Here is a 202,845-nt window from a genome sequence, read left to right as displayed (position 1 = left end):
ACAGGCAACAAGGTAAGATATCATGATTTATTGTTAAATTGTGTGTTACAGACTTACTATGACACACAAAGTGATCTGATGGAAGATCTAGTGGGCTAGAAATCAGGACCTGTTACCTCCTGCCCTGTCCAGCTTGGATAAAACAGTTAATAGACAAATCTGGTCACTTGATGTCATGGAACTGGCAGAGTCAGAGACACCAGGTTCAAAACCCACCCTATCGTTTAATCCCTATGTGTTCCTCAGCAGGTTATATTAACTTTTACTGAGGTTTAATCTTCACATTTCTGAATTAGGGATAAAGACATCCGTTTCCATAAGGATTCTTAGAAGGTCGAAAGAGAAAATGTGGGTAAATTGCCTTGCACTTAGTTGACCCTCTGTCTGGATCTCCCTGGCCCTCCCCACCTCTTGCCTGTTTCCTCAGTCCTGGGATTGTCGTGAGGAATAAGAAAGGAAATGTGGAAACACTCAGGAAGGTTAGAAATGTGAGGCAAATGAACCCAACTGTATTGTTGGAGTGGGAAAGGAAAAGTCCATGTGGTCTGATGTAGCTAGCGGGAAAGGCTGTGATTTTCCTTGGCCCAGAAGAAAGAAGAAGACATATTAGGTGGGAAGAAAAGACATGACAGAAGGATGAGGGAAGTATCATCGAGCCCTGCTTTTATTAAGCGCTTATTCTGTGCCAGGCTGTGAGTACTGAGCACCCAAGGACAATAAAGGACAGTTCCTATCATCTGGAGCCTCACAGTCCACTGACAGGGTTAAGTAAACGAGTAATTCAATATAATGAGACAGATGTTATAATAATGATACCTGACACTTGCAGAGCTTTTACTGAGTGCCAGGGGATAATTTTATAGTACATGTATCTAGATAATATCATATATTCAGGGCAGAGATTCCAGACAGAGGAAGCACCTTTGGTAAGTCCTGGAGGAGAGAGAGGCCAGTCAGTACCCATGCAAAGAAAGTAGTTGGTGCCTGGATGGCTCAGTCGGTTAAGCGGCTGACTCTTGATTTTGACTCAGGTTGTGATCTCAGAGTCGTAGGATCAAGCCCCGTGTGGTGCTCCACACTCAGCGTGAAGTCTCCTTGTCCCTCTCCCTCTGCTCCTCCCCCTTCTCTCTCTTTCTCAAACAAACAAATAAATAAAATGTTTAAAAAAAAGTGGGTAGTTCTGCTGGATGGAACAAGAGGCTTAGGGACATGAGGTAGGAGCTGCAAACAGAGCTGAGCACACTGAGGAAGCTGGACTTTATCCTAGAAACTGGGAGGAGCCACTAGAGGTTTTATTTTGTGTTTCGTTGACGAGGACTGAATCTACACTATGTAATGACAGCTAGATACTCCATGTCCTCTCTGATGACATCTTTCCTCTAGAATGGTCTAGATGGAATCTCCTGGAATTATAAAAGTAATATTTAAACTTAAGTGTATATAGAGAAACATACAAGTCCATGAACTCTCAGCATCACTTTCATTTATGAATAAAGATGTAGAGTTTGGGGCGCCTAGGTGGCTCAGTCGATTAAGCATCTGCCTTCAGCTGAGGTCATGATCCCAGGGTCCTGAGATCAAGCCCCACATCAGGCTCCCTGCTCAGCGGGGACCCTGCTTCTCCCTCTCCCACTCCCCCTGTTTGTGTTCCCTCTCTCGCTGTGTCTCCTCTCTGTTAAATAAGTAAATAAAATCTTTAAAAAAAGAAAAAGAAAAAAATAATTTCAAATCATTTTTCATGTTCCTGCAAAGTTATTAATTTTTTAATTGATTTTTAGGAACTCTTTATGATTTGGAAATTAACTGGCAAAAACTGCATGTTGCCTACCTGATATTCAGTCTACCTTTATTCCCTCCTAACTGAACTGTTTTTGAACAGTTATTTTATTACAAGATTTTATTGCCGCTGGCAACCACTAATTTACTTCTTGTCTCTATAGATTTGCCTATTTTGCACATTTTACATAAATGAAATCATATAACATGGGGTCCTCTGTGACTACCTTCTTTCACCCGAGCATCAGACCTCCAAGGTTCGTCCGTGTTGGAGCATCTATCAGGACTTTGTCCCTTTTGATTGCTGAGCAATGTTCCATTGTGTGGTTTATGCCACATTTTATTTTTTCATTCATCGATTGATGGTTATTTGGGTTGTTTCCTTTTTTTTTTTTTTAAGATTTTATTTATTTGACAGAGAGAGAAACAGCGAGAGAGGGAACACAAGTAGGGGGAGTGAGAGAGGGAGAAGCAGGTTTCCCATGGAACAAGGAGCCTGATGCAGGGTTCCATCCTAGGATGCTGGGATCATGAACTGAGCCAAAGGCAGACGCTTAATCAACTGAGCCATCCAGGCACCTCTGTTTCCATTTTTTGGCTATTATGAGTAATGTTGCTATGAACATTCACGGACAAATTTTTGTGTGGCCATTTTTTTTCATTTCTCTTGCTTACATACCCCATTGATATCAATACAAAAATAATACTTTTAGTATCAAAATATTGAATTCTGTGCTATAATGAAAGGATTCCAATGGAAGATACCATCCTTTGCCCTATGGAGATTTCATTCTAAAATATTTACAGTATCTGGGGTGCCTGGGTAGCTCAGTGGGTTAAAGCCTCTGCCTTCAGCTCAGGTCATGATCTCTGGGTCCTGGGATCCAGCCCCCGCATCCGGCTCTCTGCTTCATGGGGAGCCTGCTTCCCTTCCTCTCTCTCTCTCTCTCTCTCTGCCTGACTTTCTGCCTACTTGTGATCTCTGTCAGATAAATAAATAAAATCTTTTAAAAATATATTTACAGGGGCACCTGGGTGGCTCAGTGGGTTAAAACCTCTGCCTTCGGCTTGGGTCATGATCCCAGGGTCCTGGGATTGAGCGCACATTGGGTTCTCTGCTCTGCAGGGAGCCTGCTTCCTCCTCTCTCTCTCTGCCTGCCTCTCTGCCTACCTGTGATCTCTGTCTGTCAAATAAATAAATAAAATCTTAAAAAAATATATTTACAGTATCAACATATTCATTCATTTAGTCAAATATATATATTGGGTACTTGCTATGTACAAAGCATTTTGGTAAGAGCCTAATAAAATATATGCTAATGCTAAGAAGGAAACTATTTTCATTTGGAAAATCTATTAAAGGGGGGCTTGTCTGGCTCAGTCAGTAGAACACGCGACTCTTGATCTTGGGGCTGTGAATTCAAGCCCCTAAATTAAGTGTAGAGATTACTTAAAAATAAAAAAAAATCTGTAAAAAGTGGAAAAATCTATTATGATTACAACCTGACCTCAGACATTTCAATTTAATTTATTGGCAAATTTTTCCTTACAAGTGGAATTGTAAGGAGTGGAATTGCTGTATGATATGGTAACTTTATATTTAACCTTTTAAGGAACTGCCACACCAGTTTCCAAAGTGGTACCATTTAACATTTCCACCAGCAGTGTCTGAGAGTTCTAATTTCGCCACATCCTGGCCAACAGTTGTTATCTGTGGTTCTTGACTATAGCCATCCTAGCGGATGTGATGTGTTTTGTCGTGGTTTTGATTTTCATGACTCCGATGGCTAAAGATGTTGAGCATTTTTTAATGTTTATTAGCCATTTGTGTATCTTTGGAGAACTGTCTATTCAGACTGTTTATTTTTTAGCTGGGGTTTTCAGTCTTCTCATTATTGAGTTAACAAATAGAACTTTTATATTCCCGGGGGAAGCGTTGTGCCTAACTAAAAAAATTTCCCAGCCTCCATTTCTGATAGGTCAATGACATATTAGTGAAGTCACTGAGGGAAACTTTGAGAAGGTCCCTTTTTTCTGCTTCCCTTCCTCTTACTTACTGTCTAAAACAGGAATGTGATGGATGCAGTCCTAGCAACTATGTGGGACTATGCGAGGACCCTGAGAATATAAGCCACGTGCTAAGATTCTAGAACAAATGTAGAGAGCAGCCTGTGAAACACAGAACAACATGAAGCTGTTATACCAACCTTGAACTGCCTCTCAAGATTTAATTTTACAAAAGAGAGGGGCGCCTGGGTGGCTCAGTGGGTTGGGCCGCTGCCTTCGGCTCAGGTCATGATCTCAGGGTCCTGGGATCGAGCCCCGCATCGGGCTCTCTGCTCAGCAGGGAGCCTGCTTCCTCCTCTCTCTCTGCCTGCCTCTCTGCCTGCTTGTGATCTCTCTCTCTCTGTCAAATAAATAAATAAAATCTTAAAAAAAAAAATTTTACAAAAGAGAAAATAGTTTACACCACTGGGTTTGGGGGTGGATCTATGTTATTGCCAAAAGCAATTCTTACCTGATGATAACCAGTTATCTCAAAACTCAGTAGCTTAAAATGACATTCATTATCTCAGTTTCTGTGGATCAGGAATCCAAGAGTGGCTTAGCTGGGTTTCATCCAGCTGTTGGAAGGGGCTACAGTTATCTGAAGGCTTGACCAAGGCTGGAGGATTTGCCTCCAAGAAGGCTCACTGCTATGGCTGCTGGCAAGATAGTTTCTTGCCGGGGTGCCTGGCTGGCTCAGTGGGTTAAGCCTCTGCCTTTGGCTCAGGTCATGATCTCAGGGTCCTGGAACCCAGCCCCACATTGGGCTCTCTGCTCAACGGGGAGCCTGCTTTCTCTTCTCTCTCTCTCTACCTGCTGCTCTGCCTACTTGTGATCTCTGTGTCAAATAAATAAAATCTTTAAAAGAAAAAAGTTTCTTGCCATATGGGTTTTTCTATAGGGCCACCTGAGTGTCATTACAATATGGCAGCTGGCTTCCCCCAGAGCAAGTGATCGGAGAGAGAAAGAGACCAAGATGGAGCCACTGTGCCATTTATGACTTGGTCTCCAAAGACACGTGCCCCTTCCACTTTATTCTGTTCTTTAGGAGCTAGGTGTTAAATCCAGCCCACACTCAATGGAGGGGAATTAGCTTTCACCTTTTGAATGAAGAAGTATCAGAGAATTTGTGGGCATATTTTTAAAACCTTACCTGGATACACTAGTGTTTTGTCCTTTTTACATGCAAAGTATCTTTTCCTAATTGTCCTTATACTTGGTTTATAGTGTCACCTTACAGAAACTTGATATTTGTCTGTGCTCTTTACTGCCAACTGCTTCAGTAAGGCTTCCGAATTGTGTGTCTGGTTTAGAAACCCTTTCTCACCCCCAAGGTTATGAAAAGATTATTTTGTATATGTTCTGGTATTTACATTTTTTCAAAAGATTTTTATTTATTTGAGAGAGAGAGGGAGTGAGATAGAGCAGGACCAGGGGGTGGGGAGGGGGAGAAACAGGCTCACTGCTGAGCAGGGAGCCCAATGCTGGGCAGTATTGACATTTTTTGAAGTCTTTAATTCATCTGTAATAATTTTTGTGTAGAGTATAAGATAGGGATCTAACATTTTGCCAGAAGAGGGGCCAATTTTCTCAGCATCATTTATTGATTAACCCCATCTTTCCCTACTGATTTGAAATGATGCCATCTTTATTATATATCTATGTTATAAATGATATATATGTTATATTTATATATATAGTTTCTGGGCTATAAATCCTTTCCATTGATTGATATATACATATATGTATATGTGATTTTTTATATATATATATATATATATATATATATATATATATATATCACTATTTCAGCTCTAGTACCACACTGTCATAACTATTTTTTTCCCTATATGTCACATATCTTCCTACCTTATTAGTTCGAATAATACAATAGACAGCCTGTCGATTGAATAGAGAGAAGTGGAGGAATACAATAAATTTTAAGATGGGAAGTTCTTAAAATAGAAAAAAATATATATATATACACACATTTATATATATATATGAGAGCTATATGTAGTTTATCATATACCATATACCACATATATATTCATATATATGTATATGTACATGTATACATATATGTTTCTCATTTTTCAGATCAAAATTATACTCTAGAGACTGAGTAACCCCTATAGTTGTAATGTGCTACTAAATGTTTAACAACAGGCACTCCAGGGAGAACAAAAAGCCCTTATCTTTACCATTTGCCAATTTCTCTGGTGTAAATACTCCCACCAGGACTGATTTCAAGAAGTAAATAACTTCAAGGGCATAGATAAGAGTAAAATTGTTAGGGGCTGAATTTGACCCCCTCCCATCCATTTTGAAGCTTTAACTGCCAGCACCTCAGAATGTGACTGTATTTGGAAATAGGCCCTTTCAAATGATGATTAAATTAAAATGAGGCCATTAGGGTGGGCCCAAATCCAGTCCGACTGGTGTCAGTTTGAGAAGAGGAAATTTGGACACACAAGTTTCTGTTGTTAAAATACCCAGTGTTTTGTTATGGCAGTCCTTGGCAAGCTAATATAAAAATATAGTAAAAATAATTAGAAAGTGATAACTTGTATCTTTTTAAAAAAGATTTGTTTATCTATTTGCCAGAAAGAGAGAGAGAGAGATCACAAGTATGCAGAGGCAGGCAGAGAGAGAGGTGGAAGCAGACTCCCCGCCAAGCAGAGAGCCCGATGCAGGGCTCGATCCCAAGACCCTGAGATCATGACCTGAGCAGAAGGCAGAGGCTTAACCCACTGAGCCACCCAGGCACCACCTTGTAAGTATCTTTTATTTTTAAAAATTACAATTTATTTAGGGGCACCTGGATGGCTCAGTCGGTAGTGTGTGTGACTCTTGATCTCTGGGTTGTGAATTTGAGCCCTATGTTGGGTGTGGAGATTACTTAAAATCTTAAAAAATAAAATAAAATTTATTTAAATTATGAGATAAAAGAAAAAATGGCTGCCTTGGGTACCTGGGTGGCTTGGTGGGTTGAGTGTCTGCCTTTGGCTCTGGTCATAATCTCAGGGTCCTTGGATCAAGTCCCACGTCAGGCTCTCTGCTCAGCGGGGAGTCTGCTGCTCCCTCTCACTCTTCCTTTGTGCTGTCTTTCTCAAAAAATTAATAAAATCTTTTTAAAAATGGCTGCCTTTAACATCTGGCTTACAGAATTCATGAAAAATTATCGGTTCTCACAAGACTGTGCAACCCAGCTTCAGCATACCATTGCATATTCTGCTGAAAATTTCTATTTTCAACCAAGAACTCTTTTCTCAGTGCTGGGCTTATATAGCTAACCTCCTACTTCAACATTTATGTGACTCACAGACATCTCAAACTTAACAGATCCAAAAACAAGTCCTGTATCTTTCCCCCAACTCTGTTTTTCTTCAGTGTTCCCTGTATCAGTATTCAGATTGTTCAAACCAGAAACCTTGAGGTCATCCTTGTCCTTTTTTTTTTTTTTTTCTCCCTCAATGACTCTTTTCCCCACTGCCTCCCTGTGAGAAGTGTGACTCCATCTACTCTCTCATAGGATACCTTTCTGACCTTCGTTATTGCACCCAGCCACCCTTGGACCAGAGAGCCCTCTTTTCAAGTCTTCCCACCACGAAGCCCCGTCCTTCTTCAAGGGATCTCACTCTTCTGTGTCGAAATCCTGCTCATCATCTTGGCCTCAGTTAAATGTGACTTCCTCAGAACGGCCTTTCCTGATGCGGAATTTAGGTTAGGATCCCCTCTTATAGTTCCCGGCCTTTCTCTGATAGCAGTAAACACAGTTCGTCTTTATGTAAGAATTCGTGGATCCTCAGGTTTGCGCCCTTCCAGATGTCATTAGGATTCACTAGGAGTAGACGCCCTGGAGGATATAAAGGTGGACAGAAAAACTGGAAAAACTCGAGTCTGTATTTTTAAAATTAGCAAGGATAAACAAAAGCGTATTAGATTTGGCACGCAAGGGTTTGGGTGGCTCAGTGGTTAAGCCTATTCCTTTGACTCAGGTCATTATCTCAGGGTCCTGGGATCATGCCCCACATTGGGGTCTCTGCTCTGCAGGAAGCCTGCCTCTCCCTCTCTTTCTGCTGCTCCCCCTGCTTGCGCTCTGTCAAATAAATAAAATCTTAAAAAAAAAAAAAAAAAGATTTGGCAAGCAAGACATTTGATGACTAATCTAGGTGAGATTGGCAGAGTTAAAGACGTTTTGGTATTATAATAGGTGTGTGTGCTCCTTTATACTAGTTTCTAACATAACCTGGGTGTCTCCTACTGCCGGTCTCCCCCCTCCAAGGTGAACAGAAAAATTCTCTCCTGTAGAGGGTCCCTAAACGTCTTCCCTGATAGCTGCAGGAAGACAGATGGGGAAGCAAGGAAAACTGTTTGAGGGACGGACAAGTGGACCCTTTACATGTAAAGAAACTGGGGTGTAAGCCTCGATTCGGAAACTGGCAGAAGCAGTAGGCCCCCTCACCCCGCTCTGGAGCCCCGGACCAGAACCGCCCTCCGCGTCCGGGTTAACAGCCCCTACCCGCCAAGCACGGGCTTTCAGCTTCGAACCCTCGCTTCCGCCCTAGGGCCTTTGTTACGGCGCAGAACGTTCCAGACGGGCCGGAAGGCGGTTGGCAGGAGGCGGGAGCTGCAGTGCAGGGGTGGGCCCTAGCTTGAGGGCTCTGGCCTCGGAGGTGGCGGGTGGGTGGGAACGGCTGCGAGCAGCCCCCGGCCACGGATGCGGCCGCTGGGGGGCGCGCGAGTCGCCGCCCCCGCCGCCCCTGCCGTCTCCTCCGCCGCGCGCCCGCTCACATGACCGTCCACGTGACCGCGGCGCGTTCGGGAGTCCGCGTCCCCGCCTGCCGCGGGCTCTGCGGCAGCTGCCAAACGAGTACCCGGGGCGGTGGCGCGGGGCGGGGCGTGTGGCCCAGGCTGACAGATCTGCGGTCGCCATTTCGTCGCTGCCCTAGTGTTTGGCGAATGGCATCTCGTGTCTAAGTCCTGATGCTGCCGTTTACCAGATCTGTAGTCCTGGGCGGGTCGTTTAACGTTCCCGAGCCGCGGCTTACGAATCTGTAAAAATTGGCATATCTTGGTCGGGAGGACTTAATGACATACAGTGGGAGTTTCATCGTAGACGCACTTAACGCGGACTGGTTAAATACGGCAGAAGCTTGCCAGCCACCATTCCGTGCGAGTGACAGATGGGAGACGAGACCATGTTCTCTGTGGCTCCAATTCTGCGCCTCTCAGTGCCTGTTACCTTAGGAGGCTGACTGAGATTCTAGAATTTTGTTTTTAAAACTAGGTTCTAGGGGCGCCTGGGTGGCTCAGTGGGTTAAGCCTCTGCCTTTGGCTCAGGTCATGATCTCTGGGTCCTGGGATCGAGCCCCGCGTCAGGCTCTCTGCTCAGAGAGCCTGCTTCCCCCTCTCTCTCTGCTTACATGTGATCTTTCTCTCTGTCAAATAAATAAATAAAATCTTAAAAAAAAAAAAAAAACTAGGTTCTAGAGTTTTCGGATGCCTCCTTTCTAATAGGACCCGTGTGAAGGTAATCCACCCATTTTACCAAGGGCTGGCATGTCCTCCAACTGGCACATAAAGGACCTCAAGAAATCCACATGTGCAGTCAAGGTTCAAAAAACTTGGGAACCCGGGTCATCAGTTTCTCACCTAACTGCTATATTGACAGCAAAGTACATGTGATAAACCTTTAAGGAAGACTGAAAGAGCATTAAACTTCCTGGAAGAGAGGAACCAGGTATGAGAACCTAACTAACAATGGCAGTACATGGCAGAAAAAGAAAAACTCTTGGTCTCATCCAGAGTTCAAGCCTCCTGCCAGAGAAGGCAGCTTCAGACGGAAGGATTTCAAAACCACCCAAGGATGGCATAACATTTAGAAACCACTTCAACTTCTAAAATGTGCAAACCATTGGTGGGACTGTATCTGTAGAGAACAGGGAATAAAACCCACCCAGGGCTACTAAAATAAATTACCGGCCAAATGGCTCTTTTCTAGAATATGATGAGGCTGGTAGCTTCTGGGGGGAAAGGGCCCAAATGTTTTTATGTTTCCAAACTAGAAACACAAAGCTCTGGATTGAAAACAATGACCTTGTGACCACTTCTGTCTCCCTCTTTCATTGTGGTAGCGTAGCCCGGTATTTAATAAGCCAAACATGTTCCATGGGGATACCAATGCCAGTACCCTAAAAACAACAACAACAACAACAACAACAAAACCTGCTTTCATTGCAGCGATTAAATGCAAAGTGCTAGGTGACCACAGCACTTTCCACGATTGGGATTTATAGTTCTACATTCTAGAAGTCAAGTAGGACCTCATAGTGAAAAGCCTTGGCTTTAGTGTGGCTCACAGACTGCATTGCCATCTGAGGTACCACGCTCTTTAGAAGCGTGCTCCTAAAAAAGAAGAAGAAGAAGGAGAAGGAGAAGGAGAAGGAGAAGGAGAAGGAGAAGGAGAAGAAGAGTGCTCCTGAAGATATCAAAGGCTACCTCTCCCCAACATTACCCGTGTCCTTCACTTTGCTGACCTAAGCAGAATTTGCTATTTCAAAGCCACATACATGAGGCTGAGTGAGATTCCCCTCCGACTCCCAGAGCCATGGGTGCTGACCCTAATCTAAATGTGGTAATGAGTTGGACGGGTTGGACATTCTTCAGTGTTAGCGAGTTACATCACTTATAGTAGACAGTCATGGCAACAATCAAGCTTAAAACAGATCATGCATGTTGAGAAGAATGTATTTAGGATTTTAAGGGTTTTCTATTAACAAAGAAGGGAAACACATTGTTGGAGTGGCCTAGCAAGCCGATCGTGTCAGCTTTGTGGGAGAAATTGAAGAACTTCTTGAGAGCCACAGAGAAATACTAATAAGAAGGATGAGGAACTGATAAAATCATCCCAGAAGACAAAGATATGAGAAACAGGAAGGGAAGACCAGATCGCATCTTCGCAAATATGTTAAAATTTCTGCAAAAATGCTGAAATACCTGATTTAGCCCCCCCCCCTTTTAAGTAGACTCCACACCCAGCGCGGAGCTGGAGCTTGAACTGACAACCCTGAGATCAAGACCTAAGCTGAAATCAAGAGTTGGATGCTTAACTGACTGACCACCCAGGCACCCATGACTGACTTAATTTCTGAATAAAATCTCTCTGTGGAGAGAAACCAGAAAATTAAATGTGGTTAACACTGTATCCTTATAACTCAGCAGTTCAGTGTATAAGTATGCTCCCAACAAAAATGCATACTCAGGTCCACTAAAAGACTTGTATAACACTTTATGTACATAGGAGCTTTTCCTATAACAGCTAACAACCAAAAACAACTCAAATGGCCATCAACAGTAGAATAAATTGTGGTATGGCCATACAACAGAGTAATGTAAAGCAATGAAAATAATGAGCTACCATTTCATGCAACAAGATAGATGACTCACCGTCCTAATGCTGAGAAAAATAAGTCAGGCACAAAAGAATATACGCTCTATGGTATTTTATGAAATTGAACAGGCAAAGCTAATCTATACTAACAGGTCATATAAGAGTTCCCTTTAAGGATGTAGTGTCAGGGAAAGGGCAAGAAGGAGCCTCTGGGATGCTAGAAATGTTCTGGATCTTTTTGGTGAGGATCACACAGCATATGTAAAAATTCATTGAACAATTTAAGATGAATTTACTTTATAGTTGCTACATCTCAAATAAAAAATAATAAAACTTCTTGTAGCATTATGTAACATTTGAGCGAGTATCAACAAGTGTTTGAGCAGTTCAAGATTCAGTGGTAACAACTGGTGAATACCATGTTGTTTTTTTTTTAAAGATTATTTATTTATTTATTTGACAGAAAGAGATCACAAGTAGACAGAGAGGCAGGCAGAGAGAGAGAGAGAGGGAAGCAGGCTCCCCGCTGAGCAGAGAGCCCGACTCGGGACTCGATCCCAGGACCCTGAGATCATGACCTGAGCTGAAGGCAGCGGCTTAACCCACTGAGCCACCCAGGCGCCCCGTGAATACCATGTTTTAAGCAACCAGCCCCTGATCAGGGACACTTCCCAACCTCGAACTAGAGTCGGCCATGGCTGAAGCTTTCCCTTTGTGCCCTAAGCCTTCATCCACCACAGTTTTTTGTTATTGTCACACTGATAAGAATATCCAGGTTGGGTGGATGACAGGTTTTAAGGTTCACATCCTTCTTTTGATATGTTTTCTTCGTCTTCAGTTAAAATTACGAAATTTTATTCATGCACCATTGTATGATGCTCCTGCTACTGTATTTTACACAAAACCAACATCTGCTGTATCTGATAGGTTCAGTAAGGGATTTTCAAGGGTAATTCTGAGACATGGCTGTCACCTTATCTCTCCCAACTCTCTATCTTTGCCCTCCTGTTTTACATAGCATAGCATCTGACATACAGAAACTGCCAGTTCAGCCTCTTCAGCCTAGACTCCCACCTCCCACAACCCACATGAGCTCTCCCATCAAAGTTGCCAATGACCGAAAAAATCTCATTAAGTAGTCAAACCTGATTTTCTGCTCTCTGTGTCCTCCTTAACCCTCTTCTCACTCTACATGCTCTCTGTGGGGCCCCTCTCTGATTCTCATAGTTCAGCTTCTGACCAAAGAATGTCACACCTCCCAAATTTACTTCTCCAGCCCAGGCCCCTTACTACCCCCGCAGACCTGCAATTTTCATGTGTGTGCCGGATGGTTCCATCTGGTTGTTGCTCAGACACCTCAAAAACACGTTGTAAAGTGAACTCACATCCCTCCCCCACTCCCCTGCCCCTTTCCAATGGCTTGTCTTTCTGTCATCTCTATCATCATTAGTGGTACCCCCTTCCAACAGTCTTCCAGGCTAAACCTTTTCTCTCACCTCAGCATCTTATCAGCCACCCTAACTTGCAGTTTCATAAGTGTTTCTTGAATTTTTTTCTTCCTTATTTCTACTGCCTCATTTCAGGCTCTTGACACTCGTCACCCAGGTGGCTGTAACCAGTCTCTTTGCTTCTAGTTCTATTTCCCCCGAAACCTCCTTTATGTTGCTGTGCCACGGTGGTTTTTCAATTTTTTTTTAAGATTTTATTTATTTATTTGACAGACAGAGATCACAAGCAGAGAGACAGGCAGAGAGAGAGGAGGAAGCAGGCTCCCCGCTGAGCAGAGAGCCCGATGCGGGGCTCGATCCCAGGACCCTGAGATCATGACCTGAGCCGAAGGCAGCGGCTTAAGCCACTGAGCCACCCAGGCGCCCCCAATTTTTTTTTTTTTAAGTAATCTCTACACCCAGCATGGAGCTCAAACTCATGACCCCAAGATCAAGTGTTGCATGCTCTACCGACTGAGCCAGCTGGGTCCCCTCATGGTGGTTTTTCTAAAATGACTATCTGTCCATGTTTCTCTTCTGTTTCCTTCATATGTGTCTCCATTACTGGCCTGTCCTACAGGAGAACATTTGCATTCCTTAACTTGGCCAATAAGGCCACTGTCATTTGGCACTGACTTCTGTAGGCTTGTCTCTCATGGTTTCTTTCTAGCTGCAGGAACACTGAAGTCTTCAAACTTCCCCAAACCCATCTCCTGCTTCTGGCTTTTTTCATGCTGACCTCTCGGTCTGGAATGATTTCTCCATGTAGCAACCCTAATCCAACCCCCATCCTGCAGAACTACCTCCTGGGCCCATTTTTAGTCATTCTTTAAGATTCAGCCCAGTGTAACACTCCAGGACACCTGCCTAACTGCTTGATCCCTGGTTAGGAGTCCCATCCTTTTGATTCCCATAAGACTTTCTTTATTCCTCCATAATTTCATCTACTACCTGATAAACTGTTTTATTTTGTTTTTATTTATTTGACAAAGAGAGAGATCACAAGTAGGCATAGAGTCAAGCAGGGAGGGCCGGTTGGGGGAGTGCAGAGCAGGTTCCCCGTTGAGCAGAGAGCCCGATGCGGGGCTTGATCCCAGGACCCTTGGATCATGCCCAGAGCCAAAGGCAGAGGCCAACCCACTGAGCCACCCAAGCACCCCAATAAACTGTTTTATAAATGTCTTGTTACCTCCTTGGGGATTCACAGTTGCATCTTCCGTGCTTAGCATAGATGATTAAATTTGAACTCGAACCTGCTCTGAGTTCACATGTATATAACCTCACCGAATCCTCACTATGGCTTATGCAGTAGATGCCAACAGTATCTCCATTTTACAGAGGAAGAAACAGGTATTGGGGAAATTCAGTGGTTTGCTCAAGGTCACACGCATACTGGCCTTCAGGTATTCACACCCAGTTAGCTTGGCTCCACATGTGTCATCCTTCATCACTATATTACATTGACCCCCCCCTTTTTTTTTTAAGATTTTATTTATTTTGCAGAGAGAGAGAGAGTACAAGCAGGGGGAGCAGCAGAGGGAGAGGGGGAAGCAGGCTCTCACTGAGCAGGGAGCCCGACTCAGGCCTCGATCCCAAGACTCTGGGAGTATGAGCTGAGCCGAATGCAGATGCTTAACGACTGAGCCACCCAGGTGCCCCTACATTGCCTTTGTATAGAGTGGACACCTAGTAAATGTTAACAATAATAGTTACGCTCAGTTATTGTATAATAGGTACCGGACTCCGCTAAGTGCTTTACCTAGATATTTCAGCTCCACAACAATCCTATGAGGTAGTACCATCATATTTCCATTTTACATAAGAGAAAACGGATTTGGGGCGCCTGGGTGGCTCACTGGGTTGTCTGACTCTTGATTTTGGCTCAGGTCATCGTCTCAGGGTCCTAGGATGGAGACTCTGGAGGCCGGGGGGGTGCGGTGGGGGGCAGTGTCTGTGCTCAGCAGGGAATCTGCTGGAGATTCTCTCCCTCACTCTCTGACTCTCCACCCCTGAAATAAATAAGTAACTCTTTTTTTTTAAAGATTTTATTTATTTATTTGACAGAGATCACAGGTAGGCAGAGAGGCAGGCAGAGGAAGAAAGAGAAGGAAGCAGGCTCCCCGCTGAGCAGAGAGCCGGATGCAGGGCTCCATCCCAGGACCCTGGGACCATGACCTGAGCCGAAGGCAGAGGCTCTAACTCACTGAGCCACCCAGGCGCCCCCAATAAATAAATAACTCTTAACAGAAAGAGAGAAAACAGGTTTAAGAGAAGTTTGTTGAAATCTCCCCTAAGGTCATAGAGCTAATTAGTTACCTTGCTTCACTCACAACCAGAGTCTTTTTTTTTTTTTAATAAAGATTTTTATTTATTTACTTGACAGAGAGAGATCACAAGTAGACGGAGAGGCAGGCAGAGAGAGAGAGAGAGGGAAGCAGGCTCCCTGGTGAGCAGAGAGCCCAATGCGGGACTCGATTCCAGGGACCTGAGATCTTGACCTGAGCCGAAGGCAGCGGCTTAACCCACTGAGCCACCCAGGCGCCCTCACAACCAGAGTCTTAACCATTATACTCCGCCATATGAGACCAACAGTTTGGGAACGGACTGACATCCAAGATGAAGACTAGAACAGCACCGAGCCCTAGGACACCTACCTCTGAAAACAGAGTTCAGAACCTCTGGCATAGAACAGACCGACTCACAAGTGGGGCAGAAAGAGACCAGTCCAGAAACAGTGACCCACAATCAAAGGGACACAGAAACAGATTTCAGCACACTGAAAGCCCCTCCTTGACCCCATGCCCTTCCCTTCTAGGAGCTCAGGAGTCGGTTGCTCAAGCGGCTCAAAAGTCTTGACGATGGAGAACACACTTCCGGGGATCCCAAAGCGGTAGAGTTCACTGTGAGCCTCAACAACCAGGTGCAGACTCCTTTGCGGCCGAGAAGGGTTAACCAGAGGGGAGGGCCTCCACGCGGGGGTGGGACCTCGGGGCGGGGTCCACAGGTTAACTGCCCGGTATTGGCTTTAGGGTCCCGTGGGGGCGTGGCCGCGGGGCGGGGCGGGGCGCGACCTGGGGCGGCGACGAGAGGGTTAACCGACCCGGTGCTGTGGCCGTGGGGGCGGGGCATGGGGGCGGGGCGAGACCGGCGGAGGTGCTGGAGGCGGAAGCTGCCGGCAGTCTGCGCCCAGCGCGATTCGGCCACCTTTGGCTAAGTCCCTATTGAGGCCCGGTGACCTCCGGACCTGGGAAGCCAAGCGAGGTTCGGGGGCGGTGACTGGGCACGGGATGGGGAAAGGAGACGGCCCTGGGGAGGTCCAAAGGGGGCGAACTCGGGAGAGTCTGGGGAGACCGAGACAGATGGGCGAGGGCAAGGTGATGGGCCAAGAGGGAGGGGAGGGAAGTGGTGGGCAAACATGCGTGAAAGGATGTGGAGCCTGGGCGAGGAGTCCCCGCCGGGATACCGCACTTGAAACCCTCATTTCTCCCAACTCCTCTCTAGATCAACCCGGTGCGGGAGCTCAACTTTCAGAAGAGAGGCGCGCCAGGAAGACTCGGGGATTCCTTCACCTCCTCACCTTCATGGGCCAGACGGCCCTGGCAGGGGGCAGCAGCAGCACCCCCACCCCACAGACCCTGTACCCTGACCTCTCTTGTCCCGAGGGTTTGGAGGAGCTGCTGTCTGCTCCCCGTCCTGATCTGGGAGCCCAACAGCGCCACGGATGGAATCCCAAGGACTGCTCAGAGAACATCGAGGTCAAGGAAGGGGGGTTATGCTTTGAGCGACGGCCCGTGGCCCAGAGCACTGATGGGGCCCGGGGTAAGAAAGGCTACTCGAGGGGCCTGCACGCCTGGGAGATCAGCTGGCCTCGGGAACAGAGGGGTACCCACGCCGTGGTGGGCGTGGCCACGGCCCGCGCCCCGCTGCAGGCTGACCACTATGCGGCGCTGCTGGGCAGCAACAGCGAGTCGTGGGGCTGGGACATTGGGCGGGGGAAGCTCTATCATCAGAGCAAGGGGCCCGGGGCCCCCCAGTATCCAGCCAGACCTCACGGTGAGCAGCTGGAGGTGCCGGAGAGGCTGCTGGTGGTTCTGGACATGGAAGAGGGAACTCTGGGCTACGCTATTGGGGGCACCTACCTGGGGCCAGCCTTCCGCGGACTGAAGGGCAGGACCCTGTATCCGGCAGTAAGCGCTGTCTGGGGCCAGTGCCAGGTCCGCATCAGCTACCTGGGCGGAAGGAGAGGTGAGCCCTGGGGCAGGTGTGGGGAGACTGTTTTGTTACTGGTGGCTGTGGTATGGGATGGCAGTTCGCTGCACACCTTATAAGAGCAGAGGGAATGGGCCTTCATCTGACCTGCCTCCTACTTCTATTCAGTGTGGGGAATGGCAAAAGGGCTTCACGGCTGTTACTTAACTGTATCCCAGCAGCAGTAGAGATGAAAGTGAGGCTCGGGAAAGCCATTTGCTGCTAGTGGTGAGTGCTCAGAACAGAGTGAGGTGCTCCAGGGCTTTCCAGCAGATAACAAGCTCCTGAAGCAAGAGGTGCATAGAGTTAAATGGATGCTGGACTAGCTGTAGGAAGAGAATGGACAGTGCCAAGCACCCAGGGTGTGGACCAGATCTCCTGGGATCTGACCTGTCTGTGCTATTTCCTTCTAAGGGGCCTTTGAGGCCCTGGGCAGCTAGAGGGAGAGCAGGAAGGGAGACAGGGTGTTCGTGTGGGGCCTCTTCTAGAAAGGATGGGGCCCCCAGCCTCGGGGCTGATGGAACTTCACCCTGCTCTGCAGTTGTGTGCTCAGCAGAGGGTGGGTACCTCTCCCCGGTGGAGAGTTATTCAAGAGTGGAGGAGTGCCATCCTTCCTCTCACCTCATTATTCTCGGCTCCAAGGCTCTATGGAATCCAAGCCTGGATGAGCTCCACTCTGGTCCAAGCTGCCTTGGCCTGTTGCTTTAGGGGCAGGGGGGAGCTTAGCTAGAGCTTCACCCCCCTGCATGAGATCAGTGATGCCTACGACCGCAAGAGCAGGTGTGGAAATTTGGGGTGCCTTAGAGCCTCCTCTCAACCAAGACTCCAAGCAGGAAAGCAGAAGGGAATTTGGGCAGGACCCTGTAGTGTGAGGTCTGGCTGGTGGCTACATCCGAACTTACCTTCCCCTCCTTCTCTCCCCCAGTGGAGCCACACTCCCTGCTGCACCTGAGCCGCCTGTGTGTGCGTCACGCCCTGGGGGATACCCGGCTTGGCCAGGTATCTGCTCTCCCCTTGCCCCCTGCCATGAAGCGGTACCTGCTCTACCAGTGACTTCCTGGACACCACAGATGGGACAGCACAGATGGCGCTGGGGCCTTGAGGCCACCCCTTCCCTGGGGGGGTGGGGCAGCAGCACTGCTGGCCTAGACCAGCTGCTTTCAAGCCAATAGGCTGGGGGGAGGTGAGGCTGGGCCCCTACCCCAACCCAAGCTCTGGGGATCCCACAGCTCCCGAGCCCCCCAGAGGGGTGGATGGGAAGGAGCTATTATTCAAGGTTATGGCCTCCTGGTACGTAAGACATTTTTTTCAAGTAAAAATGGTAAGAGATGTGCTATTGCAGAAACCTGTTTGTGGTATTTTTTCTGTACAAGTGTTCTGTGCTGCCTCAGAAAGGAAAAGATGATATGGGCAAGTACAGTGAAGGAGGACACGCCACAAGGCTCAGTGCCAGGTGTTTATTGCCCCCCCACACGTGGGATTGCTCACATACACAACACACACAGGCATTGGCATGATGGGAGAGAGCAGCACCTCTGGCCTCTGGGTGAAGGACAGGGCGTTCTCTCAGCCCCTGGCCTCAGGGAGCGAGATGGGAGACGAGGATGGCTTCTCTCTCCTGCCCTCACTGGGGTCTGAGGGGGCCCACGAACAAATGCCACCCCTTCCATCTCTCAGCCATCGAGAAGCCACCTTGGTGACATGTTTCGTTCCAATCGTTTGTTACGTGGAGAAGGGATTGGCCTGGTCCCAGCCATTACAGGGGAAGGTGTAAACATTAAGGAAGAGGTATACTTTGGCCACAAAGAGGACGACACCATCAGAAGCATGTGTGGGGTGGGGGAGGAGCACTGTTACTGAGCTTCTGAGCTATCTAGTCCCTGGCTTAGCAGGAAGAACAGGGAAGATGGCCGGGGGGCTTATTGTTTGGCATTGATGATATCCACAAACTCTGGCTTGAGGGAAGCCCCACCCACGAGGAAGCCATCCACGTCAGGCTGGCTTGCCAGCTCCTTGCAGGTTGCTCCAGTCACAGAACCTGGGAAGGGAGAAGAAAGAGGGAATAGTCAGGGATGGACTAGGAGGTCCGAGTCTACCCGTTATCAGGTGGGAGCCAAACCCACTTACCTCCATAAATGATACGGGTGCTCTGAGCCACGGCGTCAGAGACGTTGGATTTAAGCCATCCGCGGAGCTTTTCGTGTACTTCCTGGGCCTAGAACAAGAAGCCAGATGAAGTAAGCCTTTTCCTGCCTTTCACTCAAAGGCTAAAAGACCCCGGGCCCCAGTGAAGAGAGGCAGTGTGGTTTCAGGGCAAGAACCCTGAGATCAGAGTCAGAATGCCACAGCTCCAGTACCACCCAGACCCTGGAATGGATGTCCTTGGACAACTCACTCTACTCTGGACTTGGGGATTCCTGTCTTTACTATTATTATTTTTAGGTATTTTATTTTTTAAAGTAATCTCTACATTGAGCATGGCGCTTGGACTCCCGACCCCAAGATCAAGAGTCACATGCTCTACTTACTGAGCGAGGCAGGAACCCTGGGGGCTCCTGTCTTTAAAATTAGGGGTTGGCTCAGGTGATCTCTGTTGCAGTCCAGTCCTACGCAGGCAGGTAGGGGAGGGGCAGAGCTCCTGGGCTCGGTTACCTGTTGGGGTGTTGCAGTCTTGCCAGTCCCAATGGCCCATACAGGCTCATAGGCCAGGACAACCTTGCTCCAGTCTTTCACATTATCTGTGGGACAGAGATCACAAATGAAAGGATGAACAGGAAGGAGCTAGCCAGCTCGTTGCCCAGGGGATCAAGAACGGTGGTGGCCTAGTGCCCCCTGGTGGCTGTTGGAGGAACTCCAAGTGGCATCTATACCATCTGGGCAGGAACAGAAGTGATATGGAGGATGCAAGGGTTCTCACCCTCCCCTTTCCTGTATCAGCATGGGATGGGGATCAAGTCAGGCTGCGGGGCATCTGACCCCACCTTCTGTGCCTCTGTAGCCCTGGTCAGGCTCAAAGGTCCCCTTTTCCAGAGTTACCTGCGATGACCTTGGTTTGCTCAAAAACAACCTTCTCAGTGATGCCAGCTTCCCTCTCATCTAGCTTCTCCCCAATGCAGGCAATTACTCCAAGTCCCTCTGCCAGGGCATGGGCCACTTTCTGTCCAATCAGCTGTTGAGGAACAGATTTGGTGACACAACCCCCTTGGAATAAGGCATCTCTTACCTCCCTTCCTGGTTACTAACCTCATCTGACTCCCCAAAAACGTGCCTTCTTTCAGAGTGCCCCAGGACTACCCACGTGGCTCCACAGTCTTTGATCATGCCAGGGCTAAAGGAAGAGAGAAAGCCATGTTTCAGCCAAGAGCCCACCTGTGGCTTTCCCCTCAAAAAGGGAAGTGAGGGGAAGGTCCCCACAGGCCCCCCTCCTGCCTGCATCTCACCTGATCTCCCCAGTGAAGGCCCCGTTCGTCACTTTGTAGCAGTTCTGTGCAGCCACAGCAATCTTGGCGTCCAGCTTCTGCCTGGCAAAGTCGATGTAGGCGGTGGGGGGTGCACAAACCACTTCTGGAGAGTGGCAATGATGGCACAAGGGAATGAGGTCACAAGGAAGCCATTCTCCAGGCTCCATGCAGTGTTCTGGAGGGCCCTCGCCTTCATCTTATTTCTCAGTTCTGCCTTCCATCCCTTTTCACTCCAGCAAGATCATCTTTGTCCACTTCCCAACCCAGCTGGGCCACACCCAACTCCTTGAGCCTTCCAGGTGTCCCTGGGAGGCCACGGCCCTCGCCCTGCCCTCTGCTCTTTAACAGCTGTGGTTCTGATTTCCCCAGGCTATTCTGGGCTTAGGCACCTCCTAGACTCAGCATTCTCTTGGAGCCAACCACGCCTCCCTTCTAAAATAGTCCATCCTTAACGCACCCAGGCAAGGATTTTTAGCAAAAGCAAAAAGGGCCAACTCCTGGGGTTTATATTGGGGTCTTTGGGGAATAAACCAGGGCTTCTTTTGATCAGGCCGGTGTTTCTGTGACTGAGGTGAGTGGGAGGGTAAGGGCCGAGGACAGCATTCTTTGCCCGTGGGTGGCGGGTGTGTGTGTGTGTGTGTGTGTGTGTGTGACAAGCTCATCGAGGCCTTGCGTTTTCCCATTTTCAGCCTGCAGAAGGCTGTAGGATCGCTCCTCATTCCCTAATTGCCCATCTTGTTTGGAACCTGCTCAGCCCCTTCGTGGGAAGGCAGGCGCCATCCTGGCCAGTGAAGGATAGAGCGGAGAGCTCAGGAGGCCACCGCCGCCCGGGGGTGGGGGGACTCGGCCCGCCCAGCAAGGCGCGGGGAGGAGTCGCGGGCTACGTGCGCCGGCGCACGAAACAGACCGACGAGGGGGCAGGTAGCTGGATCCCCGCACGCAGGCTCAGCCTCCTCCCCCACACGGCGGGGCTATCGCCAGCCTCCCGTGATCGTCCGCAGGGGCTCCGTTCCTATCCCCGGCTCCCGTAGGGTCCCGGGCCCAAGTTCACCCACGGTGACCCCAGAAATCCCCTCCCGCCCCACGATCCGAGGGCACCCTTACATGTAGCCCGCCTTTCCCCGCCTCGACCCACCCCCGGTATTGCGGCTGCGGGGTCAAAGTCCCGACCCCCACCCGCCCTCGCGCCCAGCCCTGCATCCAGGTCCACGCGGACACCCGGCTAAGCGAGCTCGGGAGAGGGCGCTTGCCACGCCCGACCTCCCCCAATCCCGGCCCCCGCCCCCGCCCGGGCAGGGCTTACCGGTGTCGGCCGGCACCTTGGCTGCGTTCAGAGTGGTGATGAGCTCCCCCAGGTTCTTCTTCCGCCCGTTCATCTTCCAGTTCCCCCCGACGAAGAACTTCCTGGAGGGCGCCATGGCGCTGCTGCCGACACCCTGAAGGTCAGAAGCAGCGCGCAGCCGCTGCCACTGGCCGCTTATGTAGAGCGCCGTGAGGCAGAACTCCGCCTCCTCCCCGCCCTCGGCCATGGTTAGTCCGGCCCCGCGCCTGGAAGCCCCGCCCGCCGCCGCGGCCCCGGCCCGCCGCTCGCCGCCCGCCGCCGCTGTTGCAAGGCTGGGATGTGACTCCTCCCCCCTTATTGTAGCAACGTTCCAGGGGCGTCCGGGGGGCCTCGGGCGCTTCGACCCCACCGCCTGGCTTTCGAGGGGAGGCGAGAACCCACCCTCGGGGGAGCCCCACTTCACGACTACAGCCCCCCAGGGGCCAGAGGTGCTTCCAAGAGGAGCTTGGACTCCCGACTGCTTGGCCTGAGATCGCATTGCTGGCCCGGACCGAGGGAGCTCTGAGGGGGCAGGTCTCCAACTCTGAGAAAAGGACTTCTTCCCTCCGCTAACCCCCCCCGTCGGAGTAGCTGCATCCCAGATTGCTGAGCAGGCACCTTTGACCTATGGGGGGAGGGAGGGCAGTCCCACAGCTACGCGGCCAGTAGGAGGGTTCAGAGGGGGAGGGGCGGCCCTTGGCACTTGGGACCCCTCTGGTGTGACTGCGGGAGGGACGGCGGAGTTCTTCACCCCCATCTTTGCTCTGTGTCATCCCACTTCACTGCCCCTGATCTGACAGTACCCAACCCCTAGCTTTCTTGCACTGCCCCAGTGCTTGCTCCCCCGCCCCCATCTCACAGCCCATTTCCAAAGAGCTCTAGAAATAGTGAAAGTAGAGAACGGCCCAGGGAGGGGGCAGAGGCAGCTCTCCTGCTGGCCCCAGACAAGATCGGTCTCCCTCCACGTACCAAACAGGACACAACTTAGCCATTGTACTTTTTATTCACATCGTGTATTTTGGCATTTTCCAGAGAAGGGCAGGGAAGAGACAGGGTTGGGGAAAGACAGGCTGGAGGGCGATGGGGATCCCCATTTCCCTCACAGCCCTCCTTGCCTGACCACACAGGGAGCAAACACAAAGAGGGAGGGGAGGCATGGACGCCCCATCCCCGTGGAAGAGGCTGCACAAAGCTACACCCAGGCGCACACACAAACAAGCCCCCCTCCACATCAGGGGCCGGCAGGGTTACACAGAGAAGCAGAGCACTGTGGGTTCAAGGGGCGGGGAATGCAACGAAGTCTCCTCACAGACAGGTGGCCCGCCCCTCCCATCCCCTTCCTGCTCTATCCCCAAAGTCTCTCCAGTGTCCCCCGCTTTGCTTGGCCATTCTCCTGTGGCCTTGAGCTTCTTCCCTGCTGCTGAGGACAAAAAAAGGGTACAGAGCAGGGGGGGTGGTGGCTGAAGTCCATCCCTCAGCCCCTATCCCTCATGCCAGATGGTCTGTCCCCTGTCCTCTTAGCTGGCCACTCTCTGGTAGAAGTAGATGTAGCCCAGGTCCTTGGGTGGCTTCTCAGAGGCACACACTTTCTGGTCATTGTAGATCACCCACCTGGGGAGGCGGGCGGGGGGGAGGGTGGAGAAGGATGAACAGACTGGGCATCCACTCCGCATCAGCTTAATCTCTGACACAGCCCCTGGAGTAGATCCTGGTGATGCCGGGGCAAAGGTCCCCCACATTCTCAACCTGGGCCCCTGCACCCACAGGCTAGCTGCTACCTGCCTGAAGGGAGTATCCCAATCCCATTCCCTGCTTGGTCTTCAGATCCTCCAGCACCTCTTTGGCCACCCGCACCCACTCCTTCCAGGCCCAGGACCACCAGCTCTTTCTGGAAAGGGCCAGCCAGTAAGTAGTTTAGGTTTTACAGGCCATCCGGTCTCTGACACAATTACTCAACTTTCCTGCTGCAGTGTGGAAACAGTCACCAACGACACCTACATGAGTAAGTGTGCTTATGCTCAGTAAAACTTTATTGAGAAAAGCAGGTGGCCTTGGGCTCTCTGTCATCGGCTGATCCCTGCGGTCAGGCGTTCTATGCATTTCTGGTGTCTCTGTGCCACCCCATCCCCCCAGCAGCCCTTTACCTTCTCCCACAAATATCCTGAAGACTTCAGGATGTCCCCACTCTTCCCCACCAGCACTCCCCAGTTCCGAATGTGCCCTGCCAGCCCCTCACCTGCCTTCCTTCTTGATGTGGCAGACATAGTGACCACACATGGTAGAGGTGCCCATGTGACTGATGAAGGCAAAAAGCTGATACTCTAGAGGAGACAACGAGAGGGGTCCCTGAGCACCAGCCCAAACTCAGGATGCCAGTCTCAGGGACTGGGGGGCAGCGACTGGGTCACAAGTCTGTCTTGGCCTCCTTAGAATCCCACCTTCAGAAGCCACGTCAGTGGAAAGAAGCTTCTGCCCCCTCTGCTTCCTGAGGGAAGCAGAGCTGCGTGGGAATGAGGAACTGGTAGCGGACTGGCTAGACTCCACTGGCCCATCCTGCTTCCCAGGGACACTCACTTCCAGGCCCATCCCGGACTTTAGGTCCCACTGGCACGGACTCGGAGATGGAGTCGGCAGCCGAGCGGCCCTCCGAGATGTCCATGGCGGCTTCTGCATCCAGGTCATCAATGTGACTGAAGATCCAGTCCACAGCCCTTTCTAAACTATTGTTCTTGGAGAGGAGGGAAGCGTTACTCTTTCCAACAAGTTCAGGGCAAGAAAAACCACCAGTGAAGGCCTCATCTCCTTCAGTGCAGCCACAAAAGGGAGGAAGCCTCGGCCTTGGCTGTCCCACAAAGGTCTGGCTCACAAAGGATGGAACCTCACCACCACCCGTTCTTCCCCATGGGCCCCCAGTCCTCAGCCAGGGGCAGCCCATACCGTGGCCCGAAGAGCTTTCAGGGCCTGGTCCCGGGAAAAGCCCATGGAAACAATGGTGCTCACGCAGTCCTCCGGTGGGGGATCAGCTGCTGCACTAGTGGAGCCAGGCCCGCTGGAGCCAGGCAGGATGAGGGGGTTTGCAAAATCTGTGGGGGTGAAGGGGTTGAAGTGTGCGTGTGGGAGGATGGGGGCCCTATCCCACCCTGCTGCCCAGCCCAGCCTACCTGGATCGTCCATATGTGACATGACCCAGTTCATGGCGGCCTCAGCCCCACTGTTGCCCGTGTAGTAGACAGCCTTGCGGCAGGCATCCATAGGGAAGCCCATCTCCACCAGCTGGATGATGACCGATTCGTCCAACATGGGTGCTATGGGGGGAGAAGTGAGGGCATGGTGACACAACTCCTTGGGCCACTATCTGCCCCTCCTGCCTCCCACGGTCCAGCCCCCCAGCCCTCTCCCAACCCCCCACCCCCATTGCATGCATTTTCCTTCCATGGCCTGGCACATTACTCCAGAACCAAAATGGCGGCACGCCATGATATGGATCCCGCAGTACTAGAGACACAGAACTGAGGCTAAAGCTCTCTCATAGATCCCCGCCTCACCCATTCTCACAGAATGGGCCCCATTTCTGCAGTATGATGCCTGCCTGTCCCCACCCCCAAGTGATGAGGTGACAAGGGCAGAGAGGCAACTGGCCAGCGTTACTGCCATCCACACAGAGAATGCGGCTGGGAGTGCTCTAGTCAGTCCTCACATCCAACAAGAGGGCAAGGGAGATTCGAAAGGGAGGGCAGGAGAAACACAAAGGACAGGGTCAAGGGGAGGCAGGCAGAAAAAACCCCCATTGGCAAAGAAGAGAGAGACAGGCAGGAAGAAGAGTCACTAACATGTCGGAGAGGAGAAGTGAGGGGAGCAGAAGGAGTCTTCGTCTTCGTTGCCATAGAAACCAAGGCTACCTTTGGGCTCATCCGGAGTGACCAGGGGTGGGGCAATGTCAGGCAGCTCCTCCTCTCCAGGCTGCAGCCCTGCACCCCTCAACTGGGAGATGTCTAGCTCCTCCGGCATCTCAATGGACACGTCTGTGATCGCAATGGTGGGAAAAGGGTCACCTTGGCAGCTCCCTGGGGCCCTCCCGGAGAAAGCACTTGGGGTTCCTCAAAGCCCTGCCCCGCACCATGGCACTGCTCTGTAATAAGGAGCTGCTCAGAGCGGTTCCAGTCGCGGGGATCCTGGTGTCACGTAATGGTGGGCCTGGGAATCAGGAGGCCTGGCCTCTAGTCCTAGAGCTACCTGAGAGATGCTATGGACAAGAGTGGGGGCCTCTGACTCGTACAGCGCAACGATCTCATACCTCTGTGGGTCACGACTTATCTAGGACAGGACATGAGGTGAAATCAGTAGTTCTCAAAGCCATTTGGGCAGTAAGACTTGGGAGAACCGTTTCAAGATTATCTAAATGAGAACCTCTTACCAAGTATAAAAGTTAACACTGTGAGATCCGCTTTTGGTTCTGAATCATCAGTGTAAAATCAAGTGCTTTACTATTTTTAGTCCATGCTTTTCAAACTCGGCTCATTTTGAAATACTTAGGGTAATGTTTTCCTCCTTTAGAGGAAAGTTGGAGAAACGCTAGGTTACACATGGTAAGGCCCCTTCTTTTTCTAGCATTTTCTGCTTAACCTCCCTCGCTCGTCCCAGCCACCATACCCAGTTTCTTGGGCACCCAGTCTAAGCCGAAGGTGAACTTCTTGATCTGGATGACCAGGTAGTCAGGGAAAGAGGCAAATCGTGTGGTCCTAGGGAAGAGAGAGCATTCTGGTACCCAAGAGAATCCCAAAGTTCTCTTCTCCTGAAACCCCCACCCTGGGGTTCAGCCTCTCATGGGTAGAAGACCTGAGAGCCCAGAAGACACTTCAGATTCTTATCTTGCCCTGGGCAGACATCAGAGCATCTGCAGACAAGGAGCAGCAGAAGCCAGGGGCCTGTCAAAGGGGTGGGGGTGGGAGGGGGGAGAATGGCTGAAATACCTTAAGACCAAAGCACGCTTTCAGATCTCAAGCCTATGCCAATGAAAGAATGAGGCTCAAACTCAGGCCATTTGCTAGAAATCCAAACTCTGTCCAAAATGCAGACTATGTGTCTTTGCCCTGCCAAAACCGAGGGCACGAGTGGACAGAAGCTGCACTAGAACGTGACCCTGTCCCACAAGAGAAGACGGCGTGACAGGGACAGGACAAGGGGATGTGGCAATCATCCACATCGACTGCTGCTGGGGCTTCTCGCTTCCCTCAGAGCCAGCTCCAACAGACACAGCCCTGAGGAGCCAACCAGGAAGGGACAGAAGACTGAGAACGAGGCAGAGGATATTTCTGGGATCACCCTGACAGCGGCCCGAAACCGGAGGCGCAGACCACCAGGACTTACTTGACAGCTACGGATTTGGCCTGCAGGGCCGTGCTCCAGAAGTCGTCCACCTGCTCCGGGGCCCCGTAGGCCTCCAGGCAGGAGCTGAAGGGTACCTGGGCCCGGACCAGCTCTGGCAGTGGCAGTTTCTCCTCCTCGGCCTGCCGCTTCTTCTCCTCATACTCGAGAAGCTCCTCTGCTGACAGAATTGGTGGGTGAGTTCTTCAGAGGCTACAGCCTCTTGCCCTCCTTTTTGCCTTGCCAGACCGGCCCTGAGGCCAGGACGATGTCAGCTGCCCCCTGCTCTCCAAACCCACGTGACCCATACACGGCTGATCTTGCCTTTGGCCCCAGCACAGCGCTGACAAGCCAAGGTGCTCCTACCTCCCCGAGACAGCCCTGCTCTGGACTCCCAGCTAGGGAAGAAGGGCACCCCGTGGGCTCTGCTTCCATATGTGTCCTAGCGCCCCTCCCAGGCCTCACAGCCCCACCACACCCAGGCCTTGCTGGAGCAACCTGCCTTTGTTAAGGGCTGTGTCCATGGGCACAGGCAGCTGCATGATATAGTCAACTCGCTGGGTGTACTTGACCTTCTCTGTGGCCAGGCACTTGATCTTCTCCTCCACCAAAAAGCGGAACACCTCGTTAGGGTTTTCAGAGCTCCGACAATTCCTCTACGGGAAAGAGCCAGGGTGGGGAGGTCTGCGCGGTCAGGGAGGGGAACGGAAGCCTGACCCCGGGCCCTCACCCCAGTGATCATAGGAGACAGTGGTGGAACATATTGGTATTTTTCTCTGCAGGCAATAAGCATCCTCATCTCATTTTCTCTGGGTGTATCCTGCATTCAGCTGCAAACCCATTGAGCAAAAGGATCGCTGCTTAGCTTTCCCAGTCTCCATGGGGGCACCTGCTACTCACGGGGAAGACCCGGTGCACGCAGACTCCCCGTGTCCCAGGGAGGGCCTGACTGGGGCTGACTGGAAAGAATGGGCAGGAGGGAGACAGGCGAGAGCTGCATCAGAGGGAGGGAGTGTGGAACAGCCTCCTTGCCATCTTGCCAGCTCTTACCTCCACCATGTTGATGAGGTGAAGAAAGAACTCTTGGGCATCCTGCTGCCGGTTGGTGGAGAACTCAGGGTGACCCTTGCCAATGAGGGCCTTGAACATCCGAGGGGCGATGCCATCTTGAACTTCCTAGGTAGAGCCAGCGCAGCGATTCAGCTGGGGCTCAAGAGGCCACAAGGGGCCTTGTTTAGACATCTCCCAGACCTCAGTCTCCCCTTAATTCCAGAGCCTGAAAGGGATAGAGTCCCAGACTCACCTTTTGGTCTGGGACCTGCTCCCCATCGCCTGATTCCGGGGCTGGCTTGGAATACTCTCCCGAGAGCAGGCCGTGGCCCAGTTTGGCCCTGCGTTAACATCCAAGAGAACCATTTAGCTTCAGTCCACTAATGACCATCTGACCTCTCTTTGTGCCTTTCCTCCCCAACTCAATCTCTGCTGATGGCCCTTAGGCAACTCTCTACAATGTGAAAAACCGCAGACTTCCCAGGAGCCCAAGTTGAGGCAGACAGCACGGCCGGAGGCAAACCCTACACTACTGCCCACTCCAGGCGGTGGTCGTGGAGGAGAAAGAAGGCATGGGGGCGGCGAGGCTCTCAGGAGCCTCTGTACACAGGACCTGGCTACATACACCTGGGTGCTGAAGTCCTGAGTAGGGTCCGTCGGGGCATTCTGGAAGATCTTCTCCAGCTTATCCACATACCTAAGAGCCAAAGAAAGCATAATTAGAGGTGCTTTGGCGTGGGCTCCAAGGGAAAGGGGAGGGAGTATTACCCACTTGCTCAGGGAATAGGCTCCCTCCAGAGTGGGGAGTTACGGGGTTGAACCGCAGAGTCTCCATTCTTCCCGACAACCTGACCTTCCTCCCCTTCCCACTGTGCCAGCATAGTTCACTCAGCTACCTTCTTTCCCAGTCTCCTCCCCAGGAGTGATCCAGGGGAAGGAAGAAGGCAGCCTGGGAGAAGGGTAAGGACAGCTTCCATTATCTGGGATGAAACAGGTCTTTCTCCTAGTGTCCCAGGCCCTCCCCTTTCCCCAGGGGCTACATGGCCACAGCAGGTCCTCATCTGCTGTCACTGGTCTCAAGTAGAGAGAGCATCCCCTCCCCACTGAGTCAGGCAGGAGGCCAGGGAGCGCCCTGGGATCGGTGTTCTGCCCTCAGTGGGACCCGTGGGGCTGGGGGACAGTGCTGCTCGAACTGATGGGAGTGTGCCAGCCACAGTGTCACAGGAACTAAGACAGCCAGAAGACAGAGGTCCTGACAGTGGCTTAAGGAGTGTGGCCTAGAGGCTGGCGTCCAGCAGAGCTGTGGGGCAGGGGTCCACAGTTACGGGGAGGGGGTGCCACTTACTTCCTCTGGAAGTCGGGGATGCTGAAGAGCACCTGGACCACCGAGTTGAGGTAGCAGCTGTTACCCAGGTTCCGGATGCCCGTGTAGCCAGGCCCAAACAGGGGCTTCAGGGGCACACCCAACTCCTGGATCAGCTCCCATTCACCAATCCGCTGGTTCATATCGATTTCTAGTTCCGTCATCGTCTTGTCCGTCTACAAGGGAAGGGGCACTTCAGACCCGGTGAGAAACTCAGTCCTGGATTTTTCACACTGATCCCTCATAGCATCTGGGACAGTCCCCAGCCAGAGCTTCGAATGTGTACGATTACGGACTCTCATATAGGATACACACTGGCTAGTCCTAGTCCCAGTTCTGGAAGGTCATGCGCAATTGTTCCCTATGCCTTGAGTCATCAGGCCTCTGCCCAGGTGACAAAAAGAAATGAATGGGATTCCCTCTGCTTGAAGTATTTTTTCCATTCTGAAGTTACCCCTTCTCACCCCTCAGCTCTGCATGCAGGTATCACTGCTTCGATCCCCTTGACCGGCCCGGTCCTCCTGGTATACACAAATCCTGCAGCACCTGTCTGTCTCTCTGTAGTTTTTTTTTTTTTTTTGAGTAGGTGCCACACTGGGCATAGAACCCAACACGGGGCTTGAACTCAAAACCCTGAGATCAAGATCTGAGCTGAAATCAAGAGTCAGATGCTTAACCCACTGAGCCACCCAGGCGCCCCTCTAGGTCTTTTTCCCAGCACCCCTCGGTTTGTGGTTAGTCATTCATTCGCCTGAGCAGATGATAAGTGTCTGCCTTTCTGTCTAGAATATGAGTCTGTCTTAGTCACACAGTGCCTAGCATATAGTAGGTACTCAGTAGTATTCAATGAGTAAATAAATGATTCTAGAAAGCTTTTCAAAGGAAGCGCAAATGTCCTGGGGACCGGGATAACTGTGGCAGCTGCCGCTGACACACTGCTTCAGCCTCAGGCTGGGATGGGTCTGGCAGGGAGGGATGAGGAGCATCGGAATCCGAAGGGGACCTCACCTTCTGCATCTTTAGCATGTCAATGCCAAAGTGGGACAGGTGCTCAGCCAGGTTGGGGTCCAGGACCATGTCATCCTCATCATAGGAGTACACGTCTAGGGCAGGAGGAGTGGGGTCAGAGGGGGAGGCTCTGGACTAGTCAGGCCTCCAATCCCACTCCCTGCCCCAAGGGGGCGCTGGTGGGACAGAAGCATGAGCCCATAAAGGCAGCCCTCTTTGGCGGTCCTGAGAGGCAGTGCGGTCATTGTTATGGTCACCGGCCCTTCCGAGACTGGCTGTCAGGGATGATGGTGTGAAAGAGGGCGAGGACTGGAGTTACTTGTCACTCTACCGCGCAGGGTAGGGTGCTAGGCTCCGAGGGGTTTGGAAGGATACTCATTAAACAGATAATGCTGGTAACCTCTAAGAAAAGGACTGGGATTTGGTGGGTTAACTGAAGATTTAGTCTCATCTGCAACATTTTCATTGTTTATCAAGAGAACGCACGGACATGTTCTTTCATATGCAACAAATAACAGTTAAGACACATTCCAGCAGGGAGGGAAAAGGGGTGGGGCGGGAGTACCGGCTCCATCAGGTGTGATGGTGCCCAGCTTGACAGCTAACGGGTAGCCTGTCTCCCTGTAGTGCTCCACGGCATGGTTGTTGCCCCCGCTCCCGTCGAAGTAGCGTCGGCCACAGAGAATGGAGCCATCTGTCAAGTTGAGCCACAGGTTCTCTCTCATGTCACACTTGGAACACTTCCAGCCACTAACCCGGGGAGAAGAAAGTCACTGAAACAGGAGTCAGGGGTAATGGCATTGGCCCCCTGCCAGTCCCAACAGCTCCCTCTTCTCTCCTTTCGATGTCATTTTGCTGAGTTCATCTCCCCTAGTCAGCCTCCTTAGCCTGCTCCCGACCCTCTCTCCCACCAGATCCCCCGGGAGGGTGGCCTCTCTGCCATGCTCTGGGGAGTTGTACCCCAAGGTGGAGGGGCCAGGCCTCACCAGGGAGGGATTCGAGCTGGGTTGTCCAGCTGCTTGAGGTTGAAGGCATGCTTAGACACCTGTCGTACTTCTCCATCCCAGGCCTGCACCTCCTGCTTGCGGGAGGCCGAGTCAGCTGACAGCAGGGCCTCCACCGCACTGGTCACCTGGGGGAAGCAGAGGGTCAGAGATGGCACCCAGCCCTCCCCCCTCCCCTGTCCCTATAGCCCCTCAGTCTCCAGCTTTCTCAGGGCTTCCCCAAGACTTCACTGCTCAGGCTCCCCTAGCCCTAGAGTCCCTGGTAGGGTGGGATGGTATTCATACCCGATCTCTGACAATGTCAGGCAGTCCCCCCAACCCATCCCGGGCAATCTCCAGGTAATCCGGCAAGATAACAATCTTCACATCCTCATCATATTCAAATTTCTCCTCGCTGAGGTCAAATCCGCCTTCCATGCCTGGTAAAACAGGGAAGAGGAGGGAGGGTAGGATGACCACCACAGGTAAATGTCCCTCCTCCCGTACAGCATCTCCTTGTGTCCCCCTCCAGAGCTCTAGGGGCACTGATCAGGCCCATTCTTCTGGGGCTTTCCTGGAATGCCTGAGAGCAGGGAAGACCAGTTCAAGAAGAATAGGACCATAATGGAACTCACCAATTGCCAACCGGGTGGGCTTCTTACGGGGGGGATCTCCAGTGCTTGTAGTGGTGTCCTCTTCCTTCTGAAATCAGGCAGGAAGGGCCAGGATCAGCAATGGGTACCAGGGAAGGGACAAATGGGGAGGACTGACAGGACAGAGGGGGTTAATCTTAGCAGGGAATGGAACTAAAAAAAAAAAAACACGGGTGCTGAGTTCTAATGATACCAACAGAAATAGGTGAGAGGGGGAAATCGAGGCCAATAGGAGGTCAGAATGGAAGAGACAGATTCAAAATGGAGGTGCAGTGGAGCCTCAATATCCCCCCAGCCTTGCCCCAGCTCTGTCCCTACCGGGCGCCGGGTCCTCCGGAGGTGCAGGTAGACTCGCTGGCCTGTCTTGTTGAAATGTCTCTCCACATACTGTTTCCCAAAGCCCAGGAATGTGTTCATGCAGATGTACAGGCCACCCTCAGACTCCTGTAGTACAAGAGGCAGGGGGGAAAGCACAGGGAGGATGCAGCCTGGCCAGGTGGGGAAACCAAGACCCAAGGCCGGATGTTGCTGGTTTCCAAAAGAAAGGCTCTGTTCTCCAACACCACATGGCTCTCGGGAAGTCATTTAGCCTTTTAGGACCTGGTATATGGCAAAGATTCTCACCCCTCTCCTATGAATTTGATAACAACCAAGGATACCAGCGGCAGAAAAACACCTGTCAGTCATCATTCCTCTTCCGTCTTGGTTCTTCTTTGGGCTCTGGAGCCTTCCAATCAATTGCAGAGAACTCCCTTTACTTTTTTTTTTTTCTTTTAAGATTTTATTAATTTACTTGAGAGAGAGAGCGTGCACAAGCAGGGGGAGAGGGAGAGACAATTTCCCCACTAAGCAGGACCCCAGGTTCATGACCTGAGCCAAAGGCAGACGCCTAACTGTTGGAGCCACCTAGGCACTCCCCTTTTCCTCTTTCCTTGAGGTAAATTGGAGTCAAATACTATGGATTTCCAGGGCCAGTGATTATATTCAGAGGGAAAAGGGGTCTTTTCCCAGGAGAGGAAAGGCCTGCATGCCAGACACATAACCTAAAGCAGGGACACAACGCCCTGTCTCATCTCCAGGACTCAGAAAACCTTCCGGACTCGAGGAGCAGAGATGCTAGCACTTGAACAATACACCCAATTCCTGAGCTTGCCAGCAAGCCCAGACTTTTCCTTTACCACACCCTACTAGGTCATTAAACCTTGGTCCACGCTGGGTCTTCTCCCTTCTTTCCTACTAAAGCCTAGCTCCAGGGTAACAATGCCTTGTCCGGTGCTCACTGCTATACCTGGGTCTCATTTGGCAGGGACACGAAGACCAGCATTCTCCAGCCACTACCCAGCTGCCTCCCCTCTGACCAATAACTAAAACCCCCACTGAAGTCCATCAACTGCCAACCTCAAAGCCATTCCCCCCAGAGAATAATCTAGCAGCACCTGCTAAGACAGCTAAAACACATATAACCCAGGAAGAAAACAGGGAAAAACAAGGGTCCATCCCAAATCACAGCTAAGGAGAGAGGATGAGCTTCTCTAAAATGGAACAAGTCTGCCAGTGCCTTTGTGAATAGTGATGGATAAGGTGGAGGAGATAATCGGAGAAAACAAGAGTCTTGCCTCAGATCTGAGCTACGACAGGCGTCTTCTGCCTTGAATACACGCCTCAGTGGCCTTGAAAAATTCTCTGTGATATGAAAAATAGGGCACTCTCTAAGGCAGTTCTTGGTCCCATTGATTGCTCTGTACCACTCCCTAGAACAGTGTGGATTACAACGTTGAGGAGCAAACGGGACATTTTTCATCAGGGAGGTCAAATAAGCTCCCTTACTACCATGAACCCAATCTGAAGATCATCAAACATGCCAGAAGTCAGTTAGGAAAGCAACTAAGCCACACTGGAGATCTCCTGACTTGGGATGACAGGAGGAAAGTATAACAAGCTTACAAAAACACATTTGGATTATTTGAAGCAGTTACTAAAGAGAGACAGACAGGAGTGTGAAGAGGGACCCACTGACTTCTACCATCTGTTGGTAATTAAGAAAAACCTTTCCCTCCTGAGAAAGACAGCGCTTCACCCCGCACTTGATGAACTGGGTGGCATGTGGGAGCTCCCCGGTAACCGAACTCCTTGGTTGGAAATAAAAATACACTGGTTTCCTCAAGGCTTGGGAACCCTGGAGCTCTGCTCTGAGCCGTCCTCTTTTAGCTTTGCCAAAGGCAGACTCCAGAGAAGCTGCACATTGTCTGAGGCTCAGATCAAAGCCTAGCAAACCAAGCAAACCACAAATCGCAGTGATGATCCTGAACTGGGCCTTAGATCATGCTGCTATACTCAGCACTGGCGATGCATTAATGAAGCCTTTCCACTCTGACTTGCAGTTTTCCCAGCCATGAGCTGGTCTGGCTCAACACCCTGGGCAGGGCCCAGCAGCCGCTGGTCGGGAGGGGTAGTGAGGGGGGCGGATCCCAACCGGGCTGCTGCCCTCTCAGTTAAGGCTCTGGCCAGGCCAAAGGCTAGTCTCCGCTTGAGGGTGACACAGGAAGGCAGAACTGCAGGAAGGGAGGTTCCGGGTGGAGCCTGCAAAACGTGAAGCATGGTGTGGGTGGAGGCTTTGTCTAACTAGTCAAGAGTGGGAGCGGGATGGAAAAGGGGTCTTAGTATCCTCCACGAAAGACACCGTCTCCCTGGGAATACTTTTAAAAGGGTTCCCTCTGCTCTCTGTGACGGGCGGGAAAAAGAGAGGGGGCTGCAGTCCCAGGTCACCTCAAAGGAGAAACGACTAGAGCTTTCCTCCCTTCTCTCTCTCCTCCCTACCACCAATGACCCACCTCCCCGCCCCCTGTCTATATTAACCATGGGTGGAGTCTCTCTAACTCGGCCCTTCTCAGAACCGGCCTTCTTCACAGTCCCCTCCAGACTACTAGGCGCCCACGAACTGCAGTCCCCACCCTCCAACCCTAATCCCGGCCCCGGACCGTGCGGGGTCGCCCCATCCCTCCCACACGAGACTACAAAACCCGGAGGGCCGTGCGCGGCAGGCAAGGCCAACTCCCAGGCTTTCGCAGGGGTCCACTTGGGGGATGTAGTCCGACGATCGGATGCGCCTCTACCTTGGAACAGCAATGAGGGGAGAGAGCGACTACGATCCCCACAGTGCTCCACGAGACGGGGAACGGGCGAGGCAGGCGCGGTGGCTTCCGGGGGCGGTAGTCATACGACAGCTCCAGCTAATTAAATGCAACGGCAGGGAGGAGCGTGGGAGACTACAAGTCCCATGGTGCATCGCAGGAAGGCGGTAGCCCAAGCCTTGCAGGCCCCGGCAAAATGACCAGGGCGATGGAAGGAAGTCGTGCTCGCTGCGGGCGTGGGGAATGGGCTTACCGGTGTGTCGAAAGAGAAGGCGCATTCGTCTTTGTGGACCCGGTCTCCAGCCTTAGGAACCCGGATCGTCGGTAATACTGACAGCAGCGCCTCCTCACTCAGCTCCGCCATGACACCGGCAGCAGCTCCTCCACACACAGCGGCTCCCACCGTTCCCAGTCCCCCACCCTCTAGGCTTGCCGTCCAATGAGCACTACTCGTTAGGTGCATGCGCTAAAGGGAGGACTCGCGAGAGTGGCAGTTGGACGTAGCCTGCCTACTAGTGCTCCGCCCTCTGCCCCACTCTTGACTAACGCCAATGAAAAGCGCTTCTAATGCAAGCGATGGTCGAGAGAACCAATCCCACACTCCCAAGGGCAGAGCGCATGTAGAGCAGCGAGGAGGGTCCCGGAGTTTTGGATGCTCGGATTCTGGGACCCCTACGGTCCCTTCGCGTGTCTTCTATCAAAGAGCAGAAACTGACGGTTGTTTAAACCAATCAATCCCAGAAACTTTCCTGGGTCCTGTCCAATCGGGAAGTAGAAGGCCAGTTGTACTCTTGGTATTTGAACAGGGGCTGTCCAATGAGGCGGAGTATGAGAGGGTCGTGCCGAGTGATTGATAACTCCGTCAGCCAATAAGGATTACTAGCTCTGTCGCCTCAGAAAAAACCTTCATAACTACATCTCCAGTTGGATCTGTACAAAATCGCGTAAAAACTCATGACTCTATTTTTTTTTTTTAATAAAATTCTTTGGGTTTTGAAACTGAAGGTGTTAAAAGCGAAGACCGGCACGCCTCAAAGTCTCACGACGGACAGCTCGAAACCCGTTGCGGAACAAAAGTCCCCTGAGCAGGGCGGTGTCAGCCCTGGGCCAGCCGAGCCGCTGCTCATTGGCCCCACTGTTCTCATGATGACATCGCCCCCCGCCCAATGGCGTCCCGCACTGGAGGCGGGTCTCACAAGGAGGCCCAGGGGAGCCTGCGTCACCTCCACCAATAGAGTCAAAGCAGGGGGCGTGGCGGGAGGTTTGAAACTCGGCGTCGGGAGTTGAGGCTCCAGCTGCGGTGCACCCAGAAGAGGAATCGGGGCCTGGTAAGTGGTTTGAGTTCATTAGAGAGTAAGTTAGAGGGCCCAGCGGGCCCGGAATGAGCCCGCCTGTCAGTTGCATCAGTCATTATCTCCACAGAGGTCTCTGGCTGGGCGGCCGGAAGGCTCCTCGGCAGGGAACCGGGAAGATCGGGTGGTCTGCAGTCAGAGGTCAGACGTGGTCGAGTTAATGGCTGAGACCTGAGTCATTTCTCACAGGCGTCCCCTCCTCGCCCCCGGCCGGGCCCTGCCCCACCTTATTCCTCCTGGATGAGATGGGCTCAGCCAAGAGCGCCCCGGTCACCCCGGCGCGGCCTCCGCCGCACAACAAGCTCCTGGCCCGAGTGGCGGACCCGCGTTCACCCAGTGCCGGCATCCTGCGCACTCCCATCCAGGTACGCCGGGACCGGGTGGGGGAGGCAGAGTCGGCCTTCGTGGGCCTCTGCCTAGCCTCATTCTGAGAAAGCCCTCACGCCCTCTTCTTTCTAATCCGAGGCCCAGTTTTCCACTTTCTTAATCCGGATGGGGCAGGCTGAATGCCCGAGGGCTTTGGCCTTGCCTGCCTGGACTATCCACCAGGGCCTAGAGACCTGGGAGGGAAGAAAGAGTCCAGGTCCAGACTTGTAGCCTTTGGTTCTGCCAGGTGGAGAGTTCTCCACAGCCCAACCTACCAGCAGGGGAGCAGCTGGAGGGTCCTGATCAGGCCCAAGACTCAGATCCCCGCTCTCCTACCCTTGGCATTGCACGCACACCTATGAAGACCAGCACCGGAGGTAAATGGTGGGCCCAGGAAACTCCGGTAAGGCTGTCACCTAGGATCCGTGGGTTGGGCTAATAAAGCTATTTTCTCCATCCTCTTGGTTTGAACCAATCTCACTCTTCTCTCAACGTTTCTCCTCTCGCCTTGATTTCTCTCTTCCCCATCCCTCACCCACCAGGGCATGAATCCTAAAGCTCCTGTATCTTTTCCTCCTTGTTGAATGATTTGACACTATCTCACTTGACTTCTCCCCTCTAGAACCCTCAAGCCCACTGGTGAAGCAGCTGAGTGAAGTATTTGAGACCGAAGCCCCCACATCGAATCTGCCCCCAGAGCCTGTTCTGCCCTTAGAGGCAACTTCATCTTCTGAATTGGACTTGCCTCTGGGCACCCAGTTTTCCCTTGAGGACCAGACGCCACCCTGCAGCCAGACTGAGCTCCCCTCCAAGCAGGTGTTCTCCAAGGAGGAAGCAGGACAACCCTCAGAAACCCCCATGGCCAGCCAGGGCTCGGACAAGCCTTCAAGAGACCCTGAGACGCCCCGATCTTCAGGTACAGAATCTAAGGGCAAGGTAGAGGGAAAAGAAACAGGGATAATGTCCACGGATGAGTGTAGAAAGAATAAACTGTAAGCCCCTAATTTTGGCTTTTGCTTTAACCCCTTATCCACCCTAGGTTCTAAGCACAATAGACGGAAAGCAAATGGCAAGGTACTAGGGAGATCTCCCCTCACCATCCTACAGGATGACAACTCCCCCGGAACTCTGGCACCACGACAGGTAAAGGGGGAGAGGGTGAAAACTTACTGACCAAGGCAGGCTGGAGGGTGGGAGGCCTTTTTACCAGATCTTCCCTCTCCTGAACAACCAACCTCCCTCCTCCAAATCACACACCGCTTTTGGCAGGGTAAGCGGCCTTCTGCCCTGAGTGAAAATGCTAGGGAGCTAAAGGAAGGGGCCATTCTGGGAACTGGACGACTTCTGAAAACTGGAGGCCGAGTATGGGAGCAGGGCCAGGACCAGGACAAGGAAAATCAGCACTTTCCAAACTTGGTGGAGAACTAGGCTGAGCGTGGCCCCAGCACTGGCTTCACCCGGGGCCGAGTGATGTTGCGTCCTCTCCATCCCATCTTTTCCCGGGAGACTGGAAAGGCTCGTTGTCTTCAACCCCCCAAACTCCTGGCTCGGGGACTCCACGCTTTCTTGGGCTTTGTGTCTCATGTGTTTCTTATATATTAAAGAAAGTGGTTTTAAATGATGTTTTTCAGTGTTCTACCTAAACCTTGCAGTGGGCTACTGTAGGTAGAGAAGCAGCCTGGGGAACTTGGGTTCCCTGTCTTCCAATCCACTTTCACACGCTTCCCGTAAGTCCTGGTGTTCCCCAGAGCTCCGTTCTTGGCCTTTTCCTCTTGCGCTCCCTAGGTGTGCCCTTCTAGAGCTTTAACTATCATTTACTTATATTCTGGTAATTTCAGGTCCCTCCAACTAGCCCTGACCTTTATCCAACTGCCCTGTAGGAACTAGAGTCAGTTTGTCTAAAGTTGAATCTGTGCTCTTTCCCCCAAAACTCTTCCTCGTACCCTATTCTCTATCCCTAGGAATAACAGCATTATCCTCCCTGTTGCCCAAACCTGGACCTTGGCCATTATCTTGGATGGCTCCCGCTTAATATCCCATACTCAAGCACTAAATCCTGGCGATTCTGTTATCTTTCATCTCTTCCCCATCCCTTTCCTTGCCCCCATGTCCTTAACGCTTTTTTTTTTTTTTAAGATTTTATTTATTTATTTGACAGAGAGAGATCACAAGTAGATGGAGAGGCAGGCAGAGAGAGAGAGAGAGGGAAGCAGGATCTCCGCCGAGCAGAGAACCCGATGCGGGACTCGATCCCAGGACTCTGAGATCATGACCTGAGCCGAAGGCAGCGGCTTAACCCACTGAGCCACCCAGGCGCCCTTTTTTTTTTTTTTTTAAAGATTTTATTTATTTGTCAGAGAGAGAGAGCGAGCGAGTGCCCAAGCAGGGGAAGCAGCAGGCAGAGGGAGAAGCAGGCTCCCCGCTGAACAAGGAGCCTGATGCTGGACTTGATCCCAGAATTCTGGGATCGTGACCTCAGCCAAAGGCAGCCAGCAGCTTAACCAACTGAGCGAGCCCCCAGGGGTCCCTCCTGCTCTAGATTTCTGGCCATCTCCCTCCTGCCTCGTTTTCCTCCAGTCTCCCCTCCCACCATTCCATCCACCTACACTGCCGCCAGGGTGACCTTTCTGAGAAACACAACTGACCATGTGACTCCTCTGCTCAGAACTCTTCAGTGGCTCCCCATTGCCCTTAGGATAAAGTCTCCGCTGGTATTCAAGGTCTGCTGTAATCGGATTCCTTCTCAGCATAACCTTCCTATACACATGCAGGTGGGCCGGTGGTAGTGAATCATTGGACAGATGCTCCACTGGCCACCTAGAGAATACCTTCTCCTGATCTGTCTCTTGCCTTCTCCATGAGGCTTGGGGTTCCACCTCCCCCGCACTTTCTGCCCTCCAGCTGTTTGGTACCCAGCCTTTATCACTGCACCTGTAATACCTCATTACTTAAGTTGGGCCTGTGCCTTTTTGGCAACAGAAGTGGGGCAGAAGCCAAACATCACAGACATACACCGGGCACTACGGTTTATTGCAGGTCCTTTAGGAGGGAAATAAAGAAGGTAGAAAGTGGAGAAAACCTGAAGAAGGGGGCCAGGATCCTAATGTGTGCCAGAGCCATAGTCACAGGACTGAGCACCCTCTGCCACCCAGGTCTGGACAAAGGTAGTGGCTCTAGGGGCAGGGGGCGGAATTCCAGGGCCTGGGGCCTCACACCAGAAGCCTGCCAGGCCCGCCCGGGGCTGGGGAGGGGCCAGTTATCCTTGCTCATGACAGGAGAAGCTGCAGGACCATGGAGAGGGGAGGCCATGGGAGGAGATGGGGCAGTTCTTTGCCTCTGTGTCCCTGATGCTGCCTCCCAAAGGCATATTCCCCATTTTCCCCACTGCCCTCAAAGGACAAAGCTGGGTCGGGGTAGCAGCTGGGGCATAGAAGAAAAAAACCTTAAAAGAAAATGGGGCAGGGGAGGGGGCCGCTGATTGTCTTCATGGCCTTTTACCTCCTCTCCTCCAGCTTCCTTAGTTCCAGACTTTGAGGAAGCTGTCCCAGGAGCCCGTGGCCACAGCCATCCCATCAGCTGTGACCCCCAGGCAGCTGACCCTGTTGTCATGGCCAGAGAGCATGCCTGAGGGAGAGGGAGACAAGTCAGATTGTTAGCCCATGCTGCTTTGGCAAAGAGCACATGTGCGTCTGCAGGAATCCTAGGTTACATTGGCCATGACTCTCAGCCTTTGGCGGGGACTCAAAGAGGATTACTCTAAGGGGCAGGATTTCTCTTGAGGCCAATCTCTGTGGAGGGTGGGGTGGGGGGCCGAGAGGGACAGGAGAGGTCGGCCACACTAGTGTGCTATGAAAAATGCAAGGAGCACCTTGATGGACCCTAGAAAAGGGGGAGGTAGCTCTTTTGTCTCATTCCTGAGTTTCCAAAGGAAGAGACTGAGGCCCAGAGAGAAGTGACTTGCCTCAGGCCCTTGGACCCTAAGCAACAGAATTCAGATTTGGATCCTGACTCTCTGGCCAGTGGTATTTTCATTCAGCACCTGGCCTCTCCCAAGAGAAGCCACACGATCTGATTCAGCTTCAGATCAGGGTGGTCCTCGTTAAGCCCCTAGGTTGGGGGGGGCCTTGATTCTGCTTGTTACAGTTCCCCGAGATTGCCCCTTCCTCCAGTGGATGGCCCAACACTTCATAGGCCCTGGAAATCCAGAAGTGACTGGACACTCAAGGTCCACGGGTCTCAGGTAACACAGGAGCTCCTTTGGCAGAAAGCAGCTAGAGCACTGGGCGGTGGAGACAGGCCTCTAGAGATGATGGTCCTAGGTTGGGAAACCAAGGGGGACTGGATTCTAGGGGTAGAGCTCAGTGTCATTCAGTAATTAGGGCACAGGGGAAAGTGTCCCAGAAAAAAGAGCTAGTAAGAAGGTCCTTCCCGCTGAGGTGGCGGTAGGGGGGCGGGGCCGGCCCTTACCCACACGCTCGCACTTCATGGAGTCCCAGACGTTGCAGTTGAAGTCGTCATAGCCTGCAAAGAGCAGGCGGCCGCTGAGGGAGAAGGCCACAGATGTGATACCACAGATGATGCTCTCATGGGAGTAGGTAGTCAGCTCCTGGTCTGCCCGCAGGTCAAACAGGCGGCAGGAGGCATCGTCCGAGCCTGTGCAGATGGCCTCTCCATTGGGGAAGAACTGAGGGTACAGGCAGGCGGCAAGGGGGTCAGGACTCAGACCTGGGTGGCCTGAGACTTCTCTCATCCTGAGGGCTCCAGGGCAAGCGCTATCCCGCAGCCTCTGCCTATCCTGTCCCCGGCACTCTTCGCCAATGACATTTGTCTCACACCAGCTGCATGCCAGTGGCTGCCCTACACCCTCCACTCGCCCCTCACTGCCGGGCGGAGCCACAGGCAGGCATTATTTCCATGTTGGCGGCAGGAGCAGGAGGCTAAAGGAGGGCGGGCGGCTTGCCCAGGGTCACATGGCTAGGAGGGCGGAGGCTGTCCCCGACTCCGGCTCCGACTCCGGACTCCCGGCTGGATCAGGGTGTGGACGCAGAGGGCCAAGGGCAAAGGCATGACCTGAATCTCATCACGCGGAAATGTCAGATAAACTCAAAGGGACACAAAGCTTCAAGAAAATGGGGTGGCACTCTTCAAAGAGGTCAATGGCCCGAAAGACAAAGGTAGAGAAAAGTCTTTCGGGTTTAAAAGAAAGTGAAAAGATATAACAAGGGAATGCAATGCATGTTCCTAGTCAGAAAAAACCATGGCTTTTAAGGATATTCTTGAGATAACTGGTGAAACGAGAATGGATATAGGCTGTGGACTCTACTGTGTCATTATTCAATCTGATTTTAAGAATTATACGGAGACCGTGTTAGAGAGTGGCCTTGTTTTTAAGAAACATGTACTGAAGTACTTAAGGGGTACAGAGGCATGGTATCTGCAACTTACTCTCCAAAGAGGAGGAAAAAAAAAAAGATAATAAAATATATCTAGGTGTCTGTGTTGGTCTCTCCATCCATCCCTCCCTCCATCTACAGAGAACGATAAGGCAAACGTGGTCAAATGTCAGCAGTGAATATGGGTGAAGGGTAGATGAGGGCTGTTTCTGTGACTCTCACAGCCTTTCTGTAAGGTGAAATTATTCCCATCAGGAAAGTTAAAAGGAGAGGGGGAGGGAACTAGGGAAGTAGTGTAGGATGTGTGTGGGGGGCCCGGCGAGGAGGTCTCGGGAGCTGGGGCGCAGAGGGGTGCTCACGCAGATAGCGTTGATGTCCGACTCATGGCCCGTGAAAGTCTGCCGGCAGGTTCCCTCCCGCACATCCCAGAGCTTGGCGCTGGCGTCACAGGCTCCCGAAATGAAGAGCTTGAAGTCAGGAGAGACAGCCAGACTCATGCAGTCCCCCGTGTGCCCCACAAACACCGTCTTCTGCTGCCCAGTCTCGATATCCCACAGAGCACTGGCGGGAGGAGGGGGGACGCTGTCACCCTGTCACAGAAAGGCCAGGCCAGAGCCGCACCCCAAGCCCCAGCATTCACAGCGTTCAGTCCTCACCAAGTGGTGTCCCCGGAGCTAGTCACAATGTTGTTGTCATCCAGGAAGCGGCAGCAGGAGAGATAACCTGGGGGTGGTGAGGACAGCACCCTGGCTGCAGAGCGGAGTCCCTGGGCCTCTCCCAAGAGGGATAGGAAGAGAGGGTCACTCACTCACCTGTGTGAGCAGAGAGCTCTCGGCTGACCTTGACATTGCCCTCGCGGGACTTGAGGCTGTAGATGGAGCACATGTTGTCCAGCCCCCCACAGGCCACGAAGTTCCCTGATGGGGCGTAGGCACAGGTCATGACCCAAGAGGAGCGCAGCGGGATGGCATGCACCTGCAGGAGGGCGGGCAGAGGCAGGAGCTGAGCTCCGGGGTGGGGAGGATGGAGGCGAGGAGGCACAATGTCCCCCAGGAAGCGGAGGGCAATGGGGGGCTGGTGAGGCCAGTACCTTATTGGTGGTGTAGGTGTCCCACACGATCAGCTTCCCATCTTGCGAGGCACTTACCAGCAGCCTGGGGACAGGGCAGCCCACGTCACCCAAGCCTCTCCTTTCTGCCTCCCATCCCCACCCCTGGGTGGCCCTCAAGCCTCACTTGGAGTCGGTGGCCCAGTGCATAGCATAGATCTTGGCCAGGTGTCCCCTTAACGTCCGCCGTGTCCGCATCTGGACTCTTCCCACGACCTCTAGGCCTGACACCAGCTGCAGAAAAGGGGACACGAAATCAGGGTGAGTAGGGCACATGCCTGGATATCAGTGTCCTGGCCACCAATCTGGACCAGGTTATGTTCTATGCCAGGCTCTGGGGTCAGGCCCCCAGCCTTAGAGAAATATGTCCCTGCCCTGCGGCGGCTTCAACTGAGGTGGGAGAAACCAGACATGGCCAGTGGCACATTGCCAAGTGTTTGAGAAGCATCTCTCCAGTGTGGGCTGCTGGAGGAGATGGGGGCGGGAGAGAGCTGTCCATCATGGAAATACTCCCACCTTGACCAACTTCAAGCTGCCAGCATGAAATCACTGAACACGGACTTGGGAAGAGAGGCACACATCCACCATCCCGAGTCCCTAGGAGGCCTGGTCCCACTCGACACTGTGGCCTGGCTGTCTCTTCCACAGGCTTCCCTGGGGCAGCCAGGGCAACCCTGAACTGCACCTCCTGAAATTTGTGGTCCTATGGCCCTTATACTCCACCCAGTCTCTCAATTTAGGCTGGGGCTCAAGTCCATGGCCTTGACTTGTCATTTACTTGCTTTGTTGTCCTGGGCAAGTTGCTTGCCCTCTCTGAGCTTGTTTGCTCATCTGTAGAATGAGGTTTATAGCATCAACTTATGGGGTTGTCGTAGAAATTAAATGAAATTATGCATTGAAGCAGCTTAGCCCAATGTGGGGCTCACGGCAAAGGTTCGCCGTTCACCCTCACTGTTAATGTATTTAATCGGACATGAGATGCTGCCAGCTCTACAAAGCACCATGCTTTTAGGTATCACTGAGAAGGGAAAAGACGCCACTGATTCTAACTGTCGAGCATCGCCTGCCCACGTTGGGCTGCGTCTCGATCTCAGAGATGTCAGAATGTGAAATACGTGACTTAGAATTGATGCAGTACACCGTTAGGAGACTAGAAATCGCTCGTAAGTCCATCCCTTGCTTCCTCCTCGCCACCCTGCGAGGGGGTATAACCCTTCTCACCTTCTGGTTGAGGACAGAGACAGCATCTGCAACCTTAGCTTCCAATAAGGGGCCTGGCCCAGAGCAGATCTCACTAAATGTTTGTTGAATGAATTAATTAATGCCGTTCCTCATTCCAAGGACACGCTGTACTAAAGCTCCAGCACCAGGCTGCTGCTGGTCAGGGAGCTCCCCTCCCTTCCCCTCCGGGCCTGCCTCAGGGGGACAAGGAGGTCTCACCTCTGCCAGAGTAATGTCAGCACAGGCTTTCCGGGCATCCTGGGGGGAAAGCGGCCATCAGGTGGGCATAAGGGCAAGGTGGGGGTAGTGGGTGCATGGGCCTCTGAGGTGGGTGGGCTTGGGCCTCTAGGGTTTGGGGGCATCTCAAATATGAGACCCAAGTTCAGAAAGTCTCTGGTCACTTCCAGGTCAGGGGTCTCTACGGTGTTGCTCAAGAGCTAATCCAGCCTCCTTCCCCCACCCCCAAGTCCACACTCCCTCGTGTCCCGGGTTCCATGTTTTCTAGGGTCCCCTGATGGGAGAGTTCTGGGGTTACGGCAATCTGCTTCTTGAGCTGCTCCGCTTCCTGCCGTAGTTGCTCCATCTCCCCCATGGCTGACTGGTTGAGGGGTAGCTCCGGCTCCTGTCAGGAACATGGGATAGGAGTAGGTGGTCCCCACCCGGCCATGTTCCTGTCCCTTGCGCCCACTCCAGACTCAAGGCCTGGAGCCCACTACAAGAAGTAGAGAGATGCCTGGGGGGGGCAGGCCGCACCAGCTCCCCACGAGCCCCTCCACGTCTGGAGTCCCGTACAGCCAAGCCTGGCCCTGCCTGAGCCCTCCCTGCAGCCTGCAGCCCCCAGCCCCAGTCCCAGAACCACGCCAGCTCCCCCTTACTTGGACTCTGACTGGACCTCTCCCGGGTTTCCAGCTCCGCTTCCAGGCGCCTCTTCACTCCCTCAGCGGCGACGCCAACCCGTCACCTGCCCCAGCTCTGCTGCCAGAAGAGCTGGCCTGGCCTGGCCCCAGCTCTGGGTGGGGGGGGTTGGGGGGAGCACTGACAGAGAAGGTAGGGCCGACGACAACGTCAGGCAAATGAAATCAGCTGGCAACGGCGGGGGGGGGGGTGTGGGGAGAGGGCGGGAAGGGAGGTGTGTGGCTTCTAGAGAGACTTGAGCCCAGCCTGGGGTGGGGCAGGGGGGGTAAGTGGGAGCAAGAGTGTGGGAGCAGCAGAGAGAGGAGCAGTCCCCCACCAGCCCTGGGGGGAGGAAGGGTCGAAGGGGTGCTTCTCTGGCCAGTCTCCTCGTAGGCAGAGATAAGAGCATCAGGCCCCATGGGATTAGAGCAAAGCTGTGAGGATTAAAGGTTGGGGTCTGGGAGGGGTACAGAGGAGTAGAAGCAACCAGAGCTCCGGTGCACCCCCAGCCCCAGCCCCCACCAATGCTGATGATCGTGGCAGTCAGGGCCTGCCTAGCAACCGGTCCAGGAGCCGGAATATGAGGGTGAGAGGTGGCCCATTATCAACATCCAAGATTTTGTCTCTAAGTTCAGGGTTGTGGGGAAGGGGGTTCGGGTGAATGCGGGGAGGGTGCAGGAGCTGAGATTAGATGGGACTGATCTGGATAATCCTTCTTCTCAACAAACCCTAACCAGCTGCCCCTGGGTCTGATCCTGGGGGGTTGGGGGGGGATGGGGAAAGGTACAGGGGATTCAGAGAGAAAGACTAGACAGGGTTGCCCCTGCTTTGAGTGGACCAACGGTGGAAAGTGGGGTGCAACCCCAACCCGGCTTCCATCTGGGTTTGGCCCACTCCTTGGCCCCATGACTCTCGGAGTCCTGCCAGGGTTGTGAGGCTGGAATCAGAGGATCAGGCTGCCCTACGTCTTGGCTGAGCTCAGAGGGGGAAGACAGGGCTTAGAGTCGGAGGCCCAAGGAGCAGCTGTCAGGGGTTTGGGTCCATTTGCATGTGGGGAGCAGGTGGCCGAGATTTCCCTCACAAATCACAGGCTTTGAGAGGCCCCGCCTCTGGGAGGCCCTGAGACACCTGTCTCCTCCCAGGCCAGCCATAGCCGCTCCCCACTGCAGACACCACAGAAACCATGATACCCTTGACTGGCCCTTGACTGAGGGATCTTCAGTTCTTTATTACAGGATGGAACAGGGCCCTGGGTTTAGCCTCCCTCTCATCCTCCACACGTGAAACAGTCAGGCCCTCTCCCCTGCCATTTCTTTCTAGGGAGGGAGTGTGTCCTCAGTCTGTCCTAGGTCTTTCCTCAGGCTGGAGGTCCATCAACCAGGCCTGGTGTGCTTTAGGCTAGTCAGTGCAGTGTCCTCTGCGTCCAGGGCTGGACAGCCCTTGTGATCCCCAAGGTAGGAGGGGTGCAGGGACAGAGAGCTCACTGTTCTGCTCCCGTCACATGGGGGCTTCTCGTGGGTCCTGGCATCAAGATGGCCCTTCACCAGTCAAGTGGCCACATCCCCGAGGAGCTGGCTCAGTCCCTCACAGTTCCTCTCGGACCCGAGGCGGTTTCCCAGCCTTGTCCTGGACCCGCGGAAGCCTGCGGCTGGGGGGTTCTGGGGAAGGGTCTCTGCTGGGCATTTCTTCCTCCTCCTCCTCCACTTCCTCCTCCTCTGGCTCCTTCAGCAGCTCTTTGGCTTCTGTCCACTCCTGAGCGATTGGAAGGAGAACGTGGCCCAATCCCCTGCGTCACCTTGCCCCCAGGATCCTCCGTGGGACATCCTGGCCCCGCCCCTCATCCTTCACACACCAGGAGGGAGAGACCTTCCTGCTCCCACTCCTCCTCACCTGCTCCCTGTGCTCAGGCGCCCACGTGTGCCACAGGGCCAGGGCGCAGCGCCGTCCCCGAGTCACAGCCCACACACCGTGGGGATTCTCTCCACCGGAGCTAAAGGCCACGAGGCGTCCACAGCGAGGACGAACCTGAGCCTAAGGGGTGAGAGCAGGTTCAGCGCCACAGAGCAGGGCTCTCAGAGAACTTGGCCTTGACTCCCTAACGCCAGGGGGCGGGCCAGGGCACAAGAGTTCATCTCTCCTGCCCGTCACTTCCCACTCCTTAATTCAGGGACGCTCCTGGGGGGAAAATGGGAAGTTGGCCTCCACTTGGAGAGCACAAACACCAGACTGAGGCTAGTGGAGTCGGAGCCAAAGGAAAGGTGCCTCCACGGAGGGCCTCCCCACCCCCTGCCCAGGCCTTGACTTTTCCTGCCCAAGCTTTGAACCCCAGGTGTGACACAATCTGAGGGCATGAACGAGGTATCAGGCTCTGGGGATTGAGGATAAGGATCTTGGGGACATTATTCCACCTCGGGGAGACCAGGGGTCATTGGTAGCTGGTGGCAGTTAGCAGAGAAGGAGGTGGCTGGGTAAGACAGAGCAGTAGATGATGGACAATCACTGTCCCACTCCTTCTGTCCAATTCCAGCCCCTGGTTTCTACCTGGACTAGGACCAAGGGGACACCTTGAGGGAGTGAGGCAAACACTGAAGGCAGGGTTTGGAGGGGCCACTGCCATCTCCCGGGGAGCTGTAATCCACCTTAGCCAGAACCCCCAAACCCAGACAAGTGGTGGAGAGGGCTGGGGAGGCCAGGAAAGGAAAAGGTTAAGGGGGACCCAGCCATTTCCCTGCATTTGCCTCTGGGAAGCTTCTGTTTTGAATTCAGAGCCCACAGCTGGGCTCTCCACCACACCCCCACGCCCCCCACCCGGCTTACTGTGACCGTGAGGGCATTGGGCTGTGTGAAGAACAGGTCCCCACCGTGGAAGTCATCGTTGAGGTAGAGGAGCCCACTGCAGAGGAAGAAAGGTGGCAGGCAGTGAGACCCCAAATCGGGTCCACCTGCCTGACCGCCTGGGGGGGCTGCCCACCTGTAGTCTCGATAGGTGTAGGCTGGGGGCTCCCGCCAGCACTCCCCGGTGTCGGGGTCCAGGACGCAATTGTCTGCATGGACCGGGTGACTGAGGTCCATGCGCTGGTCTTGCTCGCCTGGGAAGCAGAGGAGCCTGGTGAGTGCCCCAGCGCCCATCCACTGCCGTCCACACTCACCCTGCACCTGCCGGGACCGCAGCTGGCCAGGTCGATCACCGGCCCTCACCCGGGCGAGGGAGTCAGAGAGCCCACCAGGGGTGGACGTGGAGGGGGGTGCAGGGCCCAAACCGGGGCCAGGGCCGGGGCTGGGGAGGAGCGGTTAGGCTCCCTGGTAGTTACCTTCTATGGCACTCCGGCACACCAGATGGGTGAAGGAAAGATGCAGGGGCCTCTCCGGGGAGAAGTAGGCCTGTGTCAAGGTCCTCACGCGCTCGCTTACCTCCAGAAGGAGCTTAGCCCCCTGACTGCCCACGGCCCCAGCCTGGGCCAGCTGCAAGCCGGGAAAGGAAGGGCAGGAAAGGAGGGGGCCAGGGAAGGGTGGCCCTGCCCCAGCCCCTGCCCTACTTCCATTGCTCTCCACCCACGGGTTTGGTCTCAGCGGCCAGCTCTGTCCATCACCCCAAACTGCTCCTTCCATTGGCTCTGCGACCATCACCCAGGTCCCTAGGTCTCAGAATACCTCCCCTCCCACCGCCCTCGACTCTAGGCAGGGGACTCAGGCGCTCTCAGTCCACAGGAGACGCCCAGGCCTAGGAGCCCAGTCTCCTGCCTACCCTCTTCTCCGGTTCTGGGCATCAGCCCAGGGCACGGGGGTCTCCTCTCACCTGTGCAGCCTTGAGCACCGTGAGCCCTTCGAAGCGCTCATGGGGGGTGTGAGGGGAGCGGCGGCCACGATAGCCAGACCTGGCTCCAGCCTCGGCGGCGTCCTATGGAGGAAGAGAGGTGGCCGGGGAGTCTCACTCTCTGGGTCCTAGGCCATCCCCCACCTCACTGTCCACAGGGCTGCAAGACCTTCCTCCAATCCTCCCATTCCCCGGAAGGGGCTAGAGGCCCCCAGGATTCTCTGCTGGCTCTCTTCCCTGAGCTGCTGACCCTTCCCACAGAGCAACTATTTTCAGGCCTATATTGTCACTCTCTGGTAAAGATCTGGAATCCCACTGGCCTATGGGGCTGTGCCCAGAACTCTGGAGAGCTTCCTACAGCAGGGAAGGGGCCTCTGAGAGGGTAAGGCCCGTTGGGGAAAGGGGGCAGGAAGGGCTTGATCATTCATTCCCGATGACCCAAGGATAGAGGAGTCTTTCCAGAAACAGGGCCCCAGCAGGAAGTTTGACAGGCCGGGTCCTGGGTGGCTCAAGGTGGCTCCCCATCGGCCGAGGTGCCTCTCTCTGACACCCTTGACACACTCTTGGAGGATGTGAGAACCCTTAATGCTCAGCCCCAACTACCACCTACATGAATCTCATCACATGGGTGTCTCCTGGTATTTGAGTGTCCCTTTCCTGACACCTATTCTTTTGGCTGCTTTCTGCAACCACTACCCAGTTACCCTGTGTATAAACCCCCTCTCTGAGAGACCACCTACTCACCCAAGCCATCTAACCTTCCATTCTTGTATTTATTCATTCAATAAATTTGTACTGAGCACTTCCTATATGCCAGGCACTGTTCTAGGCACTGAGGACACAACCGTGAACATGCACTCACGCAGTTTATATTCTGAGTAAACAAACAAATAAACCAGATTTAAGGAGCCACTTGAATACATAAGAGAAAAAAATGTTCCAGGCTGCAGAAACCGCAAGTGCAAAGGTCCTGAGGCCAGAATGAATTTAGTGTGATGAACAGAAAGGAGGGCCGATCCTTGGAGTTATCCCTGACTCCAACCTTCTGTTGTCTTCCACGTAGATTTAGCCCTGAACTTCTCTATATTTGACTTTCTAAATATTTCTCATCTGTCCACCTCTCTTCACTCCCTTGAAATGAGGACCTAACCTAAAGCCGTGGCACTCCAGCATCACCCAGAAGCCTCTCCTCCTTCCTTTCCCCGTGCATTCTCCACAGTGCCACTAGAGGGATCTCACGGGTTCCTCAGGATGGTGACCCCAGACCCTACTCCATCTAATGCACGGGTATGGAAAACCTAGCCCCTCCTTAAATTCTCCTATGAGCTATCCACCGCGGACCGACCAACTCCTTGGCAGGGGACAGAAGGCCCTTCGTCACTGCGCCTGTGCCTCCACCTCTGGCTTCTCTCCCCTATATTTTCTCTGGATAGCATATAGCCTGAGGACACAGCAAGCACTAGTCCTGAGCACTTTTTATATTCTCCAAAAGTGTTACCCAGAACTACCTGGGTAATAACAACCCTAAAAGAACCCACTGTAGTTAGCCCCATTTTACAGACAAAGGAACGAGGTTCAGAGACATTAAAATATGTTGCATGAGGTCACCCAGCCAATCACTGCTGGGGCTGGCACACGTTCTTTACTCCCAGGGTTTTCCTCAGTGGTCAGAGGCCCCACCATCTTCTTCCTTAGGGCCTGGCTCTCCTCCCCTTCTTTGCCTTGTTAACTCATCCTTAAACCTGAGCTCAAGGGGCGCCTAGGAGACTCAGGCGGCAAAGCATCTGCCTTCAGTTCAGGTCATGATCCTGGAGTCGCCGGAATCAAGTACTGGGATCAAGTCCCTGGCTAGCTCCCCGGTGGCCAGGTCCCCACTAAATGGGGAGTCTGCTTCCTCCTCTGCCCCTCCCCCACCTGCATGCGCGCACGTGTGCACTCGTGTGGTGAGTGTACACCCCCTCTCTTGCAAACAAATACATAAAATCTTTAAAAAAAAGACAGTTCGAATGCGCCCCTCAAATGCCCCCCTGCCAGGAAACCTGTGACTCGGCATTTTGGCACTTATATTTGGCTGGGTACATGCTGCTGCTTTTTTTTTTTTTTTTAAAGATTTTATTTGACAGAGATAGAGATCACAAGTAGGAAGTGAGGCAGGCGGTGGGGGGGGGGGTGAGCAGGCTCCCTGCCGAGCAGAGAGCCCAACACAGGGCTAGATCCCAGGACTCTGAGATCATGACCTGAGCGGAAGGCAGAGGCTTAACTCACTGAGCCACCCGGGCGCCCCAAAGGTACATGCTTCTTGTAGCCAACCCCCCTCACCCCCCCCACCCCCGTCTACCAATATGTCTCTTTGTCTGATGCCTCCTCTATCCAGGGAGCTCCTGAACGCAAGTCTGAGCTCACCTACCTCCCCCCAGAACCCAGGAGTTCTGAGTACACAGCAGATACTCAGTAAGTGTGTGTAGAAGGCAGGCTAACCTAGAATGAAGATGGAAGTTTCCTGAAATGGCGGACTCAGCCTGGTCGATATGGATCATTCCACCCAAACTCGCAGGGGACTCAACGGGTGGGGAGAGTAGCCTGTATGCCCCCTCAGCCGCTGACCAAGCCGTAATTAAACTCTTGGCCAACTAACCAAGGAATCCTCACCTGCACTCACTCTTATGTTTTGTTTTGTTTTGTACTTCCTAAAAATTTCTCACAAAATCCTTCTGTAAAGAGTGTCCATCCACCCTATGCTGGCTAAGTTGAGAGGAACAGAACGCGTTCCACCACGGTGGGGAGGGGGGGCAAGCGCTGTAGCCGCTGGAGAACCAGAGAGGGCAGGAGGGGGATGCTGTGCCAGAGGTCCCTAAACAGCTGAGGGCGCCACCTACTCACAGGTCTTCTTACCTTGGCCAGCTGCAGCAGCACCCCGCACTCGGCAGGCGTGAGCAGCCCGTCCAACACCACCCGCTCTGACCCATTCAGCTGTCTTGCATCCTGGGTCAGGTTGACTCCCTCCAGGAGGAGCACATCTGCAGGGGAAGGGACAGGGCACAGGGGGGTTGAGCGCCCCCTGAGGGCAGACCCAGAGGGCCGGACCCTCGAGGCTCCTGCTTCCTGCTCTCCCAGGGACCTACCCTTCCAGTGAGTCAAGGGCTTCGGCTGTGGCGGCTCATGGTCCCAAGGCCTCTTCTCTTGATCCTCTCTCAGGGGTGAGAGATGTGCTCAGTGCATGCACAGGCCTTCCAGACCCATCTTCCCCAGACGTCCCAGGACCCCTCCCTCGCCTTCAGCTCAGGCCAGGCCCCTCCTACCATAGGACATCTCCTACCTGAGCTTTTCTCTAAGTGCCTCGGGGATGACAGCTGCTGGCGTCCAGGGATCCTGGGAGAGCCAGGAAAAGCGCCATCACCCACCAAGTCCAGCCCAAATCCCTGACATTATTCGACTCCGAACTACCATATTGAGGTCCTCCTGCTTCCAGGGAGGAAGGCAGAGGCAGGAAAAGTCCTGGCCGCATTGTCAGGAGCCCCGGGAACTGGGCCAAACTCCACCAACATCTGCTCGCGTGGCACTACTGATCAGGTGGTTTTCTAACAGCTTCGTCCACGGAAGCAGAATGTGTGGAGATTTTTCATGTAAGGTTCACAACAGTCTTATATATTAATGTGCCCATTTTGCAGTGGAAGAGACTCAAAGACACAGAGAGGTAAAGTAACATGCCCAAGAACACACAGCTAGCAAGTGACAAAACTGGATTCAGACTAGCTTTCGAGGGGTACCGGGGTCTCAGTTGGTAAAGCATGTGACTCTTGATCTTGGGGTCCTGGGTTCCATCCCCATGTTGGGTGTGGAACCTACCTAACATACACACATGGATACATACTAAACTAGCTTTCGAGTCCACACTTGGAGCCAGAGATTCTCAACCAGGGAGAATTTGCCCCCCAGGGTTAGGCGACACCTGGAAACATTTTTGATTGCCACGACTCAGAGACTACTATTGACATCTACCGGGCAGAGGTCAGGGAAGCTGCTGAACGTCCCACAAAGCCCAGGCAAAGAATGATCCCCTACAAAGAATGATCAGGTCAAAATGTCAATGTCTTGGTGCCAAGAAGGTCAGGAAAATGCTTTATGTTATTGTCCTAGCAGAGAACAAACCCTCTGCCCTTCAGTTTCCTCATAACAACAACAACAACAGTAACCAAAGCAGCAGGAACAGAGCCTTCCCTACTATGTACCAAATGATATGGCTTCAATAGTTCTATGAGAAAGGTCTGATGAGCCCATTTTACAGGCAAGGAAATTGAGGCAGAGGCAAGTGAAGGTCCAGAGCTTATTTATGGCAGAAAAGAGACCAACACTTAGGCCTGCATGACCCCAAAGCCACCCTCTACTGCGGGCACCTGCCTCTGTCCCTGAGGCACTGCAGACTCCTCTCCAAGTGTCCCAGGGGTGTGGGGACTGGGAAGCCTTATTGCAAACCGCAGTGACACAAATGTAGGGCATCACTGTTCCCTTCCTCTTGAGGGAGCACCAAGTGGCAGGATGGGGACAAGGGGAGATACTCACAGGATCCTGGAAGCTGGCCCCCAGGTGCTCCATGGCATAGTACAGCTGTCTCTTCTCTCCTAGGGATCGTAGGATGAAGCGCTGGATGTCCTGAGGTGGGGTGGGCATCAGGGGGAAAGGGGTGAAGTGAGAAGAAGTTGAGTGGGGCAGGGAAGTTAAGGCATGGCAGGTCCAGGTTCTAGGGGTCAGCCTGCATCCTCCTAAACTCTTCCCTGTGTCTTCCTATTCGGCAGTTTCAGGGCATCTGTGCTCAATGTGTGTGTGTTGGGGGGGGTTGGGGGAGGGAGTGCCTGTGGCACAGGAAGGCACATGAGGGAGGGCAAGTAGGGGTGAGGTGAGGGCAAGAGGGGAAGGGCTGGCACTTGGACTCAGAAAGTCAAGTCTGCAATGGGGAGCAGGGAGGGGAGACAAGACAGATGCTGGGCTTGGGGTTGCCTGTGGTGCCTAGTTGTGGGGACAGAGTCCAGGCTACTTCTCAGTTCTATTTGATTTAGGGTTACCTCATAGGGTAAGCATGGGGCAGAGGGTTACCTCTCGTGGACCGAGGCCAGGTCTCGGCTCTCCCAGCTGGGCCTGGTACTCATTCAGAGCCTTCTTGGCAGCCTCGTCCTCCGGGTAGAAGAGCAGAACACTCAGGACATTTTCCACAGCCTGGGACAGATTCCCCACTGGAGACAGAGCAGTAGGGCGGGGTAGGGCACAGAGATTGAGAATGACAGAGGTCCCCAGGCAAGAGGCAGGGAAGACGGGTGGACAGAGGCAGAGCCAGAAAAGTGGTCTCCTGACACCAAACAACTCCAAAACCCCCATCCCACCCGGCCAACGCACTCAGCCATCGCTTCTTTCCAAAGCTCACTCAAACATACCTGGGCAGGATAGGCAGAGTTCAAAGGGAAGGAAGAGAGGAGGGAATTAAAGAAGATGAGAAGCAGCAAGGGGAGAAGGACCTTTCCATAACGGTGCCAAAGGAGAGCCAGTGAGAGTCCTCCTGAACAGCTACAGATCCAGAGACAGATGGGAGGGATGGAGAGAATGAAGCTCAGGATATGGACAGAGACAAACCTTCACTTCCCCTGTTTCCAACCCCGGTCACCCCTAGGGCTCACCCTTCCCCAACTGACCCTGAGCATGGGCCTCGTGCAGCCGCCTCAGCTGGCTGGGAAGGAAGTCAGGGACAGGGGAGCTGCGTCCAGGACGCGTGGCCATGTCTCCCACACAGCGCTGGCGGCACTGCAGGACCCGAATCCAGTGGCCTGCAGACAACACACGCGAACCATTTGGCTTGCAATGCTCTTCTCCGTGGGGCTGTGAATCCCCAGCTCCTTACCGGCAATGGTCTCATAGAGGCCCCCCTGGCTCCCAGCTCCTTCCTCCTCTTCTTCCTCCCTCTGTTGCTCCTCAGGCCCCTCACAGCCAGCCCGGCAGCTCTCCATCTGGGCCAGGCTCTCCTGCAGGGCCTCCTCCAGCCTGGGCAGTGCCAGTCCTGCCTCCTGGCGCCCCAGTAGCTCCAGGCCATCGTCATAGGCTGCCTGTGGGGGAGGAGAGTGGACAGTTACCCGAGCTCCTGGAGGCAGGGTGCCAAGCAAGACTGGGAAGCAGAAAGAAGGGGACGGGTATTGGTCACACCTGGGGCATGGACTCCAGGTTCCACTTCACCTTGGGGAATATAGGGCCTCAGGATCAGAATGGACATACAAAGGGCTTTAAGGATCCTTGAGAAGAAAACTAAGGCCCAGAGAGGGACTCTCCAGGCAGGGTGACTGAGGACAGTACCCAGGTCTCCTGATGCCTGGGCCACACAGGTCCCAGTCCAGTGAGCCTTGTCTACCTGGCCAAAGGTGTCTCACCCAGTGTGGCGGTGTCTCCAGGTCCCGGAAGCTTTGTGGCCGCACCCGGGACATGCGTCTGTACTTAGCCATGTCCTCCCGCATCTGCAAGTGTGTTGGGTTTGCTACAAAGAAGGTGTGTGCTGCAGCCGCTGCCAGGTCCAGCTTCTTCAGCTGAGAAGCAGGGAGGATGAGGGTCAGTGCCCTCCTTAAGGGGTGTCAGACCTCTGCCCACTCACTGCTCTCCCTCCCCACCCCCGCCACACACACACACACACACACACACACACACACCTGGAACTGCCCCAGAACCTTCTGGAAGACTTGTCAGTCAGAACTGATCACTTCCCAACCTCCAGAGCCCCCAGAAACCAGTACACTGGGGAAGCTCAGGAAAGAAGGGTTTGAAGACTTTGGAGTGGGTGCCATACCGCAGAGGCAACTCAGGGTCTCCCTTTGGGAGACAAGGCGCAAGTGATGGCTAGTGATGTGAGGAAGTGGGGGAGACCCGAGCGACTGGCAAAACCCGCAGGTCTCTAGGACCCTGGGCTGAGGTGTGTGTGACAAGCCCCCCCAATCCCAGCCACGTAGGCAAGAGCTACCCAACTGGTAGCTGCGCAGTGTCCACTGCCCGCCCCGCACATGCCCGGCCTCAGGGCTGAGGAGCCGTGCCCCTGCCCCGCAAAGCCTCACACTCAATTCCCCCCTCCCCGTGCTTCCCGTGCCGCTGCGGGGTTCCTCCATCCCCTCCACTTCACTCCTAGGAAGAGGCGGCTATCATTCCACGTAGATCTCAGGAAGACCTAACGTTTCAGGCCCCTTCCCTCCATCTCCGATCTGGTCCCCACCCACTCTGGACCCCATCCAGCCCCGCTCCAACTCTGCTCCCACTCTCCCTTAAGCTGTCCCTCGGCGACCTCAATGGGTACTTGACGCCGTCTGGATGGGACAGACTCAGAAGGAGTGTGCCCGCTGACCGCCCCCACCCCCCAGCCCCACCCCGAGGCCCGGGCGCCGGCATTCCGCCCCCTCCCGGCGAGCTCCGAGTAGCGGCGCAGCATGGGTCAGGGCAGGACCCCCCGAAGGGGCCCGGGCGGCTCCCGCACCTGGTAGTAGGCCCTCTGCAGGTAGTTGTAGGGCTCCCGGCGGCGGAAGGCGTCCCGCAGAGCGCTCCCCACGCGGAGCCGCGCCGCGCCCCCGGGGCCCAGCCTCTGCGCCCCGCACTGGGTCAGGCACTCGGCCCGGCGGAGCGCCGCGCGGAGCAGCAGCCGCTCCCAGGCCCCCTGCGCCGAGCCGGGCCCGGAGTCAGGCCCCGGGGCGTCAAGCCACACGGCTGGGAGAGCGGCCCCGGGCTCGGCCGCACAGCGCGCCCCGCAGTCCTGCCGCGCGCGGCCCAGCGCCGCCTGGCTCCGCAGCGCCTCCCGCAGCAACGCCACCGCCGGCGCCCAAGCCCCGGCCGCGTAGGCGCGCAGCCCGTCCGCGTACAACAAGTCGGGGGCCTGGGGGGGCGCCCCCGGGGACAGCGGGACCAGGCCCGGGGCTCGGGAGAGCCCGGCGGGGGCAGCAGCAGCAGTAGCAACAGCAACCGGAGGAGCCGGAGCATGGTGCCAGGGGCGCCGGCCGGCTGCCTAAGCGGAATGCGGGAGCCGAGAGGGAGAGAGAGGGAAGGGGGAGGGAGAGGGAGGGGAAAGGAAGGAGAGACGGAGAGGAGGGAGGAGAGGAAGAGAGAAGGAATGAGCAGGGCCACGGAGACCTGATGCGGCCCAGACTCAGCCCTGGAGAGGCTAGTGTGAGAGCCAGAGAAGTCGGGAAGCCTGGCAGAAAGTGAAGAAAGCAGTGTTCAAGACGGGGGACAGTGTGGGACGAGGAACAGGCCCTGAAGAACAGATGGTAAAGGACTGGGACTGGAGCGGGACTGGTGCTTTGGAAAACATCCTGGGAAGCCTCTTAGGACCCTTGACTCCAACCCCTGGGCCCATGGGGTCAGAGTAACTCCTGCAGCTGTGTTCTCCTCCGCGCTGTGCCTGCCCTACCCTCACTCTTGGGTCCTGGACAAGGAGAGTGGATGCCTCCCCCACACCCACCCACACCCACTTTTGGAAAAAGAGCCTTAGAATGCAGCATGAGATGCAGGCCTGTGACACCAACTCAGGCCCAAATACTTTCCTGCCCAGAAAGTGAGGCCTAGGTGGATTTGGGGGAAGGAAGAGAGTTGGGGCATGGCACATGGAATCCCACTCTGAAGCTGCTTCACAAATATGGACAGAGATCCTTCACACCCCAAAGCAGCAAAGTCGAGTGTCTCCCCATGCCCACGTCTGTGCCCAGCACAAGATGCTCTTGTAAGCCTGTCCCTCTGCATGTCTTCATGTTTGAATTTGTCTTTGGGCATCTTTCTGTGCCTCTAGTCACTGCCCCTGCTCTATTTGGTCCTCTATGAGCCATTCCACCCCTGAGCCTCCCATCATACCCTCTACCACCCTAGCACACAGGACACCAAGGTTTCCATGGTAACACTTCAGGCTTTAATACATTTTGCTAAGAATGATGGAAGGTGAGTAGGACATCTGGTCACTGAGATGGGAGACAGCATCGGGCTCCAGGCCCCAGATCCAATGCCCATCTCCATGGAGTCTGGAGGTGTTACCCAGGGCCTGTCCTCTGAGTCCCGCAGGCCCACTTGGGCTCAGAGGGTCAGCTGGGGGAAAATGGGGTTACCTGGGCCCCAGGATCCTCCCCAAGGTCTTGCACTCCCCTCACCTCCTGTCAGGGAGCAGCGTCTCCCTGCACTCAACCCCAAAGGAAGTCCAACGGCTCTACTGTCAGGGGACCCAAGGGAGAGCCTGCGGGGTGAGAAGCCCAGGGGCCTGGGCCGGCGAGGAGAGGGCCCTGGCGAAGCAGTCGGAGAAGGCAGAGGTGTCTCATCAATGAAGGTGGTGATCTCTTCCCGGAAGAAGCCAGGACCCCGTGGGGGTCCCCCACCTGACCCCAACATCCCACCCTCCAGGAATTGGCGAAGGCTGGCCAGCCCCCCACCTTCAGCTTCTTCCTCATCCTCCTCATCCTCCAGCCTTTGTCTTCGCCCCAGGTACTCAGGAGGGCCCCCCAGGGCTCGGCTCTGGGCCGGAAGGACCCGGATGTCATCAGAGGATGACCACTTATGCAGGATGGAGCCTGGTGCCCGAGGAGTAGAGAAGATGTTGGTCTCATCGTGGGACAGACGGCGGGACAGAGGGACCTGGGGAGAGGAGCAGGTAGACCCAGAGGTGCTATAGGGACAAAGGGGGGTAGAGGCAGGAACCAAAGCGGGGACTTGGCAAGATGCCTCTACCCCCTTAAAATTTCGCAAAACATCCTCTGATGGGCAAACCTGGTTCTGAGGGGTCTGAAGGGGAGCGTCTCTTGCCACACCTTTCTTTCACCTACCTCTTAGGGGCCCTGCAGGCCAGGGCTAGGGAGTGGGGAGTCGGGATGGTCAGCAGAACTGGAGACAAGTAGTAAGGGGGTACCCAGAGAAGGAGGTACACTCCCTAGGCCCATACCTGTAAGTAGTGGACCCTCTCAAGAGGGGGAAAGAGCATGTGCCTTCCAGGCAGCAGCTTCACCTGGGAAGGGTCCCTGCCCCCTGGTCCTGTGGCACCATTAGCATCAAAGCGCACTTTGCACACTCGGCCATCTGCATAGTCATCACAGCCTCCATCTAGGAGAGAAAAAGGGCAGGGTGGTTACAGACAGGGAATGCCCACGCCCCTCCCCGGCCCCCTTTAAAACCCCCTGCCCCCTTTATAAGCTTCCGGGAGAATCCTGTTCCCACTAGTCGGTAAGCTCTAAGAGGAAAAGCAAGAGTGTCCAAGGTCTGCTGCATTCACTGCTAAGTCCCTAGTGCTTCATACATACAGACAGATTCACTGAAACAGTTACAACCCCGCCCCCAAGAACTGTCCCTATAGCTGGGGCGGGGGTTCTCTCTCAGGGAGCTTAGCCTCCCCTCTGTACCACAGCCTTCCTTTAGGGTTGTCTTAGGACTCTGGACTGTTTCTCAGGCACTCGGCCTGGAGTGCGGAGGCAGAGCTGGGTAGTGTGGGCTTCCGGAGGGAAGCCGCCGCCGGATGCAGGGAGCCCTCGGTGCAGGAGGAAGCAGTGGGTGCACATCGGGGTGCGTGATTAGGGAAAGGGGGAGACTGGAGTCAGCCCAGGGGCGGCGCAGGTTCCGTCCAGCAGGGGGCACTCCAGGGCAGCCCGTCCCCGCGCAAGGAAGGGCCAGTAGAAACGGGCAGGAAAGGGAGCGGAAGCCGGGGAAAGCCAAAGCCCAGGCCCTCCTCTGACCGTCATCGCCATCCTCTTCGGACATGATGGCCACGCACTGCTCCCACACCGTGCGCACGTCAGCGCGGTAGCGCTCGCAGGACCAGATGAAGGAGGGCAGCAGCAGCGTCTGTGCCATGGAGCACCACAGCACCGCCAGCACCATCCAGGGTGGAGCCGAGTCCGACTTAAGGGAGAAGAAGCTCACCACCTAGCGGGAGGATGGGGAATGGAGCGGGATGACCACCGGGCGCACAGAGGTCCCACTTGACCCCAGATCCAGTATTCTAGTGCAGTGGGTGGACAGAAGGGAAAGGACCGCCCAGTTCTCAGAGGATCATGACAGAGGCAAAGTCGGAGGTGGAGATGGGATGAACAGAGAGGAAGGGACTGATTCAGAGGAAGGTCAGGGGGCAGGGACTGGAGACAAAGCCCTGAGGTCCAGAGGGATGGAAGCAGACGTGATACAGAAAACTTGAACACAGGCAGAAATTCAGGAATCGGAACTAGACAAGGATGCAAAAAGCTGGGGTGGTGGCGGGAGCTCTCTGGGTTTTCCACTGGAGTGCTCAGAGACCCTGTGGTGTGTCCCCTAGAGCGTTAGGGAATGGGGACTGGAGCTGGGCTGCTGGATGGTAGGTCCAGGGGCTGAAGTGTGGAGCCGCAGGATAGATGGAGGGTGGGTGGTGGTGTGAGCACTAGAAACCGGAAAACAGACGACGAGGCTGGGGGTAACAGGAACGAGGAGATGGGTGATAGAGGTGGGGGGGCTTACAGATGTAGTGGGGGTGGGCAGAAGAGAGGAAGGTGAATGGCTAAGCTGCTGTATGGCTGATGGGCTGGGAGGTCAGGTGAATGTTCTGGGGCCTGGATATCGGGGAGAGCCGGTGGGGGACCCCAATCTCACCAGGATGGGCACCCCTGTGAGCGAGTCATAGAGAAAGACGATGGCGCTGACCAAGTTGGTGACCTGCAGGGATGTCTTGGCCGACTCGGAGCCATCCAGCGAGGACCGCCGCTTCCCTCGGGCATCCTCCACCACGATGGCTGGCACCTCGAAGGCCGGCCGGGTCCCCAACCCCCCGGCCCCACCCCCCTTGGCTCCACCCCCTGCCCCTGCTCTCCGGGCCAGGCGCGCCCTTCGGGGCCGGGCCCACAACGTCTGGTAGAAGGTGATGGCCACACAGACCAGCCCCATGACAATGCCCCCAAGGAGCAAGAGGCTGAAGCAGACGCCAAAACCCAGGCCGATCTTGGAGACTATGAACTGGCAGCCGCGGGCATAGTAGCGCTCGCCGTTGTTGTGCCAGCCAATGGAGGGCAGTGTAGAGAGGATGAAGCTGACCATCCAGATGCCCATGACCGCGTGCAGTGCCTGCTTCTTGGCGTTGCTGAGGCGGTAGTTGACGGGCCAGCGCACCATCCACATGCGGTGGTAGGAGAGTGAGGCGACTGTGAAGCATGTGGCCAGGGCCAGGGTGTAGTAGGTGGACACGAACACCTTGCAGATGCTCTCATTCCAGTCGTAGTCGGAGGAGGCCTGGCGCCGCAGCTGCACCACAGCGAAGGTGGTAAGGGGCACGGCCGCCATGAGTATGTGCGTGCCCGCCAGGAAGCAGAGCAGTAACTCCAGCGGCTTGTGCTTCTGCTGCTTGGCCGAGATGCTAAGAATGATCCAGGCATTGGCCAGCAGCGCCAGGAGCCCGCAGGCCAGCCAGGACAAGGCGTTTGAGCGCAGGGAGGCCTCCTCTGCCCCTGCCCCTCCCCGAGCCATCCTATCCTCGGCCACCCCCACCCCCCTTTGGACTCCTGGGGGTGGGGGCTGGGTCTCACCCAGGAGCCCCACTCACACGCACACCCATGATGTGTACAATCCCTGCCCCTTGGTGAAGCAGACCCTCCCTGGGCCTACCCGGCTGTTCAGCATTGCATGACTGACCCAGCTAAGGGGTAGTGTGGAGGGCAGGGTGGGGAGGAGACTGAGGGTCAGCAGAGGTGGTCCTCAGCCTCCATAGTGGGTGGGAACCTTCCTGAAGTACCCCTGCCGTTGATGGGGGAGGCAAGCTGATTGCTTTCCCAGCTATGAGGCTGGCTGAGCGGCTCTGGTCCCCATGCCAGGACTTCTGGGTCTCTTCGTCCTCTGGTTCTTGACCAGTCAGGGATCTTCCGGGTACCCCAAGGGGTGTGGGGGGTGAGGCTCAGCCACCCGGACAAACTACAAGGGAGAAAGGACAGGTGGGAGGGGAAGGGCAAAGGCAGGGCCTAGGCTGGTCTCCAACAGATGTCTTGTGCCCCCTTCTCTGGAAACTATAGAAATAACTGATTACTAGGGGCCATTCAGAACATTCGCCTGCCTTAAGTCAGATGGCCAGTCACACAGCCCACACAGATCAAGAGCCCTGCTTTCCAGACCAGCAGGAAAGAAGGTATTCTGACCTCCTGTCTCCTATCCCTTTCAGCCCTTTTTCCTCCCTCTGGCATTCCCAGGTCCCTTCTTATATCCCCTGCTCGGTACTATTCAATCCCTATCTTCATGTCCCTAGTCTCTCTTCAGACCTACTGCTGGCAGGTGCATGACTTGTTTCTTTTTTGAGGTTCCTGGTAAACTGGGATATGTATGCTATCCCAGCTCTTCCCCAGCGTTCCAGCTCCTGGGCCCAGGGATCTTGGTGCCCAGCCCCATGCCCCAAGCCTGTGTGATCCCCCTCTATTTCAAGGGGGATCTGGGAAGATGGGAGAAAGGAGGCTGGGACCAAGGGGAGGGGGGGCTAGGGAACCCGAAGGCGTGGAAACCGCTGACATCAGAAGCATCCAGAAATGGAAAGATGGGGAACTAGGGGGAAGGAGGAGAGTTTGAGCAGAAGAGAAAGAAAGAGGGGGCAAAGTGATAGTATCTGAAAATAGAAGGAAAGCCCCAGAGACCCCCGGGAGAGGAGGCTTGGGAAGGAAGAGGGGCTCTGTGAAAGGAGGGAGCAGGAAACAAGGAGACTGAGAAGAAAAGCCCAATGTTCAATAAGGTGCAGACTCCCACTGATAGACCTCCATTCTTTCCTCCCCTGCCCCAGCCTCAGTTTCCCTCTGATAGGAAGGAAGATAGTCCTGAATTTTGAGAAGCTGAGCTTCAGTGATCCCTGGGGAGGGGGCTAAGAGGAAATCAGGTGAAACCCTGAACAGTGTGGAGGCAAGAAGGATGAGCTAACGACTTTGGGGGGGAAACAAGGGTAAAAATGGGGCACAGCAGTAAGAGGGTCTACTTCCTGTGGAAAACCTCAGATCCTTGCTCTCCCTGAGAAGTCCTAGTCCGCCCCCCACCTTTGTTCCCTCAGGAGCCCAGTACACCCTAGTTGCCATGGCAATGGCCAGCCAGAGGGAGGTGGAAGGAATTGGTCAGAAGCGCCCCCCCACTACTCTCCCCTACAGCCTCGCACCCCTTTCCACCTACCCCCACCCAGGTCCAGCGGGTGGGCTGTGGAAGAAAGAGATGGGGAATCAGAGAGGAGGGAGGCAGGAAGGATGTGAAGGACAGAGAGGAGGTGAAGGACAGAGAAAGATCAGAGGAAGGTGGGAGGAGGATCTGAGGGACTCCACAGAGGACAGGGGTCCCTCGCCCTTCGGGGTGAAGGGGTAAGGTCAGGCGGCTCCTCCCTCCCGCCACCCACCGTGTACTCCGGGGCAGTGACAGCAGGTGGCTGGGGAGGAGGGGCCGGCCGGAGGGGAGAGGAGGATGGTGGGGAGGAGGGGGCTGCGGGGATGGGGGCTGCGGGGCGACAGGGCCGGGGTCGTCTTACCTCTGGCTGAGCCCGGCACTGCCATGGAGACCGCACTCCCGACGCGGCTCGCCCGGGCTCCCGCCGCCTGCCGGCTCCAGCTCGCCCGCCCTCCTCCTTCCCTCCCTCCTTCCCTCCGGGCCTCCCTGCCCCCCCCACCCACCCTCGGTCCCAGCCTCCCGGGCTCGGTCCGCCGCTCACTCAGCCTCTGCCCCCCCACCCCAGGTCTTTCGGAGCACCGCCCCCCCTCTCCCGGAGGCACGCCGCCCGTGAGCCCCGGGTCAGGGGGCCGGCAGGGAGCTGTTCGGGGGGCGCGGGGGCGAGTGCGGGGCGGGGAACTGGACGGCGGCGACTTGGAGGGGGAGGGGCAGGGAAGGCGCCGGCAGGGAGGGGGCGAGGACGCTGGCTGGGAACCGGCTTCATTGGTGAGACGGTTCGTGTCCTGCCCCCACCCCACCCCGCTTTTCGACACGAACACTAGCTCAGAGAGGCAGCTGGTGGTGCTCCGGGAGGAGGAAGCGTGTGTGTCACTGTGTGTATCCGTGAGAGCTGCGCCCGCCTGGAGTGTAGCGCGGAGGGGCAAGTGCTGGAGGGTTTGCTGAAGCTGGGGCTGCTGGGGCGCGGGGGTGGGGGGAACGGGAGGGGGCGCGACACAGGTCTCAAAGAATGCACCCCCCCCATACACACACATACTGCTTCCTCCTCCTGGAACACAAACTCTCACTTCTCTTGGGGATGCACACAATTGGCAGACACACATTACAGTTTCTCTTGGTCCTTTTTCTCCAGCACACACATATGTGTGTAGAGCACACACAACCCTGCGGCGTCTCCCCAAAGTCTGGGCCTCCTGCACACACAGGACCCTGTGGGGTGGGCAGTGGGGTAAGCAGGCTCCAAAGAACCCCCACACACACACCCAGGGAAACTTCACCTCCTTCCCCTGGCAAGCTTGGCAACCTCTCCTCTGGGCCTGATCCCAAAGATCAGAAGATCTGGTCACCAGAGAAGAGTCTGTCTGTCTGCCTGTCTCTCTCTCTCTCTCTCTCTTTTTTTTTTTTTTTTTAAGATTTTATTTATTTATTTGACAGAGATCACAAGTAGGCAGAGAGGCAGGCAGGGAGAGAGAGAGAGGAGGAAGCAGGCTCCCTGCAGAGCAGAGAGCCCGATGTGGGGCTCGATCCCAGGACCCTGGGATCATGAACCTGAGCCCAAGGCAGAGGCTTTAACCCACTGAGCCACCCAGGCGCCCCTCTGCCTGTCTCTCTTACATACACATGAACACACAGAGAAGAGCATCTTCTTTATAGTAAGTTTATTGTATTTTTCTGTGGCAGGGGCTGGAGTGGGCAGGAATACCAAGCAAGCAGTGGGGAGGGAGTCCTCCTGGAAGGGGCAGGCTGGAAAGAGAAGATTAGGGAGAGGGGGTCAGGACTGAGACAGGTGGTGAGAAAGGGAAGGAAGGAGAGGCAGAGGAGGCTGGGGATCCTGAGAGAAATGGACCAAGAAGAGGAAGAAGAAGCCTCTTGTAACCCCAATTTTCCTGTATCCTGGATGGTTTGGGGGAGGGATGAAGGAAAGTACAGGGCAGGGGGACGGAAGCCCGGCTCTGTCACCCTTTACAGGAGTCCCTCAGAGGGTTCCCTCTCCAGCCAACTCCCCGCCCCCTCCCCCTGGCAAAGCTCACCTTCCAGAAGGTTCTGCAACAGGGTGAATGGTAGGTCACTGGGCACCCTCTCTCCCACGGGGCCTGTGGCTCCCAGCCTGTGCTCTGATTAGGAGAACTGACAGCTTTGTCCTCTGGTAACAGGATTCTGCCACCGGCAGGTGAATAGAGGAGGAATTTCAGACAGGGGGGCTCCTCTTCCGTGTTTCTGAACTCTCTGAGGCAAGCCCTGTCTGGGGTGGCGTGCTTTTACGAATCCAGAGCTGGGTCCTGGGCATCAGCGACTAATCAGCTGCAGACATCTGCATGGTAACTGTCTCTGTGTTCAAGGCATAGCCCTGGAACTAAGGGTTAGGAGACCTGGGCTCATCCTTTGGCACTGACTAGCTGTGTGACCTTGGGTGGTCATCTGACGTCTCTTGAGTTCCATTTCTGGTCTATAAATTGGAGATGCTAATCTTGGTCCCGACACTCCTAGCTCTACACTATCTTCTCAAGGTTTAAACAAACAAAGAATGTGAAACCGGCTTATAAACTGACACATACGGCTTGGGGCATAAGGAATTGTGTCTGTGCACAAGTGTGCACTCTGTACACACGTGTGGGTCCAGGGGTGCCTGTTGGTGCACAGGTCACGATGTGAGTCTGTGTCCTGCCAACATGGATTGAGAAGCAGACCAAATGGAGCAGGGGAAGCTGGCAGTCAGGAGCCTTCTGATCTGGATCTACCCTCCTCCGGCTGTGTGATCTAGGGCTGGGGTCTGCCCCCTCTGGTCCCAGGGTCCAGACCAGTAAAATCACAGCCCTGCGCTTCATGCTTCAGACACCCAGCCTTGCCCTCCAAGCCAGGCAGGGCTGGTCCCACGTGATTCCCCGGGGACCAGTGGGCCGCGAGGGAGAGAGCTGGGAAGAAATCATCGATAGGGCTAGACTTGATGTGAAGGAAACAGGGAAGAAATGGTATAAGCCTCAGCAGGAGGAGGACTAATGCCAAGGAGAGCAGGAGAGGGCCGGAAGTGCTGGGGTCTGCTATGTTCATCTGCTCTGCGCAAGCCCAGGAGCCGGGCAGGAAAGGCAAGGGAAGGCAGCTGGGGAGGCTATGAGCCGGAAACTCCCTTGGCCCTGCGCCTCAGATGAGATTGCATGCCTTCTGGAGCCGGCTGGAGGAACAAAGCAGAGCAAGTTTATTCTTCTCCAGACTCCTTTGTATCCTCGAAGCACCGCGTCTCCCAGCCACACTCTCCCTTCTTGTGTAGTGGCAGCCAATGGGCCCCAGCTGCAGGCTGGTCTCCAGAAAGATCACCGGCCTGCTGCCCCCTCGCCTCTGCTGTCCACCCTCTCCCTGCTTCCCACCTCCTCAGCCACCCCTTTGCACCCTTCTTTGCCCTCCACCACCTTCCTGAGCCCCCATCCTCTCACCTCCATCCAACCTCTCTTCCCTCTCTTACCTCCAACACCGGCCACCCTCCCCTTTTCCTCCCTCTCTTCACCCCCCCACCAACCAGTTCCTTACTGGGGGCATTGGCAGGTTTTCTTCTCACTGAGGAGTCTCTTGATCTGAGACATCCGTGCTGCCTGCCGCTGTCCAGGAAGAAAGGAGAGTCGTGAGGGTCCCAGGCCTCCAGAAGGGAGGCGCCCCTTGGAGGGGGTGGTGGGGAGAGCTGGGAGAGGAGAAGCAGTTACTGTGGCTGAGGCCATCTGTCCCAGAATTAACTCTTTGCTCTTTCCAGTCTCTCCCTTGGCATGGGATCTGGGACAGGGCCCAGTGCGCCATGAGGGAACCGGCTGGGCAGGCTGAGAGGACAGGGTGGGAGTGGCTCACATGTTCAGGATACTGTTGTTGTTGCTGTTGTCTACAGGCCCCAGGTGCTCGGATGCCCTATGGGGAGTGCAAGGGGGGTCTGGGGCGGCTCACTCACCCTGCGGTGCCAGCACTTAATACAGCAGAAGATGCAGAGCCCAAGGAGAAGCAGAAAACCTAAGATCCCGCACAGCACAATGGCCAAGAGCTTTGGCCAGGCCTTGGTGAACACTGGGGACAAAACTGGAAGCAAGAGGCAGAAAGAAAGAGAGATGTTTCAGCCCACTGCCCTCCATCAGGGCGCCGGCCATTCTGGAGGGCCCCAGGAAGGCCTCGCTGCCCAGCTCCACTTGGGGCTCAGCCTTGGGCCGGGAGAGCAGGGCAGGGTCCACAGGACTCTCACAGGCCGCCAGGGCTGAAGGGGAAGGGCTGGGGCAGAGGTTTTAAGGTTTAGAGACTCCAGGGCCCTCTGGGAAACTGGAAGCAGCAGTTTCAGGCTGTGCACAGGGCATGCGTGTGTGCATGTGTGAGTATGTGCGTGTGTCTGGGTTTGGAAAGGAGCCAGCGGAGGTGGAGGCTCTTGGTCAGAGGGGCCCCATTCCTGGGCTGTACATCTCAAGGAGGCAGGAACTTGTGGGGTTACAGGTAGGAACCACACCTCGCCTTACCTCGTTTGCCCTGTGTGTCCAGGCAGCTGGAGAATAACCCACCCCTCTCGAAGGAACTGGGAGGCCAGGATGCTGGGTAGTGTCCGACGCAGGGAAGGTCCCACAACTGAAGAGTGAGGGGCTCGGGGTTAGACCACGGAACCTAGGTCCTCACTCACCCTCAACCTTGGAGGCCAGCAGGACTTTGTCCTTGTCACTCAGTAGGCACTGCCATGTTCCGTCCTCAGGCTCCACCACCGACACCAGCTTCTGCTGCTTTGAGACCTTGGCAGCCCGCTCTTCCAGATTCAAGCTCAGCGTCAGCTCTGGGGAGGTGGGTCCCATCACCTCACAGGTCAAATTGTTCGGAAACTTCGTCACTACAGAGGGACAAGAGCCTGAGGCTGGGAGCCTGGATTTCTGAGCTCCCCGATACCCCCATACTCTAAGGGGCTTCAGTAGGACAACAGTCAAAATAGTCCACACGAATCCCACTCTTTGAGCCTCTCAGAGCACATTTTCAAGCAGTTACACAAAGAAAAGACAGGTTTCGAGGCCCAGGGTCTTGGACTTACTGACCCCAATACTTACTATCTGTGGGTCCCTGACAGTGACTCGACAGCCCAGCCCCAGACATTAATTAAATACACAGTAAATTCACAAACACATGTAAAGCTCTTGAATGGGTATGGTGCAGAGGGAGCACCAAGATTTAGCCATTATTATTTGTGGAGTTACGGTGATGGAGGAGATAAGGAAGTCAAGAGCTCAGCGTGAGCCTAACATTACACTGTCATACTAAGAGCAGATTCTGTTCTCCTCCTTAGGAGAAAGAGGCCCGCAGAGGCAGAGGGCTTAGGGAAAGCCACAGAGGGCTGGGCAGAGGCAGAATTAGAGCCCTGGTTCCCAGCTCAGGCCCTCTGGGGATTCTCAGCAGAGCCCACCCCGGGCTGGCTCACAGATGTCAAGGAAGGACATGCGGCTTCAAGTCTCAGTTCAAAACCAGCTCCAAACTAGAAGGCCCCGGATCAGCTCCATCAGGGAACTAGGGCCGGGGCTGAGGCCTCCCTGTTGGGGCCAGCCCTGCCTCAGAGCCAGCCCTGGGCCATGCCCCTCCACCTCCCTTTCTCAGTCTAGTTCCTCACCTCGCATCACCACCAGATTCACTTCCTGCTGCAGTGTCCCCTTGGCAAGACTCAGGGTCAGGGTTCCAGAACCAGCCCACTGAGACGAAGCCTGGGGCAGGATAAAGCTGAGTGGGAGCGTTTCCTTCAGCTGCAGTCTGGGGTGGTGGACCTCTTTGACAAATACCTTCTTGTTCTCCAAGGTGAAGGAGCTCCAGAGCAGGGAGGAGGGAGTGCCCTCTGCCCGCCACCTCAGCTCCCCACTCAGGTTTTCAATTTCGAAGCTAAGTGGGAAGGAGAACTTCACCTGCTCCCCTTCTTTTGTATAGACTGTGTTAGAGACCTTCTGGAAACCTGGAGGTGGGAAGAGAAAGAAGCTGGGTCCGGAGATAGGAAGATGAGGGGGTATGAGGTAGGGTAGGTATAGGCTGGGGACAGCCAAGGGATGGAAGGGGAGGGACCATGAGTCTAAAATCCTCAGGTCACCATCTACCTCTCCCATCCTCTCTGGTCTCTCCACCCCAGATTGTTCCCAAGGCAGCACCTCCTCCCCCTTGGAAGTCCTCATAGAACAGTCTGGCTCCGGAGGGGACTGGAGCCTCCCTCTGTGGACCAGCAGCTGACCCAGGAGCAGAGCAGTGGGAGCAGCGGGCGGGTGTGCCTGCCACTGAGGCAGAGGGGAGACTGCAGGGGAGAGGCACCCCTCTTACCCAGCACCAAGATGTTTATGTTGAACACCACTGACTTCTGGTTCTGGGAGATGGTGCATGTCCAGGTCCCGCTCTCCTGCAGGTCCAGCCCAGACAGCGAGAGTCTTTGGCCGCTGCCCTTGCTTTTATTCCCTGGACCTTTCCATTGCACGGAAGGGCTGCCACCAGAGGGGGCCTCCACGGTCAGGGTCAGCGGCTGCCCTTGCAGCAGGCGGATGTTGCTGCCACCGCTGCTGCTGCCGGTGTCCCACTTGGCAGTCACTGTGGAAGGAACAGGCCACCTGTGTCACACACACGCTATCCCCCAAGGGGAAGGAAGAAGCCAGGAAACCCAGAGAAACAACAAGAGTTGGGTGAGGATGTGGAGAAAAAGGAACCCTCTTGCACTGCATTATCCCGCTAAGACCCCCGAGGCAGAGATTCCCTCTCTCCTCCTCAGGCGGGCTTTCTTCCCTGCCTTTGTTGCTTTCCCTCCTTGCTCTGGTTCCAGCCCTTCTCCCCACCCCTCCACCGCCCAGGTTTCTTCCTTTCCCACTGCAAGACGGAGACCAAGACCGAGACCAAGACCGGAAGCCTGAGGAGGGTTTGAGGAGACGCAGGGGCCAGTCTGAGCCACTTCAGGACTGTGGAGGAGCCACGAGCAGCTCAGACCTGGTTTTGGTGGAGGGTTGGGAGTCAGGGAGGAAGGCGGTTGGCTGGAGGGCCCCGCATCGACTCACGGTTGAACACCAGCAGCTCCACCTCTTGCTTCTTGCCGTCTACCTCACAGAAGTAAACCCCTGAGTCTGCTGCTTCAAGATTCTTGATAATCAGAGGGAAGGATCCTTGGTCCCACAGGTTTTTTTTCGATTCCACACGATGCTTCAGCTTGGAGGCACCTGGGAGCAGAAGTCAGATGGAGGAGGCTGGGGTATGACTGAAGGCATGACATCCCTGCAGAATCAGAAAACCCTAGACCGGGGAGGTGGTCCCATCACCCTCACTTAACTGGCCAGGGCAATATTGCCTTAATCCAAAATAAAATAATATCATTTCCAGAGCGCCACCTCCTACAGTGCCCAATACTTTACATGCATCATCTCAAGTAATCTTCACAACAATTCTAAGAAGTAGGTGCCGTTTTGGCTTATTTTGCAAGTTGTGTAGCTGCCTCACCTTGTACTTAGGCCTTGTTGGCAGGAACATGAACCAGTCCAATTTCTTTAGAAGGTAATTTACAATATCTACCGATATTACAAATGCACACACAAAAATACCCGTCCACCAAGAAAGGATAGGTCAAGTAAATTATGGTTCGCCCCTTCATTTGGAATGCTGTAGGAGAAGAAGGAGGAAGCTATTTGCTGAATGGAATAATAGCTAAGAAACATCATTAACTGAACAAAGCAAGATATTAGACAGGCTGCCATTCACCTACAAAGGAGGGAGAAATTTACCTATCTATAGTTATCTCTTTGCAGATGCTGTGTATGGGAACACGTATTTCTAGAAGTAAACAGAAGAACAGGGTAACTTTGGGTGCCCCTGGGGAGAGGGAGTGAATACCCCCAAGGACAAGTGTGGGGGGGTGCTTCTCACTACACACCCTTTTCTACCTTTTGGATTTGTTAATAGGGTACAATATTAGACCCCCCCCCCCAAAAAAAAAAGTGATGGCCGCCCAGAACAGGTCCATCAGTAAATTTTCTAGAGCTGACCAGGAAATTCCCATGTTGACTGGCTAAAGGTCACATTTCTGGGGTTTGAAACTGCAGGTAGGTTAGGTATTAAGTCTTGGTTTACCGACTTGGAGTCTTAACATAAGTGACACCATTTTAGGCCTGATGCTTTCATTTTAACAAGATGAAAGAGAAAAACACTTTCAAAGGAAGGAGTAGCCATCATGGGTGACTGATAGGAAACCAGGGATTGAAGTAGAGGAAAAAAAAAATCCTGACTCTCTGGTTCAGAAATTGGGGGAGTCAGGAGAGTCAGGAAATTGGGGGAGTTGAGAAGGCGAGGTGTTCTGGAGGAAAATCAAATCCTAGAAACAGAACAAAAACAGTGACACAAACGATGGGAATTTTTAGAAAGGAGCACATTGTTTCAACCTCACAGGCAATCAAAGAAATGCAAATTAAAACAACAATGATATATTTTTCTTTTTTTTCTTTTGAGATTTTATTTATTTATTTGACAGAGAGAGAGATCACAAGCAGGCAGAGGGGGTTGGGGAGCGGGGGGTGGGGTGGGGTGGGGAGCAGTCTCCCCGCTAAGCAGAGAGCTCGATGCGGGGCTGGATCCCAGGACCCTGAGATCATGACCTGAGCCAAAGGCACAGGCTTAACCCACTAAGCCACCCAGGTGCCCCAACAATTATATCAAATTAGCACAAAGAAAAGAAAAAGAAAGAAAGGAAGAAAAGTGTTAAATAATACTACTACTCAGGGCTGGCAAGAGTGCTAGTGGAAAAGGCACCGTTAGCTAGACTTAGTGTAAATGGATGGAACCTTTCTGGAAGCCATCTTGGCAGTATATACTATCTATTATTAAAAATTTATTAATAAAAACTTATTATTAAAAACTTATGCCCAGGGGGCACCTGGGTGGTTCAGTTGGTTAAGCCACAGCGTTTAGCTTAGGTCAAGATCCCAGAGTCCTGGGATGGAATCCCACATCCGGCTTCCCCTGCTCTGCAGAGAGCCTTCCTCTCCCCCTGCTTGTGCTCTCTCTCTTTTTTTAAAAAAAAAAACAAAACCCTTATACCTTTAATTTCATTTCTAGAATGTTATCCTTAAAACAATAATTTAAAAATGCAAACCAAAATTTAGAAATATAATAGTATATAGGGTACATTAGACAAAAAGATAATGTTTGTATATTATAGTATATTAATTTGGAATTTTAGGTTGGCACCAAAATAACCCAAATAATTTTTTTTCTTTCTTCCTATTTAACCCATCCTCCTACACCCACCCCCTCTGGTAACCATCAGTTTGTTCTCTATAATTAAGAGTCTGTTTCTTGATTTGCCTCTCTCTCTTATTTTTTCCCCTTTGGTGATTTGTTTTGTTTCTTAAATTCCACATGTGAGTGAATTTATGTGGTATCTGTCTTTCTCTGAGTTATTTCACTTGACATTATACCCTGTAGCTCCATCCATGTTGTTGCAAATGGCCAGATTTCATTCTTTTTTAAGGCTGAGTAATATTTCATTGTGTGTATATGCCACACCTTCTTTAGCCATTCATCTATCGATAAACTCATCTATCGATGGACAGCGAAGGCTGCTACCAAATCTCGGCTATTGTAAATTAATGTTACGGTACCTATGGGTGCCTGTATCCCTTTGAACTAGTGTTCTTGTGTTCCTTGGGTAAACAGCTACTTGTGCAATTCCTGGGTCGTAAGGTAGTTCTATTTTTAACTTAAAAAATTTTTTTTGAAAGATTTTATTTATTTATTTGAGAGAGAGAGTGAAAGAGAGCATGAGAGGGGAGAAGGTCAGAGGGAGAAACAGACTCCCCATGGAGCTGGGAGCCCCATGTGGGACTCGATCCCAGGACTCTGGGATCACGACCTGAGCCGAAGGCAGTTGCTCAACCAACTGAGTCCCCCAGGTGCCCTATTTTTAACTTCTTGAGGAATCTCAGTAATGTTTTGCACAGTGGCTGCACCAGTTTGCATTCCCACCCACAGTGCAAGAGGGTTCCTTTTTCTCCACATCCTCACCCAACTCTTGTTGTTTCTCACATTGTTGATGTTAGGTTTAGCCATTCTGACTGGTGTGAGGTGATAAGGCCTTGTGGTTCTGATTTGCATTGATTTGCATTTTCCCCGTGATGGGTGACCTTGAGCGTCTTTTCATATGTTTCTTGGTCATCTGTCTTCTTCAGAGAAATGTCTGTGGTCTTTTGCCCCATTTTAGAAGGGATTATCTGCTTTTTGGGTGTTGAGTTATATCAGTTCTTTATATATTCTGGATACTAACTCTTAATCAGATATGTCATTTGCAAATACCTTCTCCCATTTCATAGGTTGCCCTTTAGTTTTGCTGATTGTTTCCTTCACTGTGCAGAAGCTCTATTTTGATGTAGCCCCAATAGTTTATTTTTGTTTTTATTTCCCTTGCCTCAGGAGACATTTTTTTTTCTTTTAAAGATTTTATTTATTTATCAGAGAGAGAGAGGGAGAGAGAGCGAGCACAGGCAGACAGAATGGCAGGCAGAGGCAGAGGGAGAAGCAGGCTCCCTGCAGAGCAAGGAGCCCGATGTGGACTTGATCCCAGTACGCTGGGATCATGACCTGAGCCGAAGGCAGCTGCTTAACCAACTGAGCCACCCAGGCGTCCCCTCAGGAGACATTTTTGAAAGAAGTTACTATAGCCAATGTCAAAGAAGTTACTGCCTGTGTTTTCTTCTAGGATTTTTATGGTTTCAGGTGTCACATTGAGGTCTTCAGGCCATTTTGAGTTTACTTTTGTGTATGGTGTAAGAAAGTGGTCCAGTGTCATTCTTCTGCATGTGGCTGTCCAGTTTTCCCAGCACCGTTTGTTGAAGAGACTGTCTTTTTCCCATTGGATATTCTTGCCTTCTTTGTCAAAGATTAATTGACCATATAATTGTGAGTTTACTTCTGGATTTTCTATTCTGGTCTATTGATTTATGGGTCTATTTTTAGACCAATACCATACTGTTTTGATTACTACAGCTTTGTAATATAACTAGAAATCTGGAATTATGATGCCTCCAGCTTTGTCTTTTCCCAGATTGCTCTGGCTATTTGGGGTCTTCTATGGTCTATACAAATTTTAGGATTGCTTGATCTAGTTCTGTGAAAACTGCTATTGGTATTTTGATAGGAATTGCATTGAATCGGCAGATCGCTTTGGGTAGTACAGACATTTTAACGATATTTGCTCCTCCCATCTGTGAGTGTGGAATGTTTTTCCATTTCTTTTTTTTTTAAATATTTTATTTATTTATTTGACAGAGAGAGAGATCACAAGTAGGCAGAGAGGTAGGCAGAGAGAGAGGGGGAAGCAGGCTCCCCACCGAGCAGAGAGCCCGATGCGGGGCTCGATCCCAGGACCCTGAGATCATGACCTGAGCGGAAGGCAGAGGCTTAACCCACTGAGCCACCCAGGCGCCCCTGTTTTTCCATTTCTTTGTGTCATCTTCAACTTCTTTTTTTTTTTTTAAAGATTTTATTTATTTATTTGACAGAGAGAAATCACAAGTAAGCAGAGAGGCAGGCAGAGAGAGAGGAGGAAGCAGGCTCCCTGCTGAGCAGAAAGCCCAATGTGGGGCTCGAACCCAGGACCTGGGATCATGACCTGAGCAGAAGGCAGCGGCTTAACCCACTGAGCCACCCAGGCGCCCCTCATCTTCAACTTCTTTATCAGTGTTTTGTATTTTTCAGAGTACAGGTCTTTCACCTTTTTGGTTAGGTTTATTCCTAGGTATCTTATTATTTTTGGTACAATTGTATTAAAACAAGTTTTAATGAAATGGAAATATAGTAATAACATATTTTATATAACATATTTTAAAAGTAAAATAACATATTTTATGTGTATTTATATGTATATATAAAATAAAATATTTTATATGTTATATAAAATAACATATTTTATAATAACATAAAATAACATATTTTTAAAGTTGCATGAGAATAGTCTTGACTTTTTAGTTGTGAATTACAAAATTTATACAAACTCAGATCTTCCCTTTTCCCTTGCCTACCCTTCTAATATTACTGTAAACAGTTTGGTGTGGATGCCTCCATACTTTTTTCTTTGCTCATACAAACATATCGAGTTTTTAAATTAGAATGGGATTGTTTTGGGGGTACCTGGGTGGCTCAGTCAGTTAAGCATCTGACTTTTTTTTTTTTAATGTTTTATTTATTCACTTATTTGACAGAGAGAGAGGGCACAAGCAGGGGGAGCACCAGGTAGAGGGAGACGGAGAAACAGACTCCCCACTGAGCAAGGAGCCTGACACGGGGCTCGATCCTATGACCTTGGGATCATGATCTGAGCTGAAGACAGACGCTTAACCAACTGAGCCACTCCGGCGCCCCAAGAATCCAACTCTTGGTTTCAGCTCAGGTCATGATCACATGGGTCATGGGATTGAGCCCTGCATTGGCCTCCATGCTCATCAGGGAGTCTGCTTGAAGATTCTCTCCCTCTGCCCCTCCCCCCACTCTTTCTCTCTCAAATAAATAAATACATCTTTAAAACAGGATTATATTAACATACACTTACTCCTCCCACTTACTCCTTAAAATATGTTAGATATCCTTCTAAGCATATACATATGGAGCTTCATTTTTTGTTTGTTTTATTTTGAAATTATGAGAGCTAATCTTTTCATTCTTTTGATCTTTTAAATCAAAATTTTTATTTCAATATAACTATAGGAAATAATACAGAAATCTCAAGTACCCTTTACCCAGGTTACCCCAATGGTAACAGCTTGCAAAATTGTAGAACATCACAACCAGGATATTGGCATTGACACAGTCAAGATACACAACATTTTCAACACCACAAGGATGTTGCCTTTTTCTAGCCATATCTCCTTCCCTCAACCCCAGACCCTAGATTCCAAACCTCTCCCTCCCTTAGCTTCTGGTAATCATTAATCTGTTCTCCATTTCTATAATCTGTCATTTCAAGAATGTTATATACATGGAATTACACAGTATATTACCTTTGGTATTAGCTTTTTTTTTTTTTTCAGGTTCAGAACTATATATCTATAGTTCATTCTTTTTACTGCTGAAAAGTATTCCATTGTATAGATATAGCCAGTCATCCACTGAAGGACATTTGGGTTGTTTCTACTTGTCGGCTATTATGAGTAAATCTGCTATAAACAATTATATACAAATTTCTGGGTCAACATAAATCTTCATTTCATTTCTCCAGGATAAATGCCCAGGAGGGCAATTGTTGGGTTGTTGCATGTTTAGCTCTTAAGAAACTGCCAAACACAGGGTGCCTAGGTGGCTCAGTGGGTTAAAGCCTCTGCCTTCACCTCGTGTCGTGATCCCAGCGTCATGGGATCGAGTCCTGCATCCAGCTCTCTGCTAGGCGGGGAGCCTGCTTCCTCCTCTCTCTCTGCCTGCCTCTCTGCCTACTTGTGATCTCTGTCTGTCAGATAAATAAATAAAATCTTAAAAAAAAAAAAAGAAGAAAGAAACTGCCAAACTTTTTTTCCAGAATGGCTGTATCATTATAAACTCCCACCAACAATGCCAGAATAAACCAGTTTCTCTTCATCTTCACCAGCATTTAGTATTGTTACTATTTTTTATTTTGGCCATTCTGTGTAATGATACCTCATCATGGTACCGATTTGCATTTCCCTAATGACTAATGATGTTGAAGACCTTTTCACGTGCTTTTTCTCATCTCTATATCCTCTTTGGTAAAATATCTGTTCATATCTTTTGGCCATTTTCTAATTGGATTGGGGTTTGTTTTTTTGGGGGGGGCTTGGTATTGAGTTTTGAGAGTTGTTTACATATTCTAGGACTAGTCCTTTGTTGGATAGGTAGTTTGCATATATTTTCTTACATTTAATAAATTATCTTTTCCTCTTCTTAGTAGACTTTTGCTAAGCAAAGTTTTTAATTTTGATGAAGACCAATTTATGCATGTTTCCTTTTAGGGATTGTGCTTTTGGTATCAAGTTTAAGAACTCTTTACCCAGTCTAGGTCCTGAAAGTTCTCTTGTATGGGCTATAATTTTACATTGAAGTTCATAGTCCATTTTGAGTTTTTAAATAAGATGTGAGACTTAGGTCAAGGGTTTGTTGTTGCTGATGATTGTTTTTACCTATGGATGTCCAATTATTCTAGCACCATTTGTTGAAAATGCTATCTTTCCTTCAATACACCTTTGTATTAAAAAAAAGTCGGTTGGACATATTTATGAGGATCTATTTATGGGTTCTCTATTTTGCTCCATTGATCTATGTGTCTACCCCTCGACCAATACCACATAACTTTGATTACTCTAGGTGTATAATAAGTCTTGAAAGCAGATAGACTGAGTTCTCCTACTTTATTCTCCTTTTTCAAAATTGGCTTAGTTCTTTGAGTTCTTTGGTTTTCCCTATAAATTTTTGAATAATCTTATTTATATCTACAAAAGAAATCTTGCTGGGACTTTGATAGGAATTGTGTTAAACCTGTATATCAATGTGGGGAGAACTGACAAATTTACAGTGTTGAGTCTTCCACTTATAAATATGACATGTGTCTCTATTTGTTTAGATCTTCTTTGACTACTTTCATCAGTATTGTGTAGTCTTTAGCATACAAATCCTGTGCATGTTGTTACATTTACTTAAGTATTTTTTGAGCATTTGTAAATGGCATTATTTTTTAAATTTCTGTACACACATATTCATTGCTAGGATACAGGAGAACAATAGATTTTTGTATGTTTCTCATCTTTTTTTTTAAAGATTTTATTTATTCATTCGACAGACGGAGATCACAAGCAGGCAGAGAGGCAGGCAGAGAGAGAGGAGGAAGCAGACTCCCCGCTGAGCAGAGAGCCCAACATGGGGCTCGATCCAGGACCCCGAGACCATGACCCAAGCTGAAGGCTGAGGGTTTAACTCACTGAGCCACCCAGGCACCCTGCTCATCTTTTTTTTTTTTTTTAAGATTTTATTTATTTATTTGACAGAGAGACACAGCAAGAGAGGGAACACAAACAGGGGGAGTGGGAAAGGGAGAAGCAGTCTTCCCGCTGAGCATGGAGCTGGATCGGACTGGATCCCAGGATCCTGGGATCACAACCTGAGCAGAAGGCGGGTGCTTAATGACTGAGCCGCAGAGGCACCCGTCTCTTAACTTCTGTAACCTTACTAATCTCGTAGGTTGATTCTAAGAGTTTTTTTTAAATATAGATTCTTCGTCATTTGCAAATCAGAACAGTTTTATGTCTTCTTTTCTAATCAGTATTTCTTTTGTATACTTTTCTTGCCTTATTGCACTGGCTAGGAGTTGCAGTACTATGCTGAATACAGGGAGTAAAGCAGATATCTATGCTCTGTTCCAGATCTTAGAGGAAAGCTTTCAGTTTTTCATTATTAAGTATAATATGAGTTGTAAGATTTTTTTAGATGCTTTTTAAATTTTCACTCAGTTTGGGGCCCCTGAATGGCTCAGTTGGTTAAGCGTCTGACTCTTGATTTTGGCTCAGGTCACGATCTCAGGGTTGTGAGACCGCGCCTCCTGTGAGGCTCCACTCTGGGCATGGACCCTACTTAAGGTTCTCTCTCTTGGGGTGCTTGGGTGGCTCAGTGAGTTAAGCCTCTGCCTTTGGCTCAGGTCATGATCGCAGGGTCCTGGGATGGAGCCCCAGATTGCATCAGGATCTCTGCTTCCCCCTCCCCTTCTGCCTGCCTTTCTGCCTACTTGTGATCTCTCCCTCTCTCTGTAAAATAAATAAATATAATCTTAAAAAAAATAAAGATTCTCTTTCTCCCTCTCCCTCTGCTCCACCCCCAATTTCCTCCCTGCTCTCTAAAAAATAAATAAATACAATCTTTTAAAAAAAATTTTTTTTATTCAATTTGATGTGCTTTTCTTTTTCTCTTGAGACTTCACTACTGACCCACAGAATACTGAAAAGGTGTTGTTTTCAAGTGTGTGGAGATTTTCCTGTTATATTTCTGTTATTGATTTCTGGTTTGATTCCATGTGGTCAGAGAATGCACTGCACAATTTCAATTATTATTATTTTTGTTTAGATTTTATTCATTTACTTGACAGAAAGACAGCAAGAGAGGGAATCTATAGGCTAAATATCTTACCAAATTTGGGACATTTCAGCCATTTTTTTTCAAATGTTTTTTCAGCCCCATTTTCTTTTTCCTCTTTTTCCTCTCCTTGACACAAATACTAGATCATCTGTTATAGTCCCACAGGTCCCTAGGCTTTGTTCATTTTTTTTCCAGTTTATTTTCTCTCTGTTTATCAGATTGCATAATTTTTTTTAAAAGATCTTATTTATTTGCCAGAGGGAAAAAGCAGGAGGAGTGAGAGAGAGAGAAGCAGCCTTTCCGCTGAGCAGGGAGTCTGATGTGGGGTTTGATCCCAGGGCCTTGGGATTATGACCTGAGTGGAAGGCAGACACTTAACGACTGAGCCACCCAGGCACCCCCAGATTGCATAATTTCTATTATTCTATTTTGCAGCTCACTGGCTCTCTCCTCTATCCTTCTCATTTTGTTGTTGAGTCCATTCACTGATCTTTGTGCTTTGGTTGTTATATTTTTCAGTTCCAAAATTTCCATGTGTTGTTCTTTTATTATATCTTTTACTTCTTTTTTCATTGGTTTCAAGATGTTTCTAATTGCTTGCTGAAGGATCTTTTACTGTGACTGCTTTAAAAATCTTTGTCGCAGAATTCCAATATCTCTTTTATCTCAGTGTGGACATTCACTGATTCTTTTTTTCATCCCACTTGAGATCTTCCTGGTTTTTGGTATCATGAATGATTTTTTAAAAAATAACTTTTTTTTTTGGTTTATTTATTTTTTTAGTAATCTCTACACCTAATGTGGGACTTGAACCCATGGTCCTGAGATCAAGAGTCACATGCTCCTCTGACTGAGCCAGCCAGGTGCCCTTCACGAATGACTTTTTATTGGAACCTGGACATGTGAATGTTATGTAATGAGATTTTGGATCTTATTTGAGCCTTCTATCTTAACTGGCTTTCTTTGACATCACTCTGACAAGGGAAGAGAGTGGTGCTAGCCTACTAATGCCAGGTAGAGATAGAAATCTAGGTTTCCCTTTCATTCTCCTTTGCCACTAGAAAGGGATGCTCCTTATAACTGGGCAGGGGTGGAATTTCTAGCTGCCTACATGGTCTCCATAAATCCTATGATTGTGGCTTTGTTATTGCTGAGTGATGGTGAAAGTCTTGACTCTCTACTAGACCTCCTCTGAAAACCATCCAGCAAGGAGGGGTGCCCCATGACTGCTGGGTGGAGGTGGAAATCCAGGCTTCTTATGTGATCTTTACTGACTATGCAGGGGGTTGAGAACACTTGCCACTGGCTGAAGGGAATGAATGGCCCAGGTTTCTACTGGGACCTGTGGGGATATTGGGGTGCCTTAATAGCCCCAGGAGGGTAGAAGTTTAGGCTCCCTACTCAGCCTCTTCTGGCATAGGAAGGAGCCACTATTTTTCTTCTGGTGATTGACAGAAGGAGAGCAGTTATTATCTAAAAGAATTTTGTCTTTCTAGGTTGCTCCTTTCCTGGTCCCCTAGTTAGAGAGAGCAGGCTTTTTGCTGAAGCTTATTATTTGTATGTGTCCATTGAGGTTTCCAAGCTGCTGACTTCTTTAGCTCCAAGATTAGAATATACAAGGCAAAAGAAAACACACCACCTTGTTGTTCCTCAGACACTGGGGTCTCTACCAGTCTGTCCTCTTCTCTACAGCTTCCAGAGTCTTCTTATGTTGTTCTGTGTGTAATGTCCAGGGTCTTCTGTTGTACTTAGTGTGCTTAGCACAAAGCAAGTTACTATGGACTGCATTGTATCCCCTGCCTCCCCATTCATATGTTGTAGCTTGAACACTCAGTGTGCTGGTATTTGGAGATAGGGCCTTTGAAAGGTAATTAGATGTAGATTTATATGAGGTCATGAGGTCCTCATGATGGAATTTGTGCCCTTATAAGAAGAGATGCCAGGGAGCTTTCTTCCTCTCTGTCTCTGCTATGTGAGGACACAGCAAGAAGACACTACCTGTAATCCAGGAAGAGAGTTCTTTCCAGAACCCAACCATGTTGACACCTTAATCTTGAACTTCTTGCCTACAGTACTGTGAAAACATAAATTTCCATTGTTGGAGCCCCCTAGTTTATGGTATTTTGTTATGGCAGCCTAAGCTGACTAATACATATGTCTACTCCATTCTCCTGAAAGCCCTTATTTTTTCATTACCTGAATAATTTTCCATCATTGTACCATAGTTCAATTCTTTCCTCATTAATGGATATTTAGTTGAATTTTATTCTTGTGTATTATAAGCAATGCTTGTAACAACATCCTTGCACAAATATCATGAACTATTCACAATTTTATTTCTGTCAAGTAAATTTTCCAGAGTAGCTATTACTACATAAAAGAGTTATAATTTTGTATTTGTTAAACTTCGGGAGATTATTTTTTAAAATTAGTCTAATAATTGATTGTCCCACCATGATAAAATGTTATGGAGGAGTAAGATAAAAGGTAATACAGCATGATATCATCTATGTAAAAATATATCTATTGCATTATCCACACTGAACAAAGCTTGGAAAGAAATATATCAAAATGTTAACAGAGGATATCTCTGAATGGTGGAAGTATGCATGCACTTGATTTTCTTCCTTATTCTTTTTTGCATTTGCCAAATATTCTGTAATGAGTATGTAATACTTCTTAAATGTGGAGGGAAAAACAGTAACATCAATAAAATTTGCATAAAGGAAGTAATGTATTGGAAGGTGCAAATTAATATATAGTCAAATTGTATAGCAGATGGCATTTGAAAAAAATTTGCATAACACAAAGATATCTAAAGATGAAGCTGACCTGGTCCACCAATTTCACTTCTAGGAATTTATCTTACAAAGACACATTTGCATATGTGTTCGGAGATACACAGTTAGATTCACTGTTTGCAATAGCAATAAACTGAAAACAGCCTGAATGTGCGACAGTATGGGTCAGTCAAATAAATCGTTGTATAATTATGAAAAAGAACTACGCAGTCACTGAAAAGAACTGAGGTAGAAATAGAGACAGACAGATGTAGATATATAAACACACACGCATATGAATATAGAACAACCTTCAAAATATCTGTCTAATTTAAAAGAAAGAAAGCAAGGTTAGAACCACTACCTGAATGTGTCTTTTGTTTTCCACCATATTATATCCCTAGCATCTAATGTAGAACATTACTTGGTACTTGTGAGCACTCAATACATACATATACATATATATATACATGTATATGATGAATTTAGTATTTTATGTAAGAGAAGAGGGGACTGTATACATATATGGATAGATCATCTCTTGAAGGAAACACAAAAACTGGTTAAAAGTTGCTTCTCTGGGGCACCTGGGTAGCTCAGTGGGTTAAGCCTCTGCTTTAGGCTCAGGTCATGATCTCAGGGTCCTGGGATAGAGCCCAATTGGGCTCTCTGCTCAGCAGGGAGCCTGCTTCCCCCTCTCTCTGCCTGCCTCTCTGCCTGCTTATGATCTCTCTCTCTGTCAAATAAATTAATTAATTAAAAAAATCTTTAGGGGCGCCTGGGTGGCTCAGTGGGTTAAGCTGCTGCCTTCGGCTCAGGTCATGATCTCAGGGTCCTGGAATCGAGCCCCGTGTCGGGCTCTCTGCTCAGCGGGGAGCCTGCTTCCCTTCCTCTCTCTCTACCTGCCTCTCTGCCTACTTGTGATCTCTCTCTCTGTCAAAAAAAAAAAAAATCTTTAAAAAAAAATGTTGCCTCTGGAGAAGGTAACTGAGAAATAAAATCAAGAGTAGAGAAAGATTTGGGACTCCTGGGTGGCCCAGAGAGTTAAGCCTCTGCCTTTATTTAGCTCAGGTCGTGATCTTGGGGTCCTGGGATCCAGCCTCACGTTGGGCTTTCTTGCTCAGCAGAGAGCCTGCTTCCCCCTCTCCCTCTGCCTGCCTCTCTGCCTACTTGTCATCTCTACCTTTCTGTCAAATAAATAAATAAAATCTTAAAAAAAAAAGAATAGAGGACAATTTATTATTACTTATTAAAAATGAGACAAAAGGCCCAAAATGGAGTCACTTAAGCCTAATCCTCACATCTGCCAACCAAGACTCTCCTAGGAATGTAATCTTTAACCAGTCAGTCTGGAGTTACCTACCTGGTCAGCACTAGTAAGGAAGTCTGCCTGATACACCCTTTCTGTCCCTCTTAGGAAGGTGACCTTGCCTGAAACTTGCACTCTCTGCTAATAAACTTTTTTTTTGCCCACTCTCTGCCTTTAAAACCTATCCTTTTGTACAGCTCCTTGGAACCCCTTTCTTTCTTTTTCTTTTTTATTTATTTGACAGAGAGAGACACACAGTGAGAGAGGGAACAGAAGCAGAGGGAGTGGGAGAGGGAGGAGCAGGCTTCCCACCCAGCAGGGAGCAGGATCCCAGGACCCTGGCATCATGACCCAAGCCAAAGGCAGACGCTTAACGACTGAGCCACCAAGGCGCCCCAATCTTAGGTTGTTTTTAGTAAGATTTGGTCATTTTCATAGATATTTATGGCTTCTGGACCATAGGATGTTCACTCTCACCCCTTCTATTCAACATAGTACTAGAAGTCCAAGCCAAAGCAATTAAACAACTTAAATAAATAAAAAGCATCCAAATTGGTAAGGAAGAAGTAAAACTATATGCAGATGACATGATGCTTTATATAGAAAAACCTAAAGACTCCACCAAAAGAACGCTAGAACTGATAAATGAATTCAGTAAAATCGTAGGATACAAAATCAATGTACAGAAATCTGTTGCATTCTGGGCGCCTGGGTGGCTCAGTGGGTTAAGCCGCTGCCTTTGGCTCAGGTCATGATCTCAGGGTCCTGGGATCAAGCCCCGCATCGGGCTCTCTGCTCAGCGGGGAGCCTGCTTCCTCCTCTCTCTACCTGCCTCTCTGCCTGCTTGTGATCTCTCTCTGTCAAATAAATAAATAAAATCTTTAAAAAAAAAAAAAAGAAAAGAAATCTGTTGCATTCTTATATACTAATAAAGCAGCAGAAAATGAAATTAAGAAAACAATCCCATTTACAACTGCACCAAAACCAATAAAATATCTCAGAATAAACTTAACCAAAGAGGTGAAAGACCTGTACTCTGAAAGCTATGAGACACTGATGAAAAAAATTCAAGATGAGGCAAAGAAATGGAAAGACATTTCATGCTCATGGATTAGAAGAACAAATATATTTTTTAAAGAGTTTATTTATTTATTTGACAGACAGATCACAAGTAGGCAGAGAGGCAGGCAGAGAGAGAGGAGGAAGCAGGCTCCCTGCTGAGCAGAGAGCCCGATGCAATGCAGGGCTCCAACCCAGGACCCTGGGATCATGACCTGAGCCAAAGGCAGAGGCAGAGGCTTTATTTAACCCACTGAGCCACTCAGGCGCCCCAAGAACAAATATTTTTAAAATGTCTAAACTAAGGCATCTGGCTGGCTCAGTCAGGAGCATGCAACTCTTGATCTTGGGGTCATGAGTTCAAGCCCTATGTTAGGTATGGAGATTACTTAAAAATTAAATAAAATTACAACAAAAAAATTTAATAAAATAAAATGTCTGTACCACCCAAAGCAATCTATAGATTTAATGCAATCTTTATGAAAATACCAACAGCAATTTTTACGGAGCTAGAACAAACAATGCTAAAATTTGTGTGAAACCACAAAAGACCTCAAATAGCCAAAGGAATCTTGAAAAAGAAAAACAAACCTGGAGGTATCACAATACCTGACTTCAAATTATATTACAAAGTGGTAATAATTATAACAGTATGGTACTAGCATAAAAATAGACACATAGATCAGTGGAATAGAACAGAAAACCCAGAAATAACTGCAATTATATCAATTATATCATCATTTAGCTGGCTCAGTCATTGAGCACCTGCCTTCAGCTCAGGTCATGACTCCAGTGTCCTGGGATTGAGTCCCACATCAGGCTTCTTGCTCAGCAGGGAGCCTGCTTCTCCCTCTGCCTGCTGCTCCCCCTGCTTGTGTTCACTCATGCCCTCTCTCTCTTTCTGAGAAATAAATAAATAAAATCTTAAAAAAAAAAAGGTCTTAAATGTGAGACTTGAAACCATAAAAACCCTCCCCTCCTAAATTTTAAATTCTAGTTAGTTAACATATAGTATATTATTGATTTCAGAAGTATAATTTAATGATTCATCAGTTACATTTTACACCCAGTGCTCATCATAACAAGTGCCCTCCTTAATGCCCATCACCCATTTAGTCCATCTCCCACCCACCATGAAACCATAAAAATCCTTGAAGAGAGCACAGGCAGTAATCTCTCTGACATTGGCCATAGCAACATTTTTCTAGAGATGTCTCCTGAGGCAAGGGTAATAAAAGCAAAAATAAACTATTGGGACTATATCAAAGTAAAAAGCTTCTGCACAGCAAAGGAAACAATTAACAAAACTAAAAGGCAACCTATGAAATGGAAGAAGGTATTTATAAATGACATATCTGACAAAGGATTCATAACCAAAATATATAAAGAACTGATACAACTCAATGCCCAAAAAAACAAACAATCCAATTAAAAAATGGGCAAAAGAGGGGCGCCTGGGTGGCTCAGTGGGTTAAGCTGCTGCCTTCGGCTCGGGTCATGATCTCGGGGTCCTGGGATCGAGCCCCGCATCGGGCTCTCTGCTCAACGGGGAGCCTGCTTCCCTCTCTCTCTCTCTCCCTCTGCCTGCCTCTCTGCCTGCTTGTGATCTCTCTCTGTCAAATAAATAAATAAAATCTTTAAAAAAAAATGGGCAAAAGACATGAACAGACATTTCTCCAAAGAAGACATACAGATGGCCAACAGTCACATGAAAAGATGTTCAACATCACTCATCATCAGGGAAATGCAAATCAATGCAAATCAAAACTATGATGTATTATCACCTCACACCTGTCAGAATGGCTAAATCAAACCTCAAAAACACAAGAAACAACAAGTGTTGGTGAGGACGTGGAGGAAAAAGAACCCTCTTGCACTGTTAGTGGGAATGCAAACTGGTGCAGCCACTGTGGAAAACAGTATGGAGGTTCCTCAGAAAATTAGAAATGCAACTACCTTCCAACCCAGGAATTGCACTCCTAGGTATTTATCCCAAAATACAAGAACACGGGGTGCCTGGCTGGCTCAGTTAGGAGAGCATGCGACTCTTGATCTCAGGGTCATGAGTTTGAGTCCCATGTTGGATACAGAGATTACCAAAAAAAAAAAAAAATTTTTTTTAAAATGCAAGAACACTAACTCAAAGGGATTCATTCACCCCTATGTTTACTGCAGCATTATGTACACTAGCCAAGATATGGAAGCAGCCCAAGTGTCCACTGATAGATGAATGGATAAAGAAAATATGGTATATATATATATATATATATATATATATATATATATATGTAATGGAGTATTATTGAGCCACAAAAAAAGAATGAAATCTTGACATTTGGAACAACACGGATGGAACTGGAGAGTATTATACTAAGCAAAATAAGTCAGTCAGAGAAAGGCAAACACCACATGATCTCACTTGTAGGTGGAATTTAAGAAACAAAAACAAGCAAAGAACAAAAGAGAGAAACCAAGAAGTAGGCTCTTAACTAGAGAGAACAAACTGATGGTTACCAAAGGGGAGGGACTGGGGGGATGGGGGAACTAGGGGATGGGATTAAAGAGTACACTTATCATGATTTAAAAAAAAAAAGTTTCGGGGCGCCTGGGTGGCTCAGTGGGTTAAGCCGCTGCCTTCGGCTCAGGTCATGATCCCAGGTCCTGGGTTCGAGCCCCACATCGGGCTTTCTGCTCAGCAGGGAGCCTGCTTCCTCCTCTCTCTCTGCCTGCCTCTCTGCCTACTTGTGATTTCTCTCTGTCAAATAAATAAATAAAATCTTTAAAAAAAATAAAAATAAAAATAAAAAAATAAAAAATAAAAAAAAAAAGTTTCAAAATTCCAAAATGCCTTCCTTAAAAGGTATTCCTAAAACAAAGGACTATAAGAGTGATGTAACTCCTACTGCGCCCCTCGGTCCTTTGTTTGAGTGCTCATTCTAGTAATCCTCCCCCTGAACTGGCTTTCCACTCTGAAGAGACTACAAGACTGTAAATAAAAGTCGGCCAGCTGAGTGACCTTACAGATACCCCCATACTATCTCAAAAGGGAGCCCCTCCCTTTTGTCTGTCTGGACCCCTCCCAGAGTCGTTGGGACTCTATGGGATTTTTTTTTTAGTAAAGGGCTATGTTATTCACTTCAAACAGCCAAGGGAAAACTAAAATTAAAGCTTATGGAAAACTTTGCCAAATTCTGGTAGATACCCAAGCTCCATACAGATGGGATCCTGGAAAAACTGGCAGAAGCCAGCTCAAGGTGAGAACTCCTACCAGAGTCAGCTCTTCTATATCTCTGAGTGTAGTACTGAGTAGGGAAAGAAAATAAAATATCTCTTGCACCCTCTTTGTGGCTACCTCTAGAGTCCAAGGGGCTGTTCAATACTGCCAAGAATATGTGCTGTTTGTCCCAGCTGAGCACTGACAAGATATTTAAAAGGATTTTTTAAAGATTTTATTTATTGATTTGATAGAGAGAGCAAGCCCTAGGGGAGGGGTAGAGGGACAAGTAGACTCCCTGCTGAGAGCAGAGCCTGCGGGCTCCTTTCCAGAACCCTGATACCATGACCTGAGCTGAAGTCAAATGCTTAACCAACTGAGCCACCCAGGGAATCCTAAAAGGATTTCTTTTAAGTTTTTCAGCCTTCTCTCTTATGCTAAGATGAAACTTTGTGTCTAGAGAGGGTTCTGGAGCAATTTGAAGATAATGTGATTGGATGGCCAGGTGGGTTTCTCGCTATGGTTTAGGCTACAACCCAGTTCCTTGGGGAATTGAGAGCAGCTGCCTTTACTTTCTCTAGAAGTAGTGCAAAATCCACCTATTCTTATATCAATCCCCAAACCTTCCCAATTTATCTCAAAAGGCTTGTAAGTACTGTAAAAAATTTTTGGCCTCAGGAAATAATTCTTCTTTTTTTTTTTTTAAAGATTTTATTTATTTATTTGACAGAGAGAAATCACAAGTAGGCAGAGAGGCAGGCAGAGAGAGAGGAGGAAGCAGGCTCCCTGCCAAGCAGAAAGCCCGATGCGGGGCTTGAACCCAGGACCTGGGATCATGACCTGAGCCGAAGGCAGTGGCTTAACCCACTGAGCCACCCAGGCGCCCCAGGAAATAATTCTTCTTAGGGGAACTTGCATTCTTTCCCTGAGCCCTTGAGATGTAAGTATTCTGCCTAGTCTATAAACTTTAGGGAGGTAATTCTTCAGAAGAAAAGCAAAAGGGGGAGAAATGTTATTCGAGACTTGGACAAATGAAAAATATTGTGTCTCACCACTAATATATTTTTTTAAGATTTTATTTATTTATTTGACAGAGAGAGAGAGGTATCACAAGTAGGGAGAGAGGCAGATAGAGAGAGAGGGGAAAGCAGGCTCCCCACTAAGAAGAGAGCCCGATGCAATCCCAGGATCCTGAGACCATGACCTGAGCCGAAGGCAGAGGCTTAACCCACTAAGTCACTCAGGTGCCCCTCACCACTAATATTTATAAAAAGCTTTAGCCATCTGATCAGGTAATCTTAACTTTTTCCAACTGTTCTTTTATAAGCTAGCAAGTTTTGCATTATCATACCCATCTCATGGAAGTAACTGAAAATTGCAAACTATAAGGTCTTTGCATCTGTATGGATGTTTACATGTGTCTATATATATGTGTGGCATTTTCTACCTCCAGATGGCATTGTCAAAATTAATTTGTGGAAGAACTCTATTTAATGGGGCTAAAGAAAATTAAGTGCCTATATGAATTATAGATTCCCAAAGTTCTTAGAAATGTAGTAAAAATGAAACCAAACACTTTTCAGGTTCACATGATCTGAGGTAATCTTTAGTAATTAAAAGCTAGTTTACAATTGTTAGTTTAATTAAAATAGACATGTCTGTAGAATTATCAACATTAAGAACAGTGCAGGGGTGCCTGGGTGGCTCAGTCAGTTAAGCATTTGCCTTAGGTTCAGGTCACAGTCTCAGAGTCCTGGGATAGAGCCCCATGTTGCAGGGGCAGGGTAGGGAGGTGGAGGGGTGGAGTGGGGAGGGGAGGGTCTCTGCTCAGTGGGGAGTCTGCTTCTCCCTCTCCCTATTCCTGCTTTCTCTTTCTCTCTCTCTCTCTCTCTCTCTCAAATAAATAAAATCTTTTTTCAAAATTTAAAAATTAAAAAAACAAAAACAGGGGCACCTGGGTGGCTCAGTCATTAAGCGTCTGCCTTCAGCTCAGGTCATGATCCCAGGGTTCTGGGCTCGAGCCCCACATCAGCCTCCCTGCTCAGCAGAGAGCCTGCTTCTCTCTCTCCCACTCCCCCTACTTTTGTTCCCTCTCTCCCTGTGTGTGTGTCTCTCTCTCTGTCAAATAAATAAAATCTTAAATAAATAAATATAAAAAACAATGCAGACACACAATTTTTATTCTACCTGGGTTAACTAGTCAAATAAGTTCCTGTTATCTGTGTTAAAAAACTTGTTTGTGGGGCACCTGGTGGCTCAGTCATTAAGTGTCTACCTTTGGCTCAGGTCCTGATCCTAAGGTCCTGAGATCAAGCCCCATGTCAGGTTTCAAGCCTGTTTCTCCCTCTCCCACTCCCCCTGCTTGTGTTCCTTCTCTTGCTCTCTCTCTGTCAAACAAATAAATAAAATCTTTATTTAAAAAAAGAAAGCATATATTTCTAGGAATTGTAAAATGTATTTGTACCTCTGCCAAGCCAGATGTACATCTGTACGTCTGAGACTCTTAATCTCACAAAACAATCTGAGGGTTGCTGTGGGGGAGGTGGAGAGAGGGTGGCTGGGTGATGGATGTTGTGGAGGGTATGTGCTATGGTGAGTGCTGTGAATTGTGTAAGACTGACGATTCACCAACATGCACCCCTGGGCAAATAATACATTATATGTTAATAAAATTAATTAATTAAAAAAAATAAGGTTGACTTTATGGAGCCAAAAAAGCCCCTTGAAAAAACTGAGCTGGTACCTTATTCATAAGGTTCCAGCGAAGCAGTCTTTAAAAAAAAAAAGTTTATATGGTCAATCACTATTCATGCAGCACTTATGTAAATAATCAGACCAAGTTTAATGCAAACAAATTAGTTTTATTTTGATTATCTTTGATAAAAATGGGGCTAACTATAGAGACAAAAATTATGTTTGCTCTTTTGTCCATATTAGATTCAATTCAATTCAGTTCAATTCAATTCAATTCAATTCAATTCAATTCAACCTCAAAGATTTCTTTGAGGTTTTCTTACATACCTGTATACTGGACTGGGTCCTGAATTCTTCTAGTGTCCTCAAATATCTGGCTGCAACTCTCCAAACTAACATTTCCAATTTTCTTTCCTCCTTTTGATTTGGAATCACTGAGAACAAAGACTGCCTTTGAATCTCCTTGGATAGTACTAAATCAGGTCCTCTTTGCTACCCAGATGGCAGCCAAACTTCAGGGACCTGAGCCTTGGGGCCATGTCTTACAGCTGAGGAAGTCTCCAGCTGCGACCTGGCCCTGTGCACCTCAAAATCTTTTAGCTGGAGACCTCAAAATCAAATTATCTAAGAAGAGGAGTAGCAGACGTTGAGATAAATTGCTCCCACCCAAGAAGCTAGATCAAGACTTCACACTTAGGGGCACCTGGGTGGCTCAGTGGGTTAAAGCCTCTGCTTTCGGTTCAGGTCATGATCCCAGGTCCTGGGTTCAAGCCCCGCATCAGGCTTTCTGCTCGGCAGGGAGCCTGCTTCCTCCTCTCTCTCTGCCTGCCTCTCTGCCTACTTGTGATCTCTCTCTGTCAAATAAATAAATAAAATCTTTAAAAAAAAAAAAAGACTTCACACTTAAGCTGAACATGACAGTCTTTCTTCCTCTCTTTCCTTTATTTTGGCATTGTCTTGGAGAACATCTGGATCTCCCAGGTCATTGCCAAAGGGGGTAACCCTTCAGGTTGCTGGATTTGTCATAAAAAATTCTGATTTGTCCATGACGCTAGAGACCCCCTGGTCCATTTCCCTGTCTCTGGTGAAAAACCCCAAACCTGGAGAAGAGACACCAGACAAGGGTAATCAGAAGAAAACCACTTAAGGGTCTACAGACCCTTAAATTTCACTGGTCTCCATAATAGTCACCTTTCCAGATCTGAACCTCAGACTCAAACATGAATTACCAGTAGGTATCCCTGATTCAAAATTAGCTTGGTAGATCAGTGTTCCCCCAGCTAGTATTAAATGCAAATGAGGATACAATCAGGAACTTCCTCACTTTTGAAAATATTACAGAATCCACTGCTAAAACAATAGCTGACCAACAAAAATCCTTCGATTCTCTGGCCAAAGTGATTCTTGATAATAAGGCAGACTTTAATTTTCTCTTTGCTGAGCAAAGAAGTGTCTGCCCTGGCCGGTACCACCTGCTGAGCCTGGATTAACCGTTCTAGGGAAGCTGAAACTCAGTTACATAACATCACTGAGCAAGCTATTTGGCTTGAAAAGGTGACTCTTTTAATGGGGTCTTTCTTTGGCTTGTTTGATTTTTATTGGTTTGGGTCTTAGGGATCATGATTTCAAAGTACACTCAAACACTGGGAATTTTCCTGCTTATTATAATCATAGTAGTCTCCCTGGTGCACTGTATCTTCTTAAAAAGACTTTACTTTGTTGCTGTTGTTTTTTTTAAGATTTTATTTATTTGAGAGAGAGAGAGAGAGAGAGAGAGAAGGCATGAACAGGGGGAAGGGCAGAGGGAGAGGGAGAAGCAAAGTCCCTGCTGAGTGGGGAGTCCAACCCAAGCCAGAGCTCGATCCCAGGACCCCAGGATCATGACTTGAGCCAAAGGCAGATGTTTAAGGGACTGAGCCCCCCAGGTGCCTCTCTCTCAAAGGCTTTAGATGCCTTTGAAAATGGATGTCTCTTCTTCCTGCCTCTGTCCGGTGGGAGAAAAGACCTCCATTTTTGGCAAGGAGGTTCTTGCTGGGGCCCCCAGAGGGATGATTCAGACAGGCACACGTGTCCACTCTGCATTTGGACATGAAGAAAAGGGCTGGATCTTTATTGACCCAAGTAAAGTTTATTGACCCAAATGTTTGCTGTCGCTAACCACCGAGCAAATGATCTCCCTAAGACTAGAACAACAGAAAAGGAACAAAAAGAACCACCAGCTTCAAAATTGTAAGCCTGAAGTTATAAGCTATGAATGTCACAGAGATTAGGGGGGAGAAGTCATGACCTGTGAGTACCAGACAAAGAATCAACAGAAACTTCAAGAACTTCAGAGCAATAGCTGGGAGAGCTGCTAATGTCACTCTCAGTTTAGCTGAGAGCTGTGATCAAAGAGGGGAACTGTGAAAAAAGACCCAACAGGACCAAAATGGCGTCAGTTACACTAACCCCCACATCAGCAAACCAAGACTTCATACCTAACCTAATGCAGTTTCAACTTTTCCCAGCAACATAATTTTTAATGAGTCAATCTGGAATTACCTGGTTGGCTCTAGTGAGGAAATCTGCCTGACAGACCCCTTCTGTCCCCTCAAGCAGGTGACCTTGCCTGAAACAATGCACTCTTTGCTAATAACCTTCCTTTTCCCACCCCTTTTCTGCCTTCAAAAACCTTTCTTCTCTACAGCTCTACAGAGCTCTTTTCTGTTTGCTATACAGGATGTTGCCCAATTTACGAATCACTGGAAAAAGCCAGTTAGATCTCCAAATTTACTCAGCTGAATTTTGTTTTTAACACACTGGGTATCGTTTGCATGGTTTTAAATGTTTACCATGTACCTGTCTTACTTTTTCTACTCATTTTAATGTTAAAATTAATAAAAATAAAGTCTCAGCTTAAAGTCTGCCTATTTCAAGCAATTCAGCAGAATAGAATTCTAGGACAAGAAAATCACTTGCAGAGTTTGTGGGAGTGTTCTGAGCTCTGCCCAGGAGTGAAAATTACATAATGGGCACCAGGAGCCCACAGGCCAGGGGAGGACACAAGTTAGTTTGATCACAGGGTCCTCTTATTTTTTTATTTATTAGATTTTATTTATTTAAGATAGATTTTATTTGTTTAAGATAGAGAAAGCACAAGCTTGGGGGAGGGGCAGAGGGAGAAGGAGAAGAAGGCTCTCCACTGAGCAGGGAGCCCGGTGCAGAGCTCGATTCCAGGACCCTCTGATCATGACCTGAGCCAAAGGCAGAAGCTTAACTGACTGAGCCACCCAGGTGACCCCCAAAAGGTCCTCCTCAAGCAGCTGTTTGATGGAGAGGACATGGGCAAGCCAAGGGCCGTTAACCTGCTGACTTCTGCTTTGTGTGCCTGTATCAGAAAGAGATCAGAGTTTGGGGGTTTTGTTAATTTTAGGGAATGGCTTTGGGTCAATAAAGATCCAGCCCTTGGGGTGCCTGGGTGGCTCAGTGGGTTAAGCTTCTGCCTTCGGCTCAGGTCATGATCTCAGGGTCCTGGGATTGAGCCCCACATCGGGCTCTCTGCTCAGCAGGGAGCCTGCTTCCCCCCCACCCTCTCTCTGCCTGCCTCTCTGCCTACTTGTGGTCTCTGTCAAATAAATAAAGAAAATCCTTTTTAAAAAAAGACATTAAAAAAAATATTGGGGCGCCTGGGTGGCTCAGTGGGTTAAAGCCTCTGCCTTCGGCTCAGGTCATGATCTCAGGGTCCTGCGATCGAGCCCCGCATTGGGCTCTCTGCTTGGCGGGGAGCCTGCTTCCCCCTCTCTCTGCCTGCCTCTCTGTCTACCTGTGATCTCTGCCTGTCAAATAAATAAACAAATAAAATTTAAAAAAAAGATTAAAAAAAAAAGAAACAGATTTAGTGTTGTTGTTTTTTTTTAAATAAATAAATAAAGTCCAGCCCAATATTCTCTTTTCTTCATGTCCAAACATGAAAAGTGGACAGGGTGGTGGGGTGGGGGGGTGTCTGATTCTTCCCTCTGGGGCCCAGCAAGAACCTCCTTGCCAAAAATGCAGGATTTTTTCTCCCAGTAGATGGAGGCAAGAAGAGATGTCCGTTTTCTTTTCTTCCTTTTTTAAGATTTGATTTATTTATTTGAGAGAGAGAGAGACAGAGTGAGAGAGCATGAGAGGGGAGGTCAGAGGGAGAAGCGGACTCCCCATGGAGCTGGGAGCCTGATGTGGGACTCGATCCCAGGACTCTGGGATCATGACCTGAGCCGAAGGCAGTCACTCAACCAACTGAGCCACCCAGGCGCCCAAAAGACGTCCATTCTCAACAGAGGGGCTTTTCTATGCACAGTGGCCAATTCAGTTTTGATTGCACCTAGGATAACTTTCCACAGGAGAGCCTAGGCCTGGGAGTTGAAAGACCAAAGCTCTAGCCCCAGCTCCGCCTTTGACCCGGCACAAACTTGGGGCAGGGACTTCTCCCCAGGCCTCAGTTTCCTCACTAGTAAAGTCGGAGTCCTGGACAAAAGCCAGGTTTCCCAGACTTCAACCATCCACACATCTTCTACATGATTTTGGCCAAACTACCTATCTTATTAATGTAACATCTTTAAATGCATTCACGTTTTTTAGATTAAATACATTTATTTTACAAGGACAGTTTAGGAGCACCCGGGTGGCTCGGCCGATTAAGCACCCGACTCTTGATTTTGGCTCAGGTCATGATCTCCGGGTCGTGAGATTGAGGGCCACATCCGGCTTCTGCACTGAGTGTGGCCCCTGCTTAAGACTCTCTCTCTCCCTTTCCCTCTGCCCTCTCATCCCTGGCTCATGCTCTCTTTCTTAAAAATAAATAAATAAAAGGAAAGTTGTTACCGCTATAATAAACAGAATGTCTGTAGCATTTGACATAAATGGAAGGCAACTATAAAAAAAACTAAAAAACAAAAAAAAATGTTTTTATAATTCTCACTTACAGCTAACACTTGAACCTATCAATTCATCTTAATAGCCCAAAAAGAGTGATAGACATTACATAGCTCCTGATGTGATGAAATTGGTAGTACCAAACACCACCTATGAGGTATTCTTGTCAAAAAATTACTGGGACGCCTGGGTGGCTCAGTTGGTTCAGCGCCTGCTCAGGTCATGATCCCAGGGTCCTGCGATTGAATCCCACAGCCGGCTCCTTGCTCGGCAGGGAGCCTGCTTCTCCCTCTGCCTGCCACTCCTCCTGATTGTGTTCGCTCATACCCTCTCTCTCTCTCTGACAAATAAATAAGTACAATCTTTTTAAAAAATTAAATGTGAACTTAATCAAGTCTCTAGATTTAAGCACCAATCTATGGACAATACAAGGGACAGAGGAATGTTAAATGGCACCATGGGAATGCAGCCAGTTCCTATTCAAATGTGCAAAACTTCATGAGACAATTGCTTCATTTCTTCAACCAATCAGTGATAAGAGGGAAAAAAATCTGGGGGAATAAATACATAAATTCAAAGGGATTTAAGGGCATATCAACCAAATATCATGCATAAATTTTTATCTGAATCCTGATTCAAATAAACTAAATGTAAATATAATATGAAAGGCAATTGGGAAAATTTGAATACTGCCTGGATATGTATCATCATTAGGGGATTCTTCTTCTTTTTTTAAAGGTTTTATTTATTTATTTATTTATTTATTTATTTATTTATTTATTTATTTATTTTTAAAGATTCCGTTCATTTATTTGACAGAGATCATAAGCAGGCGGGGGGGGGGGGGAAGCAGGCTCCCTGCTGAGCAGAGAGCCCGATGTGGGGCTCGATTCCAGGACCCTGAGATCATGAACTGAGCCGAAAGCAGAGGCTTTAACCCACTGAGCCACCCAGGCGCCCCTAAAGGTTTTATTTATTCATTTGACAGAGAGAGAGCACAAGCAGGGGGAACAGCAGGGAAAGGCAGAAGGAGAAGAAGGCTCCCTGCTGAGCGAGGGGCCTGATTTGGGACTAGATCTCAGGACCCCGGGGGCAGATGCCCAACTATGGGAGGCATCCAGGCACCCCGGATTATTCTTCATTCTTTTTTTTTTTTTTAAGATTTTATTTATTTATTTGATAGAGATCACAAGTAGGCAGAGAGGCAGGCGGCGGCAGGGGGGTGGTGGGAAGCAGGCTCCCTGATGAGCAGAGAGCACGATTCAGTGCTCGATCCCAGGACCCTGAGATCATGACCTGAGCCAAAGACAGAGGTTTAACCACTGAGCCACCCAGGCACCCCTTAGTCTTCATTCTTAATGGGTGACAATGATACTGTGGATATGTTTTTAAAGAGTCATTACTTTTGGGGCACCTGGGTGGCTCAGTCACAGCTCAGGTCACAATGCCAGGGTTCTGGGATCAAGCCCCACATCAGGCTCCCTGTTCGCTGGGGAGCCTGCCTCTCCCTCTCCCCTCTCCCCTGCTCGTGTTCACTCTCTCTCTCTCTGTCAAAATAAATAAAATCTTAAAAAAAAAAAAAGAGTCATTACATTTTAGGAGGGGAAGAAAAAAAGAGTCATTACATTTTGGAGATACGTACTGGAGTATTTACAGACTAGATGATACAGTGTTTGGTATTTGCTATAAAATAATGTGGTGGTGGATGTTTGGGGATGGAGATGAAAGGAAACCATTAACTAACCATGAATTGGTAATTGTTGAAGCTGAGTGGGATACATGGGGGTTCATTATCTAATTATTCTACTCTTCTATATGTTTAAATTTTTCATAATTAAAAAGATATTAAAAATAAGCAATGAGGGGCATCTGGTAGGCTCAGCTGGTAAAGTGTATGACGCTTGGTCTTGGGGTTGTGAGTTCAAGCCTTATGTTGAGTGTAGAGATTACTTAAAAATAAAATCTTTAAAAAAACAGTAAAAAATAAAAATGAGCAATGAAGTACAAACAATGGTAAATCTAACAAACTTATAAAATAAAAAACATATTTACAAAAACACATTTCATGCTGATGAGGTTTTCTCATATGGTGCTTCATGTTGAAGATTCGAGGCCATACAAACAAGAAAGAAGAATTATTTAAAGACGAGCATGAGGGCAAACCTGAATGTGACAGTAAAACTCCTTTACTGCAAAATATGTTCGTAAGAAGTATAAAGATCTTAATTCCTCTTTAAAAAGCTAGAAAAAAAATCATTCTGCTGCTTTTTAATGGAAGCAAAAACATATCATCCTAGGTCTGTAGCAATAACATCCATGAACTTACAGGTTTTATATGATCGTTATTTCTCTAATATCTACTAAAACAAGGCCATGGACATTGAAATTCTGAAATTGTAACAGACACGGAGAGCCACTCCCGGGGCCACCGCAGGTGGCACAGGGAAACCCTGAACTGGGAGGGCGCCCCTGAGCAGTCAACCAGACCCCTCTGGTGATCTGAGTTTACCAGGCATGTTCAGTCCATGGTGTCTTCCTCCCTGGACGGGGAGCTGGGCCACCCTACCTGTGATCCAGAAGTTGCCCTGACGCCCCAGGATCTTGACCGTGGAAGACTGTAGCCAGTTGAAGAGTATGTTCTTCCCCACGGAACCACTGCACGGCAGCTCGGCTGTGTCTCCCACCTTCCCCAACACTACTTCTCTCCCCTGAGTGACCGCGGGGAGCATCGCTAGGTGGGAAAAAAGGAGCTCAGGCCTCAAGGCCAACCCCTCACCTCCGCATCTCCCAGTCAGCCCCTCCTCCCACTGGGACCCCAAGTCTGAGCACTCACCCAACTCCAGCACCAGGAGCAGACACCTAAGAGCAGCTCCTGGATTCATCGCGGCCTTGCTGAAGCAGGGACCTGGGTCTTCCCCGCACAAAGGGCAGGGCCTGAGGAGACACCAATCATCAGTCAGCAGGCGCTTACTGGGCCTGAAGCACAAAGGGATACGAGGGGGTGACCCACACAGCCCAGCCAGGGACCTAACCACCCGTAGGTGCCACACAGGGCTGTGCCCAGGCCAGAGTGGGTTCTCAAAGTGGCCTCAGAAAAAGATTCACATGGGCGCCTGGGTGGCTCAGTGGGTTAAAGCCTCTGCTTTCGGCTCGGGTCATGGTCCCAGGGTCCTGGGATGGAGCCCCGCATCAGGCTTTCTGCTCAGCAGGGACCCTGCTTCCTCTCTCTCTCTGCCTGCCTCTCTGCCTACTTGTGATCTCTGTCTGTGAAATAAATAAATAAAATCTTTAAAAAAAAAAAAAGGATTCACAGAGAAGGTGGCAAACTGGTGGGGACGGAGACAGGGGGCCAGGGCAAGCTGTGAAGGTCCTCAAATGCCATGTTGCCATGAGGGGCCATGACCCTAGGCACCGGGGAACCAGTAAAGGACTTTATGTCAAGAAGGACATGATTTGGTGTGCAGAGTAGCTTCCTTCAGTGACTGTGAGGGGGAGTGGGGGGACAAGCTGGAGGCAGGCCAAGCACAGGAGGCCAGGTGGTGACCATCCTGGTGAGAGAAGACAAGCCCGAACTGAGACAAGTCAGAACTATGGAAATGTGGAAAAAGACTGCCCTGAGCGGCACGACTGAGGGCAAATTCCCAGTACTTGGGGCCAGATACACTGTGAGCGGTGAGGGAGAGAAGGAGTGGAGGGTAACTCCCGGCTCACTCTCAGACCAACCCTGTAAGGCCTCTGAGGGAAAGCAGAAAAATACTGTTTTCAGAGTTGTTTTCTGTGAGTTCTGGAGATGGTGGCGGCTGGGGCGGGGTGATGGGGGAGTGTAGAAAGGCTCTGAATGAACCCAGTACAATGAGCAGTGTGAGGTTAGAGCTGCGATTCTCTCTCTCTCTTTTTAAAAGATTTTATTTATTCACTTGAGAGAGATAGAGAGAGAACACCAACAGGGAGGAGAGGCAGAGGGAGAGGGAGAAGCAGACTCCCCAATGAGCAGGGAGCCCGAGATCATGACCCAAGCTGAAGGCAGACACCCAACTGACTGGGCCACCCAGGCACCCAGAGCATCTGTTCTCAAAGTATGGTCCTGGATCAGCAGCAGCTGTCAACTTGTTAGAAATGCAAATTCTCAGGCCTCACCCCAGTCCTGCTGAATCAGAAACCGGGGGTGGGGGGGGTGGGGGGTTGTCTAGCCTGCTGTGTTTTCACATCCCCCCCCCCAGTTGACTGGCATAGGCTCAAGTGTGCAAACCATAAGTTAGAGGGAAAGGGGGGAACCCCACTGTGCCACAGCTAGGTTAGGCAGCCTGTCAGGGGCCAGGGCCCAGCTCCCAGCTGGGAGTCTGGAGAGGACTTGGGGAGGACGGGGGTGGGATGTGAGAAAGCATCTGAGGCCTGGTTGAGAATCTTGCCAGGGAGGCTAGAAGCTCAGGGCTTTGCTCTGCAGTCGACTGGGAGGAACTGCTGAATTTTGAGCATAGACGGGACAGGGTCTGTGTAGAGCTTTGGGAAGGGGACCAGATGACATGGAGGGAGTGGGGACTGGAGGAGGGCCACCAGATCATGTCTGGAAGGCAGGTGGGAACAGGGCTGGTATCTTTACGCTCCAGGCCCAGACTGCAAGTAGGCCTCAGAGGGGTGGCTGCCTTGGGCGGCAGTGTCAGCGTGAACTTGGTCCAAAGCTCGGCAAGAGGAGACTGTGTGTCCAGATCTATTTCTCTGTCCCCCGCCCGCCCGGTCTTTGCTGACTGAGCTCTGCAGCTCCCTGCCCACTCCCACAGGCCCCTGCTGATGTCCTTTGCGGCCATGTCCACCTTCTATCTCGCGGTACAGTGTTGGGAAGCTTGATCTCCTCCAAGATAAAGATGAGGGTCCAGCCAGCTCTGTAGGGCCCAGCACCCACTGGAGCGTTGAGAAGGGATTCGCGTGTGTTTGGTTAACTTAGACCAAATTGAATTGAATGGAGGAGGGAAAATCACTGACTTCTTTCTGTACTCGACATATTAATTGTGTTACTAAAGTGGGTCATTAAAGTATGTGTCTATGCCCACCCTGTCCTGGATGAAGCCGATTCACCCAGATCCATGTTGCCTACTCGTGCCCCTCCCCCCAATCTCCCTCCTCTCCACCCCTCCCCACCCCTCGGCTGTCCTTCAGCCTCCCTGCCCTGCTCTCTACAAGGAGGTTGATCTCTGCAGACTACCATGTAGGCTCCCTTGCTCCCCTGCTACTAGCTGGGATTGGCCAGTCAGACGCACCCACGAGAGACAGGAGCGTCAGAGAAAGAGGTTGGGGTCTTTTCCCTAACTCTCTTCCTACTCAGGCCTACTTTCTGGCAATTGCTATACTCCCTCCCTCCCCCTTCTTCTCCCCACACCCTGACTGTAGCTCCTGTCAGGTGGCCCCCGATCCACAGCTCAAACCCTCCCTAGGTTCCAGAAACATCATTTCACCCTTGCCCCTTCCATATCCTGCCTACTGCACTTAACATCTGGTGTGCCTCCATGTTCTGGCTGATTCCCTCTTGCCACCTCTGGGAAGAACTCCTTTCTGTAGTCTCTTGAGCCATCAGAGGCAGATTCTGTTTCCCTTTGGGCATTGACCCATGATAGGGATGTTGTTCTCAGATGGGTCCTGGGGACATGGACCTCCCAATGAGGATATGGATATATATATATATATACACATATATATATGTATATATATATATCAGATATGATATATATGATATGATATAATATAAAATTTTATATCATATCATATATATGATATGATATATATGATATGATATAAAAATGCCATCTCCAGGGGGCGCCTTGGTGGCTCAGTTGGTTAAGCGACTGCCTTCGGCTCAAGTCATGATCCTGAAGTTCCCGGATCGAGTCCCGCATCAGGCTTCCTGCTCAGGAGGGAGTTTGCTTCTCCCTCAGACCCTCCCCCATTTCATACTCTCTCTCTCTCAAATAAATAAAAAAAATCTTAAAAAAAAATGCCATCTCCAGTCACTCCATCTGCCTGAAAGAGTAATGTCTCAGGGCCTAACACAAGATAGGGACTTGACAGAAATTTTTTTTAAGTTTATTTTTTTTTCTTAGTAATCTCTTCACCCAACGTGGGACTCAAATTCACGACCCTAAGATCAAGAGTTGCATGATCTTGGGGCACCTGGGTGGCTCAGTGGATTGGGCCTCTGCCTTCAGCTCAGGTCATGGTCTCGGGGTCCTGGGATCGAGCCCCATATCGGGCTCTCTGCTCCGCGGGGAGCCTGCTTCCCCCTCTCTCTCTGCCCACCTCTCTGCCTACTTGTGATCTCTGTCAGATGGATAAATAAAATCTTTAAAAAAAAAAAAAAAAGGGGGCACCTGGGTGGCTCAGTGGGTTAAAGCCTCTGCCTTCGGCTCAGGTCATGGTCCCAGTGTCCTGGGATCGAGCCCCGCGTCGGGCTCTGTGCTCTGCAGGGAGCCTGCTTCCACCTCTCTCTCTATCTGTCTGCCTCTCTGCCTGCTTGTGATCTCTGTCTGTCAAATAAATAAATAAAATCTTTAAAAAAAAAAAAAGAGTTGCATGATCTTCTACCTGAGCCAGCTAGATGTCTCTGACAGAATTTTTTTTTAACCAGGGAAATAGGAAGTGAAGAAATCGAGAAGGTTTCCAGAAACAGAGGGTGGAGGCTGCTCACGGGGGCAGCTGTTTACAAGCTAGCATGGGGCATGGGGTTGCTGAAGGGAAAGAGTGCACTAAGGTCGCTCTTATGTCTGAGAGTGGTTCCCATTGTCCCCCCTATCCCGGACTTGTCCCCAGCTATGTCCTTGGCGAGCAGAGAGTAAAGGAGTCTCCATTTGGAATATCCCTTCTCTAGGGTCCAAATTCAGTATAGATGCCTGGGGAAGGCTAGGGACACTATTGACCCTCCCAGGTGGTGGTCATTTCTTCTTCCTCACGCTATGATCCTGGGGTCTGTGCCGAGGGCTCCTTCCCCACCTCCAGCTCCTTGTACTTCCCCAAATCACCCCGGGGCTCAGCTGGGTGGGGGAAGCTAAGGGTTTCCAGCTGCTGCTTGCTTTGGTGACTTGGGCTTCCGCTGCCACCCCAAAGAGCAGGCTTTTGATTCCCACATCCTCATCCTCCCCAGAGGCACTCTGCCCCAGTACAGTAGCACCCTGTAAGCCATAGTGCCTTAGAGAGGCTGGGAGGGCTTGCTGGTCCCCCAGGCTCTGGCCCCCCCATCTCTCTCTCTCTCTCCCTTTGTCTCTCCTTGTTCCTCTGCTCACATCTGTGTATTTCTGTATGTGTGCCTCCCCACACTGATGGCTCCCATACTCAACTCCCCACATCTGTACCTCTCTTCCTCATAGCCTTGGATGCTAGGAACCAATTCCGGCTCTGTTGGTCTGGCCCGGAGCGCCCCTTGCCTCTCTCCTCCTTTTTCATCTCCACCTCCAGCTGCCACTAAGCTCTAGCTCCTTCTTGCCAGTAAACAGGCATCCAGGCCTCTGGCAGGAACACAGGCTTTCAACAAGCTTTGATGTGAGGGGAGCCCAAGAGCACAGCCTGGAGCCAAAGGTGGGTGAGAGGGAGATGTCTGCAGGGTGGACCAAGGGAAAAGGACAGATTCCAAGAAGTGCACAGAGACCCCAAGGGAGAACGAGGGAAGCTTGGAGGGAGAGACCCAGAGCAGCTCGTCAAAGGCACCGCTACACTTCTCATAATTTCTGATCCCCTGCCAAGCCCAGGGTAGTACAAACTGGGCAGCGTCAGAGGGAAAGGGATGAAGACATTCTGAAAGGCAGCACACAGGCCCAGAGCTGGAGACCAAAAGAGAGATCAAAAGGGACCAAGAGAACGGTGAGACCAAAATGGCAACACACATTCACAAACTCTCTGAGCTCTTGAGGTTCCTGTTCCCCTTGCCCTGGCCCCCGACATGGGATGAGGAGCAAGACTGGGGAGAGGAAGAGGGCACAGCCCCACCACAGCAACAGTGTGTGGTCCCACAGACACTTTCATCTTCTCCCCAGAGCCCCCAGGCAGCCCCTTGAGCCCCGCCGCGGGATGGGCCCCCCACCGCATTCATGCTCTCTACTGGCTTCGTTTACACTTCCTAGAGACCGTGACCCTCTAAGGGACCCTTGTGGTTCAGTGGCTGCAACCTCCGCCATCCTCTCCTTTGCCTCAGACGCCCACGTGGGGGGTGCTGTGCCCTCCTTCCTTCCTTCCCCTCTATCCCCCAAAAGGTGTGGAACAGAGCTCAACCTTAGAGCCCTACAAACCCAGGCCCCCGTCTGCCCCTTTTGCATAACTCACCCTCATCAAAGTTATTTCATTCAACATTTGTTGAGTGTCCAAAATGTGCAAGACCCTTGGTCTGCCGAAATCCCTTGTTGCCACCACCTCACCATTATGGCCCGGATCAGGGCCTAAGCCGCTACAGCCCTTCTGCCTAGAACCAGTTGGTCGGGGGGAGCTTTTATTTCAAGGTAGGCCTCTTCTACCCAAGTGCCCCCCAACTGAAAGAGGGAAATCATGTCGGGAGTTCTCTCTGATCCTGTCCTCGGGGAACTCCTTCATCTGAGGTTATGAAGGCGGCCATTTTGTATGAGCCCACAGAATCTAACACAGCACAAGAAATTATTTATCAAAATATGAAACGGGGTGATCTCCCCCATCAGGTTCTACTGTCAGCCTCGCACCCCTAAAAATTTGCCCCACAAGGAAGGGACTTTCAGGAAGAGCTATCCCACCCAGAGCAAAATGTTTGAATTAGCGATAGTGGGGCGTTTCTATTTTGAGGAATCTGACCATACCGAGAAGGTCCCTCTCCCAAAGAAGGTCCCTCTCCTGGAATATGTCAAAGGGAAGGCTGAGGATACCTGGGGGACAGCGTTGCAAGGCCGTGGAGGTCTTAGGAGAGGGGAAAGGACAGAGGGTGGAGGTGGGCGGTGGGATTATACAAGACATTCCATCTCGAGGGGTAACACCTCCTGCATCCCCCCACACCACACCAAGCCCAGGAGGGACCTGCAGATCCTTTTCTAAACTGCCTTGCCTCCTTTTCTAGAGCAGCTGAGACATCTAAAATTTTCTTAGAAGCCATTTTTCTAATGACGTATTTACCTAAGAATATGTATCTATCATGTTTACAGCATTGCATATCTAAGAGCTCAGTTTTAACCTTTTCAGAGAATTTCGTTAATCATGAGCTTTAAGCTCATTAAAATGGAAACACCCTTAGACATATTGTTCAAAAATCCTAAAAATGCCCCAAGTTAGACAAAAATGTACAAATAAATATAAGCAGAAAAGATAGTAAAGGAACCTACCTCAGTCATAGGGCTTATGACATTCTGCAAACAAATATGGTTTCTGGTGTGAATTTCTGGCAATGGCGTCATTGGGAAAATTCATCTGGGGAGACTCGTTTCTAGACTAGATTTCGCTTGTCCTTCTATTTTCTTGCTTTTTCCTTTGTTTCCCCTTTTCGTTTAATTTTTTTATGGGCATCCTTCCTCCTTAATACACATTTATTCTTTCTATTCGTTTCCCACCCCTTCTTCTGTCTTTTCTCCCTCTTTCCCCTCTTCCTATCCTCTTATCCTCCATGGCCCCTTATCTAGTTGCCTCCCACCGCCTTTCTCAGCCTGGGTGGCCTCCAGTATCTGTGCCTTCTCTGACCTTACGATCTAACTCAGCGCCACTCTGAGGAGCACCTTCTGCTCCAGGCACTGAACTGTGCACAGGGGGATGTGGAGAGAAGTTTGCCATAGTCCCCAGCCTCTTGAAACTCACAGTTCATTTAGTGCGAAACACAAGAGAAGATGACCAGAGTGGTAGGCAGAGAACTGAGAGTCCAGAACCTTCCAAAACGCATCTGCTGTCACGTTCTCCTCCCCTTCCCAGACCCTTGGAAAGAAATGAAACTGACCGTATCCATCTTACCTTGGGACTTGTGTCTTCCCTCCCTTCTGCTTTTCACACAGGTGTGTCTATGTGAAGGCTGGGAGTGTGTGGCCAGGAGCCCCCTGAGGAGAGTGCTTGTTACTTCTGCAGAGATGTATGTAAACGAAGAGACAGGAAGCCTGGTGGTGAGGCTCCTCCACACCCCAGGCCTGGGCCAACCCCCAACGTCACCATCTGGGGCTGGGGTCCCCACCCCCTGCCTCTCAGGGAAGATGTCAAAGTGAAAATGCCAAAGTCAAGGGAAAAATTTGAGCAGAACCAGACTGGAGTTCAGAGTGTCACTGAACTTGTTGCATAACAAGAAAAAAGATGGCTTTGATGACACTGCAGTTTGGTTCGGGCTTCAAAAGAAGAAGTGAGAGGGAGGTGGGGGACACATGAGGGCATTTGGTAAGCCCCAAGCAACCCCTGACTCCAGAATCTTTTTTATTTATTTATTTATTTTTAAAGATTTTATTTATTTATTTGAAACAGAGAGAGAGAGAGATCAGAAGTATGCAGAGAGGCAGGCATAGAGAGAGAGGAGAAAGCAGGCTCCCTGCTGAGCAGAGAGCCCAATGCGGGCCTCGATCCCAGGACCCTGAGATCATGACCTGAGCTGAAGGCAGAGGTTTAACCCACTGAGCCACCCAGGCGCCCCTGACTCCAGAATCTTGAGGGCATTTGTTCAGCGGGGAGGGACAGGAAGCATTACTGGTGGCCCAGCGTGGCAGAGAAGGCCTGGGCTGAGACCTGCAGAGTGACCCCCAAAGTGACCATGGACCAGATCCTTTTCCTCCAGCCCTTCATCTCTGGCCAGCCCTTGAGTGTTTCTCTAGCCCAGGTCTCTCTCATGCTCCAGATGTGTAGATCTATCTGCCCATTGGACATCTCCACTTGGATGCTCCCCGCACAGCAAACCCAATGTGTCCCACGGGCCACTTCTCATCGGCTTACCACCTCCCTCCAGACCTCCTTCTCCTGCAAGTCCCTGCCCAGCTAGGGCTTTGCCACCTCCCAGCTGCTCAGGCCAGATCAACTGCATGTACTCTCCGACTCCTTCACCCAACCCCTCCCAAGTGTTTATTTGCCATTTCCTGTGGATGTTACCTTCGAACTCTCTCAGAAGTCTTTCCAAGTCTCTCTGCTCCACTACCACCGTTCCATCCATTCCGACCCCAGGCGCCTTCCCCATCCTGTGCCAGGACAACAGCCCCTGCCTCCTCGCTGGTCTCCTGGCCTCCCCATTCTGTCATCCTCTAGGCCATCCTCCACCAGCAGCCTGAGCGCTGGTGCCCTCAGTGCTCTTTAAAGGTGCCCATGTGACCGCGCCCTTTCCCTCCCAGGAAAAGAGCAGCTAGTTGAGCTCCCAACTCCAACAATTCACGCAGACATTTCTACTGGAGACACCCTTGTGATTCATTTGTGGCAGAAAGGCATCGTGCTGCTTCTCGTTTTATTACACGGTGTACTCAACGTTTGAGATGTAATAACATTAATATTCACTGCTTCATCAAAGGCATTCTTAAGTGCAAGTGGCATTAATATTTTTATTCTTTTTTTACTGCAAGGGCCTGGCGGTAAAGAACACAATGACAAGCTGGGTTTGGCTCCACCGCCTTAATTTGTGCTAAGGCAGCAGTCTAACCCAGATTGCTTTTGCAACATCACTGCAATGTCAACAAAGTGACAAAAGCCAACAGCGTCTTACTGTTTTTATGAAGGTAGCCTGACCTCAAACTCTCCCTGAAAGGGTCTCGGGGACCCCTGCCCCCCTGGGCCATACTTCGAGAACCACTAACCGAGGAAATTTGTTTTTTTAAAGATTTATTTATTTATTTGACAGACAGAAGTCACAAGGAGGCAGAGAGACAGGCAGAGAGAGGAAGGGAAGCAGGCTCCCCGCTGAGCAGAGAGCCCGATGCGGGGCTCGATCCCAGGACCCTGGGATCATGACCTGAGCCAAAGGCAGAGGCTTAACCCACTGAGCCACCCAGGTGCCCCTAACAGAGGAAATTTTTGTTCATTCTTCAGATCTTCACTATTTCTCTGCAAAGACTTTCAGTTGTCCCCAAAATGTTGTGTCTTTCTTCCTTAGTAATAGACTGCTCCCTTCTTTAGCTGAGCTCGGGCCTGCCCAGATTTAATGTCTACTGGATCCCAGCCTCCCTTGCAACTGGATGTGGCTAAATGACTCAACTTTGGTTAATGGATATAAGTGCAAGCGTTCAGTGCAACCTCTAGGGCTATCCTTTACAGAGAGGGTGTGTATCCTTCTAAGGCTTCATCCCCTTCCTGGGCACCTGTTTACAGCCTGCCTGCTTTTCTCACATTACCTCACAGGTCCTAACGGGCATTTAAGTTTCTAACCTCTGATCTAACCCAGTTCTGCCCGTTCATTCATATATTCAACAAGCTGTGTTATTTTTGTTTTTTTGTTTTGTTTTGTTTTGTTTTGTTTTTAAAGATTTTATTTATTTATTTGACAGACAGAGACCACAAGTAGGCAGAGGCAGGCAGAGAGAGAGAGGAAGGGAAGCAGGCTCCTGGCTGAGCAGAAAGCCCGATGCGGGGCTCGATCCCAGGACCCCAGGATCATGACCTGAGCCGAAGGCAGAGGCTTTAACCCACTGAGCCACTCAGGTGCCCCTATTTTTGTTTTTTTTTTTTAAGATTTTATTTTTTTTTTTTTTTTTTTTTTTTTAAAGATTTTTTATTTATTTGTCAGAGAGAGAGGGAGAGAGAGCAAGCACAGACAGACAGAATGGCAGGCAGAGGCAGAGGGAGAAGCAGGCTCCCCGCCAAGCAAGGAGCCCGATGTGGGACTCGATCCCAGGACGCTGGGATCATGACCTGAGCCGAAGGCAGCCGCTTAACCAACTGAGCCACCCAGGCGTCCCTAAGATTTTATTTTTAAGTAATCTCTGCACCCAAAGTGGGGCTCAAACCCACAACCCTGAGATCAAGAGTCTCAGGCTCTACCGACGGAGCCAGCCAGGCCTCCCCATTCAAGTGTCTTCTAGTCCCAAGGCCCTCTGTGGGTGCTGGGAAGCTAGATGTGGTCACTGCTCCAGCCTCCATCATAGACACTGAACAATTAATAATGCCATCACAATTGGACACATGCTACAAAAGAGAAGCCCAGAGTGCTGGGATCTTATTATATGGAGCCTTATTTCAACCGGGAGATCAAGAAAGGCTTCCCTGCCAAGTGTGTATCAGGGAGCGTTGGGCTCTGCAGCAAGTGAAAGAAAATTCAACATAACAGAAGCTTAACTGAGATGGAAGAGGAGTTCTTTTCTTTTTTTTTTTTTAAGATTTTATTTATTTATTTATTTGAGAGAGAGACAGTGAGAGAGAGCATGAAAGAGGAAAAGGTCAGAGGAAGAAGCAGACTCCCCATGGAGCTGGGAGCTGGACTCGCAGATCGTGACCTGAGCTAAAGGCAGTTCCTTAACCAACTGAGCCACCCAGGTGCCCTGAAGATGATTCCTTACCTGAAAGAAGTCTGGAGGCAGGTGCTTCAGAGGTAAGGGAGGCACGGGAGCACTCCCCCCACCCCCCACCCCACACTCTGCAGCAGGATTTGCAGGATTTTCTGCACCTTGTTGCTTCCGCTATCCTCTGCACGTGACCCTTCGTCTCAAGCTCCCTGGTTGGAACCAGGTTCCATTAATAAGGTAAGATGGGCCAGTACCCCATGCTTCCTCTCTCTTGCAAACACTCGTCCAGGTGTAATCGTTATGAAATTACTGTTTAGTGTCTCTCTGGCAGGCTCAAGCGGTGACCATGTCTGTCTGTCTGTCTTAGCACCCAGCCGAGTGCTTGGGCCTGGTAGACCCTTATTACTATTGAATCCTTTATTAAATATATTGACGGGCACCTGGATGGCTCTGTCGGTGAAATGTCTAACTCCTGATTTCAGCTCAGGTCATGATCTCAGTGTCCTGGGACTGAGCCCCACATTGGGCTCTGTGCTGAGCATGAAAACTGCTTAAGATTCTCTCCCTCCATCCCCACACCAACCCCCACTCGGACATGAGGGTGAACTCTCTCTTTTAAAAAGAAATTGAGGGGTGCCTGGGTGGCTCAGTGGGTTAAAGCCTCTGCCTTCGGCTCAGGTCATGATCTCAGGGTCCTAGGATTGAGCACCACATCGGGCTCTCTGCTCAGCAGAGAGCCTGATTCCTCCTTTCTCTCTGCCTGCCTCTCTGCCTACTTGTGATCTCTATCAAATAAATAAATAAAATCTTAAAAAAAAAGAAATTGAATTGTGTTGGTATTTATTGGTATTAAATTTGTCGTGCTAAAATATGCATACTGAGAAATTTATCATTTTAAAACAATTTGGTGGGGCACCTGGGTGGCTCAGTGGGTTAAGCCTCTGCCTTCGGATCTGGTCATGATCCCAGGGTCCTGGGATCGAGCCCCGCATCGGGCTCTCTGCTCAGCGGGGAGCCTGCTTCCCTTCCTCTCTCTGCCTGCCTCTCTGCCTACTTGTGATCTCTCTCTCTCTGTCAAATAAGTAAATAAAATCTTTTTTAAAAATAAATAAATAAATAAATAAATAATAAAACCATTTGGAAGCCTACAGTTCTGTGGCATTAAATACGTTCATGTTATTAGGCGGCCATCACCACCATCCATCTCCAGAACCTCTTCATCCTCCCCAAATGAAGCTCTGTACCCTTTAAACACTTACTGCTGATCCTCCTCCTCCAGCCCTAGCTGTTGGATATGTTATTCTTATTTTATTCTATTTTATTATTTTTTTTTTTGTAAAAAGAATTTATTGGACGCCTGGGTGGGTCAGTCAATTAAGTTACTGCCTTTAGCTCAGGTCATGATCCCGGGATCCTGGGATCGAGTCCTGAACTGGGTTCCCTGCTCAGTGGGGAGCCTGCCTCTCCCTCTCCCTCTGCCTGCTGCTCCCTCTGCTGTGTGCTCTCTCTCTGTCAAATAAATAAAAATCTTAAAAAATAATAAAATAAAGAGTTTATTTATTTGAGAGATGTATTTACTGAGAGAGAGCTCAAAAGCAGAGGGAGTGGCAGAGGCAGGCTCCTCGATGATTAGGGAGCCCGACACAGGGATCGAGCCAAGGACCCTGAGATCATGACCTGAGCCAAAGGCAGACACTTAACCGACTAAGCCACCCAAGTGCTCCTATTTGCTTTGATTTTATTTAAATTCCTGTTGAATACTTTTTGAATGAATGAATAAATGAATGGAAAGCCAAGGATAGGGATCACAAAATCGAATGACTACTACAGGAGCCTGCTAGGTACCATGAGTGAGAAAGTAGGCTGGCGTAAACAATAGGGAGGGGTGGGGAAGGAGGTGCGTCAGCTGGAGGGAATGTGCCTTTTAATGAGGCAGCTACTGAGCACACAGCTCCAGCAGAGATGATAGGAGAGGAACACCAGAACGTGAACCCAGACTTGCCTGCCTGTTCTATCAAACTTTCAAGGAAAGGTGGAATACCAAGCATTTATATGATATCCCCTAATTTTAACGTTGGCAACTAATTGTTCTCGCCCTGACTGAGTCAAACAAAGCATTCCAAAGGACTGAATCTAGCTCAGGGCCACCTGTCCAGCCCTGGGGTCTGTAACCTTGAGCACCCATGACGTTGGATTCTCAGGAGTTAACAGGCCCCAAGGACCTGGCCCTCCCTCTGGGGTTTCCAAACAGGAGAAGATAACAGGAGGAGAGAGGAAGTTTCTGCTGAGCAGTTAGAACTGCTGTGTACTTTATATGGTTGTGCATTTTATTTGATTCTTATGACAATGATGGGACATATGTGCTCTTCTCCAGATCACACAGATAAAGAAAGTGATGCCTGAACAGTTTAAGAGCTACCAACCATATTGGTAGAACTGGGATTCCAACTCGGCTGCTGGAGACCCAGCCCTTGATGATTTCCCCCCACCCCGGCCCCCACCACCTCCCCTCTGCATTAAGAAAGGCCAATTAATTAATTAATTTTAAAAAAAGGAAGGCCAGGCTGATGGCTAAGAGAATTCTTCTCCCACGGTGACAGAGGAGTATGAGGCTGACAAGCCCGTCTGGGGCCTTCTGAGGCTTCGCACCGCTGTGATCCCTCCCATCAATTGAGTGATTTTCCACTTTCCAAGTACTTTCACATACATTAGCACATGTCAAGCATTTTTGGTAGGTATTACTGTTCCCCTTTTATGGAAGAAGAAACTGAAGTGAAGCTGTTTGCTCCATCACAAACCTGTAAGCATGGAGCATGGGGATTTCCAGAAGGCTCCTGCTTCCTGGTAGAGAGCTACTTTTACTGTGTACGTTTTGTCTCCAGTCTGGAGGAGGGGAAGGAGCCTGAGGTGGGAGAAAGATGGGGAGAGGAGCAAAGCCCACTTGGTGGCCGCTGATGGAGTGTTGGGGACCAGGCTGTTGGAGAAGGGGTACGGCAACCTGTGGAGTAGGGAGTTGGAAGCCCCAGGTGCAGGCTTGTGGTGGCCTCTTTACCAGAAACTTCTGCAGCTGCAACGACACCCTCTGCGAAAGGGGTTGGGGGTAGGGCTTGGAGATGGGGGAGGTGGGGGAGGGGGTGACCGAGGCTGTTGTTTGGGAAGCAGAGTCTTAGAGGGCTGACCCACCTCTACCCCAGCCATATTGTCCCTAATTCCCGGACTACATTCGGCAACTCAGAGGGAGGCTCCTGGGCCTCTTGCCTCCCATGGGAGGTTGGAGCAGGCCAATTTCAGAGCTCCGCCTGGGCTCAGCCAGTTGGCACCTGCAGCCCTTGGAGAAACTGTCAGCCACAGCAGCTAAAAGCCATGCCTGCCCCAACCCCACTGCCTTCAAAGTCAGGGGCGCACTGGCAAATGTGATCTGAATGAGCACAGTATGGCCTCTTCCCTGACACACTTGACTTGGCAAGACCCTGGAATTCGTTTGGCTTCCAGAAACTCTGGCCGTAGACAGTAGAGGAGGCTATCAGGCCCATTGCAGTGCTAGGGATGGAGGAACTCAGATGGAGGAACTCCTTCTCCTCATTTGACCTCTCTCCCTTTCAGGCACTATTCCCCCATGAGAGACAAGCTATCAAGCTATCATAAGCAAGATGGCCCCCAGTGATTCTCGCTACTTCCAATTCACACCGTGTGTTGTCCCCTCCCATATTGTATCAGCACTGGTCTGTGTGACCAATAGACTAGGGTAGAAGTGATGGTATATCCCTTTCTTGATGAGGTTATAGAGACTCGATAGCTTTCTTCTTGGCCACTTTCTCTCCCTGAGGAAGCCAGTTGCTATGTCGTGGGCAGCCTTATGGAGAGGCCCACTCAGGGAGGAACTCCAGCCTCTGACCAGCCACCACCCTAGAAAGCCTTTTTGGAAACAGATCCTCCACCTTGGCCAAACCTTCAGATGACCACAGCCCTGGGCCACATCTTAGCAGCCTCACAAGAAACCCTGCACCAGAAGCACTCCACTAAGCTGCTCTTAGCTTCCTGAAAGTGTGAGATCATATGTTTTAAATTACTGACTTTTGGGGTGACTTTTATGTGGCAATAGAGCATCTATTTTTTTAACTTCATTTTTTAAAAGATTTTATTTATTTACTTATTGGGGTGCCTGGGTGGCTCAGAGGGTTAAGCCTCTGCCTTCAGCTCAGGTCATGATCTCAGAGTCCTGGGATCAAGCCCCACATCGGGCTCTCTGTTCAGCAGGGAGCTTGCTTCCCTCCTCTCTCTGCCTGCCTCTCTGCCTACTTGTGATCTCTCTCTCTGTCCAATAAATAAATAAAATCTTTTTAAAAAATAGAATAAATAAGTAAATAAAAATTTTATATTTATTATTATATTTATTATTATTTTATATTTAAATATAAAGATATTTATTTATTTTATTTATTTATTTGGTTGGTTGGTTGGTTGGTTTTTTGTTTATTTATTTGACTGAGAGCCAGAGAGCACAGGTAGGGCGGGAGTGGGTGGGAATGGCAGAGGGAGGAGAAGCAGGCTCCCAGCTGAGCGAGGAACTGGGATCAGGACCTGAGCTTAACCACTGAGCCCCCCAGGCACACCGCTTCCTTCCTTTCTAACAAGGGTTTAAGATGATCCTCCACCCCAGCCCCCACTGAAGTTTCCTGAGCTCCCTGCCTCCTTCACGTCCTTTCCCCTCCAGGACCCCAACCTGGAACACTGGTTTGCCAATGAACTTGGAGATGCAAGATAAATTCAGCTAGCTCCCTGGGGGGTCTTAAGCGGACAGTAAAAGAGTCTGAGGTTATCCTGCCAGATGCGGAGTGGAGCTTTGTGGGGAAAGGGGAGGAGCAGAAATGTGTCACCCCTAGGAGAGACCCCACAGAGGAAGAAGTAAGAATGAAAGGAGGAGCCCTATATGCCCAAGCCCCATGCCCTTTCCTCCTTCTACCCTTTGCTCTTTTTCTTAGTGGGTAGAGGAACCAGGTGGCCTTTCATTCTGCCTTTGTCCCCTCCCTGTCCCCTTGGTTCAGGAGCATGGGGAAGTCCCCACATAGACAACGGTGAATCCTTGATCTCATCAGCCCAAAGGGCATAGGTTGTTACCCAGTAGAGAGGAAAATTGCCACCCACAGAACTTTCCAGGAAACCCCTACCCCATTAAAACATGGGGGCTCCCACCACACCCTAAGGAGAGTAGGGTCACAGGGCAGACCTGAGGTGTCTCCTCAGCCACTGTCCCCAGCCCACAGCAAAGGGTGGGAAAGATGCTTTCGAGGCTTCTCGAAGGAACTTCAAGGACCTAACCTTACAGCGTGATGATCTCTGGTGAGTGTCAGAGCCTCTCTCTGTGCCACTGTTTCTGTGACAAGGCAATGGTTACCACCAACCTAAGGCTCGGAAACTCAGGTTGTTTTAAATGGTTCATTACTCAGGCTTCAGAGGGTGCCCCTCGCCCTCTAAGGTTCTGCCCAGAACAGAGGTATCCCCAAGTCTCGGGCCACTGTGTCTCCACAGGGATAACTTCAGCCTCCTGTTTTGTGTCACTGGGCACGTGGCACCCAGGCGCAGTGGGATACCTAGCAGGGTCTCTGCCATAGCGCCTGTACATGACACCTTGTGCCCCCCACTTCTGCAGGCTCACTCCCACTCCCTACCAGTCTTTGTTTCCTCCAGTCCAGGGTTAAAATGCCCTGGCAGAGCTGTGTGCGGCTGAGCCCTGCGTGTATCACAGAGGGACCTCTAGGTTCCTGGGGGTGGGAGGTTGCTGGGGGCCCGAGGCTGTGTGCACCCTCTGCGGAAGGACAGCTCAGGTGAATGTTCTCTCCAAGACAGAGACAGACAATGAGGGAGGCAGGCAGGCTCGTGGGGGCTTCTGTACCCTTCCTGGCGTGACCAGGACCCGCCGGCTTCCTCCTTCACAAATGGGTGATCAGACAAACAAATCATATGCACGGGGGCACCTCAGTTTTCAAAGCCCTTTGACCATCCAATACTCACAGCAACCCGTTTTCATGGGTTATTACCATTATTCCGTATAATAGGAGGAAACCGAGGCTGAGGAGATCAGCAGAGATAGGATCAGAAGCCAGGTCTCTGGACTCCTAAAGCTACACCATCGCCAGCAGTCTTGCTGGCCATTTTTCTCCCCACATGGGGCCTTTGTTCACAGCACTCCCCTTTGTCAGATTCGGTTCACAACCTCCCGCTGGGTCTCTGTGTCCTGAGGTGGGCATGGTTCAGTCCCTCTCCTGGAGAGTGCCCTGGCTAGGTGACCGTGGCTTGGTGCACACACATACGCAGACCGTAGAAAGTGAACCCCGCCGAGGTGGTGCCTGCCCGCAGGGATCAGGGCCTGTCTGGACCACTTGCGCTGTTCATCTCCTCCGGCCTGCCCCTGCCTGCCCAGCGCCCTCCCATGCTATGATAAGCAGTGACCACCGGGTGGCAGTGTGTTCTCGTGCCTGGGACCAGACAAGTTGCCCAGAGCCAAGAACATGGGGGTGGGGAAGAGGCAAGCAGGAACCTCAGCCAGCTGCCCAGAAAGGTTGCAAGACCTGATCCCCTGGAGGACGTGACATAGCAGGGCTCCTCCGTGTGTGTGTGTGTGTGTGTGTGTGCGCGCGCGCGCACGGGCGCACGCGCGCGCACTGCAGCAAAAGGGCCAAGGACAATGTGAAATGGAGCCAAGTGTGGGATGGGGTGGGCCAGGGGAAATACAAAGGAAACCAGGGCAGCTAGCATAATACAAGCGAAGGACACAGAAGAGAGCTTTAGAGGTAAGGGGTGAGGGCTTTTTCGGAGCTTCAGAAAAACGACTACCAGGGGAAAGAGAGAGAGAGCAAGAGAAAGACCAAGGCAGAAAGAATCACGAAGAGGCCAGGAACAGAAAAGAGGAAGATAAGAGAGATTGGCTGGGGAAAGTAGGTCGGAAGGCTGAGGTGGGAGAAGGGAGCCCCCAGAGGCTGGGCAGAGACAAGAACCTTCCCTGGACAAGAAGGAGTCAGACTCGGGCTTGCTGCTGATGGGGAGTTTATTTGGACCTAGTTGTGCAGATCTGTGGGCTTCCAGGTCAGAGTTTCGCTGGCTCCAGCTCCAACTCCGGTTCGGGCTCTGGCTCCAGCTCGGGCTCTGGCTCCAGCTCCAATTCCAGCTCCGGCTCTTGCTCCAGCTCCCCTAGCTTGCTCTGAGCCTGATGTGGGTGAGTCCCATGCTCCAAGGCAGAGAATCTTCTCTGAAGCCACTGTGGGAATCCGCGGAGGGCCGGTGGGGAGAAGGATGAAGGGAAAGAGAATAAGGAGGATGCCGAGTGTGTCTGTCCTTTCCCAGCCTCCTGCCCTTCCCTATCCAGTCCCAGGCCTTTTCTCAGCCCCTTCAAGCCTCCCTTGAGTCCTCCAGGCACAAGGAGTCCCTGGAGAGGCTTAGGAAGGCGGCGGTGGGGGGGTGCTCTGAAGGCAGGATGAGGAGTCCACCTCGGTCATCTTCCCTGAGGAAGGGGTGCCATTCAGAAAACTGAAGAGAGAGGGGCTCCTGGGTGGCTCAGTGGGTTAAGCCTCTGTCTTCCGCTCAGGTCATGATCCCAGGGTCGTGGGATCGAGCCCTGCATCGGGCCCTCTGCTGGGCGGGGAGCCTGCTTCCCCCTCTCTCTCTGCCTGTCTGTCTGCCTACTTGTGATCTCTGACTGTTAAATAAATAAATAAAATCTTAAAAAAAAAGAAAAAAAGAAAAGAAAAGAAAACTGAAGAGAGGGGAGGCCAGTGGCTGGCAGGGCCTGAGGGGTGTCCCCAGCTCACCTGTCTTCTCCAAAGGTGAAAGCCAAAGGCTCCAGTCATCAAAAGCAGAGAGAGAATACCAAGGATGAGAAAGAGAGGGAGATGGCCTGTGTTGGGGGCACCTGGGGCCCTCCCAGAGCGCCGGGCACCTAGAGAAGAAGTACATTAGGCACAGGGTCAAAGGATATCTTGCCACCCCACATATGTTACAGAGGCAGACATCAAGGCCCGGAGTTTGGGGACTTATCCAGGATCATGAGCTAATGAATGGTGGAAGGGGGTTGGGGCCTGGACAAGAGCTAGAGGTTAGAAAGAAAAGATCTGGAATGCGGGTGGGCAGGGAGGGGTCTGGAAAGTGGGATCAAGAGGACTGGCCTGGAGCGGGTGCCGCGGCGCTGTGGGGTCTCAGACCTGGGCCAGCCGGCTCAGAGAGGTACACCGCTGTCCCGAGAAGCCTCTCCCCGTGGTACACCTGGCACTGCCAGGGCTGGGAAAGGAGTCTGGCTTCCGGTATCTCCAGCCAGGGTCCTGAGGAACCTCTCCAAGACTGCTTATCCAGGGGGCTCCACAAAAAGCGCTCTCGTCCCGATGCCGGGGTCACCTCACAAAGCAGTTTTCTCAGCTTGCCAGATAACCCGAAGGATTTGGGAGTCACTGAGAAAAGCAGAGGGAAGAGATCTTTGGGGCCCGGCCCCCTTACTTGAAACCATAGACTCAACTTCCCAGTCTCTATCGCCTGGCTCTCACCTGGGCTCTGATTGGGTGAGGTTGAGGGGAGGAGATCGGGGAGGGGGGTCAGGGCCAAAGTAATCTTATCAAGACAAAGCTCTGGGCAGATCACTCTGCAGTTCAAAAGCTGTCCAGGCTCTTTACTGCCTGGGGACTATTCAAACTCAAGCTGGCCCAGAAGGATCACATAACAAATACCATCTTGGATTCTCTTACACAACTTTCTACTCAAATGCTCAGAAACCTCAAGATCGGTCAGGTGTGTTGGGCCCCACACACACACCTTACACTTTTTTTTTTTTTTTTTTTTTGCTTTCATGACTAGGCTCACATCGGTGCCCCCTGAATGTACTGTGCCCCCTTTTCTGAATGTTCAGAGAACAGTGAACTGACCAGCACATCTATACACAGAGCATCTCAAAGCTGTAGAGTGAGAAGAGAGAGGGCAGGGAGGGGGACACCAGTGGTGAAGGGTTTTGAGCTGAGCATAGTGGTGAAAAGTGGTGGAGGCATCTAAGGGTTTGGTGACACAGACACCAGACCTTAGGCCTCAAGGCTGGCACTTGCTGGCTGTGTGACTTAAGCAAAATCCCTTCTCTATAAAACAGGGGCAACAATCTCTTCCAGTGAGCTGTGGTGCAGAGAACCTGGACAAGTAACACAAAACAGCTGACCCTCAAGAAGACCTTGGACGGAGAGAATTGGGAGGCTTTGTGGGCTGACTGGATGTGGAAGAAACAGGAGGCCAGTTTCAGGGGGAGTGGGATGCAGTTACTGACAGAAAGGCTAAGTCAGCAAGAGGACACACGGTATGAGGAAAGGATGGGGCTTGGAGTGAGGCTGGGCTGTGGGTATGACATATCAGCAGAGCTCTCCTGGAGCAGGTGGAAAGTCAGCATTGGCCCTTGGGAGATGTAAGACCTATTAGCGTATTCACTGATTTGCTGAACCAATGTACCTTTTTTTTTTTTTTTAAGATTTTATTTATTTGACAGGGTGGGACACAGCGAGAGAGGGAACACAAGCAGAGAGAGTAGGAGAGGGAGAAGCAGGGAGCCAAGCAGGGAGCCCGATGTGGGGCTCCATCCTAGGACCCTGGATCATGACCTGAGGCCTTCAGGCACCCCTAATGTACATTACTGAGCACCTACTATGAGATGTTACGGTTCAGTGACCACAGGTGAACACTAAACACACAGCCCAGCTGTCGTGGCTCATAGTTACCAATCCATCAACACATACTTTCTAAGTTTTGGGTTTTGTTGTGTGTTTTTTTTTTCCTGTGTTTATGTTATACTCTCTTAAAAAAAAAAAAAAAGAAAGAAAGAAAGAAAAAAAAGCCCTTGCTCTGTAAATATTTGCTGACCAAGGGACTGATTTATTAACTCCTCCCAAATCCAAACCACTTCCTGCAACTTGAACCCAAGCACTGGTCCCCAAGTAGAGGAGGATTCTAGAGATAGAGTCCCCCTCTTTTGAACCATTCAAACTTTTGCCACCTCTCCTTCTAACTTCTCAGACCCTCCTCCCAATTCATAGCAGGGGAGTCCCTTAGAGGAGAGCGGAATGTTCACCTAGTGACTCAGGGGAGATTTTCAGTTTCAGTTCTTTATGTGGGGGCGAGAAAGGAGGAGGCCACCAGGGCTGCCTCTGCGACGTGTGCCCACTGGCCTAGCATCATGAAGCGGATCTGCCCAGTCTTGGCCCAGCCAAGGCCTGGCCTCCCTGTCCCAGCTCCCCTGTGATGGGAGTTCCTTTCCCACCTGGGGCTGACCTGTGATGACTGCCAGAGTGACTGTAGCACTGAGCTGCTGTCCCTGCAGATGGATGCGGCAGGTGTAGGCCCCCGCCTGGGCCTGGCTCACAGCGTCCAGTTGGAGGGTAAAGTTGCCATTGTCTCCAGCCACCAGGAGGTCAGGGCCTCCCCCAGGAGGGCTCCACTTGGCAGTGAGAGAAGACTGGGTCCCCACACCAGGGGGCAGGCAGCAGGGTAGGTCCACCCTGGAACCAGCTCCAGCGTATACCGTCAGAGGCCCTGAGGGCTCCAGACCTGGGGAAGAAGGAGAAGCTAAAGTTGAAGCAGAGAGGGGAGGTACAGAGAGGCTGGAGCAGGGAAGCGAGGCAGAAGAGCAAAGGAGGGGGTCTGGCTCTGAAGAGCCCAAGGGAGCAGAGTAATGTGGGTGAACTGAGGATGCTCAGAGCCCCCCCACGTGGGCCAGCAGGAGACCAAACGCTGCCAGTGAGGCTGGATGGCCCAGGGAAAAGCCGGGAGTGGGGAAGGCAGCTAAAATGTTGCAATGCGAAGTAAAAGTGAGGCCTAGAGCATTCACGGTGGGCTCTAGCTAGCTGCTGGAGACCTGGTCTGGGGACCCAGAAGTGAGGGTGAGGTGATGGCGGGCAGGGAGGGGTTGTGTCCAAGGGTGAAGGCAGCCCGAAGAAGTTACCCAGAACCGTGAGGTTGTACGTGAGGGAGACATTGAAGCCATCTCTGTAGGTGAGGATGCAGCCCCACAGCCCAGAGTCTGAGGGGCTGACTTGGGGCAGGAAGAGGAAGCTTCCAGCTAAGTGGTGATGGGGGGACTCCCGAACAGGGACTCTGCCCCGGAACCAGTGCACAGAGGCTGGCAGGTCCGGGCGGCTGAAGGAGCAGTTCAAAATGACCCAGTCGGAGATCCTGAGGGACCCTGGGGGGCTGGCAGTCACTGCTCAGGGATAAAGGAGGTTTGATTAGCCCTACCGCAAACACCTGTCTTCTCCTAGAAGACAAAAGGCAACCCTCCTCCCACCACCACCCTGCAAAGCCCCCTTCCCCGTCCCCCCACCCCACTTCAGTCCAGTGCCTGGTACCTGGAGATATTTAAAATGGATGCTCTGGGACCTCCTGCCTCCTTCCCCTCCCCCCTACACCCCTGCCCCCCCACCCTTCCCTTTCTGCAGACTTTGCCTGAGGATCCCCACTAAGCCCACCTCCTGAGCTACAGATGTCTGAAATGAGTCACTCCAGCCCTGCCCTCTCCCCCCAACCCAGGGGTGCCTCCCCTCCTCCACCCTGGCACTCCCAGTGTGGGTGGGGGAGGGGAGCTCCAGGGTGAGACAGTCTCTCCGTAGGGTCCTCTCCCCACACACGTGCTCCCCTGGGGGGGCCCCCTGCCACTCTGCTCCCCACCCCCTCCGCTCCCCTACTAGGGGCTCTCGGCCGGGGCCCCGGGCACCTCCTGGGAAGCACAGCCCCTACCCCCGGCCCTTCCTGCCTCCGGGGCGACGGGGACGGCGGCGCCCGGCCTCAGCCCCGCCAGCCCCGCTCCCGGCGGCCCGCCCCCACCTACTGGATGCCTGGCCCACGCGCAGACGGAGGCTGCAGGCGAGGGAGCGGTCCCGGAGGTGCACCGCGGCGCGGTAGTCCCCGGCGTCGGCGCGTCGGGCCGGGCGCAGCCACAGCGAGAAGTCCCCGCGCTGGAGGCCGCGGTCTTCCAGCCGCACGCGGGGCTGCAGGGGCGGCCTCCCACTGCGAAGGCCGCCGGGCGCCAGCCTCAGCACCACGTAGCGGCGCGGCCCGGGGCCCCGGGCGGAGGGCGCGGCGGGGCGCAGGCTGGGCGCGGGAGCTGGAGGGCTGCTGGGCGGGAGAGAGGGACGGGGCTGAGAAATTCGAGGGCGAAGAAGCCTGCGCCACTTCGAGGAGGAGGAAAGCCACCCAAGAGGAGATCTCTTGCCCGCTAACCGTCCCCATGCCCGTCTCCCCTCGGGTTGGGCCAGCGCCACCCACTCTCTGGAGAGGCAGGTGTGGAAGGGATGCAAGTGTGAGGGGAGCAGTCTTTCCCAGGAAAGGCAGCGGGGCGGGCGGGGTTGGGGGGAGCTGAGCCACTGGCTTCAGAGAGACTGACAGCTCAGCGGAGGAGACCGATGGCTAGACTGGGCCTGGGGTTATGAGTAGGGATGCCAATGCTGTTGGATTTGGGGGATCCTGTTGCCCGAGTTACGGATGCATACCTGTCTGGTAGATGGTGCCAAGTGACCCCTGCGGTTCGCAGAAGGCTGACATCCTGGGGAGGGATTGTGGGCCTGCAGGGGAGCTGAGCGGGAGCCCCCTCCTGGGCCCACACCACCACTGGGACCTCTGTCCCAGACCCTGGAGCCTCCACTGGGGAGGAAAAAAGAGGCCAAGGGGAGGGGCCATGAGCCAAAAGACTTAGGAGTAAAGAAGGAGCCTCAGTTACCTGAAGGAGACACAGGGCTGAGGAAGACCTTGGGTTTCTGTCCCTTCCCCACCCAATGGGAAGACTAAAGAGAGGCTTTGGGGGCAGAAGGACTGCCCCAAGCAAGGCATTAGAAGAATCCACCCAAGCTAAGGAACTTGGCATCTGTGAGGTCCAGACATCCCTGCTGACCACCCCCTCCCCACCCATGGGTCTGGAGGGCAGCCCTCCCAGAGGGTCAGCCCCATCTTACCTGGAGCCACCCACCGCAGTTGCAGAAGCAGCAGAACCAGGAACTGAGCCTCCCACATCTCCCCTTGGGCCTGGGCCACGCTGAGCCCCCAAAGGGAAGAGGTCAGAAAGAAGGGAGGGACAGATGGACAAAAGAGAGTTCTGCAAAGATTTGGGGTGGAGGAAGGGAATCTAGAAGAGGGACAAGGACAGAGACCTAGAGATAGAGGGAAGAGCCAATGACAGGAGGCTGGAATCTAGAGGCAAGCTGGCCAGATCAGGCAGCAGGAGTTGGGGGTGGGGGGGAGGGGAGGTTCCCAGCAAATGGGCAGGGCAGTGGCAGAGAGTAGAGCAGAGGCAAGGTGGCTGTCTTGAGCTGGGAGGCAGTTCTGCTGCTCCAGGGCCCTTGCCCTTGTCCTTCTGCCTTCCCTCCACCTTCCCCACTTCCCCTCCCCGTCGCCCCCCCACACACCCCAAGGCTCACAGTTTCGCTTCGCAGTGGAAAGTCTGAGGGGGTTGATTCCCAGCAGCATTACCCTCCACTTCTGTGGTGGCGCTCCCCTTGTTTATTTCCTCAGTCCTGGGTGTCCCCACCGAACCCTCCCCTCCCCCACCCATCTGACTATTCCTCCTACCCTGGGCCTTCTGTGTTCTCTCCAAGCCATTTCTTCCTGGACTACCTGCTTGCCCAACTCTAAGCTGCTACTCCAGTCCCAACATTAACACTTTCTTCTTGGCAAGCCCTTTTCTTGGTACTCCTCTTCTCCCTCATTCCCTTAACCTTCCAGGACTTTCACTCAGCCTCCCCACCCATCCCATGGCTCTTTGGGAATAAAGCAGACCTAAAAGATGGCAGGTGTGGGGAGGGGCACCCCAAGTCCCCGGAAAAGAAAAGCTACATTATGATGAGCCTTCACTATATACTAGTGAAGATATGGGGTGGAGAGACTGTATTGGATACTTTACAGACAGTAACTCATGAAATGTATCCCTCATTGTACAGATGAAGAAACTGAGGCAGGCTCAAAGATTAATTGACCAAGGTCAGTTAGAGAGTATGAAGCCAAAAGGCTTCTGTAGTCCAGACTCTGGGTGAGTTATGCGTGTCCTCTTGAAGAATGGTGGGGTCAATGTGCATCACACCCACACACACTCCTCCAGTTCAAGACCCCTGTGTGCTCAGCAGCTTTTCCCGATCCATAGGTTTTAACTAACAAGGCAAGGGAGATAGGGAGAAATTCTCAAACAGAGACCAAACTCAAGAAAAACGGAGAACTAGAGAAGGAAGTCTGACTGACAGGGGAACTCTTGCTCCCCACCCCACCCAGCCGGAGGAGCCTGGCCCAGAGAGCTGGAGCCTGAGTGCGAAGACCTTGTACCACACCTGGGAACCACAAGAGGCCCTGGACTTCTCCCCTGCCCAACAGAGTGCTCACTTCCTCCCTGCCTGGTGGAGGACAGGTTTGATGCCAGACAACTCTCTCTCCAGGTCCCAGGAGGCTGAGACCCAGGCCTCTCATCCCTCTCCCACTTCAGGGGCGGGACTTCCTGTTTCTGACGCTGCTTCTTTGCCTGGTTCAGCACAACAGAGCTGGTAGCTTTCCACTGGGCTCAGCAGTGTCTAGACCTGGTGTGGGCTAGCAGGGAAGTGTGTATGTTCTGCTGGGGAGGAGCATCCCCAAGAATCCAAAACCAGGAAAGAAGTTAGTTCTCAAAGAAGCTGCAGGCTCCGGGTCCACCCCTGGAACACTGATCTTGTCTTCTTGAGTGGTGGCTGGTAGCAGGGCTTGGCTGCTTTTTTATAGAAGGCAAGGGTCCTGATGGAATGTGCCGTCTGCCACCCCCCTCCCTCTGTCCCCGGAAAGCAGGAGACAGGTTAAAAACAGAAGCGCGACCGTTTCTTTATTAAATTATACAAAAAGGGGAGGGGAGAGGAGGGGGGCAGCTGTGGGGCTCGGCCCCAACCCTGGCCCCACCCCGGCCTGGCGCTGTCTGAGAGAAGGGGATCTGAGGGAGACCCAGGGATCAGGCAGGGTAGGGATGGACAGGACATGAGGCTGGGATGCAGAGGTGAGGAAGGAGAGGCTACAGGAGGAGTGGGGGAAGGGAGGAAGAGAGCAAGGACAGGAAGAAGAGCAATTGGGACCAGCTGGGGAGCTCAGATGGAGCAGGTCAAGAGGTGGAACAATGGCAGAGTGAGGATAGAAGGGGCAGTGTCTGGAGAGGCGGACATGAGAAAGGCTGGGGACAAAGAGGGTGGCAGCTCTGGTGCAGGGTCCAGAGCCAGGAGCCAGGTGGACAGTGGCTGCACTCGTCTGTTCCCACCCCCACCTCCAGGCCCTGAGGGGCCTCCCACCCCCAGCCCATTGGCAGGGGGCTCATGCCGACGCCCCATTTTCTGTCTTCTGCCGCTTGGGATCCGCTTCATCCTGTGGAAGGAGAGTTGGGGTAGCTGCAAAACGGGAGCGGGACCTCCCCCTGTCCCTGCCCTGCTCCAGCCCCACCCCACACACCACAGGGATCCAGGTCCAAGTCCAAAGGGCTCCCAGCCCCTGCTGCATCCCTGACAGCCCCTCAGGCCCCACAACCCAGCCCAAACCTCCTCTTCAGCAGCTCTCTTCAGCGCGGGCCCTTCGTCGTCATCTTCTTCTTCTTCCTCATCTGAGGAGCCAGAAATGGGTCATTGGGGAAGGGCAGGAAGCTCTGGCACAGACCCCCTGTGGTTGCCCTCAGCCCTGCTTCAGGTCTTCAAACCCACCCTGACTCAGTTCCTTTGAGCCCAGCCTTCCCTGCCCCTCCCCACCTTCTTCTTCCCCTTCATCCTCCTCCTCTCCGTCCTCAGCAGTTTCTTCTTCTTCCTCCTCAGCTCCGTTCTCCTCCTCCTGTGAGGACAGAGAGAGGGGAGAGGGAGCAGCGTCAGGCTGCTGGGTGCCTCCACCACCACCAAGGGCAGGGGCGTCTGGAGGGGCCAAGGGTGGGGCAGGAAGGGTTGGGAGGGGCCAGAGCCAAGGCAGGACCCAGCTGCCCCCCAACCCCAGGGAAGTGGAGGGGAGCCCCGAGTCTCTTCCCCCAACCTCTCCGACCCCTCGGCACCTCCACCACTTCTTTCTTTCGCTCTTTTCGGCTGGCTTTCTCCTCCACCTTCTCTTTCTTCTCCTTCAGGTCCTGCAAGAGAGAAAGAGGTCACCTTCCTCTCACCACATATGAGCTGCAGCCGGTCCCTCTCGCCCCGTTCTCCTGCTGCAGTGAGCTTAGAGGACTAGGAGAATGAAGGAGTTGGCTACAGTAGCTTACAGGCAAAACAGAGGTCCCAGGATCCTCAAGGCCACGAGGGGGCTGGGACCGGACACCTGCCCAAAGACTCAAGGGAGGAGGGAGAGTGATGAAAACAGAGGAATGGATGGCCGAGGTAACTGCTCTTCACTCCCATCAAGTTCTCCAAAATCTCACCGGCTGAAGAGTTCAGCTCAGCAAAGCAAATCCCCTCCATCTGCTGCAGCCCTGATGCCCCACCCCCTCTTGAGGGCCCTCCGCCTTCCTGGCCTGCCCCCTCCCGCTGCCTGCCCTGCTCTGCCTTTTGTCTACCTCTGGGGCCTTTTCCTGAGTACTCTCTCCTGGGCATTCCTCCCAGCTTCCCCCTCAGGCTCCTTGAATGCCTTTGTTTCTCTGTCCATGTGTCCCCCTACTCCTCAGGCTCCTCCGTGGCCAAACACCACGGAAACAGGGAGAGCACCCCCAGCAAGACGCACACCTACTTCAAACCAGTTCGAGTAGTTTCTTCCTCCCTACACCTGGCGGGTGGTGTGGTGTGCTGTGCCTCTGGCGCCGGCACTGGTGTGGTGAAGGGGTAGAAGTGACCATTTCCAGGGGCAATGTCGGTAAAGGAAGATAAAGGAAATGTGGAAGGGAGAGGGTACTGGACATGGTAGATGAAGAGAGACAAGGTCTGTGTCTGGGCTGGGCTGAGATGAGACTGAAGATACCTGTCTGGGATACCCTCCCTCCTTCATCCCCCCCGGAGCCCAGCAGGCGCACATTTAACATCCCCTTCTGGGGTGACAGATGGAGATGCTCCTGAGTCCCTTCTCTCTGGATACCACCCAGTGTCTTCCAGTTTAGATTCCAGTCCTCTTTCCCCCCCCCAACCCTCCCCAACTGCCCATGGCAGGCACTGATCAGCTGTGGGTGTCCCTGTGTGATCTGATCTGGTGTTGGCGTACAACTCTGTGTATCTGATTCCATGTGGATGGAAGTTTTCTGTGTGAGTAGATCACCCTGGAGGGTGTGTCCTTTCTGGACCAGGATCAGGGACAGCAGTAGGGGTTGGTGCAGAACGGCTGACCTGGAGGGACACTCAATTCCCTTCTCCCTCTAAGAGGAAAACAGGACACCAGACCCTCTCACTCCAGCTCGGTTTCTTCCTGCCACTTCCCCGTCCTCATTTCTTTGCCCCATGGTTGACAGGGCATCTCTACCACCTGGTGGGCTTTCCCCGGCATCCTGGGCCTTTCCTGGGCCTGGAGAGCCGGGGGCTGGCTGGTCGGCTTCTCTCCAGGGGCCCCAGCACCAGGTCGGTCTATGCTCCCCTGGCCTGAGTTTCCCATCTGGGCTGCCCAGACAGAGGGAGGGAGGGAGAATTCTAGGAAGGGAGGGAGGGAGACTACTGGAGACCAAAGTCCAAGGGGCCGGGCCCTCTCCTCCCCTGTCCTGTCCTTCTGGTCACTGTCCTTCCATGATCCCTTTTCCAGGAGAGTATGTGACCTAGGTCTTGTGCTAAGCAGCTCTCTGGCCTCATTTACTCAACACAAGCACACACACTGACACAGGCTGACACCAATTCACACACGCAGCTACAGAGTAGGGCCCATGAGATCCGGAGACACATGGCCTGGGTCTGGGCATTCTGGCACACACTCCTGAGACACACTAGAGCACAGGGGAGCCACTCGGCACTCACAAAGCAGCAACATGGCTCCAGCACATCCGCGTCTCCACATGCACACATGTAACTGACACGGGCAGTCCCACACACTCGCTGGATTTCAGACATACAAAGACACCTACTCAGCGGAGTCACATGCCACCGCACAGCCCACCGGAGGGCCCCACGGCACACCTTATCAGCTTTCACACGTAGCCCCTCGCTGCCACTGCCTTTAAACCCACTGGTGGCCCCCTTTCACTTTGGGGGCCTCTAGGAGCCCTCTGTGACCTCCTCAACAACCAACCCCCCCACACCCCATACAAGTCGGGCTCCCAGCCCCCAAACGCTGGCCGAATTAATTTCCCAAAGCGACACTCAGCAGGTTCCCTAGGGAAATTAGAGGAAGGCTGGAAGCGAGGCAAGGGTAAAGGGATGGGGCCAGGAAAGGGAGCCGATGTGAACAAGGACGGCTCGAAGCACTGTCTTGCAACGCTGAGCTTCAGCTTTCTCGAAGGCTATTCCCGCCTCCCTTCATGATTTTTAGGAATCCAAGACTCTTTAAGTCTGTCTGTGTTGGGGAGGGGGGAGAGGCTGGAGGGGGCTATGGAGAGAAAAGAGAGCTGAAGGCCAATAGGGGGAAGAAATGGATACAGACGGAAGAAAAGGAGAGGAGAAGACAGACAGAGACACTAGCCGTCCGAGGAGAGAAGCAAGAGGCAGTCGGGCCTCGAGGGGAGGGGCCCGAGAGCAGCAGCCTCCCGGGAGAGTCCTGTTTACTCTGGAGGATCTCAAACCGCTTAGCGGAGGAAAGGTGAGGTCAGACTGGAAGGAGAGACGGGGAAAGGGGGCGCGAAGAGAGGCAGCGGGGGAGGGGCACGGTAAAGTGAGCCGCGGCGCGCTCCGACGGGAAGCGGACGGGGTAGAGGCGCGCGAGCCGGAGCCGGAGAGGGGTGGGGACGGCGGCTGGGGCCGGGCGACCGCCGAGCGGCGAGGCCGGAGCGGCGGCGTGTAGCGCTTAGGAAGCTAGAGGGCGCTGGCGGGAGCCGCGCGAAGCCGGGTAGGCAGCGCCGGGCAGGGGAGTGGGGGGGAGGGCGGAGAGGGGTCCACCGGGACCCGGCGCCGGGGCAGCTTGGGGCCGTCGGGGGCGGCGTGGGGCGCAAGACCGCGCGGAGCCCGGGGGTCGCGCGGGGTCCGGGCCGCCGCCGTCCCCGCCCGTACCTTGGCGCTCAACTCGGCCGCTGCCTCCACGCTCTTCTCCGACATGGTGCCGGGGCCGGGGCTGGCGGGGAGCCGGGGTCCCGGGGCCGGGACGGAGGGGCCCTGGACGGCGGAGGGTGGCCGCGGCCGGAACCTGGCGCGGTGACGGCGGCGGCGGCGACAGCGGCAGCGGCGGCCGCTCAGCAAGCTGGGTCTCTGGAAGAGGCGGCAGAGGCGCGCGGGGTGGGGCGGGGGTGGGTCTGGAACAGAGACCCGCAGGGCTGCGGCCGTCCGGAGGGCGGGCGGAAGGGCGGTGCGGGCGGTGGCCGGCGCGCTCCGGCCGCGGTCGCTAGGTCCTCGGCTCGCCGCCCCCGCACCAGCAGAGCTGCCGCCGACCAGCCGCTGCCGCCCCCGGGCAGGGAACCCGCTTATAAAGGCGGCGCTGCCCGACGGGAGGGGCTTCCCAGGGGTGGGGCTGGCGGGAGCAGGGAGGAGAAGAGAGGGGAGGGGGATGAAAGCGGAGGTTGGCGAGGTGGGGATAGGAGGATGAAAGCGAGGGGAGGGAGCGCGCGAGAGGCGGGAGGGAGGACAGGACCAGAAGGGGGAAATGGAGAGACTGACGGTCTCGGAGAAAGGAGTGGGGCGAGGAGGTGGGAAGGGGTGGGGTTCCTGCGGGGAGGGACCTCTCCGAATCCCGACCTACTGCTTGCGAATGTGGAGTCTGTCTTTTGGGGGCGGACTGGAGGGATGGCCAGAATCCTTCTGACCCTCCCCCTCACCTCCCAAGAAACCCTGAGATTTTGCCAAGGGTTGGGGTGGGAGAAGCAGATGGAAAGGCCGGGCAGGTATTTGAGAAACCAAAAGCTTAAAGAAGAGGAAGAGGGTGGCGGAGCTACTTCCACATCACGCTGGCTTTCCCCTCTCGTCTTGCATCTCCTTTCTCTGGGTGGCCTTAAGAGGGGATGGGAGGGCCAAAAGGGCAGTCCACGCTCTGTCCCGGCTGGAGGCTGACTTTTGTGAACCCTACTGGGTTCCGCCCTTCCTGGATCTTTCTGGAGATCTAGAGGAGTCAGAGGCCCTCCAGGCTCCTTCCTTCTCTTCCATGTTGGACCTCTCCGATTCCACCCATCTCATCTCACTTGTCTTTGCCTGGTCTTTTTCTCTTCATCCCAGCTCATTCACCTTGACCCAGACCCCTCCCTCACAACCATTTATCCCTCACATCTCTCATACTTGTGTAGCCTTTTCCCTGCTTCTCATTCCCCTCTTCTTCCCTTCCATCTCTGATCTCCCTTTCCCCCTGTCCCGGACCACACTGTTCCTGTCTCATCTGAGTCTATCACCTGGCCCTGTACCCTTGGTGATTCCCCCAACTTCTCTCTTCAGGTCCTGATTGGTTTACATTTTCAATTTGCTTTTCTTTTTCCTCTGCTGCCATCTTCCCCAGCCTTTCTGGATTGTATTTGCCTCCTTTGCAAGGCGTTCAGGCCTGGAGTTCCAGCCCCACCCCCTTCCACTCATCCTCAGTTCCTGGCCCGCAGTCTTGGTATCTTTGGATCATTTTGAGAAGCTTGGGGGTTTCAGGAGCTGGATGTATTAACGGTCAGGAAGGTGGATGGAGTGGAAGGCTAGGGTTTGGAAAAAGATATCCTTGGTGTGTGCACACTTCTGTATTTGTCTATCATTATCATTGTCTTTTCATTTTCTTAATAAGAAAGACACTGACCAATCATCATCATTTGGTATCTGAGTGCTTAAATATACCATCTTTTGGTCTACAGTGTACACACCTCCCAATTTCTCTTTCTCACTCTTCCCATCAGTTTCTCAGTCTCCATCTCCTCAAAAATCTTGGAGCCCCACCCAGGTTTTTCCTTGCCGGACTCGGATCATCTTTCTGTAAGACCGTCCCATCTCTATCTCAGACCGTTTCTCTGACTCACTCACTGATGTCTTTGGCGATCTCTGACCCTCTCAATCTCTGTACTCTCCTGCTTCATTTCTCTCCCTCTCCCCTCTCCTTTACCCCCCACCCAGTCTCCCTGTCTCGCTCCCTCCGGGCACTCTCTTTCCTCTCCCTCCCACCCTCCTTTCCTCTTCCTCTTCTCCACCTCCGAGCCCCGCCTGCCGTCTCGGACACCCTGCTGGGCTCTTACCCTGTTGCCCTGGTAACCGCCCCCCACTCCGGTCACCTCCAATCCCCTCCCCCCCCTCCAATCACCGCCACCAACAACCTCCATCCACCTTCCTCCTATTTTCCCTGAGAACCAATAGAAATCCTGTTGCCAGGTGGAATGCTCATTTGAATCAGCCAATCCAGGAGTCTAACTGCTTGCCCTGCCTTATATGGGGATTTGAGGAGGGCCACTCCCCCCCACTCCAGCCCCACAGGGGACCAGCCCCTCCACTGTCCTTTCTCCCCGCCCTGGAGAGAGCCTGGGACCCTCCCTGTCACCCTCGAATAGGGGCCTGGCCTCCCATTTCTCTAACTGGAACCACCGGGGTTAGTGTGGGGAGTGGGCCGGACTGTGGGCTGGGCCTCTGGGCTGGGGGTGGGAATGAGGTGTGATTAGGAAAGGGAGGCGGAGGGAGCCGGGAATTTTGCCCAGGGAGGGGTGTCTGGGAGCCGAGACAGCTGCAGTGGAAAATTCCAGGGAGATGGAGAGGCAGAGAATGGGAATCTTGCCCCAAGGCCCAAGGGAGTGCCTTGAGAATCTAAGAGTTTGGACACTAGGGTCCCCAGGGACCACAGGAAAAAGATCCAGGAAGTAGAAAGCCTAGATCTAATTCCCTTCCTGCAGGCGAGAAGCATCTCTTATCCTTTCCTGTCTGGTTGGACAGCAGACCCGGCCTCCTGACGTCTTGGCTTCATGAGAAAGAAGCTAGAAGTGGAACTTGGGATGAATCTGGAGCAAGTGGGATGCTGAAAGCCTAACCCCATAGTTCTTAGGGTTAGTCTCTGAGCCTCTGGGGCCAGTGGTGTTAAGTGGTGCCAGCTAGTGTTTGCTCCTTCCAGAGAACTACGTCTGAGGCCTTGTAGAGGCTTGCCTATTCCTAGAGTTCCACTACTCCTCAGTCCAACTGAGAATTTCTCCCACTAGCTGAATGGGGAAACCCGCTTCTTACACATTTTCTGGAGGTGGGAAAAAGGAAGCCAGGTGAGAACAAGGGAGGCATGAGCCCTCTGGAAACCATGGCTGCTGGCCTGACATCCTAGAGATTTACGTCGTTACTGTGTGAAAGGTGTTCAGTTCAAAGTCTTGCCATCTGATTCTTAATTCTTGCTTGTCTCCAGCTTCCTGACTTTTTTCAGCTTGCCTGTTTCTCTAATAAGTTAAGTGCTAAGGAAGGCCTGGTAATCCTTGGGGTCATTAGACAACAGAAACCTGAAAGTTGAACCTCCCCACTCCTCACTGTACTTTTTTATCCCCATTCCAGTTGCAGTATAACTCATTTTCTTTTCCTTACTTTCCCTTTTTTTCTTTTCTTTTTTTAATGGTTTCAAAACTCAAGTCAGTGGAGAGTTGAGAGGGACTCCTAGAGAGAGACCTAAACCAGCCTAGGTTTGATCATGTTTGTTGCCTGCAGGAATGTTCCTTAAGAAAGCCTCTTCACGGGGCACCTGGGTGGCTCAGTGGGTTTAAGCCTCTGCCTTCGGCTCTGGTCATGATCTCAGAGCCCTGGGATCAAGCCCCACATTGAGCCCCACATCAGGCTCTCTGCTCGGCAGGGAGCCTGCTTCCTTCTCTCTCTCTCTGCCTGCCTCTCTGCCTACTTGTGATCTCTCTCTCTGTCAAATAAATAAATAAAATCTTAAAAACAAACAAACAAACCAAACTTGGGGGTTCCTCCTTGGTGTCAGACACTGTGCTCTGTGATGGAGACACAAAGCTGAAAAAGAGATGGTCCCTCCCCTCAAGGAATAGATGTGGAGAGCTCAAAGTACAGCCAGAATAGGGACATGCAGGGGCTCCTGGGTGGCTCAGTTGGTTAAGCCTCTGACTTCAGCTCTGGTCATGATATCCGGGTCAGGGGATGGAGCCCACATTGGGCTCCCTGCTCAGCAGGGAATCTGCTTCTCCCTCTCCCTCTGCCACTCCCTCTGCTTGTGGGCTCTCTCGCTCTCTCTCTCTCTCAAATAAATAAAATCTTTTTTAAAAATTAAAAAAAAAGTCCTTTGGAAAGGGACACGCATCCAGCACTCTTTCTACTAAGCAGATAGAACACTGTCTCCATGGGTACACTTTTCTAGAATGTCTCCTGGATCTCTCCTGATTTTACAAATCCTTACCCATTGTTCCCAACTCAGAATAGGCTCCCTTCGTTCCTCCACCCTGTTCCTCTGCCCTTACCGATTGTCTCCTCCTGTGCCAAATACCTAGCATGATGCTAGGTACCAAAGAGGAAGAGCTCAATAAATCATTGACTTCCTAGCCCTGACACACCATTTTGGACTCATTCTCAGAGCCCTCTCAACCTTCTTTCTTTGAGTAGGCTTCTCTCTGACTTGGAATCTTCTAACTACTGATGTCCTGGCGGCTGCTGTCTTTTATGCCATCATCCTCACAACCAAAAGTTGTGTGGCTTTCCTACTTCCCCATGAATGTTCTCTCCAGCTAGAAGAATTGGTTTTACCATCCTACATCTCCTCCAGATTTTCTGATTGGCTTTGTAATTCTCCCTGCCCTCTTCCTGACCTCCTTCACTTTTAGACCAAGCATAGTTGCCACTGCCCAACCCTCTACTGCCCTCCTTTCTGTTTCTCCTCCTTGCCTACGCTTTTCAGAAAGCCTTCACAGGCCTTCAGAAAAGTCCGGAAGGAAGATACATTTATAGATAGTTTCTGGGTCTGCCCAATAATTTTTTTTTTTTTTTAAGAAATACATTTACTTTTTTTTTTTTTAAGATTTTTTTATTTATTTGACAGAGAGATCGCAAGTAGGCAGAGAGAGAAGGGGAAGCAGGCTCCCTGCTGACCAGAGAGCCTGATGTGGGGCTTGATCCCAGGACCCTGAGATCATGACCTGAGTGGAAGGCAGAGGCTTAACCCACTGAGCCACCCAGGTGCCCCTGCCCAATAAAATTTACTGTGATCATGGAAGTGTTCTATATCTGCACTTTCCAATACAGTGGTCACTAGCCACATGTGGTTATGAACTTGAAATGTGGCTCCTGAAGATAAGGAACTGCATTTCTTAAGGTTATTTAATTTTAATTACATTTAAATAGCCACCTATGGCTAGTGGCCGCCATATTGGACAGTACCACTTTATACCTCAGCCGTAAACTGTCTCTTGTTCATCCACCTTCATGCCCTTCTCCATCCCCAGTGTTCCATAGGTAGAATGGTGAGAGCAACTCTGGCTGCCATGCTGAAGGTCATCTGGGCTGTTGTCATACACTTTACCGTCGGTGCAAGTCTATTCAGGGTTCCCACACTTTTACAGGTTAAACAGACGATGTGCCTGAGGTAGAGTACAGAGAGTAGAAATGACAAGTCTAGAAAAGTCTAGGGGAAATGTTATGGAAGTGACAGCTAGAGACTCCTTTTGCCCACAGGGTAAAAGATGGGAGGGAGGACCCAGGAACCAGGAGGAGGCAATGATAGCGGTGCCTTAACCCTCCCAGGTGACTGGTCTCAGAGGTCCTGTTCTTACTCTTCATAGTCTCCCTTCTGGTCATCAATCCCTCAGTCCTCTGGAGCTCCTTAAACCCTGCATGATCCCACTGAGATTCTCTTGCTTTCTAGTTCAGTTAAAGGTACTGTCCTCCACCCATTCATTCCTGCCAGGGGGTCATCCAAGACCACCTTTTCTTTCCCTCCCCAGCTCCTCCACTTTCTAAAGATTCCTGGAGTGCCTCCCCTTCTGTCCAAACTCAGTCCTGTCTCTGCTCCAGGGGTCAAGATCATGTGCTGACTTCCTCCATTAGGGTTTTTGACCATACTTTAAGAATTTGTGTATCTTCTGGGTGGCTCAGTGGGTTGAGCCGCTGCCTTCGGCTCAGGTCATGATCCCAGGGTCCTGGGATCGAGCCCCGCATCCGGCTCTCTGCTCGGCGGGGAGCCTGCTTCCCTCTCTCTCTCTCTCTGCCTGCCTCTCCGTCTACTTGTGATCTCTCTCTGTCAAATAAATAAATAGAAAAAAAAAAAAAGAATTTGTGTATCTTCAGCACTCACCTCCCTACCTGGCATACAGCAGAAGCTCAAAAATGTTTCCTGAAATGCATAAACTGACTTTCTACCTAAAATACAAATCAACTGAAGAATAAATAAAATAAAATACAAACCGACTATTGCCATTTCCCTATATAAAGCCTTTTGATATCTTCCCTAGGCCTATAGGATGAAGTCCAGAAGAAAATAGGGCCCTTTAAGGACTGGTCCCTTTAAACCTAACCTATGTACCCTTCTCTCTCAGCACTGTTCCCTCAAAAGTTTTGCTTCATCAGTTCTTCTACTCCTTCCAATTCTTCCCGAATGGAGCATACCTCTGTGCCTTTGCACTGATCACATTTCCTGCTTGGAATGGTCTCCTGGCTTCCCTACCCCTGTCCCCAGGTCACACTCCCTCTTCTGAATGGCTTTTGCCCTCTTAATATACATCTTTCTACCGCAGCCTTCATCACAGGATTATAATCAATTCCATGTTGCCCCCCTCACTAGGCTGTGAAATTGCCAGGGCAGAGACCACATCTTCCTTGCCTTATTATCTCCAGCCCCTAGCACCACATCTGGCACAGAGTAAAAGCTCAGTAGATCTTGATAAAAACTGTCATACATGTAGCTCAAACTTCAGCCCTTGATGTCCATGTTAATCACAAGGTGTTCTGCCTCCTTCTGGATATCTTCTTGAAAAGATCAGACAATAGGAAGTTCTTAAGACTGAAAATTTCAAATTCGGGGCCTCTGGGTAGCTCAGTTGTTAAGTGTCTGCCTTTGGATCGGGGCATGGTCCTAGGGTCCTGGTATCGAGCCCCACATGGGGCTCCCTGCCCAGCGGGAAGCCTGCTTCTTCCTCTCCTCTGCCCCCTGCTTGTGTTCCTGCTCTTGCTATCTCTCTCCCTGTCAAATAAATAAATAAATAATTTTAAAAAACAAAACCCTTCAAATTCTAAGCTGACCGTTCACATTAGCATATCCACTCAAGATGGTCTAACAACTAATATCTTGTGGTCAAACTGCCTATGGAATTCACTTATTTCTACATCTCAGCCTACTTGGGCTAGTCAGCTGCTGAAGGTAAGACCGTCTGGGTTAGTCACCCTGTGTATCCACGTGGTCAGGATCTTACAGCTAGACACAATTTCAGTATATTCTTAAACCAATACTTGTCTATTCTCAGTCAGTGCAGCAAGCAGGATGGTCATTTCTTTCTCATTCAGGTGCCCAGGTCAAAAAAATCTGGGAGTCATTCTTGACTCTTCTCCATCATACCACATCCATCCATCAGCCAATTCTGTTGGCCCCATCTTCAAAATCTATCTAGAATCTGACCACTCCTCTTCCTCTGCTGTTTCGAATCTACTCTTAAGACATCACAGGGTCTCACCTGGATTATGGCAACAGCATGCTAATGGTCTTTCTGTTTCTGCTGTTGTCCCCCCAATAGTCTGTTCTCCATACAAGAGCCAGAGGGATTCTTCTATAGGTCTTACAAAGTGCCACATGATACAGCTTCTTCTTTCTCTGTGACCTTGTCTCTTACTACTGCTCTTCCTTTCATTCACATCAGTCTAGGCACACTGGCTTCTGTGTTGAATATACTAAGCATACTTCTGCCTCAGGGCCTTTGCACTTACTGTTTCCTCTGCCCAGAATGCTCTCACCTCAGCTTTCCTGAGCTTGTTAGGTCCCTGCTTCAATGTCATTTGATCATTTAGGACTTCCTAGTTACCCTAAAAAGCAACCACCATTTCCCAACTACTTGCTTATTCATCTGTCCCCCTTCTCCCGTGCTTTATTTTTGTCTGTGTCACTACTGTATTTCCAGAGCCAGGAATTTTATCTGACACACGATGGCATTCAATATTTGTTGAATGGATATGGAGATGAAAACAAACTGAAAAGTTGATTTAAAAAAAATGCTCGAATCACTTTTTAATCTTACTCTGACCTGATGTCCACAGTACAACTCTATCTATGGCAACTTAGCACTAATTTTCAGGCTTTTTCTCTTTTCCCCAAGTCATATGCTATATGACACACATACATACACACACACACACACACACACACACACTCAGTCACACCCATTCACTTTGGCTCTTCAGGCAGGAAATCCAGTCTTCCCTAACTCACACATCATTGTCCCAGCCCCACTCTGTTCCAATATCCTACTGTCCTGGGAATGCCCCAAATGTATGACCTTCATCTAAAGAGGGTCCCTTTCCTGGCCCAGCTCTGCTCTCAAAGGACTTTCTGACTGTGGCTCCATCAGACAGAGCAGCAAGTATAAGTATAAGAACCACATTGTTTCTCTTCCTTCCCCAAATGCTATCCTACTTGTGCTAAACCTCACTCCTGGCAGGGCCCACTGTCCCTCCTACATCTTATCATATAAAGAACACTCCAGTGACAGAGAAATTTCTGTTCTTCAGAGTTCACTGGACAGAGAAGGAAGGAAGGGAAGGGAAGGGAAGAAAAGGGAGGAAGGGAGGAAGGAAGGGTGGAAGGGGGGGAAGGAAGGAAGGAAAGAAGGAAGGAAGGAGGGAAAAGGGAGGAAAGGAATGGAAGGGAGGGACAGGGAAGGGAAGGGAGAAGGGAGACAGACACAAACTCTGGTTGTGGGGGACAAAAAAGGTACTTGTAAAATTACATTCCTTCCATTTTTGGAGTAGATAGTTGCCTATGTGGCATGTCTCTGGGGACTCTGGAAATGAGCTCTTCCAGGTCCTTCTTCATCCCCACCTATTCAAGAATTTCTTTTTAATCTCAGACAAAGTCCAGGTTTGGAGCTTTCTCACATAGTTAGAAGCTAAGTTATAATTTGTAAATACTCCTAGGAGAGGTAATACACTGATTTAAACTCAGGCAAAGGTAAATATGACCGATACCTGATTATTAAGTTTTATAAGGAAGAGGAGAAAGGTTTCTAGGCATCTAAAGGCAGTAGGTAGACAGTACCAGGTAATGGAAAAAGAAAAAAGGAGGAGGCCGGAAGTTAAGTTCTATCCCCTATCCAATTCTGTGAAGGCTGGACATAATTGAATGAGAAGGGAAAAGCTGAAAGGTGAGGGACCACACTAGTTAAGTCTGGGCCACAGAACTCTGAGAGAATACCTGGTCATGTGTCATACTGCCTTTGAGGCAAGAGGAAAAGGGGCAGTTGCAGGGTGGGATATCCAGAGATAGAGGATCTGGAGAATAAATTGAAAAGATTTTACTAAGTCTCTTTCCCAGAAATATCAATGAAAAGCAAATTTGCTTTTATTCTGTCTTTATCTTTGTTTGGTTTTGCCAGTCTGACAGCTTCTAAATTATCTTTCCCCCTCTGTCTCCACTATTGTTTTTCCCTCTTTAATAATGATCAAGTCCAAAGAAACCTGAGAAGCCCTGCTCCCAGTATCTTTTCCTGAGTCACCAGGGACCCCCTCCTTCTTCACTCCTAGGGAAGTATTGGGAACAAGTCTTTGGCATTGTCAGGCTCCACATAGCACTAATATGGCTAGCAGCCAGAGTAAAGAATCAGGGAGAGCTAGAGTTTGGATGAGTCTGGTTTAAAGTCCATCGTAGACAGTCCAAATTCCCCTGACACCCTGGGGAGGGCCCTTCTCTCCAGTTGGGCCAGATTTTATGCAAGACATTTAGTATGTCAAAGTTTCAATCTTTGGCCTTGGAGTCTTCTGGGTCTGATTTTAGCTCCGCCCCGGGTGATCCTGGTTAATGGACCTCTCCCCCCTTCTCCCAAACTTTAGACCCTTGACCTACCCACCTGACTAGAGGCAAGAAAGATCGGTGCGGGACTGGGAGCTCTTAAGGACACAGCAGTTAGAGAAAAGAAAGGGGAGAGACTGGCACTAAACTAAACGATTTCAGAACGACAACCTTTGCCCAGACGACCCTTCCTTCACACAGGCTAAGTGAAGGATCCAGGAACCTCGCCAACGCCGGTCCCGCAGACCTGTAGTTCCAGCCTGGCCGAAGAGCGCCACCTGGCGGCCTGCCCTCCCAACCTGGATTCTCTTTGGCCCCTCCGGAGTTCTCGAAGGCAGAGCTAGACAGGGACAGAACTGTCACCTCCCCCTCTACGTCATTCCGAGGACCCCGCCCCTGCTTGGAACGCGCCTCCTCCCGATGGGACTGGCCCTTAGCACCTCCCCCGCAGAACGGCCGCCCTTCCTCCCTCTCGGGCTGCAAGCCGCTCGGGTAGAAAATCTGCTTAATGTTCCCCCCAGGATCCGCCCCACCTCGTCGCCCACAGGGAGCCCGCCCCTCCCCTCATGGGAATCTGCCCCCCGTCCTCTTGCTTCCCCTAATGGAATGTGCCACACCGCCCTCCCTCCTCCCGTCCCTGTCGAGGAAGGGGCGCCCCTGCTCTTTCCCCGCACCCTCACAGGGAGCCCCTTCCTGTCCAGAGCCCAAATCCCGGTTGGTGATGAGGCCTCCCCTCCCCTGGTCCCCGGAGAACCCCGCAGAACCACACTCCACCGCCCCGGGAGCGGGCCCCAGCCCTCTCCCCTCGTCCGCCAGTGGGCGGAGCTCTGCGGGCCCGGCCCCGGGGCGGGCGGTCCCATCGTGACGTCACTTCCGTCCGGGCCTGGCCGTGGTTCGGGCTCCGTGGGCCGAGGGGGGGTACGGAGGTGGCATCCGTGGGAGGAGGCGGCGCGGGAGGCCGAGAAGAGCAAGCCCGGACCAATCCCGCGTCTCGGGCCGCAACCCCCGATCTTGCAGCGCACCGAGAGGCTAGACGGGCCGGATGGGCCGCTGAGCCCGAATCGGGGACCGGTGAGGCTCGAGCAGAGCGGGCGGCCGGGGCCGGGGCGGGAGCGGGCCCGCGGGGCTGCAGGGTCTGGGAACCTGCGATGCGGGGAGGGGAGAAGGCCAGGCCCGCCGCTTCTGCTCGCCCGGCGGGGAGGCGGGGGCCGGGGGATCGGCGGACTGGGGCGATGGGGATAGTGAGGCCAGCCCCGGGGGAGGCCAGGCGGGCGGCCGGGGAAGAAGGGGGCGAGGTGGCTGGGGTCATTGCTGGAGCGAGGGCCAGCCCTCGGGATTCGCATCCGGAACCGTGGCGTTGGGGGAGGTGGGGGGGACATGCTTCTGGCCAGGGCTTTGGGGAGAGGATGGCTGTGAGCGGGGGGAGGCAGAAAACTGCGAGGCTTGGAAAAATTTTCCACGGCCCTCCTTGAGAGGTTTGAAGAGCTCTTCTCTCCCTTGAGGGTGGTGTCGAACACCACCCGGAGAGGGTCTCACTGGAGTTTGCGCGGCTCGCTTACAGCATTTGGAAGGGACAGTATTCTGAGAGTCTCTATGCGGAGCCGGCTGTGCAAAAGCCCGGCTCCGTCCGCGTAGCTGAACCTCTGCATCTTTACAGTGTGGAGCCCCCTGGAGCTAAAGTCAGGATGTTCCGCTTCATGAGGGACGTGGAGCCCGAGGATCCCATGTTCCTGATGTGAGTATTCCCTCCCTCTCCTGTTCTAGAGCACTCATCCTACTCCACTTCAGGGCTCTAAGTAGTTCAGACAGACATCTGGGTTCCCATGGCTGGCATTGGCTGGAACCAGCTGGATACTCGACTCCAGCACAGACTCAGAGAGGAAACAGGCATCTGTGCCACTGTTTCCCTAGAACTTTTCTGTTTTGTGGGGGAGGAAGGTGTTGACTGCTTGGCCCCTCCGCCATCTGCACGGTATACTCACTCCACAGGGACCCCTTTGCTATTCACCGTCAACATATGAACCGAATGTTGTCAGGTGGCTTTGGATATAGCCCCTTCCTCAGCATCACAGATGGCAACATGCCTGGGACCAGACCTGCCAGCCGTAGGATGCAGGTAATGGTGCTGTGACATGCCTGAGATCCAAGGAAATGCTGGGGGTGGTTAATAAGGTCCTGAATTTTTCTTGCACTTCAGCCAACTTAGCAAGTGCAGTGATCTTTTTTAGGAGTGGGGGAGGGGGTCTGGCAAAAGGGCTTCCTGAACCCATTTTGAGAGGAGGATGAAAAAAAACTGAGGCCATGGGCTCCGTTTGGGATTGTAGAGAGAGAGGAGGACGTGGTCTCTAATTTGTTCTTTATCTTTTCCTGTAGACTGGGGCTGTCTCCCCCTTTGGGATGCTGGGAATGGTGAGTCCTGATGTCCTCGTGTCCTTCCATTCTCAGACATGCTATATACCCTTCGATGTTATTTCCAAATGTGGCTCCCTGGAATCTTTTTAGAGTGTTTGCAAAGCTCTGGGCCTGTTGTGTGCTAGGAGTCCTGTGGGTTAAAGATGCTAACTTATTGATCCCTGCATTCTAGGAGCCATCCCTGTTAGGAGAATGTAATTGCCTTGCAAAGTTTGTCTTTCTGAGGATGGAGATGCAGTTGAAGGGCCAACAAAGATGGCTTTTGTTGTTGTTGTCTTTAGTTTTATGGCCAATCCTTTTATAGGTTGGAGTCCATTTACTTGGGTGTGCTTCCTAAAGATAGGAGGAAGTAGGACAGTCGGGAGAAAGAAAATTGGATCAGAGCAGCCATAGAGACTGAAGAGGAAGCCAGCCGTAATACAGGAAGGGAAACACAAAGAGAACATTCTATATTCTGGTCATGCTAATGAAGAGACAGAGCAGTTGCTCCGTGTGGAGGAAGAAGAGACAGGGAAAGTGTAGCTGTGTGTCTGTCTAGCGGGTACCTAAAGGAGACCATCTGAGCACTGGTTATGCTTTCCTGACTCTGTTTTCCATCTCTTTGCTGCAGTCGGGTGGCTTCATGGACATGTTTGGGATGATGAACGACATGATTGGGAACATGGTGAGGCTCTGGCCCCATATGTTTTTGCGGTCTTGTTCTCAGTAATGACCCTTGAGTCCTCGGAGGCAGGGGCAGGGAAAAGTATGGTGACAGGCTCAAGCTGGCTGAAGTCACTGAACCCAGAGGCCACTGGATTCCCTTACGTGCCCTCACACCTGAGTAGGAAGCAGCAACAGCAGTCTTTTAAGTGTGCAATTAGGGCTCCGTGTCTTCAGGTCCCTCTTGTTTATTGTTGGACTCTGAAGAATCTGGGGGGTGCTGATGACCCCTGAGATTTTCTCAGTTCCCACGTGTCATGAGAAAGTGGGGGACAAGAACAGGCAGCTGAAGTGTGGGATCCCTTCCTCAGAGGGACCATTCAGTCCTGTAGTACCTTTTCCTCCTCAGGAACACATGACAGCTGGAGGCAATTGCCAGACCTTTTCATCCTCCACTGTCATCTCCTACTCCAATACGGGGGATGGGGCCCCGAAGGTCTACCAGGAGACATCAGAGATGCGCTCGGCTCCAGGCGGGGTGAGTTGGAGGGCTTTTCCTTTCCCAGAGTGGGCAGAACGGAATGACACACAGAAAGCCTGGCTTCCTTTTTCAGGATTGGGTTGTGGGTGGTTTGTCTATCCTGGCTTGGTGTAGCCAGGGCTTTGGAAGGGGTGGCTCAGTGTGTCGTGTTCTGCCTCATCCCAGATCCGGGAGACTCGGAGGACTGTACGGGACTCAGACAGTGGGCTAGAGCAGATGTCCATTGGGCACCACATCCGAGACCGGGCTCACATCCTCCAGCGCTCCCGAAACCACCGCACGGGGGACCAGGAGGAGAGGCAGGATTATATCAACCTGGATGAGAGTGAGTCTTCCTCCCTGCTCCATCATCCTTCTGATTCCTGGCCCAGTAGCCCCTGGTCTGGTTCCTAGGAGCTAGAAGATACAAACTTTCTCTCTCTACCTCTGTAGATATTTCTTGGCAAAGTTAGTGGTGGGCCCCTGGTCTTACCTCACTTGAGCCTTGTTGTCAGGTGCTGGCATTGTCCTCAGTAGGAGGGGCCATCTGTCAGGATCAGTCCCCCCCCCCTTTTTTTTTTTCAAGTCAACAGATATTTATTAAATACTTACTGTGTGCTTGGGACGATGCTCCTTAGGTTAATAACTGTGCCTTTCCTAATTTCTTTCTTCAGTAGTCATACCTCTGGGCTGCTGGTGGCTTCCATATTGGAATCACTGTTGGCTCTTAGCTAGTGGAACCATATTGTTAGCTAGTGGAACCAGATACTAAGAAAAGAAATTGCTGCTCTTCCTCAACACATCCCCACGCATAATACTTTCCAGGCTTTGCCCTGTTTCTTCATCTTAGAAGGCTGTGGCTCACTCTTGTATCTGCTTCCAGAAGCCAGCCTATATACTTAAGTGGTCACGTCTGGTCTCTATGCTCTTCAGGTGAGGCCGCAGCGTTTGATGATGAATGGCGGAGGGAGACGTCCCGGTTCCGGCAGCAGCGCCCTCTGGAATTCCGGCGGCATGAGGCTTCAGGGGGTGGGGGACGAAGGGCTGAGGGGCCTCCCCGCCTGGCTATACAGGGACCTGACGACTCCCCCTCCCGACAGTCCCGCCGCTATGACTGGTGAGGGCCCTAGGCCCTCAGCCTCTCTTGTAAGTACTGAGGGGGAGGAGTAGGTGAGGTGTGGAGCACGGAGGGGGGTTGAGGAGTGGACCTGTGCCCAGGCCTCTGCCATGAGGAGGCAGCAGTCCATGTGCCCAGCAGATGCCACCTTTTGGTGGTATAAGTTTTCTTTGGTTTGGAAAGAGAAGAATGCTGTCCCTGGAAGAGGGGATTAAACGCAACTCCCCACTTTTATATTTGTCTTTCTTTTGACCTGTGCTCTTCTCTCTTCCCCTTCCAGGTACAGGCTGAGAGGCTGAGAAATCGTCCCCTGGAATAACATTTTCCTCTCCCAACTCCCACTCCCAATTTAATATTAAATTAACAGGCAAGCTGGCCCCCACCTCTCCCTGGGGGTCTCAGGGAGAACCTTTCACTGCCCCCTTTACCTACTTTTTCCTTCTTTAATCCCCTACCATGAGGACTCCACTTCTCCTCTATCTGCTAACTTGATTTTTCATTTTGCTGCTCCATCTTTGAACCTCCTCACCTTCCCCATTCTACCCTTGTCATGCATTGAAGGGGCTTTTGGGGTGAGCTCTGGGTTTAGGGGCTTCCTCCATCCCTCAGCTACCCTGGGTCTTTTGCCACCTCCTCCTCAGATCCCCCTGCAGGGGCCATAACCCGCATTCGGGGCTGTGTGTGGAGGGAGAGGACTGGCTCCCAACCTTTCCTCCCTTCTCACCCCCTGCACATCACAGAAATCTTCCCTACACCTTTCTCTACCTTTATTTTTTGATTTGTGCAACTTGGAACTAGGTGTTTATGGAATAAAGGAGAATGGAAAAAAAACAAAAAAAGACCAAGTAGAATTCTGGCTTTACTTTTTATCTTGTCCCGGTTCGGTTTCAACCCTCCTGTCTCCCAGTTCCCTTCTTGCCTTCCCTCTGTCTCCGCATGTGGCCTTCTTGAGTTCAAGCCCAGTACCTCAGTGGTAATGACAGTGGGCCTGGCAGAGCCTGGCAGAGAGGAACCAGCTATGGAAGTCAGCTGGCCTAGGGCCGGTGGGTGAAGATACTAGCAGTGGCCTTGCTGGCTGTCTCCCTTGCATTTGCTGTCTCTTCACATGTCCAGGGGAGCATAGGGCCAGTCTCTTAGGTGCCTGAGGGTTTTGCTGCCTCTTGACTCTCAGGCTGAGTTTGGCCCCTGGGCTGTGGGTGGGAACGCTTGTCATAAGGAGCAGGAAGGCACAGGCCTTCAGTGGGGAGGCATCTAGGAGTCAGCAATGTTCTCCCACTCTCAGTTGTTGAGAATTTGAGCCCAGGGAGGGAGACCAGAGAAGAAAACTAATCTGGAACCTGAGCGGTGCTGAAAGGGCATGAGGTGCTCAAATTTCTCAAGATGTTCGCTCTCTCTTGACCTGGCATGGCCAAATGGGTCACTCTGTTCTTGGGAACTTACTTAAGGATGGTCAATGCTTGTAAGGGGCTGATGATGGTTTCTTCTTTATAAAAATCTTCAGTTCTTTTCAGTCTATGGTAAAGTGAAAAAAAAACGGGACAACACGGGTGCCTGGCTGGCTCAGTAGAGCACGCAACTCTCAATCTCGGGGTTGTGAGTTCAGGGCCCACGCTGGCCGAAGAGCTTACATAGAAAAACAAACACACACACACTCACACACAACTCAAGACTCTGGCTCTTCTCAAGGAAGGGAGGATCTTTCCATGTCCTCTGTGAAGAAACAGACTTCAGAGACCTGTCTGGTTGCTGACTGCAGAGGGATGAAGCTGAGTGTGACAACCAGGCACTGACTTGGTATCTCAGGGCAGGTGCCAAAATCGCATTAAATGAGGCTGGTGAAGAGGCGTGAGCAGGGTTAAGGGAACCAACCCTACAGCTAAGAGAACCCAGCAATCTCAGAAGTCAGGTACAGGTACCCCACCCCCCCACTATCCAAAAGCAGAGCGTTCCTGTGAAACCTTTCGTAAGGTGAAATGGCACAAAGCGAACAGATTACCATTAACTGACGTGGAAAAGCTCTTGAGCGTTCCCAGACCCGAAATAACAACCTCTTGAATTTTGCTGAAACCATCTCGCTAAGGGACGCACAAAATAGGGCTCCCAGGCAGTTCAAAGCTAGGCCAGAGGCAGGGAGCGGAGCAGAGCTCCGGGGACAGGAGCTCGGTGGGACCTAAATTGCTGCAGAAGAAATGCTGAGAGCTGTTTCCACTTTGTCTCATAAAAGCAAAAATCCATATTTCTTTGTGTTAGCCAAAATTAGTATTAATGCTGGTCTTTTGTAAAAGCGAAGTGGTGTGGTGTGAACTTTGGAAAAGTGTGTGTGTGTCGGGGAGGGGAGGTGCCTGTAGAGAGAATTCATCTCCACCTGGGTTGCTGAATTACAGATGTTGGGACTCAGTGAGCACAGTCCTCAGTCTGAGAGGGTCCCCTGGGCTCTGAATAGACAGATTTACTTCCTCTGGGAGTGGGAGCGTCTCCTCAGTCTCCTGAGGGGCCCACCATTGAAAGAGCTCGAGCCCTGTAAAGGATGCCCAGAGGCTGGGTCCTCACCTGTGCCGCCAACCCAGCCGAGTGGTCTTGGGCAGGTCCTCCACTTCCCTGGGCCTCCGCTCCGAAGTTCCCTACTACCTAGAAAACCTCAGGCTATAGTTCATGCCCGACCTGCCAACCTGGATTTTAGTCACAGTGCCCACACTCACGGGCATGGTTCTCAGTGGGGGCCAGAGCAGGGCAAGGGTTGCCCTGATCTCAATCTAGGTGAGTCAACCCAGTGTTTCCCAAGCTCTGCCGAGTAGGTCCTGGCTTTCAGACACACGAACTCGTTTTCACCTCTACTCCCTGCTCTTGGGTGAGGACCACCCTTCAGCCCAGCACTCATTCATAGGGCCTGTGACTAGTGAGTAGGGAGGAATAGGTTGTGGGGAATCAGTTAGCAGTAGCCACCAAGTGAGGGGCTCAAGAACCAGCCCCCTGGCACTTCCTGACCTGTCTGCCATTGTGGGGCGAGGCCCAGGGGACAGAGAGGGAAGAACTCTCGGGAAGGAAGCTGACATTTTATTTCTGGTCAGCTCTCCAACTGGGCCCTGGCCTCATTCACAACAGCCATCCGCTCATCCGGGGGACATGGTCAGACTCATTATTTTCCTGCATGGCTTGGGGGAATGAATTATCTAGAGGAGTGAAATGATGAATACAGCCTGGCATGAGCGAGACCCGGCTCTACCACTTAGCTCTGATGGGAGAGATTCTTAATCTCTCAACATCAGTTTCCCACTTTGTAAAATGGGCCTTTCTAGGTGCTGATGGCGCTGGGGACATGGGTCCATACTGCAGAACAGTGAGAAATCTGTGAATTAGTACAGAGAAAGCATTTGACACAGTATATGGGATATAAATGATTTCTCCCAGATTATTCTGTCTTGCTCCTTTTTTTTTTCTTTCAAGGTTTTATTTATTCATTTGACAGAAAGAGAGAGCACAGGAAGGAGGAGTGGCAGGCAGAGAGAGCAGAGAGCCTGATGGGGACTCCATCCCAGGACCCCGGGATCAAGACCTGAGCAGAAGGCAGATGCTTAATGACTGAGCCACCCACGGGTCCCATCGTGCCTCAACTTTTAGACTAACAAGTAGAAACAAAGGTTTGGTCACTCTGACCCAGCCCTGCTTGCAGTTTGGGTTGTTTTCTGTCCTTGGCTAACAAAGAACCTTGGGTCCTACTAATACCCTCTACCTCATGCCCCCTTCCTCTGTCCTGCCATCCAGAGCCCAAGTCACAAACGGGTTACCCAGAGAACCAGGAGCTGATCCACAAGAAGAACGCAGTATTTCAGTCTCCCAGCCCACGTAGTCTGAGTCCACTTAAATACTCCATGCACCTGCCCCGCCCTGATGCTCCCCAGCCTGGGTCTGAGTCCTCCCAAGGGCTGAGAGAGCTGCAAGGGCCAAGCTCTCCTCCTCCCAGGCCATTCCAGTTGGGATAGGGTTAAGAAAAAAGTAGCCTTTACTTCTCTCCCTCTTAGACGTCCCTGGGGTCTTCAGATAGGAGAGGTGGGATCTAGGCGAGGCTGCTAGAAGCTGGGGAGGTGAAGAACTGGGGGCACAGGGAGGGAAGTTGGGTACCTGGTTCTCCTAAGCAGTGTCCCAACTAGCCTCTGTCCCTGGGGAGAGCCTGTAGGGCCACAGCTGGCATGGCGGGAGGGGAGAGCACTCGAGAGGCCCGGGTTGCCAAAGGCCAGCAGAGCTGCTATGGAAGGTAGGCAGAGAGGGCTGAGCCTTCCCATCCTCAATGTCCACCCTGAAATGGTAACTCTAGGGAGACCAGGACAGGCATGTAATACTTCTCCCTCTGGGCTCAGTACTACTCCTTCCCCTGCTTCCCCACCATCCCCACTCTGGACTATCCCTGGGATGAGATGAACTAAGTTAGTACTCAGAGTTCCTTGCCCTTTCTCTGCCTTTTATGATTCTTTTCTTCTCTGAGGTCCTTATCTTTTGCGTAGGAATAAGATGCTACCCGCCCCCGTCCCCGCTCCCCACGGCCCTTAACCTCAGCATCCATCCCATCCTCTTCATCTGCTGTCATCTGCCACCTGGGGAGCTTGCAGGTTCTGGACAATTCTCTCCAAGATGTCAGTGTTCTCCAGCCAAGAGGCCAACCCAGCGTCTGAGCCGTCTGAGGCTAGGCCGTATGGACACATGAAGCTGGAGCATAGGAGAGGGGGCGTGGGAAAGGGTCATGGAGGTGGCACTGAGTCTCTAAAAGGGGGAGCAGAAATACCTTAGGCAAGGTCAAGGTCACACTGAGGTGGGAAATGCTTTGATGAAAAGGATCTTAGAAATCTACTGGTGAATTTAGTCGAGATATCCCGGATTTGTGTGTGTTGGGGGGTGGGTGGAGTTCCCAATATACAGGGAACATGGCAGGGAAGGACATAGGCTGATTCCCAATTCAAATCTTAATTAATTAATTAATTAAAAAGATTATTTATTTATTTATCTGACAGAGAGGTCACAAGTAGGCAGAGAGGCGGGTGGGGGGGGGAAGCGGGCTCCCCGCTAAGCAGAGAGCCCGATGTGGGGCTCTATCCCAGGACCCTGAGATCACGACCTGAGCCGAAGGCAGAGACTTAACCCCACTGAGCCACCCAGGTGCTCCCAAATCTTAATTTAAACAAACCCAGTATATGATATAAATAAATAACACATTTAGAATTAGAGACCTTACAGGTGACCTTCTCACCCCAGACCTACTAAAGCAGAATGTCCAGGTTGGAGAGGATTCCAATGAAGTTTAGCAACAGTTACAGAGATCCTCCCAAACCCCGCTCCTATGTCACTGCTTAAGAAACAGAGGTGACGGGGCGCCTGGGTGGCTCAGTGGGTTAAGCCGCTGCCTTCGGCTCAGGTCATGATCCCAGGTCCTGGGTTCAAGCCCCGCATCGGGCTTTCTGCTCAGCGGGGAGCCTGCTTCCTCCTCTCTCTCTGCCTGCCTCTCTGCCTACTTGTGATTTCTCTCTGTCAAATAAATAAATAAAATCTTAAAAAAAAAAAAAAAAACAGAGGTGACTTGCTTGCACGCCATGCAGCTAGCTACCTAGCAGCGCTCCAAGAGCCAGGACTCAAAATCCAGATTGACACAAACGATACCAACATGCTATAAAGAATGCTTCACTATGGCGGGGGGTGGTCCTTCAAACTGTTCCTTGGTGATTTGTAAAAACTTTTAATTTACATTAAAATTAACTCAAGTAACAACACCATATTTCAAATGATGAATGCCAGTAGCCCAGTATGTCTGTTTTTTAAATCTTGTATTTTTTTTAAAGCATTTAATAAAATTGCTATGTGTGTGGGGAGCCTGGGTGGCTCAGTCGTTAAGTGTCTGCCTTCGGCTCAGGTCATGATCCCAGAGTCCTCGAATCGAGCCCCGTGTTGGGCTCCCTGCTCGGTGGGAAGCATGCTTCTCCCTCTCCCACTCCCCCTGCTTCTGTTCCCTCTCTTGCTTTCTTTGCCAAATAAAAAAAAAAACCTTAAAAAATTGTTCTCTCTGTGTGTGTGTATACTTTTGGGTGAGTTTTAACACATGCGGATTTGTGTAAGCACCCCCATAGTCAGGATCCAAACAGTTCCATCACCCTGAACACCTTCCTGCCGCTTCTCTGTAGTCACACCCTTCCTCGAATCTTAACCTTGACAACCACCGATATGTTCTCTGTTGCTATAATTCTGCCATTTCCAGAATGTCATAGAATGAAATCATAGATGAGAGTAGCTCCTTGGCTCAGCATAATGCCTTTGAGATTCAGTCATGTTGTGGCATGTATTAATAGTTTACTCCTTTTTATTGCTGAGTAGTATTCTATGTGTTTATAATCTGTATCCATTCACCTGTCTGAGGATACTCTAGTTTCCAGTTTGGGGGCATAGGAACAGAGCTGCTATAAACACTTGTGCACATGTTTTTGTGTGTATGTATCTTAATTTTTAAAGGAATGCAATGGAGTGGGATTGCTAGGTCATATGGTAAGTGCGTATTATCTTTATAAGAAAATGCCAAGGGGCGCCTGGGTGGCTCAGTGGGTTAAAGCCTCTGCCTTCGGCTCAGGTCATGATCTCAGGGTCCTGGGATCGAGGCCCGAATCAGGCTCTCTGCTCGCGGGGAGCCTGCTTCCCCCTCTCTCTCTGCCTGCCTCCCTGCCTACTTGTGATCTCTCCCTCTCTGTCAAATAAATAAATAAAATCTTTTTAAAAAGAAAAGAAAGAAAAAAAGGAAAAGAAGAGAAAAAGAAAAGAGAAGAAAAGAAAATGCCAAGCTTTTCCGGGGTGGCTGCACCATATTGCATTCCCACTGGCAAGGTAAGAGAGTCCCGGTTGCTTTGTGTCCTTGCCAGCGGTTAATATGCCAGTTTTTATTTTATTTTACCCATTCCATTAAGTGCGTAGGTGTTCTTCTATTTATTCTAATAGGTATCTTGGAATGGTTTTAATTTGTATTTCCCTAGTGAGTAATGATGTTGAGCGTTTCGTCATTCCTTATTTGCCATCATTACAACCTCTTTGATGAAGTGTCTGCTTAAGTCTTCCTGCCATTTTTCAAAATTGGATTGTTTATTTTCTTCCTGTTGAGTTTTGAAGAGTTCTTTATATATTCTGATAAGAAGTCCTTTGTTAAATGGCATTTGTAAGCAATTCTTTCCCACTCTGTAGTTTGTCTTTTCCTCCTCTTCACATCTTCTTGTTCTTTTCTCTTTCTTTCTTTCTTTTTTTTTATTTTTTAAGATTTTTATTTATTTATTTGACAGAGATCACGAGTAGGCAGAGAGGCAGGCAGAGAGAGAGGAAGGGAAGCAGGCTCCCCGCTGAGCAGAGAGGCCTGATGCGGGGCTCCATCGCAGGACCCTGGGATCATGACCTGAGCCGAAGGCAGAGGCTTTAACCCGCTGAGCCACCCGGCGCCCCTCTTTTTTTTTTTTTTTTTTTCTTGATATCTTCTTTTTCAAAGCAAAAGTTGTAATTAAGATGAAGTCCAGGGGCGCCTGGGTGGCTCAGTGATCTGTCTATGACATAGAGAGAGAGATCACAAGACATAGAGAGATAGAGAGATCACAAGTAGGCAGAGAGGCAGGCAGAGGAGGAGGGGCAAGCAGGCTCCCCACTGAACAGAGAGGCCAATGTGGGGCCTGATCCCAGGACCCTGAGATCATGAATGGAGCTGAAGGCAGAGGCTTAACCCACTGAGCCACCCAGGCACCCTGAAGTTTGTCAATTTTATTGATCATTTCAATTAAGTTTTGGTTTCATTGATTCTTTTTTCTATTTTTCTGTTTTTAATTTCATTAATTTCTTTTTTTTAATATATTTTTTAAAGATTTAATTATTTATTTGACAGAGAGAGAGCACAAGTAGGCAGAGAGGCAGGCAGAGAGAGAGGGGGAAGCAGGCTCCCCGCTAAGCAGAGAGCCCGATGTAGGACGATCCCAGGACCCTGAGATCATGACCTGAGCTGAAGGCAGAGGCTTAACCCACTGAGCCACCCAGGCGCCCCTAAAATATTTTTTATTTTAAGTAATTTCTATACCTAACGTGTGGCTCAATCTCACCCTGAGATCAAGAGTTCCATGGCCTACAGACTGAGCCAGCTAGGCACCTCTAAGTTTCATTGCTCTGCTCTTATTATGTTTTCCTTCTTCTTGCTTCGTGTTTATTTTTGCTATTCATGTACCTTCTTAAGGTAGAAGTATAGATTATTGACTGGAGACCTTTCTTCTTTCCTAATATAAGCATTTGATGCTATAATTTTTCCTTAAATCACTGCTTTATCTGCATCTCACTTATTCTGATATTTTATTTTTTCCTTTTTTAAAAAATGATTTTATTTACTTATTAGAGAGAGAGAGAGAAAGCACAAACAGGGGAAGTAGCAGGGAGAGGGAGAAGCAGGCTCCCCACTGAGCAAGAAGCCCGATGTGGGACTCGATCCCAGGACCCTTGGATCATGACCTGAGCTGAAGGCAGATGCCCAACCAACTGAGCCACCCAAGTGTCCCTTTTTTTTTTTTTTTAAGATTTTATTTATTCATTTGAGAGAGAAGCAGAGGGAGCATGAGCAGAGGGGAGGAGCAGAGGGAGAGGGACAGCAGACTCCCCACTGAGTGCAGTGCTCAACACAGGGCTGGATCAGGACACTGGGATCATGATCTGAGCCAAAGTCAGACACTTAACCAACTGACCTGCGCAGGTGCCTCTGTATTTTCCTTTTTGTTAAGTTTGCAATACTGTCTAATTTCTCTTGGCACTACCTTTTTGATGATTTGGCTATTTAAAAGTATGTTGTTTAATTTCCATGTGTTTGGAGATTTCCCTGTTGAATTTCTCTTATTGATTTCTAGTTCTAATTCCTTTATGGCCAGAAAGCATACTTTGTATGACTCCAATCCTTTTAAATTTGTTGAGGTTTGTTTTATGACTCAGGACATGACCTATCTTGGTGTGTCGTGTGTATTTATTTATTTATTTATTTATTAAAAGATTTTATTTATTCATTTGACACACACAGAGAGAAATCACAAGTAGGCAGAGAGGCAGGCAGAGAGATAGGGGGAAGCAGGTTCCCCGCTGAGCAAAGAACCCGATTGATGCAGGACTCAATCCCAGGACCCTGAGACCCTGACCGGAGCCGAAGGCAGAGACTCAACCCACTAAGCCAACCAGGCACCCTGCCATGTGTTTTTGTGTGTTTTTTTTTTAAGATTTTATTTATTTATTTGACAGAGATCACAAGCAGGCAGAGAGGCAGGCAGAGAGAGAGGAAGGGAAGCAGGCTCCCTGCTGAGCAGAGAGCCCGATGTGGGGCTCCATCCCAGGACCCTGTGACCATGACCTGAGCCATAGACAGAGGCTTTAACCCACTGAGCCACCCAGGCGCCCCTGCCATGTGTATTTAAAAAGAAATTGTGATTCTGTTGTGTCGAGGAAGTGTTCTATGAATTTCAGTTAGATCCTATTGGTTGATGACAATTTTCAGTTCTACATACTTCTATACATCTAATTTTGTTTACTTGTTCTGCTGGTAACTACTGAGTTTTGACATTTTCAACTACAATTGTGGATCTGTCCTTTTTTTTCTCTCTTTAATATCTGTGAGTTTTTGCTTTTTGTATTTTGAACCTTTGTAGTTAGATGCAGACATTTAGAATTATGTCTTCTGGGAAAAACCAAACTTTTTTATTATTATGTACTGTTCTTCTATACCCCTTGTAATTTTCTTTGCTCTGAAGTAATTTTGCCTTACTATAGCCAGTACAGCTTTCTTCTGATTAGTGTTTTCATGGTATATGTCTTTCTATTCTTTTACTTTTAATCCACCTATTTTATACTTAAAATGGGTTTTTGAAGATAGCATATAGTTGGATCTTTTGTGGTTTTTAAAGTGCATTTTGATAGTCTGTCTTTTAATTGGTGTATTTATGCTACTTACATTTAATATAAGTGTGAATATGGTTCAATTTACTTCTATTATTTTATTATTCTGTTTGGTCCCATTTATAATTCGGCTACCTCCACTTTCAAGCCTTTTTTTTTTTTTTAATTGTTGTTGCTTATTTGGATTTTATTTATTTGTTTGTTTATTTACTTAAGAGACAAAGCATGCTTGCACAAGCAGGGAGGAGGGGCAGAGGGAGAGGGAGAAGTAGATTCCCTACATAGGGCTTGATCCCAGGACCCTGAGATCACTACCCGAGCTGAAGGCAGACACTTAACCAAGAAGCTAGTCAGGTGCCCCTATTTGGATATTATTAGATAGAAAGTGTTCTACCTTTTTTTTTCTCACTAAATTTTTCTTTTTCTTTTTTTTTTTTTTTTACTTTTTAAAAAAATTGTATTTATTTATTTGACAGAGAAAGACACAGCGAGAGAAGTAACAGAAGCAGTGGGACTGGGAGAGAAATCAGGCTTCCCACCAAGCATGAAGCCTATGTGGGGCTGGATCCCAGTACTCTGGGATCATGACCTGAGCCACCCAGGCACCCCATCTTTTTTTTTTTTTTTTAAGTGATAACCCTGGGGCAGGAATGGCAAGCTTTTTCTGTAAAGGGCCGGATAATATGTTAGGCTTTACAGGTCATACAATGTCTGCTGCAACACTCGACTGGTGATGTAAACTGGTGCTGCCACTGTGGAAAACAGTATGCAGTTTCCTCAAACAGTTAAAAATAGAGCTACCCGAAATAAGTCAATCGGAGAAAGACAACTATCATATGATCTCCCTGATATGAGGGAGAGGAGATGCAACATGGGGGGTTAAGGGGGTAGGAGAAGAGTAAATGAAACAAGATGGGATTGGGAGGGAGACAAACCATAAGTGACTCTTAATCTCACAAAACAAACTGAGGGTTGATGCGGGGAGGGGAGTTGGGGGGGGTGGGGTTATGGACATTGGGGAGGGTACGTGCTATGGTGAGTGCTGTGAAGTGTGTAAACCTGGTGATTCACAGACCTGTACCCCTGGGGATAAAAATATATTATATGTTTATAAAAAATAAAATTAAAAAAAAAATAGAGCTACCCTATGATCCAGTAATCACACTACTGGGTATTTACCCCAAAAAACAAAAACACTAATTCAAAGGGATACATGCACCCATATGTTGATAGCAGCATTATTTATAGTAGTTGAACTATGGAATCCGTGCACATGTCCATTGATAGATGAATGGATAAGAAGATGTGGTACAGATACACAATGGAATATTATTCAGCCATAAAAAAGAATGAAACCTGGCCATTTGCAATGACAAGGATGGAGCTAGACAGTATTATACTAGATGTTCCAATAAAATTTTATTTACAAAAACAGGTGGTGGGCTGGTTCTGGCCTGTGGAGTGTGGCTTACTAACCTTCCTCTAGGGATTATAAAATCCACACTTAACCGAAGTCCACTTAGAATCTGTACTTCACTATGTCAGGTTAAATGCAGATTTTACCACCATGTTAGGCCCCTTTATTGTCTCTCCTTTGTGTTGTAGTTGTCATAGGTATTAAATCTGCAAATGCTGAAAACCCCATCAGTTTTATAACTTTTACTTTCAATTGTTAGAGACCTTTTAAAGAACAAGAGAACAATCTATACTTACCAGATCTGCTTCTCTTCCTTCTTGATGTCCTGTTTCCTCAGTCACCATTTTTCTTCTGTCTGAAGAACTTTCTTTAGCATTTCTTTTATTTTTTAAAGAAGATTGATTTATTTGAGAGAGAGCGAGCAAGCAAAGAGAGGGGGAGAGGGAGAGGGACAGAGAATCCTGAAGCAGACTTCCTGCTGAGCATGGAGCCCAACACGCAGGTCCATTGCTTGACCCTGAGATCTTGACCTGAGCCAAAATCAAGAGTTGGGCACTTACAAATATTGTGAAAATGTCTATGCTACCTAAAGCAATCTACACATTTAATGTAATCCCTATCAAAATCCCATCCATTTTTTTCGAAGAAATGAAACAAATAATCCTAAAATTTATATGGAACCAGAAAGGACCTCAAATAGCCAAAGGAATATTGAAAAAGAAAGCCAAAGTTGGTGGCATCACAATTCCGGACTTTAAGCTCTATTACAAAGCTGTCATCATCAAGACAGCATGGTACTGGCACAAAAACAGACACATAGATCAATGGGACAGAATAGAGAGCCCAGAAATAGACCCTCAACTCTATGGTCAACTCATCTTTGACAAAGCAGGAAAGAATGTCCAATGGAAAAAAGACAGCCTCTTCAACAAATGGTGTTGGGAAAATTGGACAGCCACATGCAGAAAAATGAAATTGGACCATTTTCTTACACCACGCACGAAAATAGACTCAAAATGGATGAAGGACCTCAGTGTGAGAAAGGAATCCATCAAAATCCTTGAGGAGAACACAGGCAGCAACCTATTCCACCTCAGCCACAGCAACTTTTTCCTAGGAACATCGCCAAAGGCAAGGGAAGCAAGGGCAAAAATGAACTATTGGGACTTCATTAAGATCAAAAGCTTTTGCACAGCAAAGGAAACAGTTAACAAAACCAAAAGACAACTGACAGAATGGGAGAAGATATTTGCAAAAGACATATCAGATAAAGGGCTAGTATCCAAAACCTATAAAGAGCTTAGCAAACTCCACACCCAAAGAATAATCCAATCAAGAAATGGGCAGAGGACATGAACAGATATTTCTGCAAAGAAGACATCCAGATGGCCAACAGACACATGAAAAAGTGCTCCACATCACTCGGCATCAGGGAAATACAAATCAAAACCACAATGAGATACCACCTCACACCAGTCAGAATGGCTAAAATTAACAAGTCAGGAAATGACAGATGCTGGCGAGGATGCGGAGAAAGAGGAACCCTCCTACCCTCTTGGTGGGAATGCAAGTTGGTGCAACCACTCTGGAAAACAGCATGGAGGTTCCTCAAAAAGTTGAAAATAGAGCTACCTTACGACCCAGCAATGGCACTACTGGGTATTTACCCTAAAGATACAAACATAGTGATCCGAAGGGCACGTGTACCTGAATGTTTATAGCAGCAATGTCCACAATAGCCAAGCTATGGAAAGAACCTAGATGTCCATCAACAGATGAATGGATAAAGAAGAGGTGGTATACATATACAATGGAATACTATGCAGCCATCAAAAGAAATGAAATCATGCCATTTGCGACGACATGGATGGAACTAGAGGGTATTATGCTTAGCGAAATAAGTCAATCGAAGAAAGACAACTATCATATGATCTCCCTGATATAAGGAAGTGGAGATGCAACATGAGGGGTTTGGAGGGTAGGAAAAGAATAAATGAAACAAGATGGGAAGATCGGGAGGGAGACAAACCATAAGAGATTCTTAATGTTACAAAACAAACTGAGGGTGGCCAGGGGGAGGTGGGTAGGGACAGGGTGGTGGGGTGGGACATTGGGGAGGGTATGTGCTATGGTGAGTGCTGTGAAGTGTGTAAACCTGGCGATTCACAGACCTGTACCCCCGGGGCTAATAATACATTATATGTTCAAAAAACAAATAAAAATTTTTAAAAATAATAATAAATATTCAATATTTTTTTAAAAAAAGAGTTGGGCGCTTAACCAACTGAGCCACCCAGGCACCCCCGTAATCTTTCATTTAGAGTGGTCCTGCTACTGACAAATTGTTATACTTTCCTTCACAGAAGAATGTCTTTATTTTACATTAACTTCTGAGTGACATTTTCATTGGACATAGAATTTTTATTTTATTTTATTTATTTATTTGACAGAGAGAGATCACAAGTAGACGGAGAGGCAGGCAGAGAGAGAGAGAGAGAGAGGGAAGCAGGCTCCCTGCTGAGCAGAGAGCCCGATGCGGGGCTCGATCCCAGAACCCTGAGATCATGACCTGAGCCGAAGGCAGCGGCTTAACCCACTGAGCCACCCAGGCGCCCCTGGACATAGAATTTTTTTTTTAAGATTTTATTTACTTGAGAGAAGATCTCACACAAGCAGGGGGAGGGGCAGTTCCCTGCTGGGCAGGGAGCTCGACTCGGGGCTTGATCCCAGGACTCCAAGATCATGACCTGAGTTGAAGGCAGATGCTCAACTGGCTGAACCATGCAGGCGCCCCCATTGGGTATAGAATCTTGAATTGACACCTTTCTTTCAGCACTTTATTATTATTTTTTTAAGATTTTATTTATTCATTTAACAGAGAGGGAGAGTACAAGCAGGGAGAGCAGCAGGCAGAGTGGGAGGGAGAAGCAGACTCCCTGCTGAGCCAGGAGCTGGATATGGGGCTCGATCCCAGAACTCAGATCAGGACCTGAGCCAAAGGCAGCAGTTTAAAAAACTGAGCCACCCAGGTGTCCCTCTTTCAGCACTTTAAGTGTGATTCTAGTTCCTCCAGCTTCCTAGTTTTGATGAGGAATTTGCAGTAATCTGAGTCATTGTTCTCTTATGTGAAATTGGTTATTCTTCTCTAGATGTTCTATGGATATTTTTCTATGTCTTTTATTTTCAGCAACTTGATTATGATGCCTGGTCACAGACTTGAGTATATTCTGTTTCCTCTTCACCAGGCTTCTTGAATCTGTGTATGTCTTTTGCCAAACCTGGGACCATTTTAACCATGATTACTTCCAGTAATTTTTCTACTTCATACTTTTTCTCCTCAGCTTCTGGGACTCTGTTGACACAAATGTTAGATCTTTTGGTCTTGTTCCACAGATCCCTGAGATCCTGTTTTGTTTATCTTTTTTATTTGTTTAGATTGCATAATTAATATTGACTATCTTCAAAGTCACTCCTCTGTAGTCTCCAGTCTGCTATCCAGTGAATATTTTATTTTACTCCTACTTTTCAGTTCTAAAATTTCCATTTGACTATTCCTTAGGTCTTCTATTTCTTTGCTTATACTTTCTACCTTACCATTTGTTTCGAAAGCTTTCTTCCTTTCTTCTTCCAGTATGTTTATACTAACTGCTTTGAAGTCTTTGCTTTAAATTCCAACATTTGTCATGTTGGGGGTGCTTGTCTTTTCCCTAGAGAGTTTTTTGTATCAGCTGGGCAATTTTAGATTGTATCCTGGATATTTTGAATATTGGTGGAGACTCTGGATCTTATTAAAATGCTAACGGGAATGTTTGTTTTAGCAGGTGATTGATGAGGTTTTGTTCCTGCAGCAACCTGTCTTCTTTGTATTGTGGTTCCAACGTCAGTTTAATTTTCAGTTTGTGGGGCTATCCACATCAGTCCCGGATGTGTGCCACCCAGTGGTCAGTGAGACCCGGACAGTGGTCCACCCTGTAGCTCAATTAGTAAAGCTTTGGTAAGATGTTTAAGGTCGGGTCCGTGCTTGTGCAGATTTGAGGTGAGCCCAAGAATTCACACACAACTCTATGGGATTCTCGATTTCTCTCCTCTCTCTGATCTCCCTGATACTTTGATTCTCTGGGTCTTCCTTTCCTGATCCTCTGGCCAAAAAAAGCGGGGGGGCTTTAGTTTCTCTACTCTGCTGCGCATTTCCCGCTTTGTGTCTGGGCTAAGCATCCAGAAAAGAAAGAAAGAAAAAAGCAGAGCGATTTGCCTCAACGCTCTTGAGACCACAGCGCCTGTGCTAGAGGAAATCCCCCCCCCTCAGGTTTCAGTGCCTGCCCAGCCACTGTGCCCCATTATGCAGCTATAGCTACACTACCATGGTGCTGCCCGGGACTAGAGGTGGGAGAGAAGGAAAAAAAAACTGGAGATTCCCCTACTCTCTGACCCTTAGGAGTCCCTTTCTGGCTCCTCAGACCTGCAATAAGTAGATGGCTCCAAGAGGAACTCTTTCAGTTCAGACCTGATGTACATTGCTGGGTTTGGGCCACCTGAGTCCACTCTGGGCAATAATGGGGTGGGCGGGGGCGGGGGGCGATGGCAAACTCACCACTGGTTTCACGGAACTTCAAATTCTGGTTTCTTCCTCCCTGCTACCATCTACTTCTCTGCTATCTCAGAGTTGTCCCATGCAGTCTGTCTGGGAGCACTGGGAGTGATGGGGGGAGGGGTGCGCCTACACCAGGTGTGCCTACTCCATTTATCATCTGTGTGGTCCTGAGCAAGTTACATAACCTCCCTGTACCTCTTCTGTCATCTTTCGAGGAGGATAATAGTGGTATCAACTTCACAAGGCTGCTGCTTGGATTAAATGAGTTTATATATGCAAAGCACTTAGCATCATGTTTGACTGCAGGAAGCACTTAATATTAGTCTTAAACGATCATAAAAAGATTGGACAACAGAAATAGGCACAAAGACAAAAATCACCCAGAACTCCAATGCCAAGAGGTGTAACACACATTAGGGTTATATTACGCTGTCAGGTGTTCATCAACACTGTTCTTCCCACCCAGAATGCTCATCCTCCTTTCCTTTGTCAGGCCAACTGCCACTAGGGCTTCTACTTTCACTGGAAAGTAGAAGAAGGCTTGAAGAAGGCTTTCCTGACCCCAAGTAAGATGTAGATCCTAATGCTAAATGCTTTCATATCACCCTATACTTCTCAGCACTTATCAACTTTAAATTACTTAACCATATACTTAAGAACCTCAAAGGACAAATTCTCTCTCTTGTCCTGTACTCAAAGTTTCACCTTTGCACATCCTTCTCTTCCAGATGGTGACCCTGCGTCTCCATACCTGTCCTCCAAGGCCCTACAGTAGAAGCCTTCTCAGCTGATCCAATTTGGCACTAATCTGGGCAAGTCTGCTTATATAAATGGGACTTCTCAGCTCAGAGCTGAGTCAATGAGGACAGTGAAGGCATATTTCTGATCCACATCCTGGAGATTCTAATTCAGTAGGAACTGGGGTGCGAGCGGGATCCAGGAATATGCATTTTCAAAAGCTCCCCTGATGTTTCTGATGCTGGTGGCCCACAGAAACAGTGTCTGTGGTAGGCAACTTCCAACATGGCTTCCAATGATCCCTGCCTTCTGACAGTCACTAGGCTCCACCTGGTGACTGGTTATGAGTGACGAGATACCTCTTCCACGATTAGGTTACAAGACTGATTCTGCTTTTCTTTTTTTTTTTTTTTTAAAGATTTTATTTATTTATTTGACAGAGAGAAATCACAAGTAGGCAGAGAGGCAGGCAGAGAGAGAGGAGGAAGCAGGCTCCCTGCTGAGCAGAAAGCCCGATGTGGGGCTTGAACCCAGGACCTGGGATCATGACCTGAGCCGAAGGCAGCGGCTTAACCCACTGAGCCACCCAGGCGCCCCTGATTCTGCTTTTCTGATGTGGTGTCTCTGGTTCTTGCTCTGATAGAGGGGGCTACCTGGGCTGCCTCTGACCAACAGCCAGCCCAGAAACAAGTTCCTCAGTCCAGCCATCTATGAGTTAGTGAATCCTGCTGACACACTGGGTGTGGATGGAAGATCCTTCCCCTTGGAACCTTGAGATGACATGGCTCCAGCTAACTCTTTGATTGCAGCCTTGTGAGAGACCCTGAGGCAGAAAACAGTGTGCCCACATTCCTGAGCCACAGAAAATGAGATAGTAAATTTGTGTTATTTTTTTATAAATGATTTTTAAAGATTTTATTTATTTGACAGAGATCACAAGTAGGCAGAGAGGCAGGCAGAGAGAGAGAGGAGGAAGCAGGCTCCCTGCTGAGCAGAGAACCCGATGTGGGGCTCGATCCCAGGACCCTGAGATCATGACCTGAGTGGAAGGCAGAGTCTTAACCTACTGAGCCACCCAGGCACCCCAAATGTGTATTTTTTTAAAGATTTTATTATTTATTTGGCAGAGAGAGAGAGATCACAAGTAGGCAGAGAGGCAGGCAGAGAGAGAGGGGGAAGCAGACTCCCCACCAAGTGGGGAGCCGGATGTGGGGCTCGATCCCAGGACCCTGGGATCATGACCTGAGCTGAAGGCAGAGGATTTAACCCACTGAGCCACCCAGGCGCCCCCCCAAATGTGTATTTTTAAGCCACTAAATTTTAGGGTAATTTGTTATACCATATGGATAACTAATACATTGCCTGGACTGCCCAAAGCTCCCTTCTATTCATTCTTGTTGGAAAACGCATCTAAACAGAGAATTCCCAAACTCTCTTCAACGGGATTTCATGAATACTGACTGTAGACATTGTCTTTGCTCTTGTTGTGCATGAAGACTTACACCAGTCCAGTCGCTGATTTTAGCTTCAGACACTTTGGCATAGTCTTTTAAGTGTCACCGGTTTCATGAGCATGAACTCTGAATTCTCATAAAGGCAAGTCTTCTTCCTCTTCCTCTTGCCACAGCGGTCCAGTCATAAGACCACTTAAGACTGCTGTACCCCAGGGGATCAGTGTGTGAGAGGGTGCCCATGGTGGTTAAGATTCTTGGTTGGAAATATTCTGGCACCCTGAGCTTGGTTGTACATGGAATCTCTAAATCCTGAACCAAGTTTCATGGTCAAAAACTGAGCACCAAAATAATCTGCTCCCCCTTCTTCATGCCTTGGTAGCCAAGACCCCATCCCTCTAAGTCAAAGACAGACTGACTTTGCGTGTCCTTGGGGCCATGTGAATGGTCCTCTCCCGCTTTGGGTGTTAAGCTAGGCAGTCCCAGCTCAGCCCACACTTAGACTCTGGAGCCATCCACTGAAAGCGGGAACTAGAAAGCTGAGAGAAGTTATGGAGCCACTTGCTGGAACTAGCTTCCAAGAAAACAAGATACTAAGTTCAAGCAAAAAGTTGGGGAAGGAAGTGGGGGGGACAGATTCAAAGTATCAGGAATTAGCAACCTCTACACATCGAAGGGTATGGGAGGAAGAAGGGGATTATTGTAGAGGTAGAGACTGAGAACCAAGACAAAGCAGGCTCAACAAGCTCGTGGAGGCAAAGCCAAACCAAGAAGCCGCAAGTGTCAACTCCCAGTTGACCCAGTAAGCCTGCACAGCCCTCTCCAAACAGGACACTTGCCCAGCCCACTTTTAATCAAAACCTCAGGATCCCACCCCACTTTCTAGTTCTGTGACTGAAACCTTTGGTGCCCGCAGAGTGGTCTGTGCTAGATGTCCACCTAGAGAAAAACACAATCTCTGGAGAGCAGCTCAGTCAACACTGGGACCCTCAGGAGGCAACTGCTTCACGGGCATGTGGGGGTCGGGGGGCGGTCAACTGTCCCTCACATTAGAGCTTCACAATTCTTTTTTTTCCCTCACAAATGTTTGCTCTTTATTTATTTATTTGACACACAGAGAGAGATCACAAGTAGGCAGAGAGGCAGGCAGAGAGAGAGAGGGAAGCAGGCTCCCTGCTGAGCAGAGAGCCCGATGCGGGACTCGATCCCAGGACCCTGAGATCATGACCTGAGCCGAAGGCAGAGGCTTAACCCACTGAGCCACCCAAGCGCCCCGAGCTTCGCAATTCTAAAAAGAGTGCACAGTAGTGCACTAGACCAAGGAGACCAATCGTCCCAGGATGGGAAGCTCTGCCTTGGAAGGTGGACGGGAGCCTGCTGCTGCTTTCTGCAGATCTCAGAGTCCTGTGTGGTTCTGATGCAAAACCTGAAGGTTATTATCAACTCTTCTCCCTTATAATTCTTCAGGAAGGAAGGTAACAGGCTGCAGCCCTGCTCCGAGAGGAGGGCCAGCGACGGCCATTTTGCACATCTAGTGCTTTACACGTGTTGGTGCTCCGATAAGTATCCGCTGCTTCTGAGTGAGTGATGGAATACTGAGCAATCTGTCCCAAGTCACATGACTCAAGATCTAGGTCTCCTGGCTCCTAGGCCAGGACCCGGCACCCAGTACCCGGTTCTCTTCTCTTTCCAGCACTTTGCTTTAGAGTGGACGGACAATGAGCCTTCTTCCCATCTGCACATATCAAAGACAGAAGATACCCATTTCCGGGCATGTTTGTAGATAGACTTCTCATAGATTTATTTCTGTTCCATGTTATATATAGATATATGTATATATATAGTTTTTTTTAATACAATCTATATCCCCTTCCCTTCCCCACCAAACTCACAAAAGGAGTATAAATCCTTCCAGGATTGCCATCAGGCTTTCCAAGATAGCCAGGGCTAAGAAAGAGCCATCTCTCAACATGTCAAGAGATGGGTGCCCTTCTTTGGCTCTGGGGTCATTGAAGCAGCAGCATTCCCAGGACCCAAGGGGAGAAGAGAGGAAAGGAAACAACGATAGTGTGACAGGATTCTAGGATGAAAGTGTCCAGTTACTCCGAGAATGGCAGACTGGCTCCCAGGATTCTCCGGGTGGGAATAAAGGCAGAAGCCCTATGGCTCTTCGGATGCTGCCCAGACAGGCGGGGGGCAGTAAGGAGTACAAACTGGGGATTAGGCATGCGAGGATGGGGCGGTGAGAGAAGAAACACGTGTGGGTTATGCTGGAGAAGTAGCAGCCCCACCCACTCCATGACAGATAACAAACAGGGATAGATGCTGCCCCCCCACCCCCACTTTAAAGAAACAGGGAGAGAGCATGGCAGGGAGGGGGAGGGAGACAATGGGACACATAATAAAGTCACATAAAGCAAAAGTACCAATAAAAACATGACTTGTACTTGCCTCCTCCCTAGAGAAGGTGTGATCTATGCTTGGGGGTCAGGGAGAGAAGAGGGAGGTTAAGGGTCATGAACCTAGGGTTATCAGCTGGCCAGGGGCACAGGGAGGCCGAGGACTCCTAAAGGACAGGCAGGCAGCTAGGACCCCGCATCCCCAGAGAAGAAACGACAGTCCCTTCAGTTCGACTTGGACCAAATCTTGGCGCTCCCTCGGAGTCTGGCAAGAGGAAGAGAGAGAGAGAGGCTGCAGGGAATTCCCCTCACCACTGCGGCCTCCCCCCACATCTACTCCCATGCAAACGACTAAAGGGGGTGAGGACACCCGGGTCTCTGATGTAAAAGCAGGACACCCAGGAAGCAAGCGGTTCCTGCCACATTGGCTCACCCCTTGCCCTTTGAGGCTTTCTTGCTGGGCTGGCGCTGGTTGGTGCCAGAGGCGGGTTCCCTCAGCTCAGTCAGGTGCTGCTCAGGGTCCTGAGATGTAGCTGCGGCGGCTGCTGCTGTTGTAACTTTAATGGTTTTTTTAAGGTTGGCCACCTACCCGGATGAAAGAAATGGGGGACAATAAGGGAAGTCCCAGAATCCGACAGGCCCTGCCGACCTTGTCTGTTTGCTACAGCCACGGTCCTGACCCCTCCACATGGGACAACTGGCCCCGGCTGAGTGAGCTCGGGAGCTCAGGTCCGTCCAGATGCCTCGCCCGCTCACCTCACTCTCGATCTGCTGCTTCAGGCCCAGCTGCTGCTCCTTGTGCTGGTTGGCGCGGCTCACCTGCTCCTCGATGCCTGACAGCACCACCTCACAGCCCACACACCTGCGAGGATCAGGAGCGGAGACGCGTCAGCAGGAGGCTGGGATCGCACACTCACGACAGACAGACTCAGAACACCCTGCATGCAAACACCTTGTCTGAGTTAGGGACCCGCGCCAGGGCACCTGGAAACTACGTGCAACAATAGTCCCAGGAGCCACAAAGACACCTGGGGGGGGGGGGGGCAGCCTAAGTCAGGTATGGGAAGCGCCTGGAGTAATGAACAACATGTGAGAGGAGGAACCGAAAACAACACTGGGTAGATGCTGGAGAGAAGGAAAAAAAAGGTATATTGAAGTTAGACAAGAACACAAAGAGAAACACGGAAGCAGAAGAGACCCAGGGCCTAAGACATGCTGCTTACAGACCGATGGGATGAATCCAGCTTAAGTGAGGATCCAACACCCCACTGAGGAGCCTCTCAGCAGTACTGCTCCCCGCTCCCCACAATGACTATGCCAAGAACACTGCTTCCAGCCTCTTGCCCTGCAGGCCCTCCTCTGCTCCCTTCTGCCCTCAGAAGCTTCTGGAGGAATGAGGGCCTCTCCCTTCATCCTCTGGGACTCTAACTCTGCAGCCCAGCCCAGCCCTCCCCAACCCCGCAAAGCACCTGCCCCTTTCCCGGAGGGAGAGAAGGAACAGGGCCAGGACAGGAGTCTCACCACTCCTGCAGGGTTCGAGCAATGGCACTAAGGTCCTGGCGCTGGATGTCCCGCCCAATGCTGTAGTCAACCTCCAGTCGCTGGTTGCGCTGGTCCAGGGAGCCGCGGAGCACGTCGGCATACACTGCCTCAATGACAAGGTCTTCCAGCTGCCGCACGTTACGCAGGGCGAGGGCCTCCAGCAACACTGCATATGGGATACACTGGGGCGCAGGGAGGCTGGGCTGGGATTTGTGAGGCTCTCCAGCAGAGTAGGGCTTCCAAGAGTCTTCTCTCCATCCCCCCCACCCCCACTCCATCCCCACATCAGCTCCCCTGCCTACGCTCTATTCCTATTCCTTTTTTTTTTTTTTTTTTAATATTTTATTTAGGGGCGCCTGGGTGGCCCAGTGAGTTGGGCCTCTGCCTTCAGGTCAGGTCATGATCTCAGGGTCCTGGGATCAAGCCCCACATCGGGCTGTCTGCTTGGCGGGAGCCTGCTTCCCCCTCTCTCTCTGCCTGCCACTCTGCCTACTTGTGATCTCTCTCTCTGTGTCAAATAAATAATAAAATCTTTAAAAAAATAAAATAAAGATTTTATTTATTTGACACACAGAGAGAGAGAGAGACACAGCAAGAGAGGGTACATAAGCAGGGGAGTGGGAGAGGGAGAAGCAGGCTTCCCACCATGCCGGGAACCCGATGGTGGGGCCTGATCCCAGGACCCTGGAATCATGACCTGAGCGGAAGGCAGGAGCTTAAGAACTGAACCACCCAAGCACCCTCCACCCCTACTCCTAAAGGATTTCCTCTAGGGGCGGCTGGGTGGCTCACTCATTAAGCTTCTGCCTTGGGCTCAGGTCATGATCCCAGAGTCCTGGGATCAGGCCTCACCATCGGGTTCCCCGCATGGTGGGAAGCCTGCTTCTCCCTCTCCCACTCCCCCTGCTCATGTTCTCTCTCTCACTGTATTTCTCTCTGTCAAATAAATCAATAAAATCTTAAAAAATACTAATAATTTTTTTTAAAAAAATCCTCTAAAAGGCGGGGCCTAAGGCAAATTAAGTTAAAGTACCATCCCCTGAAAAATAACCTCCCGAGAAGCACGATGGCAAATCAGATTTAAGATTTACGTTTCCCTACCACCCTTCACCTCCCACCCTACAGAGGAAGAAAGTGACATCTGCCTGGGCATCAGTCCTCTGGCCACAGCTCAGGACAGCACAGACCTTGGTCTAGATAAGCCTGATGTAACAAGAGCACGGGGTGGGGGTGGGGCTGGGGTCTGAGTTACTTAACCATTCATACCCCACTTCCTTCCACAGAGGCACCTCACAACAGAGAGCCTGGTTTAGGTCAAATCATGGGGACCACAGGAAAGTTAAGGAACAGCTGAGAAAATGTAGGTGGGTGGGAGAGGGATATTTAATAAGAAACTGAACCCAACTGGAACTACAGAGATATGTCTGGGTTATGCACTTCTGACTGGCAAACAGAAGCCGGGCACTTCACCAGAAGAGAGAGCCTTGTCCCCACATCTGAAAGCTGAGGCCGTTTGTGTGGAACTTTCTTTTTTGTTTGTTGTTTTTGTTTGTTTTCTTTTTTTGGTTTTTGTTTTTGTTTTTTTATTTCTATCTATTTAATTGAGAGAGAGAGAGCCTGCACATGCTAGTGTGAGTGAGCACAGCTCGGGGGGGTGGTGTGGAGAGGGAGAGGGAGAAGCAGACTCCACACTGAGCAGGGAGCCCCCAATGGGGCTTGATCCCAGGACCATGACCTAAGCCAAAGGCAGACACTTAACTGACCGAGCCACTCAGACACCCCTGTGTGGGACTTTCTATAGTGAGGAGGAAGGTGATCGCATTAACAAGCGAATGGCACTCTGGTTGCTATTTTGACCCAAAATGCAAAAAATGTTGAATGAAAAACAAAAACAAAACAGAAAGCGAAGAGAATACTATTCAGCCCAAAAGGCTGCTGCAGGAAGTGCAGCTCAGATACAGACCTTGGAGGGACATAGGGTTTAGGGAAGGCAGAAGAGCAACAGTGTGGGCAAAGGCTGTCTGAATGCAAATTCCCTTCAGACAGGCCCTTTGAAGGGACATTCCCCTTCGGTTCAGGACCCGGAAGGCTTGGGGTGGGGGGTGGTATATGGAGAGACACAGTCACTCACCTTGACTTTGGCAGCCAGGGTGACAACTGATAGGTGCCGAAGCTTATTCTTCTGAGCCTCTGTGAGCGGGGGAAGATTCCGGGCTTCAGCTAGGAAGAAAAGACAAAGCACAGGAAATCCTGATTACACTTTTGTGGGAAGCCCTAACCTTCGTCCCTTGCTTCTTCATCTTTTTTTTTTCCCCCAGTTTTCCATGCCAATTCAGGTCTTAACTCTGACCCTGTGTACCGTAGAAGGGTTTCCCAGGAATTTCTTCTAGTCCTTCCAAAAATTGCCCTTCTCCCACCTCCACTACTCCAGAGCTCCAGCCCTCTGGTTACCTAAGTAATCAGCATATGTCCCGTAAGCAAACACTGTGAGCAGCCGGAATGTGGAAGCGAAGTCACTCTCGGCCAGCTGCAGGAACATGAAGGAAGAGGTGACAAGATGGGCCTCTCTCCAGTTTCCCAGCCTCACTTGTTTTGAATTCCACTTTCTGGCCCTATCTTTCCCCTCTCCCACTGGCTCTTCCAGCTCACCAAAAGGACTTCTCTGCCTCTCTGATTACTCTCGCCATTGGAAGGCCTCATTTCCACCTCTAGGCCCTTATTTGCACTACCCTGCCTCCCTTCCCCCAGAAATCCACCATACCCTCTTCCTCCATATGTCTTCACTCTTAAATTCAGAATTGAACACATTCAGAGTGTTCAGTAGTATGTGTGGGCACGTGCACACCCAGACACTGCAAATTGCATTTTGGTCCTTTGGGTGTGGTTAGTATTTTTGAATCTGCATATCATCGGGCAGTCTGCTTGCTCTTCTTGCCAAGTCACCAAAGACTCCTGTGTTAGCCTCATTCATCTCTAATAGCTGCGTGGCCCCAGCAGGCACTGGAATTTGTGGCCTCTGTGTCAGACTTCTAGCACCCAAGCAGCTTCATCATCCAGGCCAGCTCACTCACTCATCTCCTATCACTGATCACTCATTCTGGCACTTAATCGATCAAACCCTTAGGTTGTTACCCAAGAATATCTTTTTTTCCAATAAGATTACAGATCCAGGCCCTGGTATCCCACCCACCTACGTCTAGCAGAACTAGGCATGTATTCGGCTCTCAACAAATACTTGCTAAATAAGTAATTTACATGTCCATATCCATTCATCTTATCTCTGGAACTGGAATATAAGTTTTAGAAGGGTAATAGGCACTGTGTCTTGTACTTTTTTGGAATTCCCAGGTGAGTAGCAGAGAGATAAACAAGCGCCCAATAAGTGCTTTTTTTGTTCACCTTAATGGACCCTCTTTAGTTCCACTGCAGAGGAAAGCAGGCAACTAGAGAATTCTCCATATACCCCAAGGCAAAATCCATCAACTCAATCATTGGCCCTCAAAAACCTAATATAGTCTGCCTACATACCAATGCCCTAGCATCTCAGGACGTGGGGTGAGGTGATACATCTTGGTGACCCACCCACTCTATACGTTAAACTGTTCACTCTGCCACTTCTATGTGAACAGTTCTCTCTGCTGTGTTCCTAGCATCTTGCCACATGTCTTTCAGGGAAAAGACCTTCTAACACTTTTAGAAGCATCTCTAACTTAAGGGAATTAACAAAGGGTACAAAGCGGGAAAGGAGGGTATGCCAATTTCATGTTTATTGCCTTTCATTTGTATTGGACTTTAAATTTCCCATAATCTGACCTGATTTCTGTAATTGACAGTGAAGGGCAGTATCAGCTCCAATGCTAAAGGGAAAACAGAGAAACAGAGGTCCTAAAGGAAAAATGACCTGATCAAGGAGACATGGTCTAATCGAGAGCTACTACATGGGAGGAGACAGGCTGAAATCAGGTCTCCTTTTCTGAATCACGTGCTCTTTTGCTTAAAAATGAAAATTAGTGGGTTTTACAGATTCATCATCATCAAAGGAAAGTAAGAGGTTTACTTGCCGACCTATTTTTGCCAGCTGCTAATTAATCATCATCATATTCTTGTTCAACTGAATGGTTATGGAGTTGCAAATGAGCCCGGCCCACCCATTCTCAAGTTCAAACTTAGCCCCAAGCTTCCCTGAGGGCTTTCCAGGCCAGGAACCCACCTCTCTAACATTAGGCATATCCAGCAGTTCCCCAAACACGTAGACACCAGGAGCCTCCAGCACCTGGTGGATGAGTGTGGCCAGCGCTGCCCCCTTGGCTGACTTGGCCAGGAGCAGAAATTGTTCCTGGTTCTGCCCTGTCACCTTCACCTCGGCACTCATGGCTGCACTGAGCTGGGGGGACCTGGGCTCAGGATATCTGGAGCTGCAAGGAAAGAGAATGTGAAGCTGGAGGCCTCTGAACACTGGGAGGGCTGGAAGCACAGGAGCCGGGGCTGGATTGCAGAGACACTGAGTCACTTCTGCAAATGGGGGATGAGAGACGGAGCAGTCTAAAACTCGGATCTAGAAATCCTAAAATCGGCCACTTTGATGGAAGCCTGGCTGAGACAGGGTTGCCACGCCCCCTCCCCCATCCTCGGGCCTGATCCCAAGCCCCACCACGTGCACCCCATTGAACCCCACGGCACAGGATGTAGTGGGGTAAGGGGTGTCACATGGTGTCCACCCCGACAACGGTCCCTCAAATTTCCACGGTGCCCCGCAAGTGCCCTCAATCACGTGACCTCACCCGCCAGATCCTTCCACGTGGCTCCGCCCCCCCCTTAAAGAGGCCGCCCAGGGACCGTGGGCTCACGGCGACTGCCCCGTCGTACCCTGGGTCAGACTCTGCGGGCCGCTACCTGGAAGGTTCGTCTTCCAGCACACTGGGCGGGGCCGGAGCTCCGTCACCTCCGGCAGCTGTTCCGAGCCTTTCCTGCCACCTCCCTGCAGAGTCGCTCTGGCCACTGAACTCTATGGCTGGCTTCCGCGTCGTACTTCCGCTCTTTACGAGGCCGGTTTCGGGCGGGCCATGCCCCTCCCCCGCCCTCCCGACCGCTGAAGCTCCTGCGAGCGCCAGTCATTCTACTCTCTGATTGGTTGTTGAGGAAGAATGACGGGCGCCTTCCCCCCCCCGCCCCGCCCCATTCTGTTTCAATAAAACTTTATTGTCAGATGAGCGCTGGACGGTAAATGCAGATGAGCGTCCCCGGGTCTCCGCAGGTACTGGGTGGTTATGTGTCGGCTCAAAGCTGCCAGGAATCTGGAGATCTGGGCTGCACAGGGAGCATGGGGCGACAGGAAAATTGTAATGGGAAAAAGAGGGAGGAGGGAAAAAGGGAGGGAGGGAAATGAGAGCTAGGAAGGAGACAACAAGCAATAATAGAAGTTTAGCAGCAGGCGTCCCCTGCCTAGTTTAACCTTTTTTTTTTTTTTTTTTTTTTTTTTTTTTTTTTTTTGAGGAGCAAGAGGAAAGAAGTGGAAAAAGTAAAGGAAGTCTTAATAGGTAACATGTGTTAAGTGCTTCCTTTTGGTCAGGCATCTTTTAAAATTGTATCCTACTGATTCCTCATAACTATACAGCATCCCCAGTGTGACTTCAGGACACGGTTTATGATGACGGCCTGTACTTGTAGAGTGAGGCTTTCCTGTGCATTGAGTCTTTTAATTCCTGGGAGATGAAAAAACCCTAGGTATAAGGAAGGCATCTTATTTTCACTTTACCAACGAGGAAACTGATGCTTATAAAAATTTAGAGATTTGCCTGGAACTCAGGTCTCTTCAAGCCCAAAGCCATCTTTCAACGTTACCATGATACCTTAGGGAAAATAATAAACTAACATTTCTAGAATGTTGGGCTCTGAAGGAAGAGATTTATTTAATTCCTTTGATGCTTTTAACAGTCTATTATTGTTTCTGTTTTCCACATGGAAAAACTGAGGTCCAGGGAAGTTAAGTAATTCAAAAAACAATGGAAAGAGGAGAAAGGAAAAAAAAGAGAACATAAATGAGGAGAATATTTTAGAGGACTGATAGACTGCTGGAGTGGAAGGGACTTTAAACTCAAAGTTTGTGGTACACATGGCTTGGTTTATGGTAGCAAATGAGAAGCAGAAACAGAGAAAGCAGATGGGTGGGGGAGGAGAAAAAGGAGTGGAAGAGGCAGAGGAAAAAGTAAAGAAGAATGGAAGAGATGACACAAACGTGAAGAGAAGGAATAAAAAACGTAATAAAACACCTGAAGTTTGAAGGAACCAAAGAATCAATGAGTACAATCTTATCAATTTAAAGAGGGACGGAAAAAGAAAATATGAGGAAAGAACAGGACCCCACGTATGTTCTATTATGTGCTATGTCTTTATCTGTTCAACTTTAAAACTATTTTTTTTAAGATAAGTTTTAGGTTTACAATAATATTGGCAGCAAAGTACAAATATTTCTCATAATACTTCCTGCTCCTACACATACACAACCTCCCCATCAACATCATCACTTACCAGAATGGTACTTTTTTTTTTTTTTTTAACCAAAGTTGAACCTGTATTGACCACATCATAATCACCTGAAGTCCATAGTTTATCTAAGGGTTCAGTGTTGGTGTTGTACATTCAGTGGGCTTGGATAATGTATCTAGACATATATCCATCAGTGTACTGTCATACAGAGTATTTTCACTGCCCCCCAAATTCTCTGTGCCTTACCTGTTCATCTCTCCCCACCCCTGACCCCCCTGCAAGTACTGATCTTTTTTCCATTGTCTCCACAGTTTTGCCTTTTCCAGAAAGTCATAGAGTGGAAATCATACTGTATGCGGCCTTCTTATATTGACTTTTTGCACTTTAAGACTCCTTCTTGTCTTTTCATGGCTTAATAGCTCATTTCTTTTTGGCACCATTAGTCTTCCATTGTCTGGATATACCACAGTTTATTTATTTATTTACTTACTGAAGGACATCTTGGTTGCTTCCAAATTTTGGCAATTATGGATAAAGGTGCTATAAACATTCATGTGCAGGGTTTTGGGTAGACAAAATTTTCTACTCCTTTGGGTAAACATCAAGGAGCATGGTTGCTGGATCATATGGTAAGAATATGTTTCATTTTTTTAAAAAATTTATTTATCAGAGAGATTGAGGGAGAGAGCACAAGCAAGAGGGAGAAGCAGGGTCCCCACTGAGCAAGGAGCCAGATGTGGGGCTCGATCCCAAGACCCTGGGATCATAACCTGAGCCAAGGCAGACGCTTGACCTACTGAGCCACCCAGACACCCGAGTATGTTTCATTTTGTAAGAACCCACCACACTGTCTTCTAAAGTAGCTGTACTCGTCCGCAATGTATGAATGTTTCTTTTTGTTTGTTCGCTTTTTTCTTTGTTAGAGAGGAAGAGAGCATGTGCAGGGAGGGCAGGGGGAGAGGGAGAGAGAGAATCCCAAGTAGGTTCCATGCTCAGTGTGGAGACAGACTCTGCCAGATCCCACGACCCTCAGATCACCACCTGAGCGGAAATTAAGAGTTGAATACTTAACTGACTGAGCCTCCCCAGGTGCCCATGAAAGTTTCTATTCCTCCACTTCCTGGCCAGCTTTTGCTCTTGTCAGTGTTCCAGATTTTGACCATTCTACTAGGTGTGTAGTGGTATCTCACTGTTGTTTTAATTTGCATTTCCCTGATGACATATGATGTGGAACATCTTTTATGCTTACTTGCCATCTGTGTGTCTTCGGTAGGGTATATGTTAAGGTCTTTGGCCCATTTTTTAATTGGGTTGTTTGTTTTCTTATTTGTTGAGCTTTAAGACTTCTTCGTGTATTTTGGATAATAGTCCTTTTTCAGATGTGTCTTTTGCAAATATTATCTACCAGTCTGTGGATGGTCTTCTAATTCTCTTCTAATTGTTCTATTGTAGAGCAGGAGATTTTTTATATTCATTAAGTCCAGGTTATTAATTATTTTTCTCTCTCTTTTTTAAAGATTTTATTTATTTGACAGAGAGAGAGACAGTGAGAGCAGGAACTCAAGCAGGAGGTGTGGGAGAGGGAGAAGCAGGCTTCCTGCTGAGCAGGGAGCCCAATGTGGGGCTCGATCCCAGGACCCTGGGATCATCACCTGAGCTGAAGGCAGATGCTTAATGACTGAGCCACCCAGGTGCCCCTCAATTATTTCTTTAATAGATTGTGTCTTTGGTGTGATATCTAAGAAAAACATTACCATGCTCAGGGTCATCTAGGTTTTCCCTCTGCTATCTCCCAGGAGTTTTTTTTTTTTTTTTAAAGATTTTATTTATTTGACAGAGAGAAATCACAAGTAAGCAGAGAGGCAGGCAGAGAGAGAGGAGGAAGCAGGCTCCCTGCTGAGCAGAAAGCCCGATGTGGGGCTCGAACCCAGGACCTGGGATCATGACCTGAGCCGAAGGCAGCGGCCCAACCCACTGAGCCACCCAGGCGCCCCTCTCCCAGGAGTTTTATAGTTTTCCATTTTACATTGAAGTCTGTGATCCATTTTGAGTTAATTTTTGTGAAGGGTATAAACGCTGTGTCTAAATTCATTCATTCATTCTTTCTCTTTTCTCTTTCTTTCTTTCTGTGAATGTACAGTTGTTCTAGCATCGTTTGTTGAAGAGATTGTCTTTTGGGGGCTATGTGGAGGATCAAACCATTTTATTGAGAGGCTTCAGAGAAAGGTCGAAGAGCTAGGAGGACAGTGAGATCCAACATCCTAGGCCAGGCCAGGATCTCCCCAGCTTCACAGTCGCTGAAAGTGAAGAGACTATCTTTGATCAATCTTTTTGCTTTTGCTCTTTTGTCGAAAGTTCCTTGACTGTATTATGGGTGTCTATTTCTGGGCTCTCTGTTCTGGTTCACTGATCTGTTTGTCTGTTTTCACCAAGACTCCACTGCCTTGATTACTGTAGCTTTATAGTAAGTCTTGAAATCAGACAGCGTCACCCTTCCAACTTTGTTTTCCCTCTCGGTACTGTCTGAGCTATTCTGGGCCTTTTGCCTCTCCATATACAATTTAGAATTAGCTTGTTAATATCCATAAACTAACTTGCTGGGATTGGGATTGCATTGATCTATAGGTAAGGTTGGGAAGAACTGATATCTTGATAATATTGAGTCTTCCTAGCCATACATGTGGATTATTGCTCCATTTCTGTAATTCTCCTTTGATTTTGTTCGTCAGAGTTTTATAGTTTTTCTCATATAGATCTGATGTGTATTTTGTTAGATTTTTGCCTAACTATTTCATGTTGAGGCATGCTAATGTAAATGTTATGTTTTAAATTTCAAATTCTACTTGTTCATTGTTGGTACATAGGAAAGCAATTGACTTTTTTTTTTTTTTTCTGTTTTACGATCTTATTTTTAAGCAATCACTATACCCAACTTGGGGCTCGAACTTACAAACCCCAAGATCAAGAACTGCTTACTACACCCCACGAGCCACCCAGGAGGCCCAAACCTTGCTACACTTCCTTATTAATTGCGGGAGGTTTTTTTGGTTTTTGTCAGTTCTTTCAGATGCCCTACATAAATGATCATGTCATCTGCAAACAAAGACAGTTTGATGGCTTTGTTCCCAATCTGTACATGTTTTATTTCCTTTTTAAAAATTCTATTTTACTTGGGGCGCCTGGGTGGCTCAGTGGGTTAAGCCGCTGCCTTCGGCTCAGGTCATGATCTCAGGGTCCTGGGATCGAGCCCCGCATCGGGCTCTCTGCTCAGCGGGGAGCCTGCTTCCTCCTCTCTCTCTCTCTCTGCCTGCCTCTCTGCCTACTTGTGATCTCTGTCTCTCTCTGCCAAATAAATAAATGAAAAAACAATTTAAAAAATTCTGTTTTATTTAAATTTAGTTAACATATTGTTATTAGTTTCAGAGATAGAGGTCAGTGATTCATCAGTTGTGTATAACAGTCAGTGCTCATGATACCACTTGCCATTCTTACTGTCCATCACCCAGTTACCCCCTCCCCTCCAGCAACCCTCAGTTTCTTTCCTTTTTTTTTTTCAAGACTGTTTATTCGAGAGGTAGAGAGAGTGTGCTAGAAGGGGGTGGGACAGGCAGAGGGAGAAAGAGAAGCAGAATCCCTGCTGAGCAGGGGGCTTGATGTGGGGCTCGATCCCAGCACCCTGGGATCTTAACCTGAGCTGAAGGCAGACACTTAACCAACTGAGCCACCGAGGCTCTCCCTTTAGTTTGTTTCCTATATTTAAGTGTGTCTCATGATTTGTCTTCCTCTCTGATTTCATCGTTTTGTTTTTCCATCCCTTCCCCTGTGGTCCTCTGTTTTGTTTCTGTGAAATCATATGCTAATTGTCTTTCTCTGGTGGACTTAATTCACACAGCATAATACCCTCTAGTTCCATTCACATTGTTGGAAATGGCAAGATTTCATTTGTTTTTGATGGCTGGATAATATTCCATTGTATATGTCTATACCACACCTTCTTTATCCATTCATCTGCTGATGGACATCTGGGCTCTTTCCAGAGTTTGGCTATTGTGGACATTGCTGCAATAAACAGTGAGGTGCACGTGCCCCTTCAGATCAATACATTTGTATCTTTGAAGTAAATACCTAGTAGTGCAATTGCTGGGTTGTAATCCCTTTTTTTTAACCTTTTCTTTTTTCTTTTTTAATGGAGAAGCAGGCACCCCACTGAGCAGGGAGCCCGATGTGGGGCTCAATACCAGGACCCTAGCATCATGACCTGAGCCGAATGCAGAAGCTTAACCCACTGAGCCACCGAGGTGCCCACCCTTTTTTTAACCTTAATACATTAGCAGGGATTTCCAGTACAGTGTTGAAGAGGGGTGAGAAGGGACATCCTTGCCTTGTACCTGATCTTAGTGAGAAAGCTTCTAGTTTCTCACCACTGAGTATGATGTTAGCTGTAGAGTGTTGTTGTTGTTGATACTCAATCTTTGCAACAATCCTTTGAGGTGTTTATTAATATCTTTGCTAACCTGTGAGGACACTGAGTATCACAGAAGTTAAGTAATTTACTGCAGGTCGGTGTAGGTGGTGGAGCTGACAGTCAGATGCAAGTTTGTCTGATTTCGATACTGTGTTAAGAAAGAGAAGGAAAGGGGCGTCTGGGTGGCTCAGTCGGTTAAACATCTGCCTTCGGCTCAGATCATGATCTCAGGGTCATGGGATTGAGCCCTACATCGGGCTCCCTGATCAGTGGGAAGTCGGCTTCTCCTTCTCTCTCTGCCTGCCTCTTTGCCTACCTGTGATCTCTCTCTCTCTCTGTGTCAAATAAATAAATAAAATCTTAAAAAAGAAAGAGAAGAAAAAAGGGTGTCAGCTGTCTCAGCCATTGGCACATATGACTTGATCTCTGGGTTTGAGCCCCATGTTGGATATAGAGATTATTTTAAAAAATAAAATCTTTAAACAAAAGAAAGAGAGGAAAAAGCAGAAAGGAAAGAGATAAGAGGGAGAAAGAGATACCCTGAGATCGAGTCCTGATTCAGCCTTAAACAAGTCATGACCTTAAAGTTTATTGTGTTGTCCTCTTCCGTATCTACAAAGTGAAAGAATAGATAACAGAATATTTTTTTTAGATTTTATTATTATTATTTTTAAAAGATTTCATTTACTTATTTGACATACACGGAGAGATATCACAAAGTAGTCAGAGAAGCAGGCAGAGAGAGAAGGAGAAGCCGACTTCCCACTGATCAGGGAGCCCGATGTAGGGCTCAATCCCATGACCCTGAGATCATGATCTGAGCCGAAGGCAGATGTTTAACCCACTGAGCCACCCAGGCGCCCCGAGATTTTATTATTTTTTGAGTAATCTCTACACCCAACGTGGGACTTGAACCAACAATCCCAAGATCAAAAGTCACACCCTCCACAGACTGAGCCAGCCAGGTACCCCTAGACAATAGAATTTTTTTTTTAAGAGAGAGAGGAGAGCATATGAGTGAGTGTGTAGGGGGTGGGGAGGGACAGAGGGAGAGAGAGAATCCCAAGCAGGTTCCATATTCAGTGTGGAGTCTGACAGGGGGCTCCATCCCACAACCCACAAGATCATCACCTGAGTCGTAATCAAGAGTCAGGCGTCTAGGGCACCTGGGGGCTCAGTTAGTTAAGCAACTGCCTTCAGCTCAGGTCAGGATCCCGGAGTCCTGGGATCGAGTCCTGCATCAGGCTCCGAGCTCCATGGGGAGTCTGCTTCTCCCTCTGACCTTCTCCCCTCTCATGCTCTTTCACTGTCTCTCTCTCAAATAAATACATTTAAAAAAAAAAAGTGTTGGTCGCCTAACCAACTGAGCCACCCAGGGGCTCCTAGACAACAGATTTTCTAAGGCAAAGTCTGAGTTTTATGTTTTATGAAACAGAGAAAGAGGAGTAAGGAGAGAAGATGAGAGAACAATAAATAAGTAGAAAAAGAAAATTTGGAGAAAGAAAGGAGAGGGGGATGGACTAGAGAAGTGAGATTAGAAAAAGACAGAGTGGGTGGCTCTGTCCCTTGAGCATCCAGACTTGGTTTCAGCTCAGGTCATGATCTCAGGGTCCTCAGTGGGGAGTCTGCTTAAAGAGTCTCTCCCTCTGCCCCTCCCCCCACAAAATAAATGAATAAATCTTCTTGGAAAAGGTGCAGCGAAAGGGAGGAGGAGATGTGAAAAAAGAAAGGAATAGAGATGAGGGAAAGTACAGAAACTAAAGAAGCTCTCCAACAGGAGGATGGGAGCTCATTAAACTTCAGCAAAGCCTAGGATGTGACATTCATTCATTCACTTATTACTAACTGACAGTTATGTACAAGGCCATGTACCAGGTGCTCTGTTTTTTAATGCTAAGGTTAGAAAACAGAATGTACGGAAATAAAGCTAGAGAAACTGACTGACACCAAGGAGTCAGACACATAATAAAATATTCACCGTTGATTCAAAAGGTATTACTGAGCACCTCTTATTGCCAAGCATTGTTCTAGTTAGTAGGCACATAGATAAAATACCTCCCTTCTTGGTATTTACATTCTTGTGGTGAGACTCAGGTAATGCATACATATGTACATTAATGAGTGGCTCAGTCGGTTAAGCATCTGCCTTCTGCTCTGGTCATGATCCCAGGGTCCTGGGATCCAGACCCACCTCGGGCTCCCTGATAGCAGGGAGTCTGCTTCTCCGTCTCCCTCTGCTCTTCCCTCCCAGCTCGTGCTCTCTCTCTCTCTCAAATACATAAATAAAATCTTTTAAAAAGGAAAGAAGCAAGTCATATAGATTTCTGTGGGGACTGTGTTCCAGACAGAGCAAACAACAAATGCAAAGGCTCTGAGATGAGAACATACTTGAGGTGTTTCAGGAACATCAAGGGGGTCCGTGTGGCTAGAGCAGCGGGAGCAAAAGGAGAGATGTAAGGGATGAGGTCAGAGAGAGAACAAGGTGGCCAAATCCTATGAGGCCTCCTGGACCATTGTAAGGACTCTGCTCCTTACTCTGAGTGAGATGGGCGGCCAGTGGAGGATTTGAGCAGACAAGTAACAGAATCTGACCTATATGTTTAAAATAGCATGGCTGCAGGCCACCTGGCTGGCTCAGTCAGTGGAGCGTGTGACTCTTGATCCCAGGGTTGTAAGCTTGAGGCCCATATTGGGTGTAGAGATTACTTAAAAAAAAAATTTTTTTTTTAAATATGGTGACTGCGTGGACTGAAACAAATGAGTCCAATTAGGAGGCCACAGCAATTCTCCAAGGGAGAGATGGTGGTGGTTTAGACGAGGGTGGTGGCAGTGGAGGTGAGAAGTAGTTGGAGTTGGAATTTAATTTAAAGCTAGAATAAACAAAATTTGCAAATGGTTTAGATGTGAAGTATGAAAGAAAAAGAGTCAAGAACAACATTATACAGGCAAGTTGCACCAAACTGCTTAAATGCAGGTCATTTTAATTTTGTATAAACTTTTCCAAAAGTAGGAAGGGAAATGACTGTCCTCAACTCATTATATGTGGCTAGAATTGCTCTCATAACCAAACCAAAAAAGGGCAATAACAGAAAGGAAAACGATAGACCAATCTCACTTATTAACAGAGATGCAAAAATCTTCAGTTAAACACTAGGAAATTGGGGCACCTGGGTGGCTCAGTGGGTTAAGCCTCTGCCTTCGGCTCAGGTTATGACCCCGGGGTCTTGGGATCACCCCACATTGAGCTCTCTGCTCAGCGGGGAGCCTGCTTCCTCCTCTCTCTCTGCCTGCCTCTGTGCCTGCTTGTGATCTCTGTCTGTCAAATTAATAAATAAAATCTGTTTTTTTAAAAACCCACAAAACAGGGGCGCCTGGGTGGCTCAGTGGGTTAAGCCGCTGCCTTCGGCTCAGGTCATGATCTCAGGGTCCTGGGATCGAGTCCCGCATCGGGCTCTCTGCTCAGCAGGGAGCCTGCTTCCCTCTCTCTCTCTCTCTGCCTGCCTCTCCATCTACTTGTGATCTCTCTCTGTCAAATAAATAAATAAAATCTTAAAAAAAAAAAAACAACCCACAAAACACTAGGAAATTGAATCCAGCAATGTACAAGATAATACACCAAGACTAACTTGAATTTATGTGAAGAGTTTAAGTGTAGGAGCGCCTGGGTGGCTCAGTCATTAAGCGTCTGCCTTTGGCTCAGGTCTTGACTGGAAGGTCCTGGGATCAAGCCATGCATTGGGCTCCCTGCTCTACCGGAAGTCTGATTCTCCGTCTCCCACTTCCCCCGCTTGTGTTCCCCCTCTCACTCTGTTTCTCTCTGATAAATAAAAATCTTTAAAAAAAAAAAAGAATTTAAGGGTAGCTTAATATTAGAAAATACTTTCATTTTATTCATCATATTGCTAGATTAAAGGAATATATCACATAATCACCTCAATAAGTACAGAAAAAGTATGTGATGAAATCAAAATCCATTTGTGATAAAAAAACAAATCTTTTAGAAAGGAGGGGAACTTGTTAATATGATAAAGGAATGCCTGGTATCAATAATTCTATTCAGTCTTGTAATGGGGATCCACAGTACTAAGACAAGGGGGAAAAATGGTAAAAGGGTTAGATAAAAAGGAAAAGAAGCTGTTGTCACCTATGGAAAATATTAAAATGTTATAGCATGTGTAGAAAATTCACAAGAATCCACAAATAAATTATTAGCATAAAAGCTTAACAAGTTTGCTTGACCAAAAATAGACAAAATCAAATATATATCCATATATGAACAATAGTTAGATGATAGTTTTTTAAATTACCACCTGTAATAGTATGAGAAATACCAAATACCAACATATAAATATAACAAAATATGTGTAAGACCCGTATACAGCAAATTATAATTTATTGTGAGGCGTTGAAGAAAACTAACATAAATGAAGAGATATCATCATGTTCGTGGATTCGAAATCCCAATATCATGAAGACGTCAGTTCTCCCTAAAGTGATTTAAAGATTCTAGCGCAGGGGCGCCTGGGTGGCTCAGTGGGTTAAAGCCTCTGCTTTCGGCTCAGGTTATGATCTCAGGGTCCTGGGATCGAGCCCCGCATGGGGCTCTCTGCTCAGCAGGGAACCTGCTTCCCTTTCTCTCTCTGCCTGCCTCTCTGCCTGCTTGTGATCTCTGTCTGTCAAATAAATAAATAAAATCTTAAAAAAAAAAAAGATTCTAGTGCAATACTAATCAAAATCCCAGCAGGCTTTTTGTGAGTGTATAGAACTGGCAAACTGATTCTAAAATTTACATGGACAAACAAAAGCCCAAGAACCTCCTCTTGAAGATTAACAAGGTGGAGAAACATGCCTGACCAGATACCAGGACATAATTATAAAGCCATAATAATTAAGATAGTGTAGTACTGACACAAGGTAGATAGATTGAGTACAGGGACACAATACAAACCAAAACAGATTTACGCATATATAGACATTTGATTTATGATATAGTTTGCACTTTTGAGCAGGAGGAAAAGGACACTTTTCAATGTTGCTGTGACAATTGTGTGCCTATATGAAAAAAATAAAACCAAACCCCTACCTTAAGCCAAACACAAAAATTATTCCCCACTGTACTATAAGCTAAATGTAAAAAGCAGATTAAAAACCTTGGAGAAGATAATATAGAATATATTCATGAATTCAGTGTAAAGAAGCATTTTCTTTATTTTATTTTTTAAAGATTTTTATTTATTTATTTGATAGAGAGATCACAAGTAGTCAGAAAGGCAGGCAGAGAGAGAGGGGGGAAGCAGCCTCCCCGCTGAGCAGAGAGCCCGATGTGGGGCTCAGTCCCAGGACCCCGAGATCATGACCTGAGCCAAAGGCAGAGGCTTAACCCACTGAGCCACCCAGGCGCCCCAAGAAGCATTTTCTAAGACTCAAATACACTATGAAGAAAAAAATTGATCCATTTGACTATATTAAAATCAAGAACATCTGTTCATCAAGACAGGCCACAGAATAGAAGGAGGTGTTTATAACATATAACTGACAAAAGATATATCCAGGATGTGTAAAGAACTCCTACAAATTAATAGGAAAAAACCAACTCCTAACAATAGAAATTACAAGCATGAACTAAAGATTTGAATTAGCACTTCACAAGAGGAAATTCGCAAGATCAACATGAAAAGGTGCTCAACTTCATTAGTAATCAAACCAATGCAAATTAAGTCCATAATCAAATATCACTGTATGCGCCGGAATAGCTAAAAATAAAGTCTGAAAATAACAAGTGTTGGCAAGACTACGGAGTAAAAGCAACTCTCATATACAGTTAATGAGAATACAAGTGGTTAAACCACTTTGGAAAATTTAGAAAATTAGCATTATCTAATAAAGTGGAAGATACCTTATGATGCATTGATTCCACTTCTACATACATAGCAACTACATACAGCATTATTATACATATATCTTCAAAAATACCTAAAAAGCTATACTGTTAAGGAATGTACACACATAGGAGGAAACTTTTTTTTTTTAAAGATTTTATTTATTTGACAGACAGAGATCACAAGTAGGCAGAGAGGCAGGCAGAGAGAGATGGAGAAGTAGGCTCTTCGGCTCAGATCATGATCCCAGGATCGATCCCAGGATCCTGGGATCATGATCTGAGCCGAAGGCAGAGGCTTTAACCCACTGAGCCACCCAGGCGCCCCAGGAGGAAACTATTAAGAAAAGTGAGTAAGTGATTTCCATAGAAGTTAGAATACTGCTTACCTATGGTGAGGAGGGAATGATGTATGAGGAAATAGGGACACACAAGTCCCTTTCAAATACTCGTAAGGTTCTTTTTATTGGCTTGGTTAGTAGTCACATGAGTATTCTTTCTGTAAGTATTCTGTTTATAAGTATTCAATATATTTTACATTTATGTTTTATTGCATTTGTCTTTATGTGCGTTGTATTTCACAATAAAAATGAGCTTTAGGGGCGCCTGGGTGGCTCAGTGGGTTAAGCCTCTGCCTTCAGCTCCAGTCATGATCTCAGGGTCCTGGGCTCAAGACCTGCATTGGGCTCTCTGCTCAGCAGGGAGCCTGCTTCCCCCTCTCTCTCTGCCTGCCTCTCTGCCTACTTGTGATCTCTGTCTGTCAAATAAATAAATAAATAAATAAAATCTTTTTTTAAAATGAGCTTTAAAGAGCATCTAATTCAACAACCCACACTTGATAATCTCTTAACAAACTTGGAATAAAAGGGATTGTCCTTAACTTAATAAAAGTTATTTTACAAAAAACAACACAGCAAACATTATTCTTCCTGGGAAAACATTGGAAACATTTCCTTTAAAATCAGGAACAAAAGAAACATGCCAGCTATCACTGCTGTATTCGACATTGTACTAAAGGTCCAGGCCAGCACAAGAAAAGGAAATTATAGGCATAGTGTTGGAAAGGAAAAAGCAAAAAGCCATCAGTTGCAGATGACATGATTGTAGAAAATTCCAAAAGTCTATAGAAAAATTATACAGAAGAGACAGCTTATCGAAGTAGTCGGCTCTAAAACCAATATTGAAAATCAATTACGTTTCTATTTACCAGCAAAACCCAATTTGAAATGGCATCTTAAGGATACCATTTACCATAAATAGAAAAGCAATAAAGTGCTTAGGAATAAATAAAACAGACGTGCATACTTTGTATGCAGAAAATGATACAAAGTCACTGAAAGGCATTAAAGACCTAAATAAATGAAGAGATATCCCAAGTCCATGATAGGAAATTTCAGTACCAAAGGATGTCAATTTGACTCAAATTGAACTTTGCTTCTTCCTCTCCCTCTCCTGCCACTCTGCCTGCTTGTGTGCTCTCTCTCTGTCAAATAAAAAAATAATTTTTTAAAAAGCTATAGGACAATGTGTTATTGGTGCAGGTTTTTTAAAAGTTGACTAATGGAATAGAATAGTGTCCAGAAACAGATCCATGTATATATAAAACTTTGATACATAACCAAGTTCACAAAGCAGATCAAGCAGAAAGGAGGGACTATTTAATAAGTGACGTTGGGATAATTCATTTTCCATATTACAAAATGTAAAATAGACTGTTAAAAAACACCATACACGGGGCACCTGGGTGGCTCAGTAGGTTAAAGCCTCTGCCTTCAGCTCAGGTCATGATCTCAGGGTCCTGGGATCAAACCCCACATGGGGCTCTCTGCTCAGCAGGGAGCCTGCTTCTCCATCTCTCTCTCTCTGCCTGCCTCTCTGCCTACTTGTGATCTCTGTCAAATAAATAAAATCTTAAAAAAAAAAAGAAATTTATGGGGCGCCTGGGTGGCTCAGTGGGGTAAGCCGCTGCCTTCGGCTCAGGTCATGATCTCAGGGTCCTGGGATTGAGTCCCACATCGGGCTCTCTGCTCAGCAGGGAGCCTGCTTCCCTCTCTCTCTCTGCCTGCCTCTCTGTCTGCTTGTGATCTCTGTCTGTCAGATAAATAAATAAAATCTTTAAAAAAAAAAGAAATTTATAAAAAAAAACACCATACACAAAAAAATAAATTCTAGGTAGACTTAGGGCTTAAATATAAAGAACAAAAGTTTAAAATCTTTTGAAGCGTATGTAAGAAAAGAGTTTTCTGACAAAGAGGGTAGATAATGATTTTTAAAAATATTTTATTTATTTATTTATTTGACAGAGAGAGACACAGATAGAGAGAGGGAACACTAGCAGGGGGAACAGGAGAGGGAGAAGCAGGCGTCCTGCTGAGCAGGGAGCCCGATGTGGGCCTTGATCCCAGGAACCTGGGATCATGACCTGAGCCAAAAGCAGCCGCTTACTGACTGAGCCACCCAGGTGCCCCGAGAGTGATTTTTTTTTAAGATTTTATTTATTTATTTGACAGACAGAGATCACAATTAGGCAGAGAAGGAGGCAGAGAGAGAAGAAAGGAAGCAAGCTCCCTGCTGAGCAGAGATCCCTGGGCTGGATCCCAGGAACCTGGGATCATGACCTGAGCCGAAGGCAGAGGCTTTAACCCACTGAGCCACCCAGGCACCTCTCAGAGTGATTTTTTTATACAAGATTCAAAAAGCATAACCATAAATGATAAATACGCCTATGATAAAATAAAGAACTCCTGACAATCAAAAGACATCATGAAAAAAGTAAAGTATAGGTCAGAAATGTCTTGCAAAAGAGAAGATATCTGCAACATACAAAGCAGACAAAAGACTAGTATCCAGAATATATAAAGAACTCCTAAAAATCAATAAGAAAAATACAAACAACCCAAATGATTAGGCATTTCCCAGAAGAGGACATTCAAAGGGCTAATCAGAATAATGAAAAGATTCTCAACTGCATTAATAATTATAGAAATGCCAAAACCACAATGAAATACTATTATACACCTACTGGATTGGCAAAACTTAAGAAGTCTCAAAATGTAAGTGTTAGAATGTAAATCAATGGGAACTCAAATATCAATGGTAGGAGCGTAAGTTGAAAAACAATTTGGCATTCTCTCTCAAAGATTAGTATTCTTATGCCTCACAACATAGCCCTTTCATTGCTAGATACACACTTCAGAGAAACTCTTGCACATATGTTGGAGACAAATACAGGAATCCTCATAGCAACAATGTTTATAAAAGAGAAAAAGAAAGAAACAATTCATAAACCCATCAATAGGCTAATAGACAATGATTTATTTGACATATTCACACAGTGGCCCATTACATTCCAATGTAAGTGTGTGAACTCGAAGTGTTTCATGAACTCCAGCTACCTGCAACAGTATGGATAAATCTTGGAAACACCATATTGAATGAAAAAACAAACATGTACCAGAAGACAACATATCATACCATCCTTATCAAGCTTGAAAATCGACAAGACTAACAAGTATATTTAAGCTTACATCCGTGTGTGAGAAAATTATATTTAAAAAAATAATGGAATGGGATGCCTGGGTGGCTCAGTCGGTGAAGCTCCTGCCTTTGGCTTGGGTCCTTATTCCAAGGTCCTGGAATCGAGTCCCACATTGGGTTCCCTGCTCCGCAGGGAACTTACTTCTCCCCTTCCCTCTGCCTGATGTTCTCCCTGCTTGTGCCCATTCTCTCTCTCCCTCTGACAAATAAATAAAATCTTTAGAAAAAAATAAGTAAAAAACAATGGAATAATAAAAAATTGGAGAGAGTGTTATAGGGAGAAGACAGGGGAATGAGAGGATAGGGGAATCTCACAAATACGAGTTATTGGCAACTTTCTAGTCCTTGGGTTAGGTGGTGGGTTTACAGATATTAATTTTATTTTCTTATATCTATCATACATAATTATCATACATACAATATCTTGTTTGTCAAACTTTATATGTATATCAAGTTATATATAATATAAATATGTATTTTTTAAATTTTTCATTTATTTATTTGAGAGAGAGAGAGAGAGAAGTCCACTCCCCATTGAGCATGGAGCTTGACATGGGACTGGATCCCAGGACCCTGGGATCATGACCTGAGCAGAAGACAGACGCCTAACCGACTGAGCCACCCAGATGCCACATACATATGTATTATATTTGTATACCTATATACTTAAAGATAATAAAGTTGAATAAAAGAAAATACTAGCCAGCTATACGAACATTAAAAAAAAAAAAAGTATGACTCCAAGGTTTTTTCCCTGACCAACTGGAAAAATAAAGATGCCATTTAAAAGAGAGGAAGAGGGGCACCTGGGTGGCTCAGTGGGTTAAAGCCTCTGCCTTCAGCTCAGGTCGTGATCCCGGGATCCTGGGTCCTGGGATCGAGCCGCGCATCGGGCTCTCTGCTCAGCGGGGAACCCGCTTCCTCCTCTCTCTCTCTGCCTGCCTCTCTGTCTACTTGTGATCTCTGTCTGTCAAATAAATAAATAAAATCTTTAAAAAATAAATAAAATAAAAGAGAGGAAGTGCTAAGGGAGAGGGAGATTTGCAATTGAAAAGTCTGGAAGGAGGGAAGAGGCTGGATTGGAGACAAAAATGTAGGAGTCATCAGGAAAAAAAAATGATTATCTATTTTAGAAAAAAAAAAAAAGAGATTTAAAGCCCAGACACTGAATATCCCCTGGGGTGTGACCACAGGTAGAGAAGAGGGCCATGCTGCGGCTGTCAGGACATGAGGAGCTAGCAAAGGGGCCTGAGAGGGAGGAATCAGTGTGGTAGGACAAAAATTTGGACGGTGTAGTATCTTAAAAGTCAGGTGGGGGGCACCTGGGGGTCTGAGTCTCAGCCAAAATAAAATCAATCTGACTCTTGATTTCGGCTCAGATCACCATCTCAGGATCCTGGAATGGAGCCCCACATCAGACTGTAGGCTCAGCAAGGAGTCTTCTTATCCCTCTCTCTCTGCTCCTCAACACTCCCATGCTCACTCTCTCTCCCTCTCTCTCTAAAACAGGTAAATAAGGGACGTCTGGGTGGCTCAGTTGGTTGAGCGTCTGCCTTCATCTCAGGCAGTGATCCCAGGGTTGTGGGAGCGAGTCCTGTGTTGGGCTCCCTGCTCAGTATGGAGTCTGCTTGTCTTCCCTCAGTCCCTGCCCCCCTTGCTTGTGCTCTCTCTCTCTCAAATAAATAGATAAAGTCTTTAATAAAATAAAACAGGTAAATAAATCTTTTTAAAAAGTCAGCTAAGAAAGTTTCTAGAAGGGGACATGATCAGCTGTAACAAAGGCTGCTGATCACCAAGTAAAATGACACTGACAACTGAACTTTGGCTTTGGAAACATGAAGGTCACAGGTAGCCTTGACAAGAGGAATTTCAGCAGGGTAGCTGAGGCAAAAGCCTGAAGGGAGTAGGCTGAGAGATTGGGAGGACATTTATATGTCAGAATATGATGAGGCTATGGGGCGCCTGGGTGGCTCTGTCAGTTAAGTGTCTCCTTTCGGCTTGGGTCATGATCTCGGGGTCTTGGAATGGAGCCCCTCATTGGGCTCCCTGCTCAGCAGAAAGAAGTGTGCTTCTCCCTCTCCCTCTGCCCCTCCCTCTGCTCATGCTTACTCTCTTTATAAAATAAATAAAAATAAAATCTTAAAAAAAATGAATATGGTGAGGCTGCATAACAACGGGTGATGAGGGCACCTGAGTAGCTCAGTTGGTTGGGCGACTGCCTTCGGCTCTGGTCATGATCCTGGAGCCCCAGGATTGAGTCCTGCATCAGGCTCCCAGCTCCATGGGGAGTCTGCTTCTCCCTCTGCCCTTCTCCCCTCTCACGCTCGCTCTCACTCTCTCTCACCCTCAAATAAATAAATAAAATCTTTCAAAAATTTTTAAAAAAAGGTGATAAAGATCCCTATTCATTGATAAACCAAAATAGCAAAGATACTTTGTTAAGTCAAAAAGGAAAGATGTAGGGGTACCTGGGTGGCTCAGTCATTAATTGTCTGCCTTCGGCTCAGGTCATGATCCCAGGGTCCTGGGATGGAGCCCCACATCGGGCTCTCTGCTCAGTGGGACACCTGCTTCTCCCTCTCCCACTCCCCCTGCTCCAAATCTGGCTTCTTGCTCAGCAGGGAGCCTGCTTCTCCCTCTGCCTGCAGCTCTCCCTGCTTGTACTCTCTCTCTCTCTCTGACAAATAAATTCTTTAAAAAAAAAAAAAAACCACACACATGGGGGAATAAGGAATTTATATTACTATTTGCTTGTGCATGCATAAACTGGAAGAATGCATAGAAATTAGTCACACTGATTGGATGGGATGGGAACTGGAAAGATGGTGGACAGGGGAAAGACTGAGAATTTTGGGGTGCCTGGGTGGCTCAGGTCATGATCCCAGGGTCCTGGAATCGAGCCCCGCATTGCTCCCTGCTCAGTGGGGAGCCTGCTTCTCTCTCTCCCACTTCCCCTGCTTGTGTTCCCTCTCTAGCTGTGTCTCTGTCAAATAAATAAATAAAATCTTTCCAAAAAATGAGAATTTTCACTATATATCTTTATATATATTGGAAACTTCTTTTTTTAAAGATTTTTAAAAAAATTTATCTGAGAGAGAGAGAGAGAGAGCACGAACAGAGTGAGGGGCAGAGGGAGAAGCAGACCCCCACCGAGCAGGGAGCCCGACGCAGGGCCCAATCCCAGAACCCCAAGACCATGACCTGAGCCGAGGGCAGATGTCCAACCAACTGAGCCATCCAGGTGCTCTTATTGGAAATTTTCTTGCACTTGTGAAGTATTACCAATTCAAAATAATGAATTTCAGGGACACTGGGTGACTCAGTGAGTTAAGCATCTGACTCATGATTTTGGCTCAGGGTATGACCTCAGGGTCCTGAGATAAAGTGGCATGTCAGGCTCCAAGGTGGGCCTAGAGCCTGCTTAAGGTTCTCTCTCTCCCTCTCCCTCTGTTCCTCCCTAAAAAAAGAAAAGAAGAAGAAGAAAACACTAATGAATTGCAAAAATTATATAGTTTAATTTGAATTAATAAAAGAGAAAGGAATGGGTGCAGAAGTGGAAGAGATGATGAATACAGACCATCACCATCTTTTGAGATGCTTTGCTGTAAAGGGAAGCAGAGAAGGGCAGACACAGGAGGAGTAGGAGGAGCTAAGAAAGCTTGTTTTAGGCTGGAAGAAATTACAGCGTGCTCACATGCTGCTGGGATAATCAAGTAGAGAGGAGAGTGATGCTGCAGAAGAGGGAGGACAGCCCTTGGAGTGATGACTTCGGGTGGTTGAGAAGCCCAGGGATCCCAGAGAAGGAGAGATGGGCTGCGATGTAGTGGCAGGGGGGTGAGAGAGAGTTCTCTCCCGCCTCCTTCTCTCGGAGAAGCACCAAGCGGGGTCATCAGTTGTGAGTGAGAAGAACTCAGAAAGACATTGGACATTTGAGGACAGGAAACAGACAGAAATTTACCCTGACAAATACTGGGAAAGCCCAATGAACACAGAGGTAACGATGAAGATACTGGCAGAGCCAGACACAGGGAGAGAATTTATAGATTGTGGAGTGTGGGAAAGTTCTCAAATTCATCTGAAGACCCATTTATCATTCTGTATTTCATTGTCTCCTTCACTAGATTCTAAGTTCCATGAGGACAGTGATGACTTTGTTCTTGCTCTCTGTTATATCTTCAGCCAGTAGCACCGTGCCCAGCCTGTAGTGGGTGTTCCAGAAAGAGTCGTCAAAAGAATGAATGAATCAAGATTGCTAGAAATAGGGGTGCCTGGATGACTCCGTCGGCTAAGCATCTGCCTTCAGTTCAGGTCATGATCCCGGCCGGGGTCCTGGGATTGAGCCCTGCATCGGGCTCCCTGCTCCGTGGGGGAGCCTGGTTCTCCCTCTCCCCATGCTTGTGCCCTTTGTACATGTCCAATATATACATGTCCAATACATAAGTAAAATCTTTATTAGAAAAAAGAATACTAGAAACAATGGGTAATGATCCAAAGTCCTCAGTGTAAAAGGCACTTCTACGGGGAGTGAATATTCACTTGGTAAGTCTGACCCACAAGCACCCATAATGAGTCCTCTTAGAGCACATCCTCAGGACATGGGGCTTACTGGGGACCAGGATATGGCATGATTTGCATACCCTGCTTCGCACGGCCTGCTTCGTGTTCAATGGGTACCGTCTTTCCCTGGCCACTGGGAAACACTAGGAGGGCAGCATCCTCACTGCTATTCTGACCTCTGAATGAAAGGCTGTCAGGGACGGACAAGCAGGAGGGCAACCGCCGCAGATGCTGGTTATAACAGCAGGCTTCCTTCTGGCAGGCGGGAGTGCTAGGCTAATGACAGTAATAACACAGAGCACGAAGGGCAAGAGTCTGGAGGGGCGTGGGTGTGAGCAGAGACTCAACCTACAGCATTCAGCACAGGGCAGAGATCAGGGAGGGCAGGCAGACAGAGAGGAAAGGCAGGTGGAGAGCAGAGCAGAGAATGGGCAGGGGTCCCGGGTGAAGTTTACCAAGCAATAAATAATGAGCATCTACTATGTGCCAGGCTCTGAGGTGAATAAGAGAGTGAATAAGACAAATGAGATCTTTGTTCTCTAGTGTATGGTGGCTAGGGGGTGGGGATGGGACAAGGGCAGGGGGAGGCAATAAACAGTAAACAAATATAAGATCATTTCAGAGAGTGATGAGTTGGAAAAACAATGAAACATATTGAAAAAACAGGGTGGGTGAGTGAATGACAGAAGGGAACCAAGCAGGTGAAGAAGCGGGCGAAGGGTGGGCATTTCAGGAGGAGACAGTCAAAAGTGTCAGGGTGCTAAGGGAGTCATTTCAGATGTTCTAGAACATCAAGAGATCTGATCTGGCAGGAGCATTGTTGGAACATCGAGGAGGAGTACAAGTTGGAGGGCCTCACCTAACAATGAGCTCATATTTATTCCAAGTACAATGAAAAGCCACTCAAATATTTTAAGCAGGGAAGAGCATGATATGATGTGGTTATAAAACTATTACTGGATATTGTGAAGACTAGTTTGTGTAGGGCAAGGGCAGAAACAAACAACCAGCTAAGAATCTATTGTGCTATTTCCAGGTGAGAGATGATGGCTTGAACCAGGATGGAAGTAACAAAGGTGGAGAAAAGTGAGTAGATTCAGGATATATTTTGCATGCAGAGCTCACAGAACTTGCTGGTGAATTAGATACAGGGCAAGAATCCGTGAGAAAATGGAAAGGAAAAAGATGTCCCCTAGGTTTTCAGCCTGAACAAGTAGTTGTCACGTCCCAGGATGGGACACAAGGAAAGAAACGGATTGGCGGGGTAAGAATTCAAGCCATTTATTTTAGCCACACTAGCTTCACATGGCCATTAGACATCCAAGTGGAGATGTCAAGCAGGCTGTTGGATAAATGAGTCTGGAGCTTTGGATATAAATTTAGGACTCACTGACATTTACATAGTATTTAAGCCCTGGGACTGGATGACATCACTGGACAGAGAAAGTGGAAAGAGAAGAGAGACAAGGACTGAGCCCTAGCCAGCGCTAACATTTAGAGGTCAAGCCGAAGACTGAGAAGGGAAAGCCAGTGAGGTTGAAGGGAAACTAAGAGAGGGTGGTGTTCTAGAAGTGCAATCAGAATAAAACATGATTGGGACACCTGGGTGGCTCAGCGGGTTAAGCGTCTGCCTTCAGCTAAGGTCATGATCCCAGGGCCTTGGGATCAAGTTCCCGCATCAGACTCTAAGGAGCCTGCTTCTCCCTCTGTCAGCCGCTCCACTTGATTGTGCTCTCTCTCCATCTCTCTCTCTCTCTCTGACAAATAAATAAAATATTTAAAAAATAAAAATAAAGCATGATTGAGAAGGATGGAGTAGGACCGAGTGAGAGTGGGGATAGGGGAAACTACTTTTTTTTTTTTTAATTTTATTTATTTGACAGACAGAAATCACAAGTAGGCAGAGAGGCAGGCTCAGAGAGAGGGGGAGGCAGGCTCCCGCCGAGCAGAGAGCCCGATGTGGGGCTCGATCCCAGGACCCTGGGATCATGACCTGAGCCGAAGGCAGAGGCTTTAACCCACTGAGCCACCCAGGCGCCCCTAGGGGAAACTACTTTTGATAGAGAGGTTAGGGAAGGCCTTTCAGAGGAGTTGACATTGGATCTCTGTGAAATTTTAACCAAAAAAAAAAAAAAAAAAAAAAAGTGAGTCATTGTGAAAAGCCAGGGGAAAACATTCCAGACAGAGGGAATAGTAAGTGCCAAGGCCCAGTGGCAGGTTAAGATCCTCTAGTTCGGGGCGCCTGGGTGGCTCAGTGGGTTAAAGCCTCTGCCTTCGGCTCAGGTCATGGTCCCAGGGTCCTGGGATCGAGCCCCACATCAGGCTCTCTGCTCGGTGGGGAGCCTGCTTCCCCCTCTCTCTCTCTGCCTGCTTCTCTGCCTGCTTGTGATCTCTGTCAAATAAATAAATAAAATCTTAAAAAAAAAATCCTCTAGTTCTAGGAACATGGATCATGTCCAGTGTGACTGGGCCATAGAGTGTGAGGAGAGGAAATCAGAAAGCAACCCAGTGGACGGGTCATATAGGGCCTTGTAAGTCACAATGAGGAGTTTGGATATTCTGAGTGCTAGAAAAGCTGAGTAATGCGTCTCGATCTACTTATGTTAAAGATCATTTGAGTAGGAGAATGCACTGTAACAGGGCCAGAGTGCCATGGGGGAATCAAGCCTTTGGGACAATCCAAGGACGGTTCGAGATCTTTACCCCCACCCCTAGCCCCACCTAGATCCCCTGAGCTCTGCATCGTCCACCACTGGCGAAATGGAGTTGGGGATGCGGAGCCTTAGGTGACTCAGAATCTCAGAAACTGTCTGGCATGACCATGGGTATCCATGGAGTTGGGTGAAAGGGGTGCAGAAGCCCGCTCCCAGAACCCCGGGAATCAGACGGCCGGTCACCCTCCGCTGCCCTCTCCAACACTCCACCTGGGACCCAGCTGGGCGCAACTCCTGTGGCGCGGCAGCAGGAGGGTTAAACCGTGCGCGGCCCACCGCGGGAGGGGGAGAGGCGGAGACCTTGCGCTGGGAGCTGCCGCGCCGAGCCCAGCCGAGCCGAGCGCCTCGCGAGCCGAGCCGAGCCGAGCCGAGCCGAGCATCTCCCGCCGCCGCCGCCGCCGCCCCGCGCCCCGGGCGCCCACCCCCCACCCTCTCCAGCGCCCCGGCTGCCGGCCAAACCCCCCGACCATGCCCCGTGCCCCACACGCCCCAGCGACCCCCCAGCCCCGCGCAGCCCCGAGCGCCCGCAGCTGTCGCGCCGCCGCGCCAGGCATGCAGGTGAGTGAGAGGGACCCCCCACGCCCCCGCCCGCGGGAGCCCGGCCCTGCCCTTCCTGACTCCGCGCCCTCGGCCCCCCGCCCCTACCAGCGCGGTCCCTCGCCCGGGCTCGAGCCTCCGGCCCCTAGGCGCGCCTTGCTCGCGGTGCTCTCCATCCCTCCGCGGGTCCCGACTCCATCCTGCCCTCCTGGCGCAGCGGTCACCGTCCTCGCGGCTGCCTCTATCCCGCCTTCGCTTCAGCCCTCGGCTCCGTGCATCCTCCTGCCTTGGGTTCCCTTTCTGCTCTCGGCGCTGCCTCCCTCGCAGTCCTTCGCTGCCCTCCTGGTCCTCGCTTTCCTCCCAACTCCCGCCGCTTTCCAGCCTGTCCGGGGAGCGCGGGCCCGTGGGAGGGGTGGGCCCGGGGCAGCGCTGGGGATGGGAGCCGGTTCCCCCACCCTAAAGCTCCCGCCCCACCCCCAGCTCATCTCTTGCGCACAACAGGTCGGTGAGAAGCGAGGAGAGGGTGGGGGTGGCGCGCCAGGCTGGGGACTGCGGGCTTCCTGGAGGGGGTGGCTAAAGGGGATGCGGGGCTCGGGGACTGGAGTTGACGTTGGTTTTGGGGCGGGGGGATGCACAAGGCAGAGAGGCGAGTGAGTCCTGGAGTCAGCTGGCCACAGATGTCCCCGTGAGCCCTTCTCCGCTTCACTGGTTCGCTTTAACCTCCTTCCTCCCTCCCTCGCTCCCTCCCTCCAGCTTCCTTCTCTTCGCGTCCCTCTCTCCCTTCAGCCCACCAGGCTCCCATCCCTGTATCTTTCCAGAGCTCCATATCCCTTTACATTTGAAGAAACACTTAGCAACTCCTCCATTTTTCCTGCTCCGTTTTCAGTCCCTCGTCCCTACCTCTTCTCATTTTGTCCTCAGTGTGATGTTCTCTCCTTTTCCATTTCCTTTCTCTGCGTCCCTGGTCTTTTCCACCCCTTTTCTCTCTTCCCCTTCCACTCTCTCCACTTCCTGTCCTGCCTAGACCTTTCCGTCCTGTCCTCCTGCCCTTTCCCCTTCTTCCCTTGATCCTGCGAACCCTTTGCCCTCCCAGTTTCCCTCTCTCACTTGTACTCTTAGCTTATTCTCCCTTCAGCATCCTCCAAGCTTCCAATCTTCGCACCCACATCCTTCCCAGTCCATCCTTTCAGGCTGACTCCTCTCCCTCCTCCCATGCTCTGGGCCCACTTCTTCACCTTCCTCCTCTCCTCACTCCTAACTAACCCTCCCTCTCTCAGCCTCTTACCCTACACCCTTCTTCCCACTGCCCACTTCCACTTGCCCTTCCCCAGACTTTCCCATCATATTCTGTTATTCTCTGAGAGCACTTAGTGTGCAGGTTTAGACCCAGAATCCAGAGGATCCAGGTGTCACATCCTCATTCACTCTGGGGAACCTGGCCCCCTTGGAGCCACCCGTCCCCAGCTCTGAGAACATGTCCTTCCTCTTTCAAAACCCAACTATCCAGCTTCTCCCAGGACTCTGCCCAGGAGAGCTACATTTGAGGGGTGGCCTCTCCCCAGCTCCACCTCCCTTCAGAGATCACCTATGGATTTGGGTGATTTAACACTGAGCAAAAATTATACTCTGTAGTTTCTCTCCCACCTACCTCTGTCTTTCTCGGCTTCTTCCTTTCCATCCTTCCATCCATTATTTCCCTTCTCCTGAAGATGTAGATTCCCCGGGGGCCCATCGGAAGAGAAATGCTTGGGACTCCAAGCAGGCTAGGTAGGCTGGAGTGCTCCCCTTGTGCGCTCACCACACACACACACACACACACACACACACACACACACACACACACACTCACACACTCACACACTCACACACTCACTCGGATTGACTTCCCCTTCCCTCCCCCACTGTCAGACTCCCTCCCTAGCGGTAGGTGCTCAAGGAATCACAAGGTTCTTGGCTCTAAATTAAGCTCCAACAAGAGCTTGGAGCTGTGGGCAGAGGAAGTGAGAAGGAAGGAAGCCAGAGAAGTAAGAGTAGACCCCGAGGTGGGGAAGTTGCAAGGATCTCTGGGCATTAGTAGCTAGGGGCTGGGGGCTAGACAGGAACCACTCTGGGAGATCCATGCCCCCCCTCAGAAGGATGCTAAGTGGCAGCTGGCAGCCTAGGGGGATAGATCCAGGTAGGACTGGTGGCTGAAGGATCTGGGGAAGTGCTAAGAGCAGGGTTGGGATGTGACGACCTCTTCTATCCCCCCAGTAAAGGCTGAAAATCTGGGTCACAGCCGAGGAAGAGCTCAGACATGAAGTCCAAGATGTGGTAAGTTTGGTACAGCAGAGGGAGCCTGGAGGCCACTTCTCCTGGGGTCTGGGCCCCTTCCCTCCTAGGTCCGCCCTGGGCCTTCCTTCTTGAGGGCCAGACCCTAGGAAGGGAGGAAATGGGGCCAGTCTTCCCAAGGCCCACTTGCTTTTCCAGAGAAAGCTGGAGGAAGACAGCTGGGATCTCTGGTATAAGCCGGTGCTCCGCATACAGAAGCCCAAGATGGGCTTGTGTCTCACCCCCTTTCTCTCCCTTCTTGCAGGCCTGCACTGCTGCTGTCCCACCTCCTCCCTCTTTGGCCACTGCTGTTGCTGCCCCTCCCACCTCCTGCTCAAGGTTCCTCCTCTTCCCCTCGAACCCCACCAGCCCCAGCCCGGCCCCCCTGTGCCCGGGGAGGCCCCTCTGCCCCACGCCATGTGTGCGTGTGGGAGCGGGCACCCCCACCAAGCCGATCCCCTCGGGTCCCAAGATCGCGTCGGCAGGTCCTGCCAGGCACGGCACCCCCTGCCACCCCGTCTGGCTTTGAGGAGGGCCCACCCTCATCCCAGTACCCCTGGGCCATTGTGTGGGGCCCTACAGTGTCTCGAGAGGATGGGGGGGACCCCAACTCGGCCAATCCTGGATTTCTGCCCCTGGACTATGGTTTTGCAGCCCCCCATGGGCTGGCAACCCCACACCCCAACTCAGACTCCATGCGGGGTGATGGAGATGGGCTCATCCTTGGAGAAGCACCTGCCACCCTGCGGCCATTCCTTTTTGGGACCCACGGGGAAGGTGAGTTCGAGTGGGAGAGGGTGGTGGGAGGCTCGAAGGGCAGTAACAGAGATCTTGTCTGTTAGCTCCTCCCACAAATGTGTCAGGCACTGTGCAGGCACCGGGGCAGAGATGAAATGTGCTCCGAGCCCTGGAGGAACTCAGGTCCACCAGCGAAGACAGATGTGTAAACACTCAGGGACAAGTCAATGAAACAAATGCTCTAACAGAGCACACACAGAATGTCTTTAGGAAAAGAAGGAAGGGAGAGATTACCTTTGCCTGGGGATCAGGACAGCTTCTAAGAATTGACATTGGAGCTGGACCTTGAAAATGGAGTGGGAGTATTCCATGCAGAAGAATACCGGGAATGAAAGGAACCTTCAGGGTGACATTTCTGCTCAAGGAATGCCAAGCTAGGGATAGTGGTTTGGGGGTGGGGCTGGTGCAGAGATGGACATTTCCACCCCCTAGTTTCCATGCAGAGAGGGGTTGGTTCTCTCTGACCTTGGAGCTTCCTCCTCACCACATGTATACAGAAGATTTGGGAATGTGGAGGAAAAGGACTAAAAACTTCTGGGAAAGCTGATGCTAAGAATGAAGGTGGGGGAGGGGAGCAGTTCAGGAAAGCAGAAAGAGTTGGGTACTGTGGATTCGAATGGCAACACACTGCAAGATTATTGAACCCGCAGCCTAATCCCACCCCCACCCCTCTTGGCTCCTACCACCTCTGGCCTCCCTAAAACTTTCTACCCACCCCAATCAGGTGTGGACCCCCAGCTCTATGTCACAATTACCATCTCCATCATTATTGTTCTCGTGGCCACTGGCATCATCTTCAAGTTCTGGTAAGCTGCGGGGAGGAGGGTGCTGCCGGATGGGGCAGGAGGGCAGGAGCAAGGGCAGCATTTTTGCTGGAGGTGGGCTAGGAAGTGGTAGATTTAAGCAAGAAAACCCTTGGGGAAAGTTGGTAAGGATTTGGGTGGGGGAGACTGTGAGAAATCGGACAAATTCCTTTTCCCAGGGAAATACAAGGATAATGGAAGAGGCAGGGGAATTATTTATGCACACTGAGGGCCTGGACATTTCCTCCAAGACGGAGAAAACTGACCCATTCTGCAGAGGCCCTTCTTGGGGCTGTCTGGGGAGGAAGAATTAAGTCTGGAAGTTTCTTTGCATGCATTTAATAGTGGGTCACTCAGTCCTTCACACTTTACTGCGAGAATCATTAGACTCAGGTGTCCAGGTCATTAGCTGATTTTGAACTAGAACTAAATCTTCCAGGTGCCTGCTGAGGAGAGAAATGGCTCTTCTGGGTATGCATGGGGGAGGGGCAATCTCGAGGGACTCTGTGTCGGTGGGGAGGAGGTACTGATTCCGCAGGTCTGGACCAGGCCCAGAGGATGGTTTACATCCCTGAGCCCCCTAGGGGGGTAGGGAAAGTAGCTTTATGGACTCTCAGTCTCAGATATTTGATATAGGGAACTGTTAAGAGGCCAATTTCTCTCCTGTAGGATGTTGGGGTGTCTGAGGGAGGCTGGGCGTGGCCAGCACTGCAGGCCCAGGATGGGGGCTTCTTAAATGTGTGAGAGAACCTCTTTCCTTCCCGTGTACCAGCTGGGACCGAAGCCAGAAGCGGCGCAGGCCCTCTGGGCAGCAAGGTGCCCTGAGGCAGGAAGAGAGCCAGCAGCCGCTGACAGACCTGTCCCCAGCTGGGGTCACTGTGCTGGGGGCCTTCGGGGACTCGCCTACCCCCACCCCTGACCATGAGGAGCCCCGAGGGGGACCCCGGCCTGGGATGCCCCAGCCCAAGGGGGCTCCAGCCTTCCAGTTGAACCGGTGAGGGCAGGGGCAAAAGGCTGGGAGGGTTGGGAGGTAAGGCAACTTTGGTCCGGAGCCTTGGTTGGGGGTGTTCCCTCCAGGGTGGGTGGGGAGGAAGTAGACCTACCCCCCCGCACAGCCCCTGGCCCTCCCTAGGACTGGACCAGGTCCTTTCTAGGGTACCCTTCCTTCTCCCGCTCTCTGTGGATCTCCGTCCTGTTCTCACACTGTCATTTAACTCAACTCTGCCCTCTTATCCTTGAATCCCTTTCTTTGCCTTGGACTTCCCTTCGATTCTGGCCTACCCAGTGGTTCCTGACTATGCCCTTTCCCTCTTCCTCTCAGGATTCCCCTGGTGAATCTGTGATGCCCCCCAATGTTGGGGTGCCGCCAAGCAGGAGGCAAAGGGGCCGGCACAGCCCCCATCCCACTGAGGGTGGGGCAGCTTTGGGAGCAGGGGGCCATAGGGGCTCCTGGCTGCTGCCCTTGCACACCACCCTGGAACCCTCACTGGCCCCATAGGCGATCCTACCTGCCCACCCTCCTTTAGGTGGGGGGGGGGGCCTCACATATTTGTGGCTTCTGGTCCCCCAGCCCTCCCTTGCACACTCACATGAAAGCCTTGCACACTCACCTCCACCCTCCCGGGCCATCGCACATACTTGCACTCTTGTACAGCCAGTCTTCTGCACCCTCTCTCCACTCACCCCACCCGTGCCGACCCCTCCCATTCTCCATTTGTTTCACACTCTTCACTCTCTCTTCCTCCCACATTCTAGGCTCAGCTCAGTCACTCAGTGGTCAGTGGGCAACTCTCCAGTTACCTCTCACTCGCATCTGCTGGCCCCATGTTGTGGTGTTGTGTGTTGTGCTCACACTGTCCCTCATGAACACCTATTGATCTCATTTCTGTGGCCCCTGCATGCTGCCCCAGAGGTGGGTGGGAGGTGAGCTGGGGGCTTCTCATGCTCCCATCTGTCATGGCTTCATTTCATTCCATGTCATTTGTTTCATTGTCTCCCCCATCCCACTCCAAGGGCGTGCTCATTACCCTGAGGGCTCCCCCATGGGAATGGGGGTAGTGAGGCCCCAAACTTCTCCCCCCTGAACTGCTAAATTCTGTTGTCTGGGAGATGGGTTTTGGGGAGTCACCTGCTGCACTACACGAGAAAGGGGCTCCCATTTGCCCTTCCCTTCCTCCTAAGTCCCTTTTGTCTTGTCTGTCCTGGCTGTCCGTGTGTGGGTCACTCTCTGGAATTCAGAGTCCCTGAGCCAGTCCTCCACTTCCCAGCCTCTCTGAGGGCCTCCCTAACCCGACCTGGGCTGCCAGGGACTGGAGCCAGCTGGTTCAAGGCCATGGGGAGCTCTGCCTCCCAATCTATCCCTCCCCTTCCTGGGCTCCTTCACACTTCTCCCTCCCTGCCCTCCTTGGTTTTTCCATTTCTCCTTCCTTTTGCCTGTCCCCCCCCCTTCCCCTCATATTTGTCCCTATGTCTCACCATTTTTCCACCTTCCTCCCTTCTTCCTCTCTTACCTGGCTCCTATGCTGTGATATATATTTTTGTATTATCTCTTTCTTCTTGTGGTGATAATCTTGAATTCTTGTGGGATGTAAGTTTCAAAATTTTCAAATAAAACCTTTGCAAGATACCAAAGTCCCCTGGTTCTGCTTATGAACCCTGAAGAGAGGAGAGGGAGGAGGCAAGGGCACCCAAGAAAGGAGGAAAAGAAGGATGGGGGTTAGAGGGAACTCCTTAAGACTCAGTGTGACCTGGCCTGCTCTGACCTGGAGTTAGGGTTCCTGGGCTTTTTCTTGGGGGGGGGGTAGGAGCAGAGGGAGAGGGAGAAAGAGAATTTTAAGCAGGCTCCCAGTCTGCAGGGAGCCCGACATGGGGCTTGATCTTAGGACCCTGAGATCATGACCTGAGCCGAAATCAAGAGTCAGGCACTTAACCGACTGAGGCACAAGCGCACATCAGGCTTTAACTTGGGAGAGAATGAAAGGGAGAAACTGAATGGAGCAGCCAGAGCAAGAAAACCTAAAAGAGTGGCTTGCTTCTTACTTGCCAGTGAAGGTCCAGAAAGACCATGAGAAAGGAGACAGAGAAAAGGGATAGGCAATGAAGCAAGCAAGGAAAGGAGGAGAGAGCTGGTAAGACAGATGGAGAGTAAGGAGTAAAAGGGGGAGAGAAAAACAAGAAAGAGGCTTCCCTGCTTGGTTTATTTTCAGCCTTGCTCCCTAACTTGCTCCCATCTACAGCTACCCCCCAAAAGCTGAGCAGCATTAGAACCCCTGTAGTTAACTCTCACTAGCTTTCCCCACTCTGCCCTCTCTGAGAGAGAGGTGCTGCTAGGGTGCGGGGGTGGAATCAAGGGGTATGTTTGGAGGAAGGAACAGAGGCTGCCCAGCTGGGATCAGTCACCTCTGAGCCCCCCATTCTGGGTTTGGCTCTAGCGACAGCCCTGCAAAAGCCCACACATCAGCCTCTCAGCTGTTGCTAGGCTCTGTTGCCATGGTAACCACCCAGGTCCCATTTCTCCCCCACCCCCATCTGTGCCCCACTTGCTCCCTGGAAATGGGGAGCTCCGGGGAGGAGAGGAGACTGTAGTGAGCAAGTCTGGGCTGCCCCGGATTCTGAATGCCTCTATGTATTTATCTATGCAGTTAGCATCAGGAGGGTATAGGTTGGGCAGGCGTGTGTTTTAGGTGTTGGGGAGCTTTACTGTCCACTTAAGGAAGAGTGGCTGAATCCATAGAGCCCACAATGGGGAGCTGGGGAGAAGGGAGCCTATTTCTCAGGACCAAAGCAGTATGTACCTTTAGGGCCTCAGACCCCATAAGAAAAAGAGTGCTACAGAGGAAAAAGGCAGAGCAGGGGCAAGGAGTGATGAGCCAACTAAAAGCAGAGGTGCAAAGCCAACAAGCTGCTGAGGAGGGCTCAGAGTCAATCCAGTGGGGCCTTCAGAGATCCCAGTAGCAGCTGGTGGAGAGAGAAGGGTGGATGGAACCTGAGGGTGCAGGAAGTGCGGAGGACATGGGTCAGGGGCTGTGAGGTAGGGATCGGAGGTAGATGGGAGAAAAAGCCTCACTAACCTTTCTCTTCTCCCCCCCTCCCCCAGGAATCTAGTCTTTGTAAGGTTGGGGTGGGGGGAAGAGCACTGGCTTAGAAGGGGAAGGAGCTCAAGTGCCTGGAGAGCATGCGGGGGCTCTATCACCCTCTGCAATTGTAATTCTTCTGAGGGACAGTGTGACCCCGAGGCTCATCCATATGCAAAAGGCACGCATGAAGGCCCCTAATGAAGAGGGAATTAATTATTGCCTGATTAGCCTGCTGTTTCTCTAAATTTAAATAAATTAAAATACACCAGCAAGACACTGGGAACTCCTCACCTGTTCCTTCTCCCTAAATGTCCTTCTTCCCCATGGAAAGTCAGATGGCAGGGAGAGACAGAGGAGAAAGGAGACATCCTCGTCTTCCCATCTGTCCTAAAGGAAATGTCCCAAACTAGATCACATTGTCAGGATAACCATGAAGAGTTGGGAGGCCCTGGGGAACAGATCCTAACCTTTATCTCTCATGAAACTGAAACAGACTATGGGGCCTTAGAAGGTCCTTGAAGGTTGCAAGTGGTTGAGCAGAGAGTCACTGGTTAGTGACAGACCAAGAACACAAAGGCCATACTACCCTTTTGGTTCTTGGAGGCCACACATCACAAGCACCACTGGGACCAGCATCTCTCATCACTATGCTTTCTTTGCCTCCTAAGCTGTGCATCAAATGACTCAGCCAGTCTTCTCTTAAGCATTTTTCTGGAATGCTTACCATTATGGCTCAGACCAAACCAGGAAATGGGGAAGCCCCCAGGAGGAGGGATCTCCCAGGCAGAGCTCAGGGTGTGGAAGTGATTCAAGATGGAAACAGTGTGCCAGCTGGAAAACCCCAGGCTAAAATTAACAGCCCTCCTCCCCCTACGCCCCACATTTATCTCTAAAGCTCTTCTGTAAGAAGTTCAAAGCACTTAAAAAACTGGCTTCTTATAGCAAGGGCAGGAGCAGGGCTGACAGTTGGAGACACTGAGGCTCAGGGAGTACCAGTTAATGAAAATAGGAAAAGAACTAGGACGGAAGAGGAGAACTGGGAATTAAAGTGATTAATACGATTTGCTCCCACTTCTCTATCTCAGCCCCCAAAGTTGATGTTTCTGGAATTAGCAATTTCCAACCCATGCAGCAACTAGGTCCGGTCACATTCCAGCCCTTAAAGATCTTATCCTGCCAACTGTTGCTACTCAGTTAACACAGACTGGGTGAACAGCCCCAAAACTGTGATCAAGACAGTAGACATTTTCAAAGGGACACAAACTATAATTACAAACCTAGGATACATATCTTCTATTTAAACCTTTAACTTAAATGTTTATTTTTAGGTGTCCTTTGCTACTTCCTTGTTGTGATTTTGAAAAAAAAAAATCACTTAAATCTTCAGAATCTTATTTTCATTATCTCTAAAGAGAAAATTACAGTTATTTTTATTTGTATTATTTTGCTTTCTCAGCAAGGGGCTAATACTGTTAGTAAGAAGGACTTCAATTCTGCTTCAGCCAAAATAGAGCTCAGTCCAAGGGGATTCTTGCCAGACTGGAGTGCAGGCAGCATTCATTACTCAAACAGCATATATTCAGCATCTACTATGTACTCAGAAAAGCAGTGGTTAGAATACCATGTACGTGGGGCGCCTGGGTGGCTCAGTGGGTTAAAGCCTCTGCCTTCGGCTCAGGACATGATCCCAGGGTCCTGGGATGGAGCCCCGCATCGGGCTCTCTGCTCAGCAGGGAGCCTGCTTCCTCCTCTCTCTCTGCCTGCCTCTCTGCCTACTTGTGATCTCTGTCTGTCAAATAAATAAATTAAAAAAAAAATCTTAAAAAAAAAAAGAATACCATGTACGAGACCGTTTCTTACAATGTTGCTGAAGAGTCAGATATATGAAATAGTTAAAAAAGCAACAAAAGGTACAAGACTAAATGCTGTGGAAATTCAGAGAACAGAACCGTTATGCATTCGAGCAATCCTGTAAGGCTTCCTCAAAGAGTTCATGCCGTGTTCATTTCTGCGACAAACGTTTACTGACCACTCACTAAATGCCAGGCTCTGAGGATACGGCAGC

General features: G+C 50.0%; 13 protein-coding genes and 1 long non-coding RNA gene across 27 annotated transcripts; 5 read left to right on the top strand and 9 right to left on the bottom strand.

Annotated features, from left to right (window-relative positions):
- The first annotated feature begins 15,551 nt into the window (after positions 1-15,551).
- Positions 15,552-18,298, top strand: SPSB2 (splA/ryanodine receptor domain and SOCS box containing 2). Of its 4 annotated transcripts, none has more exons than XM_047739554.1 (3): positions 15,552-15,625; positions 16,207-16,950; positions 17,879-18,298. In XM_047739554.1, the coding sequence occupies exons 2-3, from the start codon at positions 16,287-16,289 to the stop codon at positions 18,004-18,006; spliced, it is 792 nt and encodes a 263-aa protein (XP_047595510.1). In that variant the 5' UTR covers positions 15,552-15,625; positions 16,207-16,286; the 3' UTR covers positions 18,007-18,298. The 4 variants fall into 4 exon arrangements, with proteins under 4 accessions (XP_047595510.1, XP_047595513.1, XP_047595511.1 ...); XM_047739557.1 differs by having other exon boundaries at positions 15,574-15,595; XM_047739555.1 differs by lacking the exon at positions 15,552-15,625 and adding an exon at positions 15,846-15,966.
- A 98-nt stretch (positions 18,299-18,396) lies between these two features.
- TPI1 (triosephosphate isomerase 1) lies at positions 18,397-21,958 on the bottom strand. Its single transcript, XM_047739552.1, has 7 exons — positions 21,718-21,958; positions 20,394-20,517; positions 20,197-20,281; positions 19,990-20,122; positions 19,606-19,691; positions 19,081-19,168; positions 18,397-18,991 (listed from the first exon to the last, which is right to left on the bottom strand). Exons 1-7 carry the CDS (start codon positions 21,941-21,943, stop codon positions 18,873-18,875), a joined length of 861 nt encoding a protein of 286 aa, XP_047595508.1. The 5' UTR covers positions 21,944-21,958; the 3' UTR covers positions 18,397-18,872.
- Positions 21,959-22,719: 761 nt separating this feature from the next.
- On the bottom strand, positions 22,720-35,969 carry USP5 (ubiquitin specific peptidase 5). 2 transcript variants are annotated; one of them, XM_047739545.1, is made up of 20 exons: positions 35,541-35,969; positions 32,475-32,600; positions 32,139-32,205; positions 31,810-31,943; positions 31,507-31,652; positions 31,086-31,270; positions 30,521-30,615; positions 29,495-29,688; positions 28,775-28,846; positions 28,403-28,490; positions 28,150-28,275; positions 27,602-27,755; positions 27,103-27,277; positions 26,386-26,474; positions 25,566-25,757; positions 24,897-25,040; positions 24,673-24,818; positions 24,310-24,463; positions 23,972-24,056; positions 22,720-23,346 (listed from the first exon to the last, which is right to left on the bottom strand). In XM_047739545.1, exons 1-20 carry the CDS (start codon positions 35,748-35,750, stop codon positions 23,253-23,255), a joined length of 2,676 nt encoding a protein of 891 aa, XP_047595501.1. In that variant the 5' UTR covers positions 35,751-35,969; the 3' UTR covers positions 22,720-23,252. The 2 variants fall into 2 exon arrangements, with proteins under 2 accessions (XP_047595501.1, XP_047595502.1); XM_047739546.1 differs by having other exon boundaries at positions 25,635-25,757; positions 35,541-35,968.
- Positions 35,970-36,456: 487 nt separating this feature from the next.
- CDCA3 (cell division cycle associated 3) lies at positions 36,457-38,623 on the top strand. 2 transcript variants are annotated; one of them, XM_047739550.1, is made up of 6 exons: positions 36,457-36,615; positions 36,829-37,004; positions 37,253-37,382; positions 37,628-37,921; positions 38,045-38,148; positions 38,275-38,623. In XM_047739550.1, the coding sequence occupies exons 2-6, from the start codon at positions 36,885-36,887 to the stop codon at positions 38,431-38,433; spliced, it is 807 nt and encodes a 268-aa protein (XP_047595506.1). In that variant the 5' UTR covers positions 36,457-36,615; positions 36,829-36,884; the 3' UTR covers positions 38,434-38,623. The 2 variants fall into 2 exon arrangements, with proteins under 2 accessions (XP_047595506.1, XP_047595507.1); XM_047739551.1 differs by having other exon boundaries at positions 36,466-36,615; positions 36,710-37,004.
- A 1,391-nt stretch (positions 38,624-40,014) lies between these two features.
- GNB3 (G protein subunit beta 3) lies at positions 40,015-46,639 on the bottom strand. The gene is made up of 10 exons (XM_047739549.1): positions 45,603-46,639; positions 45,263-45,349; positions 44,947-44,985; positions 43,634-43,740; positions 43,489-43,552; positions 43,211-43,373; positions 43,055-43,121; positions 42,758-42,959; positions 41,473-41,689; positions 40,015-40,629 (listed from the first exon to the last, which is right to left on the bottom strand). Exons 2-10 carry the CDS (start codon positions 45,317-45,319, stop codon positions 40,523-40,525), a joined length of 1,023 nt encoding a protein of 340 aa, XP_047595505.1. The 5' UTR covers positions 45,320-45,349; positions 45,603-46,639; the 3' UTR covers positions 40,015-40,522.
- Positions 46,640-46,808: 169 nt separating this feature from the next.
- Positions 46,809-57,499, bottom strand: P3H3 (prolyl 3-hydroxylase 3). The gene is given in 16 exon segments (XM_047739547.1): positions 46,809-47,373; positions 47,512-47,652; positions 48,439-48,514; positions 48,593-48,710; positions 48,933-49,083; positions 49,418-49,519; positions 52,328-52,452; positions 52,558-52,625; positions 52,752-52,804; positions 53,996-54,085; positions 54,527-54,663; positions 55,117-55,248; positions 55,323-55,524; positions 55,843-55,995; positions 56,928-57,361; positions 57,364-57,499. Coding segments are annotated over 16 exon segments (2,211 nt in total). The 5' UTR covers positions 57,425-57,499; the 3' UTR covers positions 46,809-47,205.
- Positions 57,500-58,323: 824 nt separating this feature from the next.
- Positions 58,324-64,395, bottom strand: GPR162 (G protein-coupled receptor 162). Its single transcript, XM_047739548.1, has 5 exons — positions 63,915-64,395; positions 61,034-62,341; positions 60,148-60,337; positions 59,364-59,521; positions 58,324-59,059 (listed from the first exon to the last, which is right to left on the bottom strand). The coding sequence occupies exons 2-5, from the start codon at positions 61,898-61,900 to the stop codon at positions 58,508-58,510; spliced, it is 1,767 nt and encodes a 588-aa protein (XP_047595504.1). The 5' UTR covers positions 61,901-62,341; positions 63,915-64,395; the 3' UTR covers positions 58,324-58,507.
- A 798-nt stretch (positions 64,396-65,193) lies between these two features.
- On the bottom strand, positions 65,194-105,645 carry CD4 (CD4 molecule). Of its 2 annotated transcripts, XM_047742603.1 has the most exons (10): positions 105,495-105,640; positions 98,395-98,495; positions 98,128-98,292; positions 70,561-70,719; positions 69,842-70,102; positions 69,153-69,485; positions 68,187-68,387; positions 67,479-67,603; positions 67,073-67,140; positions 65,194-66,719 (listed from the first exon to the last, which is right to left on the bottom strand). In XM_047742603.1, the coding sequence occupies exons 2-10, from the start codon at positions 98,441-98,443 to the stop codon at positions 66,689-66,691; spliced, it is 1,392 nt and encodes a 463-aa protein (XP_047598559.1). In that variant the 5' UTR covers positions 98,444-98,495; positions 105,495-105,640; the 3' UTR covers positions 65,194-66,688. The 2 variants fall into 2 exon arrangements, with proteins under 2 accessions (XP_047598559.1, XP_047598560.1); XM_047742604.1 differs by lacking the exon at positions 67,479-67,603 and having other exon boundaries at positions 105,495-105,645.
- A 10,021-nt stretch (positions 105,646-115,666) lies between these two features.
- LAG3 (lymphocyte activating 3) lies at positions 115,667-122,307 on the bottom strand. 4 transcript variants are annotated; one of them, XM_047740155.1, is made up of 8 exons: positions 121,897-122,307; positions 121,438-121,588; positions 120,777-121,063; positions 119,895-120,155; positions 119,225-119,500; positions 117,133-117,375; positions 116,743-116,870; positions 115,667-116,192 (listed from the first exon to the last, which is right to left on the bottom strand). In XM_047740155.1, exons 1-8 carry the CDS (start codon positions 121,952-121,954, stop codon positions 116,022-116,024), a joined length of 1,575 nt encoding a protein of 524 aa, XP_047596111.1. In that variant the 5' UTR covers positions 121,955-122,307; the 3' UTR covers positions 115,667-116,021. The 4 variants fall into 4 exon arrangements, with proteins under 4 accessions (XP_047596111.1, XP_047596113.1, XP_047596112.1 ...); XM_047740157.1 differs by having other exon boundaries at positions 120,777-121,060; XM_047740156.1 differs by having other exon boundaries at positions 119,895-120,152; positions 121,897-122,306.
- A 1,443-nt stretch (positions 122,308-123,750) lies between these two features.
- On the bottom strand, positions 123,751-139,178 carry PTMS (parathymosin). Its single transcript, XM_047741470.1, has 6 exons — positions 138,639-139,178; positions 128,017-128,694; positions 124,968-125,039; positions 124,678-124,756; positions 124,474-124,535; positions 123,751-124,303 (listed from the first exon to the last, which is right to left on the bottom strand). Exons 1-6 carry the CDS (start codon positions 139,176-139,178, stop codon positions 124,253-124,255), a joined length of 1,482 nt encoding a protein of 493 aa, XP_047597426.1. The 3' UTR covers positions 123,751-124,252.
- MLF2 (myeloid leukemia factor 2) lies at positions 138,800-143,412 on the top strand. 2 transcript variants are annotated; one of them, XM_047740163.1, is made up of 9 exons: positions 138,800-138,940; positions 139,527-139,604; positions 139,859-139,985; positions 140,243-140,278; positions 140,892-140,945; positions 141,333-141,461; positions 141,630-141,789; positions 142,377-142,589; positions 142,841-143,411. In XM_047740163.1, the coding sequence occupies exons 2-8, from the start codon at positions 139,555-139,557 to the stop codon at positions 142,562-142,564; spliced, it is 744 nt and encodes a 247-aa protein (XP_047596119.1). In that variant the 5' UTR covers positions 138,800-138,940; positions 139,527-139,554; the 3' UTR covers positions 142,565-142,589; positions 142,841-143,411. The 2 variants fall into 2 exon arrangements, with proteins under 2 accessions (XP_047596119.1, XP_047596120.1); XM_047740164.1 differs by lacking the exon at positions 140,892-140,945 and having other exon boundaries at positions 142,841-143,412.
- A 19,042-nt stretch (positions 143,413-162,454) lies between these two features.
- COPS7A (COP9 signalosome subunit 7A) lies at positions 162,455-169,661 on the bottom strand. Of its 3 annotated transcripts, none has more exons than XM_047740162.1 (8): positions 169,513-169,661; positions 168,830-169,034; positions 167,071-167,146; positions 166,751-166,839; positions 164,599-164,801; positions 163,834-163,939; positions 163,511-163,662; positions 162,455-163,342 (listed from the first exon to the last, which is right to left on the bottom strand). In XM_047740162.1, the coding sequence occupies exons 2-8, from the start codon at positions 168,989-168,991 to the stop codon at positions 163,303-163,305; spliced, it is 828 nt and encodes a 275-aa protein (XP_047596118.1). In that variant the 5' UTR covers positions 168,992-169,034; positions 169,513-169,661; the 3' UTR covers positions 162,455-163,302. The 3 variants fall into 3 exon arrangements, with proteins under 3 accessions (XP_047596118.1, XP_047596115.1, XP_047596116.1); XM_047740159.1 differs by having other exon boundaries at positions 169,486-169,642; XM_047740160.1 differs by having other exon boundaries at positions 169,401-169,626.
- Positions 169,662-169,842: 181 nt separating this feature from the next.
- Positions 169,843-170,146, top strand: LOC125106314 (uncharacterized). The gene is made up of 2 exons (XR_007129299.1): positions 169,843-169,873; positions 170,113-170,146. It is a non-coding gene; the product is annotated as an uncharacterized LOC125106314 (long non-coding RNA).
- Positions 170,147-192,759: 22,613 nt separating this feature from the next.
- Positions 192,760-199,320, top strand: PIANP (PILR alpha associated neural protein). Of its 2 annotated transcripts, none has more exons than XM_047743518.1 (6): positions 192,760-192,814; positions 195,047-195,106; positions 195,369-195,880; positions 196,626-196,707; positions 197,477-197,698; positions 198,026-199,320. In XM_047743518.1, the coding sequence occupies exons 2-6, from the start codon at positions 195,090-195,092 to the stop codon at positions 198,045-198,047; spliced, it is 855 nt and encodes a 284-aa protein (XP_047599474.1). In that variant the 5' UTR covers positions 192,760-192,814; positions 195,047-195,089; the 3' UTR covers positions 198,048-199,320. The 2 variants fall into 2 exon arrangements, with proteins under 2 accessions (XP_047599474.1, XP_047599475.1); XM_047743519.1 differs by lacking the exon at positions 192,760-192,814 and adding an exon at positions 192,929-193,294.
- The last annotated feature ends 3,525 nt before the right edge of the window (positions 199,321-202,845 follow it).

The sequence above is a fragment of the Lutra lutra genome, chromosome 8 (assembly GCF_902655055.1).
Source record: "Lutra lutra chromosome 8, mLutLut1.2, whole genome shotgun sequence".
Taxonomy (NCBI): domain Eukaryota; kingdom Metazoa; phylum Chordata; class Mammalia; order Carnivora; family Mustelidae; genus Lutra; species Lutra lutra.
This window is presented reverse-complemented; position numbering and strand designations above follow the sequence as displayed.

Bases quoted from the DNA above. Each gene is read 5' to 3' on its own strand.
- GPR162 (XM_047739548.1), bottom strand. From the start codon at position 61,900: ATGGCTCGGGGAGGGGCAGGGGCAGAGGAGGCCTCCCTGCGCTCAAAC. The intron at 59,522-60,147 runs GTCAGAGGAGGG...TTTCTCTCCTAG, and splicing joins CGAAGAGGATGGCGATGACG to ATGGAGGCTGTGATGACTAT. The intron at 59,060-59,363 runs GTATGGGCCTAG...TCCTCTCCCCAG, and splicing joins AGAGGGTCCACTACTTACAG to GTCCCTCTGTCCCGCCGTCT.
- PIANP (XM_047743518.1), top strand. The intron at 196,708-197,476 runs GTAAGCTGCGGG...CCCGTGTACCAG, and splicing joins GGCATCATCTTCAAGTTCTG to CTGGGACCGAAGCCAGAAGC. The intron at 197,699-198,025 runs GTGAGGGCAGGG...TCTTCCTCTCAG, and splicing joins CCAGCCTTCCAGTTGAACCG to GATTCCCCTGGTGAATCTGT.
- CDCA3 (XM_047739550.1), top strand. From the start codon at position 36,885: ATGGGCTCAGCCAAGAGCGCCCCGGTCACCCCGGCGCGGCCTCCGCCG. The intron at 37,005-37,252 runs GTACGCCGGGAC...TGGTTCTGCCAG, and splicing joins TCCTGCGCACTCCCATCCAG to GTGGAGAGTTCTCCACAGCC. The intron at 37,383-37,627 runs GTAAATGGTGGG...TCTCCCCTCTAG, and splicing joins TATGAAGACCAGCACCGGAG to AACCCTCAAGCCCACTGGTG.
- SPSB2 (XM_047739554.1), top strand. From the start codon at position 16,287: ATGGGCCAGACGGCCCTGGCAGGGGGCAGCAGCAGCACCCCCACCCCA. The intron at 16,951-17,878 runs GTGAGCCCTGGG...TCTCTCCCCCAG, and splicing joins CTACCTGGGCGGAAGGAGAG to TGGAGCCACACTCCCTGCTG.
- LAG3 (XM_047740155.1), bottom strand. From the start codon at position 121,954: ATGTGGGAGGCTCAGTTCCTGGTTCTGCTGCTTCTGCAACTGCGGTGG. The intron at 117,376-119,224 runs GTCAGCCCCAGG...TGCTTTTCTCAG, and splicing joins CACTCTGGCAGTCATCACAG to TGACTCCCAAATCCTTCGGG. The intron at 116,871-117,132 runs GTCTGAGACCCC...CTTCTTCTCTAG, and splicing joins CTCTGAGCCGGCTGGCCCAG to GTGCCCGGCGCTCTGGGAGG.
- TPI1 (XM_047739552.1), bottom strand. From the start codon at position 21,943: ATGGCCGAGGGCGGGGAGGAGGCGGAGTTCTGCCTCACGGCGCTCTAC. The intron at 20,123-20,196 runs GTTAGTAACCAG...GTTCCTCAACAG, and splicing joins TTTTTGGGGAGTCAGATGAG to CTGATTGGACAGAAAGTGGC. The intron at 19,692-19,989 runs GTAACTCTGGAA...TCTGTCCCACAG, and splicing joins GCAAACCAAGGTCATCGCAG to ATAATGTGAAAGACTGGAGC.
- PTMS (XM_047741470.1), bottom strand. From the start codon at position 139,178: ATGACCCCAGCCACCTCGCCCCCTTCTTCCCCGGCCGCCCGCCTGGCC. The intron at 125,040-128,016 runs GTACGGGCGGGG...TCTCTCTTGCAG, and splicing joins CGGCCGAGTTGAGCGCCAAG to GACCTGAAGGAGAAGAAAGA. The intron at 124,757-124,967 runs GTGCCGAGGGGT...CTGTCCTCACAG, and splicing joins GAAAGAAAGAAGTGGTGGAG to GAGGAGGAGAACGGAGCTGA.
- USP5 (XM_047739545.1), bottom strand. From the start codon at position 35,750: ATGCACCTAACGAGTAGTGCTCATTGGACGGCAAGCCTAGAGGGTGGG. The intron at 27,756-28,149 runs GTAAGAGCTGGC...TCTTTCCCGTAG, and splicing joins ACCTCATCAACATGGTGGAG to AGGAATTGTCGGAGCTCTGA. The intron at 25,041-25,565 runs GTTAGTGACTCT...CTCCCCCCATAG, and splicing joins TCACTTCTCCTCTCCGACAT to CACCCATGTTGGACGAATCG.
- MLF2 (XM_047740163.1), top strand. From the start codon at position 139,555: ATGTTCCGCTTCATGAGGGACGTGGAGCCCGAGGATCCCATGTTCCTG. The intron at 140,279-140,891 runs GTGAGTCCTGAT...TCTTTGCTGCAG, and splicing joins CCTTTGGGATGCTGGGAATG to TCGGGTGGCTTCATGGACAT. The intron at 141,790-142,376 runs GTGAGTCTTCCT...TATGCTCTTCAG, and splicing joins TTATATCAACCTGGATGAGA to GTGAGGCCGCAGCGTTTGAT.
- GNB3 (XM_047739549.1), bottom strand. From the start codon at position 45,319: ATGGGGGAGATGGAGCAACTACGGCAGGAAGCGGAGCAGCTCAAGAAG. The intron at 42,960-43,054 runs GTGAGGACTGAA...TCCTCCCGCCAG, and splicing joins AGCTCCGGGGACACCACTTG to TGCTCTGTGGGATATCGAGA. The intron at 41,690-42,757 runs GTGAGCACCCCT...CTGTACCCTCAG, and splicing joins CGGACATCAACGCTATCTGC to TTCTTCCCCAATGGAGAGGC.
- COPS7A (XM_047740162.1), bottom strand. From the start codon at position 168,991: ATGAGTGCCGAGGTGAAGGTGACAGGGCAGAACCAGGAACAATTTCTG. The intron at 164,802-166,750 runs GTGAGTGACTGT...CCTGCGCCCCAG, and splicing joins CCCTGGCTGCCAAAGTCAAG to TGTATCCCATATGCAGTGTT. The intron at 163,663-163,833 runs GTGAGCGGGCGA...TCATCCGGGTAG, and splicing joins AGCAGCAGATCGAGAGTGAG to GTGGCCAACCTTAAAAAAAC.
- CD4 (XM_047742603.1), bottom strand. From the start codon at position 98,443: ATGAATCCAGGAGCTGCTCTTAGGTGTCTGCTCCTGGTGCTGGAGTTG. The intron at 70,720-98,127 runs GTAGGGTGGCCC...TTCTGCTCCCAG, and splicing joins GGGCAACTTCTGGATCACAG to GTGCCTCCAAGCTGAAGCAT. The intron at 67,141-67,478 runs GTGAGTGAGCCG...CTTCCTGGACAG, and splicing joins TTAAGTGCTGGCACCGCAGG to CGGCAGGCAGCACGGATGTC.